Source organism: Schistocerca cancellata, chromosome 3 (genome assembly GCF_023864275.1).
Source record: "Schistocerca cancellata isolate TAMUIC-IGC-003103 chromosome 3, iqSchCanc2.1, whole genome shotgun sequence".
Lineage (NCBI taxonomy): Eukaryota > Metazoa > Arthropoda > Insecta > Orthoptera > Acrididae > Schistocerca > Schistocerca cancellata.
In genome coordinates, this window is record NC_064628.1 from 400,885,554 (window position 1) to 401,119,272 (window position 233,719).

The 233,719-nt window shown below is 42.4% G+C and overlaps 1 protein-coding gene across 1 annotated transcript; it reads left to right on the forward strand.

The window, feature by feature from the left end:
* The first annotated feature begins 30,634 nt into the window (after positions 1 to 30,634).
* On the forward strand, positions 30,635 to 194,551 carry LOC126175142 (uncharacterized). The gene is made up of 12 exons (XM_049921702.1): positions 30,635 to 30,867; positions 30,943 to 31,083; positions 52,049 to 52,197; positions 71,754 to 71,986; positions 75,545 to 75,712; positions 84,792 to 84,987; positions 107,332 to 107,560; positions 110,107 to 110,246; positions 127,420 to 127,632; positions 176,830 to 176,942; positions 190,382 to 190,605; positions 193,298 to 194,551. The coding sequence occupies exons 1-12, from the start codon at positions 30,771 to 30,773 to the stop codon at positions 194,389 to 194,391; spliced, it is 2,997 nt and encodes a 998-aa protein (XP_049777659.1). The 5' UTR covers positions 30,635 to 30,770; the 3' UTR covers positions 194,392 to 194,551.
* Positions 194,552 to 233,719: the final 39,168 nt, after the last annotated feature.

Below are 233,719 nucleotides of genomic sequence, written 5' to 3' on the forward strand. Positions count from 1 at the left end.
CCTTTTTAAAACTGCTAAAAAAGGACTTTGAAAAGCAATCAAAAGTGTGAAGAAGGCCAAAAATTAATTAGGAACAATGGATGCTCTAGACTGCATGTGTCCTAGTGGAAAATATAGATATAATGTGTTATGAATTTTGAATTATTTGTGTAAGTAGAAGCTGATTAATTGGTATGTATGTTTGTAGTAAGTAAAGATGAGAAATTTTAGAAATCTCTGAAGAAAATTTAATTTGTAAATGAAAAATGTTAAGGCGTTTACACATAAAACAAATGAAACATTTACACAGTATTTGTCAACCAAGTAAATTATATGGAAACTTACCTAGGAAGTACGTATACTATGACAAATGTTCTGATGAAAACTAACAGAAAGATTGTTAAATTACATGTACACTGTAAATATTTTGTGACTATCTTTATTTATTTTGTTTAGTGTGTAATACTTTTGCTAATATTAACTAAGACATAGAAATATAGTTGTGAGAATACTTTCTCTTGCAATTATCCTTTTCAGGATAACTCAAGAAAATCTGGGGCATGTACACTATGTGATCAAAAGCATTCAGACACCCCCAAAAACTTACATTTTTCATATTAGGTGCATTTTGCTGACACCTACTGCCAGGCACTCCATATCAACGACATCGGTAGTCATTGGACGTCGAAAGAGAGCAGAACGGGGCACTCCACGGAACTCACGAACTTAGAATGTGTGCAGCTGATAGGGTGTCACTTGTGTCATACGTCTGTACACAAGATTTCCACACTCCTAAACTTCCCTAGGTCCACCGTTTCCGCTGTGATAGTGAAGTGGAAACGTGAAGGGACACATACAGCACAAAAGTGTACAGCCTACCTCATCTGTTGACTGACAGAGACCATCGACACTTGAAGAGGGTTGTAGTGTATAATAGGCAGACATCTATCTGAACCATCACACAGGAATTCCAAACTGCATCAGAATCCACTGCAAGTACTATGACACTTAGGCGAGAGGTAAGAAAACTTGGATTTCATGGTCAAGCGGTTGCCCATAAGCCACACATCACACTGGTAAATACCAAACAACTCCTCGCTTGGTGTAAGGAGCGTAAACATTGGATGATTGAACAGTGGAATAACGTTATGTGAAGTGACGAATCACGGTACACAGTGTGGCGATCCGATGGCAGGGTGTGGGTATGGCGAATGCCCGGTGAACGTCATCTGCCAGCAAGTATAGTGCCAACAGTAAAATTCGGAGATGGCGGTGTTATGGTGTGGTCGTGTTTTACATGGAGGGGCCTTGTGCCCATTGTTGTTTTGCGTGGGACTATCACAGTACAGGCCTACACTGATGTTTTAATCACCTTCTTGCTTCCCACTGTTGAAGAGCAATTCGAGGATGGCGACTGCATCTTTCAACACGATAGAGTGCCTGGTCATAATGCACGGCCTGTGGTGGAGTGGTTACATGACAATAACATCTCTGTAATGGACTGGCCTGCACAGAGTACTGACCTGAATCTTATAGAATACGTTTGGAATGGTTTGGAAAGCCGACTTCGTGTCGGGCCTCATCTACTGACATCGGCGCTGCTCCTCAGTGCAGCACACCGTGAAGAATGGGCTACCATTCCCCAAGAAAGCTTTCAGCACCTGATTTAACGTATGCCTGCGAGAGTAGAAGCTATTATCAAGCCTAAGGGTGGGTCAACACCATATTGAATTCCAGCAATACCGGTGGAGGCAGCCACGAACTTGTAATTCATTTTCAGTCAGGTGTCCGGATACTTTTGATCACGTAGTGTATAACGCCAGACACATGAAAGAACAGAATTTTGAAAACAATTTTTGAAGCAACTTTTGACTGATTAATATCGTTATGTATATGTTGGAAATGTAGTTACCTTTATAAGTTCTGAAATGAATTGTGTTACATGTGTATTGATTTGAAAAGATAAAATGCTGTTGCAGTTATATCTATACCTGTAAACGACCGCACTACTCCAAGGCTTTAAATAGTGGAACACTTAAAATTAATTTTGTTTCTGTGAAAATCAAGGATTTTCATTGGATGAATGGCTTGGTGCACTCTGTAGTGATATGCACAATAGCAGCACAAATGAGCACATAGAGGCCTTTAAAGTGTGCGGATACATTTTCAATGGCTGCAGATGTAAAGTTAGGATTGTGGTGAACTGTGCATTGAAACATTCTTAAAGTGGTGTAGCATTCATCTGCAAGCTATGAAGTTGTCTCTGAAATTCTAGAGCTGCAGGTTGATGAATGCCCATATTCATATTGATGTGTTGTAAGAGTCATGGTTGGCTGTGGAACAATAGCCATGGAAAGCATCACACTGGTCAATGTTTAAATATTTGCCAGAGACATGAAGAAGCTGTGTGAGATTATTAGCCACCAAGTTTTTGATGGCACAACCATGACAAAAACTGTTATATTGTCTAGTGGAATAAAACTGTTAGGAATAAAAGTGTTGATGTGATTAGTATGTGTATTACAACTCATTATTCACATGAAATTGACTTTACTTTAAAATACAGGCAAACCACTACTATCATACTGGGTCATGTTTGCAAATAATAACTTGTAGCAAAATTACGATTTCAGTAAACGTATTTGCATTACCTGAAACTTTGCTAATACAAACTATGATGAAATTAATTCACAGTTCATTTAAACTGAACTAAACCTAAAGTCTATGCATTCATCATCTTTGTTTTTCCATTTGCGGATGTAATTTTTACTAAGTGGAAGTTCAGAGTCTGATAAACAAGTTGCTTCCATAAAAGTTTTAAATTTAGCTGCCTAAGCATGGCATCTGTGGCCTGAAAAACAGTACTGAATGCTTGGTGGGAAACGTTAAAATTAAGGAAGTGCCTCAGTAATACTGGGTGAAATATATGGTTCAGCCCCTTTATCGATCAGTAGTAGATCACCTTTTCTGTGTAACAACAATCAGTTAGAGGACATTTGGTTCTAATAAATCAGTGACGTTAATAACATTATTTGACTAAGTAATAACAGTGTAAATACTCCATTAAGTGGTTGGGTAAGGCTTTCATGTTTGCTGAAAACTAGTAAAGAGGCATACAATATGATTTTTTTCACATTAAAAGTTGTGTGTCACATGTGTGCATAACCAGTGTAGCATCTGACTTTACACGTAGTGGCCAAAGATGTAGAATAGAGACTTCTGTAGTCAGTATGAACGTTCTGGCCACATATCACCTATTTAAATGACATTAACAAACGAAACAAAAAAAATGAGGAACAACTGGTCACAAAGAATCCATATTTTAGTGATTAAATTTTGATACTGTAGGGTAGTATGCAGTTTGTCACCACATAGAAGTACAAACTGAAACATCACAAGATTGGGGAGGTTTCATTGTAAGATGCACCAAACCAGAATATAAGTCAGAGTCAGTAGCAACTGGTTCTAGCATGCATTCTTTATCAGCACAAATTACAAATGAAATCTTCAGGTTGTTGCTAACCTTGGTAAATTTTATAAACACATTCTTGTCACTAGCCAGTATAAAACTGACTGGTTTAAACTGTGCCCACTCAATTAAATGTTAGTCAGTTAGTTAGTTAATTAGTTACTTTCAGGTTCCATAGATCATTTTACACAATAGATTATAATGATGTGGAATGAGCCATTGTACTTCATATCGCAAATTAATCTGAACATTAAAAAAAAGAAAAACTATACAGATATTATATTATGAGTTAGTAAGTACTACCCACCATTTATTTAAAAATGTCAGTAGCACAAATTCTTCTACTGAATAGAGGTAGATTGTCAAGGAGGAACTTTCTCGGTTTGTTTTCAAATTTTGTTATAGTGTGTGTCAGACATTTTATATAACTGGGCAAGTGATAAAAATTTATTGTTTCAGCATTGTGCACCCCTTTTGGAGTAAACACACCCTTAATGTCTAGTAATGAGTGTCATTTTTCCTTCTAATATTGTAATTAGGTACATCATTGCTCCTTTTGAAATGTGGTGGATTGTTTACAACAAACTTCGTGAGGGTATCAATATACTGTGAAGCAGTGGTCAGAAAGCAAAACTCCTGAAACAGGTTTCAACAAGATGATTGTAGCTGAGCGCCACTTATTATTCTTACAAAACATTTTTGAGTAATGAAGACTTCCTTTCTTAAAGATGAATTAACTGAAAATATTATTACACATGATATTATTGAACGAAAATGTGCAAAATATGCCTACTTACTAATTTGTCTCTTCCCAAAATTGCAATGATTCTAAGTGGCTGAAATAAGTTGTTTTAGAAGTTCCGAAATGCAATCAAATGTATGTCACAATAAAAAGTTACGAGTATCAACTTGAACTGTACAATATTTTGGTCAAAATCGGCTTTTTTTACCAAACATTGAAGGCGCTAAATATTAGGCTCAGAAAGATAAGTTGGTATGTAACATCAGTGACTCCATTAAGCTACATCAATTAGTTTTCAAGTAATTTACTAAAAACTAAATTTGGAACAGATCTGTCCTTATTCATAATAGATTAAGTTATCATTTGCATTTATGATAGAAAGTTCTGATTACAGCACTTGATTACATTCATTATATAATGTAGCTGTACCAAGTTTAAAGACTTAAGTGTAAATAACAAACAATACAAGGACTCTTAAAGAAGTAGTTCAGATGTCATGCTCTACTGTTGGTTCCAATCTAAAAATTCTAGCAGGCAAAGTTGAAAAGCAGATGAGCTGAAACTTTTTCAGTAACTAAAGCCAACTTAACTCCATTCACATAAACATTATGAAGATTGAAAATTGATACACAACAGAGTTATTATATAATACATGTTCAAGAAAGTGGCCATTTAGATGCTGCTGATGATGCCTAGACTGGCTAACAGCAGATGTCCCGTTCGGCCATCCGCTGCGCCCATACATAAATATGGCCACAGACAGAAGAGAGACAACGGCCGCTAACACGACCAACAACACACAGGCCGACATGCCCAATATTATGTCAACATTCCAGAGAATAATGGAAACATTATTCCCCAGACGCACGACCACCGAAATAGTCACGAAGATTATGGGGTGTGTCTCACAACTCTTCATGCAGTTCATGTCGAGTACGCTCAACTGGACTAGCTTCCAAGCCACTATCACACCACTGGGCCGGGCTGGGCCGGGCTGGGCTGGGCTGGGCTGGGCTGGGCTGGGCTGGGCTGGGTTGGGCTGGGCTGGGCTGGGCTGGGCTCGGCTAGGCTGGGCTGGGCTGGGTGGGCCTGAGCTGTGATGGTCTGGGCTGGGCTGGGCTGGTCTGTCTACAAAGCTTTCAGGTCCATGAACATTAGGTACTCCTGTACCTCCATGTACCATGGCGACATTTAGCCAACCATTACCATGAGTAAAGGAATGCTTAATGTCAATGCTAATGTTAAGTCTACATCCACAGAATCTACAGGGTCTGTCGACAAGTGCAGTAGCAGCAACATTCTTCACAGCATTCTTCTACTTGTCTGCAGCAGATGTTGAGAATTCAATGTTCTCGAAAGATAGGTTACATTAGCTTAGGTTAGGTTAGGTTAGGTGAAGTTTAGGTTAGGTTAGGTTAGGTTAGGATAGGGTAGGTTAGGTTAGGTTAGGTTAGCTTAGCTTATAATAGCTTAGATTGGGCTGGGCTGGGCTGGGCTGAGCTGGGCTGGGCTGGGCTGGGCCGGGCTGGGCCGGGCTGGGCCGGGCTGGGCCGGGCTGCGCCGGGCTGTGCCGGGCTGGGCCGGGCTGGGCCGGGCTGGGCCGGGCTGGGCCGGGCTGGGCCGGGCTGGGCCGGGCTGCGCCGGGCTGGGCCGGGCTGCGCCGGGCTGTGCCGGGCTGGGCTGGGCTGGGCCGGGCTGTGCCGGGCTGGGCCGGGCTGGGCCGGGCTGGGCCGGGCTGGGCCGGGCTGGGCCGGGCTGGGCCGGGCTGGGCCGGGCTGGGCCGGGCTGGGCCGGGCTGGGCCGGGCTGTGCCGGGCTGTGCCGGGCTGGGCCGGGCTGGGCTGGGCTGGGCAGGGCTGGGCCGGGCTGGGCCGGGCTGGGCCGGGCTGGGCCGGGCTGGGCCGGGCTGGGCCGGGCTGGGCCGGGCTGGGCCGGGCTGGACTGGGCTGGGCAGGGCTGGGCCGGGCTGGGCCGGGCTGGGCCGGGCTGGGCCGGGCTGCGCCGGGCTGTGCCGGGCTGGGCCGGGCTGCGCCGGGCTGGGCTGGGCTGGGCAGGGCTGGGCCGGGCTGGGCCGGGCTGTGCCGTGCTGGGCCGGGCTGGGCCGGGCTGGGCCGGGCTGCGCCGGGCTGGGCCGGGCTGCGCCGGGCTGTGCCGGGCTGGGCTGGGCTGGGCCGGGCTGGGCCGGGCTGGGCCGGGCTGCGCCGGGCTGTGCCGGGCTGGGCCGGGCTGCGCCGGGCTGGGCCAGGCTGGGCCGGGCTGGGCCGGGCTGTGCCGGGCTGGGCCGGGCTGGGCCGGGCTGGGCCGGGCTGGGCCGGGCTGCGCCGGGCTGGGCCGGGCTGCGCCGGGCTGTGCCGGGCTGGGCTGGGCTGGGCCGGGCTGTGCCGGGCTGGGCCGGGCTGGGCTGGGCTGGGCCGGGCTGGGCCGGGCTGGGCCGGGCTGGGCCGGGCTGGGCCGGGCTGCGCCGGGCTGGGCCGGGCTGCGCCGGGCTGTGCAGGGCTGGGCTGGGCTGGGCCGGGCTGTGCCGGGCTGGGCCGGGCTGGGCCGGGCTGGGCCGGGCTGGGCCGGGCTGCGCCGGGCTGTGCCGGGCTGGGCTGGGCTGGGCCGGGCTGGGCCGGGCTGTGCCGGGCTGGGCCGGGCTGGGCCGGGCTGGGCCGGGCTGCGCCGGGCTGTGCCGGGCTGGGCTGGGCTGGGCCGGGCTGGGCCGGGCTGGGCCGGGCTGGGCCGGGCTGGGCCGGGCTGCGCCGGGCTGTGCCGGGCTGGGCTGGGCTGGGCCGGGCTGGGCCGGGCTGGGCCGGGCTGGGCCGGGCTGCGCCGGGCTGTGCCGGGCTGGGCCGGGCTGGGCCGGGCTGGGCCGGGCTGGGCCGGGCTGGGCCGGGCTGCGCCGGGCTGGGCCGGGCTGCGCCGGGCTGTGCCGGGCTGGGCTGGGCTGGGCCGGGCTGCGCCGGGCTGTGCCGGGCTGGGCGGGGCTGGGCCGGGCTGGGCCGGGCTGGGCCGGGCTGGGCCGGGCTGGGCCGGGCTGCGCCGGGCTGTGCCGGGCTGGGCCGGGCTGGGCCGGGCTGGGCCGGGCTGGGCCGGGCTGGGCCGGGCTGGGCCGGGCTGCGCCGGGCTGGGCCGGGCTGCGCCGGGCTGTGCCGGGCTGGGCTGGGCTGGGCCGGGCTGTGCCGGGCTGGGCCGGGCTGGGCCGGGCTGGGCCGGGCTGGGCCGGGCTGGGCCGGGCTGGGCCGGGCTGGGCCGGGCTGGGCCGGGCTGGGCCGGGCTGGGCCGGGCTGGGCCGGGCTGTGCCGGGCTGTGCCGGGCTGGGCCGGGCTGGGCTGGGCTGGGCAGGGCTGGGCCGGGCTGGGCCGGGCTGGGCCGGGCTGGGCCGGGCTGGGCCGGGCTGGGCCGGGCTGGGCCGGGCTGGGCCGGGCTGGACTGGGCTGGGCAGGGCTGGGCCGGGCTGGGCCGGGCTGGGCCGGGCTGGGCCGGGCTGCGCCGGGCTGTGCCGGGCTGGGCCGGGCTGCGCCGGGCTGGGCTGGGCTGGGCAGGGCTGGGCCGGGCTGGGCCGGGCTGTGCCGTGCTGGGCCGGGCTGGGCCGGGCTGGGCCGGGCTGGGCCGGGCTGGGCCGGGCTGGGCCGGGCTGGGCCGGGCTGGGCTGGGCTGGGCAGGGCTGGGCCGGGCTGGGCCGGGCTGTGCCGGGCTGGGCCGGGCTGGGCCGGGCTGGGCCGGGCTGTGCCGGGCTGGGCCGGGCTGGGCCGGGCTGTGCCGGGCTGGGCCGGGCTGGGCCGGGCTGGGCCGGGCTGGGCAGGGCTGGGCCGGGCTGGGCCGGGCTGTGCCGGGCTGGGCCGGGCTGGGCCGGGCTGGGCCGGGCTGGGCCGGGCTGGGCCGGGCTGGGCCGGGCTGGGCCGGGCTGGGCCGGGCTGGGCCGGGCTGGGCCGGGCTGGGCCGGGCTGTGCCGGGCTGGGCCGGGCTGGGCCGGGCTGTGCCGGGCTGGGCCGGGCTGGGCCGGGCTGGGCCGGGCTGGGCAGGGCTGGGCCGGGCTGGGCCGGGCTGTGCCGGGCTGGGCCGGGCTGGGCCGGGCTGGGCCGGGCTGGGCCGGGCTGGGCCGGGCTGGGCCGGGCTGGGCCGGGCTGGGCTGGGCTGGGCAGGGCTGGGCCGGGCTGGGCCGGGCTGTGCCGGGCTGGGCCGGGCTGGGCCGGGCTGGGCCGGGCTGGGCCGGGCTGCGCCGGGCTGTGCCGGGCTGGGCTGGGCTGGGCCGGGCTGGGCCGGGCTGGGCCGGGCTGGGCCGGGCTGTGCCGGGCTGGGCCGGGCTGGGCCGGGCTGGGCCGGGCTGGGCCGGGCTGGGCCGGGCTGGGCCGGGCTGGGCCGGGCTGGGCCGGGCTGGGCCGGGCTGGGCCGGGCTGTGCCGGGCTGTGCCGGGCTGGGCCGGGCTGGGCCGGGCTGGGCAGGGCTGGGCCGGGCAGGGCCGGGCTGTGCCGGGCTGGGCCGGGCTGGGCCGGGCTGGGCCGGGCTGGGCCGGGCTGGGCCGGGCTGCGCCGGGCTGTGCCGGGCTGGGCCGGGCTGGGCCGGGCTGTGCCGGGCTGGGCCGGGCTGGGCCGGGCTGTGCCGGGCTGGGCCGGGCTGGGCCGGGCTGGGCCGGGCTGCGCCGGGCTGTGCCGGGCTGGGCCGGGCTGGGCCGGGCTGGGCCGGGCTGGGCCGGGCTGCGCCGGGCTGTGCCGGGCTGGGCCGGGCTGGGCCGGGCTGGGCCGGGCTGGGCCGGGCTGGGCCGGGCTGGGCCGGGCTGTGCCGGGCTGGGCCGGGCTGGGCCGGGCTGGGCCGGGATGGGCCGGGCTGGGCCGGGCTGGGCAAGGCTGGGCTGGGCTGGGCTGGGTTGGGCTGGGTTGGGATGGGCTGGGCTGGGCTGGGCTGGGCTGGGCGGAGTCGCAACACCACTGGAGGCGGGCTGCACGATGTTGGGGCGTGAGCGGAAGACGGCCTAACGGTGTGCGGGAACGTAGCCCAGCTTCACGGAGACGTTTGCGAATGGTCCTCGCCGATACCCCAGGAGCAACAGTGTCCCTAATTTGCTGGGAAGTGGCGGTGCGGTCCCCTACGGCACTGCGTAGGATCCTACGGTCTTGGCGTGCATCGACGTGCATTCGACAGAAGAGAGACAGCGGCCGCTAACACGACCAACAACACACAGGCCGACATGCCCAATATTATGTCAACATTCCAGAGAATAATGGAAACATTATTCCCCAGACGCACGACCACCGAAATAGTCACGAAGATTATGGGATGTGTCTCACAACTCTTCATGCAGTTCATGTCGAGTACGCTCAACTGGACTAGCTTCCAAGCCACTATCACACCACTTTTTACACTACTACATGGATAATACGCCACAAGAGCCCCGAAACGCAGACGCTAACACAAATTCACAGATCCTGTTTTGGAATGCCAACGGGATCGCAAGCAAAAAAGCCGATATGGCCGCGTTCATTGAGCGAAAGGGTATCCGAATCGCTCTTGTGAACGAAACACTGCTTACGCCTCGCAAACAACTAAACATCCCAGGGTATTTCGTCTATGGTACCGATCGAGCGGATGGCAGGAGGGGAGGCAGCACGGCAATCATCATACACAGAGACATAGAACACACGAATATCGAGCTCCCTGCGCTTGAAAGACTAGAGGCCACGGCCGTCAGGGTCAAGTTCAACGGAGCCAACACCCCACTGGTATCGATGTACAATCCTCCTAAAAACATAATAACAAGCGACATCAGCACAGTACTCAACATAGCACCGCGGGTAATCGCCGCTGGAGACCTAAACGCAAAACACCCCGATTGGAACTCACGAATACGAACCTCCAACGGCAAGAAACTGTACGAACACGCACTAGGCCAAAACTACATTATACTTGGGCCGGACGTTCCCACGTTCGTGCCTACACAGGCTCGACATAGGCCAGACATGTTAGACATAGCCCTCATAAAGGGCATCACATGCCCACTCAACCTTACAGTTGAAAACGATCTGGACTCAGACCACATGCCTGTGATACTGCACACGGAAGAAACACTGCAGGACAACGAACCACGCAGGATGCTTAACTACAAGCGCGCGAATTGGACACTGTTCAAGGAAACGCTTGATAGTCGCATTCCTGACACCCACGAAATTAACAACACACAGCAAATCGATGAGGCTGTGGAGGCTCTTACAACTGCCGTCCAAGACGCAATGACTGACGCCATTCCATATACAACACCAAGGCAACACTCGACGGCCCTGCCGCAGGAGATCCTGGGCCTTGTCTCAATGAGGAACCGCCTCAGGAGATACTGGCAGCGTACGAGGCGCCCGTTCTATAAACTGCACGTCAACAGACTCCAGGGCATAATACGGGATAAAATACAAACATTCAGAAACGAGCAATGGGGACAGAAACTCGCTGGGCTAGATACCGCACGTCCTGGCGTGTGGCAGCTGACCAGACACTTCACGAGGGAGAAACATTACATTCCCACGTTACAAGGACCAGACGGCCCAGCCTACTCCGCGACGGAGAAGGCAGAGCTTATGGCCACAACACTTGCAGCGTCTTTCATGCCGAATATGGTTCCCTCAGACCCAGTATTCACACTTGAAACGGGCCAGGAGGTTACACGACTGGTAGCCCAACCCTCGCGCAACGAAATTAGACGTACTAGCACAAATGAAATCACACGGGCTATCAAGCACACCAACGCTAGAAAAGTCCCTGGGCCTGATGGCATTCAAAACCGTGTCCTCCAGGAGTTCACGGATAAATCCGTAGAATACCTGACACACTTAACAAATGCCATCCTGAAACTCCAACACTTCCCTGACTTTTGGAAGGCGGCCAAAGTCCTGATGTTTAGGAAGCCAGGGAAAGACCACTCCCTCCCACAAAATTACCGACCCATCAGTCTGTGTTCGCTCAGCAAGATTGTTGAGAAGGTAATACTAAAACGTATCACTAGGCATTGCATCGCCAATGACACCCTAAGACCGGAGCAATTCGGCTTTAGGAATCGCCACTCGACAACACAACAACTCCTCCGCGTAGTCGAACATATAACACACGGCTACAAATGAACGAAGCCACAGGGGCCGTGTTCCTGGACATCGAAAAGGCTTTCGACCGCCTCTGGCACAACGGACTCATACGCAAACTAAGCGAAGCTGGTTTCCCAGACGGACTCGTACGTCTCATACACTCATATCTCACGAACAGGTGTTTCAAGGCTAACGTGCAGGATAAACAATCAACACAAAACCGTATCCAAGCTAGAGTACCCTAAGGAAGCATCCTAGGGCCCATCTTGTTTAACCTGTACATTAACGACTTCCCAGAAACACAAAACACGACGTTAGCCATCTACGCGGATGACACCGCCATCCTTGCGCACGATTGCAAACCGTCGAACACCAATTCACGAATACAGACAGCACTCAGAACAGCTGAACCTTGGTTGGAGCGATGGCGTATTAAAGTAAACGTCGACACGTGCGAAGCAGTTCTGTTCACACGTGGACCGAAACTACTGCGCAAATATCAACACTGTAGACCGATAACACTACATACACGCCCAATACGTTTCCGGAAGAAAGTCAGATACCTTGGTGTCTGGCTGGACCGGAAACTTACATGAGGGGACCACACTGAGTGCGTTGCCAACCGAGCGCACGCGAGGCTCAAACAGCTCTACCCAATGCTCAACAGGGAAAGCACACTGAATAGAAGGGTGTCGAGGTCCATATACATGACACTGATTAGACCTCTGATGACGTATGCAGCTCCCATCTGGGGATATGCAGCTCATACACGACTGCGCCGCCTGCAGATCATACAGAACAAGGTGCTACGAATCATTAGCAACGCTCCACGCTACACACGCACCGTGGATATTCACCATGAATACCGCCTTGATGCCCTCAAGGAAGTGTTCAAAAAACACGCCACACGACTATAGAGGAACTCGAGACACTCGAACAATCCTTTCATCCTCACTCTGGAAAACTACGATCACAACCACAGGTGGAAGCACAAGCGGCCAAAGACACTGCTAGCTAGGGCATAGCCACCTATGGTAAACTAACACACGCAAACAAGCGACAAACGTCGGCAAGCCCCTGCATATCAGCAACACTGACTGGCAACTACCAGCTGCTATTAAAGCCGACCAACAGGCCACAGCAGGGACACCGACGAGCTCACCCACAGACGCACAAACAATCCTCCAACATTCCCTCAGACTGTGCTTCCGGTATATAACCTATCGGACACAAGAACGATAGTAAAACTAACTATTGCAGGTTGCTGACGCTGAACGAGGACTCTGCTCCAGCACCCAGCACCAGCCTCCGAGCAGCACAATCGCACATGTCAAGGTATCGAGATGCATGATACCCACTACTAACAAAGCCTATCCTTGCACAACCTATCGCAGGCAGCAAGACAACCGCTACTGCTCTTACCATCCGACCTAACTATTGCAGAGGTTTTTTTCCCTTGGATCTTGCCTTGGCACTTTTTTTCCTCTGCCCTTCAAACCGCTACCCTTCGTTCGATTTCGACCCAATCTATCTCCAGATGAGCGCGTATTAATGGTTAACCTTAACCAGACGTACGCAAACATCGCAGTACCCACATCCTGCGACACCTCACTTTAGTGAATACTAACCCTTATGCAGAGATGGCAGTAGACCTATTGCGTTGGTCATCATGCCAGTGTGGGCGTGGAGGGGCTCCACCTCTTGTAAAAAAAAAAGAAGAGAGACACGTCGCACCCAGCTACCAATCTTTCCGTGTCACTCAAATGCGAACTTACACCCAGCCTCGGAGGACGTCACAACCAGGTTACTACCAAACATGTGTTTGGTAAACGTAGGAAGTGAACACACGAAGACTGCACATCATCCTGGATCGCTATGATTTCACGAAAGTAACTGTGTGTGTGTGTGTCGCTCATAATGTTGACAAAACCATGTGGCAAATGGTGCGATTATTTTCCACTTTTGTTGCGAGCAGTTAACTTTGATGATTAGAAATCAGGGGGGTAGACCAGACTACTTGGAACTTACCATAGAGGTCGCCTCTGGACTGCTACTAGTGCTGTTTATGATAGGGATATTGTTATTATTATCAGGAATGTTATTATGTTTCTGTGTGTGAACTTTTACTGAATGTATTAACTAGTTGGAGCTCAAAACTTTTATTTATAATCATAATTCCTTATCACACCACAGAGGAAGTAGCAAGTAGAAACATTTCCTTTCAGTGACCACTAGAAAAACGTGGATCTGCAGACTGCAAATTATGGTCAGTATGTTCTCCATCACATTCTGGCTGACTGCAAAAATAGTTTCCAGGCTCTAGTAAACACGGCGACAAATATAATCTTACATAACACACTGCCCCATAGAGGGAAGAAATTTATATAGAGGCAAGAATAAGCCAGGATCCTGCATTGGAACAGCTTTATTTTTACATCTATTCAATTGCTGATATCTGACATGATTTAGTAATGGTTTTTATGAGGAAAGAGATATTATCAAATCATTGGAAAAGTAGTTCTTGGGTAGTAACTGCACATTTATTTCAGTATTACATGCTTAAGAATTTATAACAGTTATATTTGTGTAGTCTGAGTTCCTCGTGAGGATCTATAATTTATGATCGCAAAAACAGTACTATTTGGCCAATGAAATGAGAAAGCCACTAGGCCTCATGACGACCAAGCTTTTTCCCTTCTAATTGGTTAAGCGAATACCCATCCTGTGAGGGAAAATGTCCAGTAGGTGTTGGACGACAGGTTAATAATAATAATAATAAATTATCAGTAGCATAAAATATTAACATATTGTTGGCCATCTTTTACGAGAGCCTGTAAACTATTTTTGTGGTCAGCCAGGAAGCAATGAAGAACATACTGACCATAGTTTCCAATCTGCCAGTACACATTCTTGTTCTGCCCACTGAAAGAAATTTTTTTCTATTCTCTATTCAGACAGCTGGGTCAGGAACTATGATTATAAATGAAGATTTTGAGTTCTAATTGATAGATATAGTCGATAAATTTCCACATGTGCAACATCTAATATTCATGGTGTTAATACAAATAATAAATCTCTATATCCTAAACAGCACCAGGAGCAGTTCAGAGCCGACCTCTAATGTGTCTTACCATTAAATGGTCTTTCACCCTGACTTCTGACAATCAAAATTATTGCTCGCCACAGAAGTGGAAAATAATTATCACCACTTGCCACACGGATTTGTTGACATTATGGGTAGCACACTAACAGTTACTTCCGCAAAATCTAAGCTTTCCAGGACGGTGTACAGTCCTCACGATTTCACTTCCTATTTGTACCGCAAACATGAGTTTAAATGCCGTCTGACTGTGACGTCATCCGAGGCATCGCATATACCAGCGTTTGACTGACATGGACCATACAGTTGCTGGGTGTGAAGTGAAGTCTTTTCAAAAATCTAAACGATCCAGGATGGTGTACAGTCCTTGTGAGTTCACTTTCTATTATTACTGAAAATATGCGTTTAGTAACAGCCCGTCTGCGACGTCATATGAGGCAGCACGTACTCCAGCATTTGACTGACGCGGATCGAACGGTAGCTGGGTGCGAAGTGATGTCTAGTGTTGTCTCTCAGGCCATATTTATATACGGGTGCAGCGGATGGCCAAGGGATCATCTGCTGTTATCCACTCTATGGCCATGGTGGAAGCCTCTAAACGGCCGCTCTCTCAGACACACAATATTTTATAACGCTTAAGTGTATTTATTTTGAATTTTCGTAATTTTTCAAATGGTTCAAATGGCTCAGAGCACTAAGGGACTTAACATCTGAGGTCATCAGTCCCCTAGAACTATGAGGTCATCAGTCCCTTAGAACTTAAAACTACTTAAACCTAACTAACGTAAGGACATCACACACATCCATACCCAAGGCAAGATGTGAACCTGCGACCGTAGCGGTCGCGCAGTTCCAGACCAAAGCGCCTAGAACCGCTTGGCCACACCTGTCAGCTTCATGATTTTTGTATGTATGTAGTTGGTTAAAATCACAGAAAAAGTTTTAGCTCGCCTGTATTTAAACATTGCCATCTAGAATTTTTAGAATGGAATTGATAGTAGAACATGGCCTCTGAACTACAACTTTAAGAGACCTTGTTTTGGTTGTTATTAACATCAAAGTGTTGAAACTTGTTATAAGTCTATTATTTAATATGTTTCATCACGTGCTGTAGTCAGAACTTTCTAGCATTAATATAATAGATACTTAATCTACTACAAATAACGACGTTTTTGTTCCAAATTTAGTTTTCAGTGAATTACTCGAAAACTATTAGAGGTAGCTCATTGGGGTGTCATAGTTAATGTTTTTACACTAAGCTGAAGCTTCATATAAATTTTCATATTGCTAAGTCTTTAATATTCAGCACCTTCAATTTTTCTTAAAAACATGAATTCTGACCAAAATATTGCTTTAATCACGTTAGATCTTGTACCAGTTAGTTTTGACATACATCTGCACGACCCAATTATGGCTTCATAGTTTTATTATTTAGCGCCACTTATTTTTTTCTTAAAAACATTTATTTAGAGAAAGATATTCATCTGATCACTCTGAGATTTGGTAGTTTAAACATTAAAATACTAAAGAAAATGCTGACAAAGTTAGGAAAAACAACTTGAACTTTTAATTTCATTTCTAAACTGTGGTGCAATACTTGTGTGCTACGCACAGACGCATTTTGGTGATGTGGCGCTACTAGCAGTGAACCGGGGTAAGTCCCGGCACACTCTGTATCTTACAAATGATACAGGGCTTGTTTCGCCACATAAGCTGTTCCAGTGGACAGCATCGAAATAGTGTTGGCAGGTGTGCCTTGTCGTTTCTGTTTCGCAAACGCCTTTTTTGTGGCACAAAGTATACTAGACAGACTGAACTGCTAGAAGTATCTAGCGAGCATTGGTTGAGTGAGGGCATGTATTTGTGGAAACTCCATAGGAACAAAGAACATCGACTGAGACCATGTGCATGATCTCTGACCAGCAGTTCACTTAATGGTTTCAGAGTGTGTGACTGTATCTCACATGCACAGTTCAATTGGAAATAAAAAGTCTGCTATGTCAGACTCAGATTGTATTATTATACGTCCCATATATCATCCATGTAGTGAAACACCAAATTGCTGACCCTTCCCACCATGTTCACGCTTAATTTGGACATTTGTGCCTATTGCATAACTACATTGCTGTGGTTGTGCTCCTCATTGTGATGCACAACTCACGCATTCGGACAACAGTTCTCCAGCCACAGTACCAGGTGCTATTGATAACAACCTCCACGCAACTCAACTCATTAAAACTAATAGGGACACTCTTCAACACACTTCTCTGTGAGTGAATAATGGTGCTGCACAATGGAGTGTGTCAGACAACCTACTCTGTGATTTTGCAATGAACTCCATTCTGCTCACAAAGTGGGTTACATCCAAGTCACTCATTGCAATTGGTTGAATCTGCATTCGCTCACTTTCGATCAGGTGTCATCCACGCTACAAGCAAATTCATTCGCTCTGGGCGCCATACAGCCAGTTGCATTGTTTCCATATGTGACGATACAGTTAAATGTCTAAAAAAAATTTATTTTATGTAAACAGCATCGAGTGAAAATCGACCAAGTAAAATGATCGACTGTATACAAAAGGTTAGTATTAAGGAAATCTCTATAACAATGTCAATAAGCACAAGTGCAATTTCTGTGATAAAGGTTCGTTGGAAGGGTAGAGTATTTTGTGAAAATTTAACAATTTTATAAAAAATAAAATGTAGAAATAAATGTAAGTTATAAATGTACTGACTGTAACATGCTAAGGGTATTAGAACATGTAATTCATTTAAACTAAATGAAATCTATTAGGTATGGATTCTACTATGGATTCTCGACTGTCAGTCTTTTGGATGACCCTGGAGCGAGCACCGTAATGGAGGAAAGAACGAAAAACCAGAGCAGTTGCAGTCGAACCTTGACAGTGAATGTGTCGATGTGAGCCTTAAAAGAGAACAATTCTGATTAAAAGTGCTTAATTTTTGGTGTGGCAGTGGTTTATGGTTCCTGAAGCCATCTCCAGTTTATTTTGTGGCGGAAAGCACGAATATTCAGCTGGTTTTATATGATGGAATATGGTGCCAATGATACAGCAAGTTAACATAGCTACCGCAAGTGGGTGGTAGTTATTAATTAATTCCATCACTGGAGACATGAAGAGCCTATCTAAAATTTCATACAGCAAGCACCAACTTCAACACCAATACAACTGCGACAAATCAGGCAACATATTTTAGTATTAATAGTATGCAACAGTGTATCAGAATATTACAGTCAACCCACGGTTGCCAAAGTTCTAATACAGTTTGCTTAAAAGTATTTGTTAGTATCATTGTCCCAAAGTGATATACCGATCCAAAACATCCTATCAATTCTGTTAAATCTAAATTTTGTGTCATTCTGTATGGTTTCGCTGGCTCTATTATTATTTGCTTTGTTTTACTATTACTCGCGTAACAACTAATATATGAGATCAAATATGTTACTACGAAAAGAGCCCCAAAAAATACCTTTTAGTGATGCTGTGCTATGACATTCTTTGGATCATTAATTTTCAACAAAACAAAATATATTATGTTCTTATTCTTCTGGATCTGGCTTTCTATTAAAGGAACATTTTTTCGTTACTGTAACTCACTATAAAGGTCAACATATCTTCCTTACTTTATAGTTATTGAAAAGGTTAATGAAAATTACTTTGTTATCAATACTGATGTTACAGTACGCAATGATTGTTCAATATCAAAATTTTGCAGTGGATTTTTGTTAACAGTAAAACACCAATAAGTACCACGACTAACACGAGAACATTAGACTATTATCGGAGAAAAAAGATGTTTCTACTATAAGGTTTGCCAGACCAGAACTACGCACAGCAAGATTTCTTTTGTATTATGAAGGTAAATTATCTTTTTGCACTGTTAGTAATATATTATCAGCAGCCCACATCAACCTGTAAAACACATCATAAAATCTGCTACTCTGCTCTGCAATTCCGAAAGCTGAAAGAAATAATTTTACTTCACTATTACCTGCCCACTTCTTTGCGGTATGATAGATTTCATTTAATGCAGTTTGAATGCGCCGCAGCAGCGGCTCGTTCGTTCGTAGCGCAGCTCTGCACCACGAATAATATTTAAATAACTGAAAATGTCTTAAAGGGATGGGATAAAATACCAGTCAAGCTTATTACAAATTATAATGCAAGGTTTCACTAAGTAACTCTATTCAAAACATTTAAACAAATCAATTAATTACACACCTTTCCAAGGCTATGTCTAATGGCGTCCCTCTCACAACCTTGACAAAAGAATGCTACGCTAGCGTACAATGTAACGTCACAGGTTATCCTACTAACGTAACTCCAAGAAGACGACAGAGAAATTAATGTTCATTCTGTATTATTTATACTAGTCACATATTCTCATCTTTGTTTGATATTTAATAAGTATCGTCTGTGGCGGTTTCAGTACTCGCCGACACAGATATTATCTAAAATAAATAAAAAAAACAGTACATAATTTTATACAAGAACAAAACATGACACATAATGCTTTCTCTTTATTACATAATATGTCTTTTGCTAAGAGACGTTACAATGGTCAGTCGCTTTCATATGTCATTCTTAAGTTCAGTTTAATGAGATTTCTTACCTTTAAATTTGCTTCAACAAAATATTAACTTTACATAACTATTCAAAGTAAAGATGGCAGCCATTAAGTCACATCTCAATCTGCCTCCATCCTGTTTCCAAGTAAAATTGATGCCACAGAAGTCATTAAAGTAAATTTACTTCTGGCGCATTAAAATAATATAAACTGAAAAAAGAATCGACTGCTCCTTCAGAGCTGGCGACAAAACCATCGTTGTAGATGTACTTTTCTTTCGGTGGACCTGTTGTAAGTTAAGGGTACATAGCTGCAAGTTGTTTGCTACAGGGGTGTGGATAAAACAAAATCCAGGTAGGCCATATAAAGTGTTGCGTGTGTACATAATATTTTGTGTGGCGAACCAATCCTAAAAATCGAACCCCACTGTCCTCATCCCGCTTCGGAGAGAAGTTTAAAACATAAATAGGTGCCTTGCTAATAATAGTATTCTGTTGGGTAACACATGTCAAAATTTGTGTTCGAGGTTATTGTTAATGTTAATAGTAACAGTGTAATGTTGTGTAGTTTCAATGAATCTTCTCTACTGGGCTAACTAAAAGGTGCATATTTCTGAGAAGCGATATGTTGTCAGCGCGGGAGGAACGATGTGATTGTTCTTTTTTGTAAGGCAGTCCCGGCAGGTAGCGGTACAGGCGCGGAGTGCCGTAAATCTGACTGCTAGACGGATTCACTTTCCATAGCGTGGCCAACGCTACAGAACGATACAGAAGTTGTTCTGCACATTATTACTTTCGTATTAAGCAACATTGGCGAGTCATAAAGCTAAATATTGTCGCGTTAGCAATGAAAAAGGATTTCTTTCCCCTTTATGTAACGTTAAAAACGGTTCGATTACACACGATTCGGATATTTAAAGTAGAACAGTGAATCGGTCATGTGTGGAATCGGCTGGTTCGGTTACAGGTCCCACCTACAGCACATCAAGTCACATTGTTTAGGAACTCTAATTGCATTGCTATTCTCCCCTATGAATGTCAAGCTGGCAACTGACTGGACAGAGGTCACTTCTTAAGCTACCACATTTTCAGCCATATCAACCAAGCCTGTGTTTAGCCATTGCTGACAGCATTTTAGCTATGAGTGACATCTTCAGTGACAGATCGAAATTCGTCACACTACTTAGTTATTTGATGGAACACATCGATACAATAAGTGATGTCATCTTCACCTCTCCCTCAGACAAAAAATATAACATTGTGAAAGTAGCATCACCTGTTCCCTAGAAGAGAAGTTACATCATGTCATCTATGAAAAATATTTAAAGGACAACTCTTCATAGAACTGTAGCGTCGCCTACACACTCAAATTGATCTTCAGCTCATGCCTGACCACACACCATGCACATTATGGATCATCAAACTTCCTCTGCAAGTACAACTGGGAACTACCGCCCATAAACAAGAACCACTGGATGCTTGCCTTAAACTTGCAGCTAGAATATTTTCCATCATTCACCATCGACAACATATTAATAAGACATCAGTGGCGTAGAATGTGACTTGCAACTACAGTTGGAGCAAAACCGATCTTCCGCCTACCATGAGTTGAGCTCATTTCGCCTGACCCTAATCGACCCTGACGTCACTGCGTCTGACTGGGGTGATGACCTGAATGAAGTCACAAGACGCCTCACCCACTGACAAACCACACTGCACCTGCATCTGTGCAGAGGTGCTTCTGCTGGTGTCATGCACAGTTCAGTGAATTTTCTGGTAACTGTCGTCCGCCATGTGATTTCCCAAACTCGATGCACAGTTCGCAGGAGGTCTACTGAACTGTGCCAGCTAACTAAGCTCCTAGTCACTCACAGTGATGACGACAGCTCTCACCCACTTCGCTCTCTTCATGAAAACAAACTCTTCACACTCCACCACATCGCTGGCCAATACTTCCTGTCGGCTCCTGATTGGAAATCAGTATTTCATAGCCTTTTTTATTCTTCCTGAGGGCTGCCTGGTCGCCCATACAGCTTCGTACAGCTGACAACTCGATAATCAGAGTATGGATAACCCTGCACACTGGACCTCTATTTTGACGATGTTTTCATCTGGACGTCTATAGTCGTCAGTACTGAGTGCAGTTTGGTTTCCGATCTGTCTGGCAGCGTGTTGACTCTCAAGGCTCATGGCTGCTCTGCCACAGAACCTGTCAGCCACACTCGCTCGATGGCCTGGCACAATGGCACCGCCCAATTTACGCATCAGCTTCCGCCATCCACGATAACATCCTGAAGCCATCAGTATCTTCTGGACTGCCTTCGCATCATCGACCGTTTTCAGAGAGTACAGCATGCACATGACGAACATCGTCTCCAACATGAAAACTATGCTATCCTTCATAGAATCCAAGAAATCAAGGAAGAGTTCCACATCGCATGGTGTCATTTCTACTTGTTATGTCGACCACTTCGGGCCAGTTCCGATATCACCTCTGCCCCTCTGAACCGAATCGACCCTGAAGCTCTTCTACGATCTGTAGATAATCTTGCAGCACCATCTTCATCAACTGACACAAAGGCCAGTACCGTGCTCTCCAGCATACCTCCTCTAATGTGCCCTTTCCTGGAAAACAAATCTGTGCAATGTGCCATTAAAAACGGAATCCTTCATAAGATTTTCACTATGCCCAGTTCCCTGGTACATCACAAATGGCATCGGTTACGGCTGGGTTTACTCTGGGTCCTAAGGCAGCAATAGACTCACTCCTTCATCTGACATTGTATGACTGTTCCTGGACTTCATCCATCAAACTGGATCCTGAAAAAGGTTGATTTATCAAGTTGTGTGCTGACTATAGAGTTCTCAATACTTGCACTATACTGAACAACTATCCAGTTCCAAACACTCAGGATTTCACTCGTTATCTGGCTAACGCATCTGTGTTTAATGTGCAAGACATTATACCTGTAAATCTCTATGTGCCTACACAATATTAAAAGAGCGGCTATTACACCTTTCGGTTTGTTGATAACGCTGTTCAAACACTTTATTGATATCATATTATTCAAGTTTCCGCTCAGATACACGTAACTCGATGACATCCTAATTTCCTCACTAGGTGATGACTCCCATAACTCCCATGGCTCCCATGATCAAATACGAGAAATGCCAACTTCGATAAAAGGAAGTCATTTACTTCAGTCGTGTAGTAAACGCCTCTGGCATTTGGCCTACATCACAGCATACAAAGACCATTCAACAACTGCCAGCACTGATGGACTACCAAGAAATACACCGGTTTTTAAGCATGGTAAATTTTTATGGAAGGCACCTTCCACAGGCAGCTAGCTTTCAGGCACCATTCGCTCAAGCCCTCACCAGCAAGAACGTTACTGGGAAATGTACACTCACATGCATGTAAGAGGCGCAATCCTCTTTTGAGTGCATTGAAGATTGCCTCGACTGAGCCACTACTTTGGTACACTAGCTAGTTAATTCCCAGCTCATCATAACTGCTGATATGAGTGATTTCACTATTGGCACTGTCTTGCAACAAGGGGTGCAGATGACTAACAGCACAAGGTCTCGCCTTCGTCATGCAAGTGGCCAGTGTACGACTGAAAGCTATTAGCAGTTTATGAAGAATTATGTTACTTCTGGCAAGACATTAAACGACCACCTCTGATCATTTACATGCACCACAGACAACTCTTGACAGAGTTTTGGGCAAAACTCGCCAACGGACCCTCTCCCCTCATGGTTTCGGCGCTTGGATTATGTTGCACAGTTCATCACCAACATACGTTATCTGAACAGTGCAGAAAACGTCATGGCAGTTTCCTCCTCATGCATCAACGCCCTGTCATCCTACTTTGACTACAAACAGTTCACTGAAGTGCAATAGCAAGATGAGCGGTTACAGGCTCTTCTCCATGACCCCGCCACGAAGTTACAGATCAAACTTTGGCCTACCCCTGATGTGATCCATCCAATCCTCTGTAATTTTTGCAAAAATGGTCACACCCTCTTGTTCCTCAAGCATTCTGCCATGCCATTTTCAACCACTTACGTAACTTGGTACAACCTGGTGTACATGCAACTAACCGCCTCGTGATGGGCCATTTAGTATGGCTTAACGTGAAGGACTGCAAATTTTGGACTTGTGCATATGTCCCATGCCAAAACAGCAACGTTTCACGACATGCTCAGCCTCATGCACCTCAGTCTCAGGAGACCACTCCCCATTTCTAATAGCTATCGGTGCTATCAGTGATGGACCATGTCACTTATGGGTAGAAGCTGTACTACTTAAAAATATAACGGTAGAGTCCGCCATTATAGACTTCGAAATATGGATTTCGTGCTGTGGCTATTCCATGTCCATCGCAACCAACCAAGGTCATCAGTTCGAATCAGTCCTCTACCTTGAGCTGTAGAATATGGTTGGCACTTGGAAATTCAGATGTGTCAAATGGTTAAAATTTGGAAAAGTACTACTTTAATAATTTTTTTGTTTTACTATGCACAATGTGTATGTATACCATGACCATTACAACGTTTCAAAATGACTTTTTCCTGCAAATATTTTAGTTGTGTTGTTTCAAATGCACTTTGTGTTATGGCTCTCAGTATAACAGCATAATAAAAATATTTAGTAATATATGAAAGTAAAAAAATGTTAATCTTTGCTCCCAGTGAGCCACATGGAAAATGATCAAAAACAGACACAAATATATCACATGCGATTTTAAGATATATAAAAAATATATGTAAATTATTACAAAGTCAGTTCTCATTGAGTCACAGATTAACCAAGATAATAGAAGGAACATAAATATATTACATAGATGGACAGGTCATATGTCCATAGGAAAAGATTGCAACTGTCTGCTCTTTTTGAGCCACATAAAGGAAATGAAAACAAAGAACATAATTATAAGTATGGACATGATATATAAACACAAACACTAGAGGAGTCACATGTATGAATATAATATGCATTTGAAAAAAAAGGAAGAGTTTTTTTAAATATTGTCTCCCATTACGACACACAGTCAAGACAGTACAAGAACATATGAATACCAAAATCGGACACTTAAATTGGTCACAACATAACACAAACATCAAACTTGGTGAACATCTGATTAGCTGTAGAAAATTGTACACAAATCTTATGCCTAAGAACACAATAGTAACAAAATGATGGGTCTTGCACAACAATTTTTACATTGTCTTTTATTTGGTGCAAGTATGTCCCGTATTCAACAATACAAAAGGAAAGTAATAAATGTTTAGTCACCTTCTTGCCCGTTGCAAGTAAAGAAGATGTCTCAAAATTTAATATTCAATAGTGACAATAAAAATATAAAAACATTCTCTCCGAGATCTGGAACTTTTCCAGGGTCTGTAGGATGAGTGGTAGTTGCTATTTGACACACCCAGTAAAAATCTTTGCTGATAACATGCTTTATGGAAAATGGGTAAGTAACTGTATTCAAACAGGGAAATGTGCTTAATCATGTTTATATGGTTTCAATTCAGTGATGTTTCTTAATCCAAATAACCTTCTTGATCTGGGAAAGATAAGTCTATACGCATTAGGATGTGGGCTTTCTTTTATTTCAAATGGACAAATCTCAATGTTTACTTTAACATATGGACAACCTAGCTCAACATCTTTGTCTATTTCAGTATTTTCAAACAATAGATCATTTTCAATTTCTTTAGTTCCTAAGTCTAATGCCTCTTTCCTACACTTAGACACATCCCTCTTTGTTTGCAAAGCATTGACATTTAAACATAAACCTTTGTTTTCATCTGTTCCTTTTAACACTGTGTTGTCACTTAACAAACTACTGTTTTCACCCCCTTTTTTATAAAGTCCACTACGGATTCTTGTCCACCATGTAGGATACAAGGTTGCACTTACCTTTGCTAGTTCTTTCCAAAAGGCATCTTTGTTTATACAGTTTCCATAGTTGTTCCACAAAACTTCTAAAAACTTTTCCCCTTTTTCTTGAAAACACACATTTACATTCCATCCCTTTATATTTTCTTTAATATTATTATTAATATTACCATTCTCATAGTTTAGTGTTTCATAGTCCCCAATAGGCAATAGCTTGTCCTCAGATACACATTCCCTAGTCTGCACTTCACTTAAATTAACCTCGTTATTACCCATGTTTGTCACATCACTTACCTTTACCACATAATCACTTTTCAATTCTACAAATAGTTTTATTTCTTCCTCCACACTCTCATCAATAACATCACTTGATTTAGGATCATTATTTAAATGTCCCTCTATTACTTCTTCCTCCTCCTCCACAACAACCCCATCTTCAGTTTCCCCCCTATGTATCTGAATCTCAGCAATTGAGTCTTTGGCTCCATTAAACACTTTGTCATCCCCCTTCTTATCAAATAAACCCCCCAAAATAGATTCTATTTGTGGTGTGTCTGACTTGTTATTAACACCAGTATCTTTTTCAGCCCAACTATGGAACTCTGCAATACCTTCAACTTCTACACTTTCACTAACTACCTGTGCTTGAACACTGTTTTTATTAACTGTATCACTTTTACTCATAGTATCCCAAAACCTTTTATTAAATTCTAATTTATTCATTCTAACAACATCAGTATTTTCATGGTACTTACTCTTTACATTGTATCTTCTCCTTTTCCAGTTTCGGTTATGTGTTGTCCTGTCATAATATTGTCTAGCCCCAAAACTACGGACATCTAGTGGGACTGTCCACCGTTTCCTGGCTGGTTCTCTCGGTCTGTCCGTTTGTAGTTGTTTTGTTCACTAGTTTCAACAAACCCCCTTCTATCTTGTTCTCTTCCCCAATACCTATTTCTATCATTCCTGTTATCTCTCCTCCATCCTCCCTCCTGTGTATTGTTTCTGAAATCATTTTCATATCTCCTATCTCCCCTATTTGGAGCATTATTTCCAGAATTTTCAAAGTCTCTCCTCCCATAATAATCTCTATTTACATTCCTGTTCCACCCCCCATACTGGTTGTTGCCAGAGCCAAAACTTTGGTTATTTTCTCTTTCCAAGGCCCTATCTAATCTATCTACAAATTTCAGGAACTCTTCCATTGAATCGTCTGGTCCATGTACCAATTCCCACTGCAGTCTCTCTGGTAACCTTCTTTTTAAAACATCAATTTGTGTCATAATATCAAAAGAGTTATTCAAGTGAGCAAGTTTTTTCAATTGATCTCTGCAAAATTTTTGCATTCCCCCTACTTTCCCTCTATACATTGGTCCATTTAGAAATTCTGACTTTAATCTGGCTTGTATGGATTGTGACCAATATTTACAAATAAATTTAGCTTCAAACTCTTCAAAAGTATTCCAAGAATCATTATTCTCATTTGCCCAGGATAGGGCCTCCTTTTCTAGAAACCGTTTTACTAACTTAATTTTTATGTTATCTGACATTCCTACAACAAACATATCCTTACATGGTGAATAAAGTCAATAGGGTGCAGATTTTCACCAGGAAAGCTTTTCACTTGGATGTGCCCATACATTGTATTTTGATTGTAAATCGTTTGTTTGGACATCAATGCGTCCTTCAATTGTGTATATTTAGTGTGTATATTTTCTACTTTTGTATCTACATTAGTGTTAAACAGGTTGTATTCTTGTTTAAGATTTTCTGATGTTTTGTCTATTCTCTGATCTAATCTTTTAGCTTCAGTATCTACTCTGTTATAGATGACAGCAATGCTGTCTGTGTTAGCTTGTATGTTTTCATTTAAACTTTCAACTTTAACTTGAAATTCTTTTCTGAAGTGTATCAACTGTTCTCTAGTGTTCTTACTGAGGGTAGTTTTAATTTCGTCACACTTCTCATTGAGATGAGTACTTAATAGATCAAAATCCAAACTTAACTTATCCAGTCTATCTGTGTTTTCTTTAAGTTTCAAACTTACTTGTTCACTTGATTGTTTAAAATCCAAACTTACTTGTTCACTTGATTGTTTAAGTTGCGAGCTTATTTGAGTTGCAAACTCTGCTAGCCACTCTGTTAAGTTTAATTGTTCACCATCCCCTGGTTCAATTTTTACATTTCCTACGATCTCATCACTCTCAGGTAGAGACATGTTAACTATTAATTATTTTAAATGACAACAACAAAATACCTTGCCTTATGTAGCTATGCTATGATGTCGTGATCGGTGTTCTTGTTGACTTTCTTCACTTATATTCGGTTTTATGGAAGCTTAAGTCTTGATTGATGAACTCCATTGACATAATCCAGATGTTAACCTTCCAAGCGGTGTGATGATAGTTTTTCGTAGTCGCACAAACACATTTTATTTATTTATTTATTTATTTTTGACATATTTTCACTGTTGACACACTGCACAAATAAACTTTTTTGGAATGCTAAGCACTTACCAAAGTTATCGCTGCACTATTATCATCGATGCACTTAAAGATCCTGGACGAGCCCCCACTTTTGTAATGGTCGCCTAGTCGTAGATATTGCTAATTGCTATAATCGCACTATTTCACTCCCATTTACGGAGCTTGTTAGCACTTGATGTTAGGTTGGCGCCATTAAAATCTATTGTGTTGTGCTAATCGTTGCTACTTGCTGGATCGCTGCTGTGTCTCGATGCTGATGCTGGCTCTAAATCTGGTTGTCTAGGGTTAAAAACATGAGGTCCCGAATTTTTTATGTGCTTTTGATGATAAAGAACGAGCGAAACCAACAAATATGTAAACTTCAAATATTTATTACTCTGGTGGCCATCTTAATTCCACTGTCCACCAAAGACCATGACACAACACAAAGTAGTACTTCCTTTACATGTTCTTTGCATTGTTTATCCACCTCAAACAATAACACACAAACACACTTTACCAAAGTGACATTCCGACTGCCTCTCGACCCTTCTTGCTGCTTGTATTTATAACATTGTCAAAGAACTACTAAAAAGAGATATAGTTTATAAGTCACATGTACATCTGTTATCATAATTTGTGCAGAAAAGTTATTAATTTGCATCGAGTGACATAATTTAACATGTTATTAAAATGACAGACAGATTTGTTGACTTGACAGAATAATTCTTTGTTACAAAAAGGCCGTTTTTTAGAAGTTTGTCAATTGACTTCTCTAATTTGCATAAATAAGTAAATAACATGAATTATTAAGAATTACATTGGTTTTCGTCTAAAATAGGATTGATTTCGTGAATACTGAGTGAAACCGCTCCTAGTGCACAAATAGGTTTCATTGGGTGAATTTTATTTAAGGAGATCCAAAATACCTAAGTTGGCCACTATTTTTCGTACTTCATATTAATTATTTAAGATGAACTTAGTGTTTTTACATGATGACATTTGCTGTATCAGTGATCAAGTGATATAAACTTTTGTGTGGGTCAGTTATTCAGTATAATTTAATGGGTTGACTGTTTATGGAGACATGTTATGCAATCATTGTTAACATACACAATAACTTTTCTATAATCATAAATACTCGTTAAACTGGTTGAATTTGGAGGTTATCGCATACTTCGGTACAGTAAAGCCTTTAATATGTTCCGTTACAAGCCCCAGTGGCCGATGGAATCCCTATCAAATTCTATACCCAGTTTAAAGCTGAGTTAGCCCCTCTGTTAGCTATAATCATTGTAGATCCCTCAAATAAAAAACTGAGCCCAGTAGCTGGAAGAAAGCATAAGTCACACATGTGTACAAGAATGGTAGGAGAAGTTATCCACAAAACTATCGTCCAATATCCTTGACATTTCAGTGAGTATCTCGAACAGAACGACCTCCTCCATCCCAATCAGAATGGATTTTGAAAACGTAGATCATGGAAACACAGCTCGCACAATTTTCATTTGACATCTTTAAACCCATACATCAAGGCAGTTAGGTAGGTTCAGTTTTCTCGACCTACACTTATTACCAAAAGTATGATCATACAGAGTATGAGGCGAAGTATGTGATGGGATTGAAGATTATTTAGTACGGACGACGTGGTATGTTATCTTGCATGGAGAGTCATTGATATATGTAAAATAAACTTTGGGAGTGCCCCAGGGAAGCAACTTGGGTCCATTGCTGTTCATGGTGTACATTAATGATCTTACAGTATTAATAGTAACTAAAGGCTTTTCGCAAATGTTCAAAAATGTAAAATTGTGAACTTCACAATAATATGATATCTTATTAATAATTAGTGGGTCACAGCTAGAATCTGTAAACTCATACATAAGGAAATGATGTGGAAAGATCACATCAGCTCATCTGTGGGTAAAGCAAGTAGCAGACATCGGTTTATTGGTAGAATACTAGGGAAATGCCATCAGTCTCTAAAGGAGAATGCTTACATATCTCTCATGTGTCCCATCCTAGAATATTGCTCAAGTGTGAAGGACCAGTACTAAATAAGACTACCTGCGGATATTGAATATATACAGAGAAGTGCAGCACAAGTGGTCACAGCTTTGTTTGACATGCAGAATAGTTCACTGACGTGTTGGAAGAACTGAACTGGCAGACTCTCTAAGATAGACAAAAAGTATACCAAGAAACTTTAATGACAGTGTTTCAAGAACTGGCTTTAAGTGAGGAATCTTGGAATATACTACAACACACTACATAGAGCTCCTATAGCGATCGTGAGGATAAGATCAGATAAATTACAGCATGAACAGAGGCATTTAATCAATCATTTTTGGCCTGCTCCATACATGAATGGAATGGGGAAAAATCCTAACAACCAATACAGTGGGACGCGCCCTCTGCCATGCATTTTACAGTGGTTTGCAGAGTATAGACGTAGATCTAGATGTGCATGTAGAAGAATGAGAACAATAATCAACAAGACTCACCAACCAAATGGACAATGAAGATCAAGAAAGTGAATTAGTAAGAGATAGGCCTACAATGTGACAAAGGATTACCTTTGCTGCCCTATATCAAGATAACCAGAAACTAGGTTATTGTTAACACCTGTTCAACTGCTTTTGCAAATATAAAACAAAAATAAATGGTTCAGAAATATCCATGATGATTCAGAAGAGTTAAAAGTAGCATTGCAACAAATTGAAAACGGAGAAAAAAGACGACATTGAGAACAGAGGCATAAGATGTAAACTAAAAGAAACTAAAACATTTCAATAGAAGCCGTGCACCAGAACTGACGAAGAAACTACAGCTAGGTCGCAAGAATGTAAAAGTTTTAGTAGCAGAAGAGGAAGCTGAAAAACCAAATATACACTTGAAAAATTACAGAATGTTTATGGACTGATTCAGATGATACAATGTGAGTGAAAAGTGTGTAAAAATACAGAGCAGATTCTCTGGCAACAACTGGTCTAAGTGCTGGGCGATGGTGTGAGTGTGTGCATGACGGTAATATATTAAACGATTTTTAACTATCTCTGATGTCATGCTTGCCAGTATGGCATCGAATTAGTAGAGTGTCTCTACGGGCCAGTTGGGTTGTCGATGTGATGGTGGAGCGATGCATGAATGTTCGTTCCCTATGGATACCGGATTTAATATCTAGTCCTTTGGTTTATGTGTTTATTTATAAATAATGGGTGCAGTATCTTCGCATAGTGACATGTTTGTTTAATCATAGCATGGTTTGTTTACAAGGCGGTTAAAATAACCTCCTTGGTTTGTTTACGCTTTGACGAAAGTGATATCTGCACACATGCTGAAGATCATTGGTACTTGGTAGAACTAGAAAGTGTTATGCTCGTGGTGGATGTGTTTGTTGTGTAGTAAGTTGAGGTTATGACGTGTTTTGCGCGTGTGCACACAAACTGTAGTATCTTTCAGTAACAAAATATGGGAAGGAAAGCCCACTTTGTTGGGGATGGCCGACAAAAGAAAGGCCCGGGGCGGAAGGCAAGGAAACAAAAGGATCCTGTGATACCGGGGTTAAGTAAGTTATTAATGCAAATAAGTTAGAATACTGATATAATTAAAATTGTGTTGTTATATTTACATATTTTGCTAGGAAACGACGGTATCTATAAGCCACTCAGCCACAGACAAAAGCAACGGGCCATAAAAAGAGCTCATAAACTCTCCGATTTGGCTGAGAAGCGCAAAGCAGCCGACGTTAAACAGAAGAACGCCGCCACGAAAGTTAAAGATGGTGAGTCCTCCACTTCCGGCATTATCGCTTAATTGTTGTATGTAGTTCTCCCCCCCCCCCCCTCCCCCCCCCCATTTCTCCTAAATGCTTCAAATTCTTCGCGTTTACATCCTACGTACATACACTGCATACCATCGTGAAGTGCATGGCAGAGGGTATATGTCTTTGTACCAATTGTTAGGGTTTCAGTCCATGCCATTCACGTATGGCGCACGGGACGAATGATTGTTTCAATGCCTCTGTACGTTCTGTAATTACTTTAAACTCGCCCAAGCGATCCCAATGTGAGTGAAATGTAGCGGGTTGTAGTATATTGATAGAGACATCATTTATACCAGTATCTTGAAACTTTGATAATAAATTTTCTCGCGATAATTTACGCGAATCTACAAGAGTCTGCCAGTTCAGTTCCTTCAGCATCACTGTAACACTCTCAAACAGGTCAAACAAACCTGTAACCATCCAAGAAAGCTGCCCTTCTCTGTATACGTTAAGTAACCCCTGTTAGTCCTGTTTCGCTTGGGTCCCAGACACTTGTGCAATATTCAAGAAATTGTCACATGAGTGATTTGTAAGCAGTCTCCTTTGTAGATGATTGCGCTTCGCCAGTATTGTACCATATACTGAAGTGTTCAAACTTCTTTACCAACAACTGAGCCTATGTGAATTACTCTTTTTCACAATAAGGAGGCAACGATACATCATAAAACCTATCAGCCTTCCCATCTGTAATGTACAAAGTGTACACTAAAAATAACTTAGATTGGATAGAAATAAAATTGGATTTTAATCAGACAATTGAAAAAGGTGACTTTAGAAATGGATATGCTGCAATGAACCATTTGCAAGTCATGAAAGAAATTATAGAGTATAAATTATGAAATGTTTTAGAAGACATTGATTCTAAGAAAGCTGTTGGCTCAGTAATAGTGAGTTCTTTACTGACAGTCCTTCAGAAACAAGGCATTGGTGTTAGTGACTGAAGAACATGCATTTTTAATGGGGTCGACCGAAGTGTCCGATCTCACCCATCGGTTTTGACCCGTGACGTAAGGCTGTTGTGGTGTGTGAAGTCATGACTGCGCGGAATTTAATTTGTGAGATTGGCCTGTTTGTAGGTGTCGTTTTGATGCGATCGTTGGTGCTCTCTGGTGGTGTGTTAGGTGATGTTTTTTGTTTAGTTTGCGAGTGTGACGTCGAGTGTGAATTTTGGTAAATTCCTTTTTTTATGTCTTTGGTAGGTATGGATATGACTGACAGGGTCAACAGTTTTTGGTTGTCGGCTATGATGGGAGACAGTGCGTTGTCTCTAATAAAATTTCTTCAAGTGTTCGGTTTTTTGGATGAAGTCGTGAAGTGTTCACTATGTCGTGAAGGCTTACTTAAGGTTCCAGCGTCTCGGACCATGGACGGCTGTATGGAGATGTTGTAAGGATAACAGGTCAAGGGAAGTGTTCGATCCCAATGTGTGACTGTGTATGTTGGTATTGGTATCGGGGAAATACAGAAGCGTTCGATCTTACCCGTCGGCTTTGACCCATGACGTCACAAATGTAGCGGAAACGACCATAAACAACAATTCCAATATGGCGGATATAAAAACATCGCATACGTATTATAAACACTGAAATACACAAGTTTCACAAAAAGCCTAATGACTCTTAACGGGACAAGAGTGGGAAATTAGGGGTTTTTGGGTGGGGACAAACTAAATATACACAATTGTAGCCACCGACCGCCATACAAAACCACGCAATACAACGAAATAAATCAACATTACAAAACTGACCAAATACAAAAAAACACATTCCTATCCAGAATCGGACACTTCCCTTGACCTATATAGCTCAACAGAACCTACCGATCACATCCCCCAATACAAAACTAAAAAACCAACACTTCCCTTACACCTACATACATCTACAACAGCTCCTGATCACATAAATTATGATCGAACACTTCCGTTGACCTATGTAGCTCAACACAACCTACCGATCACATCCCCCAATACAAAACTTAAAAACCAACACTTCCCTTACACCTACATACATGTACAACAGCTCCCGATCACATAAATTACGATCGAACACTTCCATTGACCTATATAGCTCAACAGAACCTACCGATCACATCCCCCAACACCAACCTATAAAACCAACACTTCCCTTACACCTACATACATCTACAACAGCTTGCGATCACATAAATTACGATCGAACAATTCCGTTGACCTGACCATAAACGACACAAAGGTTTCACAAGAACAATCTGCTAACATTGATAGCAAACAAAGATAATAATAAACAGATCAATGTGTAGGTCCCTAACGTCACGGGTCAAAGCCGACGCGTGAGATCAGATATTTCTGTTGACACAAAACATACATCAAAAACAAAAAAAAACGGAACTTACCTCAAAAAAGTTCCAGCCCCAGAAACTAGATTGGCCACCACAATCACACACAAATGCACCCTAACTAACCACTTTCGGCCTATACATTTTACCCACAGCCCCTTGATAAGTTCTAACGCTGTGTCGCCCATCATCGCCCTCAACCGAACACTATTAAGGCGGTCTTTCATATCCATTCCTAAACAAAAAACCACAACCAAATACACTCAATAACAAACTCACCCGACGTACAGCAATGAGCATTAAATTAAAACAAACGAAAACCATGAACACACCACCAGAGAGCACCACAAACAAAAACAAGACATCTACAAACACGCCACAATCGCAAAACAAACTCCGCGCCGTAATGACGTCACACACCACAACACGCTTACGTCACGGGTCAAAGCCGACGAGTAACATCGAAGGTTTCTGTTGACCCGGTATCGGGAGATGTTTTTGAGCTATATAGGTCAAGGGAAGTGTCCGATTCCAGATGATATTGTGTTTAGTGGTATTTGGGGAGTTTTGTGATGTGTCCCCCCCCCCCCCCCCCCCCCCCGTCGTTTTGCGTGGTTTTGTATGGGGATGGGTGTCTAAATTTGTTTATATTTAGTTTGTTCCCACCCAAAACCCCCTATTTCCCAGGCTTGGCCCGTTAGTGTCATTAGGCTTTTTGTGGAACGTGATGTATTTTCGTCCTCATAATATGTACGTAACGTCTTTATATGCGCCATATTGGAATCGTGGTTTATGTTCGTTTCCGCATTATTTGTGACGTCATGGGTCAAAGCAGACGGGCGGGATCAGACGCTTCCGTATTTCCTTTTAATGCTGTAGATTCCTTTACAGAATAGAGAAAAATTGAGAATTGAAAGAGGAATTAGGTAGAGAGATTCGATACCACAAAAACTATCTCTATCAGTCGTAGAGGGAGGTTTTTGTTTTTTAAACTTCAGAAATGAAGAATTTGTGGCAAAAGAATGTATGTGAACCATGTTCATTTTACCAGACATTTTAGTACTGTTTGCCTGTAGTGCAGATACCAAGCAAGGTGGCGCAGTGGTTAGCACTCGGGACTTACATTCGGGAGGATGAGGGTTCAAATCCGTGTCTGGTCATCCTGATTTAGATTTTCCGTGATTTCCCTAAATCGCTTCGGACAAATGCCTGGATGGATTATTTGAAAGGGCACGGCCGATTTCCTTCCCCATCCTTCCCTAATCCCAGCTTGTACGTTGTCTCTAATGGCCTCGTTGTCGAAGGGATGTGAAACACTAATTTCCTCTCAAATAACTTCTGGGAATTCAGTCAGGTGACACGCTGAAAGTGTCACCTGGCTGAATTCCCGGAAGTTATTTGAAAGTTGTATACGCCAGGTCTAACTAATTTGCTCCTCCTCCTCTAGTGCAGATAGGCTTTAACAGCAAATCAGTTACAGTAAAAAAAAAAAAAATAAATAAATAAATAAATAAATAAAAAACGAATAACAAACAATGGAAAATCCAGGATGGAATGTAACAATATCATGAGAAGTTGCCACTCACCATATAGCGGAGATGCTGAGTCGCAGATAGGCACAACAAAAAGATTTTCACACTTAAAGCTTTCGGCCATTGGCCTTTGTCAACAAGATACACACACATGTGCACACACACATTCACACAAATGCAACTCACACACGGGTGCAGTCATGTGTGTGCGTGCATGCGCATGCAGGCATGTCTGTGTGCATGCGTGTGTGTGCATATGTGTGTTTATTGTTGACAAAGGTCATTGGCCAAAAGTTTTAAGTGTGAAAATCTTTTTGTTGTGCCTATCTGCAATTCTAGCATCTCCGCTATATGGTGAGTGGCAACTTACCTTCTCATAATATTGTAACATAACGAATAAGTTATGTACTGAAATGAAGTAATATAAATTAACTGTGAACTCTTGGAACCAGTTGATGAATTATTTTGTTTATAGCAGTTGAAACCATTACCTGGATGGACTGAAAATTAGAAGAGTTATGGAGGGCTTTAGGTAAACTATAAGGCTTTCAAAACTAAAATTCCAGTCTGTCTGATAAGTAATTTTTACAAGCGTTGTGTATTACCAGTTTTGATTCATGGCAGTGAGACATGGACATAAACTGTGAAAACCACCCCATATCTGAGGGCTGTTCGGTGCACACTGGAGAGATGCCGGATGAAAATTTGGAGGAGACACAGTTAAAACAGGTTGTTTGCTTATTCCCAACATATGTTCTGTATGCAATTTATAAATTGGCAATTCAACTGAAGGATTCTGGAAGCAAAATAATGTGCCAAATCCATTTACTGTCGCACCTTGAGTGCAGCCACACAAAATATGGAAAACATATGTAATGGTAATTAAAAGAGACCTATTATTGCAATATTTACCCACTTAGGTCATGTCATGTCAGACTTTAGACTTGTCAGTAAACCAAGCTAATGGGGGGGAGGGGGGGGGCGAAATTACCTTTTGGTATGATCTTTATAGAAACCTAGTCAGACGTGGAAGTCAGCATCACCACCATTGCAAATAGACAGATGCCTCCCCTTTCATTTGCCCCTATACTGTAATCCTTACGTTTCACATTCACTGAGGCAGATCATTTGAGGGAAATTCAGCTCACTGAGGAGTTATTGTTTGCTGTCTACAATGTTTCTGATACTACTCGACAGAGCAGCAAGTAACGTTTTGTGATTGCAATCTTATGACGATACGTGTACTTCAAATATGAAACTTTCTGGCATATCAAAACTGTGTGCCCTGTTGAACTGTGGTTCAAACTCTTGCCCTGGTCCTTCAGGGGCACTTCTCTTACTGATTGAGCTATCCTTGCAGGCTTCATGCACTTCTTTGTAGTGTCTCATTGCCAGTAACTCATCCTTCCTTTCAAACTCCTCAGGGCTAAAAGTATAGAATAGGGTCAGTGCCGTACTTGTGTGTTTCGTGCAGGAATGTTGTTAGCACTTGCCGTGAGGTATAATGGGAACAGAAGATGTGACAACTGTTTGTGTTATGCAGCCTGTGACAGAGTATCAGGCAGACAACTTGTTTTGAACTAATACATTCGGAAGAAAGGGTGAGATATTGCTATAAATGATTATTACAAATTTAATCAGTCCTTGTTTGAGTCCCAGCTGTATAAACTGTGCTAGTATATGCAAACCAAGGACAGTGTCACAACCCATGATTTACTCGAAAAATCAATCAAATATTTATCTGCTCTGTGTTGCTATGCAATTGATCTGCTCAAGCACACTGAGTAAGTTTATCAGTGTTTTTTTTTAATTAAATTATGGGGGAGGGAGGTGGATCAGTGTATTGAATGTACAGCTCTTATTAATAAACATTGACCTACTTACCTTCTCCCATGATTGAATTAAAAAACATTGATCCACCTGCTCTAAGTGATGGCTTTTGCTGCACTTTCTGATGATTCCACCCGCACAAACCTTTGACTCTTTTATAAGAGTCATTCCACCACCACATTTCGTACGTTTTCGTGTCTGCAGTTAATCCATGAGACAGGTAACAATGGATTATGTTGCCATGCAAAACTGAATCAGTTAAATCAGTCCACTTTATGCCACTCACTGGCATAATCACAAAATATTGACTAATACACCGAACAACAGCAAACAAGACAATTGTTTCAATTTCTGGATTAGAAATATGTTGCCTCTTTTCTTGCCTCTCATTGATTATGTCAAAGAATCATACCACTGGCTACTCAAAAGTGACACATTGCCAACCTATGAGCAGTAGATAAGCAAGCACCACCATGACTGCTGCTGGTCCTTATCTAGACTTTAGCCCTTCGCAGGAGCTGTTCTCTGTACATTGCTGGGAGAGCACATTTGTTCATTTAGTCATGTATCATGTTCTGCATACCCCTCAGTAAGGAGAACCGTCAGGTATTTACAATGAGGCAGTTGAAATATTAACAGGCAGAAGCAGCCACTAGAGGGAACTTTTGTAAAGTATACCGACAACAAGCTGTGGAAAATATTAATCTACTCGTACTGAAAATACTGGGAATTAATTCTTGATTGACTGCTAGATGACACCTTCTCCCTTCATCTATACAACAGGTGAGCCTCTCTTGACTTGGGGTTACGTGACCTGGCCCTCATTTCTGATATTCCCAACACATCCATCTTTCTTCCCTGAGGAAGGGAGTAACAGTAGATCCTATCAGGAGCAAGAATAGCTTTCTTTTCTACTTTTAAATGTGGCTATCAGTAGTACTCTGAATTATGTCTCCTGAAGATAATTAGTAGCCAGCCTTTCTGTCTTCTCGCTATTGGAACACTATACTACATGAGGAAAGTTATGAACCTGATTAATATGAAAATTGTTGCTCTCTGCAATTTTCATCCAGTTGATCTTGTAAATTACGTGGATGACTAACAAGGTACTCTTTTACATTCCTTTTGAATGTCCCTGAACTTCCAATATCTTGCCTGATGTCTGAACCAACTTGTTGTAAACTTTTGCACCAGAATATAAAATTTCGTTCTTTACCTTTGATAGCAATATGGAATTTATTTTCACTTCTAGTGTTACAGACGTGAATTTCACTGTTCTTCCAAAACTGTTTCATGGAGGAAGACCGCACTGCAGTTCCTTCTCTAAATCCTCGCACAAACGAAAAAATGGCTGACATCGAAATAAGTGTCCAAGGAATAGAAAAGCAACTGAAATCACTCAACAGAGGAAAGTCCACTGGACCTGACGGGATACCAGTTCGATTCTACACAGAGTACGCGAAAGAACTTGCCCCCCCTTGTAACAGCTGTTGTACCGCAAGTCTCTAGAGGAACGGAAGGTTCCAAATGATTGGAAAAGAGCACAGGTAGTCCCAGTTTTCAAGAAGGGTCGTCGAGCAGATGCGCAAAACTATAGGCCTATATCTCTGACATTGATCTGTTGTAGAATTTTAGAACATGTTTTTTGCTCGCGTATCATGTTATTTCTGGAAACCCATAATCTACTCTGTAGGAATCAACATGGATTCCGGAAACAGCGATCATGTGAGACCCAACTTGCTTTATTTGTCATGAGACCCAGAAAATATTAGATACAATCCCAGTTTTCAAGAAGGGTCGTCGAGCAGATGCGCAAAACTATAGGCCTATATCTCTGACATTGATCTGTTGTAGAATTTTAGAACATGTTTTTTGCTCGCGTATCATGTTATTTATGGAAACCCATAATCTACTCTGTAGGAATCAACATGGATTCCGGAAACAGCGATCATGTGAGACCCAACTTGCTTTATTTGTCATGAGACCCAGAAAATATTAGATACAGGCTCCCAGGTAGATGCCATTTTCCTTGACTTCCAGAAGGTGTTTGATACAGTTCCGCACTGTCACCTGATAAACAAAGTAAGAGTCTATGGAATATCAGACCAGCTGTGTGGCTGGCTTGAAGAGTTTCTAGCAAACAGAACACAGCATGTTGTTCTCAATGGAGAGACGTCTACAGGCGTACCACAGGGGAGTGTTATGGGACCACTGCTTTTCACGATATATATAAATGACCTAGTAGATAGTGTCGGAAGTTCCATGCGACTTTTCGCAGATGATGCTGTAGTATACAGAGAAGTTTCAGCATTAGAAAATTGCAGCGAAATGCAGGAAGATTTGCAGCGGATAGGCACTTGGTGCAGGGAGTGACAACTGACCCTTAACTTAGACAAATGTAATGTATTGCGAATACATAGAAAGAAGGATCCTTTATTGTATGATTATATGATAGCGGAACACACACTGGTAGCAGTTACTTCTGTAAAATATCTGGGAGTATGCGTACGGAACGATTTGAAGTGGAATGATCATATAAAATTAATTGTTGGTAAGGCGGGTGCCAGGTTGAGATTCATTGGGAGAGTCCTTAGAAAATGTAGTCCATCAACAAAGGAGGTGGCTTACAAAACACTCGTTCGACCTGTACTTGAGTATTGCTCATCAGTGTGGGATCCGTACCAGGTCGAATTGACAGAGGAGATAGAGAAGATCCAAAGAAGAGCGGCACATTTCGTCACAGGGTTGTTTGGTAAGCGTGATAGCGTTACGGAGATGTTTAGCACACTCAAGTGGCAGACTCTTCAAGAGAGGTGCTCTGCATCGCGGTGTAGCTTGCTGTCCAAGTTTCGACAGGGTGCGTTTCTGGATGAGGTATCGAATATATTGCTTCTCCCTACTTATACCTTCCGAGGAGATCACGAATGTAAAATTAGAGATATTTGAGCACGCACGGAGACTTTCCGGCAGTCGTTCTTCCCGCGAACCATACGCGAGTGGAACAGCTAAGGGAGGTAATGACAGTGACACGTAAAGTGCCCTCTGCCACACACCGTTGGGTGGCTTGCAGAGTATAAATGTAGATGTAGATGAGTGAGTAAATGTAATGGCATGTGAGTGCAAAAAATCAAAAAATCCAGAATACCTGAAGAGACTTCCACAAGACTTTCACCTATCAACTTGACCTTGTATTTGGTAGAATAAATAATTTTTTGACCTTATGTGCATTGCCCCAGGTTATTCTATATGGAATTATGGTAGCAACCTCATCTGCAGGTCAACACAGTGGGAGAGTTTTCTAAGTGTGAAGCAGGCAGAACTGTGCTTTTTGGTATACTTATCAGTCTTACTTTGTTATCTGTGTAGATGCCTTGGAATTTCAGATATGGTGTTCCATTTTGTATGAGTTAATATTAGTAATTTATTCATCGAAGTTTCATGATACTGTTAGGATTTGTGAACTTTAAAAGAAAGGAAGAGATCTCCCAATATACGACTTGAAGTTGCTTGCTGATGTCCATCTCTATGTGCAGTCTGTCAGGAACTGCTGTACGGATTTTTATCCTGTTTCGACTAATAGATACACTGATTCACAAGGAGGACTTTTGTATGTATTTGATTTATAAACATTTCATACAAATTTTCTGAATTATGATGAACTGAAGTTACGATGTGAAAATGATACCATTGCAAACAGCCACAACAACTTGAGAGACCAGCAGTGCCTCAGGAATGTAGCGAGTGTGATCTAATTCGCATCTGGTGTGTCGTTCTAGTGGTAGAATGTGTGGCTCGAACCAGAAAGGTTGTGGGATCGAATCCAGGCTGGGTCAATTTTTTTCACTGTGCCTTTTATCTTAGCGTTCACCTGTGTGATGTAGGGATAGTCATTTTGAAATATGGCAACAATTTCAGACTGCTAGTTTCTGCTTCCCTCATGTTAACAATCACAATTTGCACTCTTAATTCACTGCAAATTCTGTGAACAATAGGCAGTGAGTTACTTAACATAGAAGTGTCATAATAAATATGTTGTAGTAGTAGTAGTAGTAGTAGTAGTAGTAGTTGTTGTTGTTGTGGTTGTGGTTGTGGTGGTGGTGGTCTTCAGTGCAGAGACTGGTTTGATGCAGCTCTCCATGCTACTCTATCCTGTGCAAGCTTCTTCATCTCCCAGTACCTGCTGCAACCTACATCCTTCTGAATCTGTTTAGTGTATTCATCTCTTGGTCTCCCTCTATGATTTTTACCCTCCACACTGCCCTCCAATACTAAATTGGTGATCCCTTGATGCCTCAGAATATTAACTCCCAACTGATCCCTTCTTCTTGTCAAGTTGTGCCACAAATTTCTCTTCTCCCCAGTTCTATTCAATACCTCCTCATTAGTTATGTGTTCTACCCATCTAATCTTCAGCATTCTTCTATAGCACCACATTTCGAAAGCTTCTATTCTCTTCCTGTCTAAACTATTTATCGTCCATGTTTCACTTCCACGCATGGCTACACTCCATACAAATACTTTCAGAAACGACTTCCTGACACCTAAATCTATACTCGATGTTAACAAATTTCTCTTCTTCAGAAACGCTTTCCTTGCCATTGCCAGTCTACATTTTATATCCTCTCTACTTCGACCATCATCAGTTATTTTGCTCCCCAAATAGCAAAACTTCTTTATTACTTTTAGTGTCTCATTTCCTAATCTAATTCCCTGAGCATCACCTGATTTAATTCTACTACATTCCATTATCCTTGTTTTGCTTTTGTTGATGTTCATCTTATATCCTCCTTTCAAGACACCGTACATTCCATTCAGCTGCTCTTCCAGGTCCTTTTCTGTCTCTGACAGAATTACAATGTCTTCGGTGAACCTCAAAGTTTTTATTTCTTCTCCTTGGATTTTAATTCATACTCCGAATTTTTCTTTTGTTTCCTTTACTGCTTGCTCAATATACAGATTGAATAACATTGGGGATAGGCTACAACTCTGTCTCACTCTGTTCCCAACCACTGTTTCGCTTTCATGCCCCTCGACTCTTATAACTGCCATCTGTTTTCTGTACAAATTGTAAATAGCCTTTCGCTCCCTGTATTTTACCTCTGCCACCTCCAGAATTTGAAAGAGAGTATTCCAGTCAACATTGTCAAAAGCTTTCTCTAAGTCTACAAATGCTAGAAACGTATGTTTGCCTTTCCTTAATCTATTTTCTAAGATAAGTCGTAGGGTCAGCATTGCCTCACGTGTTCCAACATTTCTGCAGAATCCAAACTGATTTTCCCCAAAGTCAGCTTCTACTTAGTTTTTCCATTCGTCTGTAGAGAATTTTTTGTTTGTATTTTGCAGCCGTGGCTTATTAAACTGATAGTTTGGTAATTTTCACATCTGTCAACACCTGCTTTCTTTGGGATTGGAATTATTATATTCTTCTTGAATTCTGAGGGTATTTCGCCTGTTTCATACATCTTGCTCACCAGATGGTAGAGTTTTGTCAGGACTGGCTCTCCCAAGGCCGTCAATAGTTCCAATGGAATGTTGTCTACTCCGGGGGCCTTGTTTCGACTCAGGTCTTTCAGTGCTCTGTCAAACTCTTATCGCAGTATCGTATCTCCCATTTCATCTTCATCTACATGCTCTTCCATTTCCATAATATTGTCCTCAAGAACATCGCCCTTGTATAGACCCTCTATATACTCATTCCACGTTTCTGCTTTCCATTCTTTGCTTAGAATTGGGTTTCCATCTGAGCTCTTGATATTCATGCAAGTGGTTCTCTTTTCTCCTAAGGTCTATTTAATTTTCCTGTAGGCAGTATCTATCTTACCCCTAATGACCACTAACAAAAAGATAACAAAGTCATCATCAGGCTGTGATGTGAGCATTAAAATTTGAAATGTTTTAAACCAATAGTTTCCCTGTAGTTGTTTGAAAACAGTTATAAAAAAAAATAAAAAAACTGGTGATTTCAAAATATGTGCTGTTTTTATTTTTTATGCTACACTGTACAGGTTTTCAGAAAACTACTTAAGCAACTTTGCTTCATTTACATTCGTTCCATTCTTTCAGCATTGCAATAGATGACTCAGCTTTCAGCTTTCCACCTTTCCTTGAATCAGACGTAGATGTGGACATGATTCTTTGCATGGTATCGCAAAGAAGTCTTCCACAAAGAGTCCATGACAAAGAATTGCAGCAGTGGATCTCAACACTGCATCACAGTGCGTACTAAGCATCACAAGAGGAGTGCTGCAACATGAGCTAAATATCTAATCCATGCATGTTTTTTATTCTTTTTTCTATATTTGTGCCACATCAAGTCAGCCTAGATATGTATTGAATCACTTGTGCCACACACAAGCTTGATTTTCAAATGGTATTTACATTGGTTACTTACATCACGATGTACTCCCATCATTACTGAGATGCATTCATGCATCCAGACAACATTCCTGCTGTGCATTGCTTAGTTTGCATTCATAAGTTACATGGAAGTGATGATATTCAGTTACTTAACATTGTAACCTGCAATTTAATCATAAAGTCTGCAGTGGCCCGCTAACAAAATACACTTTGCCACGAGTCATGTGGCCATTGATAGTTAATGCAACCCGTACAAAGCTGGGGCAGGTCACAAAGTTGTATATACAGGCATATGTGTACAAACAAATTTGTTGAAGAGAGGGCGGTATAGGTTGTTGGCCATGGCCTTATTGAAGGAACCGACCCAGAATTTGCCTAAAGTGATGTAGGTAAACCTCAAGCAGAATGATTGGATGGAGCATAAGCCTCCAGAAACTGTGGCGTGTCTCTTAACAGATGCACTACCTCAGTTGGCTATCTCTAATATCCAATTCTGTTCCCATTGAGCTCTACTCCTGCTACTAGTAAATATGATGAGGAGAGTTCTGGCAGAATGTACATAATTTGGGAGTACAGTAAAAGAGCAGAGGTGATCGCCCAGTGGTGGAGCACGCTACTCAGCAGAATGAGCTCGAGTTCGGTAGCTGCTTTACAAGCCATGCCGTCTCGATCATACCTCCGAGCACCGGCTTTTCTGAACTGCATGGATGAGAGCTATCCTATCAGTCTCAATCTCTGCTTACCCACTGGGTCCACACCCTCTACTCAACAGTCCTCTGTCCTGACACCCCCTATCGATCTGTTGCCTCCATATCATCATCTTCTTCTTCATCTTCTACTTCTTCTTCTTCTTCATTTTGTACCTTCTGAACTCTCTTGCTCCGGTGCCTGTGCATTTGTTGGCTCTCCTTCCTGGATTCCTATCCCCACACCGCTGCCCACCCCCCCCCCCCCCACCCCCCCTCCAAGCTGCCAGCTACCCTTCCCCAACCCTTCCTGCCTCTTTGTCCTGTAACCCACCCCACAACCCCTCACGCCACTTCTCTTGTTGAACTGCAGTCCCTGCACCACTGGCAAAAAGCTTGTGTGTGCACTTTTTTGTGCCTGTCTGCTACCAGTATGTCATTTTTATTTATTTGGAATTGATAATATGAGCCTTTATAAGAAGGTTTACATGTTTATTGTGAACCAGTTGTAACCTTATTCCCACGTTCTCTTGGCTATGTCTGGGCCATTTGTTGGTATACTTTTATCATGAGCAAACTTTACAGTTCTTTAAGAGTCATTCTGTCTCTTTGAGAAATCATTTATGTAGATCAAGAAAAGGAGTGCACAAGTATTGACCCTTGTGAAATGTAATATTTAATGTTTCTCCAACCTGAATTTAGTTTCACTCCTGTGCCATTATTTGTTTGTGACCTCCATTATTTGTTTGTGACCTTTTGTTTTTTGTCATTAAGATATGAATCCAGTTTATATAGTTGAAATATGGGATCTGCACAAACAACAAAGCCTTTTCAAGACGACAGAAAATAGCGACAGGAAAACTTTCATGTTTATTTCTTCCTGAATTGAGGTTGTGCATTGCTTTCTTTGCCAAGAAGTCTTTAAAAGTTGAGTGCACTGGAAGGAGGCAGTTTTGTCTATAATTAGAGGTCACATGCTTATTTTCATTCCTAGTAAAAGGGATACTGACAAGAATTGCTTACCAGTATTTTGTTCTGTCTTCCATGATAGAGCACACTTCTAAGAACATTCTAAAGCCATGATCCCATTAATATTTCTTTATTTAAAACAACTGGTTTCAACAGACTTTTGCTGTCATCTCCAGGTCTTAAAAATATTTTTGTTATGAAATGTGTTCGTTTTAAGTTGAATCTCATGCCAAGTTGTCATGTGGATAAAAAACATCACATTAAGAAAGTTTTGTCATAGCAAAATATTTAAAAATATAGATCACCTTATGCAAATGGCCAGGTCCATGTATATCCTGCTCACAGAGAAGCGTTACGTCACAAAAAACACAGTACACAATCGCACATCTGTTTACATAAGCTGTACATTCTGAAACCAGTGTTTTCCAACCTGTGGGTTGCAACCCCCTGGGGGGGGGGACGACACACCAAGAAGCAGTCCAAATCACTGAAGGCACCAGCGGAGAGGCAGTGTTGGTGGGGACTAGGAAGATTAATTCTTCTTGCAGTTCTGATCTGCAGGAGCAACCTTATTTGTCATAACATTCTCTAAGGAAAGTGGAAAATATACCCATGGCACTGTAATTACAGCATTAGGACTGAAGTGCGTGAAATAGGAGTAGCAACTACACACACAAACGTGAGTTTTGTGCAGGTCCTAGGGCGCTATGGCCAGGTCTGGGTTAACATTGCTGTGAGCATTATGAACACTGAGTTGAGCTGGCTGCTGCTGACTGAAATGAATGCTTGTATGAGTGCAGTGCCTGTTACTTCAGGTGGGAAATGGGGCTATACTAGGCATGGCCTACACCTCAATAGGAGAGGGAAAGATAGGTGGGCTGAGCTTCTTGCAGATAATTACTCAAAGCATGATCCATATGGTTACTGGTGTAAGAGAGGTACTGTTTTTTGGTTAGAATCAGGATTCTCAAATTATTAAAGGAGTGAGTAATCAGGTAGAAGAGCTGCTTGTTTGTTTGGAAAATTTAAAGAGCTCTGAAAAGTGTTGACTTTTTCGCCTGTCTAAGCACCACATAACCACAGGGTTAGATAAGTTGCATATAAAGGATTACTATATAGCAGCTTCCTCATGCAGAAATAACATGGGAAAAGGAGGAATTGTTACATACATCAAGACAAAACACAAATTCAAAAACATTGAGACAGTAGATTCTGTAGTGATCAGCACACATAAGTGTGTGCTTGTGAATTAATACTGGAAATTAGTTCATTTTTAATTGCAGCTGTATATAGATCATATGAATGTGTGGCATTTGTTCTTTCGGACATGTCCAAAACAAAACACTGCAGGTGTGATACATTATATGTGAATTGAGGGTGGAGGTGGGGAGAAAGGAAAGGGAAGGAAGTACTGATGTCAGCTGCATCAGGACAATACACGGAATCAGCAGCGATGAGTGAAAACTTGTACCGGACCGGGATTTATACCCGGGATCTCCTGCTTACTAGGCAGATTAATTCAATCACTGCGCCATCGGGGGCACAGTGTTGTCACATCTGCGTTGGGTGTACTTGTGCATTCGCACTGACAGTGGATCCATTGTTCATCTAGGTGAATCAATTATTTGAATGTTATTGTCTGTTCATTCGGATATGTGCAAAAGAACAGATACCATGCAGAATCCGCAGCTGTGATACATTATATGTAAATTGAAAGTGGATGTGGGGAGAAAGGAAAGGAAAGGGATTACCGATGTCCCGATATCAGTAATCCCTTTCCTTCCCTTTCTCCCCATCCCCACCTTCAATTTAAATATAATATATATAGATCCCCATTGGGAAATTTTGGATGTCCATGAGGAATCTGGATTCCTTGCTATGCTATGTGTCAGACAGCAGCAGGTAGTTAATAGTATGTGGTGACTTGAATGTAGATTTTCTAATGTATTCTCATACGAAAAATGATCTGGAAATCTTATTTGGATCCTACAATTTGATCTTAGTAATTAACTTTCCAACACTGGTGAATAAAGACAGTAGGACCCTAACTAATAATGTTTTCTTTGGTGAAGCTCAGAGTAAGAAAATAACTGCTTACCAAGTAACAAATGCTCTCTCTGGTTATGATGCAAAGTTGATTCTCATAAATAACATAGTACCTTATAATGTAGGATTGTAGATACTCCTCAGTGGAATTCAGTTAGAATGATTAATGGCTCCAGGACAAATGTTTCTAAGAATAGTTTACAAGAGATGACCTACTATGAAGTTTATAATGCTAACATAATATGTTCCATGATATATTAAATTATTATTTGAAAATAGTATTCTATATAAGCTAATCAGAAAAGTCAGTAAACAGCGATGTAAAAACCCATGGATGACTAGAGGGATTAAAGTATCTTGTGAAAGGAAATGAGAGACACATCTTTTGGTAAGAACAAGTAGTTGGAAATGACATAAAGCACTCAGAATTACTAAGAAAGGTTATTAAAAAAATCAAGGAACATGCACGTCTGAAATCAGTAATCCCGATGACGGACTTGAGGCTGTATAGAATGTAGTGAAACGACAGGTCAGTTGATCACACAACAGGATAACATCACTACTGAACTGAATGAAAGGGCTATAAATGTTGAGCCACAGGTCACAAATATATTTAATAATCTTTTGTTAAATATACTGGAAAGTATAGGGACAAACTGTTCAAGAGAGAAAGTACGGCGGTATGTTAAAAATATTTGAGAAGGTGATGTATTATAGAATAGTACCTTAGCAACTATATTATTCTGATCAAATTACAGTTGGGTTTCAGAATAATTGCCCCATTGAGAATGACATTTACATGTTCACTAACTAAATTTTACAAGCATTAAGTAATAAAATAGCACCGGTTGGTTTTTTCTGTGACAGGCATTTCACTGTGTGAATACAGTACTCTCCTAGATAAATTAAAGTTCTATGGGATTGATGGTAAAGCTGACCATTGGACAGTGCCGTATCTAATCAAAAGAATGCAGTAGGTTGTATATAGTAATTCAACCAATATAGTCCGGGAGCATAATTTTGATTGGGAAGAAATTATGTGTGGGGTTCCCTGAGGATCATTCTTGGGTCCACCATTGTTCCTCATATATGTAAATGTGCACTTTTTCTGCATCAAAATGAAGGAAATTGATTTCCATTCCACATTACATAAAATTAGTACAATTGTTCATCTAATATACAACAAGCAGAATTAGTTCTTTTTGCAGATGACCCTAGGATTGTAATCAATCCAAGCATACATTCAGAAACAAAAAAAGGTAACTGTGTTCTTAGAAGTTCATTAACTGGTTTTCTGTGTATGGTTTCACCCTCGTTTTAAAAAGACACAACATATCCAGTTCTGCCCACCTAGGTATACTACATCACTGGTAAGTGTAACACATGGTGAAAAATTAAGTGTGGGTGGTAGCTTCAAAATTCTTAGGTGTCCATATCGATGAAAATTTTAATTGGAAAAAGCACATTTTGAGCTCCTAAAACAACTTAATTTAGCCACATGTACACATAAAATCATTGCAAATCTTGGGGAGAGTCAGATTAGTAAGTTGACATATTTTCATTCAATAATGTCATGGAAGAATGTTCTGAAGTAACTCATTTTTAAGGAAAAAAGTCTTCATTGCTGAAACATGTGCTGTAAGAATAATATGTGGTGCTCACCAATGATCATCTTGTAGACAACTGTCTAAGGAATTGTAATGTAACTGGATAGATAAAAAGTCTGCTCACCAAGTGCCAGGAGGACAACACACGTATAAAGGTATTAAAATTTGTGAGCTTTTGGAGTTAGTGACTCCTCCTTCTGGCAGAAGAGTTGAAGGAGTAAGAAGGGAAAGGAAGGAAAACAAGGACTGGTCAGGTGTAGGAAACAAGGAGAGTTCGGAAAAGTCACCCAGAACTTTGAGTCAGGGGAAGCTGATTGTTGGGGCTGCACTGGACTAGCTGACTTGTCCGGTTTAGCCCCCAACATTCAATCTTTCCTTTTCATCCCATCCGATAAGCCTCCCCTGACTCGGGGTTTTGGCTACTTTTCCTAAACCTGACCAGACCTTGTTTTCCTTCATTTCTCTTCCTTTCTCTTCAGTTGTTCTGCCAGAAGAAGAAACTATTGGCTATGAAGGCTTACATATTTTAATATCTTTATATGTTTATTTCCTGCCACTGCTTGGTGAGTAGATTTTTTTCTACTGTTCAACAGGAACAATTATGTATATGTAATTCAATACCAGGAGGAAAAATAACATTCATTACTCCACTTTAATATTGTCTTTAGCCGAAAAAGGGGTGAACAGTGCTGCTACAAATTTTTTTTGATCACTTACCCCGTGATATAAAATGTCTGACAGCCAGCAAAGTAAAATTTGAAAACAAACGGAAGCATTTTTCTCTTGACAACTCCTTCTATTCTGTAGATGAATTTCTGCTATCGTAATGTGTAAAAGGTGGTGAATAGAAATTACTAACTCACATCTGTATGTAAGAAAAGTCTTATAATTGATAAATGTTGAAGATATTGCCAGATTTGCAGATTAATTTGTGATGTGAATGTAAGATGACTTGTTCCACATCATTACGATTTATTATGCAAAAAGATCTTTGGAACATAAAACTAACTAGCTAACTAGCCATCACTTACTGTGACATTTTGTGTACAAAATATATGAATGACATCTGATGATACACTTCGCGTGTGCACGCGCGCGCGCGCGCGCGCGTGTGTGTGTGTGTGTGTGTGTGTGTGTGTGTGTGTGTGTGTGTGTGTGTCACTTCTCGCCACATATGATTATATTGAATTCAGAAGGACTGTTCTTCATTCTTACAAATCAGATTGCCTTTAATGTTAACACACATTTCTATTTTATGGTTAACAAGGTGTGCCTTCTTTCAAGTTACATGTTTTGTATTTACCCAAATAAGTTCCATCACAGTCATGGCAACAGCAGTGGACATTTATGATATTATTACAGTGGTTAAGTTGAAAGTTACATGATTATCATTAGGCAGTGGTTAACTTGAATGTTACATGATTAATCATTTTTATCTTGTTTTCTTCTTTTTTTTCTCTTCTTGAAACCTTTTTATTCTTTGGCTGTGCTCTTGTATTGTTCTGTCCATATGTTGTTTGTTTTCTTCCTTTCTTTTACTTCATATTTCGTGTTCATAATTTTGTTTCTGAATTTGTCTGTGTCATTTATCATTTCAATACTGAACCCTGCTTGTTTTGGTCTTCTTCTATTTCTTGAAACCATATTTTTTTTTTTGCACTGTTTATTACTTCAAAAATCCTCTTTGTGAGTCTGTTGTTCATTCTGTGTATCCATAGAACCTTGGTTCACATTTTCTAATCATATCTGTGAGCCTGTCTTTGCATTCATACACTTCTTTGGTTAGTTTCTGCAGCCATATACGATCTTTATGGGTATTGAACCAAAAATTATTCTGAGGATTTTGCGCTCTATTTTTCCTATCTCTGTGATGCGCGATGCTCCAATTGTTATCATTTTTGATGCGTGTAGGGCTTCTGGTAATACAAATGTATTGTAATGCCTGAGTTTGGCCTGTCTTAAAATATTTCTTTTTTTTTATAGTGTGTCTACATCAGTTTCTACGTTTTCTGAAGTTTTTCTATTCTTTCTTTGTTGGATGCTGTGTTTGACCCTCCTATTTGTATATATTCCTCAAGATATTTGAATTTTTCTATTCTGTTAACCTCTCTGTATTTTGTGTACATGGCTTGGTTGTTGTGTTCTTTCTTTACATGTATTGTGTTTTCTCATTTGATGTCTGTAGGCCTGTTCTAACAGAGACTTCAGGTAAGTATTCCAGTGCTTCTTGTCTGTTGTAGCTGAGTATTGCCAGGTCATCTGCAAATGCTTGGCATTCTATGATTGTCTTGTTTGCCCACGTTCTTCCTAACTGAATTTGTTTTACTTTTTGTTCCCATTGTCTGATAATTGTGTTCAAGACAATGTTGATTATAAGGGGTGAGAGACCATCTTCTTGTCTGACTCATGTATGTATCCTGAAAGGGCCTGAGATTTCCTCCATAAATTTTATTTTGGATGTGGTGTCTGTAAGTGTCTATTGTATGAGTGACCCAGTTCTTCTGTCTATTCCATATTCTTCTAGAGCGTCAAAGAGAGTCTGCTGTTCTATAGAGTAGTAGGTCATCTTAAAATCCATGAATGTGATTACCGTGTTGTTCATTTGTTTGACCTTCAGGAGTGTTTGCAGGTCCCAGATCTGTTCAATAAAGGACCTTCCTTTTCTGAAGCCTGTTCGGTATTCACCTATCATTGTATCATCTTATGGTTCTAGCATGTTGAGTAATGCCTTGGAGATAATTGGTGGACATTTATTTATAATGGTAAAAATTCTGTAAACTTGAATTTGGGAACACTAAGTTTTACTACTGTTTACTCTATTTTCTCCTGGCTTTATAGTGTGTGTTTTCTGTAACTGCATCGATTCTGCCTCAAATCTGTTATAAATACAAAAAGCCAAACACTACACAGGAATGCTCAGACAATACTTTTATCAGAGAACTGGGCTTGAATTGTAGGAGGAGGAGAAAGAAAGCATATATTGCAAAAAGAAACATTGACTTATGTTAACTCTGACAATTACTGTTATTTTAGCAGGCCTGCTTTGAGCCTTGCAAGACGGATTATTTGGCCTTTCGGTATACCTTAGTGTAACTTTTGTTTTTTAGCATTCTGTGGGTGTTGGTAAATTGTGTATAGTTAGTTTGTTGGTAGTTGTTGAGAAGGGAGACAATGTTAACCATGTTTTATGCAAGCATGTTTGGCTTGATAAAGAAGTAGCTTATAACTAAAGAAAATAAGTGTGTAGAATGAGTATGTTGTCATTATGAACTTTGGTGACTCATACTGACTAGATAATTTAACTTTCTTCCAGAAGTTCCAAGTTTGGATCTGATGATAGCAGTAGTTAAAAAAATGCCGTGAAGTAGTGTAACTAATAAAAAGGTAGTTAAAGAAGCTAGACAGTACAATTCATAAAAATGATGAAGCTTAGCATTCGAGATGATGGTTTTTTTTATTTCAAATGTTCCTTCATAAAATATGTTCAACACTATTTTGAACATTAATACATTTTTAAGATAAATATACGTAAGTCCAAGTAACAATAATTTAATATTTATCCATGTGTTGGCCATTTTTACAGGAAAATCAAACAATGCAAAGAAAATATCCTCTGTGTCTTCAGCAGTGTCATCAGGCCATGCCCAACAGAAAGCAGATAAAAATAAGAAAAAGAAACAGTTGTTAGAATCTGATGACGATGATTCTGATGATGGAGAGGGTGATTTGAAGGTATATTGTTCTACTAAAAATGCACTATCTGAATCTATATAATTAAACTACATTTTCTTCTTTGCAGCCTTTGTTTCTGTATTTCTACAACATCATAAAATTTATGACATTTCTCTAGGTTGTATGTTGGTGTATGTGGAATTACAAAAAATACGAGGATCATTCACAATTAAAGAGACAAATTGGTCTGGAAAACAAGCATTTATTTTTACAAAACAATACTGTTTCTACTTTTCAACATAATCCTCTTGAACATTTATCCACTTGGCTACAAGCTTGTTTATTCCAGCTGCAAAGAATGCTTTATCTTGACGTTTGAACCAATTTCTCACAAACTTTTTTACATCCTCGTTGTCCTGGAACCTCTTCCCACGTAACGTATCCTTCAGTGCACCAAACAAATGGAAATCACTAGATGCGAAATCAGGACTGTAAGGGAGATGAGGCAGTACTTCCCAGCCCATTTTGTCGATGGTTTCACGGGTTAGTGGAGCAATATGAGGAAGTGTGTTGTGTTGGTGGAGAGTCACACCTCTCCTCTGAGATCCACAATGTCTCTCTCTCTCATGGCTGGTTTCACCTTGTTTAAAAGCAAATCCAAAGTAGTAATGGCTGTTCATTGTATACTGCTCTTCGAGATAATCACAAAAAACTGGGCCTTCATCATCCCAAAACCCCATCAACTTGACTTTTCCTGCTGATGCTTGGATTTTGAATTCTTTCTTGGCAGGTAAGCTGGTGTGCTTCCACTCCATGCTTTGTCTTTTTGATGGCTCATAATAGTGAACCCAGGTTTCTCCACAAGTTAAAATTTTGTTGACGAAGTGCTCATCTTAGCTTTCATAATGTTGCTTTAGCTCTGTACACACTCTCAAACTTGCTTCTTTCTGTACCATGTCAACTCCTTTGGGACCCATCTTGCACATGTTTTGTGGTACTTCAGCTTGTTATAGATAATGTTATGAACTGTACCAGCACTAACTTTCACATTATCACGGCAATCGGCAAAAATAATGTCATCAATTCGACTTTCAAGTGAGAGAGTTCAAACTGCAACTGGTCGGCCAGAACGGTGTTTATCAGTCACTGAGTCACGACCATTTTCGAACTGCTCTACCCACTTGTAAAAATTTGCACAATTCATACAACCTTCACCATAAACTTACGACATTCTACAGTATATATTCACTGGTTTCTCGCCTTCAGCAAGTAAAAAAACGAATGACAGAAAATTGTTCAATTCATGTGAGCACTTCAAGTGGACTCGCCATCTTGAAATGTATTTTTGAGGTTATAAGTAAACAATGTTGATACATCATCTGATAAGAGCTCATCCCAGTGATGCCAGCTTAAAGCCGTAAAAACACCAACCAGGATGTACGGCCACCACCTAACTGTAGCCAAGAGCATGGTAGGCCACCCTGTGACACAGCATGCAGCTGAACATAAAACACTTGAGTTCAGTGTCTGCTTCACAACCCAGGCCATGGATTCTCCCCTCCACCACGACCTTTTCTGAACTGCACTGATGGGAGTTACAGTTACAATACATTCTCCACTCACAAAATTATCGCAGCTTCACTCAGGCGCCCCGCAGGGGGTCCACAACTCTTTTGTGGATACGTGCGTGGCGAGCACAGGGCCCCGAGCTAGTGCAGTTCTCCTTCCTTTCCGGGTTGCCCTACCCCCCCCTTCCCCATCCCTCCTCATCCCTAATCCTTCTCCCCCCGCTTCCTCCCCTTCACACTCCCTCTTCTTGGGAGTCATGTATCGAGCCTTCATCCGGAGACGGACGGTTGAAAACTCCAGGATCCTGTTTCCTTTGTTTTTCTCCATCCTCATGCTTTCTTGCTCTGTTGGTCTTTCCTTAAGTTCACTCTTCTCCTTGCTTTCATGCCCTTACTTCTATCTCTGCCTGATTCTCCTTGCCCTATTCTCCTTGTCTTTTTTTCCGTGTCTTATTCTCCACTTCTGCGTTTGAGATTCTTTCTTTATCCCTCTCCCTCGTTCCTCTCTTCTTTCCTCCCTGTGTGTGTCTGAAGGCCAACTCACGCATTCGCACGCGTAGCCGGTGACGGGGTAACACGTAATTCCCTACCCTGGGTAGACAAGTAAGGCACGCACATACCCCCTGGTAAAGGCCAGGCGCAGGGAGGGGTGATTGCCTGAGGTGTTACCTTCTGAACGTGCCAATTGGTCCCTCCATCCGTTTCTCGGGAGGTGTGATCTGAGGTGTGAACCATCACCTAAGGCGGGAGTGCCCTCTGCGAGGGCCCCCACAAGGAAGGAGCGCGCCATCAGAAATGCTGGCAATTATGGGGGATTCGTCCGCAATGGATTTTTCTTCTTCTTCTTCTTCTTCTTCTTCTTCTTCCCTGTCTTCTGCCCAAAAACGAAAGCTAGATAACTCCTGTTCTGAAAATTCTACCACCAGCACCGAAGTTTCTTGTTGTCACAAGATCTGACGGTCGCGATTTCTCAACAGTCAACCCTTTTGTCATTCATAAGGGTGTACATGCGATTGCAGGACCAGTGAAATCTTATACTCGGTTGCGCAACAGTACCTTGCTGTTGGAGACAGAAAGCGCCTTCCAGGCCCAAAAATTACTTCGAGACACTCTCTTACACACATTTCCTGTACAGGTGGAGGCCCACCGCACCTTTAATTTGTTGCGTGGCGTGGTGTATACCAGGTCACTCGGCGAACTAACTGATGAGGGGATTCTGTCTTTCCTCTCTGATCAGGGAGTGACGGCCGTCCATCGGGTCATGAAAAGGGTCGACAAGGACCTCATACCGACCCGAACCATATTCCTGACTTTCGACAATGTGCAATTGCCTTCACGAATTAAAGTAGGTTATGAGATCATTTCTGTTCAGCCGTATGTACCCAGCCCTACAAGGTGTTACCAATGTCAGCGGTTTAACCATACATGGCAGTCTTGTTCAAGTGCAGCTAAATGCGTTACCTGTGGCAGGGATGCCCATGAGGGTGACTGTCCACCTCCGTCCCCTCGTTGCATCAACTGTATGGGCGACCATGCTGCCTCCTCTTGCGACTGCCCCATCTACAAAGATGGGAAAATCTACAAAGATAGGAAATTCGAGTGAAAGAGAAGGTGAAACTTCCTGGCAGATTAAAACTGTGTGCCGGACCGAGACTCGAACTCGGGACCTTTGCCTTTCGCGGGCAAGTGCTCTACCAACTGAGCTACCCAAGCACGACTCACGCCATGCACTTGCCCGCAAAAGGCAAAGGTCCCAAGTTCAAGTCTCGGTCCGACACACAGTTTTAATCTGCCAGAAAGTTTCATATCAGCGCACACACCGCTGCAGAGTGAAAATCTCGTTCTGAAAGAGAAGGTGTCAACCTCGGCTGCTCGCAAGTTATTCAGTAGCAGAAAGCCCACTGTGCTTCCGGCAGGCAAATACAGTACCGTTCTCGCCTCTCCTCGGCCTACCAGAGAGGTAGCTACACAGACATGCGATCTAACATTTAGTGATTTGGTCATCAGATTGGCCAGTGCCAAGATCGCCCGATCAACGTCTCCTCTTCCTCCCACCAACCCTAAGGCTCAAACATCATCATCTGCTACTGCTAAGACGAGGACCTCTAAATCAGATGCTTGGACCTTCAAAAACGAACCAACACGCGAAGATTTCTTGCATACACAAACTTCACAGCCATCAACTGTTCTTTCAACAAAACGTAATTCTTCAAAGAAGGCTCATAGAAAATAAGAGTTCTCCATCTCCGCCGAGGCGTGTTTCTTCTCCTGCGCCACCCAGTGGTGGCCGTCCCCGGCCGTCTTCCGTTTCGCCAGGCCGCACTGCTGGTAGCCGATCATCTGGCCTTTCACCGGCGGAGGAAGCTGCCCCTCCTGACCAGCTCATGAAGGTGGCAGACGCAACTGCTGAGTTGATGGACCATGACTCACCACCTATCGATTGCAGCAGCAGTGCTCCCTCAAAGTGAGGCCCTCAGCAGCCATCGAGGTGACGCTTTTTTGTTTCTTCTGTTCCTTTTCATTTTCGTAATGGCACTTCTTCAATGGAATATTCGTGGCATTCGGTCCAACCGAGAGGAACTAAAATTGCTCCTTCGAATGCACTGCCCGCTTGTCGTAGGTCTCCAAGAAACGAATTTACGCCCATGCAATCGTATTGACCTGGCACACTTTACCTCCATCCATTTTGACCTACCCCCTGTGGCAGGTATTCCGGCTCATGGAGGGGTCATGTTGCTGGTTCGGGATGATGTCTACTATGATCCAATCACATTGCACACAGATCTGCAAGCAGTTGCCGTTCGAATTACTCTCCCCACTTTCACATTTTCCATTTGTACTGTTTACACTCCATCATCGTCTGCCTTTACTAGGGCAGACATGATACAGTTGATTGCTCAGCTTCCTACACCATTTTTGTTGATTGGAGACTTTAATGTGCACCATCCCCTTTGGGGCTCTCCAGCATCCTGCCCGAGAGGCTCCCTGTTGGCAGACCTTTTCAACCACCTCAATCTAGTCTGCTTAAATACCCGTGCACCTACCTTCCTTTCGGATGTAACGCCTACCTATTCCCACTTGGACCTCTCAATATCCACTATCCAACTTGCACGTCGGTTCGGGTGATATGCTCTGTCTGACACATACTCGAGCGACCATTTCCCCTGCATAATCCATCTCCTGCATCACACCCCTTCTACACGTTCCACTAGCTGGAGCATCTCCAAAGCCGACTGGGGGCTTTTCACCTCCCTGGCGACCTTCCATGATCAAAACTTCTCCAGCTGCGATAGTCAGGTCGCGTACCTCACGGACGTTATTCTCACGGCTGCTGAATATTCCATCCCTCGTACTTCCTCTTCTCCATGTCGAGTCCCAGTCCCCTGGTGGACTACAGCATGCAGTGACGGTATTCGTGCTCGGCGACATGCTTTACACACCTTCCAACGCCACCCTAAGATTTCGAACTGTATCAGTTACAAACGACTCCGTGCACAATGTCGTCGTGTTATCAAAGAAAGCAAAAAGGCTTGCTGGGTGGCTTTCACCAGCTCATTCAACAGTTTTACTCCTTTTTCGGGTGTCTGGGATGGTGTGCGTCGGCTATCTGGCACCAAGGTCCACTCCCCAATTTCTGGCCTGACTGTAGCGAATGAGTCCTTGTGGATCCTGAGGATGTCTGAAATGCCTTCGGCCGCTTTTTTGCGGAGATTTCGAGCTCTGCCCATTAACACCCTGCCTTCCTCCCCCAAAAACAAACTGAGGAGGCACGGCCACCTTCTTTCCAGTCTTTGAATCATGAAAGTTACAATGCCACCTTCACCGTGCGGGAACTCGAAAGTGCACTCGCCCGGTCCTGATCCTCTGCTGCAGGGCCCGATGGTATCCATATTCAGATGCTGAAGAACCTTTCTCCTGCAGGTAAAGGCTTTCTTCTTCGCACCTATAATCGTACCTGGACTGAAGGTCATGTTCCCACACACTGGCGTGAAGCAATTGTCGTTCCCATACCCAAACCAGAAAAGGACAAACACCTTCCTTCCAGTTATCGCCCCATCTCAGCTTGCTCCCAAAGGAGAGGACCGCGGATTTGACATACCGCTTGAGGTTTGTCCAACTTCGTTCAAGGCTCGCTAATAACGTCTTTATTTACACAGATGGCTTCAAGACTACTGCTAGTGTCGGATGTGCCTTTGTCGTTGGGGATGATATCTTTCAGTACCGGCTCCTTGACCAGTGTCCAAGCTTTACAGTTGAGCTTTTTGCTCTCTATCAGGCTGTTCAGTATATCCGCCGCCATCGTCATTCTCCCTATGCCGTCTGCTCTGATTTTTTGAGCGCCATTCCCCGTCTCCGTGACCCATATTCGGACCACCCTCTTGTGCAACGAATTCAACGGTCCCTTTAGTCGTTAGCTGATACTGGCGCTCGTGTCCTTTTTTTTGTGGATTCCTGGTCACGTTGGTGTGCCTGGGAACGATGCTGCTGATGCTGCGGCCAAGGCTGCTGTCCTCCTGCCTCAGACAGCTTCCTTTTGTGTCCCATCAACTGATGTTACTGGGGTTCTTTGTCTGCATGTTTCATCATTGTGGCATGAGGCTTGGTCCTCTCTCCATGGAAATAAGCTTAGGGCCATCAAACCGATCCCAACGGCTTGGATGACCTCACGCCCTCCTCGGTGAGAGGAGGTCATTTTGGCCAGGTTGCGGATTGGGCATTGCTGATTTAGCCACCGCTACCTGTTGTCTGGTGATCCCGCCCCGCAGTGCCCCTGTGGTTTTATTTTCATGTCCCCGTTTTATTCACTCTCGTGTTGTCCTGTGTCTGCCATCTACCTTACAGGAACTTTTAGCTGATGACGCTCTAGCAGCTGCTCGTATCCTTAGTTTTATTACATTGACGGACTTGTCCAAAGAGATCTAACTCTTTTGTTTTGTTTATCTGCGTCTCTGTAAGTGCTTTCTGGTGTCGTCCTCTTGCGTTTTTCTATGCTCTTAGTGCACTAACGTTTGTGACTGGGCACTATTGACCCAAAAAAAAAAAATCACTCAGGTAACCTATTATGCCCACACCCTACACAAGCAGTTTCCAACTCCTCTGCTTATCACCTCCTCCCTCATTAACACTCCCCCCCCCTCCCCCTTCTCCCCACACTCATTGTGAGCCGCACATATTTTCTCTTTCCTACTTCTCCTTTCCGTTCCTGGTTACCCTCCCCTCTCTGCCTCACAGCCTTCCAATGCTGTGCCCAACAGTCTTGTCATGGCTCCATCTAATCCCCGCATGCTCCGCCAGACAGCACTCTTTTTCTCCACTCATCCGTACTGTACTATCCTTTCCCTTCATTTTCTTGCCCTATCCCAGATGGCTGCTTTCATTCACTATGACAGTTACATTCTGGTCTGAGCTGTCAGAGATTGCGGAAGTCATGAGGAGTGCTTGTGTGTGTGTGTGTGTGTGTGTGTGTGTGTGTGTGTGTGTGTGTGTGTTCTTTTCTGAGGAAGACTTTGGCTGAAAGCTAAATGTGTATCAGTCTTTTTGTTGTGCCTATCTGCAACTCAGTGTGTAATGTTTATGGTGAGTAGCAATCTATCCTAGTCCTAATATTAATGAAAGGGATATTAAATGCTGCATTTGTGGTATTTTCGATAAAGAAAGTTGCTCCTCGCCATATAGTGGAGATACTAAGTCATGAGAGGCACAACAAAAAGATTCACACAATTATAGATTTCGACCATTAAGGCCTTTGTCAGCAATACACACACACACACACACACACACACACACACACACACACACCGAAAACGCAACTTGCACACGTCTGCAGTGTCAGACAACGGAAACCACAGTGGTTTCAGTTGTCTGAGACTGCAGACATGTGTGCAAGTTGTGTGTGTGTGTGTGTGTGTGTGTGTGTGTGTGTGTGTGTGTGTGTGTGTGTGTCCGCGTGTGCGCACATGCATGTGTGCAGGCCTTAATGACCGAAACTTATAATTGTGTGAATCTTTTTGTTGTGCCTATCGCGACTCAGCGTCTCCGCTATATGGCGAATAGCAACTTTCCTTCTCTAATATTGTTACATTCCATCCTGGATTTTCCATTGTTTGTCTTGTATTTTTGATAACGTAACGTGTGCTTCCTGAGTCATTCTAAATGGTGATCGCATCAGGGAGCTCAGCTTTTGTTTACTGGGTTCAGGCAGGCATAGTGGACATGGGTTTTCTGAGCTGAGGACTAGTGAACCTGTTGCACCTCAGTTGTATAAGATATATGCAGGCAAATGGGGCTCTGTCTGGGTGGACATTTACTTCCTTAGCTGCCTGTGGGAACACCATGAGGTCTAAATTCCTTTCTTCTATTCAAAGTGGTTTAGGTGCTCCATTGGGCAGTATTAGCACCCAACCTCCAGAAAGATCTCATTTGACTAGTCCACCTGAGGCGCTTGTGTAATACATAATGTATTTATTGTTGCTAAATGTGGAAGGTTCCCATTAGAAATTGCCGCCTTTCTACATCCACAAAGCTCTAGACGCCTGTGCAGGATAAGTAAAACCTATCAGTAGGCTGCACAGTGGTAAACTCATGATCAAGGCACTGTGAGCTACCTGAGTGAACAGGTTGTTAGATGTTAAACTACTTGGAGAATATGCTGTCGACAGTGAGCTGTTCATTGGGCTAAATTGTTGTAAAAGAGTTGTGGTGTGCCGTGACAATATGGCTCTACACTCATGCTCATAAATTAAGGATAATTGCAGAATGTGGTGCCACACAATGCGGCACTACACAAAACTGGCCCTAATAGCATAGGCACGTAGGGAACACACACAACACAGATCTAGAAGTCCACGGTATTGGTGATAAGTTGAGAAAACCATCCCGAAACACAAGTGCTACAAAACATCACTGTTTCCTGCACATGTACCCCGACATCAACGTGGGATATGATCACCATGCACACATACACAGGCAGCACAATGGGTTGGCATACTCTGAATCAGGTGGTCGAGCAGCTGCTGGAGTATAGCCTCCCATTCTTGCACCAGTGCCTGTTGGAGCTCCTGAAGTGTCATAGGGGTTTGAAGATGTGCAGCGATACGTCGACTGAGAGCATCCAAGACGTGCTCGATGGGTTTTAGGTCTGGAGAACAGGCAGGCCACTCCATTCGCCTGATATCTTCTGTTTCAAGGTACTCCTCCACGATGGCAGCTCGGTGGGGCTGTGCGTTATCATCCATCAGGAGGAAGGTGGGACCCACTGCACCCTGAAAAGGTGGACATACTGGTGCAAAACGATGTCCCGATATACCTGACCTGTTACATTTCGTCTCTCAAAGACATGCAGGGGTGTATGTGCACCAATCATAATCCCACCCCACCCCACACCATCAAACCATGACCTCCATACAGGTCCCTTTCAAGGACATTAAGGAGTTGGTATCTGGTTCCTGGTTCACACCAGATGAAAACCCGGCGAGAATCACTGTTCAGACTATACCTGAACTTGTCTGTGAATATAACCTGGGACCACTATTCCAATGACCATGTACTGTGTTCTTGACACCAGACTTTATGGGCTCTCCTGTGACCAGGGGTCAGTGGAATGCACCCTGCAGGTCTCTGGGCGAATAAACCATGCCTGTTCAGTCGTCTGTAAACTGTGTGTCTCGAGACAACTGTTCCACTGGCTGCGGTAAGGTCCTGGGCAAGGCTGTCTGCAGTACTCCGTGGTCGTCTGCGGGCACTGATGGTGAGATATCGGTTTTCTTGTGGTGTTGTACACTGTGGACGTCCTGTACTGTAGTGCCTGGACACATTTCCTGTCTGCTGGAATTGTTGCCGTAGTCTTGAGATCACACTTTGTGACACACGGAGGGCCCGTACTACAACCTGCTGTGTTTGACCAGCCTCCAGTCGCCCTAGTATTCTACCCCTCATAACGTCATCAATATGTGTTCTTTGAACCATTTTCAACACACAGTCACCATTAGCACATCTGAAAAGTCTGCACACTTACTCGCTGCACCGTACTCTGACATGCACCAACACACCTCTGCATATGTGGACTGCTGCCACCGCCACCTTGTGACAACCGCAGGTCAAATGCACTGCATGGTCATACCCCGAGGTGGTTTAAACCCACAAACCGGCCACCAGAGTGTTGTTTCACCATGTATCAGCATCATCCTTAATTTATGAGCATGAGTGTAGATACCAAAGAACTCCAGCAGGAATGGGAAAGTGAATGTGTCACAGAATTTCACAGAACATGTACAGAATTTCATGAAGATAGTTGCTGGTAAGCTCCAGAAGTCAGCGTCTTTCATGCTGACATTAAATCTATTGAAGTTGTGTGAGTATATTGCAGCAAGATTTTTGAAACAAGTTAGACCCTACGTATATAATCCATTGTGGTGCTTTAAGTGTCAGCACTTCGGTCACAGCCCCATGGACTGTAACAATCAGGCTACACGTGGAAGATGCACCTCCGTTGACCGCGAACCTGATATTCAATGTACTGGCCCACCCGTGCGTGTTAGTAACTCCCAGGACCGTCCAGTTTGGAACAAGGAATTTCCCGTTTTTGTGGAAGTGAAGAAAATACAGGAGATCAAAGTCAGCTGATGCATCTCCTATTCTGATGCAGGTAAGGTGTTTAAGGCCTCACAGCCACCCACCTTCATGAAATCGTTTGCCTCAGTATTGAAGCAGTGTGGACAGAAGACTAGTATTGGCACCCAGACTTTGACAGCTGAGCAGAGCACATTAGCCTGCAAACCTGCACCACTGGTCTTACAACTAAGCCTTCATATTGCAGAAATACTATCATTTGCTGAAACTACTGTCGGAAATGATAGCAGATCCTCACGACAGACTGTCTACTAGATCCAGCGAAATGTTTCTATTAAAAGGCCCTTGGCACCATCCCCCAAACCCGAGCTTGGCATTAAAATCGACATGCCAAAATGATCAAGTCTAAAGCCATCGGACTGTGCGACCTTGTTCCTGTCTGACGGAACAGACAATGACCATTCTGTTGATGGTGTGGATGCTGATGTTAGCCTGAGGAACCAGTGAGTCCTCCAAGTAACCACCCCTCCACAGAGGAACGATGGGGAAAGCCAGAGGAGAACCTCACTCTTAAGATGGCTTCCATACTTCAGTGAAGCTTGGAATTCGCTCAAGACACATGCGGCGAAACTATGTCTGTTAGCTAAGGGTAAACTAATGTTATTTTCAACAACACATTTTTAATCCTCTGACACCCTTGAGCTGTCAAGCTGTGTTCTCCACATAAGAGTGCCTACCACTCCAGGCTTCTCTCCTTCACATCCACCCTACAAGCAGTGGCTGTAATAGTGCAAGTGTGGCATCAGTTGACAATCTGTTCAGTCTACCTTCCCCCACATGGGCTGGTAGACAAAGAGGCCCTCCATTACATCCTTACTCAGCTCCCCCACATCTTTATTCTCTGTGGTGGTTTTAACGCACACAGTGTACTTTGAGGCTCTGTAACCACCTGTCCCAGGGGTAGACCACTTCAGAGCCTTACTATGTTCTCATGTGCAGTTTTGCTCAGTAAGGGTGGAGCATACGCTTCAGTGCTGTCACAGAGTCATTCCCTGCTACTGATCTGTCATTATGTTCTCCAGCCCTTGCACACACCACTTGGTGGGAAGTGGTCGGTGACTTGCACCCAAGTAATCTCTCCCCCGATGTGGATTCACCTGCCAGCCCGAGTAGTGTGTGAAAGAAAGCCGCTGCAATGGGTGTACCGTAGGACAGACTGGATGCTTTACAGCTGACATGCTGCATTTTAACACTGTCGCAGAGTTCAGGAATGGGCGGGTCATTTTACCCAAATAATCCACTGTGCCACATAAGTATTAATCCTGCATCCTTCAGGCCAGCTGGAAAGATAGCCTGTCACTTGGTGGAATGGCAAATACTGCTCTGCAGTGAGAATCGGGCTGGTGTCACTACGTAGGTTCAAGTAACAGCCAACTGTAGAGAACCTCGCAGCCTTTTGGGTAGTTGGGGCAAAATGTTGCCAAATTATTAGAAAGAACAAAAAGAGATCATGGTAACAGTTACTGTCCACCATTAACCATTCCATTAAGAGTACATTCGTGAGGGAGACCATCAGGAGGATTTCTGATAGCAGAGGGAGATGCCCTATGACTGCTGTAATGGGGGCAGGCAATCTGTCTCCAGACCAAACTGCGAGACGTTGCCCAAATTATGGAGGTTTCTGCCAGTCAGGATTCATCTATCTGGCACTGCAGAGTCTCTACTGAGAGGAGCAATTGGGACTTCGGTTCCACCACTGATGAAAAATACAACTGCCCCTTCTCCATGTGGTAGCTGGATTCTATATTATCTACAGCTTGTGACATGTCACCTGGTCATGATAGGGCCCATTATAGTATGTTATAGCACCTCACAGGGTGCAACAGTCAGTTTCGTCACCTTCTTTAACTTCATTTGGGTGTCAGGTCATTTTCCCAACTTGTGTCAAGGAGCAGCTATAATTCCATATTTGAAACCCAGGAAGGACCACACACAACTGAGCAGTTATTGTCTGCTCCAGTTTTACAGGGCTTTAATGCGATCTCAGTTTGATTATGAGTTTATGATGTATGGGTGTGCATGACCCTCTTATTTAGACATTGGACATGGTGCACAATGAAGGGATTTAGTTGGTGTAATCCACCCCTCCCTTCTTTGTTGTTGCTATTGTCCACTATGATAAAGTCTTTTCAGAAGATTCAGGAGTAGTAAGATTTACAATAAAATTTTTACTTATCTTTTCGTGCACTGTTGGATCTGATTCTTGAAGCTGAAATTCTCACATTTTAGGTTCTCATGCTTCAGTTGATCTAAATAATTTTGAAGAATGTCATTGTAGAATTTTTTATGATAATTCATTGCCTCACATTTTACTATATCATACTATCTTTTGAATTTTCACATTAACAAAGCCAAAATTACATCGTTCATCCAAAATACAAAAATACATCTTATCACATCAGAGACATGCTTATTACTACTTCACTCTGCGGTAATAACAATATTCGAAAGGGTTTACTTTTTTTCTTGACAACTGAATTTCTATTATTTCTATTATTGTTTCATAAATGAATCCAGGAATAAACATAATAAACAGTACTAGATTGCGTAATTAGTAATAGAAATCTTAAGTGTGCCACATATTTGGTAATTTTGAATGTTAAAAAAAAACACAATTTTAACTGTGCATTCAGAACTAGTACATATCGATTGTAACAACGAAAATAAAGTAATTTCTTTTCATAAATTTTAGCTTGAAATATAACATATTGTCTGTAAATTTATATAAAATTATCAAGAAAAACAGCTGAGATAATACTGACTTGTCCAAAATTCGAAAAATTTGACTGATATCGACTACTACTGTTGAGGAAAAGCAACGCTAGAGGATGATGTCCCTTTACACTGGCCACTGGGGTCTTTAGAACTAACACCATTCTGAGCCTTTGCTCTGTGGCTAGAGAGTCGCTGCTTCATTTCAGGCCTATAAAACACTGTCCATACTGTAACATACTGTTCTTGGCCACCAATGGAAAGGCTTTTTCGCACTCAACACTAAGCAGTGAGGGCTTATGGCATTCACATGAAGGACTGCCTTTTTAGAGATGATGTGGGTCAATGTGTTAATAATAATAATAATAATAATAATAATAATAATAGTAACAGGAAATATTAGGATATTGTTCACAGTCTTTTACAGGAGCCTGGAAACTATTTTTGGTCAGCCAGAAAGTGATGGAGGACATACTGACCATAGTTTCCAGTCTGCAAGTCTACATTTTTGTCCAGCCCACTGAAAGAAATGTACCCATTCCCTGTTTACTCAGTGGGGTCTGGAACTATGATTATGAATGAAGATTTTGAGTTTTAATTGATAGATATATTAGATCAACTTTCACATGCACAACATAGTAATATTCTTGATGATAAGAATAATAATAAATAATGTCTCTATCCTAAACAGCACTATGAGCAGTTCAGAGACGACCTGTATGGTAAGTTTCCATTAAATTGTCTTTCACCCTTTCTTCTGATAATTGAAATAATTGATCACCACAAAAGTGGAAAATAATTTCACCACTTGCCATGCAGATTTGTTATCATTACAAGCAGCACACTAACAGTTACTTCCGTGAAATATAAGTGATCCAGGATGGTGTACAGTCCTCACGAGTTCAATTCTGATTATTACTGAAGATATGCGTTTAGTTGCAGCCTGACTGTGACGTCCTCTGAGGCAGCGCATACTCTGGCGTTTGACTGACAGGGACTGTACGGTAGCTGGGTGCAAAGTGAAGTCTTTTCACAAATCTAAACGACCCAGGACAATGTACAGTCCTCGCGAGTTCACTTTGTGTTATTACTGAAAATATACATTTAGTAACGGCCTGTCTGTGACATCATCTGAGGCAGTGCGTACTCCGGCATTTGACTGATGGGGATCGTACAGTAGTTGGGTGCGAAGTGAAGTGAAGTGTTGCCTCTTGGGCCGTATTTATATACGGGCACAGTACGGATGGCCAAGCGAACATCCGCTGTTATCCGCTCTATGCCTACAGTAGTAGCCTCTAAACGGCTGCTTTCCCAGACACACAGTGTTTTATAACAATGTCATGAATCAATTTAGAATCTTTGTAACTTTTATATGACTGTAGCTAAGTTGGTTAAAATCACAGAAAAACTTTTAGCTCACCTGCATTTTAACTATGCCATCTAGAATTTTTCGAACGGAACTGACGGTAGAACATGACCTCTGAACCACAACTTTGAGACATCATATTTGTCACTATTTACATCCAGGTCTTGAAATTTGTTATAGTTCGATTATCTAATATTTTTCATCATGTGCTGTAATCGGAACTTTCTAGCATTAATATAACAAGATACTAATCTACTACAAGTAAGGACATTTTTGTTCCAAATTTAGTTTTCAGTAAATTACTCGAAAACTATTAGAGGTAGCTTATGGGGTCATGTAGTTACTATTTTTATGTTGGAACTGAAGCTTCATACAAATTTTCATGCCTTCAACTTTTCTTAAAAATGTGGATTCTGACCAGAATATTGCTCTAATCAAGCTGAAACTTGTAACAGCTAATTTTGACATAACATTTGCACATTCTAACCAATTTTTGGGTTCCTAGTGTTATTATTTAATGCCATTTATTTTTTTCTTAAAACGATCTATTTAGGGAAAGATATCCATCTGATCAATCTGAGATTTGACAGTTCAAACATTAATACACTAAAGCAAATGCTGACATAGTTTGGAAAAACAACTTTAACTTTTCATTTCATTCTTAAATTATGGTGCAATACTTGTGTGCTATGCACTGATGCGTTATGGTGACGTGGCGCTACTAGCAGTGAGCTGGGGTAAGTCCCGGCACACCTGCTCGCCTCTGTATCTCTCAAATGCCACAATGAGTATGACTGATTTTTTTTTTTCTAAACCATGGTTGGAACAGATCTCCACCTTGGGTCCTACAAAGGCTCTGAATTACTTTAAACTTGACAGATTTTAAGAAAGATTGTACTTCAGATTTTATGTCCCTGTCTCGTTTTTTTAACATTTTAGATAGGCATCATGGTTTTAAAGTTGTATGCACTGATTGATCCAAACAAGGAGACTCCTTTGGCTGTTCAGCAATATTCCCCAACTATGTCTTCAGCATTTGCCTTCGTGGTGACCATACTGTTATTTTCTGCAGAGCTCCATGTGATCCTTACGACACTGGAACAGATAAGGAGACTTCAAAACAAATAGTTTCTCATCTGCACTGATTCCCTTAGTGCCCTACAAATGTGGCAACACATGTACCCAGTAGAGAAAATGGTTCATGTAGTCTGTGACCAACTGCCAACAAGAACGCTGCAGGGAACACAACATGACACATTGTGCCATTCCCCTGCAAGGTGTTATTTCACCAGTGAGTTGCAGATCCTTGCACGAGGAGTGGCTGGCAGTGACAGGTGATGTCGGCTATCCGGCTGTGACATTTCTCTGGCCTCTCACTCTGTAGGGATGAAGTGGCCCTGACTTGCCCCCGAATTGAGCACTACCCTCTGACTGTAGCTTTTTACACTGGCGAGACAAAATTCATACCGCGTTTGTTGGCTGAAGTTTAAAAAGGGACCCGTGTTGAAATTGCGACGAACTGCTTGCCGCTGTTAATGACAGTGAAAAATTTCTTAAGAACATCCTAACAGGCAATGAGATGTAGGTGTATGGCTATGATGCTGAAACGAAGATGGAGTGATCATAGTGGTTGGGCAAAGGGTCACCTTGTCCAAAAAAGGCATGTGTCAGTCAGTCAAAGATAAAGGTGATGTTAGTTGTGTTTTTTGACTATGTGATTATCTGTCATGAATTTGTGCCATGTGGCCAGATGGTAAACAAGGAAGTCTACTAGGGAATCCTGGTGCGCATGAGAGATTCTGTGTGCAGGGAGAGGCCTGAACTGTGGGAAAGCAAGAGTTAGATGTTGCATTATGACAATGCACCAGCTCATGCGTCACTCCTTGTCTGCAGCTATTCAGCAAAACATCACATTCCCATTCGGCCCCATCCACCATATTCTCCAGACCTAGCACCAGCAGACTTTTATCCAAACTGAAAAACACATTGCAAGGATGTCATTTCCAAACCATAGAGTTCGACGAGATATCTGCATGCCATCACACTAAATGTGTTCCAGGAGGCATTCCAAAACTGGAAGAAATGATGGTGAAATATGCTCTCTATTTATATTTACTTAAATTTGGCATATTTCGTGACAGTACCTTTTCCATGAGATGTTTACAAGATGATATTTGTCTTGGCTTCAGTCATCTAGTGGAAGTATGATTCCACAATGCAGTTTCGTTGGCTGCAGAAATGACCAGGTTCAATGCGCTTGCCTCATTTTTGGGGCTTCAAATACCATTTCTTCGAATGTGGTTTCTTCTTAAAGTTTATATAAAAAAAGTAGTAACATAATTCATGTTTCCCTGTTCACTAGCAAATTATTATGACGGCGACCTGCACGTTGTTCTACCGTCACCACACACAAAATGTTCACTACCGACTGACTACAGTCAAAGACGACTCCAGCGTCAAAGACATTTTACACAATACACAACCTTCCACTTGTAATCAGTCTCTTTGATATTCTTCATCACATCTACTAATAGTAATTAATACGCTGTCACTCTCAAAAATATAAGTAAATTAACATAAAAATAAGGCAAATTACAATTAAAAAAATATTCTGACAAAAATATAAGAAAACATTAACAACTTCCCACATTAAATTTGGTATTGACAAATCCAGTAGAAAATAACACATCTCCCAGACCCATTACAATGGGGATGGTGCATTGTCAGTAGAGGGGACTATTCTGAAGGGGAAAATGCTTAAAATGTTGTACAGTAAGCAATAAAGCTGAGACAGGAAAAGTTTTGTTTCTTTTTGAACTCACCTTGTATATATATTTTTATAGGTTACTTTCAGTGTCACCACTAATTGTAGAAATTCACATCTCTATTTTATGTTTAGAAACAGGCATTTTGTTAACCAATTTTTGTAGTGTGACAACGAAAACAATCAATTACTGACAGAATTATTTAATTGGACAGATAAAAAAATCTACTCACCAAGCGGCGGCAGAGCACACACATAAAAGACTGTTGTGATTGGCAAGCTTCCAGAGCCAGTGGCTCCTTCTTCAGGCAGAGGGGTCAAAGGGGAAGGAAGAAGGGTGAAGGAAAAGGACTGGAGAGGTCTAGGAAAAGGGGTAGATTTCAGGAACATCACCCAGAACCGTGAGTCAGGAGAGACTTGCCATACGGGGTGAGAAGGAAAGACTGATAGGGGACTGCATTGGATGAGATTTGGAAACTTGAGAGCTTAAAGGTGGAAGACAGGGTAATATTTAGACAGATATTACTGCTTAAACATCATGCATGAGTTAATAAGAGTGAAAAGCTAAGTGCATTGTACGTAACAGAGGTGGGAGGGGGCAGTGCAAAATAGACAGGAAAGACAATGAAAGATGTAGAAAACTAAAAAAGAGTGAAGCAAAGAGTAGTTACACTGCAGAAAAGCTGAGACGGAAGAAGTTAACGTAAATTAAGATCAGGTGGGTGGGGAGAACCATGGACATGTTGTAGTGCTAATTCCCACCTGTGGAATTCTGAGAAACTGGCGTCTGGGGGAAGAATCAAGATGGCGCGTGTGGTGAAACAGCCCCCAAGGTCACAAATGTCATGCAACAGGATATTGCAGTGGCCGGTATATACCCTCCGCCTATGCCCATTCATCCTAATTGATACTTTTCTGGTAGTCATGCCAATGTAGAAGGCTGAACAGTGCATAATAGCTGGTATATGTCGTGTCGTTTCGCAAGTGGCTCTCCCTTTGATAGTATATGTTTTGCCAGTTACGGGGCTATTGTAGGTGGTGGTAGGAGGTTGCATAGGGCAAGTCTTGCAGCAGGGACAGATACAGGGGTAGGAGCCATAGGGTAGGGAGATGGGTGCAGGAGCATAGGATCTGACAAGAATATTGCAGAGATTGGGAGGGCAGTGGAAAGCTATTCTATGTATGGTGGGCAAAATTTCAGACAGAATGGATCTCATTTCAGGTCATGATTTTAGGAAGCCATGGCCCTGTCAAAGTAGCTGATCAACACATTCCAGACCCGGATAATACTGAGTCACCAATGGTGTGCTCCGAAGCTGCTCCCTCCACAAAACCTTTTCCTAGACCTCTCCAGTCATATTCCTTCACCCTTCTTCCTTCCTCTTCAACCCTTCAGCCTGAAGAAGGAGCCACTGTCTCCGAATGCTTGCCAATCACAACAGTCTTTTATGTGTGTGTTCTGCCACTGCTTGGTGAGTAGATTTTTTATCTGTTCAGTTAAATAATTTTTATAGTGCTTCTTTTTGGGGTCTAAAATAGAAACAACTTGTGCAGTGTTGTTCTTTGCAAACTATGTAAGATTTCTTTGATTTTGTGATATTGGAAGCCAATACACAGCCAAATTCAGTTGTTAAATCTGCTTCCTTGGTAAATGTGGTCATAACCCCACTCTTCATCTGAAGTTCCTTTCTTTGTTAAAAAAAAAAGGTGGCAACTTAGTTTTTCTAAACAGAGGACAAACAGGAAAGCCTTTCTCCTTTCCTGGTAAGTTAGTGTCATGATGACATGTAAGATTACTGTCTTTGTATTGTGAAAATGTCATTTAAAACAAGAGAGACATTGGTTTTCAATTCCTCCCTTCAAAAACGAATTGCTCCTTCCACTCTTCATTAAGCACTCAGTTCTCTTTTTTGTTTTTATTCTTCGTAGACAATATTGTAGCTGTTATGACACCAGCAATAATCACAAGTTTACTTAAACAGTGTTACTTCATGTAGAAATGTTTTCACGTTAGTAGCTATGAATGTGACTGGCTATTGACTGCCGCACCTCGATTTGGGTTGTTACGAGGCCAGCACGGCACACAATGTCAAAACTGACAAGAAGGTTGTCAGTTTGAATAAGAACTTTCATTTGTATTACATAAGTGTGTATCATTTTTAATTTTTTAAATTTTAAATGTTTATTATTTTTATACTTAATTTATTTTTTTATGTACTTGATTTCAAGAGCTGCACTACATTGAAGCAAGAGCCACACACGTCTCGTGAGTTTTGTTGTAGGCACCACTGCCATATTGTGTAAATGTTGTGTGTTGACTAATCAAAAATGAAAGCTTTTGTACAAAGATGTTATGTGGAGTTTCTTGCCGCATCCAAAGGTACAAAGTTCGTAAATATGTGAAATTATTATTGTTAGGACAGATAAATTCCTATTAATTTGAGAGACTAGTCACATGTTTATATTTAACTAACATTCTTGCATTTTGTGTAAAGTGATGGTTCTTCTTAATTTACAAATCATAGTATCACAGTTGCCCTGCAATTTTCTCTAGACAGTTTGTGGTTTCTTGTTTCAGGTGGAAAGCTTAAATGATATCGACGGAGTTAGTGGCAGTGACGATGATGAGTACACAGAGACAGATGACGATTATGGTGCTGGAAGTGATGTACCAGAATCTGAGGATGACGACTCTGCTGCAGCTGAGGATGAAAGCAATGAAGAGGGTGAAGAAGAGGAAGAGAGTGAGGATGATCTTTTGCCTGTTGAAAAGGCTGCCAAGAAGTTAAAGAAGCAGCAAGAGGAAGAGCAGTATGTTTTGTTGTTGTACACATAATTTGTACTGTCGTTGTAGCCGTCCCCTGCCATGTCTGTTAGGTTGGCTACTTGTCCATACTCATTCACTCAGCTCAGCACTTCAGTCACACATTGTAGTGTCAGTTTGCTTTGATCATGTAGTCTCTTTTCAATTCTAGTTCAATGTAACACTCAGGTGACTGAGTTCCATCTTACCTGCTCTCTTCCCAACCATATACAACATTATTTAATGCTCAGAAATGCTGTTGTTTTCCAAAAATAGTTTTTTTTTCAAATAGCTTTCCCTTTAAAGAATTGTGAATAGTGATTTATTCTTCTGAGAATATCTTTCCTTCCTGGTTTTAACCTTAATCCAGCTGCTTCCATGCCAGGATTGGTATGGTACTTCTCCAGTTTCGTGGTGAACCAACCATACCTGTGTATAGACTACTATTATGATGGTGTCACCATCCCCATGTCCAAAAACATTTTAGAGCTACTGGTAGTTCCCATGTGCAGACAAAAATCCTTGTACTCATTTCATCTGTATGTAGTGTAATCAAGTGGTCAAATGTGACATCATATTTTGAAGTGTTTGTGCATCATGTATCTGAAGCGGGACATGGGAACCAGCCTGGTATTCACCTAGTGGAATGTGGGAAAACCACATGCAGGTTGCCTGGCACATTGCCCCCCCTCCCGGCCCCCTTGTTGATTTGTGAGGCACATTCAGTCTGGGGCTGACATGCCTCCCTGTGTCCTGGAAGTGGGCATTTTAATTTGCTCGACTATCGGGGTGGGTTGATTCCACAACTTAGTCATTAAAGATTGGATGATGTTGGAGATATGTCACAAATTAGTAATCTAATTTAATAAAATAAAATTATAGCTAATGAGAGGGAGCAATATTCTAAAGTTAGTAATTTTTGCCCGAGAATGAACAGTTAAATTTGCATAAGGAGTCTAACAATCAGTGACGTCCTGCTTAAACGATGAGTTTGCCCTTCATGAAATCTCGCACTGAGTAATAACATTTCTGTATCGCAGTACCATGTACCTTCATTTTTGGTAGATTTTACTTTGTGTTCAGAATGTTCTTATCTTCTAGCTTGTTGAAGTTTTGCATTCCCGTATACTTGGGAGTCTGAGCATACAGTTTTAATCAATGACCAGGGAGCAGAAAATAATCTTTTTTTACTATATTATATGAAGGACATAAAGGATTTTCCATAATAATTCCTATTCACCATATAAAAAATTATTGTCTTGTAGATGTGCTGTGAGACAACTGTTAATAGCTCCAGATTTTTAAATAATGGGCACCATGATTCCTTACAACTTGCACGTTTTTGATGACTGTTTTCGTGGAGTTTCAGTATATGTGATATAGTGTCATGTTGTAATCTCAAGGTAGTCCAAATCCAGATCAGTTTAGTCAATGAAGTACAAAACTTAGCACTGAAATCACATGGACACCAACATACTGCCAGAATATAAATGAATTCCTAGACAAAGAGTACTGCTACTTATACAACCATTAGCGACCCAACCCAGCTTCACATGAGTAGCACTGTGTATCTACAACCATACTGCTCTAGTGACAATTTTGCTTTTGGGGCACTGCTTATAGTTATGATTAAAAATCTGATAATGATTTTCGGTAGCTAAATATCATCGCTTTCATGATTTAAGAACCATGTGTCACATGGCACTTGCTAGTGTACTGCAGCACCTAAACGCAAGAGCAGACTGCCCAAGCACAACCTGGCAACAATTCTAGCCATGCATGAAAGGCATTGCACTTCTGTGGCTGTTTGTTTGTCGACAGAGTGGTCACAACAGTCTGCCCTGGGTATGTAAATCTGTACAATAGTTCATGAGACAAGCCTTCACATACAGACAGAAAAATGGGGCAGGGTACAGTACAGTATAGCCAATATGCACATAATAGAGCTCTCCCCCCTATATTCTGCCCAGTGTGAAACCATTTCCTATGGCAACTTCCATAGTCCCATTTGATCAAACAAAATAACTTTAACAAAGGAAAAAGATCATCTTACATAATATAAAAAGAATATTCAAACACATGTTACATTTATTACACGATAAAAGTACGTACCTTTACGATAATATTTTGAGTGAGTTCAGTATTGTCAGACACGCGCATTAAGAAAAAACTGTTAGACCAAAGTTGCATCTAACAAAAATTCGAAACAACACAAGATATTTTCTAAATGTATGGTGTGTAGCTGTGCTAAAATGGAGAGGGTACCCGGCAAGTGAAATAAATGGAGAACTGTCTCAAACTGACCGTAAGGTCGATTGCCGAAACAACTACTACTTCTCATTTTTCAAAAAGTGCACTTAATGGATGCCACATCATTTCGCGAAGAGAGTCTATGTATGATGTTTGTGAATTTTAATATTGTGCGAACTCTGTGTGACAGAAGATTCCTTATTTATTTCTTGCTCCAAGAATTATTTTAATTGGTTACAACATCTGGTGATTTGAGAATATTATTCAGGGATTGTGTTCCATGTCACTGGTCTAGTGACATGGTCAAATTCTGTGTGTAGACAATATGCGGTTATTTGTTAACATTTCCTCCATGTGACATTTTCTTTCTGTGGCTAGTGTTCTAGGATCAGTACACTCCTACGATTTTCCTGAAATTAATTTCAAGATATGACACTGTGGTTAGCAGATGTACTTCCACACCTCATTAACACAGTTCGCCATGCAGTTTACTTGTGGTTTGCCTATATCGTTTGGCAGAAATTTTCCGCTTAATAGCCATCAGAAATGAATTTGCTTGGCTCTTTCATATATATCTATGTACATACTCAGTGAGTGACTGTACAATGCACGCTGGAGGGTATTTTCTACAGTTGCTGGTAATTTCCTTTCCCGTTTCCGTTTCAAATGGAATGAGAGGGGGAAAATTGTTGCCTTCATGCCCCTGTAAGAGCCCTAATCTGTCTAATTTTGTTCCTATGGGCCTTAGATGAGATGAGTGTTAGGGGCTTGCAGATTCTTTCTGCTGTCTGACACAAATACTGGTTTTCTCAGAACCAGTAGTGTTTTGCAAAACAGTCTTTTCCCCCCAACTATTCCTATTTAAGCTCATGGAAAATTTGTGACACTCTTGTAGTGATCAAGCCAATTAGCAACAAATATAGCAGTGTGCTTTTGATTTACTCTGCTGTCATCCTTTAGACCAATGTTGTGGAGATCTCAAACTCTGAAGCAGCAATCGAGAATTGGTCGCACAGGTACACTGTGTGCAGTCTTATTTGTAGTGTTATAGTGTTATCAAATCTGCATTGTGCATTTAAGAAACTTAATAAAGTAGAATCTCTATTTAGCGAAATTTCACTTGCTATAATTGCTTATTTTAGATATTTTAAATTCCTATAGTCCTTCAGTGTGAGTTGATTTTCTTTATTTTGGTGATACATCTATACTATATTGGCATGAAGCAGTAACTGCCACTTTCAAAACACTGTCAGTAGATTTGTTATTATTGGTGGGTGTACTTGAATTTTATTAATGATTATCTTTCTATGACTCAGAAAGCTGGCAGAAGAGGAAATGAAGATGAACATTGCTAGTCAAGATGTTTTTACCTTCCCATCAGAAGCTGAATTAAACGAGCCCCAGGGCCTTCCTGAAGTTCAGCAACGTATAAAAGACGTAGTGCTGGTGCTTTCAGATTTTAATAAACTTCGTGAAGAAGGAAGGTGAGTTTATCTAACTGGATATTTTTCCTGTATCACTACCAGTTCTTTCCTTCCCTGTTAACATTTGTGAATTTTGGGTGGGAAGAACGACTTTTGGTGAAGCCTTCGTATGAGCTCTGATTTTTTTATTGTGGTTTAAACACATATATCATCAGTCAATCCAGTCACTTGGTGATGTGGCCTCTTTGAGTTGTCATGCAACATAGAAAGAAGGGTCCCAGCAGGTTCTTTCATTTCTGCCGATCTTGAGTATTGTGTTGCCACACACACACACACACACACACACACACACACACACACACACACACACAAATTGCATGTGTGAGAAATCCTTTTTGCACTGTATACAAATTTCATTGAATTTATTTATTTGTGCATTAGAGGAACAATTAAAAACATTACATGTTATATAATTTAGTTGTGCAGGTAGAGGAAGAACTAAAAATATTGTATGTAATATAATTTAGTGCTAAATAAATATTGGAATAAAATTGTTTGCGATTTTGTTTCATAATATATGTATATTTCACACGTAATATGTGTATTTTTCAAACTTTAAAGAGTTGTGACCAAACTAAGTTCATTTTCATTTCTTTCCTGGTCTAATATAAGATTGTGATAATTAAGTAAACTTTGGTGAAATACACAATTCTTCTTTGGATCTTATCTATTTCTCCTATTAATCCTACCTGATAATGTTACCAGAGTGGCAGGCAGTACTTAAGAATCAGTTGAACAACAGTTTTGTAAGGCACTTCTTTCTTTGAAAAGTTAAATTTTCTTAGATGATTTAAGGTGTACAGGTAGCAATACACTGAATAGTATAAATGTTGAGCAATTGAAAGACACATAAACAAGACTTAGATATTTTTATTAATTAATTAATGAAAAATGGTCCAGTTTCTGTAGAGAACTTTATTCAGACACTTATCAGTTTCAGCCTGTACATTAGACAATGTTCAAGTGATTCTGAAAAAAGTATTATGCCTCCCTCATTGTGCAGAAGTTTACACAAACTGTTTCTTCACATAAAACCAGAATAAAGAATGCACAATAACCTCTTGTGAGACCCTTAAAAATGACCTAATATAAAGGTTGAAACCAGTAGTGGACTTGGTAAAGTTCTGAACAGCAACTGGAGAGATTTTCACATGGAATCAGCACACTAATAACTGAGAACCTTGCTAGCTTTTGGACAGATCCACTTACTCACTATAGGGTAAAGTTTTCAAGTTTTCTAACCCGAATCTTGTTTTCCCCTGTCATGGCTTTTCCTTTTGCAAATTTTCTTAAAAAGGGAACTTTTGGTCTTGTTTCAGGAATTAATATTCAGTCATTTCATTGTCTTGTGGATGACTTACATTACATTATGTATTACATAAAGTTAAAATAATAATAAAATATTTCAATAGTCAATATCACATATTTTTAACATTAAATGACTAGTTTTAGCTGAATATACAGTCATCTGAAGAACTTGCATAATAACAGAAAATTTTACTCAGGTAGAGTACCAGGAGGGATCACAAAAAACTGTAATAAGGTCAGCAGAAGGTCAGTTACATACTGATTATAAAACCATGTATAGTATCTGCTCATAAAATGAGACTAAGAGACATCTGCATTGCAGTGGTCACCCACGGGGGGAGGGGGGGGGGTCAATAAAATAATGGCATAATCCACTGAGATAAAATATTAGATATTTGAGACCTAAGAAATAAAGAGAAATGACAGTAAAAAATAAAAAAAAACAATACAGCAGTAAAACCAAGACATATTATGCACAGTACAATCTCATCTTAACAGTTTGCATTGATACACAGTATTATTACACTAGTAACTTGTCAACCAAACTATAATGTGTAAATAAATGCTAGTGGCCCAATCAGAATTGAAATCAGTCTAATCGGCTATTCGAGCTCGCACAGGCCCATGAGGCCCCGCAGGGGGTCCACAACTCTTTTGTGGATATGTGCGTAGTGAGCACGGGACCCCGAGCTAATGTGGCCCTCCTTCCTTTCCAGGCTGCATACCTTCCTTTTCCGCATCCTTCCCTCTCCCTCATCTTCTCCCCACCCCTCTGGCTCTTTCCTTCCCTTTCTCTCACTCTGGGAGTATGGTTTGTGCCTACGTCCGGAGACGGACGCTCGTAAATGTAACGCATTCTTCGCCTTGTCTGCTTGTACGTCTTCTTCCTTCCTTTGTCCTTCTCTTTTCCTTACCTCTTCTCTTTACCCTTTTCCCCACTGCGGCGTTTGAGACCTCTCCTCTTTCCTTTCCCTTTCCTTGTTTTTCCCTTTCTCTTTCTTCCTCCCTGTGCGTGTCTGAAGGCCGACATACGCATTTTTGTGCGTAGCCGGTGACGGGGTAACGCGTAATTCCCCGCCCTGGGTAGACAGGTAGGACATGTACGTACCCCCTGGTAACGGCCAGGCCCAGGGAGGGGTAATTACCCGAGCTGATACCTTCCAAAAGTGCCGATTGGTCCCTTCATCCGTTTGTCGGGAGGTGTGACCTGAGGTGTGAACAATCAGCGTACTTCACTGTTCCACACCTTCCCTGTCCGGGTTGAAGCGTACCGCACTTTAAATTCCTCGCGTGGAGTCGTTTATACACGCTCCCTCGATGGATTGTCTGACAAAGAAATTCAGCACTACCTGTCTGACCAGGGCGTAACGGCTGTTCATAGAGTTAAGAAAAGGGTTGACACGAACATCATTCCAACCCGCACTGTCTTCTTGACATTTGACAAAGTTCAACTCCCATCGAAAATCAAAGCAGGCTGTGAGATAATTTCCGTTCGCCCTTACGTCCCAAACCCTACGCGTTGCTATCAGTGTCAGCGGTTCAGTCACACCAGCCAGTCCTGTTCCAATCCGGCCAAATGTGTTACGTGTGGCAGGGATGCCCATGAGGGTGCTTGTCCACCTCCATCCCCTCGCTGCATCAACTGTATGGGTGACCACGCTGCTTCCTCTCAAGATTGCCCCGTTTTTAAAGACAAAAAGCTCATCCAGGAAATCAGAGTGAAGGAAAAGGTGTCGACCTTTGCTGCTCGAAAATTATTCGCCAGTCGACAGCCCACCGTGCCTCAGAGAGGAAAATACGGCACTGTCCTTGCTTCTCCTCGGCCAACAAAGGAGGCGGCCACGCAGACTTGCGACCTCACCTTTAGTGCCACGGTCGTCAGATCGGCCAGCACAAAGATCGCCCGTTCAACCTCACCACTTTCGCCTGCCCACTCTATGGCTCACCCTTCATCGGGTTCTGCTAAATCTCGAGCCCAAAAGTCAGACACCAAGACTTCGAAAAAAGAGCATACTCGTGAAGATTTTTTACATACCCCAACTTCACAACCATCGGTTCCTCCTTCATCTAAACATCATGTTTCCAAGAAGGCTACAAAGAAACCCAGTTCATCTCCTTCTCCGCCAAGGCGTGTCCCATCTACAGCACCACCTGGCGGAAATCGCCCTCGGCCATCTTCTGTGTCGCCGAGACCCACTGCTGGCGGCCGATCAACCGGCCGATCGCTGGTGGCAGGAGCTGCTCCTGAACAACCTATGGATCAGGATCTTCTGCCTTTGGCTGGATGCCATTCCATGCTGTCAGTCGCAAGCTCTGAGCAGTTGTTGAGTTGACGGCAACCTTGGTCACATTCCTCCATTTTCTGTTCACCCTATGTCCATTATCCACTGGATTATCCGCAGCATTCGAGCCAATCGGGATAAATTGTCGATCCTCTTACGATCCTACTTGCCGGTCATCTTCTGTCTTCGGGAAACAAAGCTGCGTCGTCTTGACCGCTTTGTTCTCCCTCATTTTCAGTTCATCCGATTTGATCTCCCCTCTGTTGAAGGCACTCCAGCCCATGGAGGACTCATGATTCTTCTCCATGATACTCTCCATTATAACCCAATCCACTTAAACACTTCCTTCCAAGCTGTCGCTGTCCGTCTTTCCCTTTCTGGATATACCTTTTCTCTTTGTACTGTATACATTCCATCGTCCACACCAATGGCACGAGCTGATCTCCTTCATCTTCTTGGTCAGCTTCCATCCCCCCCCCCCCCTCCCCTATTTGCTGGTTGGGGACTTCAATGTCCACCACCTGCTTTGGGGATCTCCACATCCTTGTCCACATGGCTCACTATTGCTAGACGTCTTCCACCAAGCGGAGCTAGTTCGTCTCAACACTGGGGTCCCTACATTTTTGTCTGCCTCCACGACAAATTTATCTCATTTGGATGTTGCGGTCGGTACTGTTCCGCTAGCTCGGCACTTCGAATGGTTCGCCCTTGATGATACACACTCGAGTGACCACTTTCCATGTGTCCTTAGACTGCAGCCTCAACTGCCATACTTGCGCCCGCGACGCTGGAAGTTTGCCCAAGCCGATTGGACACTTTTTTCGTCTCTAGCGACATTCGATGACTGTCACTTTCCAGCGTCGACGATGAGGTCACACATATTACCGACGTTACTCTTACAGCTGCGGAACGTTCAATACCACGCACCTCCGAATTGCCCCGGCGCCCCCCCCCCAGTTCCTTGGTGGAACGAGGCGTGCCGTGACGCCAATACATGAGCGGTGACGTGCTCTTCGCGTTTTCCGCCACCATCCTACTTTGGCCAACTGTATCCGCTATAAGCAGTTCCGTTCGCAATGCCGTCGCGTCATCCGCGATAGCAAGAAGGCAAGCTGGAAATACTTTATTAGCTCATTTAACACCTTCACTCCCTCCTCGGAAGTTTGGAGTCGGCTTCGACGGTTATCAGGCGCGCCTAGTTTCTCCCCGGTCTCTGGGCTCACTGTCGCGCATGATACATTAGTGGACCCCGTCGCAATTTCTAACTCATTGGGTCAGCACTTTGCTGAGATTTCGAGCTCTTCAAATTACCCGCCAGCTTTTCTCCCGAAGAAACGTGCAGCGGAAGTGCGACCTCTTGCTTTCTCCTCTCAAAATCGCGAAAGCTACAATACTGTTTTCTCCATGCGGGAACTCCAACATGCACTCTCTTCTTCTCGCTCCTCCGCCCCAGGACCGGATGGTATCCACGTCCAAATGTTGCTGCATTTATCAACCCATAGTCTGCGTTACCTCCTTCGCCTTTATAATCGAATTTGGACCGACAGTACTTTTCCCAGACGATGGCGGGAAGCTATCGTCGTTCCTGTTCCGAAACCTGGAAAGGACAAACATCTCCCCTCTAGCTATCGCCCCATTTCTCTCATGAGTTGTGTCTGTAAGGTTTTGGAGCGTATGGTGAATTGACGTTTAGCTTGGTGGCTGGAGTCCCGCAGTCTTTTAACACCTGCCCAATGCGGATTCCGAAAGCATCATTCTGCAGTTGACCATCTTGTTGCTCTCTCCACTTACATCATGAACAATTTTCTTCGGAAACGCCAAACAGTAGCAATATTTTCTGATCTGGAGAGAGCATACGATACCTGTTGGAGGACAGGCATCCTCCGCACACTGTTCTCTTGGGGCTTTCGAGGTGGGCTGCCCCTTTTTCTTCGCGAATTTATGGCAGAGCGCACATTTAGGGTGCGGGTGAACACTACTCTCTCCCGTACTTTCTCCCAAGAAAACGGGGTACCCCAGGGCTCCGTGCTGAGTGTTGTACTGTTTGCCATTGCCATAAATCCAATTATGGATTATCTCCTTCCCGATGTCTCAGGCTCCCTCTTTGTGGACGATTTTGCGATCTACTACAGCTCTCAACGGACTAGCCTTCTTGAACGACGTCTTCAAGGATGTCTCGATCGCCTCCACTCTTGGAGCATCGAAACCGGCTTCCATTTTTCTCCCAGTAAGACCGTTTGTGTTAATTTTTGGCGACGTAAGGAGTTTCTTCCACCCTCCTTACATCTAGGACCTATCAACCTTTCGTTTTCGGACGTCGCTAAATTCTTGGGTCTTATGTTTGACAGAAAACTGTGCTGGTCCTCCCACGTTTCCTATCTTTCGGCTCGCTGTCTGCGATCCCTCAACACCCTCCATGTCCTGAATGGTACCTCCTGGGGAACGGACCGAGTGGTCCTTCTCTGCCTCTATCGCACTTTAGTGCGCTCGAAATTGGACTACGGAAGCGTAGTCTACTCATCTGCTCGGCGTCTATTCTTCGGCGTCTCGACTCTATCCACCACCGTGGATTACGTTTAGTGTCTGGAGCTTTTTGCACCAGCCCTGTGGAAAGCCTTTATGCTGAGACTGCTGAACCTCCGCTGTCCAATCGGCGAGCAGTCCTTCTGAGTCGTTATGCTAGCCATCTGTCTTCCATGCCTGCTAATCCAGTCCATGACATTTTTTTCGACGCCTCCTTTGATGTAGGGTATGCAGGCCGCCCCTCCTCCCTACTACCACCGGGAGTCCGCTTCCGTCAACTGCTCCATTCTCTTTCCTTCCGCTTTCCTAAAACCTTCTTGACAACTTGGGGTACAGAACCGCCTTGGCTCCGTCCCCGAATCTGCCTGCTCCGTGACCTTTGTCAGTTTCCCAAGGATGGTACCCCTTCACTTGTTTATCGTCGGGCATTTTCTGCTCTATGTGCACAACTGAAGGAAGCCACATTTATTTACACTGATGGCTCAAATACATCGTTTGGTGTAGGGAGTGCCTATATTGTTGGCGACACCCCAAATCAATTTCGGCTTCCCGACCAGTGTTCGGTTTATACTGCGGAGCTTTACGCTGTTCTCCAGGCTGTCCACTACATCCGCCGCCATCAGCGGATACAGTATGTTATCTGTTCAGATTCTCTCAGCTCTCTCCTCAGTCTCCAAGCTCTTTACCCTGTCCACCCTCTGGTCCACCGGATTCAGGACTGTCTGCGCTTGCTCCACCTGGGGGCCGTCTCGGTGGCGTTCCTCTGGCTCCCGGGACACGTTGGTATCTGTGGAAATGAGGCGGCCGATATAGCAGCCAAGGCTGCAGTCTCTCTTCTTCGGCCAGCTATTCAATCGATTCCCTTCGCCAATCTACGGAGCGTTTTATGTTGTCGTGTTGTTCTTTTATGGCACGCACATTGGTCGACACTTCCCCATAATAAATTGCGGGACGTGAAAGCTCTTCCCTGTGCTTGGATCTCTTCCTCCCGAACGCATCGTCGGGAGGAGGTAATTTTAACTAGACTCCGGATAGGGCACTGTCTTTTTAGCCATCGACATCTTTTAAGCGGCGATCCTCCCCCACTCTGTCCCCACTGCTCTCAGCTGTGGATGGTAAGACACCTTTTAATTGAGTGCCCCTATTTTACTCCGTTACGTGCCCGTCTACAGCTGTCGCCTGATATATCGTCAATTTTAGCAGATGACACGTGCTCGGCCGATCGCGTTCTCGAGTTTATTAGAGCCAGTGAAATGACGTGAGTCATTTGAAGCTTTTTTTGGGGACAACCAACCCCTTTCTGTAGTGGATTTTTAAGCCTTCCTTCTGCTTTTAGTTTATCCAATTATATGAGTTTCGTTCTCATTGCTGCTGGTTTCCATTTTAGGTTTTTTACTGTTTCCCAAGTCACAGACCGGGCGCTAATGACCATAGCAGTTTTGCGCCCTTAAGACACAAAAAAAATAGGGCCCGTGAGGAAAAGGTAACATGCTGATAGGTGGCACATTAGTACACGTAATTACGATAAATAAGAACATGTAATCTAGACACAGAGGAGTTACAGACATTGACTACAAGCAGGCATCGATTGAAATCAGTGGGAAAAGTTCCAAGTATCTGCCATACTGGGATTCGAACCAGAGTCTTCTGCTTACTCGGCAGATGCTCTGACCGCTGAGCCATCCGGACATAGTGGTCATTGCAACTGGACGGACTACCCTAGCACTCCTCCCGTCAGACCCAAATTCTCAGCTTATCCACAAACTACTAATGTAATGCCCCTTGTCCATTACCCTAATTACTCGCAGCATTTTGCCAATTCCTGCAAGAGTTGATATCAATCAGTGTTCACTTGCAGCAAATGTCTGTAATTCCTTTGTGTGTTAATTCATAGTGTTTCCATCTGATGAAGTTCAATAATGGTAAAGTATTTTATAAAATGCATTTTAACCATCAGCTGTTTATTTGTCCCCCATGGGACAAAGAAACATCTGATGGTTAAAATGCTTTGTATGCAATTAATTCATAATGGCTACTGGATCAAAATGGTGTCTGTTGTTTTGGACATGTCCGAAAGAACAGACACCACATATATACATGTAATATAAGTAACAAAATACAATAAGTAAACAGGGGATAAAGAAATTAATTAAATAATATCTACCTAACATCATAACACAATACAGAAGTTAAGAAAAATGTATGCAAAAATATATGTGAACAAGGTGAATACATTAAACATGTTTTGCCCATTGGTATGTGATACATATTATTATTTCAGGTTGGGAGATGGATGTATAATTAACTGAAACTAGTCATTATTTAATGTTATTCATTAGCCATCTTGACTATTAAAAAAATATTATTTCTTTTTAACTTTACTTAAAAGTTTTAGATTGCTAGTCTCGTTATGTCAGGAATTAACATCACATCATGTTTTTGACAAGGAGCAGATATATACATGTTTTAACATTTTTCATTTTATTTTAAATGATTTTAATGCATAATAAAGTTCTAGTACACTTTTTAAAATAACAACTGTTAAATATTTTGTAATAATAGTGTATCTACCATGATAGGTTAAATAAAGGTTGGACTTGTAGAGGAAACATTTATTGCACCACATTGGCTCATACCATATTATCCAAACATATTGCCCTAACGGCTTTGCTCTCAGAGCCCCTCCCCATGCCCACTGCCCGATGTTATGCCCACTACTTACGGAGGGTGTGTTCATTACATGAGTGTGATGCAGAATACATTTAAAACTACGTATTACATTTAACTGGAAACTGCAACTCATAATGTCGGAACAGTAAAACAGTCAAGAAACATAGGACAGGAAGTAAACACCACACTGTTTTTTTTTTAATTGTGCAGAGTTATTTGTTTGCCACAGTGTTGTTGAAGCACTTTAGCATTTCAAGAAATTGTTTCATTGTGATTATATGTTGCTTACCTCGCAGGTCTCGTTGTGAGTATGTGGATCTGCTCCGTAAGGACTTGTGTACGTACTACAGCTATAACGAGTTTCTGATGGAGCACTTAATGCAGCTTTTTCCACTGTCGGAGCTGCTAGAGTTCCTGGAGGCGAGTGAGGTTAAGCGTCCCGTTACACTCCGTACCAACAGCCTGAAAACACGACGCAGAGATCTGGCACAGGTAAGGGGGCTTCAGTATTTGTTCCTTGTGATGTTTTGAATTGCCACTGTTTGTATCCATACTTGGCTTGAATTTATTGTGAATGTCTTGTCCAGTGCAGTGTCCCAAGGGAATGGAAAAAAGTGCAAAAGACTATTGTACTTAAAAAGGGTACAAGAATGCCCCCAGAAAATTTCAGGGCTGGCCCTTAACATCATGGGTTTGCTGCATAATTCTTTAACTTATTCTTAGTTTGAATATAATAAATTTCCATTACACAGAAGAGCTTGTGTCCACTTATCAACATGGGTATAGAAAGTGTTGGTTGTGCAAAACTCAGCTTTCTCTTTTCTTACATAATATCCTGCAAACCATTGTTGGAGGGCAACTTTGACACAGTGGCCAACTGCAGTTTTTAATAAATTTCCGATCATATGGAGTAGGTTCCCAGATATGTGAGCAACTTGAAAACTTTTTAAGTAATAGGACCCAGTATGTTGTCCTGGGCGGCAAGTGTCCATCAGCTATTTTCAGGAGTGCTCCAGGGTTGTGCGACAGGAATGTTCTTGTTCTCTATACACATAAGTAATCTGACGGATAGCTTGATACTGACCGTATAGTGGAGACATTGAGTCCCAGACAGGCTCAACAGAAAGATTGTTAAATAACAGGGTGTATACGACCCGGAACAACCGGGAGATCCGGAAAAAATCCGGGAATTTTTTCATCTGGGAGAAAACCGGGAAAAACCCGTGAATTTTTTAGAATTCCAGGAATTTTTCATTGTTTTAGTTTTAAGTTAAATTTTTGTGACTTTGACTGGTAAGAACGAATACTCTAACAAGAATATTACTGTATCTCGCTACTGCAGAATAATACTGCAGCAATTAAACACGAACGAAAGTAAAACTTAAGTTGCAAAGGAAATACACCATATACAAGAACAAAACACAGTGCTCATACAAGCATCTGCCAACAGCAAAATGTGTCAAAGGCTTTAGGGAGACTATGCAGTGTTTCATAACAACAGATTGCCTCTGATGAACGTGACGTCGCAACTGTTTACATTAGATTCTTTCGAGCGGTTGCGAGCGAGCTTATGCGCATATACAGTTTAGTCGCGTATGAGTAGTATCTTCTCCTGCTTCTGGCTACAGAAGTGTGGAAGTTAGCTGTATAAGCAATAGCAGCAAGCAGCCAGATGCTATCCGAAAAAATTTTACTGGTGCGCCTACGCTGCCACATTCACGTATGCCCAACAGGCGCGGAACTAGGGGCCAGGGGAAAACCGGGGTATCGGCCCCGGGTGGCAGTTTCGTGGGCGGGAGGGGGGGGGGGGGGGGGGGGGGGACAGATTCATATTACTGAGTAAGACCTTGTTTCACAAAGCGCCTAGCATCCAGGGCACATTGGTCTATCAATTACTCATACGATTTTGAATGCATCCCTGTTGGTTTTTGAACATTTTTGATGAAATTCTATATTGATTGCTGAATGAATCATAAGTTGATTTTTGAATGCGTGCATAGTGTACGTGATGTCTCTGCCAGGGGAATCCCTGTCACATGTAGAAATAAACTTTCCTGCAAACAAAAGGGGATGGGTCTACGTGCAATACACGCTGTCGACTTCTTTGACATTGCAGTGCAATTTCGTACACATGTAAAGGTAAATGACAATCGCTGCTTATGTGGTTGACTGGGTTTGCAAATGATAAGCGTTGTTATTATTACTAGCGAATTCCATAGTTTCATACTACCAGAGTGGAAATAAACGACTAACAGGAATAACAGGCAACAAAGATTACATATTGTCTTCTCAGTGATCCAAGAAAATGAAATTTTGACAGAAAATTTTTGGCTAGACCGCTACACTACTAAGGGCCCGTTATACAGTCTCCAGCTAGCAGCCGCTAAAGTTCTATTCTGGAGGTAGCAAGGAAAACGCGTTGTATGAACACGTAATAACACCTAACCAGAGAATAAATGCGGGATAACGAAACCGGTGATTGTGGCCGGTTTTGTGAAGTTGACCAGAGAATAAATTTTGACACTGGCAGGAATAGTTACAGAATTAGAGACGACAAGATTGTTTGTTAGAACGTGGAAGGAGAAGAAATGGGGACTCCCACAAATTGCAGAAGAATACGACGATTTCAAATTTATATAAAAATTTCGTACTACTACTTTTCGATCTCATGCTTCAGAAGCTAGAGAGTATGAATGAAATGTGAAACTATTTCCTAACATAAAACTTTTTGCTTGTAGTAGGCCTAATAGGTATTTGATATTGATATTTCGTGAATTATATTCCGTTGTGTTATAAAAATGACCATTTGTGGCAAAACAGTCTCGTTTATTTGGTGTGTGTAACAATTGCTGAAATATTAGACAGGCCTATTTCGTTTTATCTAACAGACAGCGACAAAATACATGTAATCAAATCGAGAAGCCACCCCAGTCTTTCCCCCTGCGGGTCCGGGGATTAGAATAGGCCCGAGGTATTCCTGCCTGCCGTAAGAGGCGACTAAAAGGAGTCCATCCCCCTCACGGGGGTAGTTAGTGCCTGCGTCCGGAGACGGACGGTTCCACGACCTATAATTGTGGTCATTTTGGTTTTTCACTTCTCGTTTCTTCCTTCCTTTTGTTGGTTCCTTTCTTTGCTCTTCTCCACCTCACTGTCTTCCTTACTCTTTCCCTTGACTTCTCCTTGCCTTCTCATTGCCTTCTTCTACTTGCCTTCTCATTGCCTTCTTCTCCTTGCTTTCTCATTGCCTTCTTCTCCTTGCCTTCTCTGGTCTCCGCCTCGGCGTTTGAGACAGTCTGTCCTCTTTCTCCCTCTCTCTCTCTCTCTTGTTTTTCCTCTTCTTCCTTCCTCCCTGTGCGTGCCTGAAGGCCGACCCACGCGTTCGCACGCGTAGCCGGTGACGGGGTAATGCCTAAGTCCCCGCCCTGGGTAGACATGTAAGGCACGCGCGTACCCCCTGGTAAAGGCCAGGCCCGGGGAGGGGTGATTGCCTGAGCTGATACCTTCTGACCATGCCGATTGGTCCCTCCGTCTGTTTCTCGGGAGGTGTGACCTGAGGTGTAAACATTCACCTAAGGCGGGAGTGCCCTCTGAGAGGGTCCCCACAAGGAAGGAGCGCGCCATCGGAGACGCTGGTAATCATGGGGGATTCCTCCGCAATGGATTCTACTCCGTCTCTTTCGACTTCTGCCCAAAAACGGAAATGTGACCAGCCACCAGTGACAAAAGTACTACCGCCTGCCCCACAGTTCCTCGTCGTTTCTCGATCTGAGGACGGAAAGGATTTTTCCTCTGTCAACCCTTTCGTTATCCAGAAGGGCGTAGATACCATAGCCGGATCTGTCAAATCTTGTACCAGGTTGCATAACGGTACCTTATTACTAGAAACTGAGAGTGCCTTTCAGGCACAAAAACTGCTTCGGGCCACACTCCTGTACACGTTCCCTGTCCGGGTGGAGGCCCACCGAACTTTGAATTTGTCTCGTGGTGTAGTCTATACTAGCTCCCTCGACAGATTGACTGACGAGGAGATTCAATCTTTCCTCTCTGAGCAGGGCGTGACGGCTGTCCATAGGGTCATGAAAAAGGTCAACAATGACCTTGTACCGACCCGGACACTTTTCTTGACCTTCGATAGTGTTAAGCTGCCATCGCGCATCAAGGCGGGCTACGAGGCTATTTCTGTTCGCCCCTATGTCCCGACACCTACGCGCTGCTACCAGTGTCAGCGTTTCAATCACACTCGACAGTCTTGTTCCAATGCGGCTAAATGTGTCACTTGTGGCAGGGATGCCCATGAGGGTGACTGTCCACCTCCGTCTCCTCGTTGTGTGAACTGTCAGGGTGACCATGCCGCATCCTCCCGCGACTGTCCTGTCTATAAGGAAGAACGCTGTATCCAAGAAATTCGGGTCAAAGAAAAGTGTCCACCTCGGCTGCTCGCAAGCTATTGGCTAGTAGGAAGCCCGCGCTGCTCCCAGCGGGGAAATACAGTACTGTCCTCGCCTCTCCTCGGACTACCAGGGAGGTAGCAACCCAGACATGCGATCTGACCTTCAGCACCACGGTCGTCCGTTCGGCCAGTGCTAAGATCACGCGGTCGACGTCTCCTTTTCCTCCCATCACCCCACAGACACCAGCCCCTTCATCAGCTTCTGCTAAGACGAAGACCCCGAAGTCAGATGCACGGGCCTTCAAGAAGGAACCATCCCGTGCAGACTTCCTACGTACCTCGACCTCCCAGCCTTCGACCGGTACTTCCACCAAACGTCCTTCCAAAAAGGCTCATAGGAAGCACAGTTCTCCTTCTCCGCCACGGCGTATTTCTTCTCCTGCGCCACCCAGCGGTTGCCGCCCCAGGCCGTCATCCGTTTCGCCTGGCCGCACCGCTGGTAGCTGTACATCTGGCCGTTCACCGGCGGAGGAAGCTCCCCCTCCCGGCCATCCTCCCGAGATGGCCGATGAACCTATAGACACAATGGACGATGACTGTCCGCCTACTGATAGCGGCGGCAGTGCTCGCTTGAAGCCAGGCCCTCAGCGGCCTTCGAGGTGACCCCTTCTTTCATCTTCCTTTTCTTACGATGGCACTTATTCACTGGAATATTCGCAGCATTCGCTCCAACCGAGAGGACTTGAAGTTGCTGCTCCGCTTGCACTGTCCGCTCGTCGTAGCCCTCCAGGAAACGAAGCTACGCCCATGCGATCAAATTGCCTTGGCACACTACACCTCTGTGCGTTTTGACCTACCCCCTGTGGTAGGTATCCCAGCTCATGGAGGGGTTATGTTGCTGGTCTGGGATGATATTTACTAAGATCCCATCACGTTGCACACCGGCCTGCAGGCAGTTGCCATCCGCATTACTCTCCCCACTTTTACGTTTTCCTTTTGTACCGTTTACACTCCATTGTCATCTGCCGTTACCAGGGCAGACATGATGCAACTTATTGCTCAGCTACCTGCACCATTTTTGTTAACTGGAGACTTCAATGCCCACCATCCCCTTTGGTGCTCTCCAGCATCCTGCCCGAGGGGCTCCTTGTTAGCAGACCTTTTCAACCAGCTCAATCTTGTCTGCCTCAATACTGGCGCCCCTACTTTTCTTTCGGACACATCTCACACCTGTTCCCATTTAGACCTCTCTATATGTACTCCCCAACTTGCATGCCGGTTTGAGTGGTATGCACTTTCTGATACATATTCGAGCGACCACTTCCCGTGTGTTATCCATCTCCTGCAGCATACCCCCTCTCCGTGCTCCTCTAGTTGGACCATCTCCAAGGCAGACTGGGGGCTCTTCTCTTCCAGGGCGACCTTTCAGGATCAAACCTTCACAAGCTGCGATCGTCAGGTCGCACACCTCACGGAAGTCATTCTCGCTGCTGCTGAATATTCCATCCCTCACCCTACTTCTTCTCCACGTCGCGTACTGGTCCCCTGGTGGACCGCAGCATGTAGAGATGCTTTACGTGCTCGTCGACGTGCTTTACGCACATTTAAACGCCACCCTACAGTGGCGAATTGTATCAATTATAAAAGATTACGTGCTCAGTGTCATCATATTATCAAAGAAAGCAAGAAACCCAGCTGGGCTGCTTTCACAAGCACCTTCAACAGTTTTACTCCTTCTTCCGTTGTCTGGGGTAGCCTGCGCCGGCTATCTGGCACTAAGGTCCACTCACCAGTTTCTGGCTTGAAGGTCGCGAATGACGTCCTTGTGGCCCCTGAGGCTGTCTCCAATGCCTTCGGCCGCTTTTTCGCAGAGGTTTCGAGCTCCGCTCATTACCACCCTGCCTTCCTCTCCCGCAAACAGGCAGAGGAGGCTAGGCCACCTAACTTCCGCTCCTTGAATTGTGAAAGTTATAATGCCCCATTCACCATGCGGGAACTCGAAAACGCACTTGGCCGATCACGGTCCTCCGCTCCAGGGCCTGATTCTATTCATATTCAGATGCTGAAGAACCTTTCTCCTGCGGGTAAAGGTTTTCTTCTTCGTACATACAATAGCATCTGGATTGAGGGACATGTTCCCGCATGCTGGCGCGAGTCTATTGTTGTCCCGATTCCTAAGCCGGGGAAGGACAAGCACTTGCCTTCCAGTTATCGACCTATCTCGCTTACCAGCTGTGTCTGTAAAGTGATGGAGCGAATGGTTAACTCTCGATTGGTTTGGCTGCTCGAGTCTCGACGCCTACTTACCAATGTACAATGTGGATTTCGTAGGCGCCGCTCTGCTGTTGACCATCTGGTTACCTTGTCGACCTTCATTATGAATAACTTCTTGCGGAAGTGCCCGACCGCGGCTGTGTTCTTTGATTTGAAGGCTTACGACACCTGTTGGAGGGCGGGCATTCTCCGCACCATGCATACATGGGGCCTTCGCGGTCGCCTCCCTCTTTTTATTCGTTCCATTTTAATGGATCGACAGTTCAGGGTACGTGTGGGTTCTGTCCTGTCCGACACCTTTCGCCAGGAGTATGGGGTGCCACAGGGCTCAGTTTTGAGCGTCGCTCTCTTCGCCATCGCGATCAATCCAATAATGGATTGCCTCCCAGCTGATGTATCAGGCTCCCTTTTCGTGGACGATTTTACCATGTATTGCAGCGCGCAGTGTACACGTGTCCTGGAGCGCTGTCTTCAGCGTTCTCTTGACCGTCTTTACTCCTGGAGTGTCGCCAATGGCTTCCGTTTTTCTGCCGAGAAGACGGTCTGTATTAACTTCTGGCGCTACAAAGAGTTTCTCCCACCGTCCTTACGACTCGGTCCCGTTGCTCTCCCAATCGTGGAGACAACCAAATTTTTAGGCCTTACATTTGACAGGAAACTTAGCTGGTCTCCACATGTGTCATATTTGGCCGCCCGTTGTACCCGTTCTTTAAATGTCCTCCGTGTTCTCAGTGGTATGTCGTGGGGAGTGGATCGAACCGTCCTACTTCGTCTATATCGGTCGATCGTCCGCTCCAAGCTGGATTATGGGAGCTTCGTATACTCCTCTGCACGGCCATCCATCTTACGCCGCCTCAACTCCATCCAACATCGGGGTTTACGACTTGCGATCGGAGCATTTTATACTAGTCCCGTAGAGAGTCTTCATGCTGACGCTGGCGAATTGCCACTCACCTACCGGCGCGATATACTGCTTTGTCGGTATGCCTGTCGGCTACTGTCAATGCCTGACCATCCGTCTTATCGTTCCTTTTTTGACGACTCTCTCGACCGTCAATACGGGTTGTATGTCTCTGCCCTGCTCCCCCTGGAGTTCACTTTCGTCGCCTCCTTCAACACCTTAATTTTTCACTCCCTGCAACCTTTCGAGTGGGCGAGAGCCACACACCACCTTGGCTCCAGGCTCAGGTCCGCGTTCACCTTGACCTCAGCTCGCTCCCAAAAGAGGTTACCCCCGGCTCGGTCTACCACTCCCGTTTTTTGGAACTTCGTTCGAAGTTCATCAACATGACTTTCATTTATACAGATGGCTCTAAGACCAATGACGGGGTCGGGTGTTCCTTTATTGTCGGGGCACAAAGTTTCAAATACCGGCTCCATGGCCATTGTTCGGTCTTCACAGCTGAGCTCTTTGCCCTCTACCAGGCTGTTCTTTACATCTGCCGCCACCGACATTCTGCTTATGTCATCTGCTCCGACTCCCTGAGCGCCATCCAGAGCCTCAGTGATCTGTACCCGGTTCACCCTTTCGTACACCGGATCCAACGCTCTCTTCAGCAGCTGGTGGACGTCGGTTCTCCGGTTAGCTTTATGTGGGTTCCTGGCCATGTCGGTATCCCTGGGAACGAAGCTGCAGATGCCGCGGCCAAGGCTGCGGTCCTACAGCCTCGGACAGCTTCTTGTTGTGTCCCTTCGTCCGATTTTAGCAGGGTCATTTGTCGGCGCATTTTATCGCTGTGGCATGCCGATTGGGCTGCACTTACAGACAACAAGCTTCGGGCCTTAAAACCTCTTCCCGTGGCTTGGACGTCCTCCTCACGCCCTTCTCGGTGGGAGGAGGTAGTTTTGGCCCGGTTAAGAATTGGGCACCGCCGGTTCAGCCATCGCCATCTGCTGACGGCTGCGCCGGCGCCGTTCTGCCCATGTGGGCACTTGCTGACGGTTCGACACATTTTAATGTCCTGTCCCGATTTTAACACACTGCGTCTAGATCTTAACTTGCCAAGTACTTTCGATGCCATTTTAGCGGATGACCCACGAGCAGCTGCTCGTGTTCTTCGTTTTATCAATTTGACAAACCTCTCTAAGGACATTTGATGATGCTGTTTTTTAATCCTATGCCTGTCAGTCTGTCTTTTATCGTGTTTTCCCTTTTAGTTGTTGTTGTCAACTTGTGCCTCGCGGTGCATTCTTAGAGTAGTCAGGGCGCTAATGACCATTGAAGTTGTGCGCCCTAAAACCACAAAAAAAAAAACCAGTCTTGGGTACTATTTGTATTAACAGCTTTTCTAGTATTAGACTATGACATTTCGTTTTTTCATGTAGCAAAACGTTGACGTACTTTGATGAGGTAATATATTCTTTCTTAGAAAGGAAAGCACGCCATGTAAAATTGTAGCAAGATTAGAGAGAAAAAAATGCTAGGACATTAAGGATTGAAGAAATTTGTACTGTCTAGCTTGTCTCCTGTCTTTACTGGTTTTATGTATCCTATATTTAATTTTATGTCGCACAAAACGGCAAATTATTAGCTAATAGGCAATAAAGAGTGCAAATTTTCTGAAGCGTTCTTGTTCTTCCTATTACAAATAATCCCATCCGCTATTAATTGTGAGTTTATTATATTAAGAGGGGCAGGATGTCAAACCGGCTGACTGGGGCAGGACATTTTAATTTCCACTGGCCTGAATATAGTTTGATGGCACGTTTGAATTTCACAGAGCGCAATACAGAGACGTGCGATGGAAGAATGCTGTGTGAAGAGGCGTGGCACAGCACTTCGGCACACTTAAGACCAAATAACATGTTTTACGTTCCCTGAAACATATATGTTTTATGTATCAGACTCTTCAGAAAGATGTGCGCTACAAAATTAAGATTTTTGAAAAGTCGATTTTTTAAGTTTTTGGCGTCCAGCCTCAAACGCTTGAGGGAGGGGGAGCGCCACTATCTAATATTGTCCCGGTTCGGAAATATCGTAGATCCTGACCTGATGCATGGAGAGACTGAGTTGTTCTGGGGAGATGGTAGTCTCCACGTGACCCATGTTTAAGTTATTTTGTTGTTTCCTCTTTGTTTATTGCTCTCATGTCAAGTGAAAACAAAACGGATTTCTGTAGCAGGCAGCTATCAAGTGAATTAAAATTCATTCACATAATTACGAAAGGCTAAAATATGTTATTAGTTTCAGATTTTGTTTCCACCTTTCTGACAGTCAAGCGTTAATCGCCTTGCAGAACACGAAGTTTTTTTTGTCGGTTTGTTAAAGAAAACAACTTTTATTAATCTTTTCTGCTGAGTCCAATTTATTTCACACGAAGTGTTTAATTCCACACTATTGGCTAGTTTCAACTGTTCGCTGCATTTCAAGTTCATGTTTTCATCTTCTAGCACTTATGGTATTATACTATAATAAAGAACCAAACATGAGTTAATACGGTACTGATACTCCAAGAAAATTTTCATTTGAATTTGGACATACAAATGTGCACTTTAAGCCGAATTATGCATTTTAGTATAGTTCACAAAATTCCCATGTTCTTGGAGTATGTCTTGTTTCTTTTATGACATAATGTAAGATCTTTTAATGTTTTACACGTACGAACGTACGGGCTTCCTGCATCATCGTAGCTGGGCAAGCGCAGCGATGCCTGTCATCTGGTGCAACTGCTGAAACAGATCTAACAGGTCTCGGGAAAATATTCCGAATGGATGTTTGAAAAGCGTTATTTTCAAGTAAAGTAAATTTCCTTTTACACAAGATGAACTCTGTGCGCGAATGTCCGATGAATTTCTTAAATCACAGAGCGTTTGACTCTCATTCAAAAATCAAATCTTTGAGGACGACAATTTAGAATATTTTCACGCCCAGAAGATCAGACATTTATGTCTTTGTTAAAAATTTTACTGGAACATTTGTGTGATGTATCTTAAAGTGTAACACGCACAAAAAAGATCAACATTATGTGCGAAAGCTTAGCGTCTCTTGCAGCTTATTAATCCAACATTATTCGTGAAAGCTTTGCTTTTCTTGTAGCAACGCTATGTATATTAATTTAAACCATTACCTTTTCCTATTTGTGTGTTCACGCTGCTTAACAGTGATGTCGCTATTGGCTGACTACATCACGTGTCCTATGCTCTGAATATCCGCTGCCATCGGCTGGCGAGATGGCTTGACACGAGCTATGACTGGCTTACAAAAGCGCATCGCAATCTCGATTTCAATCCTTCGGAAAGTAACATGCAGTGTTTGGTGGAATTTGTATTTATACTTCCGTAATACGAAAATATGCAGTGTACATGTTGCTGCACATCAGATATCTTTCCAAAACGTGTTTTTTCCTCTGAGTTTCGTTTTCTAAAAGTGCCGGGAAATTCTACGCCAGCATATAAAACCACAACCATTTGAAAGGATAGATAAGTTTTACAGTTCCGAGGGAAGATATACTGTTACTTAACACGGAAGAAGTGTATTTTCATCTGGGAGAAAGTGTATTTTCATCTGGAAGAAAGTGCATTTTTAACTGGGAAATCTGGGAAAAATCCGGAAATTGTTTTCCTCGTCCACGTATACACCCTGAATAAGTGAGCTTTTGGCCAAAAGGCCTTCTTCTGACTTAGACAGCATACACACATGCATTAGCACAAACACAACTCACACGCACGACCACTGTCTCTGACTACCGAAGACAGACTGCAAGCAACTGCGCATAATGGGAGAGCAGTCTGTCTTGAGTAGTGGGGGTAAGGAGGAGGCTGGGATGCGGAGGGTTGGGGTTTGGTAAAGTGCTTCTTGTGGAAGCATACAGGTACAAGGTGGACAGAGAGTAGGGCAGCTTGGGAGGTTAGATGGGGGGGGGGGGGGGGCAGAAAAGGGGAGAAGTAAAAAGACTGAGTGTGTTGGTGGAATAGAAGGCTGTATAGTGCTGGATTGGGAACAGGAAAAGGGATAGGAATGTAAAGGACAGGAATGACGGAGGTTGAGGCCTGGAGAGTTGTGGGAATGTGGGATATATTGCAATTCAGAATTGAGATAAGAGAAATTAGGGCTATTACAGAGACATTTAGACAGCCATTTTTGCCTCACTCCATTTGTGAGTGGAATAGGAAAGTAATTGACTAGCAGTGGTACATGGTACCCTCCACCATTCAACATGTGGTGGCTTGTAGAGTATGTATATAAATGTAGATGTGTTGTGGCAAGCCGAAGAAATGGAAAAGGAATTTCTGACAACTAATTAAAATGCAAACAAGTAGTTACATAAAGGAAATCAGTTTATGTAATGTACTCGTAACGAATCTTGCTGTGTGCTGTGAATCTTCTGCTGTGGCATGAGGGTTATAGTCATTGATTGGCAGCATGTGATTCACGTGTTTGATTCCTGCCTCTCTCAGTTATTAATCATTTAAAAATTGCGATTTTTGAAGGTTAAGGCTGTTACTGGTTCACAGAATATTGTAGTTCGCCAGGACATTCTGTGTACCCGTAAATAGGGGCATGTCATGTTGAGACAGGCAGTTGAGCTCTGTCTGTACCAACATCCCTGGCTTTCAGTGTGGAGTTTCAGTCCTTGCTGATATTTTCCTTTCTTTTCACTGTTCTTGTAGGGACAGTGAAAAAACCTCCCTGGTGGCTTAGAACTTCGAAATAAACCAGGGAAGTGCACTGCTCCATATGCTGTAACAATGAGCATAAAAACGGTTGCAGGTATTAGTGGACACAAGGTTGTCATGGCCAGATTGAATATTGGAATCATCCAAAAATAAACAAAAAATATACCTATTAAAAAAAGCAGATAATAATTCTCTTGACGCCTTCCTGAGACACATTCTCCACTCCTTCCAAATGAACGGTGTAAGTGTAGACCAGGCGTGGCTTGAATTCAAGGAAATACTATTGATAACAATGGAGAGATTTATACCAAATAAATTAACAAATGTTGTAGCTGATCCTCATTGGTACACAAAATGGCTTAGAACATTGTTGCAGAAACAATGAAAAAAGCATGCCGAATTTAAATGAATGCAAAATCTCTATGATTGGTGATCTTTTACAGAAGCTCATAATTTAGTGTGGACTTCAATGCTAGATGCATATAATAGTTTCCACATCAAAACTTTGTTGCGAAACCTGGCAGAAAATCCAAAGAGATTCTGGTCGTATGTATGCTAGCGACAAGACACAATCAATGCCTTCTCTACATGACAGCAATGGAATTACTATTGACAACATTGCTGCCAAAGCAGAGTTAAAAACAGCCTTCCAAAATACCTTCACCAAAGAAGACAAAGTAAATATGCCAGAACTCGAATCAAGAACAGCTGCCAACAGGCGTAACTTAGAAGTAGATATCCTCACAGTAGTGAAGCAACTTAAATCATTTAATAAAAGCAAGTCTTCCACTCCTATCTACCTTTCAGAGTATGCTGATGCAATAGCTCCCTACTTAACAATCGTATACAACCGCTCGCTCGAAGAAAGATCTATACCCAAAGACTGGAAAGTTGCACAGGTCACATCAATATTCAAGAAAGGTCGTAGGAGTAATCCACTAAATAACAGGCCCATATCATTAACGTTGATATGCAGTAGGATTTTGGAACATATATAGTGTTCGAACATTATGAATTATCTCGAAGAGAACAGTCTATTGACACACAGTCAGCACGGATTTAGAAAACATCCTTCTTGTGAAACACAACTAGCTCTTAACTCACACGAAGTGTTGAGTGCTATTGACAAGGAATTTCAAATTGATTCTGTATTTCTAGGTTTCCAGAAGGCTTTTGACACTGTACCACCCAAGTGGCTTGTAGTGAAACTGCGAATATCGCCTCAGTTTTGTTGACTGGATTTGTGATTTCCTGTCAGAGAGGTCACAGTTCGTAGTAATTGATGAAAAATCATCAAGTAAAACAGAAGTGATTTCTGTTTCTCCAAGATAGTGTTGTAGGCCCTCTGCTGTTCCTTATATATATAAACGATTTAGGAGACAATCTGAACAGCTGTCTTAGGTTGTTTGCAGATGATGTTGTTTATCATCTAGTAAAGTCATCAGAAGATGAAAACAAATTGCCAAACAATTTAGAAAAGATATCTGTGTGGTGCAAAAATTGGCAATTGACCCAAAATAATGAAAAGTCTGAGGTCTTTCACAAGGGTTCTAAAAGGATTCCATTAAACTTTGGTTACACGGTAAATCAGTCAAACCTAAAGACAGTAAGTTCAGCTGAATACCTAGGAATTACAATTACAAACAACTTAAATTTGAAAGAACACGTAGAAAAGGTTGTGGAGAAGGCAAACCAAAGACTGTTTTGTTGGCAGACACTTAAAACATGTAACAGATCTACTAAAGAGACTGCCTACACTACACTTGTCTGTCCTCTTTTGGAGTACTGCTGCATGGTGTGGGGTCAATACCTAATAGGATTAACAGGGTGCATCAAGAACATTCAAAGATGGGCAGCATGTTTTGTTTTGTATTATCGTGAAATGGGAAGAGAGTGTCACTGACATGATGCACGATTTGGGGTAGTCATCATTAAAACAAAGGTGTCTTTTGTTGTGGTGGAATCTTCTCACGAGATTTCAATCACCAACTTTCTCCTCCGAGTGCAAAAATATTTTGTTGACTCTGACCTGCCTAGGGAGATATGATCATCACAATAAAATAAGGGAAATCAGAGCTCGCACAGAAATATATATATATGTGTTTGTTTTTCCGTGGACTGTTCAAGATTGGAATAATAGACAGTTATTGTTAAGGTGCTTTGATGAACCGTGTGCCAAGCACTTAAATGTGATTTGCACAGTATCCTTGTAGATGTAGACTTACTAGCGTAGCAGCTCAGGGGCAACTGTTAAATGTTTACTGATGACATATAACTAGTCCTTCTGTGAAGACATGTAGCAGTTGTGTGGAATATCTTCACAAATATTCAGTTGACTGAGTCATTATTTGACTAATAGAACCTGCTGCTTCACACTGGACATAAAATGTTTGTCAGAAACTATAGTGCCCCTGTGAAGCATAATAGCAAGCCTAATGTTCTCAGTATGCATAAACGACATATCAGTTAATGTCAGTGGTGCTATCAGATTGTTTGCTAATGGTGCTGTTTTCTACAGGAAGATATTCCAGTTGTCTGGTTGTAATGTAATGCAGAAAATCTTGGACAAAAGTTTTGCTTGGTCCAATGAAAGGCAGCTCACTTTAAATGAGGATAAATGCAAGATAATGATAATAATGGGGAAGAGAGAGAATCTCACAGTATTAGATTACAAAATTAGTGGTAGACATGTGGAGGATGTAGCATAGTTTAAATAAAACAAAATCAAACAATGGAAACTACAGGTTAGACTGTAAACAATGTGAGGAAAAGATAGATTGTTGCTTACTGTAAAGATGACATGTTAAGTTGCAGACATAAGCTTTCAGCCACAGCCTTCATCAGAAACACACACACACACACACACACACACACACACACACACACACACACACACACACCAATTATTCACACAAGAAAGGCACATCTCACAATCTCACACATGCGACAGCCTGCTCCACTCAGACCAGAATGCCAAAATAATTATTTAGGGTTAATGCTAAGAAATGAGATGAAATAGGATGAACATGTAAACAAAGTATTATGAAACATGAGTGGGAGACTTAGATTTGTTGGAAGGATTCTGGGAAATTGCGGTGCATCTATAAAGGAAATTCTGTAGGTGATGCAAGTGTGACCAAATCTAGGTATGAATCGACTGGTCAGAGGGCTTATCGAGTAGGTACAACAGTAAACTCGAAAGAATGAAATTCAGAGATATGCTGTCAAGATTGTAACAGGTTGGTATAGTCTGTACAAATGAATAATAAAGGTATTCTCAGAAGTTAAATTCTTACAAGAAAGGTGAAGTTCTTGTCGAACCCTGACAGGTAAATTTAAAGAAGTGGTAACAGAGAAAGATCAATAGACAGTTCTGTTGCTATCATTGCATATCCTGCATTGGAATCACAAGGATGAGGAAAGGTAGATTCTGATGTGTCCAGACGCAAACATTAGGTAATTTTTTAATCTTTGTATACACAAATGGAATAAGGCAGTAAATTACTGACACTGGTAAAAAGTCCCTCTATTGTGCACTGCCCATTGGCCTGCAGGGTGTATTATGAGGGCTAGTTTCAAACCCAGCATTCTCCACTCTCGCTGATTTTGTCACAGATGCAAAAAAACAGTTACATGTATTTCTCATCAGTTTTGTTCATATTTGTCTGTTTATAACAATTGTTTGGACCAATGAGAGCGCATTTTCTGATCTACTTATAAGTAAACACTGGTTGTGTAACGTAATATGGGATTAAGATATGGAGACTGCTGACTTTAAAACAGTACTTGCAGATTGTTGACTTTGATGTAGTAGGATAGGGAAACGGCTATGTTGATGTAATGAGAAGTAAAAATTCCGTTTTAATCCAGGATGTTATTTTAATCAGTCTTCTTTATATTGTTAAAAATAGTACAAAAATTTCCACAGTTCAGATAGATTCTGAAGTACTGATTTCATTTGTATGTATGATGAAAGATAAAGGGAAAGTTCAAATAACTAAATAAATAACCCTTATTTCACTCCATTTTTATTCTGTCTCCTTTAAATGTGAAAAGCTATGTCATCATCTGCTACATTTTCACACAATGGATCATCAACATCTGCAGATGATGATTGTTCTTTTCTTGAAAACACTTTTTGAAGTTCTTTGTACTATCTCCCTTGCTCTCCACCATGTGTTCTTAGTAGGTTTTCAACATCTGTCAGTTTTAGTGATGCCACTTTGTGGGGATTACCTAGTGGGATGACCTCGGGGTTAATATAAGCGACAGACCCCTTTCTGCTGGTGATGCAGTTCCAACAGCCTAAATCACTCGTGTAGGTTTGTTCAGCTCAAACTAATATTTTTTTTCTCTCTGTTTATATGTCACTTCAGAACTATCTTATTGCAGTGAAGGTCTGGAAATGCCAGGATCCTGCTTGCTTGAGATGAGTATCGGGCTGTTTATTCCAGTGTTAACATTTGATAGTCATCTGCTGCTTTAAATGAGGTAGTACAGTTTCTGGTTATTTTTAGATGTTCCTTAGCATTGGATATCACTTCATGCCATTTGAATACCTTTTCAAATACCCTGTCGGGGGTCTGAAGGAATGTTGCCTATCACGAAAGTAAAGTTGCAGTACAAATATATTATATTATATGCATCTGTCAGCAACCACTTCATGCACATAGATACAATAATTCTGTTTTTGTTTTGACCAGAGCATCTGTGTAATACTAATCTAACTGTACTGAATCTTTATATATTTGTATTCTGTAAGCAGAGACAGAGCAAAGGTGACCTGATTAGTTCCTTTGGGAACTGATCTTCTGTCCATATGTAACAGAAACAATTGCTAGTTGCCAGAAGAGCTGTTGATGTCGCTTTGATTACTGTAAAATGTTGCAGGTATAGGTGCCTACTATAATAAGCCTGCTGATCTTCAAAGAGCACCAAATTTTTCTCTATATCAAAAGAAGATATCAATAAATCTTCATCTGGTCGATACAGTGCTACATAAAATACTTCAGCTTGTAAAATACTTTTGATAGCCATTAGATCAGTTTTCTTTTTAGGATCAGTTTCTTTCCTGACCTGCTCTCTTAATGATACACATATTGAGCAGTGATCTGTGTAGCCATTGAAATCTCACATGCTGTGCTCTGTTGCATATTGTGCCACTGGGTGGTCCACCTTATTTTTGGCAACAGTTTGGCAGCCACCATTCATTCTAGTTGACAGTTGGTTTGTTGTCATACCAATGTTAAATGCTGTGCAATGGTTGCAGCAGAGGTGGTATACAACATTGCTGCTTTCACAGGTGGCCCAGCCTCTGATGGGGTAGGAGAAGCCTATGACTGAACTGGTGTAAGTGGTGCTGGTTGGGTAAATTGGGCAGGTCTTGCATCTCGGTCTTCCACAGGGATATGATTCTGTGGCAAAGGGTTGCGGGTCTAGTGGCATAGAGATGGACTAGGATGTTGTGGAAGTACCTTGTGTAGAATGTCCCTCATTTCAGGCCATGATGATAGATAACCAAAGCACTGACGAAGGACGTCGTTCATTCATTCCAGTCCACAATGGTATTGAGTGACGAGGAGTGTGCTTTATTGTGGTTAGTTCTTGAGATGGATGTGAGGATCATGTGTGTACGAGGTTATGGCATGAGAAATCTGTGAATTAGATGTGGAGGGTATTGCCTGTCTGCAAAGAGTTTTGTGAGGCTTTCAGCATACTAGGTGATTCCACCAGTCCCTTTCCCTGACGACAATCCTATCTCTACAAAAACACATCTCCACATCAGAGACATTCCTGAACCATCTACACTCCCTCTGCAAAATACTGTTATATGCAATCCCCACTACCTACACTTCATAACCCCAATTGAAATCCTGACACTCCAGCACCTAGAAGAACATTCTAAACACCACCTTCACAAGTTATCCATGCTGCTGATATCCCACTCCCATCTTGGGGCACCACTATCCAACCCTCATCCCACCCACGCTGTTCGTCCTTGTCAATTCCTCATAGCACCCAGACGCTGCGTAGCTGACCTTTTCAACCTATCATATCTTTTAAAGACCTCTACCAACACTCCTTGAAATCCAGAGCTGAAAAAATCCCAGGTCAGTGTTGTTAACCTCTCTACCAAAATCCTCTGCCCCACAGAAGTTTGTCTTACCCAAAGGCCTCATATTCAGCCCTACTCCCAGGTTTAAATGTGTTGGACTTGTGGAAGACCTACTTTCCTCCTCCTGTTTCCTATACTGGAAACACTTCTTTGCCACCAGACCCTCCAATCAAAGGCACTCAAATCCCTACATCAAACCCTGCCTGTCCCAATTCATACCACCAACAAACTGTGACCCACCCACACACCCACCTAACCACCCCTGGTCACCTTTCAGGAATTCCTAACTTCCATCTTGGCCTCACCAGCCTTCCCCAGTCTCTACCTAAGACCAATAAACTTTCAACAGAAGAACGGACTGCCCTACACAATCTAAAAACAGATCCTGACCTTATCATCCTCCCAACAGGCAAAGGTTCCACCACTCTTATGATGTAGCCTACCTATAACACGCCCGGGGGATACAATTTGTGGGGGACCCTTAAGCTGTTCTTGCTTTGACCGTGCGCCCTGTCCTTGCCACAACCTGAGACTCCTGCGGCGGTCATATTATTTCTGCTCCACACTGGTGCTGGCTTGCCTGAAATTAACTATACAAATATGCGAGCGGTTTTAGGGTAGCCCCTCAACACTAAACACAACACTGTCCTATGTCTGGTATGAATAATTATATTCTGAGACATAAGAAAATCACAGGTTGCACTGATTACATTCTATTCCCTTCTGCAACATACTCTGAAACTCTTCTTCCACTGTTTCATGTTTCGATTGAGGTATCGCTTAAGGCTGTATGAAAAATGGTTCATGCTCCTTCACTTGTAATTTGCACTCAGCTGTCTTTATTGTAAGCGGTTCACTTGAAAAAACCTGCCTGTACTTTCGCAGTACCCTCATAAATTCTTCTGTGATCTCATAGTCTTGATGTTTTAGTAACTGCAGTTCAACAACAGGTTCAGTGTCTTCTTTGCTGGCCATGCCTTCCCATCTCCACTGCTTCTTCCTCAGAGCTCCCAAATCTCCTTGTGGTGCTAGTCGCAGATCAATATCTCAGCATATCTTAGTCATTCCAACTACTTCTTTGACATTTATCCTCTCTTTAAAGGCATGTCATGGTCATGGTCACCATGTAACACACATGGGGGTACAACTGGTGAGGGACGCTTAAACTGTCCTCGCTTTGACCGTGTGCCCTGTTCACGCCACGCACCTGATACTCCTGAGATGGTCATTTTATTTCTGCTGCACACAGCGCAGCTTGCCTGAAATTAAGTATACAAATATGCGAGCGGGTTTAGGGTAGCCAATCAACACTAAACGCAACACTGTCCTATGTCTGGTATGAATAATTATATTCTGAGACAATAAGAAAATCACAAGTTGTATTGATTACACCCTAAACCTTAATTGTTGATGCCAATTAATATTCTTGCTGATTTGATGGGAGGTCATAATTATCACTCCCTTATTAATGTACAGTATTCATGACGATGTTAATGTCTGTCACTGTTGTACTTCATGATGTCACATGTATTTCACAGTCTTAACTCTGACCGAATAGATACACAGCCAATGATGATGATGATTACCTGTCCATATTATCACTTGGATGAACGTACCCATAACCGACACAACGCGGGTGATTGTTGATGATGCAGAAACTGAATGGTCGAACAAAAGTTCTTACGCTCATCATGTACACACATATATCTGATACCAGTCCTCCTTGACACTTGTAATCATGTAACACTGTTCATAAAAGTTAATTTACAATTCTCAGTTCTCACTTGTAGAAGCGTGTACATAACTGTCGCAACGTGGCTGATTGTTGCTGATGCGGAAACGCAATGACCGAATGCACTTTCCCACGCTCACTACTGGCACTTGAATGCTCTCTTTGTGGTAAAGTGTATTACTGATTAACATTAGTTCATTCCCGGAGGCCGAACAAGACGCAGATGATTGATGTTGTATGTACGACATGCAAACAGGTGGATACTGAAATACATTATCGGTGGCACTGCTCATCTCTAATTACTTATTTACGCACTTCTCACTGAAAATCCACTTCCATATCTCATTTCTTCACAGTTATAGCACTTGTAGCCACACTTGAACTTCCATAATAATGCCTTTTCCATGCAGAGCTACCCACAACACAACATAGCAGATCTGTCTTCCATGCTCGACTCTGCAAAAGCAGCCACACGCAAAGATACTCTGCAACCAAGCCAACGATATGACGATACATGTACAAACCAGAGTGATTAACTTGCAGAGGGCCTCTGCCTTGTCAGACACCTCCACCAACAAACTCTGTCGGAGTTCCCCTGTCCCAGAAACCCAACATAACTTCTGATCCTTGCTGAAATCCTTAGAACTTTCCCAGAACGTCTCCCCAGAATTGATATACCTACTCATGCAAACAACAGCCCGCACACCCACTTTCTACATGCTCCACAAAACCCACAAATGTAACAATCCTGGGTTCCCCATTGTGGCTGGTTACATTGCCCGCACTGAAAGACTGTCGGCCCATGTTCAACATTTCCAATCAATTGCCCAAAACCTAGCCTCCCACATTAAAGATACCAGCCAGTTATGGCACAGGTTTTCCATCGTCCCCACAGCCTTACCTTCCAGATCTCTACTTGTCACTGTTGATGCAACCTCCCTATACACCAACATCCCTCATGCCCATGACCTTGCTGCGATTGAACACTACTTCTCCCAACACCCAGCAGATTCCAGATCCACCACATCATTCCTCTTCCACCTAACCAACTACATCCTAACCCATAACTGCTTCACCTTTGAAGGGAAGGTATACAAATCAGTTTATGGCACAGACATGGGTACCCATATGGCACTCTCCTATGCCAACCTCTTTATGGACAACCTAGAGGAAACATTCCTCAAACCCTTGATCTGGTTCAGGTTTATTGATGACATCTTTATAATCTGGACCCAAGACAAGGACATCGTATCCTCATTCCTCCACAACTTCAACACCTCCTCTCTTATCCACTTCACCTTGTCCACCACTACCCATTGAACCATGTCCATCTCTTCCTCTGATGGCTCTATCCTCTCCTCGGTCCACAACAAACCTACCAATCACAAACAGTACATGCACTTCGACAGCTGCCATCCTTCCCACACCCAAAAGTCCCTCCCATACTCCCTGGCCACCCACAGTAGATACATCTGCAGTGATGAGAACTCCATCACCCAGTATACTGAAGGCCTCATAGAGCCTTTGCAGACAGGCAATACCCTCCAGACATAATTCACAAACAGATTTCTCATGCCATATTCTCACACAAACCTGATCCTCACATCCATCTCAAGAACTAACCAGAAAGAAGTGCCCTGCTTGTCATCCAATACCACCATGGACTGTAGTGACTGAACCATGTCAGTGCTTTGATTACCTATCATAATGCCCTGAAATGTGGGATGTACTATCCCAGACACTTACAACCCCTCACTAAGTCCACAACATCCTAGTCCATCCCTATGCCACTCCATCCCCAATCCCTTGCCACAGGTATCATACCCCTGTGCAAGACCTAGATGCAAGACCTGACCATCTACCCACCCAGCACCTCCTACTCCAGTCCTGTCATAGGCTTCTCTTACCTCATCAGAGGCTGGGCCACCTTTGAAAGCAGCCATGTTATATACCAGCTCTGCTGCAACTGCTGCACAGCAATGACAATGAACCAGCTGGCAACTAGAATGAATGGCCACCACCAAACTGTTGCCAAAAGCAAGGTGAGCCTCCCAGTGGCACAACATGCAGCCACTTGCACAGTTTGTGTCCACACATCATCTAGTTGTTTTGTTACCTTGCGCCCCAGTCTATGAAATCGCATGCCCGGCCATCTCTCCCACATGTTGCTAGATGCTTCCTCCCAAACCTCTCCCTGCCTGTCACCACTCACCCCACCCCAACTTCACCTCATTTCACTCACCGTGGGCCAGTAAAGAGCGCTGGCAGTCGACTGATGCACAATGTAGGGAAGCAGTCATGCGAGTGTGTGTGTGTGTGTGTGTGTGTGTGTGTGTGTGTGTGTGTGTGTGTGTGCACGTTTGCATGTTTTTCCCACAGCTAGAAAAAATAAGTGCTTTCCAAAAGCTATCCAAGCTCTGTACCTTTTGTTTCAAGTGCCTACTGATGATGCAGTGCTTCTGCCCCTTGATGAGTCGTCTCCTTCATTCATAAATAATTTGAAATGGTATGTTAGCTCTCTAGCATTTTATATCAAAGTTAATCCAGTACCTTTAAATCAATTTATGATAAAAGAGGAGATTGCCAGGTTTGAAACTAGCCCCTTCATATGTAGATGTAGGTGTTGGCAGTTAACATTTTGACATAAGAAAGTTTACAGTACTGTTACTACAGGAAATGATAATTGTGTCTCACGTGCATCCCTCACAGGCGCTCATCAATAGAGGCGCGAACCTCGACCCGGTCGGGAAGTGGACCAAGGTCGGGCTGGTGGTGTACTCATCCTCGGTGGCACTGGGAGCGACGCCTGAGTACCTGGCGGGCCACTACATGGTGCAAGGTGCGTCCAGCCTGCTACCCGTGATGGCGCTCGCTCCCCAGGAGGGTGAGAGGGTGCTCGACATGTGTGCTGCACCTGGCGGCAAGGCCTCGCACATAGGTGAGTCATGGGCCAGGGGTCACGTTGTGAGGGTTCTCTGTAGTGCACCTGTGCTGTCATACTTTTGTCCACAGTTTTTGCAGTTCTTCCTGTAGATCCCGTTATGATGTGCATATGTAATTAATGGTCTTGGAATCTCGAGTGTATTAACTCTAATATTTTCTGTATTGTAAGTTGCACACAGTCTTGAATCACATTTTATTGTTCTGTTTCTTATGAAGCCCAGATCAGGACAAGAAAATATTTGCTTTTATGAACTTAATAATATACGTTTCATGGATTTGGTGTAGATTAGAGCACGTACTGACTAGGGTCACACTGTATGTTTCGAGCAACCTTTCATTACAATTGCAAATATAACAGTGTAATATAAACAACATTATTGTAATCTGCAGACATGACACTATGTGTTGACCCATTGTAACGCCATTAACATTTATCTCGTGGCAGCAGTACATATTTACAAACTGGCCAATATGGAAGTTTAGCTTTGACGATGTGGTGTCATTGAATTGCTTTTCATAGAGGAAAGATTTGCATCAGAAATTCATCGCAGGCTTCAGTATTGATGTGGAGATACGGGTGTGGATGCTAGCAGTGTTAGGATAAATCCTTCAAATACAGGAAAACGAACACCCGAGATGAGTTTTGTAATGGTCGTCCTCAAACTGTCTCCTTAATATGCAGTGAGGGAAGAATTGACAAGCTCATCAGGGAAGACAAATTTGTCGCTGTGAATGAAATCGTAACAAAACTTGGTACGGTGCAGCAAATTGTTCAAATGATTGTTGAAAAGTTTTTGGTTTCAGGAGTTATTGATGAAAGTCAACACAACTCAGTAAAAAACTGTCACACAAAGTGTTCTTAGAGATTTCATAATGAAGGAGATGATCATTTGATGAGTATTGTGACATAAAATGAAACCAGATTTCATCATTGCTGTGAAACAGAACACCAAATTATGAAAAGGCACCATTTATAACAGGTAAGGATTGCATCTTCTGGCTTGCAGGGAATTGCCTTTTGGTTGGTTTTCATGAACCTGGGCAGCTGATAAATGCTGTCCAGTACACTTGTAGCATTTACAGTACACATTCTCAGATGAGAATCATTGTGCAGTAAGGTAATGCACGACTTCGCACTGAATGTATCACACTGAAGTAACTCAAGACATTTGGGTGGGAAAGTCTCCCCCACCATCCCTGCAGTCCTGAATCTGCATGTTTGACTACCCTGTTTTATGTACTGCAAAAGAATAGGTGTGAGGTTAACACTACATGACTCTGGAGGATTCTGAAAAAGCACTATATTAGTCTCTTTGGGCGGTCGGAATGGCTTCTACTACAAGAGAATTGTGATCCTTAGAGAATGGTGGCAAAAGTTGGAAATAAAGAGAGACTATATTGTAAAGTGACCGTAATTTCTGTAGATAAAATAATGTACATGGTTTGTCTCAAAAATAAAAGTAAATGTTCATACCAATAAGTTGACTTTTCAGTTTTATTCTTGCAGAACCAGTCACAGAAACAGCAGTATTGAGAGTGCCAGATAAAAATTTAAATACACTGTTGAATTTCTACCTCTTTGGATTTTTTGAAATTCTTTCATTCACTGAAGGGGATACCAAGGGTAAACTAAGATGCTGGGATCATTGTGAGAAATGAAGAAGATTACTCTGTGATCATGTAACAAATCTGTATCCAAATGAATATAATTAAAGTGAATGATCATTTTCTTATAGGTGGGCAGACTTGACAAATTTGTGGCATGATGCCACCAGGCTGTATTTTAAAACTGTTCTTTACTTAGCATTTTTAGTTTTAGGTATGGCCCATTCTCAAGTGCAGTAACAGATATGGACATGTTCTCTCTGATTTTTATATGATGAAACGAGGATGATATATCCACATATGTCAGAGATGCACTTGAAAATGGTCCATGAGTGATTTAAAATAGAATTCGAGGTGTATACGATTCATACCTGCAAGTCTTACGCATTACATAGTAAGCAAGATCTCCACAACATGCAATGTTACTTTGTCCTCTTCTCTGTATGTCCTCTATACATCCAAGCAGATAATTGCACTTTACATCACTTGTCAACTGAATTGGCATTTTTTTCCCTTTTTAATTTTGGTTTAGACTTTCTTTGTTTTTTCCATCATGGTCTCTGAAGATGATCAGTGTATGACAAATATTGCTCTAGTTAAAAACATATTTTGTTATTGGTTCCAGAATAACTAAAAGAAGTGTGTTGCTCTCAGATTGCAGATTATTGCTGAAAATGATACCATCACCGGTATTTCCACTTGTTTCTTCCATCATTTTATTGTAATGTGAAGAGCATATTCATTCGTCCAATTAAAATTAATTTATAGTTATGTGAGAGTTGTACTATCATCCTCAAAGTTACAATTCTTTTCTTTTCTTTTGTGGTCCTTGCTTATTTACTTTTCTCATACTATTGTGAACAAATGTTTTCATTTAAGCTGGTTTTGATTTTTATTCTCGTAGATAAATGTAGGTTTTTGTTTTGTGTTTTGTAGCTGCTGTGATGAAGAACACTGGTGTATTATTTGCCAATGATATCAACAAGGACCGGATACACGCTATTGTGGGCAACTTTCATCGCCTGGGTGTTATAAATGCGGTTATTTGCTCGTATGATGGACGCAAGTTTCCCTCTGTAAGTACTTTATTGTTTTGTATACTTGCTTCAGTGTTCCTCATTTTTTAAGTGAGGCATCATAATAGCTAACACACTGGACTTGTATTGAGGGAGGCAACACTCAAATCTTTATCCAGAAATGCTCATTAATGTTTCTCCATGGTTGTTCTAAATCATTGTAGGTGAATGTGGGAGTCTCTAAAGGAGCAAGTGGCTGGTATTTCCTCCTCCCACTCACTGGTCCAACTGAGTTAACTTTAGCTTCAGTTACCTCAATGCCAAAAGGATGTTACGTTCTAACCCATTTCTTCATCCTCCTTGTATCAACAATGCATGGCGGATCATGTTGTGGATGTGCCTGCACCAATGGACGTTCATTCCTTTACATATTTGGAATGTTAACAATATGTGGCATGTATGTAACGGAAAATCGGGAGTGGAATACTATGTGAAAAGGAGAGATTGCTACTTACAACATAGACAAACACTGAGAGAGACTGCTAGATGTTAACAATATTAGCAATGGATAGTTTATTACTCACCATAATGATGACCTGCTGAGTTGGAGACAGGCACAACGAAAAGACTGTTACACATTATCACTTTCGGCCAAAGTCTCCTTCAGCCAAGAAAACATGCTTAAATACACACAAGCAAGTGCACCTCAAAGAGCGAGGTGGCGCAGTGGTTAGACACTGGACTCGCATTCGGGAGGACGATGGTTCAATCCCGCGTCCGGCCATCCTGATTTAGGTTTTCCGTGATTTCCCTAAATCACTTCAGGCAAATGACGGGATGGTTCCTCTGAAAGGGCACGGCCGACTTCCTTCCCCATCCTTCCCTAATTCGATGAGACCAATGACCACGCTGTCTGGTCTCCTTCCCCAAACAACCAACCAACCAACCAACCAAGTGCACCTCTGCACATATGACTGCTACCAATGGCAGCTCTGACCAGAATGCAACAGTCATGTGAATAGCAATCTGGAATGGGGCAGGAGAGGGGGAGGGATAGCAGGATATGTGTGGAGGGAGAGAAGAGCGCTGTCTGAAGGGGCATGCAGGAACTAGATGGTGGCCTGACAAGACTGCCAGGTGCAACGTCAGGAGGTGGGGTGTAGGGGGAAAATGGGGAGCGGAAAAGGAAAGCAGCAGTGAAGGGGGAAGGAGGGCAGGTGCATTGGCAAAGGCCACACAGTGAGGGGACGTAAAAGGGAGGAGGTGATAGGAGAAAAGGGGGCAGAAACTGTTGGATGGAGAGTGTAGGAACAGTAGATTGAGGCTAGGAGCGGAAAATATGTTGTAAGGGTAGCTTCCACCTGCACAGTTTAGACAAGCAGCTGATAGAGAGGAGTATCCCGATGGCCTGGGTTGTGAAGCAGCCATTGAAATCGAGCACGTTATGATCAGTTGCATGTTGTGCTACAGGATGGTCTAATTTGCTCTTGGCCGCAGTTTGACGGTGGACATTCATTGTGGTGGACAGCTAAGATAACCTCCAATCCTTGCTTCAAGCCATGGACGCTTTCCAGAACCTTTACCCTGAATCCATTGCCCTCCTCACCCCTTTGACATCCTACATATTCACCTTCTACATGCTCCCCAAAAATTTACAAACTTAACAATCCTTGATGCCTCATTGTAGCTGGTTATGGTGTCCCCACTGAAAGGATTTCACCCCTCATTGACAAATATTCCCAACCAATTGCCCTTAATCTAGCTTCCCACAACAAAGACACCAACCATTTCCTTTGCTGACTCTCCATCATCCCCACTGCTTTACCTCCTAGGTCCCTAATGGTCACTGTTGATATCACTTGCCTATACACCAACACCCCTAATGCTAATGGTCATGCCACAATTGAGCACTACCTTTCCCAATGTCCTCCAGACTCCAAGCCCACTACCTCATTCCTCGTTTATGTAACTAATTTTATCCTAACACATAACTACTACTTGTTTGAAGGGAAGGTATACAGACAAATCCATGGCACAACCATGTGCACCTGCATGGCACGCACATGACGCCCTCCTATGCCAATCTGTTTATGGGCTATCTGGAGGATACTTTCCTAGTCTCCCAAAAACCCAAAGTCCTGGTTTGTTTCAGGTTCTTTGACGATAGCTTCATGGTCTGCGTACAGGGCTAAGACACCCTATCCTCATTCTTTCACATATTCAACACTCTCTCTCCCATCCACTTCACCTGGTTGTCCTCATGCCACCTTCCTAGACGTTGACCACCTCCTCACTGATGGCTCCATCCACACTCCTTCCGACATTAAACCCACTAACCACCTGCATTTTGACAGCTGCCGACCCTTCCACACCAAAAGATACCTCCCTTACAGCCTGGCCACCTGGGGACAGCTTGTCTACAGTGACAAGAACTCCTTTCCCAGTCTGCTGAATATCTTACCAAGCCCTTCACAGACAAGCACTATGACCCACACCTCCTCAGGCAGATTTCTTGTCCCGTTTCTCCACACTCCCCAAATCCTCCTACCATCCTGAAAAGCTAGCTGCAAAATGAATGCCCTATTTGTCTTCCAGTACCATCTCGGACTGTAACAGCTGAGCCACATCCTTCGCCAGAACTTTGATTATGTATCATCATGCCCTGAAATGAGGGACATCCTATCCAAGACCCTTTCCACCGCTCCTGAAGTGGTTTCCTGTCGCTGACACAATTTCCACATCCTAGTCCATTCCTGTGCCACTTCCAATCTCACCACCTTGCCTAAGGGATCGTATCCCTGTGGAAGACCAAGTTCAAAGACCTGTCCAATCCACCCACCCAGCACTTCCTATTGAATTGCCATCATATGCTCATCTTACACCATCAAAACCCGGGCCACCTGGGAAAGCGACCATGTTGTATACTAGCCCTGTTGCAACCACTGCATTGCTTTTTATATTGGTATTACTACCAACCAGCTGTCCACCAGGATGAACGGCCACCGCCAAACTGTGGCCAAGAGCGAAGTAGACCGCCCTACGGCCCAACATACAGCTGAACATGACGTGCTTCATTTCAGTGACTGCTTCACAACTCGGGCCATCCAGATTCTCCCCTCCACCACCAGATTGTCTGAACTTCACAAATGGTGCTATCCTTATGACATTCACCACTCCCGAAATTATTCCAGCCTCTGTGGTGGTAAATCCACCCTAATCAGGCAAGTGCTGTTGGCGGGAGGGCCTGGCTACTTAAGCAACATTCACAGTTTATAACAATAACACTTTTATTAAACTTTTCTTTAGGAAATAAAATTTTATCTTTAAAATTTTTGTGATAGGTAAGTTAGCAAAGAATCCTTACAAGCACGGGCAAGTGCCCTATTCAAACAACAACATTAATCTTTAAACAGGTATTAAGTGATTCGCAAGTTAATTTAATTCTGTACACAGTAAAACTCATAAAAGGAGACTACAATAATGAGATAAAGTTTAACCAATCATGGACATCACAACTTAAAAAAAAAAAAAAAAAAAAAAAAAAAATACAAACAGATACACCCCTTCATGAGAGATTTTCAAAACAGTTGATGTCACATAGGCACGGGCTAATTCAAGTAGCAGAAGGAGGGGGGGGGGGGGGGGGGGGCAACTGGACCCAGACCAGAGGCGGCTAGACCCAGAACCCACAGCAAGCGGGTGAGCTGGACAGGGTGCCACATACAGTACGCTATAACACACTGAAAAAAGGTCTTAGAGCATGTGCTACTACACAATTTCAGAGGAGGGGGGGGGGGGGGAGAAAACAGCAAACATTAATCCCTCAAACGTTAAATAACTACAATGTATAAAATAATAGCCTATTTCACAAACATTGAAATAAAATAGTCAAGGATGAATCAATAACTAATGCCCTTGACGTAACCATAAAGGATGAGGGCGCTAATAGCAGAATACCAAGTCAGCTTAGAAATTTAAACTACACTAGTAGGTTAACATATGCTCACTGAAACTGAGGAGCTCATTTAAATTACCCCTTAACAGGATACTGATAAACTTAAATAGTCAAGTAAGACTACCATTTCACTGTTTACGAGTGAACAAGTAATGCAATTAGATAACACAGAACGTACAGATTCAATGTTAAGCCTGTGCTTTGAACCAACTATAACAACGTTCACACATCTCAGTGTACCAGGAAAAATATTACAGTTTCACCATACTGGCTTATGCCATCCGACAACAGCAATAGCACCAATTAATACACCTTGCTTACTCGGACTGTATCACATCACAAAATCCAGATAAACCTTTAACCAAACACAATAACATGTGTTTCCTTAAATAGCACTAAATAGATGGGACCTTTTGGTTGACAAGACAACAGTTTCCAGTCATGGTGCCGATACTTGGGAAGCAAGGATCAGTATAATATGCGCACCAAAAGCATGGCAAGCAATTCTCACCAAATCTTTTATGAAGTCCTTTACAGATCCAAATCAGGGCCGCACGACTCGATTCGGGTAATGTGGCAGAGTCCAGTTCCCATACTACAAGCCAGGTTCGGTCTTGCAAACGTGTCAAACATACCACAACCCCTGCATCGTGCCCCAGCCTGCTCAACCACGCTCCCTCTGATTCCGCAGTGCCGCACGGCTCTCCGGCTGTCCCTCTCTAGTGCCACATGCCCGTCGCGGCCAAAAGCCATGTCAAACGGCCGAGCCCAAAGATCACACCATGCCGACCCGATCGATCAATCGATACGAGCCGGCACGGCTCAGCCTCAACATTTGATAATGCACTGACTCCATACCCTCCACCGAACTGTTTCTACCCTCTCTGTCCCATCGCCTCCTCCGTATTCGTGTCCCACCTTCATTGTGTGGTGTCCTCTGCCAATGCACCCACCTGTATTTCTGCTTCCCTGCTCCACACCTCCATTCCCTGTTTTTCTCCCCACAGAACACCTCCAGATACTGCGCCTGACACTCTCATCAGGTCGCCACCTAGTTCTTGCACATTCTGCCAGACAGTGCTCTTCCCCCCCCCCCCCCCCCCCCCTCCCCCCGCCCCTCTCACCCTGCTAACTCTCTCTTCCCCATCCCATCCCAGCCTGCTATTCATGTGACAGTTTCATTCTGGTCTGAGCTACCAGTGATAGCAGTCATTTGTGCACAAGTTGTGCTTGCTTGTGTGAGTGTGAATGTGTGTTCGTTTTCTTTGCTGAAGGAGGCTTTGGCCAGAAGCTATAACGTGTAACAGTCTTTTTGTTGCACCTGTATGCAATGCAACCTTTACGATGAGTAGTAATCTTTTCTTTTCATAATATTGTATATATTCCAAACTGAAGTTTCCACCTTGAGATATTATTGAGGTATGTAGACAAAACAAAACTTACAAACATTCTCACATGCACATCTTAGACAAACATGGCCCCTGTCATCTCCGGGCACTAAGGCCTTTGTTGGACTTTTGTACCTGGAGATGACGGGCCGTGTGTGTGTGTGTGTGTGTGTGTGTGTGTGTGTGTGTGTGTGTGTGTGTGTGTGTCCCACTATGTGGTGAGTTGCAGCCTATCTTTTATATGTTTGTGTTTTATGAAAGGTATATAAAAGCACATGTCAGAAACTTTATGGATTTATTCTTGATATCAAAACATTACAAAAAGTTCATATGAACACAGGTCTGAGAATCCTTCTTTAGGGAGATATGAAAAGACATTATTCTTGCCACAGAAATGGCACATTTACAAAACATATTCACATTTACCAAAATTACTAGAAGAGACAACCATCTGCTTCCATACATCCCCTGAACCTGTGTTCTACATCTACATCTACATCCATACTCCGCAAGCCACCTGACGGTGTTTGGCGGAGGGTACATTGAGTACCTCTATCGGTTCTCCCTTCTATTACAGTCTCGTATTGTTCGTGGAAAGAAGGATTGTCGGTATGCCTCTGTGTGGGCTCTAATCTCTCTGATTTTATCCTCATGGTCTCTTCGCGAGATATACGTAGGCGGGAGCAATATACTGCTTGACCCCTCGGTGAAGGTATGTTCTCGAAACTTCAACAAAAGCCCGTACCGAGCTACTGCACGCCTCTCCTGCAGAGTCTTCCACTGGAGTTTATCTATCATCTCCGTAACGCTTTTGTGATTACTAAATGATCCTGTAACGAAGCACACTGCTCTCTGTTGGATCTGGTACGGATCCCACACTGCTGAGCAGTATTCAAACAGTGGGTGAACAAGCGTACTGTAACCTACTTCCCTTGTTTTCGGATTGCATTTCCTTAGGATTCTTCCAATGAATCTCAGTCTGGCATCTGCTTTACCGACGATCAACTTTATATGATCATTCCATTTTAAATCATTCCTAATGCATACTCCCAGATAATTTATGGAATTAACTGCTTCCAGTTGCTGATCTGCTATATTGTAGCTAAATGATATGGGATCTTTCTTTCTATGTATTCGCAGCACATTACACTTGTCTACATTGAGATTGAATTGCCATTCCCTGCACCATGCATCAATTCGCTGCAGATCTTCCTGCATTTCAGTACAATTTTCCATTGTTACAACCTCTCGATATACCACAGCATCATCCGCAAAAAACCTCAGTGAACTTCCGATGTCATCCACAAGGTCATTTATGTATATTGTGAATAGCAATGGTCCCACGACACTCCCCTCTGAGACACCTTAAATCACTCTTACTTCGGAAGACTTCTCTCCATTGAGAATGACATATCCAATCACACAATTGGTCTGATAGTCCATATGCTCGTACTTTGTTCATTAAACGACTGTGGGGAACTGTATCGAACGCCTTGCGGAAGTCAAGAAACACGGCATCTACCTGGGAACCCGTGTCTATGGCCCTCTGAGTCTCGTGGACGAATAGCGAGAGCTAGGTTTCACACGATCGTCTTTTTCGAAACCCATGCTGATTCCTAAAGAGTAGATTTCTAGTTTCTAGAAAATTCATTATACTCGAACATAATAAGTGTTCCAAAATTCTACAACTGGTCGACGTTAGAGGTATAGGGCTATAGTTCTGCACATCTGTTCGACTTCCCTTCTTGAAAACGGGGATGACTTGTGCCCTTTTCCAATCTTTTGGAACACTACGCTCTTCTAGAGACCTACGGTACACCGCTGCAAGAAGGGGGGCAAGTTCCTTCGCGTACTCTGTGTAAAATCGAACTGGTATCCCATCAGATCCAGCAGCCTTTCCTCTTTTGAGCGATTTTAATTGTTTCTCTATCCCTCTGTCATCTATTTCGATATCTACCATTTTGTCATCTGTGCGACAATCTAGAGAAGGAACTACAGTGCAGTCTTCCTCTGTGAAACAGCTTTGGACAAAGACATTTAGTATTTCGGCCTTTAGTCTGTCATCCTCTGTTTCAGTACCATTTTGGTCACAGAGTGTCTGGACATTTTGTTTTGATCCACCTACTGCTTTGACATAAGACCAAAATTTCTTTGTATTTTCTGCCAGTGGTGGTCTGTATCCCGTCATATCCATGTTGGATACATTCCCTCAGAACATCAACATTCAGTAGGGGAGTTAAAAGCACCAAAGATTTTAGATACCTCTAAAGGGAAAATCAGTTGGATACAAGTCTGGTGATTGGGCAGGCCATGAAATGGATCTCCCTCAAACAATCCACCTGTTCAGAAACTTCTTATTTAGTTACTGGTGAACTATTCATGTAAAGTGAGGTGAATCATTTTTGTGCATAAATAGCATTCGTTGTAAGGTGTCCAGAGGTACAACACAAAGTAAATTAAGTATTCAATATCTGAGAAACTGTAGATATGTTTTTCCAATAACACTGTGTGTAATGAAATAGGCACCAATGAGACAATAATGAATGATTCAGTATCACACGTTAAGGCTAAGCTTCTGTCGATGTCTGTCTCGTCGTACTTTGTGAGGGTTTTTCATAGGCCCAGACATGTTTGTTACAGTAATTGAAGATCGCATTACGTGAAGAGCCAGCCTCATCATTGAAGAATGTACATGCTAAGAACTGTGGAAACACAGTACACTGTCCTAATATGTGTTGACAGAAATTTATTCTTGACTGAAAGTCTCTTCTCATTTAATCCTTGCCCCCATTGAAGATGACACAGGGACAGAAGATTCTCATCCAGTATTTCCAAAGTACCCTGTGATTAACACATTCCTGTTTCACAGTTTGCTTGGTCTGAGTTGATGAAGTTTCATCCACAGTACGAATAACCCAAGACTTCGTACATCATGTGCTCTCCCACCACCTGCAACACTCTTCTCAAATGACCCTGTCTCTGAGAAGTATTGGTGGAACCATACAATTTCTTGAACAAGGGGACGTACGAATAAAATGGATAATATACTTTATATTCAGAATTTCAGAGAACATTCTCAGTTTCACATGAATATAGCGAGTCTTAGAATGTACTTCACCCAAGAAAGTTCTCAGCATGAGTAAAAGGGTGGGGGAAATTGCTCAAAACAAAAAAATTCTACAATTTTGTACGAATAAAACCAGATCATTTTCGCACAAGCAGTGAACATTCTCTGTTTCTTGAAGTGAGCTCTGTAGCACACTTCAGGCTGAGTAAGTTGTGTTGTGGTTAAGTGTTACCGAGTACTTTTAGTGAAAATGGGAGAATTTATAGTTCTTGAAAGGCAAAAAAAGATACAAGTAGCATGCAGGATGATAGGAAAAAGAAACTGTAGAAATTTAAACAATGGAAAATCTGGGATGGAATATAACAATATCACGAAAAGGAAAGTTGCTACTCACCATATAGCAGAGATGCTGAGTTGCAGATAGGCACAACAAAAAGACTGTGCAGCGTGTGGCTTCAGTTGTCAGAGATTGCAGTTGTGCGAGTGAGATGCATTTTGTGTGTGTGTGTGTGTGTGTGTGTGTGTGTGTGTGTGTGTGTGTGTGTGTGTCGTCTCGTTTTGATGGCCTTGCTGGCCGAAAGCTTATTTCTTGTTGTTGTGCCTATCTGCAACTCAGAGCCTCCACTATATGGTGAGTAGTAACTATCCTTTTCATAATATTGTTGCTGTAGAAGTTTATATAGATTTAACAGTGAAAACATTACTTGGTGGCGAATCACTTTCTTCCTGAAAATAACGAAAGAAGAGGAAGCATGCTTTCCAACAAACATAAAATGAAAGCATTTTTGAGCTATTTAACAGAGCCAGGCTTTCAGACTGGTGTAGGAGAAGACTTAGGAATACATCAGACAGTGGTATCATTGACATTTTCATTTGTCTTGCGGCAGGTTAACAGAAAAGCACCATTGTGGATCAGATTTCCGAGAAACGTAAATGAACTAGAAACATCAAAAGTTGAGTGGCAATCTAGATATCGGTCTCCCTGTGCGGTGGGACTCCTCGATTGCATGTGCATACTGAAAAAGAAACCTTCTGCACTTGGAGATGTATACATTAATTGGAAGGACTTTCCTTCTATAAACATACAGGTGACATGCGATTACAGTGAAATATTTATCAGTGTTGGTGCTTGGTGGCCTGGGTCTGTACAAGATGCTAGGATATGGAGAAACTCAGATGTATACTGTATATTGCGAGAGAACCAGTACGTGCTTCAGTTTTAGGAGATGAAGTATATGGCATTGCGCCATGGTTAATGACACCATTCCAAAATCCTGGGACCGCTAATGAGAGAGCATACAACATACTTCACTGCAAGGAAAGGATGACAATCGATCAGTGCTTTGGACAGGTGAAAAGGCGTTACCCAGTGCTGCAAAACAAAATAAGACTTGCCCAGACAAAAATCCCCATTATGATTGTAGCTTGTTTTGTTTTACACACTGTAGCAAAACAAATAGGGGGTTTGGATTTTGAGGCACCTTGTGATGATAACAATCTTCCAGAAGAGCAAGCAGCAAACATATGTACATGTGGTACAAACAGAAGAAGTTGTTAATGTAATTTGTCAACTGTTCCACTCTACCAAAAATTGGTTCAAGGGTATGCTGAAGGCATTTGCCATATATTAAGTAAATAAGTGCACAAACTGTTTAACCAGCAGCATTTCAAAATGCATCAGTATTTGCCAGATACTACAGTAAATGAAATTCAGATCCACATTCATTCTCAAACAAACATTCAAGAGCCACAGATCCAAACAGAATTTCAGGTTCACCTGCATTAGTCAAAAGATACACATAGATTTCTTCCTCTGAAGTATCAATACCAGCAGCTTCAACTTTTGTAACTTCAGCACATAAAACATCATTACTATGTTCCTTCAAAAATAATTCACCAATATCCGCTGATACACACACAAATTCATCAACAGCTGATGAGACTAATGCTATGCCACCTGTATTAACCTCCTTAACAACTTTTGCCATCACAATATCATCTGAAACATCATCACCTTCATCACTTTAATCATTACTGCTGGGTCTTACCTCATTAGAATTTTCTATACCATCATCTATCTCCACCAAATTCAGCTCCACCTCAGCCCCCTATTGGCACATGGAATCTTTCATTGTATTAACATTCCCGCACTCTTTCATCTCACATTCACGAAACAAATCATTTTGTCATCACCTTTATTGTTATCCTTCATTATCTTAGGATTACACCTTTTACGTACGATCTGATTTCAAAATTTATGTACCGTATTTACTCGAATCCAAGCCGCACTCGAATCTAAGCCGCACCTGAAAAATGAGACTCGAAATCAAGGAAAAAAAATTTTCCCGAATCTAAGCCGCACCTGAAATATGAGACTCGAAATTCAAGGGGAGAGTAAAGTTTTAGGCCGCACCTCCAAATCGAAACAAAGTTGGTCCATTGTAATATGAGACACAATTTAGGTCGAATGAATGACGATACAGCTACAGTAGTTTGGTTCGCGTAGTAAGCTAAGCAGTTAGGCTTTACCAGGTAGCCATAGGTATGCGTCAGGCGCTCCGTCCATAATTATACGGGTACCCTTCCTTTTTCACGTGCTTCATCTGGTTTGGATCGATTGCTTATTTTTCTTTGATCTTATAAGTGCCGTTCTCTTTGTTATAGGTGTTTACGTCACTCTAAGCTGAAAATGCATTACTGTACTGTGTCATGCACTGTTTGTCGCATTCTGATAATCAGTGTTTACGGCCTGTCGCCGCTCGCGGCGTGGCTTGCTTTTGTGCGCACTACCGCCGCTTACAATTAAAAAAAGAAAAAGAGAGAAATCGTCTCATTAGCGAAACAATGGCAAGAGACTGCTATTTGTTGTTACTAACACTGCTGCTTTCTTTGACGATCAACAAGAACCGAATAATAGACTGCGTATGATAGAAGATGTTCTGAACGAGAGTTTAGCGAAAATTTTTCTGTTTGAAAATCTTTGCAGACGTCTCTTTAGTACATAACATTCTGCACAGAAATTAGTCATCTTAGATTTAAAAATCTAGTCAATTGACGTGCTTCATTTCTGACTATCACTATTAGGCATAAGAATAATACGAATATAAACATGAAATGATATGTATATTCTTCGGCGTTTGCTGTTGTCTCACTCTAGTTTCGTAGTTTATTAAGCGGACAGGATTTAAATGAGATAACAGCAAACACGAAAGAATACATGGCAAAATGTTTATATACGTATTATTCTTATGGTGAAGAGAATACAGCATGTGATTCACAATTCATAAAAGTTCCTATTAGTAACCATCTCTTCTCATAGGTAGAAAAAATTCAGAACGTAGAGTTGGCCATATTGACAAACATCCCAAACAGTCTTGCCAGTCGGATTTTTGTAGTACAGTACATTGAAATGTTGCTACATTCGAAGACTAACAATACGGAATTTGTATTTACTTCGTTGGATAATGTATGAAAATGCAGTGGTCGAAACTCGGGGTGGAGAAAAAATTTCGTCTTCCATCGTTTTTGTTTTTTTATTTATTTACTGACGCAGAGGTTTCGGCGCCAGTATTTATCTTTGTGCCTGAAAAGCATGCATGTGAATCGCTACATATATTCGACGGCAGAAGTCAGTTGTGGCGGCACGTACCAACATTTTTGAGAACTTCCGCTTACTTTGCACTCGATTCTAAGCCGCAGGCGGTTTTTTGGATTACAAAAACCGGAAAAAAAGTGCGGCTTAGATTCGAGTAAATACGGTATTTGATTCTCATCTCTTACTAATTTTATTTCAAAATTCTGATGCCTTTCTGCCGATTTATTGACACCTATTACATTTCCTTTTACTTGTGTCCTATTCATTGCCGGTTTATTTTGCCATCTCCAGACCTGAGATGCGGCGAAACTTGGTTTCCCAGTCTCCCATTACGCTGGTTCATTTCACCAGGTGCTGGTCCCACAAATCTACATTCTTGGTGTCGGTCCCTAACACAAAAGTATCTGTTCCCATTACCCCTTTGAAATTTATCATTGGATGTGTTCCCTTATCAAAATTGCTGTTTGCGTTCCGTTGGTAACTTCCCGGTTGTCTTCCATAGTAGTTACTAAGACTGTAGTTATGATTTCCACTCTGAAAACTATTTGTCTGCTTACTTTGCAGTTTAAATTTCAACACCCGTTCTAATTTTTCTACAAAGTCCAAAAATTCGTCTGTTGAGTTGCTAGGACTGTGCACTAGATCCCACTGCAAATTTTGCAGTAACTGCCTTATCAACGTCAGAATTTCAGTCAGCACTCCCAATGGACGTTTCACAAGCATTAATCCCACAAGTTCACGTTTACAAAATTCTCGCATTGACCCATTCCTATATTTAAATGTTGGCCCATTCAGAAACTCATTTTGGAGTCATGTTTGCTTCACTTCACTCCAGAACTTGTTCAGGAAACTGCTTTCATATTTCGTAGGTAGTGAACATATCACTGTGTATATTTCCCCTTGATTGCGGCTCACCTTCCAAATGTCTTTTCATGAATTTTATATTTGCCTCATCAGACATTTCCCTTATAAAACCATCCCTGCATGCTGCTAGAAAATTTACTGGGTGATATTTCCCGTCATCTCCAAAACATTTGACCGTTCCCGAGTTCATCCATGGAACACTGATCACTGTAGAGGTTTTATGTGCAGCTAAAGAATTCAGTACGCTTTTTATTTCGTTGATTTGCTTTTTAACTTCACCATTTTCAATTTTAATGCCAGATTCTACTTGTTCCTTTATTTTATCTACTTCTTTCTCCACTTAACCTATTCGAACAGATAAGTTGCTAATAGTCTCTGTCGTCTCAGCCATTAGAGCATCTTGCCTACTCATACAATTTCTTATGTTGCCTCCCAGATCTGCCTGCAACTTCTCCACCTTATCACTGAAATTTTTCTCCACTTGAATTACCTAAGAGTCAAATATCCCAGCTTCATCAGAAATTTTGCCCATTTCATCCTGAATGGTTTTTAATTATCTGTCTATCAATTCCTCGATTCCACTAGCAATTTTACCTACTTCGTCTTTCACAACCGAAGCTATTTCATATTGAACCAAATCAATTTTAAAATTTACATCACCCATATCGGTTTTAACAGAATCAGTTTCGAATCTCAATCCTCTTATCATTTGCATTAATTGCGACATCATGTCTCCCCCAAATTCATCTCCCTTGCCTGATTTCAGACTATTTGCTCTACTAAATTCACTGCCAGTCACACTCTCCCTCTCCAACTTCGGGATAAGCGACTCGCCAGTATTTTCGGACTCACACAAACTGGCCAACTGCTTAATATTAGCGATGTCTATTATTGGTGATTGAACTACAGAATCATGCATAATCTCGCAATCAGCGCAGGTACTTAGCTTTGTTGTGCTGGATCCTTTTCCTATGGTATTGCTGCCGGTGTTGCAGTTGAAGCTGACGCTGAAGATCTCGTAGCCTCTGCTGTGATACTGCAACCGCCGCTGCACGATGAATCGCCATTGAAGATGCTGCTGGTGGTTTTAACCATGTGCTTTTGATGTCGCCTCTTCTTCTGCATTACTTATTTATCATCCTAACCACTGCTAGAATTCGGTGCACGCAACTGTTGCAAAATTCGTAGCTCAGAGCCCCCACACACACTGCCTAACTGCCACAGTCTTGGGACCTAGCTCACAGAATGTCCTTAACTGTGAGAATTATAATTGTAATTACACAACTATTAAAGAAATCTAATATTCAGTCCTGAACTGAGGGTTCCTGCCTATCGAATTTCAGATAATACTTTTGGAAACAGTTTGCAGAATTCAAATCCAATCCTAAAACTTTCAAGAGTTCATATTCCACAACCATCACTTTCCAAAATCCAATCCTGTTCCAACACTTTGCAAGTTTCTTATTCCTCAACTAACACTTCCCATCCTGGATGTGCCCCCAATTGTGAGGTAATATCCCAAAGATGTTTGGGCTCACATGCGGTTTCTCCTTGTTGAAATGTCTTGGCTCTAACTCGTCTAGGGGTTGAACTGCATGTGTCACATTACACGCCCTAAATCAGTCACTTGTGACCCTTTGGTTAAATGGCTGGCTGATGGCAAGTTTGCGAAATTGTATGAAACGTATAATGTTAACATAACATATAATAACAGTAATAATAATATCGAGAACTAAATTAACGACCCATAAATGATGTAGGCCACACAGTTGTGATTTGTTTAGAATAATGTTTATTCAGAAAGCAAACTAATAATGAAAGTGGTCGTATTTAGAGTTACTGTTACACTCGAGCGGATATCCATTTGACACAGTTCGATCATTCACAATATCATCACAAAATATAAATCCAATACTCCACCTCGTTATCTACGCGTTGAGTTAGAGATCACACCAGGCATGTGGCTGCTCACCGCTCAGACGTGACACCACACAACGCGAAATTTTCTAAGTTGTTAGCTTCCTGATCAGCCTGGCCTCATTCAGCACAATAGACGCCTGTGAATTTCCCATCTCCTGGCGAATCTGTGCTCTTTGTAGCACACTGTCCTGGACGACAGGATTCATTTCACAATTCCTGGAAGGCTCCTTTTTGGCCATATACTTAAATGAGAGCGAAATGCTCGTTAACTCACAAGCTTAATGATCACTTCGGGCTTTCGGTGTCTGACAAGCGCAGAACATGTTTCTTCTGTTCAGTTTTTCTCTCCACAGCTTTCTGTATTAGATATTTCACACCTAATTCTGCCTTTATGTAGCTGTTTCTGATTCTACCTTCTCTGCTGCTTTTACATAGCTGAGGAATGTAATTTCTGTTGATTTCAATATCCTAAGATATTCCTTTCTTGGACTGCAACATTGTATACCATGCAAAAAGATTGGTATCTCTCACTGCTTTATAAAATTTCATTTGCGTATCCTTCCTCTCTTCCCCACAGAGGATTCCTGCAATTGTCCCATGTATTCTGTGGCAGTTCTTCTTTTTCTCCTCCTCTAGCTGGCTTCATAATTTGATTCCCAAAGGAGCATTGTTGTTGTTTCCTGTTCTTATTGAATCATCTACGAGGGGGTGTTGGAAAATAAGTTTCCCCTGTAGACTGTGGGCAGAGGTGTGTGATATGGGCGAACGACAACGCGACAGGTGAATGCGCACGTGCAACACACCGATGCACCATTGTGTAGAGGTCGACCGCAATCAAGCAGATGGCGCTGTTGCAGTGCCTGCGCAAAGCGGAGGCCAGCCACTTAGTCTTTTCCCAGAGCCTTGGAAAGAAGATGCGTTTTGGTGTCGTGGTCAAAAGCGAAAGTGAGAGCTGTTATCTGCTATGAATGGGCATGTTGAGTATCAGGCACAGAAATTCATAATTGCCTTGTTGAGGTGTATGAGTCAGATGTGCTGTCAAGGCAAATGGTGTGGAGATGGTGCCAGCAATTCAGTGATGGACGTCGGCTAGTGCAGGACATACTGATACCTGGACGCGCACGGCCACTACAGATGCAAATATCATGAAGGTAGATGACATGATTAAAGCAAATTGGCATATCACCATCAATGGAGTAGTGGCAGAACTTGGAAAGAGCTCACATGATCATCCACGACATTCTGCAATACAGGAAGGTGTCAGCACAACGGGTGCCCCGCCAACTGATCCCGACACACAAGGAACAATGCATGACATTCAACCTGGAATAGCTCATGCGTTACCATGAATCTGGTAATGACCTTCTGTTCCGGATTGTGGCAGGGGATGAAACATGGGTCCACCATTACACGCCCCAATCGAAGGCCCCATCCATGGAGTGGAAACATCAGTCATCATCTGTCCGAAAGAAGTTCAAAAGCACTCCGTCTGCAGGTAAAGTGCTACTCGCCATTTTCTGGGATGCCAAAGGAGTTTTGCTGCTGGACTTCCTGGAGGATGCAACCGTCAGTGGTGCACGGTACTGTGCCACTCTGTTGAAATTGAAAGAGGTGATTCGGAAAAAGCGGTCTGGCCTTCGCAGATCTGGCGTTCTGCTATTGAATGACAATGCGAGACCACACACGGCGGCGGCAACGCCAAACCATATGGCAACTCTTGCAACTGTGCCTTACAGTCCGGATCTCGCACAAAGTGACTTCCATATGTTTCCTGCTTTGAAGAAGACTCTCGGCGGAAGGCGCTTTGGCAGGAATACTGACATCAAACAAGCTGTTCAATGCTTCTTCCATATGCAACGCCCTGATTTTTTCCTGGAAAGCTTTTTGAAACTTATAAAGCAGTATGACAAATGTCTCAATGTACTTGGATATTATGTAGGAAAATAAAGATGTGTCTTATCTTTAATGTCTCATTCTCTTTTTTTTCCCCCCTTTTGTACGCAACTCTGACCACAGTCGACAGGGGAAACTTATTTTCCAACTCCCCCATGTACATAAATGTTAAAATACTGATAGTAACATACTGCATTCCTGTGAAACTCCCTGTTTATGATAATACTTTCCAGTGTCTGTGATTATCCTGGGATTGGTATAAAACCTCTGAATCACTTGGGTCAAATTGTCATCCGTAACATTTCTTATGTATTATCCCCTTCAGCACAATCAAATGCTTTTTTTGCAATCCATGAAAGCAATTTTTGTCTCTAAGTAGAATTTGTGTCATGTTTATCATGGATGTGTTGATTTTTGCAACATGAAATGTACAGAATTTGATGATCTGGAGTTAAATAATACCTTTAAAGAACACAAAGTACTACTAGAAACTTGGAAGACTTGGCCAGTATATATTGAAGTCTCAGCATTCCTGTCATTATCCATTGCAGGTGCTGACAGGTTTTGACAGGGTTCTTCTTGATGCTCCGTGCACCGGTACAGGAGTAGTTGCGAAAGACCCCAGTGTGAAGACCAGCAAAGACCAGCAGGACTTGACACGCTGCTTCACACTGCAGAGGGAATTGCTGCTGGCTGCCATTGACTGCCTCAACGCTCGCTCCCCCACTGGTGGCTACATTGTGTACTCAACTTGCTCTGTCTTGGTAAGTTAGTACAGCTGTGTGTTTGTGTCTGCTGCAGTACATAGCCTCAAGGTTACATTATTTTTTTTATCTTTAGTTAGTTAGTTAGATATTTGCATGTTCTCTGAATCATAATTTCACTTTCTCACTATGATATGGAACGAGGCAGTTTTACAATTCTGGTACATCATTATAAGTGGAAATACGGCAATATGTTGATGATTTAAATGATTTATTTACGTTCTTTTTTTTTTTCATGAGTACAGTGTTTTGTACATAATTATGTTTGATGTCCCTCTCTTAAAAACATCTGATTTCCTGCCCCATCTTTCCATAATCTGAGCTTGTGCTCTGTCTCTATTGACCTAATATCCTCCTCCTTCCTGTGAATCTCTATGTGGCATCTGCTTTTCCTGCTATTTGTTTTATATGGTCATTCCACTTAAGGTGGCTTTGAAAAGCTGCATCAAACCAGTCTTTAGACTGAAGACCACAACAACAACAAGATGGAATGTCATTTATATAATAAAAAAGTAGTAGTTGACTTAGTATTGAACCTTACAGAACACAGAGTTACGTGTGTGGAATTTATTGCCATTATTATGTACACTTACTCTTTGCTTATTGTTCACTAAATATGATGATAATCAGCTGAGAGATTTGCTTTGAACACTGTAGCATGTCAGTTGGCAGTGTCAAGAGCTTTTGTGAGGTCATTAAAGATGCCATACAGACACATTATATTATGTAGGCAACTGCAAACTTTGGTGATTATTTCAGTTATTGCAAGAATAGTCTTACATTCTATCTTGAAACCATAGTGATTATCTTGAATAATTTAGTGAGATGGATTATATATATTTTTTTATCTGATCACATTGCAGCTCTTTCAAATATTTTTGCGAAATGTAATAACAATGAGATGGGTCTGTAGTTCCCCCTATTTCATTTTGTTTATTCTTTTTATGAACTGGCTGGGCTTCAGCGTATTTTAGCTAATCTGGAAAACAGCTCTCATTAAATGACTGGTGCATGTGCAATACTGTGAGACACTAATTTTTATTGTTTTTGTGGACACCTTATCCCAGCCCAATGGGTTTAAATTTTTTAGGGACATTATGATTACAGCTTGACACATTGGAAAACCTAATTTTTCTCTGTCATACTAGGATTTACATTTGGTGGTGTGTGGTCACATATTTTATTACAATTTATAAAGTTATTGAAGGATACACACACGTGGCTCTGTGATCTGTAACAAACTAGCATTTATCACTAGTTAAGAGTGGCAGTTTCTCTGTCAACTTAACTTCTTATAACAGCTTTTGACTCCCCCTCCCCCATTGGAAATCTCTTGTTTGAGTAACATTTTGCTAGATTAAATACATTTGAATGATTTATTCCATTCGGGCTTCCATTGTGTCACGCAACGTCCACAGCCACAAGTCGAGCACTCTGAGGTATGTGGTGTGTGTGAGGCAAATTACATGGCATACTGCTGCACGGATCTAGTTGGAAATGTTATTAATGGGCCTGGCTTAATTCTCTGCACGTACAATTGTAAAATCAATCTGTACAAGGGTCACGAAGGGGTTATCTTTATACTGCTCCAAAGTCAATAATTAGAAGCCTTGTAGCTAACTAATCACTTTTGGGAAGATTCCGAGGTCCGATCACTGGACTGGAATATCTGCAACAGTAACAGGTTGTACTCTGGCCCAACTCACTTTTAGCAACTTTAGCTGTTAATTTCTGCAAAACAAAACAAGAGTATAACTCAAAGTTAATAGGTCAAAGGATACACAAAAATACCACACTCTATTTTCAATGCAAACAAATGGAATTTATTTGCTTAATTTAATCTTCACCAAGTCCACATTGTTCACTGATCGTGCCTCCAGATAGCTAACAGCTGCACACTCTGATGCATACCGTATTTACTCAAATGTAAGCCGCACTTTTTTTCCGGTTTTTGTAATCCAAAAAACCGCTTAGAATAGAGTGCAATGGAAGCGGAAGTTCTGAAAAATGTTGGTAGGTGCCCCCACAACTAACTTCTGCCGTTGAATATATGTAGCGCTACACAGGCATGCTTTGTAGGCACAAAGATAAATACTGGCACCAAAACCTCTGCGTCAGTAAATAAATTTTTAAAAAAAGATGGAATACGAGGTTTTTTTCTCCGCCCCGAGTTTCGACCACTGCATTTTCATACATTATCCAACGAAGCAAATACAAATTCCGTATTGTTCATCTTCAAATGTAGCAGAATTTCAATGTACTACGAAAATCCGACTGGCAAGACTGTTACGGATGTTTATCAATATGGCCAACTCTACATTCTGAATTTTTTCCTACCTGTGAGAAGAGATGGTTGCTAATAGGAACCTGATGAAATATGAATCACATGCAGCATTCTCTTCACCATAAGAATAATACGAATATAAACATTTTGCCATATATTCTTTCATGTTTGCTGCTATCTCATTTAAATCCTGTCTGCCTAATAAACTACGAAACTAGAGTGAGACAACAGCAAACGCGGAAGAATATACATATCATGTCATGTTTATATTCGTATTATTCTTATGCCTAATAGTGATACAGTCAGAAATGAAGCACGGCAACTGATTAGATTTTGAAATCCAAGATGACTCTAATTTCTGTGCAGAATTTGATGTACTAAAGAAACGTCCGCAAAGATTTTCAAACAGAGAAAAATTTTCGCTTAACTCTCGTTCAGAACATGTTCTCGGGTTCGATTCCTGGCGGGGTCAGGGATTTTCACCTGCCTCGAGATGACTGGGTGTTTGTATTGTCCTCATCATTTCATCATCATCCAGGAAAGTGGCGAAATTGGACTGAGCAAAGATTGGATAATTGTACGGGCGCTGATAACCACGCAGTTGAACGCCCCACAAACTGAACATCATCACATCAGAACATGTTCTATCATGCGCAGTCTATTATTTGGTTCTTGTTGATCATTATCAAAGAAAGCAGCAGTGTAAGTAACAACAAATAGCAGTCTCTTGCCATTGTTTCGCTAATGAGACGATTCCTCTCTCTAGCGCGCACAAAAGCAAGCCACGCTGCGAGCGGTGACAGGCCGTAAACACGCACTATCAGAATGCAACAAACAATGCCAGACACAGTACAGTAATGCATTTTCAGCTTAGAGTGACGTAAACACCTATAACAAAGAAAACGGCACTTATCAGATCAAAGCAAAATAAGCAATCAATTCAAACCAGATGAAGCACGTGAAAAAGGAAGCGTACCCGTATAAATACGGACGGAGTGCCTGACGCATAGCAATGGCTACCTGGTAAAGCTTAACTGCAAAGCTTACGACTCGAACCAAACTACTGTAGCTGTATCGTCATTCATTCGACCTAAATTGTGTCTCATATTACAATGGACCAACTTTGTTTCGATTTGGAGGTGCGGCCTAAAACTTTTCTCTCCCCTTGAATTTCGAGTCTCAAATTTCAGGTGCGGCTTAGATTCGGGAATTTTTTTTCCCTTTATTTCGAGTCTCATTTTTCAGGTGCGGCTTAGATTTGAGTGCGACTTAGATCCAAGTAAATACGGTAGCACCTTTCCCTATTGAGCACTGGCACATCATCAAAAGTCAGCAGTTGCCTGGAAAAACCAGAAATGCATCAAAGAGAATTCTGTGTCAGCTCACCGGAGCACACTTAAAAATCTGGAGTCTTTCTGTACTTAAAAGGGAACTTCGTGATAGATCGCTACTCCTGACTCCAGTTGAACCACATAGAACACCAGCTTCACCCTACAACTTCAAAACTTACCACCTGGAAAAGCCCCCGCCCCCCTCTCCCGAAGGTCATCAGCTGACTCTCCAATTTGATGAACTCGGCCCACTGTACGGGACAATTTGACAGGGCGCTTTCAGCCAGTCTGAATTGAGAGTGGAATGTAGGCAATTTGGTTGGCGATTTCCTGTTCCTATGGGGGACTGATGACCTTAGCTGTTTAGTCCCCCTTAAACATCCCAACAACCACCACCACCACCATCCTGCTCCTACCGTACTGCTTCTTGTAAGGTTCTGACTTGTGCCTGGTTTTTCAAAGGTTTATCTCCATCAAGAGTTGGGAAACATGTCCATCCTTGGAAAATTACTCATTGCTCTTGAAATAATCCTCCTTGGCCCAGACCAATACCTGTTTAGGAGGATTAGCGAACAAATCTCCAGTACACCCACCAAAAACTGGCCTCAGTGATCAGAATAATGAACAGAACAAACACATGAATATGGCCAGGAAATTGTGTGTTACACTTTGTCAGATTTGTTTGTAAGCATTTACATATTTAATAAATTCTGGGTTTCAATTAACTTTGGCTTTCGTACATTGTTTTCTCTTTTTAATGATAAACACTCTAATTCCTTTTGTTACACAATCTTTTTTTTATGACATGCACTCTGTATGTCATAAAAGGGGAAATGTTAATTCAATACATTCATGAATTCCAATGAAAAGTCAATGCATTGTTAAACTCCAACCTGCCTTCCTATTCCCTGTTTTCCAAAAAAAGCTTCAAATGTGGCAAAATTAAAATAATCGTAATTTTTCGTGCTTGTTGTTTGTTTCTCACCAGAGTAATGATCTGCATGCAAAAAGTTGGGAAATAGTGCTATTACTTTCTGGTATGTGTGGAAGTGAAACATGGATGATAAATAGTTTAGACAAGAAGAGAATAGAAGTTTTCAAGATGTGGTGCTACAGAAAAATGCTGAAGATTAGATGGGTACATCACGTAACTAATGAGGAGGTACTGAACAGAATTGGGGAGAAGAGGAATTTGTGGCATAACTTGAGTAGAAGAAGAGATCGGTTGCTAGGACACATTCTTAGGCATCAAGGGATCACCAATTTAGTATTGAAGGGCAGCGTGGAGGGTAAAAATCGAAGAGGGAGATAGAGAGATGAATACACCTAGCAGATTCAGAAGGATGTAGGTTGCAGTATGTACTTGGAGATGAAGAAGCTTGCACAGGGTAGAGTAGCATGGAGAGCTGTATCAAACCAGTCTGTGGACTAAAGACGACGACAACAACAACAACAACAACAACAACAACTACTACTACTACTACTACTACTCCTCTCTGGTGAATGGAAAAATCTCAGTATTGGGGTGTTTAAAGTGAAGTAAAATCTTTTTGGGTGCATTAAGAGAAAGGAAGGGGACTGTTTTGTTTTTAATTGATAATGAAAGTTGCCATGATCACAAAGAAAGTGAGAGGGAAGAATAAAATTATAGACCAATATAAAGTAACTAAGAACAGAGTTCAATAAGAAGATTAAGAAAAAGGTGCAGGTATGACAGCTTTAGATAGTGGGGTCACTTCTGCAGAAAGAAACCACCTCTCAAATATTAAAGAAATGGGGTTAATTGAACTATTTGGTTTCCAAAGCACCATTCTCTGTTTTCAAAAAATATCCAGTCATGCATCTGGGCACTGTGTTTGTGCTAATTAACGAAGACAAATGGTGCCTGTGCTTTGCTTCTGCACCAGGGATCATAGTGGCTTGGTCCCAAACTATTTCTTTTTCCTCCCTGACAAAGGAACTAACAGTTTTGAAAATTAGAATAGCTCTTCTGTACTTTTAGATGTGTGTATCTGTGTCACTACTACTTAGCTGCCTGAATCTAACTACTGGCTAACCACGCTGTTTCCTTGCAGTTTTACAATTTTCTCAGTTGACAACAAGTTAACACCTACACTGCTCACCAGATCTGGCTCACAAGTGGATTTTTCCCCTAGTTACAAAAAAACATGTGCTCTAACACTTGGATCTTTTCTCAGCCTGACAAAGGCTAATAAATTTGAAGCCTAATATACTGAAAAATTTCATTAATTAAAATTTGAAACAAAATAGAAAAGTACCTTAAGTATTTGTTAGGCATATTCCACTCTCTGTCTTTCTTTACAATTTTTACCCTCTACAGTTCCCTCTAGTACCTTGGAAAGATATTCACTGAGGCCTTATCACATGTCCTAGTATCCTGTCCCTTCTTCTGGTCAATGTTTATCACATTTTCTCCTTAATGATTCTGTGGAGAGCCTCCTTATTGTTTACTGGCATTTAATTTCTACTACTGCAGAACTTCTAACAACTACATATAAGCTAATAAGTGATAAAGTTGTATTATTCTAATTCTGAAAATAATGCCACAAAGCAGTTGCAGTAGACAAGAAGTGCAATAAAATTGAAATAGCCTTAATAGTAACTAACAACCTCATTCATGCATTTTACAGTTTCAGGAATAATAGAAGAAATGCTTTGTTTATTTACTTATGTAATTAGTTGCTCAAACCTTGGATATGAATAACTGGTTACCGTTAACTCTGTATAAATTGCTTCACACAATCTTACCTTGCCTAGAAAAATACATTATTGATTTTCCCACCAGAATACCAAAATCGTGGAGTGACATTTGATTGCAAGGACACTGATGCAGCATGTGAACACTATAGTACAATTGTGTTTGTTGTGCGTGCACTACACGCCGGAAGCGGCTACAAGGGTAGCGGAGTACGTGTGGAGTGCACATGGGGGTTTTTTAGGTTAGAGAATCCCCTCCCTAGGCCCGACAAGACGCCTCCTGAGACGCGGCAAGATAGGAGTAGGCAAAATGCAACAGGGAATAACAATATTAATGTGCTAATAGTAAACTGCAGGAGCGTCTATAGAAAGGTCCCAGAACTGCTCTCATTAATAAACGATCACAACGCCCATATAGTACTAGGGACAGAAAGTTGGCTGAAACCAGACGTAAACAGTAACGAAATCCTAAACTCAGATTGGAATGTATACCGCAGAGACAGGCTGAACAGTGAAGGGGGAGGCGTGTTTATAGCGATAAGAAGTGCAATAGTATCGAAGGAAATTGACGGAGATCCGAAATGTGAAATGATTTGGGTGAAGGTCGCGGTTAAAGCAGGCTCAGACATGGTAATTGGATGTCTCTATAGGCCCCCTGGCTCAGCAGCTGCTGTGGCTGAGCACCTGAAGGATAATTTGGAAAATATTTCGAGTAGATTTCCCCACCATGTTATAGTTCTGGGTGGAGATTTTAATTTGCCGGATATAGACTGGGAGACTCAGGCGTTCATAACGGGTGGCAGGGACAAAGAATCCAGTGAAATTATTTAAAGTGCTTTATCTGAAAACTACCTTGAGCAGTTAAACAGAGAACCGACTCGTGGCGATAACATATTAGACCTTCTGGTGACAAACAGACCCGAACTATTTGAAAAAGTTAACGCAGAACAGGGAATCAGCGATCATAAAGCGGTTACGGCATCGATGATTTCAGCCGCAAATAGGAATATTAAAAAGGGTAGGAAGATTTTTCTGTTTAGAAAAAGTGACAAAAAGCAGATTTCAGAGTACCTGTTGGCTCAACACAAAAGTTTTGTCTCAAGTACTGGTAGTGTTGAGGATCAGTGGACAAAGTTCAAAACCATCGTACAATATGCGTTAGATGAGTATGTGCCAAGCAAGATCGTAAGAGATGGAAAAGAGCCACTGTGGTACAACAACCGAGTTAGAAAACTGCTGCAGAAGCAAAGGGAACTTCACAGCAAACATAAACGTAGCCAAAGCCTTGCAGACAAACAAAAATTACGCAAGGCGAAATGTAGTGTGGGGAGGGCTATGCGAGAGGCGTTCAATGAATTCGAAAGTAAAGTTCTATGTACTGACTTGGCAGAAAATCCTAAGAAATTTTGGTCTTATGTCAAAGCGGTAGGTGGATCCAAACAAAATGTCCAGACACTCTGTGACCAAAATGGTACTGAAACAGACAGACTAAAGGCCGAAATACTAAATGTCTTTTTCCAAAGTTGTTTCACAGAGGAAGATTGCACTGTAGTTCCTTCTCTATATTGTTGCACAGATGACAAAATGGTAGATATCGAAATAGACGACAGAGGGATAGAGAAACAATTAAAATCGCTCAAAAGAGGAAAGGCCTCTGGACCTGATGGGATACCAGTTCAATTTTACACAGAGTACGCGAAGGAACTTGCCCCCCTTCTTGCAGCGGTGTACCGTAGGTCTCTAGAAGAGCGTAGCGTTCCAAAGGATTGGAAAAGGGCACAGGTCATCCCCGTTTTCAAGAAGGGACGTCGAACAGATGTGCAGAACTATAGACCTATATCTCTAACGTCGATCAGTTGTAGAATTTTGGAACACGTATTGTGTTCGAGTATAATGACTTTTCTGGAGACTAGAAATCTACTCTGTAGGAATCAGCATGGGTTTCGAAAAATCTACTCTGTAGGAATCAGCATGGGTTTCGAAAAAGACGGTCATGTGAAACCCAGCTCGCGCTATTCGTCCACGAGACTCAGAGGGCCATAGACACGGGTTCACAGGTAGATGCCGTGTTTCTTGACTTCCGCAAGGCGTTCGATACAGTTCCCCACAGTCGTTTAATGAACAAAGTAAGAGCATATGGACTATCAGACCAATTGTGTGATTGGATTGGGGAGTTCCTAGATAACAGGACGCAGCATGTTATTCTCAATGGAGAGAAGTCTTCTGAAGTAAGAGTAATTTCAGGTGTGCCGCAGGGGAGTGTCATGGGACCGTTGCTATTCACAATATACATAAATGACCTGGTGGATGACATCGGAAGTTCACTGAGGCTTTTTGCAGATGATGCTGTGGTGTATCGAGAGGTTGTAACAATGGAAAATTGTACTGAAATGCAGGAGGATCTGCAGCGAATTGACGCATGGTGCAGGGAATGGCAACTGAATCTCAATGTAGACAAGTGTAATGTGCTGCGAATACACAGAAAGATAGATCCTTTATCATTTAGCTACAATATAGCAGGTCAGCAACTGGAAGCAGTTAATACCATAAATTATCTGGGAGTACGCATTAGGAGTGATTTAAAATGGAATGATCATATAATGTTGATTGTCGGTAAAGCAGATGCCAGACTGAGATTCATTGGAAGAATCCTAAGGAAATGCAATCCGAAAACAAAGGAAGTAGGTTACAGTACGCTTGTTCGCCCACTGCTTGAATACTGCTCAGCAGTGTGGGATTCGTACCAGATAGGGTTGATAGAAGAGATAGAGAAGATCCAACGGAGAGCAGCGCGCTTCGTTACAGGATCATTTAGTAATCGCGAAAGCGTTACGGAGATGATAGATAAACTCCAGTGGAAGACTCTGCAGGAGAGACGCTCAGTAGCTCGGTACGGGCTTTTGTCAAAGTTTCGAGAACATACCTTCACCGAAGAGTCAAGCAGTATATTGCTCCCTCCTACGTATATCTCGCGAAGAGACCATGAGGATAAAATCAGAGAGATGAGAGCCCACACAGAGGCATACCGACATTCCTTCTTTCCACGAACAATACGAGACTGGAATAGAAGGGAGAACCGATAGAGGTACTGAAGATACCCTCCGCCACACACCGTCAGGTGGCTTGCGGAGTATGGATGTAGATGTAGATGTAGATGTAGATGTAGATGTTGATGTTTAAACAACTTTGACACGTGTCCTGCAATCCTTTGTCTCTGTTCTTGCAGTTTTCATGTGGATGTAACTTTACTGGTTCTTCTGTATGAGTAAATTGTCACATGATGATGTACATTTATGAACCATTTGGTTCATGAACAAGAGACGTGTCACTCATTCCCATTATACCTACAGCATTTTCGACACTAATAAAAATAATGTACCGTTAATAGCAGTAATGGAAATTCCTGGATGGAACAATATGTAAAATAAGGGAAAGGCAACCACTCACCTGTTGTAGACTGACCTGTGGCACGTACACGCACATAACAGAATACTGCATTTACTAGCTTTCGATCTCTGGCTCTTTCTGTAGTAGAAAATACACACACAGTCACATAGACTCCCACATGCACACATCTTGCAGGCTACAGGAGCTGATAAACAACTTGGAAAGCAAATTAGGTAACCCGGAAATTGGGTGTGTGGCCATTGTCCTGCTGGGGAGCGCGTAATGCTGGCAGTGTAGAATGGCAACAGAGTGGGGCACTCTGCTCAGTGTTCCATCGACGACCATCAAAGGTGTGAGGTCCCTGCAGGCCACGGATGCCAGGAGCTGATCCTGTACAGTGCTGCCTGATACAGTGTGCTAGTTCTGCTCTCCTGGTAGAAACTGCATTGGATGAGGCCACTGTGAAGGCCCTTTGGCAGTAGGTGTGCCTGTCACCTGACCCCTCCCCCAAAATTATCTCCTAACACAATCTTAATTTTATCAACAGATGAGTTAAGTAACAATATTAGAGAGGAAAGTTGCTACTTACCTTATAGTGGAGATGCTGAGTCGCGATAGGCACAACAAAAAGATTCACACAGTTACAGCTTTCGGCCATTAAGGCCTTTGTCAACAATAGACACACACACACACACACACACACACACACACACACACACACACACGCACGCACGCAAATGCAACTCGCACACACGTCTGCAGTCTCAGGAAACTGAAACCACACTGCGAGCAGCAGCACCAGTGCATGATGGGAGCGGCAACTGGGGGGGTTTATGAGGAGGCTGGGGGGGGGGGGGGGGGAGGGGGAGGGATAGTATGGTGGGGGTGGCAGATAGTGAAGTGCTGCAGTTTAGATGGAGGGCAGGAGAGAAGGTGGGGAGGGGGGAGTAGTGGAAAGGAGAGAAATTAAAAGACTGGGTATGGGGGTGAAATTGACAACTGTTTAGTGCTGGAATGGGAACAGGGAGGGGGCTGGATGGGTGAGGACAGTGACAAACGAAGGTTGAGGCCAGGAGGGTTACGGGAACGTAGGATGTATTGCAGAGGAAGTTCTCACCTGCGCTATTCAGAAAAGCTGGTGTTGGTGGGAAGCATCCATAAGGCACAGGCTGTGACGCAGTCATTGAAATGAGGGATATCATGTTTGGCAGCATGTTCAGCAACAGGGTAGTCCACTTGTTTCTTTGCCACGGTTTGTCGGTGACCATTCATGTGGACAGACAACTTGTTGGTTGTCATGCCCACATAGAACGCAGCTCAGTGGTTGCAGCTTAGCTTGTAAATCACGTGACTGGTTTCACAGGTAGCCCTGCCTTTGATTGGATAGGTGATGTTATTGACCAGACTGGAGTAGGTAGTGGTAGGAGGTGTATGAGACAGGTCTTGCATCTAGGTATATTACAGGGGCATGAGCCATGAGGTAAGGGATTGGGAGCAGGAGTTGTGTAAGGATGGATGAGTATATTGTGTATGTTCAGTGGATGGCGGAAAACAGGGAAGGATAGTGGGCAGGACATTCCTCATTTCAGGGCACAACGAGAGGTAATCGAAACCCTATTGGAGAATGTAATTCAGTTGCTCCAGTCCTGGATGGTACTGAGTTATGTGGCTGGACTGTATGACTTTGGGAGGTGGTGGGAGACTGGAAAGATAAAGCATGGTAGATTTGTTTTTGTACGAGGTTGGGAGGATAATTACGGTCAGTGACCCTCGGTATATTCCAAAAGGGACTGTTCATCACAGCACATGCGAAGGCCACGGGTGGCAGCTGTCGAAGGGGAGGTATTGCTGGTAGTTAGTAGGTTTGATATGGGCGGAGGTACTGATGTAGCTGTCTCTGAGGTGGAGATCAACATCTAGGAAGGTGGCTTGTTGGGTTGAGTAGGACCAGGTGAAGCAAATGGGGGAGAAGTTGTTGAGGTTCTGGAGGAATATGGATATGGTGTCCTCACCTTTGATCCACATAGTAAAGATGTCATCACTGAATCTGAACCTGGTGAGGGGTTTAGGATTCTGGGTTTTTAGGAAGGATTCCTCTAGATGGCCCATGAATAGGTTGGCATAGGATGGTGCCATGTGGGTGCCCATAGCCATACCCCAGATTTGTTTGTAGGTAAAGCCTTCAAAGGAGAAATAATTGTGGGTGAGGATATAGTTGGTCATGGCAACTAGGAAGGAGGTTGTTGGTTTGGAATCCATAGGGCATTTGGAAAGGTAGTGTTCAATAGCAGTAAGACTATAAGCATTAGGAATGTTAGTGTACAGGGAGGTGGTATCAATAGTGCCGAGCAGGACACCGTGTGGTAAAGAGACAGAAACAGTGGAGAGTCGATGGAGGAAATGATTGGTATCTTTTATATAAGAAGGTAATAGATTCTGAGTAAAAAGTTGAACGTGTTGGTCTACAAGAGCAAAGATTCTCTCAGTGGGGGCACAGTAACTGCCCACAATGGGATGTCCTGGGTGGTTGGGCTTATGGACTTTAGGAAGCATGTAGAAGGTAGGAGTGTGGGGAGTGGTAGGGGTAAGTAGAGAGATGGACTCTGGGGAGAGGTTCTGGGATGGGCCTAAGGATTTGAGTAGGACTGGAGATCCTGCTGGATTACTGGAATCTGTGGCAAGGTTTGTAGGTGGAAGTATCTGACAGCTGACGGAGTCCTTCGGTGAGGTAATCCTTGCGGTTCAAAACAACAGTGGTGGAGCCTTTGTCCGCAGGTAGGATTATAAGGTCAGGATCAGTTTTTAGATGGTGGACAATGGTTCTTTCTGCGGATGTAAGGTTAGTTTGCATGTTGAGGGATTTGGGGAATGATGGTGAGGCAAGGTTCTAGGTTAAGAAATTGTGGAAAGTTGACAGGGGGTGTTGGGGGCAGTGGGGGTGGATATTGTTACATTCCATCCTGGATTTTCCATTGTTTGATGAGTTTACTAAGTCAGCTGAACAGAATCGAAGACATATCAGTAATTAATAATGACATTACCAAACGTAACTTACATGTGCTATTCTGCAATTTTACAATAGATTTTAAATTTTAAAAAAAGGAATTTTTAATGAGATGATGAAATAAATATTCACTTTTGTCTATTTTTAGAAGTAAAATCTTTCATTTTACTTTCAGAATTTATTTTCGGTGACTCTTAAAAGCACGTGATCAGAAACTTACTCAGAATTCTTAATTACAAAATGTTTACCAGACAAGTACTAGCATCTGTGACAGATGTTCACAAATGTGATTGTGACACATTTATGATTACATAACCCTGATATATCATTTGTAAATGACGATTTCATCATACTGTATTGCTCAAAAACTTTCTACAAGTTATGAATGAAATATTTGCATTCTGCATTTATCACCGAAGGTTCACTGCAGTGCTCTGATCAAGTCACTCTAAATTTTTTGGTAGATTCTGTAAAGGCTCCTATTCACTTATACCATTATTTATGGGTTTAGTCCGCAGCTCATGGTCTTGTGGTAGCATTCTCGCTTCCCGCGCACGGGGTCCCAGGTTCGATTCCTGGTGGAGTCAGGGATTTTCCCTGCCTCGAGATGACTGGGTGTTGTCATCATCATCGTCATCATCATCATCATCATCATCATCATCATCATTCATCCCCATTAAAGTTGGAGGAAGGCAGTGGCATACCACCTCTGCTAGGACTTCGCCTAGTCAGCGGTGCGGGTCTCCCGCATTGTTCCCTACGCTTCTCAGAGTATGGGACCTCATCATCATCATCATCATCATCATCATCATCATCGTTATTATGGGTTTAAATACTTGACAAGGCATAACTAACTTCTCATCAAGTCTCCAGCAAGTTATAAGCAATGATTCTAGATGACTGCTTACTCATTATTAACAAGAAAAGTGTGCTCAGAGTGGTCATTAATGTACAGATTTATGCAAGTTGTAGTCCATTACTGTTTTATTTCGCTTTCTGCATGTTATGATGTGATTTTTACATCCTTGTTTGCCTGGCACACATTTACACTTTTCAGTTGGTTCATGTGATTTATTGTTTGTACATATTTTATGATGAAATTCGTGTATTGCGAGCATTGTTATATTTCTGTGGTCCAGCTGTCATTTAGTCAGCTGGTGTGTTGTAGAACTTTGGATCTATCTCATTCTTCTGGTCCATATTGTTAATAAGTCCCTGATATGGTCGCACGGAAGGTAGACAATTATGATGGCCTCTCGAAATAAGTCTCATTGAGAGTTCCTATTTTAATTGGGAGGGCAGTGTTTTCCCTCCCATCAGCAAGCATTTCATGAGCATAATCTTGACTTTTTCCATTCTTTTCATATCACCAATCTTAAGTTTGTCCCTTATAATCTGTAGTTCATATATTACGACTGGTGCCCCCGCTGCTTTGAATAGTGTCATTGCTGTGCTTGTCAATAGATTAGATATGTTCGGGATATTGTATGACGCTTTGATGGCTGCTGTTGCTCTGTTTTTAAGTAGGAAAACCAAAAGTTGTTGCTGTTGTCCATAATTTAGTTCTCCAAGATATTTATTCATATTTCTCTACTATTTCTAGTGTTCATTGTGTAAAGTTGTAGTCTTGGGTGATTTCTCCCTCCCTCCCCCCCCCCCTCCCTCCCCCCCCCCCCTTCCTGAATGTCAATTGAATTGTCTTCTCTTGATTTACTTTTAGATCAGTTACTTTTGTCAGAGTTTCTAGTCGATTTAGTGCCTTATGTACGACCTTTCTTATCGCCAATACTATCACCATGTCATATGTGTACACTATCATTTCTGCTTTTGAGGTTTCCCGTATTGTGTTTGTCACATGTGCTATAAGGATGTTGAACCAGGCTTGAGTCATAGGGTCTGCTTAGAACTGAGATTTCTCTGAAATTTCAATGTTGTTCTATATGTGGATCAGATTTCATTAAAGGCATGCCTCAGCTGTTCTCACTAGCATATCTTTCTTGGCAGTCATGCCTTTCAATTGCTCCATTAGTTTTCCTCTATTTGCTGAGTCAATCACTTTCTTGAGATCTACACGGACAACATAGTACTTTCCCCTTTGGTGTCTCAATGTGTCTTTTTATTGGGTCTGAAAAGTATTTCACTGCCTGTACCAAACACCCCCACCCTAGATCATAAAGCCAAATTGGCATTCCAGGATGTTTCCCTCAACTGCATTGAGCAGTTTCATAAATATTTTGAAGGAAGTGTTTTCTAGCATGACTCCTCGGAATGAATCCCTCTGTACAGAATTTTTATTGTCACTATTTCCGAGTTCAGGGATTTTTCCTGCCTGTAGGCACTTGTTCATCAGATCCTTCTGTAGTTACTCCTTGCTGTCGATGTCTTTGAGATGTTCTATGTACATGTTGTCTGGATGTGCTGCTTTCTTGTGTCTTCCTCCACAGATTGCTTGTCTGAGTTCAGTAGTTGTTATTCCCAAGCACAGGGTCTTGGGTTCGATTCCCGGCAGGGTCAGGAATTTTCAGCTGCCCCGAGATGACTGGGTGTTGTTGTGTCGCCTTCATCATCATTATTCATCCCCATTACGGTTGGAGGAAGGCAATGGCAAACCACCACCATTAGGACCTTGCCTAGTATAGCGATACAGGTCTCCTGCATCATTCCCCTATGTTCTGTCAAGAACCATGGGACTTCATTTCCATTTCCAAAGCAGCCAGAGAAAGCAGTCGTGTGTGCCTGAGGTGTGCCTGTTTGTGTGTGTGAGGGGGGGGGGGGGGGGGTTCTGCAGAAGGATTTAGTCAAAAGCAAAGTGTGTAACAGTCTTCTCATCGTACTTGTCCGTAACTCAGTGTGTCATCTTTACGTTGAGTAGCAATGTATCCTATCCGTAATTGTTGATATTCCAACCCGGAGTTTCCACTGCTAGATGTTATTCAGCTATTAGATTATCTGGACTTTCCAATGTTTGTCTTTTTTATGTTTATTCACTATTTCTAAGAAACGTTTTTCTCATTCTTCCACGTATATTTCTGCTGTTGTGAGTGAGACTTTCTTCCCTATACTTATGAATTGGTCTGGTTCTGCATCCTTTGTTAATTTTCCTTCTTCCTTCTTAGTATATTCTGCTCATCCCCTTTTAATTGTAGGTTTGTATTTCCATCTTTTTCCTGCATAGTCAGTTATATCTGACTGTCCTCTCTATGTTTGTGCTATGTGTAATGCCTGTAGCTCCTTTCCTTGTAGCATACATGGTCAAATTATTTTTGTGCTTTTCTTCTTTTGCTTTTTGTGGCTGTCTTTATAACTCCTGTTGATATTTTCAGGGCTTCCTCCAGTTTTCCTTCCTATATTAGTGCCCTCGCTCTTTCAATGTTATCTTAGTTTTGCTCTATTATTTCCAGTTGTGTTTTTTAGGAGTAAGTATTTGGCCCAATTGCTTCTTCCTTGGTTGTGGTGTTTGTGGGGTGCCCTGTCATTATGGGGATACATTTCCTTATGGGTCTGCTGCTTAGGGCCATAATACTTCTTGTTTCATTAGCTTTAAGTTCCCTTCTTTATAAAACACTAAATCAATAATACCGGATCAGTTATTTGCTACATAGTTTGGTATTACCGTTTTGTTCGATTCTCTGAAAGCTTCCTCTTCCAGTGTTTCTAGCAGTATGTGTGCTATGGGACTCTGCTTATCATTTCTACAGTTCAGATCTCTGATTAGTATAACATTTGTGTCGTATTTAGTTTATTCATTATGTTTTGAGTTAGTCCTCCTGGCTGTGTGTGTGTGTGTGTGTGTGTGTGTGTGTGTGTGTGTGTGTGTGTATGTGAGGCTTCTTGTAGCAAAACCATAAAAATTCTTGATATGGGTTTCTTCATCTAAACTGAAGTTAATTTGGTAATCTTGTTACATTAATACTTCCTTGACGAGTATAGGTGACAATTAACTTTTATTCTAGATTCAAGTACAGAGAGATCTGTCATGAGTGGATACTAATTTCACGCCAGCGAAAAACTAAAAAGACTTTTTTTACAATAGTTTTTAACCTAAGCTATGTTGACATTATTGTCTCGAGGTTTCATTGGCGACTCCCGTAGTTTACTGTTCCGAGGCTGTCCTGGACAATTCTTGTAGTGGTGATAGCTGCATGCAGCACACACTGTGACGTAGAGTCGTCTGCTGATGAACTCCAGCCACTGCACACTGCCCGAGGAGTACCTCAAACAAATAACAAAACAAATATGTGAACCAACACACAATATTATATACATAGAAATGGTGTATTACTGTGGTATTTAAACATTATAACCATTGCATGAATTCATTGTTATATATATATATATATATATATATATATATATATATATATAGATGATGAGACTTACCAAACAAAAGCACTGGCAGGTCGATAGACACACAGACAAACACAAACATACACACAAAATCTAGCTTTCGCAACCAATGGTTGCCTCGTCAGGAAAGAGGGAAGGAGAGGGAAAGACAAAAGGATTTGGTTTTGTCTTTCCCTCTCCTTCCCTCTTTCCCTCTTTCCTGACGAGGCAACCATTGGTTGCGAAAGCTAGATTTTGTGTGTATGTTTGTGTTTGTCTGTGTGTCTATCGACCTGCCAGTGCTTTTGTTTGGTAAGTCTCATCATCTTTCTTTTTAAATATATTTTTCCCACGTGGAACGTTTCCCTCTATTATATATATATATATATATATATATATATATATTTAAAAAGAAAGATGATGAGACTTACCAAACAAAAGCGCTGGCAGGTCGATAGACACACAGACAAACACAAACATACACACAAAATCTAGCTTTCGCAACCAATGGTTGCCTCGTCAGGAAAGAGGGAAGGAGAGGGAAAGACAAAAGGATTTGGGTTTTAAGGGAGAGGGTAAGGAGTCATTCCAATCCCGGGAGCGGAAAGACTTACCTTAGGGGGAAAAAAGGAGGGAAAAAAGGACAGGTATACACTCGCACACACACACACATATCCATCCTCATATACACAGAAACAAGCAGACATTTGTAAAGGCATTTGCCTTTACAAATGTCTGCTTGTTTCTGTGTATATGAGGATGGATATGTGTGTGTGTGCGAGTGTATACCTGTCCTTTTTTCCCTCCTTTTTTCCCCCTAAGGTAAGTCTTTCCGCTCCCGGGATTGGAATGACTCCTTACCCTCTCCCTTAAAACCCAAATCCTTTTGTCTTTCCCTCTCCTTCCCTCTTTCCTGACGAGGCAACCATTGGTTGCGAAAGCTAGATTTTGTGTGTATGTTTGTGTTTGTCTGTGTGTCTATCGACCTGCCAGCGCTTTTGTTTGGTAAGTCTCATCATCTTTCTTTTTAAATATATTTTTCCCACGTGGAACGTTTCCCTCTATTATATTCATATATATATATATATATATATATATATATATATATATATATATATATATATATATATATATATATATATATATATATATATATATATATATATATATATATATATATATATATATATATATATATAGTTATAATAGAAGGAAACATTCCACGAAGGAAAAATATACCTAAAAACAAAGATGATGTGACTTACCAAATGAAAGTGCTGGCAGGTCGACAGACACACAAACTAACACAAACATACACACAAAATTCAAGCTTTCGCAACAAACTGTTGCCTCATCAGGAAAGAGGGAAGGAGAGGGAAAGACGAAAGGATGTGGGTTTTAAGGGAGAGGGTAAGGAGTCATTCCAGTCCCGGGAGCGGAAAGACTTACCTTAGGGGGAAAAAAGGACGGGTATACACTCGCACACACACACATATCCATCCACACATATACAGACACAAGCAGACATATTTAAAGACCATTATATGTCTGCTTGTGTCTGTATATGTGTGGATGGATATGTGTGTGTGTGCGACTGTATACCCGTCCTTTTTTCCCCCTAAGGTAAGTCTTTCCGCTCCCGGGACTGGAATGACTCCTTACCCTCTCCCTTAAAACCCACATCCTTTCGTCTTTCCCTCTCCTTCCCTCTTTCCTGATGAGGCAACAGTTTGTTGCGAAAGCTTGAATTTTGTGTGTATGTTTGTGTTCGTTTGTGTGTCTGTCGACCTGCCAGCACTTTCATTTGGTAAGTCACATCATCTTTGTTTTTAAGTATATATATATATATATATAATGATATGAATATAATAGAGGGAAACATTCCACGTGGGAAAAATATATTTAAAAAGAAAGATGATGAGACTTACCAAACAAAAGCGCTGGCAGGTCGATAAACACACAAACATACACACAAAAATCTAGCTTTCGCAACCAACGGTTGCCTCGTTAGGAAAGAGGGAAGGAGAAGGAAAGACAAAAGGATATGGGTTTTAAGGGAGAGGGTAAGGAGTCATTCCAATCCCGGGAGCGGAAAGACTTACCTTAGGGGGAAAAAAGGACAGGTATACACTCGCACACACACACATATCCATCCGCATATACACAGACACAAGCAGACATTTGTAAAGGCAAAGAGTTTGGGCAGAGATGTCAGTCGGGACGGAAGTACAGAGGCAAAGATGATGTTGAAAGACAGGTGAGATATGAGCGGCGGCAGATTGAAATTAGAAATTAGCGGAGATTGAGGCCTGGCGGATAGCGAGAAGAGAGGATATGCTGAAGGGCAAGTTCCCATCTCCGGAGTTAAGACAGGTTGGTGTTAGTGGGAAGTATCCAGATAACCCGGACGGTGTAACACTGTGCCAAGATGTGCTGGCCGTGCACCAAGGCATGTTTAGCCACAGGGTGATCCTCATTACCAACAAACACTGTCTGCCTGTGTCCATTCATGTGAATGGACAGTTTGTTGCTGGTGATTCCCACATAGAACGCTTCACAGTGTAGGCAGGTTAGTTGGTAAATCACGTGGGTGCTTTCACACGTGGCTCTGCCTTTGATCGTGTACACCTTCCGGGTTCATCCCCATGAAATCCCCAAACCATCTTCCCTACCCTCTGGCTCCTACCCCTGTAACCGCCCCCGGTGTAAAACCTGTCCCATGCACCCTCCCACCACCACCTATTCCAGTCCTGTAACCCGGAAGGTGTACACGATCAAAGGCAGAGCCACGTGTGAAAGCACCCACGTGATTTACCAACTAACCTGCCTACACTGTGAAGCGTTCTATGTGGGAATGACCAGCAACAAACTGTCCATTCGCATGAATGGACACAGGCAGACAGTGTTTGTTGGTAATGAGGATCACCCTGTGGCTAAACATGCCTTGGTGCACGGCCAGCACATCTTGGCACAGTGTTACACCGTCCGGGTTATCTGGATACTTCCCACTAACACCAACCTGTCTGAACTCCGGAGATGGGAACTTGCCCTTCAGCATATCCTCTCTTCTCGCTATCCGCCAGGCCTCAATCTCCGCTAATTTCTAATTTCAATCTGCCGCCGCTCATATCTCACCTGTCTTTCAACATCATCTTTGCCTCTGTACTTCCGTCCCGACTGACATCTCTGCCCAAACTCTTTGCCTTTACAAATGTCTGCTTGTGTCTGTGTATATGCGGATGGATATGTGTGTGTGTGCGAGTGTATACCTGTCCTTTTTTCCCCCTAAGGTAAGTCTTTCCGCTCCCGGGATTGGAATGACTCCTTACCCTCTCCCTTAAAACCCATATCCTTGTCTTTCCTTCTCCTTCCCTCTTTCCTGACAAGGCAACCGTTGGTTGCGAAAGCAGATTTTTGTGTGTATGTTTGTGTTTGTTTGTGTGTCTATCGACCTGCCAGCGCTTTTGTTTGGTAAGTCTCATCATCTTTCTTTTTAAATATATATATATATATATATATTTATTGATCTCTGCCCAAACTCTTTGCCTTTACAAATGTCTGCTTGTGTCTGTGTATGTGTGGATGGATATGTGTGTGTGTGCGAGTGTAAACCTGTCCTTTTTTCCCCCTAAGGTAAGTCTTTCCGCTCCCGGGATTGGAATGACTCCTTACCCTCTCCCTTAAAACCCAATCCTTTTGTCTTTCCTTCTCCTTCCCTCTTTCCTGACGAGGCAACCGTTGGTTGCGAAAGCTAGAGTTTTGTGTGTATGTTTGTGTTTATTTGTGTGTCTATCGACCTGCCAGCGCTTTTGTTGGGTAAGTCTCATCATCTTTCTTTATTATATATATATATATATATATATATATATATATATATATATATATATATATATATATATATATGAATATAATAGAGGGAAACATTCCCCGTGGGAAAAATATATTTAAAAGAAAGATGATGAGACTTACCAATCAAAAGTGCTGGCAGGTCGATAGACACACAAACAAACACAAACATACATACAAAATTCTAGCTTTCGCAACCAACAGTTGCCTCGTCAGGAAAGAGGGAAGGAGAAGGAAAGACAAAAGGATATGGGTTTTAAGGGAGAGGGTATAAGGTAAGTCTTTCCGCTCCCGGGATTGGAATGACTCCTTACCCTCTCCCTTAAAACCCATATCCTTTTGTCTTTCCTTCTCCTTCCCTCTTTCCTGACGAGGCAACTGTTGGTTGCGAAAGCTAGAATTTTGTGTGTATGTTTGTGTTTGTTTGTGTGTCTATCGACCTGCCAGCGCTTTTGTTTGCTAAATATATATGTATATTTGGACTGTCATTACAATGCAATTCACTCTATTTATACTGCAGAACAGCATAAAAAAAAATTTAACTATCGTAGTATACTATGTAATCAAAAGTATCCAGACACCTGGTTGAAAATGACTGAAAAGTTCATGGCACCCTCCATCAGTAATGCTGGAATTCAATATGGTGTTGGCCCACCCTTAGCTTTGTCGACAGCTTCCACTCTCACAGGCATACGTTCAATCAGATGCAGGAAAATTTCTTGGGAAATGGCAGCCCATTCTTCATGGAGTGCTGCACTGAGGAGAGGTATCGATGTCGATCGGTGAGGCCTGGCATGAAGTCAGCGTTCCAAAACATCCCAAAGGTGTTCTATACGATTCAGGTCAGGACACTGTGCAGGCCAGTCCATTGCAGAGAAGTTATTTTCATGTAACCATTCCACCACAGGCCGTGCATTATGAACAGCTGCTCGATCGTGTTGAAAGATGCAATCACCATACCCGAATTGCCAACAGTGGGAAGCAATAAGATGCTTAAAACAACAAGGGGTGCAATACCCCTCCATGAAAAACATGACCACCCCATAACACTACTGTCTCCAAATTTTACTGTTGGCACAACACATGCTGGTAGATGATGTTCACTGGGCATTCGCCATACCCACACACCAGATCACCACATTGTGTACCCTAATTCGTCACTCCACACAATGTTTTTCCACTGTTCAATCGTCCAATGTTTACGCTCCTTACACCAAGTGAGGCGTCGTTTGGCATTTACCGGCGTGATGTGTGGCTTATGAGCAGCTGCTCGACCATGAAATCCGAATTTTCTCACCTCCCGCCTAACTGTCATAGTACTTGCAATGGATCCTGATGCAGTTTGGAATTCCTGTGTGATGGTCTGGATAGATGTCTTGCCTATTACACATTACAATCCTCTTCAATTGTCGGCAGTCTCTGTCAGTCAACAGACGAGGTCGGCCTGTACGCTTTTGTGCTGTACGTGTCCCTTCACGTTTCCACTTCACTATCACATGGGAAACACTGGACCTAGGGATGTTTAGAAGTGTGGAAATCTCACTTGCAGACGTATGACACAAGTGACACCCAATCACCTGACCACGTTCGAAGTCTGTGTGTTCCACGGAGTGCCCCATTCTGCTCTCTCACGATGTGTAATGACTGCTGAGGTCACTGATATGGAGTACGTGGCAGTAGGTGGCAGCACAATGCACCTAGTATGAAAAACATATGTTTTTGGTGGTGTCCGGATACTTTTGATCACATAGTGTAGCATTAATTACAGACACGCTTGCTCATTTATAAATGACAATGGTGCAGTACATTACACATATCTAACACTTCTCGGAAATATCCCAAATTTAATTCAGAAAAGTTCTGTACCTGCATAGTGCCTATTACCACTACTGTTGTAGTTTTATTACCATATGTTCCTCTTTGATAATTCTTTCAGTACTATCTGTTTTCCCCCTTTAGGAAGCAGGTAACTCAGCCTGTTGTTCTTCTGTCTGTTGGTGTGTCCAGTGGAGTATGGCTTAGTAACCTCAGTGTTCTGTAGGTTGAGTGGGGTTGGTCTCTGTGAATATTATGCCATCAGTTTCTTCCATTATCTCCTTTGGTATGTAAAACAGGGCATTTTCATTTGCCTGATATTCTATAATAGTGTGCTTGTGCTATTGTTTGGGTGTGTTTCTCTTTACTTGTTGGAAATGTTTGTTTTCGCTCCACTTTGGTGTCACCTGTATATCTCCAAAAGTTGTGCTTCTGATGTCTGAAGACTGTATAGTGGATGGGCAGAAGGTGGCTACGCAAGCCAAGGAAAATGCTTGCCATGAGAATATTGGTACTTGTAATTTGTTTGGGAATTTTCAATGAGGTGTCGATAGTCTTCTGGCGTGCATGTGCTTACATACATTTCAGTCAGTCACAGCTGTAGTTTCAGTAGTCTTCGCTTACTCACTGAATTTGTGCGCAATTTTTGCCTGTTGTAATTGTTTCAACGATATTATGAAAAGGATAGATCGCTACTCACCATATAAAGGAGATCTTGAGTGTACGAGTGTAGCGGTCTTCTCTTTCTTCTTTTCATGTCTGTCCGCGACTCAGTGTCTCCTCTATATGGTGAATAACAGTTTACCCTTTTCATACTATTGCTGTTATTCCGTACTGGACTTTCCATTGTAGTTGTTGTGGTTTATGATAGGTTATCAGTTTCAGAGAGAATATTTGACCATTAAGTTTTCAGTCCTTGTGTATGGGAATTAAATGCAGTAATTATAGCAACAGAGGCAACTGCAGTTTATACACACTGATGTTACGTTAATGTGAGTGTGAATAGTTTATTGCTGAAACTACATTTGTATGTATAATGAACATTTTATAGCAGTGTGTGTTGTCTTTCTACCCTTTAAATATTAGGTCTTGAGAACTGAATAATCGGTTGACAGATTTACATCTACACCTACATCTACACACATACTCTGCTAAACACTGTACAGTGCATGGCAGAGAATATGGTTGACACATTTACATCTGCATCTACACATATACGCCGCAAGACAGTGCTCCAGAATTTAGTGCATTGGTCTCTTGTATGCATCTTCCATTCGCCTTCTCTGCAGCAGAGTTTACATGTTAATTCCACCTCACATGGTTTTGCAGTATTACTTCTCAGTACTTAAACAGTGTGATGTGTTCACCACTAATCTTATAATAGATAGTCTTCAGCTCTTTCTCTTTGTTAGGAGCACTACTTTAGCTTTGTTCACATTTATAGAAAGCTCCATGCATTACATCTAGTAGCCTGGTGGTAATATTGTGCAACTTTTTCTGCATTTCTTTACAATCATACAAGAAAGATAGTCTCAAAGAACAATCTAATAGTGCTGCTGATACTACCTGAAAAAACATGTATGTATATTGAGAACACGAGTGGTTCTGTTACCCTTCTCTGTTGAACATTTACTGTCCAGTATAATGCACTGGGCTCCGTTAGTCAAAAAATCATTACTTCAGTTGCATACCTTTGATAACATTCTGTATAATCATATCTTGTGTACTGATTGACAGTGTGTTACAGTGTCAAATGCCTTTCAGAAATCTGAGATGAAAAAATCTACCTTTCCACTTGCATCTATCATTTCCAAGATATTGTATGTGAATGAAGCTAGCTGTGAATTGCTCAAGTGGTTTCCTGTGACACTGTTATGGCATAAACCAAAACTGGTTTTTGTGAATTGTATAGTTACATGCAATCAAGACGGACTTGAGTGTGGACTCATTTACAGACTTTATGCCTTCAGTTGATGAATCTATGTTGATTCTTTGAGAAAAACTTCTTTTTTATCCAGCTATGACATGATGGTCAGGTGTATAATACAATCAGAATTCTGCAAGAGGAGATGGTTAGCAATGTGCATCCACATTGTTTAGCTTCCATCCCCCCTTCCACAGTTATAGTGGTCTGCACCCTTTCCCAGTCACATGGAAAGTTTCTTGATAAATATAAAAGGAATTAATTCAGCTGTGCAGTCAGTGTAAAATCTAACAGGAATTCCGTCAGGGCCTGGTGGCTTGTTCAAGTTCAATAGTCTGCTCTTTTTCCATTAGGTAAGTTTGAAAGTTTGATTTAAGTCACTGTAGAGCTTCCACTGCATAACTGTTGTCCTATTTCAATCAAATGGTTCAAATGGCTCTGAGCACTATGCGACTTAACTTCTGAGGTCATCAGTTGCCTAGAACTTAGAACTAATTAAACCTAACTAACCTAAGGACATCACACACATCCATGCCCGAGGCAGGATTCGAACCTGCGACCAGAGCGGTCACTCTGCTCCAGGCTGTAGCGCCCAGAACCACACGGCCACTCCAGCAGGCTCTATCTCAATCAATCTCATCTGTTTGTAGTAGAATCCTATAACTTATTTGGTTGTATTGCTTGGTGGCTTCTGTCTCACTATCATTGGCAAGCTTGTGTTTAATGATTTTCCTGTTTTGCCAGCATGAGAGGCTGATATTGTTAGAGATTCACCTTCCATTAATGGGATTCATTGGAGTCAGTCGCGTAGCCGGAGATTATATGCACCTGTTATGCCAACGTCTGAGGACTTTTCCACGGTCATCACCACTGTGGTTTTCCTCCAGCTACCTGTGTTGGTCATATTCTGCAGCCTTGGAAGCTAAGATCTGTTCATATTGCGGCTTTCTTGCTTCTTGTTGACACAGCACTCATGTTTGTGAGTTTTTATGATTGCTGTGGACAAGTGGATGTGGTAGCTTTTTTCCACAGTAAGTTTTATTATGTAGTCGGCCTCACAAAGTGCACGATCCATCATGGGTAATTTTTCCACAAGTCCCAGCCTGCACTATTATACGGGGTGCTTGAAAATACTATTCAGTATATCAGGGGATAATTGTATGCATCAAAACAAAAAAGTTTTATAACCATGGGTCCTACAAAGCATACATTCTGACATATGGCCACTTGATCAGAGGAGATGCTCAATGTGACATCTATTCATCTCAATGCATGCCTCTGCCCTTCAATGTACAGATTGACACACTGTTTGAAATTGGCCTGGTTGGTTCTAAATTTTTCTGAGATGCATGGAAGACTTGATTGTTTAGTGCCTACACATCATTTAATGGAGTGGCATAGACCAATTGCTTCATGTGTCCCCATAACCAGAAGTGTAGTGGATTTAGGTCCAGGAAATGAGCAGGCCAAGGTATGGGACTTTCCTGAGCAGTCCATTGGTTTTTAAATGCCTTCATCAGGTTCCAACGCACAATGCAGAGAAAATGTGCTGGTGTGCCATCATGCGTGAACCACATCTGTAGTCTGTCCTGACATGGCACATCCTCCAGAAAGATAGGCAGTATGTTTTTCAAAAAATTATAACAAGCCCCTGTTAATCTCGGTGGTAGCACATATGGCCCTAGTAACCTATTGCCAAGAAGGCCTACGCATACATTGATTGAGAATCAATCCTGATGCCTTGTTTCTTGAACTGCTTGGGGATTTTCATTGGCTCACATATGTTGATTATGGAAATTTACAATGCCATCTTGTGTAAACTCTGCTTCATCAGCAAACAAAATCTAGGAGGCAAATTGTGGATCTACACTACAATGCTGCAAGAACTATGGGGAGAACTGTACTCTGGCAGGATGGTTTTGTGCCCCAAGGGTCTGGGTGCACTGAACATGGTATGGATACAACAATTGCTCATGAAGTACTGCCAAGACCAGAGGATGACTTAACACCTTCAGCTACTGCTATTCATCGCTCATTGATTCCAGGATTGTTGTCCACTTCACCTAGAATATTGTTGTGACTCACTGATTATTCAAAGTGCCGCCGCGCAATTACGCACGTCCTCTACGTGCGGCGTTGTCTGCCAGCCATGCAGCAGCTGCGCCACCTAAGCGGCCAGCCGAGCAGCGGCCGCTAGACTGAGACTCAGTGTTTAATCGAATGCCGACTTGTACACAGGTCAACTTACTCAGTGACTTATATGTGTTGTTGTGTTGTCCGAAATATGTGTTAAATTTGAAGATTTAACAATTGGCGATGAGGTAGTGGATTTTTCCTTTTCACCGTTGACTCACAGGGTTCCATGGCTACTGTCGAGCAGCTCTTGCAAAATCTCCTTGAACAGCAAACGCTTCTAACAGCGGCGATTCGCGATTTCGTCACGGCGTCAAATGCGGGGCGTTTCTCGTCGTTGGCTGTACCTCCTTTTCCACCTTACGACGAGATGGCGGAAGACTGGTCTGATTATGAAAAACGTCTTCGACAACACTTCTTGGCATTTCATGTCACGGACGAACAACCATGTAAGTCTCTGTTCCTTTCCTGGATTTCACCTCAAATGTATCGGTTGTTGTCGCAATTGGCTCCTTTGAAGGATCCTGCGTCTTCGTCCTTTGCTGAAATGTGCTCCCTTCTGTCTGTCTATTTTCAAAAGCAAACGCATGTGGTAGCCTCTCGTGTTGCCTTTTATCGTTGTCAAAAACAACCAAATCAGTCCTATCGCGCTTGGGCTGCTGAACTTCACAGCCTCAGTTGAAAGTGTCAATTTGTTACTGACGTTCACAAAGAATCCTATGCCGATTCCGTGGTACGGGATGCTATTATCCAGTCGGCGCCCGACAAAGAAGTTCGGCAACGTGCCCTTCAGTTGGCGAATCCGACTCTAGATGAAGTTCTCTCCATTGCGCAGTCTTTTGAAATTTCTCGCACCGCTGGGGCGCAAATAGAAGCGTGGGGTGACGTCGGGGAAATACAACCTCTGTGCGCTGTTGACGACACGTGCGGCACGTCCCCGCCGGCCGACGTGGCCGCAGTACGCTCCCACGCGCAGCCTCGGCCTAGCCGTAAACAACCCACTAAGAAACTGCAGCAAAATCCCCGGCAACTTCCTTCATGTCCGCGGTGTTTTACGAAACATTCACGCGAGGATTGTCCCCAACGTTGGGCTATGTGTCACAATTGCAAAAAGAAAGGTCATGTGTCTTCCGTTTGTAAATCCGACCGCGTACATGATGTTCATGAACATGACGCTGATTCTGATTCTGTGTTGTCTGTCAATTGCACTTCCTCCCTTTCAGGGAAGTTATTCCTCACTATCCAAATCCTTGGTTGAGGTGTTCGCATGCAAGTGGATACTGGTTCTGCTGCCACTATAATTAATTCTCAGACGTATCTTCAGCTGGGTTCTCCACTCCTGCCGTCACTCGGCAATTACGGACGTACAATAAACAGAAGATTTCTCTCTTGGGACAATTTAATGCTGAGGTATCTTACAAATCCGTCGTTCGCACTGTTCCCATATTTGTGGTCGACCATAGCAATGCAGAAAATCTTTTTGGTTTCGATGCCTTTCGCGTTTTTGGGTTCTCCATAGATGACTCTGTCAATATTGTCTCTGACGCTATTCCTTATGCTCAACTGGATTCCTTGTCGACGACATTTTCGTCCCTTTTTTCTCCTGGGTTAGGCCGTGCAAACGACTTTGAAGCTCATATCACGCTCAAACCCACTGCTCGGCCTAAGCTTTTTTCGGGCTCGGACCATTCCTGTGGCCCTTCGTGATCGGGTAAAACGGGAGTTGGATCGTCTCACTGCTTCAGGGGTCTTGCTTCCTGTCACTTCCAGTGAGTGGTCCTCTCCTGTCGTTGTAGTTGCTAAGCCCTATGGTGATATTCGTCTCTGTGGCGATTTCAAAGCCACTGTAAATGCTCAATGCCTCATCGACACTTACCCTATGCCCCATCCTGAAGAACTGTTCACTAAACTCGCTGGAGGACAGTATTTTTCTAAAATTGACCTGTCGGAAGCTTATCATCAACTTCCTCTCGACGCTGCTTCCCGGCAGTTTCTGGTCCTTAACACGCCTTTCGGCCTCTATCAATACCAAGGCTTGCCATTCGGGGTTGCTAGCGCCCCTGCTCTCTTTCAGCGATTCTTGGAACAATTATTGCTCCCTGTCCCGGGGTGTATCACTTACATGGACGACATTGTTGTCACTGGCTCCACCACTGACGAACATCTTCAAAATCTTCGCACACTATTTAATGTCTTACAGACTGCCGGTCTTAAGTGTAATCTTCAGAAATCACAATTTTTTCAGGCATCTATCACGTACTTGGAGTTTCAACTCTCTCGGGATGGTATTCGTCCGCTTCAACACACTGTTGCTGCGGTCGATGCCCTGCCTCGCCCTACATCTGTTAAGGAACTGCAGGCCTTCTTGGGGAAAATAGCATACTATCACAAGTTTTTACCGTCTGCGGCGTCAGTGGCTCAGCCGTTGCATCGCCTGTTGCATAAAAACGTGCCTTTTCACTGCTCCGTGTCATGTGACGCGGCTTTCCGGAAATTAAAGACTATGCTGAAACAGGCCCCGTGCCTGGCTACTTATCGACCTGGCCAACATCTTGTTCTTGCCACAGACGCCTCTCAATACGGGGTCGGTGCAGTCCTTGCGCACCGTTTTTCTGACGGTTCGGAACAACCCATCGCTTATGCCTCCAAAACGCTCACGGATGCCCAACAGAAGTATTCTCAAATTGAGAAAGAAGCTTTGGCCATCATTTATGCTCTTCATAAGTTTGGTGTTTTTCTCTATGGCTCAAAATTTCATCTTGTTACGGATCACAAACCACTTGTTTCCTTGTTTCATCCATCAACGTCACTTCCCAACAAGCCTGCACACCGCCTCCAGCGTTGGGCTCTTTACTTGTCCCGTTTCAATTATGAGATTCATTTCCAGCCAACGGCTCAACATGCAAATGCTGATGCTTTGTCTCGCCTTCCCATGGGTCCTGATCAGGCATTCGATAGGGATGAACTTTTGTGTTTCCACCTGTATGTTGCCGAGCAGCGGGTTGTGGACGGGTTCCCCATCACTGGGGACAGGCTGGCGGCTGCTACGGGTTCTGACCCTACCCTCTCCCGGGTTTTACGCTGTATTCAGAAGGGTTGGCCAGATCGCCCGTCCGCTAAGACTTCTGATCCGTTGCGGAACTACTACACTTTGCGCTACTGCCTCATGGCTAGGGATGGTGTTATCCTCCTCTCCACTGACAATGCTTCGCCGCGTGTTGTGGTACCTGCGTCTTTGCGTGCTTCGGTCTTGCGCCTCCTTCACCAGGGGCACTGGGGTGTGTCTCGCACAAAATCTCTGGCACGCCGTCATGTGTACTGGCCTGGCATCGACTCTGAAATCACACACATGGTCGCTGCCTGCGGCCCTTGTGCGTCACAGGCCGCTGCCCCGAAATCATCTTTGTCACCGTGGCCTTCGCCTGAGAAGCCCTGGGAGCGCATTCATGCTGACTTTGCGGGACCCTTTTTAGGTACTTATTGGCTCCTCGTAATTGACGCCTACTCTAACTTTCCTTTCATTGTCTGTTGCCCGTCACCTACCACCGCGGCAACCACCAGTGCTCTCGCCCGCATTTTTTCTTTGGAAGGCCTCCCCTCTACTCTTGTTACTGATAATAGTCCACAATTTGCCTCTTCCGACTTTGCGGATTTTTGTGCTCGTCACGGCGTTACGCATGTCACGGCCCCGCCGTTCCATCCACAATCCAACGGTGAGGCTGAACGATTGGTCCGCACATTTAAGGATCAGATGCGGAAACTTCTGACTTCTTCTGCTGCTGATGACGCGCTTCTCCAGTTCCTGGCAACTTACCGTTTCACCCCCATGGGCGATCACAGCCCGGCTGAGCTCTTACATGGCCGACAGCCCCGCGCGCTACTTCATCTTCTGCGGCCTCCCACCTCACGGCCGCGGGTGCCTTCACTTGGCTGGTTCACCGCCGACGACCTCGTCTGGGTACGGGGATATGGCAGGTGGCCAAAATGGAGTCCGGGCCGCATCTTACGACACCGTGGCAGGCGCCTGTATGAAATCTAGACGGATACGGGTGTTGCAGTGCGTCATTCGGACCAGCTTCGGCCTCGGGTGCCAGCAACGCCTGTTCCAAATGCCGCCACACCACCTTTGGCTCTACGTAATGCTCATGATCTTGGCATCTCTCAATACTCACAACGCAGCCCTCTCACCGTCATTGCGATGCCAGCACCAGAACGGACGCCACCAGGAGACGTGCCCATGCAGGAACCAGAGGACCATCCTCTGCCAGAGTACATCGGACGCCGACACATCGCCCATGTCTCCTGTCATATCAACTGGACTTGCTGCAACGGGCAGATTGGTGCAGGGGGCCCCAGCAGATTCGATCCCTACATCTCCTGTCATCTCGACCCATTATCATCGGGGACACTTCCGTCCGTACGGGAAGCCTCCTCCTCGAGACTTTACGGCGAGTCAAACAATGCCTATGGACGTTAGCCATCTCCAGGACACCTCCATCAAGACCAGTGCAACAATTTCAAAGGGGGGGAAAAGTGTTGTGACTTGCCGATTATTCAAAGTGCCGCCACGCAATTACGCACGTCCTCTACGTGCGGCGTTGTCTGCCAGCCATGCAGCAGCTGCGCCACCTAAGCGGCCAGCCGAGCAGCGGCCGCTAGACTGAGACTCAGTGTTTAATTGAATGCCGACTTGTACACAGGTCAACTTACTCAGTGACTTATATGTGTTGTTGTGTTGTCCGAAATATGTGTTAAATTTGAAGATTTAACAAATATGCTCCTCCATTCCAGGCAGGCAAACTGAACGAGGCCTTCCACTGTCTACTGTTTTGGTTCTATGGAACTTGTTTCCCCAAGATGCTGGAACAATAGGCTGAACAGATGGTGTCCTGTGAGCTGGAAATCGTTCAGTACAGGTTACGGACTCTCACATTAACTCCCTCTGCTGAGCCGTAGCAGTAAATCATGTCTGCCATTTACCTTCTGGAATAAAAGGCCTCCATTGCTAAGTTGTGTCAGAGTATCTGCAGGAGAGAAAGCATGTTGTACAACATCACAATAACACGTACTTTTGAATATGACCTGTAAGCAGGTCAAACATCACAATACGCTCCCAGAATTAGGAGAAATGTACTTGAACGTAAACAGATGTAACGAGATTACAGTACAATCACACAACATACACGGAACAACTCCCTGCAGATCACTGAGCCAACTAATGCTTACATCGATACAGCATGGCAGTATCTCGGCACGCTGTTGACCCTGGTATGACATGGACTGTCAATGAAATGAAATAATGAGGCTCATATCCACAACCACGTGTTTGTGATGCCTTCCCACCTCACAGTATTCCATGCCAGGGGTTGTAATTATTGTTAATCATCAGGTAGCCATCTGTAGTAGGACAAGTAATGCATTGCCGTGGATATCACAAGAACACCTATGAACATGTGTTCATATGTCAGAACTTATGATTTGTAAAACTCGTGGTCGTAAGACATTTTTGTATTGTTTTGATGCATACTGTCATCCCCTGAAATATTGGAATTTTTTTTGACACCTTGTATATGTTTGTGATCTTTGTATTGATGGATTGTCCAGTCATTCTAACATAGGCTTTTCCAAACACATTTGATACATTGTATATTCCTGACATCCGGGTTGGTTCCTTTTGTCCTTTGCCAATTTAAGATTCTCTGATTTTCTTGATCAGTTTGTAAATAGTATTTACATTGCATTTGTTTCTGTCATCCTGAGGATGTATGGCAGAAAGGCAGTACCCAACATTTCCTGTTCCGATGTATCACTTAGTCAAGTGTTAGGTTTCGTGACACTTCTTATGCATCTGATGGAGTACCCATTACTCCTTAGAACAGATTCCAAGTGTTACATCACGTGTCCGAGGTGCTGCAGCTCACATATCCGTCTTGCATGTGTTAAAAGACTATTGATCACTACTTTTTTCTTGCTTAGGAGTCGATTTGACAGTTTATGCAGGTATCAGTCCATGTATTTTTATACACACTGTGGCCCAGGTTCTCATCATTCCTTGTGACCAGCACATATAGAAAGGGTAATTGTTGGTCCTTGTCTATTTCCATAGTAAACTTCATGTTGACGTGGAGGCTGTTCAGATGTCTGGGGGAGTCACCAAGCTGTTAGTCACCATGGCTCCAAATGACGAAGGTGCCGTTGACATAACTGTACCACACTTCCGGTTTCCAAGGTGCCAAGTCCAATCCCTGTCTCTCAAAATTATCAACCATTGGACTAAGTGGACCACCCAGGGCAACACCTTTCAGCTGTTTTTAGAATTGCCATTCCATGTAAAGTAGCTTGTGGGGTAAGAGACGCAAGAAAGAGCTTGGTGATATCCTGCAGGCAAATGAAACTGATGTGCTCCAGAGAGTCATTGAGTGATAAAAGTAAAATAAAAATAAAAAAAATTAAACCTGACCAGAATGTTATTTGATCCAAGTTTAGGCTCTCCAGCTTCTCTCATCCTGTGGGTCTGGGAGTAAGAATAGGACAGAGGTTTTCCTGCCTGTCGTAAGAGGTGACTAAAAGGAGTCTCACACATTTCAGCCTTTACGTGATGGTCCCCTATGGGGTTTGACCTACATTTTTCAAAATTTTCACAAAGAGCGAGCCAATTGGGGAAGGGCGCCTTACATGGTGTATCGTGTCCATTGTGCATTGAGATCTTTAGCCCACTTTCTCGTTGTTGCGTTGCAGTGTTGCCCATTCTCCATCTCTTGGGTGAGGACACCTTCCTGGATGCGTTTTCCACCATGCACTATGCAGTGTCACTTTCTGTGCCGACGATGTCCATGGACTTCTTTGTACCTCATATCCAGCACAGTAGCCAGTACGTTGTGGTGGGGTCGCCATGTACCCAGTTGCTTGTAGCCCCCTGACAACACAGGGATTGCTCTGCTGATGCCTGCACTGCTAACTCCCCATGTTTGCCAAGGAGTAGATGCCTGTCACCCTGGGGTATCAGGACTCCCGGCAATGGCCATCCTGCCAGGTGGCCTTTGCTGTGGCTGGGTGGCGCCCATGGGGAGGGCCCCTGGTCGGAGTGGATGGTATCAGGGCGGATGACACGCCATGAAGTGTAGTACGTCATCTCTTGCTGGTGGTCCACCGCCAGCAGTCCCTAAGCGGGCAAAGTCTAGCTTTAATGCTAAGAAATATGACCCCAAGTCGTTCCCCTCCCTGGCCACACTAAGGATGGCAGTGAAGCTTATTCGCCCCGGTACCTCATATGTACGATAGTCGATGGGGAATCTTTCATGTCCATGAAGCCACAGTTTTTTGTGGAGCATTTAGAGGACAAGTTTGGGGAGGTGGAGGGCTTGTCCAAAACACGCTCTGTGTCAGTTTTGATACAAACAGCATCCTCTGCCCAGTCATGGGCTTTACTCGCTTGTGGCAAATTGGGGGATGTTTCTGTTACCATCATAAGAGCTTAAATATGGACCAGTGTATTATATTCCACAGGAACCTTCTTTTGCAGTCTGACGGCGAGCTGCACGCCAATTTAGAGTAGCAAGGTGTTCATTTCGTCTGGTGTGTCCATCGGGCTCTGAGGGATAACCAGGTTGCCACCAGTGCCTTAATCTTGGTCTTCACTCGTGACACATTGCCTGAGAAGGTCAAGGTGTTGGTCTACCACTGTGATGTCAAGCCATATATCCCTCCCCCGATGCGATGCTTTCAGTGCTGGAAGTTTGGCCATATGTCTTCCCGCTGTACTTCCAGCCCCACCTGTCGAGATTGTGGATGTCCATCGCATCCCAATACTCCGTGCGCCCCACCTCCCATCTGTGTCAACTGCGGAGGGCATCATTCAACTTGCTCGCCAGACTGCAGGATTTTACAGAAAGGGAGGAAAATCATGGTATGTAAGACCCTGAACTGACTGACCTACACCTAGGCTAAGAGGAAATTTGAGTGCCTACATCCTGTAGCTATGACCTCATACACCACTGCTACGAGAACAGTTCTCACCCCATCAGTTCCTCAAATTCGTGTCGCCTCTCAGAACCGGGAGACTACACCTGCCCCCTTGATGGTGGGGGGGGGGGGGGGGGGCACTTCCCTCCCTGTTGCTCCTGCACCACCTACTTCAGGAGCAATACCCCCCCCCCCTCCCCCTCCCCCAACCATCGGTGATTAGTCCCCACTTCTGAGCCAGAGAAGCATAAGGCTTCTTGGTCCCTTGAGTCACTCCCTTCCCAGATTTTTGCTAGTGGGAAAGATGACACCCGCCAACGGCTGAAGAGCCCAAATGCAGCTGGTCATAGGGCTTCACACTTATCCTCAGTCCCAGAGACTGATTCCTCCCAGCGAGGGAAACCCAAGGAACAGCACAAGAAATCGAAAAAGAAGAACCCTTAAGAACAAGGAACTTGCAGTGGCACCCACACCACCACTACCTACAAGCTCTGCGTCTGAGGATATGGCGGAGATTCTGGCGTCTGCTGAGGACCTGGATCTGGCCGGACTCTGAGACACATTGGGTATGGACTGTTCAGGAAAAAAGTCTGTGGCAACAGGTGACCCTGAGACATAGGCTACTTCATTGAGTGTTACATGCCTTCCCAGTCTCACAATCACATCATCCTCCAGTGGAATTGTGGCAGTTTTTTCCACCACCTGGCTGAGCTACGGCAACTGTTAAGCTTTACACCTGCTTTCTGCATAGCCCTTCAGGAAACCTGGTTTCCGGCAATGCGGACCCCTGCTTTCCGTGGCTACGAGGGATAAAACAGGAACCGTAGAGACTATAATGGAGTGTCAGGTGGAGTTTGCGTTTATGTCCTAAACTCAGTCTGTAGTGAACATGTGCCCCTTCAAACCCCTCTTGAAGCTATGGTTGTCAGAATAAGGACGACACAGGAAATAACTGTCTACAATGTATATCTTCATCCAGATGGTGGAGTACCCCTGAATGTATTAGCTGCACTGATTGATCAACTCCCTAAACCTTTCCTACTGTAGGGAGATTTTAACGCCCATAACCCCTTGTGGGGGGACACCGTGCTTACTGGCTGAGCCAAAGATGTCGAAACTGTACTGTCTCAGTCCGCCTCTTAAATACTGGGGCTGCCACACATTTCATTGTGGCTTGAGGTAGTTACTCGGCCATTGATTTATCAATTTGCAGCCCAGGACTTCTCCCATGTATCCACTGGAGAGCACATGACGACCTGTGTGGTAGTGACCACTTCCCCATCTTCCTGTCACTGCCCTGGCTTCAGGCCATGGACATTTGCCCAGATGGGCTTTAAACAAGGCAGACTGGGGAAACTTTCATCTCTGCTGTCATCGTTGACTCTGGCCCCACATGGTAATATCGATGTAATGGTTGTGCAGGTGACTATCACAATCGTTTCTGCAGCAGAAAACGCAATCCCCCACTTTTTAGGGTGTCCCTGATGAAAGACAGCCCCTTGGTGGTTGCTGGAAGTTGATGAGGCAATTACAGAGCGTTGGCGAGCTCTACAGCTACATAAGCGACACCCTTCCCTAGAGCATCTGATAGCCCTTAAGCAGCTCTGTGCCCGTATGCGCCAGCTTAACAACAGTAACAAGAGTGTTGGGAGAGGCATGTGTCGACATTGAGTGCAATACGTCACCTTCCCAAGTCTGGATGAAGATCAGACATCTTTTTGGGTACCAGACCTCAACAGGTGTCCCTAGCGTTTCCATCAATGGCGTGCTATGTACTGATGCAAATGCGATTGCCGAGCACTGTGCTGAGCACTATGCTCGAGCCTCTGCATCGGAGAACTACCCCCCAGCCTTTCACACCTACAAACGGCGGATGGAAAGGAAAGTCCTCTCGCTCACTACACGCCACAATGAACCTCATAATGCCCCATTTACAGAGTGGAAGCTCGTCAGCGCACTTGCACATTGCCCTGACACAGCTCCTGGGCCGGATCGGATCCACAGACTTCTTTCGTCTGACTACAAGTGCCTTCTCCTTGTCATCTTCAACCGGATCTGGTGCGATGGCGTCTTTCCATTGCAGTGGTGGGAGAGCGTCATTTTTCTAGTGCTCAGACCCGGCAAAAACCCGCTTGATGTGGATAACTATCGGCCTATTAGCCTCACCAACATTGTTTGTAAGCTGCTGGAACGTATGGTGTGACGGCGGTTGGGTTGGGTTCTGGAGTCACGTGGCCTACTGGCTCTATGTCAGTGCAGCTTCCGCCAGGGTCACTCTACCAATGATAATCTTCTCTCTCTCAAATCTGCCATCAGAACAGCCTTTTGCAGACGCCAACACCTTGTTGCAATCTTTTTTTATCCAAGCAAAATGTATGACACCACCTGGCGACATCATATCCTTGCCACATTATACGGGTGGGGTCTCCCAATTTTTATCCAGAATTTCCTGTCGCTCTGTGCTTTCCATGTCCAAGTTGGTGACTCCCTTAGTTCCCCCCATATCCAGGAGAACTGGGTCCTGCAGAGCTCTGTATTGAGTGCATCACTATTTGTAGTGGCCATTAACGGTCTAGCAGCAGCTGTGGGGCCGTCTGTCTCACCCTCTCTGTATGCAGACGACTTCTGCATTTCATACTGCTCAACCAGCACTGGTGTTGCTGAGTGGTGTCTACAGGGAGCCATCCACAAGGCGCAGTCATGGGCTCTCGCCCACGGCTTCCAGTTTTTGGCCGCTAAGTCATGTGTCATGCACTTCTGTCGGCATTGTACCGTTCATCAGGAACCAAAACTTTACCTTCATGACGATCCACTCACTGTAGTGGAGACATATCGATTCTTAGGACTAGTTTTCGACACCCAGTTGACTGAGCTACCTCACTTTCGTCAGCTTAAGTGGAAGTGCTGGCTGCACCTCAGTGCCCTCCGCTGCCTGAGCAACACCAACTGGGGTGCAGATCGCTCTACTCTGCTGCAGCTCTACAGAGCCCTTGTTCAATCCCGCCTTGACTATGGGAGTCTGATTTATGGTTTGGCGGCTCCCTCAGCGTTGTGTGTACTCAACCCAGTGCACCACTGTGGCGTTCGTCGAGCGATGGGAGCTATTAGAACAGTGGCGTGACCAGAGTCCTGGTGGAGGCCGGAGTCCCTCCATTGCAGATCCGAGGTGCCCAACTGCTCGCCAGTTATGTTGCACACATTGATAGTTCTCCTGAGCATCCAAATTACCATCTCCTTTTACCACCCGTGGCAGTTCATCTCTTGCATCGGCAGCCCAGGTCAGAGCTAACTATTGCAGTTCGCGTGCAATCCCTTCTGTCTGAACTGGAGTCCTTCCCTTTACCACCTCCCATCCAGGTCCGTCCGCATACACCTCCATGGTGTACACGTAGGCTGCAGATTCATCTGGACCTTTCACATGACCTTAAGGACTCAGTTACTCCTGCCGCTCTCCACTGTCACTTACTCTCTATTCTTGACATGTTCTGGGGCTCTGAAGCGGTTTACACTGATGGCTCAATGGCTGATGGTCATGTTGGCTTCACCTACGTCCACAGAGGCCATTTAGAACAGCATCCTTGCCTGATGGCTGTAGTGTATTCACTACAGAGCTGGTGGCCATCTCTCGTGCATTTCAGTATATCCGTTCATGCCCCGGGGAATCGTTTCTTCTGTGTACTTGAGCATCGTACAAGCTATCAACCAGTGCTACCTTCGCCATCCCTTGGTAGCATCCATCCTGGAGTCCATCTCTGCCCTGGACCAGTTCCATCATTCAGTGGTGTTTGTATGGACCCCAGGACATGTCGGCATCCCAGGCAACAAACTTGCCGACAGGCTACACGGAAATTGCTTCTGGAGATGGGCATCTCTGAATCTGACCTGCATTCTGACTTAGGCTGTAGGGTTTTTCGGCTTTGGAAGACGGAGTGGCATAACAACCAACTGTGTGTCATAAGGAGACTACGAATGTGTGGAAGTCTTACATGTGGGCCTCTCGTAGGGAATCGGTTGTCCTCTGCCAGCTCCGCATTGACCACGCTTGGGCGACCCACGGTTACCTCCTGCGCTGTGGAGACCCACCTGAGTGTCGGTGTGGCACCTGGTTGACAGTGGCCCATATTCTGGTGCACTGTCCCACTTTCACTGCCCAGTGACGAAATCTTGGGTTACTGGACTTGTTGCCACTAATTTTATCTGACAATGCCTCATTGACTGATTTAGTTTCACGTTTTATTTGTGAGGGTGGGTTTTATCATTTGATCTAAGTTTTAGTGCATGTCCTTCGTTCCTCTGTGTCCTCCCCCCAATGCTTCTAGGGTGGAGGTTTTAATGTGTTGCAGAGTGGGTGGCTTCTCCTTTTTTATTCTCATGGTCAGCCTGCCAAGGTAATCTGCTTTGTTGTTTTAATCTCTTCATCCCGTTTCTTGTGTTTCTGTGGTTTTCTTGTCCTCTTTTGTCCATTTAAATGTTTGTTGCCCTTCATCGTTCTTGTGATTTTTCCTTTCATTCTGTTTTGAGATGTCAGTCTTGTGGTACTTTTGTATTTGGAACAAGGGACTGATGACCTCATAGTTTGGTCCCTTTCCCCTATTTTAATCCAACCAATCTTCAGCTTCTCGATGAATTGTGTCGGTCTTTCCCATGTGCAGCTGAAGCAGAGAGACCAAGTATTTCACAGTTTATACATCAGTGATCCAGGAATACTCTCATTCGGTCTTAATGGGACATCGTCTTTATAGATTTTTGGTAACCCATACAGCCGAGTTGGTAGGGCTTTTGTGTTTTGTGGATTCCTCAGTTTGCCTGCTGTGAGGGAAGATCAGATTTAGTAGGTCATGTATCTTCTGCTCAGATCCGCACAGAACAAAAGAAGGCCACTCACAATATTGTAAATATACTATTTATTTTGTATATTTGGAAAAGTCTATGTTAGAATGACTGTACAGTGTACCATTACCAGGATCACCAAACGTAAACAGCATTGCAGGTTAAGACAGGTGGAGAAATCAGCCGTGGCAGAGCAATGCTGTATGAGACTGACCACATAAAAAAATTCACCGGTACAGAGGTTCTCATTGCGCAGAAGAGCTACCATGCCTGCTTGTTCAAGGAAGCCATAGAAATTCACAAATGTGACAGTAGTTTCAACAAATTGCAGCAAACAATCATTGCAGGTAGCAATGGATCAAGGGGAGATCCACAGCGGTAATGACTAGGGTTAAAGCCCTCACATGTTGGCGTAAAAGGTACAGACAACTCCGGCCACATGGTTGTCACTAGTCTACCACCAATAGTGGAGGTTGAATCTTTGACAATGCCAGCCACTTGTGCTGGCGAAACATCAGGAAAGTTGTTCAGTGTTGAATGAAGATTGCAACACAAAAGCCAAACAGGCAATTTGTCAACAAATGACAAAAACCTCACCAATTTTCAGTGTACATTGTGCTCAAATGTTAGGACCTACCTAGAAGAAAATAACCTTCTCCATGGAAGTCTGCATTAGTTCAAAAAAGTCAACTACACAGTGCTCAACTCGTGCATTTTACACACAATATCCTGAATGCCACGGATAAATGAAATGGGTTGATTGGGTATTTCTAGTCTTTCAAAAGGCTTCTGATTCATTGCCAAATCGACATCTTCTAAAAAACAGGATCAAAAATTTATTGACTGACAGGATACAGTTTGTAATCCTGGATGGAGAGCTGTCTACAGTCACTGAAACGATATCTAGTATACCCTCGGGCAATGGTGTTCCTGTTATACATTAATGGCAATCTCATACTTTTCACAGATGATGTAGTTACCTATGAACAAATTATTTCCAGAAAAAATTGCAGCATTATCCATTGTGATCTTGACAAAGTATCAGCTTGGCACAAAGAGTAGCTAGCCCTTAATGTAGAGAACTACAAAGCTGGCCACTTTGTGTGATGTAAAATTGCTAAAGTCAATAAACACCGGCATGGGTGAGGTCTTGATGCCCAGAGTCCAGGGAGACCAATGTTGGAGAGGCTAAGGCTCATGATGATGGCTGGCGGCTCGTGTTTGCAGAGATGTGATGTCCAGGATGTAATGGCAGCTGGAACTGTTTGGCTACTGTGATCCTCATTCAGTTTGGTGAACTGAACTGGCTGCATAGTGGCTGGCTGGTATCCTAAAGACAAGCCCAGTGGATGGATATCTCCTCGGCACTCGGACATGTGATTCGTGGATGCAAAGTAGTGCCTGCAATTGTGGTGCTGTTGATGGCAATAAATGTGCCACTGGCAGGAAGGCAGGCACCTCTTGTGGCAAATCTAGTGCCACTCGTTTTTGTAGCAGCTGCAGCAGGTTCCCTCAGTGACAGAATTGGGTGTCAATGTTGTTGCCCGGAGAGTTTATGTTCGATCTTCTCAAATCAGTGTCACCAGCGACACAGAGCTTCAGCAACTCGCCAGACACACCTATATTAATGGTAGCTGTTGTCGCAGGCGGTAGCTTTGCGATATGGCACAGAGAGAGATGGCAAATGCTTTGCGGTGGCACCAGTGCGCTCTCGGTCCCTGTCCCGTGCCTCACACTCCAGCCATTGCTGACCCTGGAAACTGGGGTGAGCGATAGACCGAACCACTGTTCCTGCTTCTGATTCTCCCTCTTAGAAGTTATATGTTAACCTCACCGTGTCTAAACTAACATGTAAATAGACACTAGATAGTCTATGAAGATCCAAAAACTCGTGCACGAGTGAACGTGGCATAAATATGCTATTGGCCGGATCGTCACATGGTACACTGCTGCATGCCCGAGCACATTACCTCACCTCCCGCCTTCTTATGTGCACACAACTGTAATGCATGGGTGATTCCAGGAAGTGTGCTAAGGAGTGAGAAGCCTTGAGCAGCCTTGTCATGCCCACAACAAATTGTACAAGTCTCTTCACACCTCCTTGTTACTTTTTCTTGCTGGTGGATGTTGGCTTCAGACTTCATCCCTGAGGAACTCAAACGTTAAATGGATTTTGTTGCAATCATTTGCACAACTAGAATGTCCTGTACATGTATACTGAGTACTGATAAGTAAGTTTCACTCCTCAACATTTCACTTCCACAAACCACAGTTTCTTCTGCACCCAACTTACTTTTTACCCTTGCTCACAAACTTGTGGTTATCAGTATTGTGTCTCAGTTGTTTCATTTGTGTTTGTGTTGTAATCATCTTTATAATTTTAAAAAATGAGGGGTTATTTTTGACAGATGTTGGATGTTTCCACAGTCGGTTTTGCCGTTTGCTCTCGGGCCGTCAGAATGCTGTTGGATGGAGTCACCTGTTGCATGATAATGCCCGTCCATACCCTACCAGTTGGACGAAGGCAATGCTTTAGTGATTTGGTTGGAAGCACTGTAACATACTCCATACAGTCAATATCTTTCACTGTGTGATTTTCACATTTGCTTTCACCTGGAGAAAGACGCACGTGGATGTTGGTTTCAGTCAGCTGATGAACTGCAAGAGAGGTTGCCGTTGTAGATCCACCATGTGCCGACTGTGTTCTACAAAACAGAAATTGATTGTCTTGTGTCCCAGTGAGATAAATGTCTCAATTTGTGTGGTGATTACTTTTGAGTGGAACCATTCCATGGTTCTGTTGTGGCAGGTGTTCAGTTTTCATTTGACTGCCACTAATAGTAATTTATTTATGTATAAATTATGATGTAAACTATTGTACAGAAAGACAAGCATATTATTTCAAATTAAATCCACTGAAGATGCCGTAAAATGCACCTGGAACAATAAATAAATATAAATTGCAGCAAGAAAAAGGTGTTTCAGTTTATGATAGGAATAGATATGACCTTAATTTGTATCTGTTGTTAATTTTATTATTTATTATTTGCTTCATATTAGTGGCTAAGCGCTTAAAGATCTTTTTAGCTGTGTAATTCACTTATTTTTAGGCCGCACTAAGGCAGTGTGATGGATTTTGCAAGCCATTACAGAGCGTACGTGTTTAAGAGGATCTGAAGTTTATGACTTCCAGTTCAGGATCTTCACTTGGCATACACATAAGCAGTTTAACTTCTTGGACTGCCACCTCAATGTTGACCCTCTCAAATCTGTGTGATAAACAATCCTTGGGAAGAACTATCCAGTGTACTTTCACAAACTGATCTTAATGCGTTTCAGTTAACTGCACTCTCATAGTACCCGTATACAGTGTGTTACAAAAAGGCCAAACTTTCTGGAAACATTCCTCACACACAAAGAAAGAAAATATGTTATGTGGACATGTGTCCGGAAATGCTTACTTTCCATGTTAGAGCTTATTTTATTACTTCTCTTCAAATCACATTTATCATGGAATGGAAACACACAGCAACAGAATGTACCAGCATGACTTCAAACACTTTGTTACAGGAAATGTTCAAAATGTCCTCCATTAGCGAGGATACATCATTCCACCCTCTGTCGCATGGAATCGCTGATGCAGCCCTGGAGAATGGCATATTGTATCACAGCCGTCCACAATACGAGCACGAAGAGTCTCTACATTTGGTACCGGGGTTGTGTAGACAAGAGCTTTAAAATGCCCCCATTAATGAAAGTCAAAAGGGTTGGGTCAGGAGAGCGTGGAGACCATGGAATTGGTCCACCTCTACCAATCCATCGGTCACCGAATCTGTTGTTGAGAAGCGTACAAACACTTCGACTGAAATGTGCAGGAGCTCCATAGTGCATGAACCACATGTTGTGTCGTACGTGTAAAGGCACATGTTCTAGCAGCACAGGTAGAGTATCCCGTATGAAATCATGATAACGTGCTCCATTGAGCACAGGTGGAAGAACATACTAAAATGAGCTCTAACATGGAAATTAAGCGTTTCCGGACACATGTCCACATAACATATTTTCTTTATTTGTGTGTGAGGAATGTTTCCTGAAAGTTTGGCCGTACCTTTTTGCAACACCCTGTATATGTTCACCACACTAATGCTGATGTTTCTACATTTATATTTTTTTGTATTCAACTAGAGAAATATTGTGTGTGCTACAGAAAATTGTGATAAGGCAATTTAGTGGATATTATTATTTACAGCCCCAGGTTTTGATCGAGATGCTCGAACAGTAGGACATGTGTGAAAAACAAAAACATGTAATGCATATTACAAGATAAATGATAACCTAGCGACCCCTTCCACAGATCCTAAGTGTGACGAGTTACAAGAATGTGGCAGAAGTAAAAAATGAGTATATTTTGGTTATTGTTGTTTGTGGTCCAGTCTTCTCGGGGTCGAGAATATCATCCACATTTCCCACACCTGCCTTCCAGAAGTGAAACTGATAAGGGTGACAATAGAGTGAGTTCCCCTCCAGTCTGTGGACAGTTTGCAAGAAAAAGACATAAATGACCAACATAGCCTGGATTGACATGAAGCACGTCACACTGCACTGCTGGCCAAACTTGGCAGCAAAGGGGTTTATTAAAAAGCTGTAAATGCAAACGAACTAAAGTGCATAAGGTAATTCCAAGGCAGCATTGTTGAAAGAGAAACAGTTTACAAGGCTTACACAATTGCATGTACAGTAGTGGGTATTGTGTAGCATAATAGTGCTTGCCTCAAATGATTCTGTAAGAGGTTTATCAGTGGACTTGAAAGAGTTGGCTAGCAAGAAATTGTTAAGGCTCTCTATACACTGCACTTATTTAGTAGCTTAACTTTGTATGGTTACTGGTACGACAATGAAAATGTGTGTTCCTGAATGGTGTAGACTCTTACAGATATGAGGTTATAAGTATGGTAATGGAAAGTCCTTGTTGGAATACTAATAATGGAAGAAGCACAGATAACATCTTGTCACATAGCTAATGAGTAATTTCCGAAGCTTCGTAAATGAAGTTAGTTGGTACTTTGTGTTATTAGGTCCCAAGTTATCCACATCCTCGGAAATTCATAAGTTAGCGACACAAGTAGGTGATTGCAAAGATGAACATAGACGCCAGGCTATGCAACGTATCAGTCTGTTACCGACACCTTGCAGAAGTACGCCACAGTCAATCTATAACGATAACCGGGGGTTTAGATATCACACTGTACATGATAATCAATGCTTTCAATGTAATTTATTTCTCGTTTTATTCACAGCAATTTAAGCTGTGTTATTTGGTCCCAACCGAACCACAACCTCAACAATCGCAACATACTGTATTTGGAAAAAATAATGATTGTGACTGTCAACAAATTTACGTAAAAAGGTATTACTGTAATTGAAGTAGTAATACGAAAGTAATCTCTTCATATCTTCCGCAGAAGAGCCAGAGGCACTGCACTGTAAGTGCCCTTTGCGGTTTTTTAGTTATATTTGCGTGTGAAATCTGTTACTCCGCTAGTGATATAACTTTGTATAAATCTGTTGTTTGTAAAATTTTTAGTATCCGAAATAAATGATCTCTCCGTCGAAAGGATGCTAAACTGCAGGAAAATCACCCCTTGCGACTTAGGCGGTATTCATATAGGCCGTCACGTTACGTCGAGGTTTCTGAATAAGAACGTTGTGAGGTCGTGTCTTTGGTGAGAAATTTGTTGTCGTCTGCAAACATCCGGAGCTAACCTTATATTTTCCCCAAGCCCACTCCTGTTATATTAGTGTTTTGGTGCGTTTCGGCCCTCTTATTCTTAATTTCATCATTTTGCTTTGTTTTAGTGGAAAATAGCAAATGTTCAGTGACGACTTGAATATTTTTTCCATTGAGTGTTCCTTCTTTGAGCGAGGCCAGCTATCTGAAAGCAACAAATGATTCAGATTTTCCAATAACGACAAATCTGGCGCCCTACACTGTCTATAAATAAGAAAGTAAATCGAAAATGCAATTTTCAGTCAGTAACATTTTATTAACTGCAAAACTCAGCTCTATTAAAGGAGAAAAATGAAGTTGTTTATGTCGCTATTTGCTACGTAGAGGGGGGAAAAGCGTTATGGGGCAATCTAAACAGACGTGTGGGAATGACGTAGTCAGGGTCGAGTAGAATGATGTACATTGCAAGACAACGTGGCGAAGTATTCCACTCTGTATTGCCGTGAATAAAAATAGAAAACTTTGTCGCGGTGTTTGTTTTTCGAGAGGCAAGCTGGAACTGATTTCAGGCGTCGGGAGCTAACGTCGTTGAAGGGATCTACCGACCAAACCGATAGATGTCGCTATGGTCACGCTACCATGATCCATTGCGAGTTGTTGGCACTAGACGCCTGTGGTCAACGTGCGATAAGCAACAACGCTTCCACGTGCCTCGCTCCAAGTACGTTTTTGATCTTGTCGGAGAGACGATGCTGTTAGTGTCGTGGTTGGACAGAGCTATCGTAATTTGGGAAGTAGCAGAGTTTCGCGGAAATTGAGGATTGATACGAAATATTTTGCGCCGTATTGGTGGTCATTGTGAACTCCTTAACCCGTAACTGGTACACCTATAAATTGTAACACATAAGGTACATCTGGGTCCTCGGGACCCACCCAAGTTTTGAGTATATTTTGGTAAAAAAAACACATTTAAATGAAATTTAAATATGAAACTTTTATTAATGTTTTGTTACTAATGTTTTAAAACCACATTCCTCATTTATGGTCATACCTTAAAGATGTTACAAAAAAGGACAATAAACTGCATAAAATACGAAATGTGAAAAATATACTTTTGGAAAGTCCTGCACATCAGTTACAAATAGTAAGATAGACAACTGAAACTTCACGTTTAAACACAAAATGTACTATGCTTCACAACAGTAAGCCAGAAGAAAAGTTCAAAATCAATATAAAAATTTCTGCAGGCACAACTTTTGGATAAATTTTAGTACATTTCTCAGCTAAATGACTATGTGATCTTTGAAAATAGCAGAAATTATGACAAAATATTAGGTTTCAATTATACAGCATCTTCACCAGTCCATTTCAGTTATTTCATTCATCCAGACTACCGAAACAGTTTGGACATAAAGCAGTGGAACATTCCAAACATAATGGTGTTCGACATCTGGCACACGCCCGGGATGCTTTCCTGTCTTTTTTAGATGGGCACACTGAGCATCTTTTCCTCTTCGATTTAGTAGCACCAGCTTCACTGTGAACCTGGGATGTTCCTGATGCCTTGGAGGGGGTCATGCCTAGAATATCACAAATGGAATTTCGGATATCTTTTCTCAAAAATGGAGAATCCAATCTTCTTTTCATACAATCACTTATGAGTTGTGTACCTAGTTCAATGAGGAATTCTCTGCGTGTCACATCATCAGTATCTTCTTTCCCATGGTACAAAACAAAAGCATTTACACCTGCTATATCTAGCATAGTGTAGAAGACTGCCATAGGCCACCGCCTTGTTCTTCTAGAAGTCGTGTAATTATGCGTCTTTTCGTCAAGTGCGTCAACTCCACCTTTTGTTTTATTGTAGTCATGGATTATTTCAGGCTTATTTTCCACCATACATTCTCCATGGTGCATTGTCGATATCAGGTTGACAACCTTGTTCTTTTTGGGGACGTGTGAAAGTATTGTTACAGAACCAGAGTATCCGTAGATTGAAGAAGACACATTTCTGCCCTTTGCTGTTGAAAAGCTTGGTGGTAGCTCAGCCTTGTTCTTTCTCATGGTGCCAATATAAGTCAAATTACAGTTCGACAACTCATTGACCAACTCCACACTTGAGAACCAGTTGTCCCCTGTCACATTTCTGTTACTTCCCTTGATTGGTTCAACCAACCGCATGACAACAGCTGTTGGTAAGAGGACACGGCGCGGGATGGCTACAGCTGATTTTCCCGAATATATCTCTGCATTCAAACAGTAGTGCATTTTGGCATCAGCTAGAATAAATATTTTTATACCGTATTTCCGTGGCTTGGATGGAATGTACATCCTAAATGGACATCTACCACGGAATCCTACAAGCATTTCGTCAACAGTGACGTACTCTCCGACTGAATAGTTTTCTTGACAAGCTTCTATCAATGAATTGAAGAGCCAAGAGATGTGGTACAGTTTATCTGTGAGTTTCCTTGCGTCACGGGTTGCTGCATCATCAAAACGAAGGCAACGTAATAAAAACAGCAAACGTTTCAAGGGCATAGTTGCCCTAAAAATTGGTCTACCAGTGCCGTTTGTAGCATATAAACCATTCAGATCTTCGTTGTTTGACTTGAAGGCTCCCCACAAATAACAAAGACCTATGACAGCTTTTATTTCAGTACTGTCTGTTAGATTTGAAAAAGAATTCTTTTTTGACTCAGGTGGCAATGACATAATCTTTTCATTGGTTCTGAGTACTACCTCTGCAATCATTTCTTTGCTGAAAAGTAGTTCCCAAAATGCTAGAGGGGTCTTTTCTGTTACCTGTCTAGCTGCATTACGTATGCCAGGAAAGTGAATTGGAGCAATGATGTTGGTTTGAGAGGTTCTTCCACGTATGCTGGGTGTTGTTGACCACTTGAATCTGTTTCTTCCATAGATATAATTAGTTCCAGATTGTTCGTTGTTACTGTCTCCATCATCACTTTCATCACTTCCAGTTTCATGTTCACTAATTTCATAGTCACTGTCGCTTCCACTTATGTCTTCAATATCACTGTCCAATGGTTCGTTCAGATTATCTGTAGTATCTTCCTCGCTCATTTTTCTGAAGCACTACACCGTAAATCCAAGATACCGGAAATAATGCCACGAAAAGAAAACTTTCACTAACGGTACACCTGGGTCCACGGGACCTGATCACCTTTATAGAAACAAAACTAACAAAGAAACGCCTGCAACAATGTTGTGGGCTGGTAGCCAGTTGATTGTTAGGAGAGTACAGGGAGAGGGAAGTCAGTGCTACCACACACATCACGGAGCTGGAAAAAAGAAATTTCGCTCGGGTCCCTGGGACCCAGGTGTACCAGTTACGGGTTATAAATATATGGCGAATTTTGCTCGGCAAGCCGGGTTTGACGATGCTATTTTTTGAGACATGTCATCAACACGACTGAACACTCGAAAATATACACCATTTTGGTAAGGAAAGGGAAGTAAATTTATGGATACAATTCCAATAACCCAACACTTCATGCCTCATGCTATTTTCCTATCGTATATACCCCCCCCCCCCCTCTCCCGGATAAGTGTCGACTGTGTTAAGCTGTGATTTTTGAAAAATTTGGAAGTGTAATAATGGTTTGATTTCTCGCAGTATAATATTTACATTAAATACAGTAGTTCACATTTACTTATTTACCTGCTCCTGAGGTGGGAGACGTATTTCCGTAATTTTACTACGCAGAGAAAGTGTTTGACTAAAAAGTTATTGTAGCATGTGGGACGGAATTTCTCATACTTCCCATCCCGTATGGCCCGCAACATTTCGTCGAGAATGCTTGTGTATAACCATTTTCAGTTGTATTGTTGTGTACTTTAGAAGCATTGTTTCCACATGCTCTTGTAACTATCTCTGCTCTTTTGTAGCCTGAAGAAAACGAATGTATAATTGACTATGCGCTTAAGAAACGTGACGTGAAGGTTGTACCTACAGGACTGGACTTCGGAAGTGAAGGATTCACAAAATACAGGCATCATAGGTATGTATCCTACTGTTATTTGTCACCTGGAGTAAAAGTGTTGTGACGAAACCAGTGAGTTTGCGAACACGTATATTATGGTAACTTTGAAGTTTCCCGATCAGTTCCATGCTCCTGAATCGGACAGTCCTGAATCTTCGGACAGTAGTAATTTTTTGAGTGTAGACTGTTACCTAACTGGCAATACTGTGTGAGGAACCATTGTTTTCTATTGTACTTCACTTTGTTTTGTACTGTTTCCTTTCCTGGTGACGTAATTGTTTCATTTAGGAACTTTATTTAAAATGTTATAACATTGATCCGACTTGTAACTCCGTGCGTAACGTCTGCTTTCGCTTGGTTACGTTGCCTGCACGGCGAGAGGCAGGCAAGGTTTACACCCACCCCCCCCCCCCCCCCCACACACACACCGGGGCAAAAAAAAAAAAAAAATCGTTACAGTGTGGCGGTGGGGCTACCTTGATCCTCTGCATGCAACTCGTCTCCCCCCCCCCCCCTCCTCCTATTCACGTCTGTTATCACAAACAAGATTTGGGGGGGGGGGCGGGGGGGGTGGTCCCAGAATCACAATGTAGCTGAACACTCAGATGATTTCATTCAGTTTAATAGGAGTCCCCATTCCATGCCATCACATAGCTGTTCCAGCGACCACTGGCTGGAGAACTTAAATTAACGATATCTACATGGCACTTCAAATTTTCAATGGTGTGTTGGAGGTATTTCTCAAAATTAAACTCCATAAATCTTTGGGTAATAGAAGAGATATTGAATTTAATCAATGAAAGGAGAAAATATAAAAATTAAGCAGGCAAAAAGGAATACAATGTCTCAAAAATGAGATTGACAGGAAGTGCGAAATGGCTAAGCTGGGATGGCAAGAGGGCAAATGTAAGGATGTAGAGGCATATATCACCAGGGGTAACATATACTGTCTATAGAAAAATTAGAGACCTTTGGAGAAAAGAGAACAACTTGTATGAATATTAAGAGCTCAGATGGAAAATAAGTTCCAAGCAGAAAGGTGGAGGGAGTATGTAGAGGATCTATACAAGGGTAAGGACAGTATTATGGAAATGGAAGAAGACGTAGATGAAGACGAAATGGAAAATATGATACTGCGTGAAGAATTTGACAGAGCACTGAAAGACCTAAATCCATTCCATTAGAACTACTGATAGCCTAAGGAGAGCCAGTCCTGACAAAACTGTACCATCTGATGAGCAAGATGTATGAGACAGGCAAAACAGCCTCAGACTTCAAGAAGAATATAAAAATTCCAATCCCAAAGAAAATAACAGAACTCTCAGTTTAATAAGTCACAGCTGCAAAATAGTAACACTAATTCTCTACAGACGAATGGAAAAACTAGTAGAAGCAGACTTCGGGGAAGATCAGTTTGGATTCTGTAAAAATGTGAGACAATACTGACCCTATGACTTATCTTAGAAGATAGTTTGAGAAAGGCAAACCTATATTTCTAGCATTTGTAGATTTAGAGAAAGCCTTTGACAATGTTGACTGGAATACTCTTTCAAATTGTGAAGGAGTCAGGTCAAATACAGGGAGCAAAAGGCTATTTACAATTTGTACAGGAACCAGATGTCAGTTATAAAGAGTCGAGGGCATGGAAGGGTAGCAGTGATTGGGAAGGGAGTGAGACCGCTTTAGCCTACCCCCGATGTTATTCAATCTTTATATTGAGCTAGCACCAAAGGAAAGAAAAGAAAAATTTGGAGTAGGAAATAAAATCCATGGAGAAAAAATAAAAACTTTGAGGTTCGCCGATGACATTGTAATTCTGTCAGACAGCAAAGGACCTGGATGAGCAGTTGAATGGAATGGACTGTCTCTTGAAAGGAGGATGTAAGATGAACATCAACAAAGGCAAAATGGAAGAGCAGTTGAATGGAATGGACTGTCTCTTGAAAGGAGGATGTAAGATGAACATCAACAAAGGCAAAATGAGGGTAATGGAATGTAATCGAATAAAATTGTGTGATGCTGCGGGAATTAGATTAGGAAATGAGACGCTTAAAGTAGTTCATGTGTTTTGCTAATTGGGGAGCAAAATAACTGATCATGGTCGTAGTAGAGAGGACATAAATTGTAGACGGGCAATTCCATGTCAAATCAAAAAGTGCTACAACCTGACCCTCTCAGATTTTTTTAAAATTAAGTATGCATATATTCCTCATAAATCATGACACAAATTAATTTTTTCACATTTTTCTGACGAAAAGTTACCGAGTAGTGGACCTTCAAAAATTGAAAAGATGACTAAATTTTTGACTCGCGGAACAATGTTGTTTTCTTTACAACTCGTGTTCTAATTAAGCTAGAACAATAAAATTTACTAAAGAGCTTTTATATGATACCAAACATCGTTAGTTTAACATATACAAAAATTGTTGAATTTACCGAATTTTGAAAAACTGTATTTTTAAAATTCTCAAAAAAATATATGTGAAAGATACACTTTACATCTACATATTCTGGAAGTTTCATCTTGGGATGAGCAGGGGATCGCTATCAAAGGCAATTTTTCGTTAAGGGTGGCGCTTTAAAAATTTGTAAAAACTAATTTATTTTAAATATTAGGCCTACTTCTCACCAGCTGTATGTTGTTGTAAAATGCAGAAATTAAAAATAACTTATAATTGACAAAAGAACATATGTTTTATGCTTCTGTAATTAATAAATACAAAATGAAAATGAAAACTTGAAGAAATAAATAAAAAAAACACAAAGATGAATATCTGAGATCAGACCTAAATTCAGTTAGTAATTACTATTATTTACAAATAAGCATCCTATTAGTGCACTTCTTCATACTTCGAACTAATCAGTCTGTTGCACATCAACATTTCTGCACTGGATAACTTATATGTTCGCCCTGTAGCAGTTTGAGGGTTCATGATTGCCACTACTTCCCTACTGCTTATGGAAAGAATGTCTGGATGACTCGGAAATGTAAAAGATGGTGACGGTCCATGTGAATGTAAGAAACTGTGATTTCATCCTTCTCCTGATTTTTTTCAAGTGCACAGGTTAACCACCAGTGTCCATTATAATCACAAGCAACATATCCTTTTTATGTCTTTGAATGGTATATCATCACTGTCAGAAACTGTCACTAATTCAGTTTTACTATCATCAGAGTTTGAATAAACTTTTGTTATTATTTTGTCCTTGCTAAAAGGAATAAAAGTGTGAAGTTTTTGTGTCCCTACAATTTTGCAGCATTTCTCAAATCTATCCATAAGTTTAATTTCTTCATTTTTGTGATCTTCTTCAGTAGCATACTTGAAGTTCATTCCTTCTATGTTATCCTTGGCAAACATATAAAGTTGTTTTGGTGTCATTATTTGATCACTGTATGGCCGTTTCAGACTTGCTCGAACTGCAAGTCATTTAAACGTTCCACCACCACCATCACTAGCTCCCTCGCTATGCAAGGTGGCTGAAAAATGCCATTCAGCTTCAGTTTGGAAATCTTCTTCATGATGACACAGGTTGATAAAGTTCTTCCTCTTTTGATAATGACCTGCTGCTCCATCAGAGAAATAATATATTTTTCTTGGTTTTCTACCGAATTTGTCAGGAAGTTCATCAAGCACGATTGGAACAAATGCACAGCAACAGTGTCATGTGTTAGGCATTCTGATATGATTACAAGACTTGTGTGCTCGAGTTTGTTCCCATCCTTGTAATAAGCAACAATGGGACGAATCCTTGCTTGCATGTTTGTCTGGTGATAGCCTTGAACTTCGTCCTGGATGACAAAGGAGTAATTCTCAGAAAAGTCACAGAGCGCTAAGACCTCGCCTTCTTTAAGTTCATTTCTCAGTCTCTTTTGGAAGGTTGATTGTTGATTAGCAACGAATGATTGTCGTGTAAGTGATTTTAATTTATCAAAAAACAAGCAATAAAGTTGTCAGATGATTTTATGATTGTTTCTAGAGATGTGTGATCAACGGAAACCCATTGCTGATAAGTTATATTATCAATATCATTAGTATTCAACCAATCTAGTAAATATGTCTTAAATGTTTCTGGGCCAGGGCAGAATTTACATTCACTGATTACATACAACTCTTGCAATGCAGTCTTTGTAAGTTTTTATTGGATTATCTTCATCCTTTGTCAGCTGAGGAATGTTACATTCAGTCAGCATGAGTTTGTAGTTTTGGTGGGTAGTACACACACACACACACACACACACACACACACACACACACACAGTGTGCCACTACTTCCAGTTAAAACACAATTTTTGGGATGTAGGTCTGCAAACTTTGAAAATCCGATGTGGAGTTGTGGATGGTTGTCTTTAAAGTTTGCGTAAATTTCTTTCAAATTACTTAAAACTAGCCATTTTAGTACTTGCAGTTTTTCTCCGTTATCTCTCACAAGCACAATCTTTTTTCCCAGGCATTGCCCTGCTTATCTCGTCAGAACAATAAAAGTTTCTAACAAAATCACCAGTTGTTTGATCAAGAGTCTTGCCAGGTTTTGGGTTTGGGGAAGACAAAATTCCCTTGGCCTTCACCAAATCTTTCACTCTCCGAGCCATGTAATTTGTTACATTAAATTCATCTTGAAGCTTCTTAACACTCCAGCTTTTAGGTAAACTGGTAAGAATTTCCATCTGTTTACTTAGAGATGTACATGTACGAAATTTATCTTATAGCTGACTGATCATCTCAGATTCTGCATGATCATGTACCACCTCTTCTTTTTCGGAAGGAAGCAATAATACCTTTGTTTGAATTGTTGAAGTTAATTTAATTAGTTTTTCCTTAGGATATTTTGCTTCACACAGTCATTTCTTCTTAATTGGCGATTCACCAACGGACTGCAAAGAAGCATTCAACCTTTCTAAGGCCTCACTGCTACAATGTCTTGTACGTCACTATCACATAAAACCTTTTCACTTTCTTGTTTCACCAGAGAATACAGTAGATCATCATCATTTTCTGTGCTAGACGTATCATAAATTTCTACTCGTGCAATATTTTTTACAGCAGTTGTCACACGCTTTTTGATTTAAAGTTAAGAAAGGTTTTCTTGGTATCATCCATTGTGAAACAGGCCGTAAGTTTTTCTTGTGGTTATTGTGGCCCTTTTCATTAAATGGATTACAGCACAAAGCTGAAATTTTAGGCATTTTATATTTCTCAAGTGAGCAAAGTTGAATGCCTCAGCTTTCTATATTCAGTACTACACAATATTACTTCTCTATTCTTTCACTCTCTGTAAAAAAAAATTTCATTATGTTAATAGTATGCAATCATTAACTGGTTGTAGACATACAAACTTACAGACTCTTGTGAGGTTTGTACAAAAGTACCTTTCAGCTAGATTCAAAACATATTTCAGAGTTAATCACATAATTTCACCACAGCTGCCTCACAACAAAAGAATGTGTGGGTCACTTTCAACAATAGGTGAAAATGGCAGACAATATTAACCAGAGATAAAATACTGAATAATTGCAGATAGTAACACCAAAGAATCATTTTATATATAATCCTTAAAATGAGAGATAACTTCCTTTTTTTCTTTCTTTTTTTCCCATGGTTTTACAGCTATTAATAAATAGTTAGCACTAAAGTTTAATAAGCAGTTATTCATTTCAAAAATACAATTGGTGGACCATGTAACAAAATCTAACACTGTAATATTTTCATGTGTAGCAAAATACGAGGTGCATTCAAGTTCTAAGGCCTCCGATTTTTTTCTAATTAACTACTCACCCGAAATCGATGAAGCTGGCCTTACTTCTCGACGTAATCGCCCTGCAGACATACACATTTTTCACAACGCTGACGCCATGATTCCATGGCAGCGGCGAAGGCTTCTTTAGGAGTCTGTTTTGACCACTGGAAAATCGCTGAGGCAATAGCAGCACAGCTGGTGAATGTGCGGCCACGGAGAGTGTCTTTCATTGTTGGAAAAAGCCAAAAGTCACTAGGAGCCAGGTGAGGTGAGTAGGGAGCATGAGGAGTCACTTCAAAGTTATCACGAAGAAACTGTTGCGTAACGTTAGCTCGATGTGTGGGTGCGTTGTCTTGGTGAAACAGCACACACGTAGCCCTTCCCGGACGTTTTTGTTGCAGTGCAGGAAGGAATTTGTTCTTCAAAACATTTTTGTAGGATGCACCTGTTACCGTAGTGCCCTTTGGAACTCAGTGGGTAAGGATTGCGCCCTCGCTGTCCCAGAACATGGACACCACCATTTTTTCAGCACTGGCGGTTACCCGACATTTTTTTGGTGGCGGTGAATCTGTGTGCTTCCATTGAGCTGACTGGCGCTTTATTTCTGGATTGAAAAATGGCATCCACGTCTCATCCATGGTCACAACCGACGAAATGAAAGTCCCATTCATGCTGTCGTTGTGCATCAACATTGCTTGGCAACATGCCACACGGGCAGCCATGTGGTCGTCCGTCAGCATTCGTGGCACCCACGTGGATGACACTTTTCGCATTTTCAGGTCGTTATGCAGGATTGTGTGCACAGAACCCACAGAAATCCCAACTCTGGAGGCGATCCCCCAAAACAATTCTCTCCACTTTCTCGATCATGTCGTCAGACCGGCTTGTGCGAGCCTGAGGTTGTTTTGGTTTGTTGTCACACGATGTTCTGCCTTCATTAAACTGTCGCACCCACGAACGCACTTTCGACACATCCATAACTCCATCACCACATGTCTCCTTCAACTGTTGATGAATTTCAATTGGTTTGACACCACGAAAATTCAGAAAACGAATGATTGCACGCTGTTCAAGTAAGGAAAACGTCGCCATTTTAAGTATTTAAAACAGTTCTCATTCTCGCCGCTGGCGGTAAAATTCCATCTGTCGTACGGTGCTGCCATCTCTGGGACGTATTGACAATGAACGTGGCCTCATTTTAAAACAATGCGCATGTTACTATCTCTTTCCAGTCCGGAGAAAAAAAATCGTAGGCCTTAGAACTTGAATGCACCTCGTAATAGAAATTCACGTATCTGACTGTGATTTTGGTTAATCGTGGTAAACATAAAATTGCTTTTCATAGTGATCCCGTGCTCATCCCAAGTTGAAACTTTCAGAATATGTAGATGTAAAGTTTCTTTCACATGTATTTTTTTTATAATTTTAAAAATATAGTTTTTCAAAATTCGATAAATTCAACAATGTTGTTTTTATAAACTGTGTGTGTGTGTGTGTGTGTGTGTGTGTGTGTGTGTGTGTGTCTAAAAATAGAGGGAAACATTCCACGTGGGAAAATATATCTAAAAAACAAAAATGATGTAACTTACCAAATGAAAGTGTTGGCATGTTGTTACACACACACACACACACACACACACACACACACACACACAAAATTCAAGCTTTCACAACCAACAGTTGCTTCATCAGGAAAGAGGGAAGGAGAGGGAAAGACGAAGGGATGTGGGTTTTAAGGGAGAGGGTAAGGGGTCATTCCAATCCCAGGAGCGGAAAGACTTGCCTTAGGGGGAAAAAAGGACAGGTATGCGCGCGCGTGCGCACACACACACACACACACACACACACCTGCACATATACAGACACAAGCAGACAAAATGTGTGGATGGATACGTGTGTGTGTGTGTGTGTGTGTGTGTGTGTGTGTGTGTGTGTGTGCGCGCGTGTGCGAGTGTATACCTGTCCTTTTTTCCCCCCTAAGGTAAGTCTTTCCGTTCCCGGGATTGGAATAACCCCTTACCCTCTCCTTCCCTCTTTCCTGATGAAGCAACCGTTGGTTGCGAAATATTGAATTTTGTGTGTGTGTGTGTGTGTGTGTGTGTGTGTGTGTGTGTGTGTGTGTCATGTTGTAGTTGTGCTGGGAAAGTCCCTGAGCTTCAAGCGCTAATAGAAAGCACAGAAGCTGAAATCGTTATAGGTACAGAAAGCTGGTTAAAGCCTGAAATAAGTTCTGCGGAAATTTTTACGAAGTCTCAGACGGTGTCCAGGAAAGATAGATTAGGCAGAATTGGTGGTGGAGTGTGTCTGTCAGTAGTTGTTTATCTTGTAGTGAAGTCGAAGTAGATACTCCATGCGAATTGCTATGGGTGGAGGTTATACTTAACAGCCGAACTAAGTTAATAATTGGCTCCTTCTACCGACCCCAAGACTCCGATGATGTAGTTGCTGAACAGTTCAGAGAAAATTTGAGTCGCGTAACAAATAAATACCCCACTCATACGGGTATAGTTGGTGGGGACTTCAACCTTCCCTCGATATGTTGGCAAAAATACTTGTTCAAAACCGGTGGTAGGCAGAAAACATCTTCCGAGATTGTCCTAAATGCTTTCTCCGAAAATTATTTCGAGCAGTTAGTCCACGAACCTACGCGAATTGTAAATGGTTGCAAAAACACACTTGACCTCTTAGCCACAAACAATCCGGAGCTAATAGAGAGCATGACTGATACAGGGATTAGTGATCACAAGGTCGTTACAGCTAGGCTCAATACCGTTTCTTCCAAATCCACCAGAAACAAACGCAAAATAATTTTATTCAAAAAAGCGGACAAAGTGTCACTAGATGCTTTCCTAAGAGACAATCTCCATTCCTTCCAAACTGACTATGCAAATGTAGACGAGATGTGGCTCAAATTCAAAGATATAGTGGCAACAGCAATTGAGAAATTCATACCTCATAAATTGGTAAGAGATGGAACTGATCCTCCATGGTACACAAAACAGGTCTGAACGCTGTTGCAGAGGCAACAGAAAAAGCATGCGAAGTTCAGGAGAACGCGAAATCCCGAAGATTGGCTAAAATTTACGGACGTGCGAAATTTGGCACGGACTTCAATGCGAGATGCCTTTAATAGGTTCCACAATGAAACGTCTCGAAATTTGGTAGAAAATCCGAAGAAATTGTGGTTGTACGTAAAGTACACAAGTGGCAAGACACAGTCAATACCTTCACTGCGCAGTGCCGATGGTACTGTTACCGACGACTGTGCCGCTAAAGCGGAATTATTGAATGCAGTTTTCCGAAATTCCTTCACCAGGGAAGACAAATGGAATATTCCACAATTTGAAACACGAACAGCTGCTAGCAAGAGTTTCTTATAAGTAGACACCTTAGGGGTTGCGAAGCAACTCAAAGTGCTTGATACGGGCAAGTCTTCAGGTCCAGATTGTATACCGATTAGGTTCCTTTCAGATTATGCTGATACAATAGCTCCCTACTTAGCAATCATATACAACCGCTCACTCACTGATAGATCTGTACCTGAAGATTGGAAAATTGCGCAGGTCACACCAGTGTTTAAGAAGGGTAGTAGGAGTAATCCATCGAACTACAGACCTATATCATTGACGTCGGTTTGCAGTAGGGTTTTGGAGCACATACTGTATTCAAACATTATGAATCACCTCGAAGGGAACGATCTATTGATACGTAATCAGCATGGTTTCAGAAAATATAGTTCTTGTGCAACGCAGCTAGCTCTCTATTCGCACGAAGTAATGGACGCTATCAACAGGGGATCTCAAGTTGATTCCGTATTTCTAGATTTCCGGAAAGCTTTTGACACCGTTCCTCACAAGCGACTCCTAATCAAGCTGCGGGCCTATGGGGCATCGTCTCAGTTGTGCGGCTGGATTCATGATTTCCTGTCAGGAAGGTCGCAGTTCGTAGTAATAGACGGCAAATCATTGAGTAAAACTGAAGTGATATCAGGTGTTTCCCAGGGAAGTGTCCTGGGACCTCTGCTGTTCCTGATCTATATAAATGACCTGGGTGACAATCTGAGCAGTTCTCTTAGGTTGTTCGCGGATGATGCTGTAATTTACCGTCTGGTAAGGTCATCCAAAGACCAGTATCAGTTGCAAAGCGATTTAGAAAAGATTGCTGTATAGTGTGGCAGGTGGCAGTTGACGCTAAATAACGAAAAGTGTGAGGTGATCCACATGAGCTCCAAAAGAAATCCGTTGGAATTCAATTACTCGATAAATAGTACAATTCTCAAGGCTGTCAATTCAACTAAGTACCTGGGTGTTAAAATTACGAACAACTTCAGTTGGAAAGACCACATAGATAATATTGTGGGGAAGGTGAGCCAAAGGTTGCGTTTCATTGGTAGGACACTTACAAGATGCAACAAATCCACTAAAGAGACAGCTACACTACACTCGTTCGTCCTCTGTTAGAATATTGCTGTGCGGTGTGGGATCCTTACCAGGTGGGATTGACGGAGGACATAGAAAGGGTGCAAAAAAAAAAAGGGCAGCTCGTTTTGTATTATCACGTAATAGGAGAGGGAGTGTGGCAGATGTGATACCCGAGTTGGGATGGAAGTCATTAAAGCAAAGACGTTTTACGTCATGGTGAGATCTATTTACGAAATTTCAGTCACCAACTTTCTCTTCCGAATGCGAAAATATTTTGTTGAGCCCAACCTACATAGGTAGGAATGATCATCATAATAAAATAAGAGAAATCAGAGCTCGAGCAGTAAGATTTAGGTGTTCGTTTTTCCCGTGTGCTGTTCGGGAGTGGAATGGTAGGGAGATAGTATGATTGTAGTTCGATGAACCTTCTACCAAGCACTTAAATGGGAATTGCAGAGTAATCATGTAGATGTAATGATGTTTGGTATCATATAAAAGCTTTCCAGTGAAGTAAATTTTATTGTTCTAGCTTAATTAGAACACGAGTTATAAAGAAAACAACATTGTTCTGCGAGTCAAAAATTTGTCATTTTTTTCAATTTTTGAAAGTCCATTACTCAGTAACTTTTCATTAGAAAAATGTGAAACATTAATTTGTGGCACTATTTACGAGTACTATAGGCATACTTAATTTCATCTAAATCCAAGAGGGTAAGGTTGAAAATGGTTTCATTTGTTGATTTGACGTCGAATGACCCAGACTGGCTATGGCAAGGAAAGTGTTTCTGAAGAAGAGAAATTTGTTAACGCTGAGTATAGATTTAAGTGTCATGAAGTCTTCTCTTAAAGTATTTGTGTGGAGTGTAGCCATGTATGGAAGTGAAACATGGACGATAAATAGCTTAGACAAGAGGAGAATAGAAGCTTTCGAAATATGGTGCTACAGAAGAATGCTGACGATTAGATGGGTAGATCACGTAACTAATGAGGAGGTACTGGAATACTATTAGGAGAAGGGAAATTTGTGACACAACTTGACTAGGAGGAGGGATCAGTTGGTAGGACATGTTCTGAGGCATCAGGGGATCACCAATTTAGTATTGGAGGGCAGTGCAGAGGGTAAAAATCGTAGAGGGAGACCAAGAGATGAATACGCTAAGCAGATTCGGAAGGACTAGGTTGCAGTAGGTACTGGGAGGTGAAGCAGCTTGCACAGAATAGAGTATTATGGAAAGCTGCATCAAACCAGTCTCTGGACTGAAGACCACATCAACAACAAGCCTAGTCAGTAAAATTCCTCTGGGTTTGTGACTGTATTGCCATTATGAACCAAACTTTGGTAGTTTTTACATACTGACAATGCGGTTACAAACCCAGAAGAATTTTATTGATTGTGACAATGACTGTGGAAGCATATATTTATATCCATAAACCTAGTAAATTGAGCTTCACCATATGTACAAAAGTCTCCAGTATTGAGCATATGTGTATTATTGAGTCAGTCATGAGTTTAGTAAGTTAATATTTCATTTGTAATGAATAGTAATTTTGACAAAGTTACGAGGATATACCGCCCAAAAAATCCACATCAGTTCCACATGTTAATAGGTGTTGAAGGCCAAAAAGAAAATTTGTGTCAACAAAATTGTGGTTTTGTTATGTTGGAATAGTAATACGTTTCACAGTAATATACGATGAGTGTCAAGCATAGACTTGGGTGGGTTTTGGGTGACTCAAATAAGATTAATTCCATTTTTTTTATAATTATATCATCATGTTAAATACTTGTGAAGTAGTAGAATAATAGTGTTGTTGATTTTAAATTACCTATTGTGCTATTGAAATACTTATAACTATGAACGGAAAATGCAAATTACTGTAACTAGTCACATGCATGGTTCTTTTGAGTTTTTGATTATCATTCCTCCATCAGGTGGCTTTATTCCAGTTAGTAATAGGTGATTTGGATATTGAGCTTTGTGGGCAACCTATAGCACTGTCATTTATTGGCCTGAGGCTGCTTTTCGAGACCTATTTGCATTATGCTCGGTTTCTAGTATAAAATACAGATAGGCTAATAGTAATAAAATAATGTGTATTTTCATTTGATATCAGTTCTAGTTAAGCTTAACCTAAAATATTCAGATGTATGTAATTTGAGGATATTAGCTGCCTCAGAAATTCCTACTCCAAACAAGCATCATCAAACGCAATAATAATTATGACAAATGTTGACATTGTGAAAAATGGTAGAAAAGCTAAAGGTAAGGTCTTTAAAGAGTTCTGTCAGTGATTTACATACAGTGAAATACTGTCACACTCCACAGGCCGACCACAGCCACGTGTTAGCTCTTAAAGCTGTATATTGCCTCAGAAGGCTTAACGTGTGCTGGTAATTCATGTCCATGTTTTATCTCGTTTGCTCTTCCAGAAACTGTGAACGAAAGAGGAAATTTTAAGAATTAACCCCTATTGTATCTAAGATTTTACTTTCACATGAAATATATTTCTACCCTCTTCCAATTTCAGTTCAGGCATTGTATTTTTTAACAATTCCTTGTCACCATCACTGTTGCTATTGCTTCACACAGATTAAATGCCATTACCACTATCTGTATACCAACTGTTTTCCATGTCACAAGATATTTGTGAAACACTATCCAAAATTCAGGGAAGTGCAAAATCAACCCTGTGGCGCATAGTGTCCACTACAGTGGACAGCTGTTAATGGACACTTCCCTGGCATTTTCAGTCAGTCGTGAGGCTGCAAATGCACACAGTTCACTGCAGTGGGTACTCCCTACCAGTGTTGTGTCCTTCATGCATTTGCAGCCTAATGACTGACTGAAAACGCCAGAGAATTCCCCATTAAAAGTTGTCCACTGTAGTGAAATTCATGCACCACAGGGTTTAAGACACTGAATTTCTTCCAGCTCCTGAAGAAAGTATTCATTTTGTATGTGAAAATATTCCTGCTTCCATCACAGTACACCTGTACTCAGCGCGCGCACACACACACAAAAACATTATTAGTTTATGAATGTATGCTATCCTGAGTATATTTGTTAAATCCAGTTGTCTGTTAGTAAAATTTATTACGTATGGAGCAACAGTAATGTGATTGTTTTGCTTAATTTCTATGTGAAATTTTGTTTTTAAAAGAAAGGAAACCTCTGAAATTATAATGGCATTACATCTTCTTTGTTGCATGGCTTTGGCAGAAATTTGTAGTTTCTCAAGTATAAAATATAAAAATTTGTATATTTTATTTAGGATGTTAACGTGGAAAGTTTCCTACAGGTTTCATCCATCACTGAAGCTAACACGCAGGTTTTATCCACACACTCACAATATGGATGGCTTTTTTGTTGCAAAGTTAAAGAAGTTTTCTAATGTAATTCCAAAACCAAAGGATGAAGATGGTGTTAATGGTGACCAAGTGAATGATGAACCTGCAAATGAGGAATCAGTAGAAGAAAGCGACAAAGTTGCTGTAGAGAACATTCAAGGGAAAGAGAGGAAAGGTGTGTAACTTACCGACTTGGTTCAATTGCCTCTGCCTCATATGTCCTGTAGAATTTCTGATTTTATATTCTCCCTAAGGTTGTTAACTATGATGAACTGCTACTAAAAGACGTACACTGTAGAATTTGGTTTTCATTCCTCTTCACATTTTTCAACAAACAGTTTTGTCGATCAGTTAACAACACAAATGCAAAGAATGTTCGATCAGTTGACAAGTAATATTATTACAATTAATGTTATTCAACAGAATAACTGCTACATGTTGTGAGACTCGTTGCGAACTCTACCAGACAGAGAGATATTAACTACACATGTTAAGTACAAACTTTACCCAGCTGTTCTTCTTTTGAGTTGTGGCCACAGCTGACTAAGTCTTTGTGTGTGATGTCTGTTTGTAGACACCCATATTATAAAAATTCCAATTTGTAAATACTAAGCTACTCCATTTTAGATTTTAACATAAAAAACAGAAAAATGAAAAAGGACAATATTATGAAAAGATAGATTGCGACTTGCCACAGAGCGGAGATGTTGAGTAGCAGACAGGCACAACAAAAGACTACTAATCGCTTCAGCTTTCTGCCACAAGGCATTTTTCTGAAATAGACAGCATATACACAAACATTTGTACAAACACAGCTTACACACTCATGAGCAGTCTCTGGCTGCCAACGCCAGACCACAGTGTGAGCTGAGTTTGCACGCATGTTTGTGTGTATGTTGTCTTTCAGAAGAAGGCTTTCTGGCCATAAGTTTACATGGTTATTAATCTTTTTGTGGTGCCTGTCTGTGACTTAACATCTCCACTATATGGTAACAGTCTATCCTTCATAAAATTTTGTCATTGTTCCATCCTGGATTTCCCAATGTAAAATTAAAAAGGATGAAGATTCAATAGCCATTGAAGTAAGCGGCACTAGTAGCTGTATATGAGGTGTGCTGATAAAGAAACTGGAATGGTTGCTGTGCGCATTGCCAGCTTTGTCAGTGACAAAGAGAAGAGTGTAGGAGTAACCTTGGAACTCTCACTGACATGCGTACAGAATTTCACAGTGCTGTTGGGGTTAGTCTGGCTGGGAGTCTTCTTAGAAACGGGTCATGTGTCTGGGCTCCGTCAGAATTACGCTATGCTCTACAGTGGAACAAGGTGTTAATGTCAAATTCCTTACAAAACTTGGAGAACCCACCACAGAAACATGTGATTTGATTTTATGGTGATCAGTGTCTATCTCATAAGCAAGTTTTCAAGTGGGTTAAGAGGTTCAAGGATGGTAGGGAAGACGTCGAAGATGATCTGAAATCGGGGAGTCCTTCCACCTTGGAAACTGTAGAGAATTGGAGGAAGTGAGCAGGATTGTTAGAGTAGACCGCTGCCTGAGCATTTGAGCAATTTCAGAACTAGCCCGCAGTCAGTAAGGAAACCATTCAGCTGATTTTGGATGATCTTGGCATGACAAAGGTTTGTGCTAAAGTGGTGCCAAGAATCCTCACAAACGAGCGAAAGCAACATTGAGTAGACTGCTGTACTGACACTCTTGAAAACATTGCAAATGACTACCTCAGCAAAGTAATTACTTGTGATGAAACATAAATATTCCAATACAATCCAGAGACTGACAGTCCGTGCATTGGAAGAGTCCTTAATTCAGAGCAATGACAATTGTTTCCTTCGATGTCTGAGGGGTTATTTACATTGATTGGGTGCCTAAGGTCATACTGCCAATCGAGCATATTATGTAACGGTTCTTGGGACCCTCCGTGAAGGTGCATAACGGAGGAGTTAGATCTGTGGAAGAATTGCTCATGCATTCTTCATTAGGACGTGATGTTTATGAAGAGCTTCTTTTGGCACAAAAACAACATTCCAGTGAAAGAACATTCATCATATTCATCTGACCTAGCATTGTGTGACTTCTTTCTCTTCCCAAGACTGAAGTCTGCACTAAAAGGTACCAGGTTCAAGTCTGTGGATGCCGTGATGGAAAAAGTGACAAGCCTCCTCAACAGCATAACAGAAAAATTCTTGTAGAACTGCTTCCAACCATAGAAAATTCACATGGAGCAGTACACGGATCGGGAAGGAGGCTACATTGAAGGTGAAAACATTTGTTGTGTAAGGTTTTTAAATAGAGTTACAGCATGAGTGGTTTCTTTATTGCCACACCTCGTAATTAGAAAATGGCAAAGGCATTGGCACTATTTTATGGGAGAGCAGTTTTAATGTGCATGAGGATTATCAGTCTGTCTAGAAGTTTCTAGGAAGTTAATTCTTCTAGTTGGAATAATTAACATTGGACCATAAGAATTTTTAACACAAATTGTGAAATATAAAGTTTTTTGGAAAAATTAAATGTTGGGTGAAAAGAAGAGAATAAGGGCTTTTAAATGACCTACGTCAATCAACAAACCATTTTTAGCAGTATTGAATTTTTGAGATTCATGTAGTTTGCAGTTACAGCAAATCACAAACATTTCTTTGAATAAAATGTTTTTGTACAAATTAAATGTGCTATTGCCTTCAGCAATTGTTATAGTGTGAGTAATAAAGTTTGATGAAATACTCCGTGAATAAGAATCAGTTATTTCATATAATTGTTGTATATGTACTACTAATGAAAAGGGGTCAGAGGAAAAAAATTACATCAGGAGTGGTATAAGAACAAACAATGATTCCACATTGCTTTGTTACAGGTAAAAGTTTACAAGTGGAAACAGGCCCAGAGGAAAGTGTAACTCCAGATGTTAAAAGTCCAGCAAATAAGAGGAAGAAGAAAAAGAGGAAAAGTGAAAGTTCACAAACAGAAACAAGTCCAGAGAAAAGTGTAACTGAAGATGTTAAAAGTCCAGCAAAGAAGAGGAAGGTGAAAGAGGAAGGAAGTGGAAGTTCACAAATGGAAACAAGTCCAGAGAAAAGTGTAACAGAAAATGTTAAAAGTCCAATGAAGAGGAAGAAAAGACACAAGAAAAAGAAAAAAGCTATGGCGGTTGAAAATAGTGAAACGTCTGATGTTTTGACATCACCAAATAGTGTAAGTACTTCAGATACAAATTCAGCACAGGCAAAAGGCAAAGCAAGCAAGAGAAAACTAGAGCAGGTGCACACAGGGGACGAAGCGTCGCCCCCTAAAGAGAGACGTTCAGATGCTGCTAAGAATGGAGTTCTCTCTGGTCTGAGTAAAAGTCAGAAGAAAAGGCACAGAAAGAAGCTGATGAAACAGAAATTAGCATCTGGTGGCCGGGAAGTAACAGTAACTGCTAATGGGAAGGCACCAGGTGGGACACAGGAGAAACCACCACAGAACCTTACGATGAAAGAAAATCACAGAGACAGCAACGAGAAAAATGTTTCGCTATCTAAGGACCTAAACATATCAACATTTTCGGATATGCAGTTGTCAAAAAAGGCAAGACGGCGTCGAAAGAAAAAAGCAGAAATGGTTAGTGAGAAACCTGGTGGTGACACTTCAGTACAGCCAGTAGATACTTCTGTAGAGTCAGTAGCTGTTCATGGAGAAAAGAAGAAAAAGAAGAAGAAGAAACTATCCAGTGGCAGCCCAACTGAATCGACAGGGCATGCTGTACCACAGAGAGTATGGGAAAGTGGTGACGTAGGTCAGTTAGTGACAAGTGAAGAATTGCAGCTTTCCAAAGCAAATAAGCCACAGATGAAAGCTTCGAAGATAAAGGAGAAACTTGTGGGTAAACATGTCTCGTTCAAGATGTCAGTTGCCAACAAGAGATTAAAAAAGCAGAAGAAAAAGGTAAAATCCTCAGTTGGCCTGTGACCAGTGTACAAGAATAGACTCCTTTATTGCAGATGAACAGAAGGTGCTATTTGTGTGTAGAGAAGACTGTGGAGTGCTGCACCTGCTGACAGGGTGGCTTTTGTTATCACTTCTTTGGAAAAGAAGATAAGAGTGGCTATTAAACTGTCTTGTTTTTTAATTCTGATGTTTGAATCTTAATGTTCCATCTTCTTCCCTTTTCCCAAAGTAAGGTGTGCGCGTGTGCGTGCTTGTTTATTTATTTGTATCTGTATCCAGAAGAGGAGTTGAAGCATAGAATGGCAGTGGTAGTGTGTGTTTATCTACGGAAAAATATGTATTCATGATGCTGAACCAAATACCTTGATATATCTAAAAAATTTACTGTGTCTTAACATATGCTGTGTTAAATACTGTTGCTATCCTTGTAGAATTGATGATTGATTTGACATTAATTGTTGTAACAGTTATGGGAGCAGGAAACAGAGGTAAACACTTTTGTTTGTTGTTGTCTTCAGTCCAAAGACTGGTTTGAAGCAGCTTTTCACACTATTCTACCTTGTTAATGTCTCATCATCTTCGAATAACTAGCCCCTAGGCCTTCCTTTACATTTTTACTCCTATAATTTTCCAATTTTGTTAATGTTTGTCATATAATCTCTTTTCAAGACACAGTCCATCCTGTTCAATTAATCTTCCACGTCTTTTCCTGTCTCAGATGGATTTACATTGTCATCAGAACACCCGAATGTTTTATTTCTTCTGCCTGAACTATAATTCCATTTCCAAATTTCTCCAGATTTCTCTTTGTAGTTGCTCAATCTACAGATTGTATAACGCGTAGCTTAGGCAAACCCCAGTCTAACTCCCTTTCGAGCTGCTGCTGCTTCCCTTTCATGTCCTTTGACTTTTACAACTGCAATCTGGTCTCTGTAAAAGTTGGAAATAACTTTTCACTCTCTGTATTACATATATGCTGCCTTCAAAATTGTAGTGTGTGTAGACCAACCGGCATTGTCAAAAGCTTTCTCTGAACTTACGACTAGTACAATTGTAGGTTTGCTTTCCTTCAGCACACCCTGTGAAATAAGGCTTAGTGTCAGTGTACCCCCACATGAACTATATTTCTCCGGAACCCAAACTGATCTTCCCTGAGGTAAACTTCTACCAGTTTTTCCATTCTTGCGTAAATAATTTATGGCAGTGTTTTGTAACAATGCCTTATTAAACTTACCGATACTATTCACACCTGTAAGCACCAGCCTTATTTGGTATTGTAGTCATTACATTCTTCTTGAAGTCAGGTATTTCCCTGTCATACATCTTGCACACCAGGCGGAATAATTTTGTCATGACTAGCTCTCCCAAGAATCTCGGTAATAACAAGGGAATATGTTCTATTCCAGAGGCCTCTCCTCAGCTTATGTCTTTCAGTGCTTTGTCAAATTCTTCTTGTAGTACCATAACTTCTCTCACATCTTCACCTACTTTTTCTGCTGTTTCTCTAATATTGTCCTGAAGTTTTTTCCCCTTTGCAGACCATGTGTGTGTGTGTGTGTGTGTGTGTGTGTGTGTGTGTGTGTGTGTGTGTATAATAGAAGGAAACATTCCATGTGGGAAAAAATATATCTAAAAACAAAGATGATTTGACTTACCAAACGAAAGCGCTGGCACGTCGATAGACACACAAACAAACACAAACATACACACACAATTCTAGCTTTCGCAACCAACGGTTGCCTCGTCAGGAAAGAGGGAAGGAGAGGGAAAGACGACGTGCCAGCACTTTCGTTTGGTAAGTCAAATCATCTTTGTTTTTAGATATATATATATATATATATATTCCTTCTGCATATCCACTTTCCATTCTTTGCTTTGTAGTGGTTAACCAACTAAGCTCTTGATATTGATACAGCTGCTTTTCTTATCTCAAAAGGCCTCTTTCATTTACTTATAGTAGCTTCTATATTACCCCTAGTCATGTATGTTTTTAGTCTTGCAATTGACTTCTAGCCGTTCCTGCTTAGCAAGCTTGCATTTCCTACTAACTTCACTTTTTAGAAGTCTATGAGAGCATATTCACCTGCCTATATGCTGACTTTGTTTATTCTCTTTTATGAATTAAATTCAGTATCTGTTGTATTATCCAATGATTTTTCATATGCATTGTCTTTTTACCTCTGTGATCTCCAGCTTTCTTTACTATTTCATCTCCCCAAAACTACTTGTTAGTCTTCTATTGTATTTCTTTCCCCTGTTTCAGTTAGCCATTGCCTAATGTTCGCTCTGAAACCCAGCCCAGCATTCTCGGTTCGTTTAAGTTTATCAAGGACCCATCTTAAATTCCCACAGCCTTAAAATTTCTTGTTTAAATTATAAATTATGGTGGTACATATACATACTCCACTAGCCACCAAGCGGTGTGTGGCGGAGGGCACAATTCGCGCCAGTCATATCCCCCCCCCCGCTCCACTTGTGGCACTTGTGGATTGCGCGAGGGAAAAGCGACTGTCTGAACGCCTCAGTATTAGCTCTAATTTCTCTTATCTTTGACTGGTGATCATTGCGTGATTTGAAAGTTGGTGGTAGTAATAATATATGCTCTACATCCTCTGCGAAGGTCAAATTTCGGAATTTAGTGAGCAACCCCTTCCGTTTGGCGCATCGTCTATTTGCAATTGTGTCCAACTTCAAACTTTCCACGAGATTTGTAGTGCTCTCGCGATGGCTAAATGTACCAGTCCCGATTCTTGCCGCTCTTCTTTGGACCTTCTCAATCTCTTGAATCAGACCCAACTGATAAGGATCCCATACAAATGAACAATACTCTTAAGACCGGACGAACTAACATATTGTAAGCAATTTCCTTTGTTGAAGGACTGCATCACTTAAGGGTTCTACCAATAAACCGCAATCTGGAGTTCGCCTTGCCCGTTACTTGTGTAATCTGATCATTCCATTTGAGATCATTTCGAATAGTCACACCCAGATACCTAACGGATGTTACCGCTTCCAAAGACTGGGCATTCATTTTGTACTCGTACATTAATGGGGATTTTCGCCTTGTTATACGCAGTAGGTTACACTTACTAATATTGAGAGATAACTGCCAGTCATTACACCAAGCATTTATTTTCTGCAAATCCTCGTCGATTTGTTCACAACTTTCATGTGATACCACTTTCCTGTAGACTACTGCATCATCAGCAAACTGTCTAATGCCGCTGTCAATACAATCAACCAGATCATTTATGTAAATCATAAAAAGTAGCGGACCTATTACGTTGCCCTGGGGCACACCTGAAGTTACGCTTGTTTCTGTTGAAGTCACCCCATTCAGGACGAGATACTGCTCTCTGTCTGTTAGAAAACTTTCTATCCAACCGCATATGTCATCGGATAGACCCTAAGCGCACACTTTTTGTAGCAAGCAATAGTGCGGAACTGAGTTGAATGCATTCCACAAGCTGAGAAACATGACATCAACCTGGGAGCTGGTATCTATAACCTATTGTATATCATGCACAAAGAAGGCCAGCTGTGTCTCACATGACCGCCGTTTCCTGAAACCGTGTGCTGGTTTCTGCAGATGAGCTTCTCAGTCTACAAAGGTCATGTCTGAACACAAAATATGTTCCATTATTCTACATCAAATCGATGTCAGTGAAATTGGCCGGTAATTATGTGCATCCAATTTGATCCCCTTTTTATAGATTGCTATGACCTAGGCCTTCTTCCAGTCCCGTGGAACTTTCCACTGTTCTAATGACGACGCCAGTCGCTGGTCAGGGCGCGTCGTGTACAAGTGCCATAAGTAGGCTAGAGTGCGTTGGCCAGCGCGTACCAGTGTTGCTAAGCTCAACGTGTAGTTCCGCGCCCAACTGCGGGAGGCAGCAGCACACGGGAACTACACAACCTCCATCTGTGTGCGCGCGAGCATACTGTGTGGCCGACTGCAGTGTGAAGCCGGACCGCGTTGCGCAGTACCAACCGGCCCTCGTGGGCGTGACCACCTATCCCGTGATCAGTCGCGCACTACGGCGTATCACTTCTCACACATCGCTTCGAGGACATTTGTTTCCCCTACCAGCCATGTGATGGCGCAACGCCCTAATGGCAACAAGGCAGTCTCCACCAAAACACAGCAACCCTGGATCAAGTGTGGCAACTTGGTGGTGCATGCACCACACCGACATCGACAAGAGGGCCATCTGGAAGGGCAAACACCAGCAGCAAAGTGTCGCCTGTAGGCATGGCGTCTGGAGCCCACGAGTACACAGTCATGTCCCCCAGCCAAAAACTCGCCATAATTGATGAGATCCTGAACAAGATCGGTGCAGAACTAAAAGCTAAACACGTGTCGGCAAGTGTACTACAAACTGGCAGAAACAAAATATTTCCCCTCGCGTTTCAATTAACGTCCGCTCAGGCAAAAGTAGATCTGCTTGAATTACAGTGCTCAGCAGATCCGGTCAAGGATTTACACGTCGAGTCACTCAGTGAACAAATTAATAAACTTGACGAGGAAAACTCTAGACTTGCCGACATAAATCAGGAGCTCAGAGGTCAGGATAGGGAGCTGACAGGCAGTTACAGAACACGCTCAACAAGAAGCCAAAACCCTAACATATGCTGCGGCCGTATCCACCAACCCAAAAGAACAGACGAATAGAGGTAGCCAAGGAAAAACAGGCAACCACCCTATTCATAAAGTCTACAACTAAAGCCCTTAGTCGTGGTCTACCGGGTGTCGGGCACGATCTCTGACAAAGAATTCCTGGAGTGCCTGTACGAGCAAAACCTAAGTGACGACTTTTCGAAGGACAATTTTGACAGAGAGGTCAAAATTTGATTTCACACAGGCCCAAAGGGTAGGGGCTACAATCACCAGGTCCTCGAAGTCACGCCTAAACTATACTTGTACCTGACCAAAAAGGGCAAAGTCTACATAGACTATCAGTCACTAACCGTTAGGGACTACACCGCTGGGAGCCAGTGCTATAACTGTTGTGATATTGGGCACACAACAAAAGGGTGCACTGAACAAGGCATGACCTGCTCAAGGTGTGGTAAAAAGGGCCATACGCGCGCTGAGTGCCGAGCAAAAGAGCCCATTGACTGCATCCCCTGTCATAACAAACTGTAGGTCTAACAAAAGTAAGGGTGGTGCCTGCCAAATGTACAAACAATTTCTAGACCACCTAATTGACAGCACTGATTATGGCAACTAATCATCCCTTAGGGTCGACTGACGAGATACAGGCACCAATTCCATTGCAGACTCAGTCCTACAAGTCACCTTCGACCATAAACTGCAACCACCATCGTGCTATAACTTCGTGTAAGAGGCAAAAGCTACTACCTGACCACTACCCAAATGACTGCCTCATCCCAGGTTTGGCACACAATACAAACCTGGAAGACAGTCATTACGCAACTATTGAATTTATAGACTACCTTACATTAACGGGACAAATGCCACCAGAAGCAGCCAAATCTTGTACTGGATAACATTCCACACGACAATCATGAACAGAATTGACGAACTTGAAGACGAATTAATAACAACAAACACTGCATCCTTAGACCACGGCAACGACAACAAAGGCAACCATGACAAACACGACCAATCACAGCAACAGCACATAAGTGCGATGCCGAGGAGCGAAAAATTAAGAGCCCACTAGTTCTGGGAACGCTACGACAGGATGACGGTGTGATGACCAAAGGCTGGAGAAGCACAGCAGAGAACCTGCTTGGCAAATTCCTTCCTGAAGATATCGCCACTACAGACACACCAGAACAAGCTGCACTGAGACGAGAACTAAACACAGATTGCACTACACCAACCGTCACCTGTCCGTTTGCGCAGGAAGAGGTGGCGATAGCGATCTCAGAACTCAAAAATAAGAAAGCGCCTGGACCAGACGGCATCCACTGAGGTACTAAAACAAATTGCACCGCAGATCACCCCGTTACCTTACAACACTGCTGAACGATGCATTAAGGCTGGGCCGAGTGCCTGCAGTGTGGAAAGCCTCAAAGGTGGTCATCCTCAAAAAAGCACCAAAGACCCCTCAGAACCGAAATCATACAGACCTATGTCTCATCAACACACCTGCCAAAACACAGGAAAAACTACTCTGTAAAAGACTCCGAACACTACGGGGACTGACACTACACCAATACGGCTTTCGGGAAGGAAAGTCAATCGATGACGCAATTAATAGAGCACTACAAATTGTACACAACACACCTGCAAAATATATACTAGCCATCATGATAGACATTTCAGGTGCATTTGATAATCTATGGTGGCCGGCTCTTTCTAAGAGGCTTAGACACCTGCAGGTGCCTGAATCTCTGTACAACAGTCTCGTAGACTACTGCAGGGACAGAACGGTCGCTTGGCACATGGACGACCGGAAAGTAATCAAACGTATTACAAAAGGTTGCCCACAAGGGTCGATCTGTGGCCCCATCTTCTGGGACATAATGATAGAACTGCTCTTACAATTACTTAAGGTGCACAATACGACGGATGGAGTTGTCACTTATGCTGATGACCTGCTTGTGGCAGTGTCGGTGAACAACCGTGCCCAGCTAAAAGACAGAGCCAATGAAACACTTAGAACAATGACACAATGGTGTACAGACAACAAGCTCAAGGTAGCTGAAAACAAAACAATGTACACATTGTTAAAGGGTATCCTCCACAGGAACCCAATAGTCAAAATCGGGGACACAAAGATCAAAAGTCACACGCTACCTTGGAGTATACATAGACAAATGGTTGAACTTCCAAGAACACATACGAATATGTACAGACAAAGCAGAAAAAAATACTACACAAACTGGCAAGGCTAAACTCTGAACAGTACAGACTACCACTGTTACACGGACATATGGACATATCATTGCGCTTTCTTCGAGTCAGTACTATGCTTCGCCGCCAGCACGTGGGCCCATAGACTAAGTCTCTCCACCAACAGAACAGCCGTACGTCGTGGGCAAAGAAGTGTCCTGCTTCGATTAACGGGGGGGCCTTCAACACAAAATCAGTCGATGCACTGTGTATCGTGATGGAATCTTCCCAATAGACATAAGATACCATGCGGCAATGTACTGTCTTAAGATGGACAGACTAGACCAGGTTCGGCAGATCACTGGTGTAGCATATGAAACATCATGGCGAGTGGATACCTGGCAGAGCAAGTAGACAACAGCGATAAGGGCCGACGAGTCTACAACTTCTTCCCTGATATCAGAGAATGACTAAAATTAGAGCATATCGATCCTAGCCGTGGTATGGTACACTTTCTGACAGGCCACGGCCCTTGTCCCTCGCACCTGAGCCGCGTGAGTCTGCAACAGACTACTAGATGTGGGGAAGAAGGTTCCCCAGAACAGACTGTCCTTTTCTGCAGGCAACGCACATACACAAGACGCACACTACACCATCAGAACACTCAAAATGAACTGTTCGCTGACTTACGTGACCCGAAACTATGCGATAGACTTAACAACTAGTACATTAGTTTAAGCATGTTAGCATAGCCAAGGAAATGTGAGTGGCGGCCGGCGTCTTGAAGGTCATTCCAAGACCCTGGCCGCCACCCACATATTAGGTAGTGGGAAATTCTCAACCTATATACTTTCCTATCTTCCTTTTTACCTATTCTTAAATGCTAAATAAGATTATTTTTCACTTCCGCATTCATTATATTATTTGTAAAATTTTTCAAATAAAAGCTGCACAACGAAAGACAGAAATGTGCGTATACCACAAAAAGCCCGCCTCCACATGGCGGGACACGGGAAACGGTGTGAGTGGGATCGGGAGCTGGGGAGGTGACATACTAGCCACTCCGGGCCCTGAACCCAGCTACAGCGGCCAAGGGGCATAATTAGACCCACCATAAGCAATTAGAGGGTGGGTCTGTAAACAAAAGCAGCAAGTAGAAAAAAAGTGTTCCAATGATCTCTGATAGATAAGTTTGGTGCTATATTTGTAGCATAGTCAACATATAATCTTGTCGAGATAATGCCTGGGCCAGATGCCTTCCTGGCGTCTAAGGATCTTAACTGTTTTACAATCCCAGATACACTATGTCTGCCACCTTTGTGTTTATTCAATAAATGAAAGTGGGGAATGGTGCTGCAGTCCTCTACTGTAAAAGATTTTTTGAAAGCTAGGTTTAGAATTTTGGCCTTCAGTTTATCATCATCCGTTACATTACCCATACTGTCAGCAAGAGGAGGTATTGAATTATTTGTAGCGTTCATAGACCAAAAGTTTTGCGAGTTGTTTTTAGAATCGGCAGATAAAATATTGCTTTCAAATTTGTTAAAAGAATCTCATTGACCTTTTGACAGCTGCTTTCATTTCACATAGTTTCTGTTTGTCAGCATGACAATGACTACATTTAAAATGACTGTGCAAAATTCTCTGCTTTCTCAGCAACTTCCTAATATGTTTGTTTACCAAGGTGGATCCTTTCCCTCTCCTATATTTTTGTTAGGCACATACTTTCCTAACACGTGGTGGACAATACCTTTAAATTCCGACCAAAGATGCTCAATATATTTGGGTCCCACGGTGAATGCTTGGACATGACTATGACACTTTTATTTGCTTTCCCAAATCAAATCAAGAGAACTCTCTCTCTCCCTCCCCCCCCCCCCCCCCCTCCGCCCTCCTGCATGTTCCACTGACATAGAAACCACGACGACATTATGGTCGCTAATACCTTCTTCTAGATTAAATTCCTCAAAAAGATCAGGTCTGTTTGTCGCCAAGATATCTAATATGTTCCCAGCTCGAGCTGGTTTTCTAACCAATTGCTCAAGGTTGTATGTTGAGAGCGCTCCTAGAATAGCTTCACTCGAGTCTTTTGTTTCTGCCCCCTGTGATAAATGTGTAATTTTCCCAGTCAATGGATGCTAGATTAAAGTCTCCACCTATAACTAATGGATAATATGGATATTTATTTCCTGTGCGCTCAAGACTTTCCCTGAAACGTTCTGCGATGTTTGTTGCTGATGCTGGTGGTCTATAAAAACATCATAATACAACGGTCAATCCTTGTCCGATTGACAGCTGTATCCAGACTATTTCACAGTCCAACCCAGTATCGATCTCAACTGCTTTTAAACAGCTTTTAACTGCAATGAACACACCACCTCCCATAGCATCAGCCCTATCCTTCCTAAACATTGTCCAATCAGAGTTCAAAATTTCACTGCTATTTATGTCTGGTTTCAACCAGCTTTTGGTACCTAATACAATATTGGCATTGCTACTGTTTATTTTGGAGAGTAACTCGGGGATCTTGCTACAGACACTTCGACAATTTACTAACATGAGATGCAGCATATTTAAATCAGTTTACATCAGTTCCTGGAAAGGTTTTAATGTTTAAAACCAGGTTTCAGAATATCTGTCTTACCATTATATAATTTCCGGTTCCATGTGCATGGAGTGAGGGAAGGAAAGAGTGCTTAAATGCCCGTGTGTGTGTGTGTGTGTGTGTGTGTGTGTGTGTGCTGTAATTAGTGTAATATTATCTTCATGATCCATGCCAACTGATACTTGTTCCTGAAACTTCGTAAGTAGGCTTGTGTGTGTTGGCACCTATGTTCATAAATCTGCCATTTTAGATTTTTCACCATTTCTGTGGCTCCCGCTTAGGCCAAATAAATCTGACCATTTGTGTTGCCCTTCTTTGCATTCATTCAATATGCACTGATAGTCTAGTCCTGTTTAATATGCATCCAACACACAATTCGAGAACTGCTCATGTGAACGTTTCACGCAATATGTCTGTAAATGTTCAACATCTCCTGTTAGTCCTATTTGGTATGGTTCCCACACACTTCAGCAGAATTCTAAGATGAGCTGCACCAGTGTTTTGTATGCAATCTCCTTTGCGGACTGATTGCATTTCCCTAGTATTCCATCAGTGAGCCAGTCTGCTGCCTGCTTTACCCATGACTGATCCCAAGTCATTTTGTACCTATGAATGAATTGATCGATTCCAGTTTTGACTCATTGATATTGTAATCATAGGATACTATGTTGCTTACGCTTGTATATGCTGTAATTAGTGTAATATTATCTTTGTGATCCATTCACAACTGATACTGGTTCCTTGAAACTTCATAAATAGGCTTGTGTGTGTTGTCACCTGAATATTTGAAACAGATTGGTAATCTTTGAACCACTTCAAGATCTTATCAATATCCAACTGAATATTTTTTTTTCAGACAGTGTTTCAGTTTAGATAATGTGCTGTCATATCACTCCAGTAGACTGATGTGTAATCCTACATCTACCTTGACAACAGATAATGCTCATGAACTTAAAACGATATAAGGATTTAATATTTGCTTCCAACTATGTTAAAGGCTGCTGGAGAAATAAAGATTTACACATTCAGTCAAGAAGTTGTTATAACTCGACTGCAAATCAGTACATCAAAAGTTAGAATAATCAAAGCAGAGCATTTATATAGAACATAATAAATGCCGCCCCCCCCCCCCCCCCCCCCCCCCCAATGAAAAATAGACCTTGCCGTTGGTGGGGAGGCTTGCGTGCCTAAGCGATACAGATAGCTGTACCGTAGGTATAACCACAACGGAGGGGTATCTGTTGAGAGGCCAGACAAACGTGTGGTTCCTGAAGAGGGGCAGCAGCCTTTTCAGTAGTTGCAGGGGCAACAGTCTGGGTGATTGACTGATCTGGCCTTGTAACAACAACCAAATCGGTCTTGCTGTGCTGGTACTGCGAACGGCTGAAAGCAAGGGGAAACTACGGCCGTAATTTTTCCTGAGGGCATGCAGCTTTACTGTATGATTAAATGATGATGGCGTCCTCTTGGGTAAAATATTCCGGAGGTAAAATAGTCCCCCATTCGGATCTCCAGGCGGGGACTACTCAAGAGGATGTCGTTATCAGGAGAAAGAAAACTGGTGTTCTACGGATCGGAGCGTGGAATGTCAGATTCCTTAATCGGGCAGGTAGGTTAGAAAATTTAAAAAGGGAAATGGATAGGTTAAAGTTAGATATAGTGGGAATTAGTGAAGTTCGGTGGCAGAAAGAATAAGACTTTTGGTCAGGTGACTACAGGGTTATAAACACAGTCAAATAGGGGTAATGCAGGAGTAGCTTTAACAATGAATAGGAATGCGGGTAAGCTACTACAAACAGCACAGCGAACGCATTGTTGTGGCCAAGATAGATACGAAGCCCACACCTACTACAGTAGTACAAGTTTATATGCCAACTAGCTCTGCAGATGATGAAGAAATTGAAGAAACTTATGATGAAATAAAAGAAATTATTCAGATAGTGAAGGGAGATGAAAATTTAATAGTCATGGGTGACTGGAATTGGAGTGTAGGAAAAGGGAGAGAAGGAAACATAGTAGGTGAATATGGATTGGGGCTAAGAAATGAAAGAGGAAGCCGCCTGGTAGAATTTTGCGCAGAGCACAACTTAATCATAGCTAACACTTGGTTTAAGAATCATGAAAGAAGGTTGTGTACATGGAAGAACCCTGGAGATTCTAAAAGGTATCAGATTATATAATGGTAAGACAGAGATTTAGGAACCAGGTTTTAAATTGTAAGACATTTCCAGGGGCAGATGTGGACTCTGACCACAATCTATTGGTTATGACCTGTAGATTAAAATTGAGGAAACTGCAAAAAGGTGGGAATTTAAGGAGATGGGATCTGGATAAACTGAAAGAACCAGAGGTTGTACAGAGTTTCAGGGATAGCATAAGGGAACAATTGACAGGAATGGGGGAAAGAAATACAGTAGGAGAAGAATGGGTAGCTTTGAGGGATGAAGTAGTGAAGGCAGCAGAGGATCAAGAAGGTAAAAAGATAAGGGCTAGTAGAAATCCTTGGGTAACAGAAGAAATATTGAATTTAATTGACAAAAGGAGAAAATATAAAAATGCAGTAAATGAAGCAGGCAAAAAGGAATACAAACATCTCAAAAATGAGATAGACAGGAAGTGCAAAATGGCTAAGCAGGGATGGCTAGAGGACAAATGTAAGAATGTTGAGGCTTACCTCACTAGGGGTAAGATACATACTGCCTACAGGAAAATTAAAGAGACCTTTGGAGATAAGAGAACCACTTGTATGAACATCAAGAGCTCAGATGGAAACCCAGTTCTAAGCAAAGAAGGGAAAGCAGAAAGGTGGACGAAGTATATAGAGGGTCTATACAAGGGCGATGTACTTGAGGACAATATTATGGAAATGGAAGAGGATGTAGATGAAGATGAAATGGGAGATATGATACTGCATGAAGAGTTTGACAGAGCACTGAAAGACCTGAGTCGGAACAATGCCCCCGGAGTAGACAACATTCCATTGGAACTACTGACGGCCTTGGGAAAGCCAGTCCTGTCAAAACTCTACCATCTGGTGAGCAAGATGTATGAAACAGGCGAAATACCCTCAGACTTCAAGAAGAATATAATAATTCCAATCCCAAAGAAAGCAGGTGTTGACAGATGTGAAAATTACCGAACAATCAGTTCAATAAGCCACAGCTGCAAAATACTAACATGAATTCTTTACAGACGAATGGAAAAACTAGTAGAAGCCGACCTCGGGGAAGATCAGTTTGGATTCCGTAGAAACACTGGAACACGTGAGGCAATACTGACCTTACAACTTATCTTAGAAGAAAGATTAAGGAAAGGCAAACCTACGTTTCTAGCATTTGGAGACTTGGAGAAAGCTTTTGACAATGTTGACTGGAATACTCTCTTTCAAATTCTAAAGGTAGCAGGGGTAAAATACAAGGAGCGAAAGGCTATTTACAATTTGTACAGAAACCAGACGGCAGTTATAAGAGTCGAGGGACATGAAAGGGATGCAGTGGTTGGGAAGGGTGGAAGACAGGGTTGTAGTCTCTCCCCGATGTTATTCAATCTGTATATTGAGCAAGCAGTAAAGGAAACAAAAGAAAAATTTGGAGTAGGTATTAAAATCCATGGAGAAGAAATAAAAAGTTTGAGGTTCGCCAGTGCTATTGTAATTCTGTCAGAGACAGCAATGGACCGGCAAGAACAGTTGAACGGAATGGACAGTGTCATGAAAGGAGGATATAAGATGAACATCAACAAAAGCAAAACAAGGATAATGGAATGTAGTCGAATTAAGTCGGGTGATGCTGAGGGAATTAGATTAGGAAATGAGACACTTAAAGTAGTAAAGGAGTTTTGCTATTTGGGGAGCAAAATAACTGATGATGGTCGAAGTAGAGAGGATATAAAATGTAGAGTGGCAATGGCAAGGAGTGAGTCTCTGAAGCAGAAAAATTTGTTAACATCGAGTATAGATTTAAGTGTCAGGAAGTCATTTCTGAAGGTATTTGTATGGAGTGTAGCCATGTATGGAAGTGAAACATGGACGATAAATAGTTTGGACAAGAAGAGAATAGAAACTTTCGAAATGTGGTGCTACAGAAGAATGCTGAAGATTAGATGGGTAGATCACATAACTAATGAACAGAATTGGGGAGAAGAGGAGTTTGTGGCACAACTTGACTAGAAGAAGGGATCGGTTGGTAGGACATGTTCTGAGTCATCAAGGGATCACCAATTTAGTACTTGAGGGCAGTGTGGAGGGTACAAATCGTAGAGGGAGACCAAGAGGTGAATACACTAAGCAGATTCAGAAGGATGTAGGGTGCAGTAGGTACTGGGAGATGAAGAAGCTTGCACAGGATAGAGTAGTGGGGAGAGCTGCGTCAAACCAGTCTCAGGACTGAAGACCACAACAACAACAGTTTTTTCTCCTTTTCTCCATTACTTGTCACCTTCCAGCTCCAATGTCTCCTTTCCTCTTCAACCTATCTAATTCAAAATATGCCATTTCTAATTCTGCTTGAAGGGCACAAATCTTTCTCCCTGTTTCATGATTTTCTCGTCTAGACTACATAATCTACAACTTCATGGAAGAACCTCATCTTGCACTTTATTGGCTTTCCTGCTACATTCACAGTAGTAAAATACCAACCTACAGTCCTGACATGATTCTTCCATACTAATTAACCTACGATAACATCCACATTTGTGATGCATGACACTGCTATTATAGTAAAGTAAAAAGCACCATGACACAACTGATTATTACAATTTTGCTATTATTAGTAAAAACGTATCTTTTAGTGAGTGGTGCTCCTAACTTCTGGGTAGCAGGCTGACGAAAAACATGAAGATGAAAAAAAACACACAGGATCTGCTGAATGTAAGTTTTACATAGCAGAAGATATGAAGTGAATGAAAACTAAAAAGCACAATATTTTCTAATAGCAATCTCAAACCAACGCTGTCAGGAAAATATGTAAAGCACTGTAATGAATCTGAAACAACACATAATGATTAGCCTGGCGGGCCAACATTAACACTAGATTGTAAACATACAACCGATATTCAATGAGCATGATACTTTCCTCTTCAGTGCAATTGAAACAGTGTGTTCCCACAATGCATAGAGCAACGTGAAATTCCTATCTAGTCTATCAGTATCCAGTACTTCTAAGCTGGCTATAAGGATACCTTGTGATAGCTTCACCTCTCTGGAACTAAAGTTATCACAGTTGACAGGCACATCTCTGATTACACCAATTTCTTATCTGTAGGACTAACTACATAATGTAAAACAGTATGCTTTTATCTAAGTCATTCTCAGGAATGGGCTCAACAATATACAGAATCATCTGGCAGGTCAGCTCCAGTGTCAACACAAATTTTCGTGTACCTTTTGGCATGGTATCTTGTGAGTTGTCTTATGTGGCTGGCTCTGGCCTAGAGGTTGTCCTTGCGACAGCAATAGTTTTCTGGATATAAAGCCAAGATGAAATGGTGTTACATCCAGTTCTACAATACACCATTCCAAGTCAATTTTGGTGTGATGTTGAACCAGGAAATCTACACAAAGTATAACTTCATAACCATTGCCAACCATAGGTTGAACTTCTACATTACCCCATAAGTTACTTCCTCCCCCACTCAAACCTAGCATTATCTAACAGAGTGAATTAGCATGATCCCCAACTATGCCTCTTACTCTCCAGTATGGTGGATTCAGTTATATTTCACCAAGAATATTCCTACTGCCTAAAGATACTTGAGAACCAGTATCTAATAAAAATTTGTCCATCTTTCCTTTCACATAAAAGGCTAGGAAAAAAATCTGCCATTGATTCCATGCAGAGGTGACCTGTGCTAATTCTCATTGGGAGCATTGTGCAGTGGACACACCACAATCTGCCCCATTTAATAGCATTGTATGAGATTCACCTTGTGACCACCTTCACTAACTTTGTGAACTTTTGTTTGTACAATTCTGTTCAGAATGTCAAAAGCATTTACAAGCCCAACACTGTTGTTCCCTGCAATTACCATTCATATAATCTATATGACAACATCTATCTTCCAGATAGAACCAGCTTCATTCTGTGAGGCTGGATTTAAAAAATCTTCCTTCTCACCCAGAAAAAATGTGTTTCTAAAGGATGAAACCATGTAGGAAAAAAAAAAAAACGTTTGTATTTGAGTTACATTTGTACAAGGGCGTAATTACTGTTTATTTACAAACATTGGACTTTCAAGCTGCTAAAGCTGAGGGCGAGCAAGGTTAATACGCATCATGGCGTCTCCTGTCCAGTGTCAGTAGCTGATAGCGCTGAGTGAGTGCCACTGTTGTGGCTGCTGTGTCAACGGGAGGCTTGTGTTTCCTGCCCACTGTATACACAACCCAATGTGGCTGCTCCACTGTCAATTCGGAAGACTGCATCGTGGCTCAGGGAAAAAGGGTAGAGATGGGGACTGTCTGTTCCACAAAGGCGGCAAGTGCCTGACCACCATGTGTTCAGGCAGCGCACAAGAGTTCAGAGCCCAGTGACAGTAGAGACAGTCATGTCATTGATAGGTCATTCGCTAGTATGTCACATTGCTGTCCAGCTGCTTGACAGTGGCAGGCTGGCACGCAGCTGCACTGGGCTGACTCTATGGAAGTGCAGTGTTTTTGTGTCACCGCAAAATTGTTCTGAAACACACAACCACCATGTCGGCACGTGGCAGTTGCCTTCTCGAAGGCTGCCCCAGAGTACTGTCACACGGAATGTTGTCACAGAATTGTCATCACAGAATTGTCTTGCTGCTACTGGGGGCCAATCGTGCAGATTGACAACAGGCGGTGGCCAACGCCTGGTGTCATGGCACTCTGTCTACTGCTCCCATTAATTTTATAGTTTATCCCATTACAGTATATATTTATCCAGTGCATGATCAATATTATTTTAAACTACTTCTGCGTGATATGATGCAAACCAGGCACATGCTTTGAAGGAAGGTGGAAACTACTAAGTTCACAGGCATTGAAAGAATCCAAATTGACATTTAGCGAAGCAGAGTTAAAGTTCGCAACAATGATTCATTTCGACTTACATATTTTCTTTTTGACTACTTTTAGTTCCAATAATTTGTATAAATACATTAAAAAGCAATGTTTCTGCTTATTATAGATGGGAGTTTTTGTAACAATATCCATAGTTTGCACATGGAATGCCCTCGTAGATTGGGGTAAGGTGTATGTATGTACTTCATGTGTGTACCATATTGTATGTATGTATGTACTTTAATAAAGGTATAATTTGAGGGACGTAGGGTCCGAAAAGGATATTGCAGAAACTGATAGTGTGACATAACAAAATACTCCACAAAGTAAATAAATTCTGCTATTACAGAAGTATTAACAATACTTATCTACCAAAGTGTAAGAATCAGACTAGGACATGGATATAGAGCAGTCCTCACAAAAGAAGCCTTCTGGTATCGAACATTGGTTTTAAATGGTCAGAATTCTATGATGGCAAATCATAGACATTGGGAAATTCGTAAGCCAAGAGAACTGGAGTATTTCAGATGTGGTATTTATGGAAGGCCTCCATAGCTGAGACCAGGGTTTGATTCCAGGTACTGCTGAGAGAGCAGTGTAATGACCACACAGCATCCACTTAATACTGTGAGGGAGAGGGGTAACACGGGCTGGTGGACATCCCACGGACATTCACGGTGTGACAAGGATGATGCCAAACAATAAGGGACCAATAAGATGAAAAATGTGGTTCTCTACAGAATAGTCGAGGAAAACACTTTGTGGAACAAGGGGGCAGGATGCTGCGACATATTCTAACACAACCTGGAATTGCTTCCACTGCTTTAAAGGTACCAGTAGTGGGCAAATATTGTAAGGGAAAATAGAGACTTAAATATGTATGGCAAGTAACTGAGGACATTGTTGTGGGTGCTGTTCTGAGTGGAGGAGATTCCCACTGGAGACGAAAACACGGTGGGCCACACCAAACCACTTAGCGGACTGAGAAAAAGCACACAGAAAATGGTCCCACTGAGTGAGCAAAAAATGTCTGTATACCACTTTTAATTGCCCCAATTTCTTTTTTGTGGTCTTGCACGAGATATATTATGGTGACAGCAAAATTGTTACTCTTCCACCAATAACACCATATCTGTAAATTTACATAACAGATTTATAAGGATCCCCATTTCAATCCCCTGAGCATCTCCAATATTTTTGTATGGGCCATACCAATCTTTTGTAGTCCTAGCAGCTCTGAGGAAGTAGTTAAATTTCTGCTGTCCTGCCTACTTTGTAAGGACTCCAAAAACTAAAGAAATAATAAAGGATTGGTCACACTAGTGTCTTGGATGCAATTTCCTTTGCAGAAGCACTGCTGTTTCCAGAACCCATTTCAACAAATCTTAAGTCTTCTATTTGCATCCTACGATTCTGAATTTCTGCGCTCATCTTACCTGATTTATCCTCTTAACGTTGTTGTGTTGTGGTCTTCAGTCCAGAGACTGGTTTGGTGCAGCTCTCCATGCTACTCTCTCCAGTGCAAGCTTCCTCATCTCCAAGTTACTACTGCAACCTACATCCTTCTGCATCTGTATAGTGTATTCATCTCTTGGTCTCCCTCTACAATTTTTCCCCTTCACACTACCTCCAGTACTAAATAAGTGATCCCTTGATGCCTCAGAACATGTCCTACCAACCAATCCCTTCTTATAGTCAAGTTGGGCCCCAATTTTCTCTTATTCCCAATTCTGTTCAGTATCTCCTCATTAGTTACGTGATCCACCCATCTAATATTCAGCATTCTTCTGAAGCACCATATTTTGAAAGCTTCTATTCTCTTCTTGTATAAACTATTTATCATCAATGTTTCACTTCCATACATGGCTACACTCCATACAAATATTTTCAGAAAAGACTTCCTGACACTTAAATCTATACTCAATGATAAATTTCTTATCTTCTGAAACCCTTTCCTTGCCATAGCCAGCCAACATTTTATATCGTCTCTACTTCGTTCATCATCAGTTACTTTGCTCCCATTTAGCAATACTCATCTACTACTGTAAGTGTGTCATTTCCTAATCTAATTCCCTCATCATCAACTGATTTAATTAGACTACATTCTATTATACTCATTTTGCTTTTGTTGATGTTGATCTTATATTCTCCTTTCAAGACACAGTCCATTCCATTCAACTGCTCTTCCTGGTCTTTCGCTGTCTCCGACAGAATTACAATGTCATTGGCAGACCTCAAGGTTTTTGTTTCTTCTCCATGGATTTTAATTCCTACTATAAATTTTTCTTTTGCTTTCTTTCCTGCTTGCTCAATATACAGACTGAATAACATTGGGGATAGGCTACAACCTTGTTTCACTCCCTTCCCAACCACTGCTTCCCTTTCATGCCCACCAGCTCTTATAACTGCCATCTGCTTCCTGTACAAATTGTAAATGCCTTTCGCTCCCTGTATTTTACCCCTGCCACCTTCAGAATTTGAAAGAGAGTATTCCAGTCAACATTGTCAAAGGCATTCTCTAAGTCTACAAATGTAGGTATGTATTCCTTAATCTAAGATAATTCATAGGGTCAGTATTGCCTCTTTAACATTATCCCTAAATATTTAGACAATGTGACTTTCTTCAGACGTCGGCTATTAATATTGCTCCCCCCCCCCCACTTTTTTCCCTGTTCCTTCCATTGAAACTGCACTATGTTGAATACATCCACATTTACAGAGTGCAATTTATTATTCCCAGTATAAGTTTAGTCCAAGTCTTTATAAATTTTGCTATAATCGCCGACTGCAGACAACAGCATCACCAGTGACAATCTAATGTTGCTGTTGACACTATCTGGTAAATTGCTTATTTATATTGAGAACATTTGAGGTCCTATTACCATACACATGCACAAATAGTCTGCACCATTGAATAATCTGCATACTGTAATTTTAAGTGAGGGGAAAAAAAGAAATATTGGCTTTAATTTGTATGTGTACACCATCCATTGCGTTTATCGTTGTTCAAGAGCAGCTTTGAATGGCTGATTTATACACACATGTGGAGGTTGTGGGAAGGATGTTAGGTCTCCAGGGATATCACTACGTCAGTTTTCCCTTTTTGTAACTTGTCTTGCACTTCCTCAGTTGAATGTCCATAAAAGCTGTCAAGGTCTGACATGTTACGTAAATTCAGTAACACACCAGGGCGACATTGCCAGACATGTAACCCAGTCAACCATTGTTCATCCACCCATTTGGATTCACCCTTACTAATATGCCTTTCACTGATATTTTTGGAATAGTTTTCCCGTTAAATATCACATAAGGTGCTAGTTAAAATCACTGCACTCCATAGCTAGAACAGTGGCACTGGTACAGCAACCGTAATAGATCTTTAGATCCAGAAAAGAGTTTTGGTTGCAACAAAGACTGTTTTTTCTGTATCAAAGGTGGTAGTTTTTGTCCATTGCCAAAAGTTCGTGACACTGGATTCCCCCTATCAGTTTGCAATAATGTACAGGGATGTTTGTGACACAAATTTATGCTGTACTGATGGAAATTCGCTACTTTTTGCTCGTAATCACCTGAAAGCAGTTGACAGATGGTAGTTTTTCTCTGGAAGCCCAATTCATTTTGATTGAAAATATCTTGGCAGCCAGACCTGGTACTCTGAAACCGGTATTGTCTAGTTCTTTGGGTAAAGCCAAAGCTTTGAGTTGGAATGTTTCATTAGTCACCATACATCCATATTGTTGCTTCTCATCTACATAATCACAGAGCCTTGCTTCATTTCTTGGCCATGAAATGCCCAGTGATTACTGCTTATTTCTTGAAGCAGCATTTTTTTGTTTTTTGCCTCCCTAGTACAGCCCTCGCTCATATGGTATTTTCTTCCCACTGCATAGTTTCCAATGTCTTCTGCTTCTTCAGTAATTTTAAGTGTTTTTAACTGTATATGAGTGATAACAAGGACTTGTAGCTATAATTAACATGTGCGTGTTACAGACTGAGGGCACAACAATGCTTTAGTATAACGGGTTCTGTTATTGGAGGCAGAGCAGTACCAACACCAACCATATTGCAATTAATCTGCACACCCCAGTTTTTTGTCCTTAAATGTGTGGGGGGAAAAAAAAAGCGCAGAGTATTCTCATATAAGTGATATGTTTCCTGGAACATTTAAATAACACATATTGTTGGTGAGAGTGTTCTTTTAAGCACCTAAAACACTGCCAGCTTTGAGGAACACTTCCTCCAACTAACCATAGGGTCATAAATTGCCCACTGTTCTTGCTTTTCCCAGTTTAGCATATCAGATTTAGTTGAAATATATAGATTCCAACAGCACCAAATGAAATTCCACAAAATTTTAGCTCTTGGTATGCAGTGCTTGAGGTGTTCCTTTCATTCATGTGAGGGCTGTCGAAAATATTGCTCAACATTCATAATATTGTCGTTTTGACAAAACATTACATAATAGTTAAATGGTCTCCTTGAAAACTTGCTGCTTCACTAACTGCCAAGTGTATTAACCAGTTTACAAATTGCAGGATTCTAGGTTGAATAGTCCGTAATGCCTACCAAAATGCGTTCTTCATTCTGTGGATGGGAAATAAACTTTGATTGGTCCTGGTGACTTTTGGGACCATTGTGTTTTTAAACTTTGCATCCCATGCCTGATAGTAAGGCAAGTCCAGCCACAGGTGGTACACTTTGGTCAGATTACCAAGCCAGAAGAAGGTGTCTCAACTGAGAATGTCAAGCATCTGGTGGATATTTTATTGCCTGCCTGACAACAATGCAAAAATGTATCTATTGTTATGACAAACTAGCTGTCCATATTCTGGGCAACAGCATCTGAAAGCCTGCCGACTCTTGTAGGGGTGGCAGCGGCAGATGCATGAAGAGTTACCAGAGCTGTTGCTCTTAAACCCAACAGAATATCAGTGATCAGAAGGGTGAATATGACTGCCAATCCACACATTTCCAACCCACTATTTGTCAGCATAATGCAATTAATATACTGCCCTAGCTGTACATGCAAAGCCATTTCTTGTGGTGCACTCTCAAAACTGGCATCAGAAAGCTTTACTAGAGATGCACTTACATCACCTTAAACTCTACTAAATTGAATACTGTGTGTGAATGAACAGAACATTGGCCATTGTTCCAGAGACTGTGGAAGCAGAAACAAACCGTTCTCCTCAAGCTTTTCTGATTTTTCAACAAATACAAATTTTATATTTCTCAGATTATCACCACAGAATCTGTAAAGGCCAAATTGTAGAAGAATTTGGGTATCTTTTGAATGCTCCAAACTAGCTGTAGCAGCCAGAAATCATCAGAAGGAAATTTTCCATGGCTACTCTCAGTAATAATCCATTGTGCTCAAGTTTGAAAATGAAGACAGAAATTCTTAAAATACACATATTGGTCAGCAGCCATCACTGAAATGTACATGTATGATTTCATCCAATTTGGTTTTTGTTGTAATTAGTTTTACTTAATGCTGTGACTATCATTCGAGTCCAATGCAGTTTCCCAAAAGAGCAGTGACATCATGGTTATGTGGTCACGGTGTTGGACTGCCACATGCACATCCATCACGCTGATTTTTTTTTCTTGTCCACTGTATTCAACTTTGTGCCTGCATCGTGGTGTAACGTCTGTTTGCAACAGTTAGGTGTAGGGAAGGGGGCCTATAATGACAGTTGATTCTGCACAACTACACTACATTATTAGCAGCTGAAAGAGAGTAGCTTTCGAATGGAAACTGCAAACGGTTGATGACAACCGAATCCTCCACTGGAAAACACATCTGACATGAAACTTCCTGGCAGATTAAAACTGCGTGCCGCACTGAGACTCAAACTCGGGACCTCTACCGACAGTAGAGCACTTGCCCGCAAAAGGCAAGGGTCTCGAGATTGAGTCTCGGTCCGGCACACAGTTTTTATCTGCCTGGGAATGTCATATCTGCTGCAGAGTGAAAATATCATTCTGGACATCTGATACGTCAACATGGTATTAGTGACAGTACGTGTGTCATATTACAGGAATCCCTTACAACACACTTAATTCGTATGCCTGGTAAATGAGTGAGATATGCCTCCTTGTCTGATTTAGGTGTTCATGTGAATATGATCAGCCTCAAGGAAACGATGAAAACATAGTTTGTCACATAAGCTGCAACAGATGAACCTAACAGCTTCACAATCACACAGTTTCTCTGTGCTCTGTCAAAACACGTTTTTAATGTTTTTGAAGTTGCGTTCCATTTTGGAAGTTTTGACTCTTAAATTCCTTTGTTGTAACATTGTTCATACCCATCTATTTGTTGTTTTCATTTTTGTGAGCCTTCTATGTTGTAGCTCGCCTGCTATCACTCTTCATCTCATTTACTTGTGATGGTAACATATTCTTACCACATGACTTATATTCTATAACAAGTGTATAGTATGACAATTCAAGACTACAGAAAGATAACAAACATTTCAGTGGCTGGACAGACTACTCAATGTTGTGGAAAAATATAAAGGACACGAGAGAGATCTGAACACGGGTCACCCGCATGGCAGTCCAACACCGTGACCAATTAACCAGGACGACACTGCTGTTTTAGACTGGTCTGTCTCACACTTCTTGTCCTTCAACTGTTCACTGTTTCTATTTTGCTTTTTTTCACTGTTCAGAATATCTTCTTCCTTTTTCATGCTTGATCTGTTCAGCTTTTGATGGGCTATCCACTGAGCCATCTTACCAATAAATCTGAGGTGTGTGTGATGGGAGGGTTTCCCTTACAAGAATTATCCAAATAGTGAAGACAAGTGCAAGTGCAAAGGAAGATGATGAAATAGTGGCTATGACAAGTGATCAAAAGTGGAGGAGGTGCTGATGGAAAAGTATGGGTTCTGTATTCATGAGCACCACATCATATGACTAGTCATCAGGACACTACAGGATTTAGAGATGGGCAAATTTCGTGAAGTGTAACAGGTTGATGAGAAAGTTACTAAAATGACTGGTAAGGGAAATGTTGTCATGAAAGCAGAAAAGTCATGTGGGGGTAATTCAATGCAACTAACGGAAGTGCTTCTGGTGAAATAACTGAATGGGAACTTCTTGTCTGTTAAATGGACAAGAAAGGAATCTGCATTAGACTGAAAAACAGTGATATTAATGTGTGAATTGGTGAGAAGAAAGATCATCTGGCAGTGATAGCTATTTAGTTCACTGTGAATAACAATATAGTGATGCCCCACAATGACGAAACACATCAGTGGAAAATATCGCAACAGCCAGATGGGCAGAAATTTTGTGGTACCAAAGACTTGGACACAGAGAAGCTTTACCAAAAGTATCTGGAATCACTAAGTATAAAGAAAAATGTGAGATGTGTGTGCACAAAAAAAACAAAAAACTGCCTTTCAAGCCAAGCCAAACTACTACCGCAAATGTTCTAGAACTGGTACATAGTGATATGAGCTATATTAGACAGATCTTCTTAGGTGGAGCACATTACTAGGGTACTTACCTGGATGATCACTAAAGCAGAAAAGTGATGTTTGACTCATTCCTGGAGTTTAAGGGATGTGTAGTGTGTGAGAAATGGAGAAAACTGCAAAATTTCCAGTCAGACAATGGGAATGATTACATTAACAGCAAATTTTAACAGTTGTTTAAGAAAGAGGGCATATTACACTAGAGAAGCACAGTTTACTCTCTGCCATCAACTAGAAAAGCAGAGTGCCTGAATGAAACACTTATATCCATTATGAGGTTGCACCATAGTTGCAAGAGTGCAGGATATGTTGGAAAGACATTTCCCACCTGTGTAGTTGAGAGAAAATGTGTGTTCAGAGAGAGTATTCACATGGTCTGTGTAGGGAAGCAGCTGTTGAAGTCATTTGTTTGGTGGAGCACAGCATGTTTGGCAACTGGATGGTCTAGTTTCTGGTTTCCAAGTTTGCCAGTGGCCATTCTTGCAAGCAATTAGTTGGTCCTTGTTGTGCCCACGTAGGTGCTATACAGTAATTGCAGCATAGCTGATATGTAAGTCGGCTGCTTTAATGCGTGAGCTTGCCTTTTATTGGGTAGGAGATGCCTGTGACTGGACCTGTAGGGTGCAAGATTGGAGTAGAGATGGACAAGAATATTCTGTAAGTTAGGTGGGTGGCGGAACACTACTTTGGGTGATGTGGGTAGAATTTTGGTTAAGATACCGCTCACCTCGTGGCACGACGAGAGGTGGTGGTGGTGGTGGTGGTGGTGGTGGTGTTGTGTTGGGGCTTATGGGCGCTCAACATCAAGTCATCAGCACCCTGACACACATTAAAAGGAACGAATTTGGACAGACCTAAGAAAACTAAAGCACACACTGAAAGAAAGCAGGAAAATGCTACATAAGAAAGTAAAACCTAAGGAAAGGGGAAACATAGCAACAAGAATGTCACAGGAAATTGTTATTGGCTGGCCACTTACATAAAATATGGGCGAGCTTGTCACACAGTGAGCAAATTAAAATCCCCTCCCTAAAATCTTTGTAAAAACATTTGACAGGGCACAGAACTTTAAAACAAGAGGTAACCAACACCTTGGTGAAGGCTGCTGTTGAAGTTTTTGTGGCCAGGGTGATTAGAAGAGTGCGTCTTGGTGGCTGGTTAATAGGGTTAGGAGGAGATGGCGTGATAGATCTGTTTATGGATGAGCTGGGTATGACATTGCCTGTAATTAAAGGCTTTGGTAAGGTTAGTGATGTATTTCAACAACTACTTTCCATTGCAAATGTGACACACACGTGTGATGAGACTGTATGGAACAGACTTTTTGACATGAAATGTGACACCTGTCAAAGTGGAGATACTGTTGGTGGGTGGTGCATTTGATATGAAAGGATGTATCTGTGGAGCCATCTAGGAGGGTGGCTCAGTGAGTTCGAAGGATCATGTGAAGCAGATGTGCAAGTCTTAAGGTTATCAAAGAAGGAGCAAATGTTGTCCATGTCATGAGTCTGGACCATGAAAATGTCATCAATGAGGATTTTATGTGTAGGCTAGATACAAAGGATTCCTCCAGATGGCCCTTAAATAAGTTGGCATGGGATGATGCCATGTGGGTACCCATGGCAGCCCCATAAATGTGTTAAGATATTTGGCCTTTGAAAGTGAAATAATTGTGGGTCTGGATGTGGTTGGCTAGGATGATTAGGAAAAAGGTGGTGGCTTTAGTATCTGCAGGACATTGGGAAAGGCAGTGTCCTATGGCCACAAGGACATGGGCCTGGGGGATGTTGATGTATAAGGTCATCACATCCACAATGACCAACAAGGAGTCTGCTAGTAATGAGGCAACAACTGTGGAAAGAGGGTGAAGGATGGAGGTGTTAGTCAACAACGGCAGAGGTTCATTCAGTGGGGGAATTATACCCAGCCACAATGGGAGACCAGTGGGCGAGGCCTGTGAGGTTGGGTTGGTGGAGTTTGGTGCGTCTGTAAAACGCAAGAGTGGGGGAGAGGAGATTGTTAGTGTGAGGAGTGAGATGGATTCAGGTGTCAAGTTTTGGCATGGAACTGAGGCCTTGAGGAGCAGCTGCAGGTTCTGTTGGATTTCTAAAATGGGAACATGGTTGTAAGATTTGTATGCAGAGGTGTCTGAAGGTTGGCAGAGACCTTAAGCCCCGATTCATGACCACTGATGTGCAGCTTTTGTCTGTGGGAAGGATGATGTCTGGATTCGTTTTCAGATTATGGATAGCTGTGTTTTCCATAGAAGTGATGTTGGGCACAATGGGGGAAGAATTTTCGAAATGAAGGTCAGAAGCGAGGAATACGAGGGATGACTGGGTACAAAGGAGTGGGGGGGGGGGGGGGGGGAGGAGGAGGCTAGAGGAAGGTTGGAATTGTTTTGAACAGGCTTCTATATGGGTTTTGGGTTTTTGATAGCTTCCACTGCAAAGAACAACTTAAGAAAGAAGGTACCTTGCAACTCCAGCATGGTTGAATTTAGGTTTTGGGTTCAAGACAAGCCCTCTAGAAAGTACCGAGACATCTGAAGGGGTCAGAATTTTGACAGTATATATAAGGTGGAATACGTCATAAAGGCATGGTCAGGGAGCTACAAGAGGTTGACTGGAGGAGGATTGGATCAGTGGTAGGCTCTTTCTTCTTCCCCAGATGGTGTTGGGAATAATGTTTGAACTGTTGAAGGGCAAGAGTCTCTGTTATCTGTTGCATTAATAGAATTAAGGAAGTTGTGGTCACAGAGGAAAAGGATTTTGCAAAGGAGTACAGGCTTGAATTGTATGACTATGAAGGAGTGGGACCATGGCTATAGTGCATTGTGCTGTCCGAACATACATTGTTTGAAAGCAGCTTCATTTCACTACCTTGAGATATCCTGACCTTTGAGGAATGTCGGCTTTATGCATTCAAACTGTTTTGTCATGACTAAACTAAAGGGAATTTATTTCCTGTGTCAACTGTATTAATTTCAAATAAACCTTTTGTTATAAAGAGTAAAGATAGTATTATTACAGAAAGCATGTATTCAGTGCCAAAACACATCTGATAATTTCAGGTAACACACACCCCTCCGCTATGATGAGTTTCCTAGGAAACAATTACGTTGGAGTGATGCAACAGTACTATTTTGTCACTACATTAGATTCATGAGTAAGGATGATGATGATAATGAGTTATGTTGGAAAACATAAAACAGGTTTGCTATTGTAAGTTGTCATTACAAAAAGAATATTTCCTAGATTCCGTTCAATTTGTTGTCATGGTGTTTGGTCTGATGACTGCTCTCCATGCCAGTCTGTCTTCTGCATGTCTCTTCACCTCTGTAACTACTGCACCCTGCATTCACTTCAACCTGTATACTTATATTCAAGCCTTGGTCGAGCTCGACAACTGTTACCATCCAAACTTCCCTCCATAACTAAGCTGACAATTCCTCAGTGCCTGTTCTGTAGCTTCACACACCGTAAAAGCATCTATTCCATCTTGCCAGTACTCTTTTATTGTTCACATTTCACTCCTGTACAAGACTGTGCCCCTGAAAAATAGTTAAAAACAACTTTCCTTGTTACTGTGCATCTGTATTTTATATCCTCTTCACTTTTGCCATGCTTAATTATTTTGTTCTCCAAATAGCAAAAATTTTAGTTTCTGTGAATTTATTCCTCAGCACAACTTGCTCTAATTGAACTCGTGTTTTACTTTTGTTGACAATCACTTTATAAGCCCTTTTTGAAGCACTACTAGTTCTTTTCAACTGTTATTCCAAGCCCTTTACTGTCTGACAGAATTACAATGTCTTCTGGAAACCCTCAAAATTTTTTAATTCCTTTTCAAATATCTCTGATTCCTTTACTTCTTGTTAAATGTACTTACTCAACATTATAGATATGCAGGCCACATCCATGAGGACAATTTCGCTTAGGGGTCAGGGAAGGCACACTAGCATATTCGTTTTTCTTTGTAAATATTTATTGTGTATTCTTGTTGTTTGCCAAGTTCTACATCATGAAGGATCTGTTGGAATGAAAAGTACATGTAATCAAAGATAAGTTTCTGAAATTTGCTTGGTTTATTGTGTTACATGCAGTACTCAAAAATTCATCTGATGTGGACAGAGTTACTTTTGTGCAGTGAATGAGAAGGAACTGAGTATGGAGTTGTCTACCTGTAATATTTAATTGATGGGAAACAGCCATTGGGCTACCTAATCAGAAACTGGAACAACTGATTTCTAGACACTATTTGTGTAAAACAGCTTAAGGCCTTAACATGTAAAACATGACATGAAAAACAGTTTCTGAAATTTGATTTTCATCTTGCAGAAGTAGGGTCAGACACAGTGTTAATAAAGAGAACATAATTTAATAGTGTATGCCATAAAGATAAGAAATGCTTCTCTTTCATTAACTCATTCCAAATCCTGGAAGGTTGTTCTTTATGGAGCCTGCAGAACACAGTGAACAAACGAACAATGTTCTGTTAAGTTAGTTTCGGTCTTGGTAAGATTGAAGCTAATTATGATGTATAGGAACACTGGATGCACATGATCACTGTCTCTGGGTGCTTTGGCCTGAAATTAGTGCCCAGAGACATAGGCTATATGTGTGTCTGTGTTTTCTACTTGCAAAGAAGAACATTACCTGAAAGCTGAAAATATTTTTACAACTCAATTTCAGTTTACTTGTTGGTAACTCAAAGCCTCCTCAGTGTGATGAATAGCACTATCCTTTCTATACAACAGCTATTGAATTATGGATAGAGGTAAAAATAGAGAACATTTTTTTCTTTCTTTTCAATTACATTTATAAACATGGACAAATAAGGTTGGAAGAAGCTTGAGAATGATTTTAAACCATCTGCTGTGAGGATCTCAGCAGTGGGAGAGAATTTTTAAATACTTCCTCCTTGCTCTGTGTAAATAATACAAAAAAGGTGATGTATATATACAGGTTGTCCACAAAATAATGTCCCAGTTACAAATTTTAATACTAGCAGCTCTAAGTGTTTTACACTGATGGTGCAAGGCCTCAATTGAAGAGTTTTGGAAACAGTTTTAGATATGTGCATGCAGGAGTACTGATTGCTGTTCTCCCACTTGTAGCAACACATACAAATTACTCCCGAGTGTAACGTGTTTCGTGTTCTACAGTCTGCTAAGAGTGGCTCTGTAATTAAAGTTCAATGTGCATTTCATTTACAGTTTTGTGACCATGTGGCAAAAGCATCTGCCAATGATATAGTCATTTCGAAACAACCAGATGTGTGTGTAAAGCAGGGACGGGTCAACAATCCAGCACACGAGCAACGTGCTCGCTCGCGTGCCATAACACTCTTACCTGGCTGCACACTTCCCCTTTTTGCTGCACCACAGTGAGCATGAGGAAGGGGAAGAGGACAACGACAACATGGTGAAAGTGCAGCATGTAAATGCAACATAGTCACCCTTCGTATGACTTGATTTTGTACTTCTCAACAACATAGGTCACAACAAAACAAATTTTCAGAATAATTTTTGGTGCAGTGAAGACATAATATTGATCTGGCACAAACTATAAGCATACAGACAGACAATTTCACAGATTTTGACACAAGTTGCCCTGTAATCGTGATTGATTTTGTTTCAGAATCAAAAAGCCTTTCCCAAATGCATATTTGTCGAAATATTTTATCATGGTCACAACCTCATTATGGAGACAAGGAAACTCTTCAAGAGAAAACAACATAGATCATGTGGACAGTTTTAATGTAAAAGAATTTGGCTTTCAAACAGGAATTACACTGCAGAGCATTCATTCAGTTCCATATGCACATGCACAAGGTTGCTTTCAACTGAAACAGCAAACTGTCTCAACAGATATGTTGGCAGTGTCCTCTTTGAGAATGATCCTTTTATTTCAAACCCACAATGAGGTCTTCAGACCTCATGTTTTCTTTAATGCCAGCGAGCTTAGGGAAATTGACAGTGTTTTATGTCAGAATTTGTGCCTTCCACAATGTAATTTTATTTTTAATTGTATCTCCATCAAATCAAAGTAAGTTGTTTCTTATCTTGAGTGTCTTACTGTGGGGCCGTACACAGTGAACTTCACTTAAAATGAGATGTGTGCAATCCATTCCAGATCTTCTAATTTTCGTTTCTGCCTCCCCCCCCCCCCCCCCCCCCAATAAGTTCAACAATAGCACGATTTAAGTTGAAAAATCATTACAGGCATGCCCCTTGACTTAACCAGCATACTTTATATATAACAGTAAAGTCTCCACACATATGCTGTTGTGACAGCACTGCAGGCACAGCTCACATGGCCTGAGTTAAAATGATGCAATACATGAAAAGTGCATGAAGCACATTTGTAATTTTCTTTTTATTTAAATAAACACTAGGGAAGGTTTTCCAACCCTGTGCCACCTCCCACACCATGCAGTGCACCACTAGGGACTTCAGTTCTGTTTATTTGGCAACAAGGTCGAGCCGCTCCCCAATGTCATCTCTTCATGTAAGAGTGACTGAACGTTGAAGTCCCCGACCTCTGTAATGGTGAGAGCTCAAATCTGCTGGCGTTCATGTTCTTGCCATGCAGTTTTTTTCCTTTGGGGCTTTGTGAAAGATAGTGTCTACATTCTGCCAATAGACACAGACTTTGAAAAGTTATTGCTCTTGATAACCAAACTATGGGAAGAATTGGATTTTTGGTTGGTTGTGCTGTATAACTAAAGATGCACATATTGAATAAAAACTACATTAATTTACCTGCAGTTTGATGTATGATTTGTTGTAAATAATCTAAGCTATCATGGCCATATAGCGGAGATGCTGAGTTGTAGATAGGCACAACAAAAATCTCACAATAATAGCTTTTGGCCGTTAAGGCCTTTGTCAACAAAAGACAGAAAACACATACGTGCGCGCACACGCACACGAGTGCGTGCAAATGCAACTCACACACACGACTACAGTCCAGCCCTTTCTGGACACCCTGTATTTTTCTTGTATTGTAACTATATGGTACAATGATTTTTCACTTGTGCTTAAAATAGGATGTGTCTATGACGAACCATTCTGACACACAAAACTAAAAAAAGCATTAATAAGAGTGAAATATTTGGCAAGATATGAATAACGTCAAAGGACTCAAGATGATGTGAATTGTCAGAATTCAGTTCATCTTAAACAGGTGTGTATTTTACAACTAAGGTATGTAGTAAGGATAGCTTCCAAAACTAGCAATTTGGTGCTCAGGCAGGCATCAAAACTGAAACATCAGTAATCTACAAGCTAAGGCATTTGAATCGTTACAGCATCGATGCACTGTAATAGGTATGAAAAGGCAGCGTGCAGAATCATGGTTCACGGGGGAGGGGGGAGGAGGAATGCACAAGGTGGCTTGCTGCTCAGTTCCTACTTCAGCTAGGAACATGGGGCAAAAATTTTTTCAGTTTAGGGGCCATCTGTATAGCCATCTGAACATCTGTCTTATTGTAGCTGTGTTACAGTATATTAAACAAAGTTTGAACGACAAACCTGGGCTGATGCCCAAGCAGATTGTACAAATTGACTAATTCCTTTTGCAAAAGATTTCAACTGGGCTGAAAGTACTGCTCACCTAATGGCACCATTTGTACGTACACTGTTCGGATTTTATGTGAAAAAACAGTCGCCCTTAAATAACTCTGGACTGGAGGAAGACTGATGTATTGGTCCTTAGCCTAAGACAAGTTTTTTGGGTCTTGGAGAGCCCGGGCTCTTCCACTGGGACGATTGTTACTTTGTCTCTGGGTCATAACCATAAATCCAGCTCTCATTGCTGGTGATAACCCATGACAAGAAGGTCCCTGCACATTTCAATGCTGTGCCTTCGGCAGTCAAGATCCTTGGCACAAATTCTGCAGCGACATGATGCGTGCCCAATTGATCAGTCAACATGTCCCATAACCAATACCAACTTCACCTGCAAGGTCTTGAATGGTTCAACATTTATCCGCACGAACCAATTGTTGAAGTTTGGCAGCAATGGCTGGTGTTGTGCGACTAACAGGCCTTCCAGTGTGAGGATCATCTTCAACGGCTGTACAGCTGGCCATGAACTGAGTGTGCAACTCAAACACACGCATACGGCTCATGCTCTGTCCCCCAAACACTTGTTGAAGCACTGCAATGGTCTCCGTAGCACTTTTCCGAGATTTGCATAGAATTTGATACACATGCGCTGTACTGTTCGCGGATCCACCGTAAAATCACCGAACACAGAGTATTATAGAAATCACTGCAGACACGCAACACGTCCTCCCAGCTGAATGCCACGCTGCACACTGATTCATCAGATCTACAGCTCTCGTCATGTAGCGGTGCAAAGATCTACTACTCCTACTTTCCAGATGGGAGCACCAGTCCCAAAAATTTTGGATTCCACCTCATATCGTGTTACTTTACATTATGTTATGACATTGGTACTAATACTAGAAAGTATTGTTATAATTTAAATGTCTCTGAAGCTGCCTGCCACATAGGTCAAAAAGTTAGTTCCCTTCTTTTACATCCCTAACTGTGCACAGGATATATTTGCCTTTTTGTGCTATGCTAGGAGCATTTTGAATTCTAGTTATCTATAGCAACAGAATTGATGCAATATACAAAGAACACACCACGATAGAGAAGCACAAAACTGATTATTTTATACTAATGGAACTTCTAAAGCAAATACATCACGCAACAACAAGAAAAAATATTTAATGCTGATAATAGCAAACTACCACACAAACAGCAATAGCACAAAATAATTTTTCCAAACACACAGAATATATTTCGGGTCAAATAAATGACACAAAAGAATAGGTAGAGATCCTTTCCCTGCTTTTCCCTTAACTGAATCACAATTTGAAAGCTCAAATGTGTCCATATGAAAGGATTTAGCTTCTTGTAAGAAGTAATGAAAATAACAACTAAAATTATGCACAGCTCATTATAGTTTCTCTGTTTAAAATATGCCAGTTTTTAGTCTCTCTAAGTTCTGTGCTTTGTCATTTTCCATTATACCATTGTTATTAAGCAAATTGGTGACGTCCACAAAATGAATTTTCATAATTCGCAGGACTGTATCAAAAGCCCCATTGCCCATAATAAAAACAAGAATCAATCCACTTGCTGCTCATCTGGTAATTTGGTCTTACTATGGAGAGGTAGCTAGGAAGTTTGTAGGCTACAGCAGTTTTTCCAAGTTGTGGCCTGTTTATAAGGGTAGTTAGTTTTCCACCACGAAACACCAAACCTACAAAATTAAGAGAAAAAAAGAAAAAAAAAATACTGCACTTTCACACCTGAAACTTGTACTGCAAATCAAACTTTGGAAAACAACCCCAAGCACAACTTGGGCCACAATACTGGGTTCAAAGGACAGCACATGAGTATATATATATCTGACCAGGATGTGTCTCAATCCCTGTGCCACCTACCACTGGTTTCATATGAGAACACAGCATAGATATCTCACAAATGGTTCCTCGGCAGGTGCTTCCCTCTGTTGTCAGTTTACAGAATTACTTCTGTAGTAGCAGTAGCAAAGGTAAGAGCTGTTGTTATGATTGACTCGGCTATTTTGTGCTTGTGTGAATTTTGTACATGTACTCATTAGAATTTGATGTTTTCTATAATTCTGCTACAAATGTGTCCTGTTTGTTGACAAAAACATTTTAGAAGTTCTAGGAGGAGGATTGAAGGAAGAAATATGTGAGTGGAAACAAGTCTGCAGAAATTTAGGAAGGACTTTTCCAGAAAGGCACAACACTGATTCAAGAAACTGTTCCTAACGCAAGTATCAGCAATGGTCATGTGAGATGACATTTCCTGATAAAATTCCAGCAATCTCAAACCAGCAACCAACATGGGTTTGCATGATATGTTCAAAGGAGATGAAACAATGTACTGCACTTCCACACCTGAAACTTTTACTGCAAATCAAACTTTGGAAAACAAACCCAAGCACAACTTGGGCCACAATACTGGGTTCAAAGGACAGCACCAGAGTATACATATCTGACCAGGATGTCTCACAATCCCTGTGCCACCTATCACTCAGAAGGAAACAAGCTGGTAATGTCCTGACTGCAACATACTCCACTTCCATCCAAAAGCCAACTACATGTGAAATTGCTCAAGAACTCACCTTGCGCTCTGCAGAATTAAAATAAATCTTGAAGCTGTGACACACTTTCATTAAAAATGAATCTACTTATCACAGAATGCTTCCTAAGAATGGAAATTACTCACATTGGTCTTTCACATCCACTTCGTATGCACATCTTTCATCGGCTGGGAATCCAAAAGGTATACCTTGTTGTTCTCATCATAACTACTGACAACTACGAACATGCAACTTCTTCACCATATGAAATAATAATAACACTCAACCATTGTAGATAGTATTCATGTCTGAGTCTCTTATGAGGCACAGAAGAACAGAACAATTTAGCAAATGATTTAAGGGTCCAGCAAACACCATAGATAGCACTGCACATACAAGCTCCCCTTCTGCAGGTTAACTCACTAACTGAACAGTTATAACAACTTGTTTTTCACACACTTGTTTAATATCCATCTTCTCCCAGTTCTACTGCAAAATGTTGTATTTGAAAAATAAACCACTTTGGAATTATCTACTACATTTTAAAACAGTCCATGACATCACCAGAGTCGTCTGCAAGGTCACCTTCCAAACAATCAATGTTACTACAGTAGAGTCTCGATTATTCGATCTTCGGTTATCCAAACCTTTCACCACACCGGCCGTGCACCAGGTCAGTGACTAACGTATTGTTTGTTGATACTCAGTTCATTGTCGCTGTCTGCTACTCCTCACTCCTCAGTGCTCAGTGCTAACTTAGATCTGTAGTGGAGTGGACGTGTTGCACTTTGTTTATTGTAAAAATTTGTGGTGATGGCTTCAAAACGGAAAAAGGTGGTCGTTTCAATGGAAGAAAAACTTACAGCTTTAAAAAGAATAGACAATGGTGAAACTTTATTAAAAATGTAGCAAGATTATAACATTGGGAAAACAACAGTTGGAGACTGGAAAAGGAACCACAATGAAATTGAGAAGTGGTGTTCTCAGCGAGCAACCTCGGCTGTTTTGGAAGATCGGAAAACCATGAAAAAGTAAGAGAAGCTTTATTCCTATGGTTTATTCAACATAGGGATAAAGGTGTACCCATGTTGGGACCTATTTTGCAGGAAAAAGCCTTAAAGTTTCGTAACAAACTAAATGAAGGTGAACCTGATTTCACAGCTAGTGTAGGCTGGCTTGATAGATGGACGAAAAGATACGAATTCGGCAACTTAATGTCTGTGGTGAAAAGCTTTCATCAAATTTTGAAGTTGTTCAATTGTTTAGGAATAAACTTCACAATGTATTGGACAAGTAAAACTTAAGAGGCCATCAAATTTTTAACTGCAACGAGAGTGGTCTCAATTACAAAATGTTACCGGAAAAAACATTAGCGTCAAAGGCCAAAAAGGCGGTGCCAGGCTACAAACATAGCAAAGAAAAAGTGACAATTCTTGCATGCAGTAACGCCACAGCAAATTTGAAAATGAAACTGTCTATGACAGGTAAGCCAAAAAACCGAGAGCATTTTAAAATGTATCTAAAAATGCTTTACCGGTGAAATATTACAACCAAAAAAATGCCTGGATGAGCTCAGAAATTTTTAAAGAATGGTTTTTTAACGAGTTTGTGCCACAAACTGAAAAGTTTTTTAAAGCCAGCAACTTGCCCCACAAAGCACTGTTGCTTCTAGACAATCCCACTTGTCATCCTAATGAAGATGAACTTCAAGATCAAGATGTTTTAGCCTCCAAATGTCACATCCTTATGTCAGCTTATGGACCAAGGGACCTTAGAGACACTGAAGAGAAACTACCACAGAAACTTGCTTTCCTCTTTAATTAATGCTATGGACAAGGGAGAAGACATGCTAGAGCAGTTGTGCCGTATTAATTTGAAAGACGTAGCTTATGACGTGGCCCAATCTTAGAAGAGTGTTGGGGCAAATACAATTGCAAAATCCTGGAAAATTTTGCTACAGGAAAATCAAGAAAATCCTCCAGTTGATGAAAATCTACAGCAGCAGACCGAACCAGAAAATACTACCCGGCTTTCACTGTTCGAAAAGTTCCGGGATGTGCTGATGCCACAGAAGATGACATAAATGAATGGATTATCCAAGCTGAAGAATTTGAAGTGACAGATGAAGAAATAGTCAACATGGTAAACGAAAAAGAAGCGGATGTAGTGGAGGAAAGTGCGCCCAAGATATCTCACAACGGACACAACGCCTTAGAAACTGCTTTAAAATATGTAGAGCAACTGGAGGAAACATTGTCTACCGAGGTTTTACTTCTTAAGAGACTAAGTGATTTAGCGGCAAAAAAATGGCAAACAGCAGGCAAACAAAAGACATTTACTGTGTGAAGAAGTTAGTAATTATCTATTCAGTCTAATTTGATTTTTATTGTATTAAATGTTTAACTCATTTGGCCTACTGTAGTTTAATTTTAGTGTTTTTTGTATTATTTTCTGTGTTACCCAACCTTCCCGCTTATCCGACCTAGCTATGGCCGCTTTAGGTCGGATAATCTAGACTCTACTGTATCATCAAAACGTGAGATACGTATGAGCAATTCTGTCACTGGTCAAACTTCATTTGCGATGTTGACACAATTAAGCATGCACATGGCAAAAAAACAGGCCACTGCAAAGAGAGACAAAGAAAAATATGCCACTTCAGCAGGACCACGCCATCTAGTGACTGACTGATCAACTGAGGTCACCTGTGCAGAAGACTTAAGAGCATGTACAAGAATGAAGGATAACATCAAGACAATGTGCTCATAAAATTACAGGCAGGTCAGCTGCTCCCATATTTTTATGAGAATTCTCCAAAGTGGTAAGCACAGAATCAGTAAAATAAACACTTTGAGGTATTACTACCACAAGCAGCTCTGAAATAGTAAGGAAGTAAACACCATTCTTAGAGCTAAAGAGTAACAGTCAAATATGAAATAGAGAATTAAATCCTTACAACAGTCACAGGTTCCTCATGTTAAAACAGTTGGGAACTAAATGCCAAAACAATAAGAGACAGAAATAAATCAGTCTCATAATGGGTACACATGATCTGTGGAAATGAACTTTAAAATAATAAAGTAGGTAAATCCTGGATGGAATAACAGTATTATGAAAAAGGCTAGCGTTCAGTCTGGAGCATAGCCCCCCTTATACAGTTCCTCCATGATCCCCTATTCAGTGCTAACATTGGTGCCTCTTCTGATGTTAAACCTATTACTTCAAAATCATTCTTAACCGAATCCAGGTACCTTCTCCTCGGTCTGCCCCGACTCCTCCTACCCTCTACTGCTGAATCCATGAGTCTCTTGGGTAACCTTGCTTCTCCCATGCGTGTAACATGACCCCACCATCTAAGCCTGTTCGCCCCGACTGCTACATCTATAGAGTTCATTCCCAGTTTTTCTTTGATTTCCTTATTGTGGACACCCTCCTGCCATTGTTCCTATCTACTAGTACCTGCAATCATCCTAGCTACTTTCATATCCGTAACCTCAACCTTGTTGATAAGGTAACCTGAATCCACCCAGCTTTCACTCCCATACAACAAAGTTGGTCGAAAGATTGAACGGTGCACAGATAACTTAGTCTTGGTACTGACTTCCTTCTTGCAGAAGAGAGTAGATCGTAGCTGAGCGCTCACTGCATTAGCTTTGCTACACCTCGCTTCCAGTTCTTTCACTAAGTTGCCATCCTGTGAGAATATGCATCCTAAGTACTTGAAACCGTCCACCTGTTCTAACTTTGTTTCTCCTATTTGGCACTCAATCCATTTATATCTCTTTCCCACCGACATTACGTTCATTTTGGAGATGCTAATCTTCATACCATACTCCTTACATTTCTGATCTAGCTCTGAAATATTACTCTGCAAACTTTCAGTCGAATCTGCCATCACAACTGAGTCATCCGCATATGCAAGACTGCTTATTTTGTGTTCACATATCTTAATCTCACCCAGCCAGTCTATTGTTTTCAACATATGATCCATAAATAATATGAACAACAGTGGAGACAGGTTGCAGCCTTGTCTTACCCCTGAAACTACTCTGAACCATGAACTCAATTTACCGTCAACTCTAACTGCTGCCTGACTATCCATGTAAAGACCTTTAATTGCTTGCAAAAGTTTGCCTCCTATTCCATAATCTTGTAGAACAGACAATAACTTCCTCCTAGGAACCCGGTCATATGCCTTTTCTAGATCTATAAAGCATAGATAAAATTCCCTGTTCCACTCATAACACTTGTTGTGCCTGTCTGCACTTCAATGTTAGTGTTACAAGAAACAGAACACACGATAGGAAGTAGTAGTAGTAATTTATATGGAGAATTACAGAGAAACCTGAACAAGTACATTACGAATTTATTGTCAATAAGAAATACAAATATCTTGACTGGCTTGCTACAGGTAATAAAAATGAAACATCAAGCACACTACAGTAGTAAGTAAAAAAAATTTCAACAGGGCATACAGGCAAATATACTTATCAGAATAAAAAATATTTTCTCTACTTTAACAGGATGCATAACCCTTTGTAGTCCAGCTTCAAAACTCACCATTTATCATATTGGTCTACACATGACACTGGACCACAAAGATTGTAACCCATAAAATAAACAATCCTCTGATAATAACGTAACATATTCTTCTGTACTGATAAAGGAACTTTCATACAGCACTCTTTATGAACAAAGCATTTCATATTTGCACATACAAAAATTAAAAATGTGTACCTGACCACTGTTTCACATAGCTTGTCTGAATTGCACTGCAGTTGTTTCCGGCCTGAAAGAACCAATACTCGAAAGGAACACAACAATACAATTAAAAGTTATTAATTTTTTTTTATAATGTCATCAATGAAACGCTGTCTACTACTAATTACATATGGCAAGTATTCCAGCTACTTTAATTACACGTTTTATGTCCAGTATTGGATCCTTTCTTCTTAAGCAGAACAGTGGTACACATCACACAACCACTATTATGAAATAAAAGTAACTTAAGGTGAACAAGAAGTCTTGCAGTAGAGGATGTGCAATAGGAAAGATTAAATATGATATAACCCGCAGGAAGACATCAAAATATCCTCCTATGAAATGTTTGTGGAAAGCCTGTAATCTTAAAGAAAACTGAATTTTTTTGCTGCTTACTCAGAATTGTTACATTCTGCACTGCAAAAATGAAGAGTGAGATATCTCCATGCTCCAACTGATCCTACACAAAACATTTTATGGTTCAACATAGTCCTTTGTTGTTAGTAGTCAGTGGTATGTCAGCTCAGCCTTTTACAA

What these genes read in the sequence shown, in the direction of transcription:
- LOC126175142 (XM_049921702.1), top strand. Translation starts at nt 30,771, where the DNA reads ATGGGAAGGAAAGCCCACTTTGTTGGGGATGGCCGACAAAAGAAAGGC. An exon ending in CGGCAAGGCCTCGCACATAG is followed by an intron (nt 107,561 to 110,106) that starts GTGAGTCATGGG and finishes TGTGTTTTGTAG; the next exon opens with CTGCTGTGATGAAGAACACT. An exon ending in TCAAGGGAAAGAGAGGAAAG is followed by an intron (nt 190,606 to 193,297) that starts GTGTGTAACTTA and finishes GCTTTGTTACAG; the next exon opens with GTAAAAGTTTACAAGTGGAA.